At 41.6% G+C, this 206,233-nt stretch overlaps 1 protein-coding gene and 2 long non-coding RNA genes across 8 annotated transcripts; 2 read left to right on the forward strand and 1 right to left on the reverse strand.

Annotated features, from left to right (window-relative positions):
- Nucleotides 1–63,358: 63,358 nt before the first annotated feature.
- Nucleotides 63,359–156,496, reverse strand: LOC309714828. 3 transcript variants are annotated; one of them, XR_014279041.1, is made up of 4 exons: nucleotides 156,403–156,496; nucleotides 155,878–155,968; nucleotides 146,284–146,387; nucleotides 63,359–63,413 (listed from the first exon to the last, which is right to left on the reverse strand). It is a non-coding gene; the product is annotated as an uncharacterized lncRNA (long non-coding RNA). The 3 variants fall into 3 exon arrangements; XR_014279042.1 differs by having other exon boundaries at nucleotides 156,321–156,410; XR_014279043.1 differs by lacking the exon at nucleotides 63,359–63,413 and adding an exon at nucleotides 145,312–145,346.
- On the forward strand, nucleotides 156,332–164,569 carry slc35b3 (solute carrier family 35 member B3). 3 transcript variants are annotated; one of them, XM_082547548.1, is made up of 10 exons: nucleotides 156,332–156,429; nucleotides 157,887–158,123; nucleotides 158,311–158,432; nucleotides 158,552–158,706; nucleotides 161,231–161,338; nucleotides 161,698–161,795; nucleotides 161,941–162,033; nucleotides 162,300–162,411; nucleotides 162,654–162,723; nucleotides 163,553–164,569. In XM_082547548.1, the coding sequence occupies exons 1-10, from the start codon at nucleotides 156,370–156,372 to the stop codon at nucleotides 163,701–163,703; spliced, it is 1,206 nt and encodes a 401-aa protein (XP_082403674.1). In that variant the 5' UTR covers nucleotides 156,332–156,369; the 3' UTR covers nucleotides 163,704–164,569. The 3 variants fall into 3 exon arrangements, with proteins under 3 accessions (XP_082403674.1, XP_082403675.1, XP_082403676.1); XM_082547549.1 differs by lacking the exon at nucleotides 156,332–156,429 and adding an exon at nucleotides 156,632–156,878; XM_082547550.1 differs by lacking the exon at nucleotides 156,332–156,429 and adding an exon at nucleotides 156,898–157,101.
- A 17,808-nt stretch (nucleotides 164,570–182,377) lies between these two features.
- LOC309714829 lies at nucleotides 182,378–203,860 on the forward strand. 2 transcript variants are annotated; one of them, XR_014279044.1, is made up of 4 exons: nucleotides 182,378–182,670; nucleotides 192,845–193,006; nucleotides 203,379–203,468; nucleotides 203,607–203,860. It is a non-coding gene; the product is annotated as an uncharacterized lncRNA (long non-coding RNA). The 2 variants fall into 2 exon arrangements; XR_014279045.1 differs by lacking the exon at nucleotides 182,378–182,670 and adding an exon at nucleotides 184,175–184,285.
- The last annotated feature ends 2,373 nt before the right edge of the window (nucleotides 203,861–206,233 follow it).

Below are 206,233 nucleotides of genomic sequence, written 5' to 3' on the forward strand. Positions count from 1 at the left end.
TCAGAACACGAGTGATAAAATATCAATATTGGCCCCACATTAAGCAGGATAATATTCAGGCCAGCTTGATTTGTATTGAATATGTGTCTGCTAGCCGGTGCTTAGTGTAATGAAGTGGCTCACAAATCAGACTGTAATGGCCGCCTACTTACACATATTGCTTAATTAAAGGTTGTGAGCTTATTAGCATGTGTCTCTGCACAGGGTGGAGGGAGATGAGGATCGGGACTGCTGTCATTGAGGGCCAGGCTTTAAAGGTTTTATAGATAGCTAACCTATCATACTAAAGCCATAGCACCCCCTGCCACCCCCCTAAAATCGGATCTTAATAACCTGTCATTTTCATTGATGATGATTCTCCTTTATGGGCAGCCATTATAGATCAACTTCTGGGTCTTGCTGAATGGCGATAGCGCCCGTTTGCGGCCCATCATTATCGCGAACACACCTTACTTTTGCCTTGAAGTTGCTCCTCACCTCCATGTTTAAACCATCACAGCCCTGCCCCTATGGCCCGGTGCACAGTGCGTATGGACACACACACACATACAAGAGGCCTCTCCATCCCTATAAAAGAGGGAGAATAATGAAAGCACTTTAAGGCTCATAAGTCCATTTTTAATACAGAAAATGAAGTTAGAAGACATCGGCATACTTGTTGATAGGTTATCTGTAATTTATGCAAATGTCAGCTATTTGTTTATCACAGTGTACCTCCAGCATTCGCAGGATGTGTCAGAGTAGTGTTGCACCTTGCCCTTCTGTCTGCCTTTGACACTAGCCAGAACCTACAGAGCTAATTAGAGATCGCTCCATTAACGGTGACAGTGCTACACCCACCAATTCAATCAGCCCTGAAATGAACATTAAACAGAGACGCTGTTTTTCAGAGATGACAGGAAGCTCTTTCTCTAATTTTCTTACCTTGCTGCCTGCGTCATTTCACGGACCTACTCAGTGTCCTCTGTCTTACTTTGTTCTATAGTATATATGTGACATGACCTTGGTCTGAGGTCATCGCAGCTAAATGATGGACATATTTCACCTGTTTTCTCGTTTGCTTCGGCACGTTATTCTCTTTTTTCATATATAAATAGAGAAAATTTGATGAATGACTCTTCTTTGTCCTCCTTTCTCTTTCGTGTGATGTTCTCTGGGAGCTCCATCACCTTTTTCTGTTCGCAATCATCAAAACAAAGCCCCGTGCAGTATTTTCTTTTCCCAACTAGGGGCAGAGGGTGCAGAAACGGAGGGGGCAAAGGTATTTCAGCGGTTCAAATATTTGATTGCTAATGACAAACACCGTTTCACAGCGATTTAAATTTCAAATTGATCCCTGGGAGCAATTATTTCTGAGGGGAGAGAAACACGCCGCTAGGTCTCTGCTACACACATTTGCTGATTTAAGTTAAAAGAAAACCTTTTTGCAGTGCTATCATAAGGGAGCAGCAACTTTTTGAAGTAAGTGCCTGCATCTGCTTGCAGCCAACCCAACCTGGGGATGTTGCTGGAGAGTGAGAACAGAGGGGGGAAAATAAAACATAAAAAGAAAAAATAACACTTTGTCTAATTCTATATTTATGTAGCCCTCAGCTTGAGGTATTCACATAAAACAGTTTTATTCAGAAGTGCTGCCGTGATCGTTATGCTGCACGTTGAGATCGGCAACTCTTCGGGCAGGGTTGGCGGGTGCAGCTCAGCCTGATTCATTTGAATTAAAGTTGCTCAACTAAATAAAAGGGATTCAAATTCCTACTTTTTTTTCTTCTTTTCAAACCTGTTTTTAAGGCAACCGAGCATTTCTTTTGATGAGGAATTTTCTACCTTTAGTCTTTGGCATACACGCCTGGATTCTCTATTTGCACAACCCCATTTATGGCATCGCTTTGTTTGATATTGAAATTGTATTATGTCTTGTAAAGAGTGGAAGAGCTTGTTGCTTTGGGACCTTAAGAAGGTCTGAGACCATAGAGAGTGATCGAGTGTTAATCCAAATCTTGTATTTCTCTGCACTGCTTGGCACACACTTCTTAAAATCCAAAACTTTTTTATAGAGTGTGCACCATTAGAGTCAGAAGGGTGTGCTACGTTATTTTATCTATTATTTCATGTGTTATTTTTAAAGAAAGCATCCCTCTGCTTTAGATTGTGCCAAATCAGATACAAGGCATAGCGATCTAGCTTTAGCAGCAAGTCCGCTGATCCTCTTGTCAAATGAATTTAGTAGGGTCTCCGTAAAACCTCAACACCAGTGCGATGGCAGCATTCGTGCCACTGTGGAAGAACAATATTATGCAAAACAGATATACACTCCAGACCTCTGTCAGGTTTTTATGCTCAGGCTGTATTCTTCTCCGCTGACCCCGAAAAGGATTCCCTGGTGCTTAAGCTGTGGAAAATCCACACGGTTGGGGTATGTGACGATGTCAACATCGTGCCATATTTCTGTGGCATCTGGATAGATCATGTGCCTCTCTACACACACATATTTATTTATTTTTCCTCTTCCAGAGCAGTGTCGGGGAGGCAGATGTCCTGCTCACAGGAAAAATAATTTGCAGTGGGGGGGAAAGAAAAAAAAAAGAAAGGGGGGGGGGGAGGTGGGGTGGTGAAGGGAAAAATATATGAATATGCAAATCTTGTCACAGTGTGGAACCTTGTAATGAGTGGGAAATGTTGTTGCCATCTTTCATTATGCAGAGGTCATTGCTTAATGCCAGGCAGCTGGGCCCAGATTCTTCTCTATGAGCTCCCCCCCCACCCTCACCACCACCACCACCACTACCACCATTTCTGCTGTCATCTCATAGCAACTTGAACCAAACTACAGCCTGGCAACACAGTTCACAAAAAACACACAAATGCACGCAAGGCACTCACAAACGCTACAGGTACACGACACCTGGATGTCTCCATAGCTATAAGGAAACCTAAAAGGAAACCTTGTGTTGTTCAATTTCCCGATTAAGACAACTCTGCTGCTTCTATGAAGTACTTCAGTTTAACACAATTGCATGATTTACTGTGTGTGTATAAATTATCTTGATATGTCTGCATGTAGTTTGCCAAACCACATGTGAATAAACCTGACAGCATATTTGATCAGTCAGAAATTTTGGTCAGAACTCCCGAGACCAGATCTGGTGATTATCATCTGGCTCATACGTTACACTATCACCTCAGCAGGACTGTGTTTGTTACCAAATGGGCTTCTAAGTGTGGAAACTAAGAGATTTTGAATCATTTTTAGCATCATTATAGTTTCTTGGGTGCACCGTAAGTAAAAATATCAGTTTTACTCTTTAAAAACAAAAGTTAAGGTATATGAATACTTTCTAAAGTGACTGCTGCTGTATGTCTTGTGTTTCATTTGTGCAGAGCGATGCTTGCACAGCTTCAGAAAATGGAAAAGAGGCTGTAAAGTATGTCTCTTTCCAATCCAGCTTTCCAATCCAGCAGCTTGACCGTCTACTGGATGATCTATTGTTGTTTAAGCGGTTGCATCAAGCTCTTTGGAGCTGAAAGTTTAAAAAGTGGGCACAGCTCATAGTTGTTGTTGTTGTTGTTCCCGGCTTCCTTTTGATCAACCCTTTCATGTTTTGTAGATTGCTGAGACAGCTCACTGCTGTTCTGTCTCCTCTTGCAACAGCTTTCCTGAAATTTCCGCTGGCGTCTGCCCGACATTGAGCTATGGGGCTAATCATTAGGTAAACCCATCTCCCTCTCTCTCATGCACTCTTCAAATAATCCTGGGTTTGAATGCTAAAAATGTAATGAACTTCACGGTTCATTGTGTCTGACATTGCTTAATTAATGGGTGCATTTAAAGTACATAGGGCCCCGGTAATTGATTTATATGCATGATTTGCACATACAGCTGTTGGTTCCTGTAGGAGACTCATCACTCAAAAAGTGGCTGTGCTGATGTTAGGCTTGGTAGGTAATATTAAGATTTCTCTGTTGGCAGATCCAGCCTTGAGAGAAAAAGACCAGGTCACATGTTAGCATATTTTTTCATTTGCAATTATGAACAGCTACTTAAAAAATTAGACTTGGGCAATTTAATATCATATTCTCCACCAAAACACTTAAAGGACTCAGTCTGAGCCTGGAAATGTTTTTCATATGGAAAACCTTTGGCTCCTGTAACATAATTGGAAAAAAAAATGGCAGAATATATTTGAGAAACTTTATTTTCATTAGGCTGTTCCTGACAATAGGGCTGGACCAGTTAATTCTGTGCTACCCACAGGACCTCCAGCATGCTTTGGCTTCACACCATCAGTCTGTCTTACTCGCCTCAGTTAATGCATTTGCCAAGAAGAAGTTGGACACAGGCATTACCATAAATGTCTGCATGCTGAACATGATGCATTTGAATCTGGGTTTTGTGACATTTATTTTTTCAGTTTAGTTTAATCTATAAAATAATATTTGTCTTTTATTTTGTTTTGGTTCTTAATTCTTTTTATATCTTTATTTATGCTCAGAGCCATTCTTGTGATTGCACTTACCCGTCTAAAAACTGAGGATACTGTACAGTCCAAACCGGCTTACCATCCATTCTTCTCACCCCTGACTCTATAGGAGCTTAAAACTCATCTGTTCAGGCTTTTGTGTGGTTTTTGTGTTTTATTTGTTTCATGTGTGTTCATTATTGATACCTCTGTAAAACATTTTACTTTAGGCAATATTTGTATAATCTATTGACGTCCGCCTACGAATTTATGCATTCGAAAAGTACTCACAGCACTCTAAGTTTACTACAGTAACCAGGGTTTGTTGTCTTTAAGTGACCAAGTTTAGTGAGAATCATTAGGTGGCCAGGAAATAGTTAACTAGGGTAAATGATGCGTACCAGAAGACACATATTTGAGAAGAAAACAGAAGTGTTGACAGTGTGAATGCAATTATTGTTGAAAGTTCCAGGTTTTTGTTTTATGCTGAAACACAATATTTGTAACATTAGTGTTCATCTTTCACGCCTTTATGCTTATTCCAGGCATATACAGTGTGGTCATAATTATTGTTTTCTGCAGAGATCTCGAGGTCACTGGCTCCTAACCATTATTTGGCTTCGGACAGATTCTCTGTGGAGCTCAGATCAATCTATCAAATTCAAGCATATTTCTATCACCATCAAATTGATTTTTCCATGAGCAGGCCCTTGTTGTATGCGTGTGTGCATGTGTGTGAAGTGTTTTCATGCACAGCGCATAGGGAATGCAGCCTGCAGCATGCACGAACACACACACGCACACAGCTAAATGCGCCACACAAAAAGACGCATGCCCAGGTGCACACGCACAGATACTGTACTTGTTCATTTATTCATTTCTGTAGACACCCTTTGGCATTTCTGGGAGTAAAATGCAGGCATCGGCATATTTAGCGGTCTCAGATCTTAAACGCGCGCTCGCACACGCATACAGTACACTTCTTGTTAAAGCAGACACCGAGTGAACCGTGGCCTCACCCAGGTGTCTCACTTTCTTTATTATGTACACATTAATCAATACAGACTGACCTGGCGTTGAGGCTTGCCATCTTTTCATCTTTCCCCAACACACACACCCTCTTCAACCCTCCACCCCAGCACCCATCGCTCATCTATCATTTTCCTTCCCTCCTTCACCTCTCCGCACCTGAATGCCATCAATCCCCTTCCTCGTCCATCTATCAGCTCTTATCCGCTCATTTCACTGCCCAGCCATCACTCCTTCTATATGACTGTCTCGGTCCTTGGCATCCCTTTGATTCAGGAAGGGGGGGGGGGGGGGGGCATCACAAGAAGTTGTGAAGAGTAAAAGAAAGAGTGCGCAAAGAGAGGTGGGGGTGTGGCGGCAGTGAATTGTGGGCTGGCAGCATTATTGTCATCCATAACGTAGCTGGACAGGGGAGGGTGATTTGGATTTAAATAATGTATTAGTTTTTCAGAGCTACCATCCACAATACCTCACAACACTGTGAAACATAATAACTTAAAGGTGCGCGTGTGTGCGTGCAGGCTTGTGTGCGAAGGTGAAGGAAAGCAAAGGAGATGAAATTGGATGTCTTTTAGATGCAAATTGAGCTGCGTGTAAAATGGTTTGATGCAGACTGATTGGGTCAAATTGTATTCCCACTGTTGTTTAGCAATAAAGGATAGAAGAAATAAAGGAAGTCGTCTTTTATTGTCCGAGTGTGCTACAAACACACGGAAAGACAGGCTGCCGTGTAGCACTGGTGCCGAGGACTTTGAGACAAAGGAGGTGGCTGGGCAGAGCGAGGAGGGCGGGAATAAAAGATTGTGCTGGAATTTGTCAAAAGCCAATAATCATTCTGGTGCAGGAGAGGAGTACTACATCAGAGTGGCAAATCAATATCGCATTACTTAGTATGGGAGTATATACAAGACTCATCAAATTGATTATTTTTGATGCTACAATGGCAGTTTCATTTGCTGGGGCCTCTCGACAACAACTACTGTTCAATTACCGGGGACGTCTGTGAATTGGGGAGAAGGAAAAAAAGAAATACAGCAAGACAAATGGATATTTATTTGACTAAAATAAAGCCTTGCCTGGTAAAGAAATGAGGAATGGAATGTCACAGTCAAGCTCTGGTTAAAAGATGACTTGTCTCATCGGACATTGAAATTTCATGAATATATTTTCCAAGGGCCAGGAAAAACAGAATTCATCATGAAGTTTGTATACAGGCCATAATGTCACAGCAAAGATTAGTCAATCTCCTAATGCACAGTGGCACTGTTAAGCATATGCCTCTCCTGACTCGCAGAGTTACAGAGTGGGATGGTTGTAGGCAGGGTGCAAAACTTTGTGCTGTTTTAGTAAAACTGTGTTTTGGGTTTCTCCTAAAAGCCTTAGAGCCCAATTAAATCTATACTCCATAAATTATAATTTAATGGGAGTAGATTTGCAGCTGTGTCGAATCTTATAAAACATATATTATCGACGCGTATGTACGCAGCAAGCGGCCTGAACAAAGAACAGAATTTTTAAAACCATTATTTATAAAGAAAAAAAGAAATGCACATCAGATGTTTCCAGTGTTTCATCCCAGGCGCTCTTCAGTTTGGACTAGTTCATCCCTAAAAAGCCCAACTGTTGCTAACAACAGCTTCTACCAATGAAGTCCTTCTCCTAATGGCTTCAAGTCTTCAATATGGGGCCATCAGGAGATACAAGGCGCAGCGGCTCCTTGGATGATTAAAAAGTCATTTCCTTAACTGTCCTCCCAGGATTTGTGGGCTTTTTTTTGTAAGAAAACATTAAATTGCTCCAATCAAGCATAAACGTCTCCTGCTTGTGGTGTAATTTGTACTGCTGTTCGCGTGGTGGGCGCTTATTTGTCATCCTTTTCCTTTGGCGCTTTTCCCAACCGCCTTGATCAACAATTAATGGTTGAAATTGCTTCCCTGTTACTTATGGCTGTGGAGACAGATGCAGCAATGCAAAAAAAAAGTAAAAAATAGTGGAAAAAGAAGTTTAATTGAACAACAGAAATGAAGTTCAGATTTATTTAACTTTATTCATACATGCTTGGGAACAATATATATATATATATATTTGCCGTTACACTTTTTTCGAACAGTTATAGCTCGGAGCCTCCAGCATTATAAGTTCTGTTATTGGACAAATGCAGCATCGCATCAGCAGCAGTCCACTCGTTCTTTCCTGTCCACTCTGCCTCTCTGCTCTTCTGTCTCTCTTCCCCCACACTGTTCTTTTGCACAGTGACCTTTAGTGCTCTTTTCTTCATTGCGGGGACAGGCTGGGGCCTGGCATCTGATAGAATCAATATTCTATTATGATAGTGCGTGGAGCGTGTGGGGCTTTACAACTCTGCTGTAATAGTCTCTCTATTTCATCCCGTGGCAGCCATGGCCTGAGGGATCATCCAGGCTTCTCCAGGCTCTATGCTCCCAGCATCGCCCCATTTCCATTAACGTCGCAGGCCTCTGCCTACCAGGGGACATTCTGTGTGACCGATGGATGGGGTTGAGAATGAGTCCAGCCCGGGTGCAATGTGTGTCAATAGACTGTGTAATAGCCAGGCCTGGGTGAAATGTTAGTTAAATGGCTTTCCAGTTTTAAAAGAAACAGGAGGGATATTTGTGCTATTTCTCTTATTTTATCTTGGCGTTTTTCTTTTTTTTTTACCCTATTGTCTCTCCCTAGAGGTGATCTCAAACTAAATCAGTATATTTGAAAATACGACTGAAACCACCAAAGCAAAATGATCTTTTTCTTGATTTTCATGGCGATCAGTTATCCTCCACAGTGATTAAAGCAGTGGCAGACAGACAGTAATTCAGGATTTATTAAAAAAAACAACAACAACAAAAATAGCACCCATGATTTGGACTCAAGTTAGCATCACACTCTAGCATGTAAAGCATTTTTTTGATTAGGGCAGACCTGGGTTATACTGCCCTAGCGAGGGAGTGCTAAAGTGAAATGTTAAGCTATTAGAGATCGTGACACCAGGCAGACCCCCCCACCCTCCCACCCGCACACACCATAAAAGATTCATGCCATTCACAGGTGCCTTCTCGAATAATTAACTAATGTGAGTATTTTGCTCAGCCAAATGCAGTTATCGTTCAAAAACCTGTGCATTTAAATGTCATTTGTGAGCGGACTTTTGATGTGACTTTTTAATCTGGGACAATAAACGTTATGAGGTTAACAGGACATTTGCTGTCATCTGAGATGCTTCCATCAAAGCCTGGTCTAAAATGTCAAGATTGGTTGTAAAGTGCATTACTGTTTCTCTTGGTGGGAAGTTGCTGGAATGCATAATATTTGTAAAGTCACGGAAGTCAAGAGCAGACACTTTAAAACCTATGGTCAGTGCGTAGTGCCCTTTTAAATGCCACAGACACACACACAGACATAAAAAAAATCTTTGAGAAATACCTGTAGAATAACCTCCTTCAGTCCCATTTACTCCTGATGTATGTCTTTCTTTCTTGGGGGAGAGCTGTCCCTAACAGCATACGTACGCCTCATCCCCTAGAACTCCCCCACCCGCCGCCTCTTCGTTTGATTGAGAGTTGGGTGACTGGAGGTACGCGATGAGGCCCCATTCGCCTCATATTCATCATGATGTAACCGTGAGCAACCCGGATCTAAATTACCTTCGTCTGGCATCATTCCAGCACATGCTATAAATGAGGTAATCGTCCTTGACTATAAAATTTGCATTTTCAAGACTTAATTGCTATCATTACATTTTTTGCGTAATTCTATTAATTTAACAGAATGGGGGATCAGAGGCTTTTTTATGGTTATAATTTGCAGTAAAACAATGCATTCCCAAAGTAAAAAAAAGAAAAGAAAGAAAGTCTCTAGTAGAAAAAGGATGAGCGGAGAATCAGGACAACTCTGGCCCTCGCATCACCAGCTTCCATTATCCCTTTGCATTTGAAAGGGGAGATTTGAAAAACTTGCACTCGCACGGCGTAAGGCTCAAGGATGTGTGTTTGTGAAGGCTAGCGTGAAAAGCTGTCTCAGGTTTAAAATGGGAGATGCCTCAATTATTTCCCATCGTCACATTGTGTGGGCTAACTGAAGCTTGTGTCTTAATAACATCAACCTCGGCTCTATTTTTTGCCCCCCCCTACACACACACGCACACGTTTTCAACATCGCCTTCCTCCTTTCTTCACATACGACGTCAGCTGCGCTCAGTAGTGCCGTCCCTGAAAAAAAAATATGGTGGCGAGCACGTCGGATGACACGGAACAACGGAGCCATCAACTCCCATTTATGCTTCCTGCGGTGACCTTGCCACAGACGTCTACGAGGTTCAGAAGTGCGCCAAGCTAAGTGCCAGCAACATTCTGCAACCCGCTGCACTTCCTCGCACTCTGCTGACCTTAAAAGTGTGGCCTCAATTTGGGGGAAGGCTGAAAAAAAAACATGTGCGCGTTCTGCTTCTCCTTCTGCGTTGCACTTGTGCTGCAGTGCCCTACTTTTATCACCGTGATTGTTTACAGTTTTTCACAAAAATGGAAGTAAATTAATTGCAGATACTGCAAATCAGCTAGCAGCTTTTTAGACTTGATCATTGGGATTTCCCCAGTTGTTGGATTCAGCCAAAGAACAGCACCACTGGAGTCACTCTGGGAGAACTTGTGTATCTATTGTACAATATTTCACTTTCTTCAAAAGCACAGAGTGACACGTTACATAATCAACTGTCATTTAAATCAGCCACAATTTCTAGATTATGTTCCCGAATCTATTATTATCATTGTTATTATTATTATTATCAAGCTTACAAAATACAAAATATGAATACATGGGACAGCTTTAGTTATCAATAAATAATAGGCTGACACTAGGAATACATTTTATGTATGTAACTTCTTAAAATGCACAAGCAGCTTAAAGAAAATCCCCCGGAGGCATCTTGTGTTTCTCTAGCCTCAATGTGCTACATCTGACAACACTAGAGCTCAAAAAATAAAATAAAAAATAAGAAACAGGTTCATTATCAGAGAAATATTTCTGAGAATTACCTCTCACATGTGTCCCAGAAGCACTTTAATCCAGGGTGATTAACACTCCATGTGAGGGTTTAGTACAATGCCATATTGTCTAAATTAAGTCCAAAGAGCAGCATTGTGGAAAAATCTAGCAGGGACCGACAACATACAGCATGGTGCTGCTTTAGATCAAAGTAATGCTGGTAAATACAGACAGCGGTTCACTAAAGGGAAACGGTATGAGGATCTGGTGTTCCTTTATTCCCCATTTCCCCTTCCCCTGTTATCTGTCTCATACTGACTTCTGCTGACACTGACCAGGTGGCTTCGTCACTACGTGTTTCCATGGAGCCTTTAAACAGGAAGCAGGTAAGGTCTGACACACCATCCTCGATGCTTAACGTAGCGGTGAAGGAACACCGAGCTTTGTTTTGACTGTGTCAAGCAACATCAGCTCAAGCTTTGGGTGTGAGGCACAGAAGGCTGTTTCCTTTCTTTGTGTCTCCGCATCAGCATCTGGAGTGCGAGCGTGCTGTGTGTCTTCATCGCGGCTGGGAGAAGGTGTCAGGTGTGTATGCACTGAGAGCACTTCTGACAGGGGCGCTTTAGTGCATGTGTAGATGAAAGAGAGCGGGGCTGACTCACCTCTGGACATTGCTTTGTGGTTTAGCTACAGTACAGACAGGGAACAAAAGCTCAAGCTCTGGTCGAGACCGTTTTTTAATAATTTTAAGAATGACGTATGAATAAAACAGCCCACATAGCCTAATATGACACACCAACATCATTTCTAGGGATTCATGAACAAAACTGTAGAGTAATATAAAAAGGATGAAGGCGCGGGCGTAGTAGCCAAACCTTTCTCTCAAAAAAGCAACAGTAAGAGTATTGTTTAACCTACTCTTTAGCTGAAGATACATGAGGCATTAAGGAATCAAACGCTGTTTGAGTTTGGATTTAAAATTCTCACTCAAGTGTTGAGAGGCACAACTCTCCGTTGCCACTGATAATCTCCATCTATCAACACACTAAGCTAGCTGCGATAAAAAGTGCTATCTTTAGTGCTTAAAGACATTTTTCCAATAAAGGCTCTCATCAAGACACCTCACTCCGCACAGAGCGAGCATATTAGCCACTTTGTGTCTGCGGACAGCTCAAGCTGTTCGCTCAGATTCATTTCTCATCGCGGTACAGTGTAGCAGAAGTAGAGAAATGAGTGTTTTGATCACCGCTGAAAGAAAAAGAGCTTTTATTTAAATAAGTTGCATTAAAAGCTTTCTGCTGTCAAGCTGAACAAAACATCAACCGCTTCCAAATGTGAAGCTAGGTGGAAAAACAAGAACAAACTTTTCAAAGCTCGGAAAGAAATATGATAAGTTTTTCTTTAATGCCAAAATCAAGAGCTCATTCGACTTGGTGGAAGCCCGGCTCTTTGCATGCTGAAACAAAGGGGCATTTTCTTGATAAAGTGCTGTACTTGACATTCATCTGTTGTGCAAATTAACATTTAATAGCAATACACATTTGAATATGTTCTATCTTGACACAGTGAGAAACCCACAACGTCAACTACATACACAAGCTGAGGAGAACGAGAGATGGGTTTTGGCCCCGAGCGCTTTTGCCCACCACAAGCAACATTAATTGTTTCGCAAAAGCTAACTGCGGAGCCCATTTTTCAACATTGTTTCTTGTTTTTTTGTTTCTCCTGTAAACAACTCTTGCCTTACGATTTGTTCATCATAACTCGACAGTGGATGGCAGAAAGAAGCTTTTTTTTTTTCGTGCCCCGGAGTAACGACCTTGGAAAAAAAAGCCCAAATAAAAGGACCAGTGGGAGGATGATGAAGGCAGACGATGGTTGTGCATTTGTCAGATTTCTGAATTAAAGAGATGTTTGTGGAGTTATTGCTGCACAGATGACCAGCAGAGACTGCCATCATGCATCTGTGTTATATGCGAGAGTTCTCCAGCCAAGTTACTGACACCGTCTGAATGCTGAAGTAAGCATGCACATATCAGACTTTGAGCTAATAAAAGAAATAAATTAACATATAACATGGATTCATACACTCTTTTTATAGGAAATCCTGGTTATTTGGAAGTGCTTCCAAAGTGCTCAAGCTCAAAAGCGTGACACGATCTGTGTCTGCTGGGTGCTGTTTGTTTGGTGCTGCTTGACTTCAGCTCAAGAGGAATCTAGTCTGCCGCTCGTCAGGTGGTGCAAACCGCGTCTTAGAACACTTTTCATTGAGTGTGCAAAGATGGCAATAAGCCAAGTGTTTCGTCAAGGGTTTTTACTAAGAGAAGAGAAGAGGCCCTGAGTGTTGTATTAGTGTGTTTCTCCAGAGCGGCTAGCCCTCTTCCTCAGGTGTGACAGATGTGACAACAAAGTCAGAACAGTCTTTAGCACCTAGAGGTCAGGTGGAGGTAGACTCAGTAAAAACCTTCCTCCTGGTCAGGATCAGGTGCTCTCCTTGGGGACGGGCGATGTGGGAACCCTGATAGCAGCCCTGACCCGGTATAAAGTGTTCATGTCTGTGCGTGAGCGTGCACGTGACCACCAGAAAGGGGGCATCTCCTTTCTGATTGAGACTGATGCATGCCGATTGGTTGCGAGGCCGTGCTCAGCAGCGGCTCAGCAGTGTCAGGTGAAATTAGCAGCCGTCAATAAAAGGACCCTCAGGCCTGGGGGATTCATTAGGGACAACCGCCCCCATCTCAGCAAGCTGACAGCCCTTCACACTTCCACCCTTGACTTCCAAACACACACGTGCATGGTAGACACACTCCATTCCCCTCTGTTCCAAATAATGACTCCCAGCGAAAAGTCTCACCAAGTTCAAGGAGGAGCGTGTATCCGTGTGTGTGTGTGAGTGAGTGTTTGTCAGTGCATGTGTGTCCTGGCCCTCTCTGTTTTGCCTGTGAGGACGTGTGTGATGCTACAGGGCCACTTCAGCAAACACCACACCAACTACAAAACATCATTCACAAGTATCTTCTTCTACACTTCAACAAGCTTGCTGTCTCTTTCAATAAGATAACATCAGAGCAGAATCACTAAAGAAGTTATCTCTCAGTTTTTCATCCTTGTACTGCTTCTTCCTAGTTTTACATTTTGATTGACAGGAAACCCAAATTAGAAAAAAAAATGTTTTGTTATGGTGTCTAGGCATTGATTTTATGATTTATACGACACCAGGGAAAGTATCATAATACAAACTGTAGTTTGACGTGTTGTATAGTATAGTGATAGTATTGTCCTTAGCTAACCCTTTAAACATGTGGTTAGATTAGCTAAACAGCTCACCGGATAACAAACATCCACCCAGAACCACCTCTAAATCTCACTAGTGTGCCTTTTTTCAAAAACTCCATTGCTTTTGGACAAGTGCTAAGCAAGTCAAACTGCAGCTTCATACATAAGAAACAGATGAGAGTAAAATTGATAGTCTCATCAACGTCTGGCAAGGAAAATAATAAATGTATCTCCTGAACGTTGTACTGTTTTTTTCTCAAGTTTTGAAAAGACGAAAGGTCATGAAAGAGCTTCTGTGAGACAGACTTACCTGTGATAAATTGATTATGTACATTGCTTGGCAACATGTTTTTTTTGGCATTACTGAACCAAATAAAAATCCATAACAACCTTTCATCACATGCAAGTGCAGGGGACTAGACTCCTGCAGCTCTTCTTTGCTCTGTTTACAGGGTTTAGAAGACCTGGGCTATGGGAGACTTTGGCTAATCACACTTCTTTGCAGACCGTAGCAGGAACAAGAAGACTTTCACCTGTTTTTTTGGTGTGTAGGAAGCACAATATGCCCCCTGACACCTGGGCTTACAACAGGGAGGGGAGAGCTGCAGAAGGTGGAATATCTATTTAAAATTTTTCTCCTTCTTTTTTGAATTTTTAAGATTTCTATCAACAGAAGTTGAAGCTGAAGTCACATATGTATAAAGGAGCAAGGAGCTGTTTCCACTGTGTGCTCTGTTCTACCGCATACATCTAATCAGTGGTGGTATGTCTGCTCACACAGCCAAGCCCAACCTGGAAATGTGCTAATGTAGCCAGAGATTGTATATTAAGTCATTATTGGTACTACAGGGGAACCTGCCATCTCCAGCTGGACACAGCACTCATGCTACCTGTGAGTTTTGGCGTTATCCCAGATTTGCTCTGCCGAATGAGAAACTGTTTCCAGCCGGCCTGCCTGGCCCAGTCACCCCCACCCTCCTCCTCCTCCTTTTTTTCCTTCTTCTTCTGTTTACGTGTGTCACTAATTTTTATTCCAATCCACTCTCCGAAGTTGCGTCAGCCCCTCCTTCCTTCCTGACTTTTTCTTTTCAGTCCTCAATTCCCAGCATAGATGTCTGTTTACTCTCTTCTCTGCTCTTTTTCTATTTTTTCTCTTTGAAATCGTTTATTTATTAAAGCCTCTAAAACAACTGTAATTTAATACAGGATAAAGGGTGGTACTAAGTAGGTTTTGGTAGGGTTGCATCCAAACCTTTTATGGGGGAACACTGACAAATTATCAAATGTTGGAAAAAAGTCAGGGTCATACATTCAAATGTGTCTCAAATCTGTAGGATGAAAGGGAGTATGCGTGGTTTAAGCATGCATAGTACATCAGCAGAGGGATTTGAAACAGGCTTTTATGCCAGTTTGTACATCTGCACGCATGATCAAAGCTGATGACTTTGAACTAGGGTCCATTTGCCCTCATGAGAACTCTCTTAATCCAGTGCTTCCCAGTTTAGGAGCATGTAGCTGCAACACAGAAGCTCTGCTCATTAGAATTAGAGACATTAGTTACGACCAAAGGAACTCTATTTCACGCACATCTCCCCGACTGACTAAATGAAGCTTTGCAAATCCTCTACAGCTTTTAATAGCTGCCGCTAATATTACAGGTCACAAATGATTGCACCCTGAGACTCAGATTTGGCTGATCAAACACAGACTGAGATTATCAGTGTTATTTACGCTTGTATTTCTCTGGCATAAACACGCATTTATGGAAATGCAATCCTTCTGTGGTAAGACACAGCAATGATTTATGCCGAAATGATTCATGGAAAATGGGGCGGCATATAGGCAGATTCAACCCACAAAAAAGTTGATTTTTTAACTAGCATTTCTTCCCATCCTGTTTCCCAACATAGACGTGGTTCCTGCTAATGCTTACATGTGCATGTATCACAAAGGCTCAGGCTGTGTTTCGGAAACACGAGTGGTCTGTGTACAGAGTACAATGGTTACACCTTTACAAATCAATTATTAAGTCCGGACTAAATAATATGATGCGTGTCTTATTACCCAACAATTCAAAAGCTTTTAGGGGCCTTGCCAAGGAGTAATGGAGCAAACACACGTAATACCATGCAAACACACACACACACACACATATTTAAAAATCCCAAATGCACATAATTGGTTTCGCACTAGCTCACACGAGTAGAAAACGCACAACTCAAATAAACACAAAGTCACAGGTACTCAATATATCGACTAATTAAAATAAAGGATTACTATGTTGAATGTGTGTGTGGGGGGGAGGAGGAGGGGGGCACCGCTGCCATGCACACAGGCAGGCAAGCAGGCAGGCAGGCCTCACATTGCCCACAGCTACTCGGTAAGGATTCCCGATAAGGAGAATTAGTCAAAACTTGGGAGCTGCCAGTCAGCGCCAATTAAACTTTAATCTTGGGCTGAAACAGGCACAAATAAATTAAACCCTTGTGAGCGGCAATGTGCGCTCTCCTGATAATAGGGGATTGAAGTCGTCTCGAAGCGAGGCTGCATGTTCCCCAGCTCAGCCATGGCAAGCAGTGGTGCAGAGGGAACGGGGGTAAGGCTGGTGACAGAGTGAACTGAAAGGAACTCTCAAAGTTGACAGAAGCATACACACTGATATGCACACAAGGACAGGAACGCACAAATGACAAGAATCCTCGATGCTGGCCAACAGAAAAAAAAAAGAAGAAATTATAGGACTAGCATAATTCGTCTAACATCCCTGATCATTTAAAATGAAGGGAATTTCCTCTTGTGCTACAAGATCCTTTGTCTTCTTTATGACCTTCTAATGCTCTCACATTGTGGATGAATCTATGCAAATATCAATAAAGTTCCTTGCACCTTTTTTTTCATGGTCCAGGCCTAAATATGGTTATTAGAAATGCTACCCAGGCATGCAATTGACCTTTTTTTTCATATCTGCATAAAGCCGATGTATTTATTGTAAATGTCTTTGGACAATCTTGGGCTGGGATCACCTCACAGTGTGTGTTGGAATTTGATAACAAAACCATGCATGATGCTCCCAGTACCAAATGGAAATGATATTTTCAATCACGTTCAGGCGTGGAAAACAGGCTAAAAGTATCAACTTATTAATAATAAAGATAGATCTACTGTTCATATCAGCCAGAGGAAATGCTTTTAATGTTGCAATATTCAAAAGTATGGTTGTCTCCATGCATGCTGTGTAGAGGGGGATATTTCATTAATATTTTTTAATGAATTAGCACCCTTATCTCTATTTCCTGTGCCTGACCTGTGCTAGCCTGGTGTTTAATTTCAAAGTCATTTTCTTGCTATATGAGCATGCAGTTTATGTATTAATGTCATGGGCCTCGTCAGCCAATGCCATGATTTATTCCAGAGTAGCGGTCACATACATTCTAATAACTTAAAAATAAGCCCCAGAGAAATGCTGTAATGAGAAAACAATAACATTAACAATATTAGCAACAATAATGAAAATAATTGCCGGTGAAGCAACAATGGTAATCACACATAGAGAAATACCTCTGTGTTTGACCGAATCGTACACAATTATCATGCATGTGTATATAATATAATTAATTCTATGTCTGAGCCTCTTAGCCTGGGGCGATCAGCATAGAATCAGTTTTGTATGTATAATAGATCAGAGCGCAGTTCATGAATAAAACAAACGTAGGGACTATGCAGCAGTGACTGTGAATGTTTGTCTTTGGACAGCAGAATCAAAGTGAACATGTAATATTGTGATAATCCATACTTGATGAATTCAAGGGGCTGACTTGCCTTAGCTAAGTTCAGCTAATTTCCAGACATGGCTTGCCTCCATAATTGAGTTTCCAATAACATTATGATTATTCCAGCCCACATGATAATTGAATCCAAGGTATTTTTTTTCTTAACACTGCAATATTGTAGATGTGTGATTATTATGCATTTGCATGTAGATTTCAGTGCCTTCCTGAAACTCATCACTTTTCTTCTAACTGGATTTCCTATATTGTAGCATACATTTGGCTCATAACAAATGACGGGATCCCCTCTCCTTATGAGCACAGAGTCAATTATTCCAAAAAGTTCATTTTTATATCAATTTTACCCCACATAATGATATTGCAAAGAAGATTCACCCCCTGAAAAGTCTACTCGAAAAGTCTACCCAGCGCCGACCTGTTTGTCATACTCATTATACGTGAAAAGTGAATATTTTTACTGTTGAACTCATCAAATTCACATCACTGCCAACACTCCTCCCGCGCTTCCAGTCTGATCCTGCTTAAGAAATGCTATCAAACTTAGACACCATGGCCCCAATGCTCATCTGTTGCATAATGTAGACTGTATAGGCAGGAATGGCGCGGGTGTGAATGTAATTTTCATCAGGCTGCTGATAGAGCCCCCACAGATCCAGCCTGTGCATACGGGTAAAGTAGGGGCACAGAACAGAGCAGGGAGCTGGCTGTTGAATATGGGAGTACTGCAGTTTTCTTTTCAGCGGCGCAATGCACTAAATCCCCTTTTCTTACAGCTCTAGGTGAACTAGTTGGCAACTTCAAACTGTACCCTTGCATAAAATGAATTTTTAACAGTGCAACGCTGAGAAGTCAATGCATTCATGCATGCATAGTAGCATAAATTGAGCACCCCCCCTACAAGACGCCAAAAAAGTGGGAAATTATTTACCATATTGCCCTCCATCTAAGCCAGCGTCACGCGCAGATTTGTAAGAAAAAGAGTTTTTATTCTGGTGCTGATCAGCACTGATATCGCGCAAGTTCACAGCAAAGAAGTGGGTGGTGTTTCAGCATTAGCGTAGCGTTAGACGCTTGCTCTGACTGCAGCTAGCTGTCACATTGGGGAATGACTGGGCAACTAGTTGATGCTTTAAGCTACTGGGCGCACATGGATGGTTGTGAATGGAAGCTCTATCCATTCTCATCATTTGGAGTAGCCACAGGGCCTGTACAGTGAGGATGGCACCAGCCAAGACATTATGCCAGAGTTTAGCTGTTGTTTTGCATAAATGTTGAATCATGCCAGCGTCCTTTTAGTGTGTAACAACAGCCTGCATTGATATTGATTTAATGCTCACTAATATTTAAACTGCCCTGAGGGATCAATACTGTTGAACATGATTTAATATGGCCTACTAGTACAGATATAAATACAGCCACATAACACAGAAAATCGATTATTTGGTCTCAGATTTAACTTTTTTTTTTTTTTTAAAGAGACAACAACTCTTTCATGTCTTATTTTAAACTGAAAATATTTAATACTTTATTAAATCAAAAATGGCCGCCAGGGATCATCAGTACTGTACAAATACACCAGTAGACATTTTCCTTTCCGTCCTTTTTTAGCGGACATCTATCGTTTCGGAAGTAGACGGAATTCTTGTTGATGAGGAAGAATGGGGAAAGGAAAGGCAGAAATAACGAGCAAAGAGAGGTTGCAACAACTTTTAACAAAACATGACATGCGAATGAGTGCTGAGTCCTCATTTACATATGCTGACATTTTGCGGAGAATATTTCAACGTTGGGCTGAGCTGTAATGAACTCCTGCCAGGGAGCAGTCAAGGAATAATGTTTCCATAAAGGTAACCTGTCCACATCTCCTGCAGGAGAAAGATGTGGAGGAGGAAAAGAGACATTTTTCTCGCTCCCCCTCTCTTCTTCAATGCTGGGTTTTTGGCAACAAAGGGGTATTTTTCTTTCAGCACACTTCATCCATCTTGGCCGATACTGATTTAGTGTATTTTTCCACCCTTTTTACAGGCTAATTGCGCACAGCAATGGTGAATTTGTTAGTGGTGACACCTTGCCTACCCATTGGGAATGCATCTCATTACCGGACGCAATGTCCAGGAACATCAGATATTATTAGCTGTCATTAATCTGCCATATATAGTGAAGGGGGAGAATGGGGAGGAGAGAAGGGCAACAAAGGACACAAAGAGACAAATATGATGGCTGGCAAAGGGTTGTGTGGTAAGGTCAAAGTTCGCAAAGGTTAGCAAGAACCCAGGTGGGCTAGAGGAGGTGGTGGAGATTATGAATGATAGCGTTTGGAGTCTTAACTGAAAATAAACCTAATGATTGTTGCAGCACACAAATGCAATGCAACTTTATTTTCTCCACCTGCACACACGGCTTTAGATTTGACTTGCTCACTTAGCAAACAAGTAAAAAAAAGTAAACACTGGAATGACAGGATTTTGTTTACCACAGCAATTCCAAAAAGACAGGAACAAAGTCTCATGCTTGCTACTTCAATGCAAAGAAGAAGAAAATGACACACATATAAATGCATTCCTAGCTCATAATTTCAATAAGTAAATGTCTCGTTGCCAATGCACTTCTTTTATTTATGACTTCCAACTCCATTGTACTAAAATATTTACATCAATAATATTCAGATGATTGTATTTAATAACTTTTAGTATTAAATGTGTGTCATAATATCCCCCAATTTCATTTAAGGTGCTGTGGACTTGCTTTAAGTCCTACAGTGACTGAACAGAGAATGCAGATGTGTTTTTCTCCTTTTTTCTCTTTATAAACAGATCAACTATTGGGTCTGCTTTTGTCATGTTTCAAACTGCGTTTTGTTCTCAAATCCCATTTGACTAAAATGAATATGACAACCCTAAACTAGATTTTCAGAACAAATTCAGTCTCTTTCAATGCGGCCTGATTGTTGCCCAAAAGAGTGTGCTTCTTTCACACATATGTTTGATTTGATACAGCATCTTTGGCTGTTTTTCCCGCACAGCCCCGCCTGAAGACTGCTACATGCATACTAGATAGGATTACACCATCTAAGCAGATTTCGTTGTGGAAGGGTTAACACAGATCCCCCTGCTTTGCCGAACAAACAGGACACCATCTGAAGACACAGGAACTAACTAGGCTCTCATTAAGACCATTTTCTTTTCTTTTTTCTCTCTCCTCTAGAGTTGACGGGGGTGGTTCTGTCCTGCTTTTTTGTGTAGAAGAAGCACGTTGCAGCCTCCTGCCGCGTCGCCTGGCTCTTTGAGTGAGATGGAGTATATGGCCTAATGACTAAAAGTTCCTCTATAAAAAGTATACAGCACAGCTCCCTGCAAATTGAGTTTCCTCTTTGTGCCAATTGAGGGTGGTTTATGTAGGCTGCGGGGAGTTCCTTTGAACTCTCATTCCAAAAAAACCTCCAGATTCCTGGGTAACCCCCCCACGCCTTTCCTATTTCTCTCCCACCAGTAGTTCAAATAGAGGAAGAGGTGGCTGCTGTCTCAGACACCCAAATTTACGCCACATTTATGCAAAGAGCAACAATCGAGACATAATGTGAGTGAGAAAAAGAAAACATGTCAAAATGAGGTTAGGATTCTTCTTTATTGGTAATAAATGAGTTTATAAATTGAACTTTATTGGTGTTTACATAAGAGCATGTCTGAAAAAAAAAGTCATTACACACAATAATGGTGTCTGTATTTAAAGTCATATCTTCACAGAAGACAAACGTCCTTTAGTTTCTTGACGGGAGAAGAAAACAAAAAACGTGGCGAAATGTGGCGAGGAATGCAACCATGACATCAGTCAGAAAATGATCTTTAATGTCTGAAAAAATAAAGAAAAATGTAATGTTAACATAATAAAGTCAATCCCTGTTTAATTAATGAATTTCTTCAAAACTAAAGCAGCAGAATAATTCTCCAGTCTCCAAATTCCTCTCCTGTTTAACTTTTTCCTCATAACGGGTTTTATAAAAAAATAAAACATATATAAATTAAGAAGCCCTGCTTGCAATAAGAACTTGCCAAGAGGTACTTGCTGCCTGTTTTTTTGTCCTCAGCTATCTTTATTGCCAAAAGCGAATGTTGGCGGCATCCCATGTGGAAGCAATGGGGGCCCTGATGCCCAGGACTCAGCCAAGTGGCAGCGTTTGTTTTCCATGTTGGGGGCATGAAAGCTGGGCTCGTTCTACACTAATCAAAACCCCCCAAAAAAGGTCTCAGTATAAATCCTGAGACCTCTTCTTCTTCTCCTTCTTTTCCCCCACCCCACCATTTTCACAATTATGCACATGCATTGCCATAAATCTAATGCGCTTTCATGATCTGTGGGTGCGGAGTACATAAAACGTGTTTGCCGGATTTGCATACAAACATACTTATTCTAAATCCCCCTCAGAAGTTGTAAATGATTGTCTTTTCCTGAAATACATCTCAGCAAATTGTATTTGGGCATGTTTATGAATCCTATTATGGCATGGGTTTTATCATATTTTGTGGACAGTGATGGCTTCTCAGCATAGCTGTTAAGAAGAGGGAGAGTTGGGCCTTGGGCGATAGACTTTGTCATTTGTTTCAGATGGGCGCTGGATTCCCCTTCATTGCTCTATGACAGGTTCACGGTACCAAGATGGATCTCTGCTAAGTCTATGCAAGAAGAGTAATTCAGTAACTACTGTCTACTGGATGAAAGAGGCTTCACTTACTGTTCATTTGGTCTTTGGTGCAGCACTTTTGAATGCATTATTTGCAAACCTTTGATTGTGGCCTTTTCAATTCCCCCTTCTTTTTTTATACCCTGTAAACATCGTGACATAATCGAGTGAACGGTTGCATAATAAGGCCTCTATAAAGCAGCATTTATCAAGCGCTGGAGAGCTTCTGGGCAGGGAAGAGTAGGAAGACTTTGTTAGCTGTGCCTGAGAGGCCTGGCCTGCCAGAGAGATTGTAATATCTCCTTGCTGTGCTTCCCTGAAGCATCTGAACAGCCAGCGTAAAGTACTGATGGCATATACTATCAGGAAGTAAATAACAACCCAGGTTGGATTAGTCTTGCTTAATAAAAAAATGGGAGTACCACATCTTGTTTCAGGTAGTAGTTTTAGCTTTGAATGTTAATCACATTACTTAGTAAATCATGAACATGTCAGCAGTGTCAGGCGTTTGAAATATTTTTCTCACTGCCTTTTTTCCTTGTTTTATCTGGTTGGGCCAGCTGAGCTCATCGAGTCTGTCAGAATCAGCCATTAATTGGTGGGACAAGCTGTTGAGTGGGAAGGTCATAAACATTTCAAGTGTTATAAAACTTTCATTAAGTTCTCACGATATCGCGCCAGTGAATGACCCACTTGCTCTCTCGCTCTCTTTTTTTTTTTTTTTTGTCTGGGCGGCGTTGAAGAGGGGAATGATTGCGAACAAGCGGCCTCTTTGTGGCGGAGGGAGCCTTTTTCAAACTGTCTCGGCCTCTTGACTCGTCCTAAGCCAGAGATCAGAGCTTGGAAAGTGGCAAAACAAAGGGCTGATTTAATGAGATTGTAAAACAGGCCGAGGAGAAGGAGGGGGTTACCAAATAGCCAGACTGCCAGCTCTGGTCCATTTCAAAAGGTCTTTTCAGGATCTCTTCTAAGCCGTCTCAATATGAGCAAGAGGGAAAAAAAAAATCAAAGGACTCCGAATGCTTCGACAGATTTTGACATGAAGAAGATGTGGATATTTGCCTGCTGTTTTCCACACAAAGTGGTCGCATTCCTGAAAAAAAAAATAGCACCGCATTTCTTTTTTTTTTTGCACTTGTGAATAAATTCCTGCAGTCAAATTAATATTACAGCAATTTGTCTCCTAGTTACAATTAGATTATTTTTTAAATGAGGGTGACTGAAAATATAAATCAATTAAGAAAAATCAATTACACTTGGAACAAGTCCTTACAACCGCTTTCAGCTTCAGATCAGTTCGCTTCTCAAAGAGTGCAAAAAAAACGCCGGGCCTTGTTTGATCTGAAAAAAATAAATAAATAAACGAACCTACCAATTATGATAGTCATAAGGCGGGACTTCTTGTTGTTTACACACACCCTATAAATAGTCACCGGCATACGTCACAAAGGAAACAACATTCTCATTCATGTCTCTGGCTTCTTACTTGCTTTTTCTCATGTTTATCGCTATAAATCTGTCACGTATCTTCTCCCTCCAAAAATCTCTGTGGAATTAGACCATTTAACCCCTCCTCAGTTGTCAGTAGAGGAGGGGGGTGAGCAGAGCAATGGTAGGAGGGGCAGGGGAGGAGAGGAATGAAAACAAGCCAGAGTTGAAGCGATAACCATCAGGGTCCTAAACCCATTATCTGGCCCCTGTCCACTGTTGAGTGTCAGGAGTCACACCCAGGTCCAAGTTAGCCTGGAGCTGTTGACCTGATGGTCTCCGCTGACATTTCCATTCAGATGAATGGCTCTTCGCTGCATGCTAGGAAGTGTCCAGTTTGACCCCTACCTGCCCCAAGATTCCCTCTCTTATTAACTGGGCTGTGGCCCTCTGTCTAACCTGTATTCTACTGCCTATCACCCCCTCCCCAGCTGTGAGGCTCTGAAGGCTGAGCCGTCTTCAGTAATAATGGAGGACAAATGAAGCCAGGCGGCCCTAATGGTGGTGGTTTTTAATGACACTGAGCTTTTGTGCTCCTTTCATTTAGACAAGAAGCGAGAGATGAGGAGGCAAACTGCCGCAGCACTGCGACAGTAAAACTGTGGTGAGTGGCGCACCCTCATTTTAAGGTTATAGGACACAGTTAAGTTCCTGGCACAGGCAGACGTGCAAGTAATGGGCTCGTTGGGGGAACTGTGCCTTGTACAGCTGTTTCTTTTATGCTCCTTAATTTGCTCGGAGGAGAAAATAAAGCATGTGATTGTGTCTTTAAGGAGGCCCATGGACTTGAGAGACCAAATACCAAAAGGACCATCATAGGTGCACTGTAGTTAACCAATGTAATTAGCAAGAACACAAGTAATCAGTCCGGGGAAGTGTGTCATTAAACGGCATCCCTCCATGATTAATTTGCCGCTCATAATGACGAAATGAACCTTCTCTGTGTCCTTAATGACCCTGGTTAATCTTTTAAAGAAACGGAGAGGAGAGCAGACAACGAGAGGGAGCAGAGGGAAGCTTGACAGCGAGAGAGGAACCAGATATTGATTGCTTCCATCAATTGTTTGCGGCGTTATATAATTTCTGCCAAACCCAAACTGGACCACTGAAATGCTATTTCAAGTGGTTTTGGAGAGTTTTTAAGCAGCAACAGACACTTAAACAGATCCAGCTCCCAGTGATCTGTTTTGTCGGATAAATCCCTCTTACAAAGAGAACAGAGGCAGCACATGGTGCCCAGCATCTCGCATCGTGCTCTCTAAAGTGGAGGTGGCAAAAAAAAGATTAGTGCGGGGAAAAAGAACCCCTATTACACGCCCCGTTGCATAATTAAACACACCTCTATGTAATTCATTCTGCAGCGGAGTACATATTTGTCTTAGTTATTTTTTCGTACGCTATGATAAAGCAGAATTAACCATTTGAATTAATCATGGGAATTAAAGCTTTTATAGGTCCTTGCGTCCAGCCAGCTGCACTGGCCATGGCCTGCCTGCTTAACACCAGAAGTGCCAAGCATATGCTCGTTGGAAGGAGGAGGGCTGATAGGAAGGCCTGGGTGGGCAGGGAGGAGGTCCCTGTGGAGCCCTTCACAATGAAACACAATATCCTCCTCCTCAGACGCGTGCAATGACTTAAACACTCCATTGTATTAAATATGAATGAGGTTCCCTATTGTCCTGGTGCGGGCGAGCGGGGAGACAGTGTTGTCGATTAGCCACATGATTAAGCAGATGACACGGTAGGGGCCACAGAGGTAAATAAAGGCCGCCTTCTGTCATTTCCTCATCCCCAAGGGGGCCCCCCCGACGCCTCTTCACAAAACTTAGCACTGTTAAAGCCAATTGACAGAAAAAGTGATAATGTATGACTGTGAAAACAGCTGAGTGACAGAAAGGAGGGAGGGGACGGACAGAGAGGGAGATTAACTGGCTTGGAAGTGGATTTGAGGGAAGGGGAGAAAGTGAGGTGAGAGGAAAGAAGGAAGAGAATTTAGAGAGGGACAAGAGAAATCCGAGTGATGAACAAATAAAACAAACAAACAAAAAAAAACACAGAGAAGGTGATGATGTTACTGAGGAAGAGGAATGTGAGAAAAAGAGAAGGGCAACATGAGGTTGGGGAGTTACAATAAGAAGTGCCTTTGATTAAACAGGCAGGATAATTCAGTCATGCTCCATGTCAGGTGTTTATTATCACATTGTAGCATTTGCATGTGAAAAAGACGCTAGCGCTTGCTTCGCCCCGGCCCTTTTTCCTGCCTTTTGATTGGCTGACAGCGCATCTGCGCTACACTGTTGCAAAGCCCCCCTGTTAGGAGTGCATGAACCCATTCAAGGCTATTCACAGAGGGCCCAATATGTCAAACGGTTATTATTGGCAGCGTTAGCCAGGGAAACAAATAGAGGCGGAGAGCCTCATAATGAAAGGGAATAAATTGTTTTAATCAATTCTCCTCATTAATCAATTTGGAGCAATATGTCAAAGGCACAGCCCCAGATGATACTGCTGACAAGTCACATAAAGCATTATTTTGTAAATTCTTCAAATTTCAAGTAATATTAAATTAAGGGATATCTCTTTGTTTTTCCTATTATTACTAATGTTTTTATTATTGGTAATATGGATGCAGTATAAATTAAAATGTCAAAGGTAATCTCACCACAAAGAAAACCGCCAAAAGCCATAACTTAGACGATCTTCTTGTCATTTCTTCTGTAGCTATTAACCTCTCTTTACTCGCCCTTCCTTGAATCCCCATGTTGGTGAAAAGTTTGCCACTTGCATAGTTTTACCTACAATGTGTCACTTTTGAAAGATTTAACCGACTCCCCCGTCTAAGCCTCCCCCTCCCTCTACCCACAACGCCCACTAGCCCCCACCTATCCCGTCGCGGGACATTCAGGTAACTAATCTGCCTTTAAATATGTCTCGAAGGAAGCTCGGCTAATTAGTATCGGAATTTACTGCCTTCACTTTTATTGACTTGTCCTACTTCTCCGATAATTAACTAATGAGTAAAGTAATGAGCTATGTCGTTCAGTCTTGCTGTTCAATTAGGGTGCAGAATCAATTATTGAAAATAGTTTCTGATGCCAACACCGCCTGGTATGGCGATTGCATGCAGAGAGGGGACAATGCTGATATGACCAAAGGGAAGGAACGTTGTAATGTTATTAACTGCTTTGAGTGAATATCGCACCTGAAATAAAGGCTTCATCTTCCATCATGTTGAAGTGAAAGCAAGAAGTGAACCTTGTCTTGTCACGTTTTCTAACTCTTATTAATTTGTATGTTCAGAGTTGCTGACAAAACATGAGCATGCACCAGGCCTCTGCAGTATGTAACCCAACACGAGCCTCCACTCCAAAAACCCAGTGGAGCTGGAGCTGTATGAGGTCTCTCAGTAAACAAAGTGTCATTGAGGTATTTCCGAGCTTAACAAAAACATTGGGTTCATTATAGAAAATTAATTAGAGTAACACGCAACCAAGTGTTTTGGCTGATAATGAACTCTCTATCTTGTCAGGCCAATTTAGTCTGATGCTCTTTGATAATTATGTTTACATCAAAATCAATGCCCCTTGTGATGAAATGGAGCCTATTACAATTCATCATGTGATTCAATATTATACGAAGGCAATACAATAAAGTTATGTTCTTTGTGACAGCAATGTTTTCAAAGTTGCGATGTGTATGTGTGCGTGGTTGTGGGGTTTTTGCAATCCATGTAATTGGTTATTAAGTTACTTATTCAAATGAGCAGTACTGTTAAAATTGTACCTTTTTTAGGACAAGCTTTAACGAGGCACCGGTATTATGACTGGCTTTAACTTAATGTTAAGGTTCTTGTGTAAGCTTTTATCTAAATTCCTCATTGTGCTGGTTATGTGGTCTATTAGCTAATATTACCTTGTTGTGCAGTAAGGTACAGTAAGGTGGGCCGTACATCCTCTGGACAATACAACCAGCAAGAGTTTTCAATGTTACTGCAAAAGTAGGTAGAAGAGAGGAAATTCATGAACTCATTTCCTCAATCCTGAAACAATCTAGAGTGATTACACTGACTCTGCACACGCTCATTAGGATTCTGTCTGTGCCAGTGGAGGAAATGGAGGGTTAGTTAACTTCTGCAGAATTTCTCAAGGACAAAACTGATTTTATGATAAGGAAGTTACTTTTTGGATGTGTAGTAATTTTCTTCTGCTACCCAAAGTTAGTTTCTGTGAATTTAAACTCACGTCACTTTTAGCTTCAAGTGCACTGATAAAAAAATGAAAAAAAAAATTCATGCTATCTAGAATACAAGATTGTAACATGGATGTCATAGTGAGGGTAATAGTAACAGACATGCAATTATCCTGTTTGTATTGATGCCATACTTTATTATATTACATTAGAACATACATACATTTATACATACAGATATAAATGTCATGCTTTTTGCTATGTTGCTTTTAAATAATTCTCCACATGATCTTATTATTTTATTTGAGTAAGCTCTATCATTTAGTCTGGTAATATCCTAACATCTATAAATATCTTTTGTGTTTGTAAAAGTAAGTTAGGTTAGAAACACTTTTTTAAATCATTAAAGCTCATTTGTTAAGTTAGTTATTAAATAGTTAAAATTCTTCTGCAAAAATTGAAATGTTTCTCCTTGAATGCAAAATCAACAATACCCATCAAATTTAAAAGAACATACTAAACACTTTTAAAGTGACATTGTTAGATACTACTATAGTAATGTTATTAATTTAAAGACTGCTCTTGTTTGATATGTTTTCAGACAGGCTCCTGCAGCATTAACTTTACTTGAGAAATTCTAAAGAAGCTACTTTTTGGATGTACAGTAATTTTTATCTGCTAACAAAAGTTAAAGCTAAAAGTTAAAACACCGATTTTATCCGTCTGATGAAACATGAACACTTTGTGCTAATATAGGTAGAACATTTACATGGTTTACTAAACATTTAATTCAATTTTATGTAATAATATCACTTAAAAGTACAAAAATTAGACAACAGTACTAACTACTAGACCACTATAGCACTTGACTGCTTGCATTAAAATGAATACTGCCTTGTTCATATTAGTGAAAGTACACCGACTGTACTGTTAGTTAGTGTATATGTTCTCCTTTTAGCAAAAGATGACTAAGTGTATTTCAAGCAGTCTGTAAGATGTGAAAGAAAATGTATAACAGATGTTATAATAGCCCGAGGCCTCCCACAAGTTACTTTTCTTACAAAACAGCACTGTTATAAAAAGGTAGCAACCCTTTTAATGGCGAAAATCTTGCAATGTGAAGTTGTAATTTTTAAAAGTAATGTTACTGAATTGTTTGTTACATCAAGCTCTAAATTCAATATGACTTTGCCATCACAGTGTAAGGCGTATAGGTGACAGAACAGGAAAATTCTACCACTTTACGACATTCGAAAAGAAGCCTGGGAAAGGATACCGGCGTGATTTAAGTAACAGTGTTGGAAAATTTAAAGGACTTGTGGATTCATGCCAGTACTGGTTGGTGTAACCGTGGTGGAAACATGAATAAAGATAGTTGGATGAACTCCCAGTTTTTCATGGCTGAGTCATTGTTTTTAAAAATGTCCACATGAAGGCACATGTATAGTGTGTCTTATGCAACAGCAGTGACAGGAACTGTAGTGTGCATGTACTATAAGTATACCTGTGTGTGTGTGCAGTTTGATTCCACTGCTTAGCTTTTCTGCTAGTAAGCCCACAGATCATAAAAAAAACGGTTCTACTGATAATTAAAGCAATGAAGTTGATGTTTGATGTTGATGAATGATTAAACAAAGACAGGAGGTATAAACACTAATTAAGTGGGTTTTGCATAACATCAGAATTATGAAAAAAAACAGGAAAAAAGCTGAAGCACGAGCATTCGGAGAGGGGAATGGGACGAAAGAGGTGGATTAAGGTCCTGCAGAAGGAGAGAAGAGGGGAAGACACAGAAACATCCCACCACAGTGTTTTGGAGGTATCAATATTCTATTAATATTCACAATGCCAGAGGTCTGGTATGGTCTGGTATGCCAGTCAGTGCTGAGCCGATGTGACAGGCTCCCGGAAAGACGCTAAAGCCAAGGACATTAAATTCCCCCTGACAGCAACCTTGGAGACCGTCCCAGGCACGCGTCGCTTCGACTGCGGTAAATCAGAGAAATAAACTCAAAAGAACATAATGGAGTCGGCTCTCATCATTATTATGACAAGCAGGTTTATTTAGTGTACAGTTGGCTCTCCTTCAGTGTCTATGCGTGTTTGTGTGTGTTTGTGCTTGCCTTGCTAAGCTTTAATGAGCCAACCAAGAGTGACTGTCAACTGTCATAAATTCCTGTGCTAAAGCCGTCGTTGGACTTTCCACGTGGTAATGCCAAAAGATTATGAAGAAATTAACTCGAAAGCAATCAAAAAGCCACACTCATAAACAAAAATTAATAAATGAACACCTAGTGCTTACTTGCAGATGAAGGAAATGTGTCATTCAGTAAATGACACACATTCACCCGGGAGGGTCATACTGATTAGATTCCCAAACCAAAATATTAGCGCATAACGTTTTTGTGATTTTATGATTTTCCGTTATTGCGTCAAATATATACATCTTCACGTCGCATTACTGCATTCTGAATTCCAGTATATGAAGAATTTATTGCAACAGAGACATCACAGCTAGCACACTTGGAACAATACAGATTTAACCTTTGGCCATTTTCTTATGTAGGGATCCAAGATGACACATTTCTCGGTAATTCATTTTGTGGCATACAGTATGTAGATCATGGGCTTTATGATTCCAGAGATGGGGAGAACCCTTATACCTCCCTGCCAACTACATACTGTATTTGTTTTTCTGATTATATCCACAAAATGAGAAATAAAACAACAGCTTATGGCACTGCAGACAGCCTCAAGCGAGCTATCTGGGGGTCCTCTATCATCCGTGCCTTCCACCCCCCACCCCACCCCTCCTTATAATAGAAGCCTTGGCCAAACCTTATCATCACTCCTTCTATTTGAATAGTATCACATGCTGGCCAGAGGAAATGGAGATGTCATAAAAAATTGTATTGATTTTTTTTGTACTTGTTGTCGCCATACATTAATTTCACCAAATAACTATAGCGCTCCTGTTTTAAGCCTGGCTTTTGTGGAATGTGTCATTTATTTTTTTTCTCTCCCCTCAATATGTCGTAACAGATTCTGGTGACGTTATCTTTCAAGTACAGCGTGACTGATCCTTCTGCATCTTGTCATTCTCCTGAAAGAAAGGCCTTTTTGACATGCACAACCACACTGCAGCAGGATTAAATGTGGCATGCTGAACAGTAGACTGTAGATGACCTCCTAGTCCCATCCAAGGACTGTGGCTCTTTTAGTTTGCGTGCGTGTACGTCTGTGTAAATGAAGATGGGCACTTCTATAGGACATATCTGTATTTATTACCTGTTTTTCCTTGTAAGAAACCTGCCTGCTTGTACTCACTGTGCGAGTGTTGTTCCTGTGTGTGTGTGATGTTCCACAATGACAAATTCACACCTTCTAAAGACAGAACCAATGTCCACACACTTAGGCTGTTGTCCTTATACCCCCTTCACCAACGCCAGTTTCTCCTCTCCGGGTCACCTGGTGTAAGCAGGTGAGAAGCTCTGTGGAGGTGTGAGTGTGTGTATGTGTTTACCTTTAACTCTAGCCAGACACATCTGTCAGGTGTCAGTCAGAGGGATTTAGCAGGGCACAAGCACTGCTGTGAGCTTTGTTGTGCCAGAAACAGTTTATTCATTAAATAGGGGAGTTGTATATACATGTTTTTGTTCTTAACAAATGTGTGTATATCTCTGTATGTATACAAGAGTTTGCGTAAGGTCAGTTTATGTTTGTCACCTCTGTCACACACATATTAAACACACAAGCACAGCAAAGATTATTCCATACGCAGTATAAGCAACCCCCACCGCCCCTCTAACAACACTCAGCACAAACTAGTGACACAAAGAGGCACCAATGAGGAGGTCAGCACAAAAGAAAAAAAAATCAGAAGGGGTCAGCATATGTCCAGTCGGCGTACAACACCTCGCAAGACAACTGTCCCAACCAAGCAGATTGGGTCTCTCCTACAGCTTCAGTGTGGTGTGGTGCACGGCTGTGTGTGTGTGTGCACGCGTGGGCATGCATGCGATGCTTTTCATTGTACAGTGCGTGCATGTACTGACCCATGTCACGTACAATACTGCACAAGTGAAGATGGGGCAGAATAGCAGGAGAGCTGCATGGGCAGATTTGGGTGTTGCCCCCAGGGTGTGTGCTGTGGTCTCCGTAAGCACTGACGTGACAGGCCTTAGACCCATATTTTTGTGCCTTGATTATACTGCAGGTCCAGGTAATGAGGTTGGAGGGATAGTCCTGAATTTTATCTCCAGTACGGAGCATGTTTAATTCAGACAAGAACCTCTCGACTCATTAAGGCTATGAGAGAGAGAAGGAGAGAAGACAGTAGCTGTGGTGCTCGCAACTAATTCAGGCACAATGGACAAGACAGTCTTTAACAGATATATTGAGACATCGTTCTATACCGATATGTTTTAAAACATGGCTTTAAAATAGAGACGATTTATAATGACAATTTTTAACATTCTTTATATGAAATATAGAAATTGAAGTTAGGAAATAGAAACAGAGAAGTGTTTAAAGTCTTTTGTACACCCTCTGAAACAAGTAACACTTTACTGGAAAAGTGAAAAATGGATTAAAGAAAAATAATCTGGAGAATCTGTTGGAAATCTTCTCGGTGAATGCCGACTTTTACAAAGCATAGGGTTTGTCTTTATAATAAAACCTCAGTCGTTAGGTCAGTCAGTGGCACAGCAAAGACGTAACATCAATGGCTACAGCACACTACAGTCATGGATGTGGGTCCCTATTTGTTGTTTATGTTCTGCCTTCCGCCACAGCCACTGATCCATCCAAAGTTAATCACTCCAAACAGCATTGCAATTAGTGCAGTTTGGAGTCAAACATCCATCTCCTAGTCTATCTATCACCATTTTTTTTCTCTATGTGGTAATATTCCCCAATTAAAGGATTATTGTAGCCTACTTCATCAAGGGCTAAAGTAATCAAGATTAATCTCAGTGAGCTGACACGCGCTGTTTGCTAAGGAACACACAGAACAATTGCTCTGGGCGAGCATCATTAGGAAATGCAATAAAATTAGGCAAACTGATTATATTTCAGAACTGGGGAGCAAAATAAAAACACAATTTGGGGAGGGCTTCAATTATGGTGGCAGCGCTTGCTTGTTTGAACATCAGCTATTAAACCACTTTACAGTTGTTGCAAGTTTTCATCCACACAGGACACATGTGCACTCGTATACAGGTGTTTGTCTTCTTTTTTCTTAGGTTGCATATATCTGTCCTCCTCTAGAAGGCACATTCTTGTATATATTTTATTCATGCAGGAAGGCTAACTGCAAACTACTTTCAGCCAGTTATTGACACTGATTTGGTCTTAGCCAACGGCTGCAGCTATCATTTAAGGCTTCTTTGTCAATTGGTATCTAATAGGGGTTAAGTGTTTCGAAATCTGTCTTTTGAGGAAAACACCACCAGAAGGGAAGATTTAATTTAACTACAGCTCAGATGGAAAAAGGAGTGCAATATGAGCACTGCTGGATTTTTTTTTAACTTATGTGCACGTAAGTTTTAAATTGCATTTGCATTTAGGTTTGTGTGAGAATTCACTGGGTGCTGTCCTTGTGTTTGGTTTATTTTTCTGTGTTTCCCAGTAGCTTGGTGGGGTATACCAGGACAATCTATTTATGTCATTCATGGCCACTCAGTAGTGAACAATACTCTGAAACACACACTGTGATTTGCCGGTTAGCAGTGAAACCGTTTTAAATGCTTATTAATCTTGCCTAAGGCAAAACTCTTCCTCCTCCTCTTTCCCCAAAATGGGAAAATGAATGAAAATACATGGAAATATGAAAAATACCTTATCTTATCACTGGATGGAGGTAATATTGTGTGATCCCTTGCTGAAATAGCTCTGAACATTCCATGAATATATTTTGAATATTCCCATCGCCTATGTTTGAATTGATGTACAGCAGTGTGTACAGGGATTTGTGTTGTGTGTCACCCTTATCACAACATTTTCCCAATCAACGCTGACAAGAAGGACCACTTTCCAGTCATTTAGACTGGCTGAGGGAATGAAACGGAACGCCCTTATTGTTTTTCCTCAGCAGACATATCCTCGACTCTCTTCCTTACCTTGGATTATTGCATGTGGCAACAGACAAAAGCTTAGCTTAGCTGACTGACATAAGTGTTGATGTGCAAAATAGAGATACGTTATGTCTGCATCCGACACCTCCGCTTTTCATAAGATGCGGCAAAGCAATAGATGAAGGTGTATATCCAAAAAAAAAGCTTTTTGTTTTGCTTGAAATACGGGCTAAGGAGAGAAATTTATATTTAATGTATTCTCTATTGTAGGCATCACATTTTAAGGTATTCCGTTCAACAGGTCCTTTGCTGTCACTGGATGCAGTTAGAAGATCCTGTGTTTTCCTCATTTGTGGCTAAAGCTTTTAAAATGTGTCTTTTAACTTATTGTATAAACCAGGCCATACATTTTATGCCTAAATTTAACCAAACAGAGACAGAAAAAAAGTCACAAAGAAAAATCTCTTAAGTACAGTAGAGTAATTATGAACACTGACTACACCTTCTTCTTCTTCTAGAAAAAGCTTTTTTTGGAGCATGTTGGAAAAAGATACTAAAACAACTACAACTTGCATTAAAATTTGATTGCTTTGACTAAATATCACATTACAACTACTGTAGTTTGGAATGAAGAGACCCCTTTGTGGATGTAACCACAAGTCTACCTCAAGTTGTAATCCAGTAGTAAAACCCGAGACTGCATTATATTACATTAGAAAACATGTAAAACCGTTCTGTGGCTGTCAGTTGTTAAATTAGTAGCTTGCTCGTTACATTATTTCTAAATAACAAACATGCAGAATACTAAATGTTGCAGCTTGTATGAAATGTGGCTCACCATATTAGCTCTACGTTGAATATTTTGGAAGATTTTTACACCAGATGCCCTTTATGAAAAAAAAAAACATCCTAGAGCCCCGTGTCTCCTCCTGGTGTCAAACTGGGATCTTTTGTTTGCTAGGTGATGTGTAAAGCACTCCACTAACCACGATTACGGAAAGAAGAAACACAGCTTGACTTGGTAAAAATTCATATACACCACAAAAACATAGATGAAATCAGTTTTTGCGTGTTTATTTAAGTTTTTCAATTTTAGGAAATGTTCTTTAAGAAAAAGAAAATTTTGTTTTTTAGCCTGGTTTTGCATTCTGCATCTGATATGAAGGACAAAAGGCAAAAACAGCAGTGAATGGTGGGGAAAAGCAGAAAATTCAATTGTCTTGCAAGTGAAAAGTTTGGCAATTCAAGTGGCGGGAGAGTTATAGTATCTAATGAGCAGATAAACTGTGTCATAATGCATCTCATCAACCAAACATTATGTTTAACACTACTATGAAGAAAGGAATATGTTATGACTGCACTGAATAGATGATAATCCTGGGTCAAGCTAGAGGGCTGCATTATGCAGCTTTCCCAATGTTCATATTATTTATATTATATTTTACACTGGCCCTCTGCCACTGATGAGTTCTGACCCAGTGAATGACTTTCTTGAATAGCATAATAGTTCATTTATTTGGGGTCAATTTTATATTTGCAGCCCACATATGGATGAGAACACATGAAATCAATACAATAACACACACATATGCCACTATGTGATATTCATTGTTCTGAGAACATAATCAATACGCTCATAAAAAAAAATCAGGATGACCTTATGGCACCGCATAACCCACTTGCTTATGATTAACCTTGTTCACACTGCGCCACTGACCTGTGCCTATAGACCTTATAAATTATAAATACAGTTCATTATCATAGTCCAGTCATTAAGGGATATCATACCCTACACATAAGTGTTTCGTTTTTGTCCCAACTGAGATAACTCTCTCACTGTTTTGTTTTGTTTTTAGTTTCGTTGAGTTTATTCTCATGCTTCTTCATGCTTTCCTCTCTCTCCCTGTCTCCTTTCTCTTCTTCTGTTTTGCATATTGTCAGACCTCTGAGGATGGGGCAAGAAAAAGGGGAGAAGAAAAAGAAGCGAGACGGATAGAAATAGTTAACAAACTCTGCAAATGATTGATGGGCTAATTTCAAGCCCTGAATAAAGCAGTTTCCTAAGTCTGTTGATTCTCCATTTATTAGGGAATAGAAGCATTTATCAAAAAAGTCACATTTTTTGCTTAAGCAATAATTGCATTTTTAAGCCCTCATTAGGTCTTCCATGCATACATAATCCAATTGAATAAATACAGGGTTGGAGTGAAGAATTAATACCCCTCCTATGGTAAACTGAAAGTTGGAGATTCTGCAGCTTGACTCCTGTTCATATAGAATAATATACTGAAACTACTGCGAGGTGAAGTAGCAGCTAAAGCTCAAATGCTTCCAGTGGTTTCATTTAATATTTACTATTAAAATTTTATACTTACTAGTACTATAAAGACAGTTTTTGGTGGTCAGAGCACAGGCGTATTTTTGGGGTTTAGCAGTCTGTTGGTTGATCGTTGCAAAATGGCACAGGTTTATTTCATCCAAATTAATATTATCAACCCCATCTATTACTAAAATGGTAAATAACAAATAAATATTGTCATGTTAATGCTAAAAAGTGGAGTCTGTTATTTGTGAAATACAGTCAAGGAGCCCAAAAGTGTTACCATCCATCAATGATCATTTATAAGAAGGAAAATGCTAATGAGTAAAATCATTTTTGGTTTTTATTGGTGGTTTTATGAGTGTCGTGATGATCGCAGGGCAGAGCCTCACTGTGGAACATTTCAGTGCTTTATCTCTGGATTAGCGGCGATGCACATTAGGTGAGTGTTGCTCTCTGCTTCCTGTATCGCCTGGCCAAAGACGTGTTTTTCCACTTTATCTCCTACCAGCCCACTGTAGCTTTAGCCTTTTGCGTGTGTAGTAACATCAAAACAGCAGTCATGTCTTGTTACCTGGCAACGGTCCCACTAGCCAGCTAAGGCTCTTGTTCCAGTAGAGAGAGCCAGTTTTAATCACCTAGCAAATTTCCAGCACTGAAAACAGACAGGGCCTCAGCTTAATCTTGTTAGCACGATGAGGCCGTTTTCAGATATCATTGCTAATCAAATCATCCCAAAGGCTTTGAGCCTGGGGTTTGTTTTTTTTTGTTTTTTTTTTTGGTTAGAGATGTAGTAGTAGTGGTGGATGGAGCAGATGTGTGTGTGGACATGGTGGGGGGGAGGTGATGAAGCTGGTGTCTGTGTATTTTTGTGTGAATTCATCTATGTGAGCATTCACAGAGCGGGGAGGTGGCTTGTGGTTTGAAAAACATGCCAAGGTGCAGAAACGGTAAAAAGACAGTAAAGACACAGCGGTATTCCACTGCATTACACGCACTCTTAGAAACGTCAGTGTACAGCTGTACACAGCTGTACACAGCACATGCATACTCATCATTGTAACCAATACCTCCCTCTCTGCCTTCCCCTCAAAACTCTGCTTGTGAGTGTTCACTCCAATTTGAAAGGCTCCTCCACTTTTCCCTGTAGATAACCTGCATTTTTTTAATAGCCCAAAGCCACTCACCAGCACCCAGAGAGACTTCCCAACCCAGGGCCCAGGAGAGCCCACACAACAGAGAGAAAAGGAGAACAAAGCCAACCTGCAAAGTCTTAAAAAGTTAAAACATGTACTTTGATAGCCTCGGCCTACCTATCGCAGCAGCACTGATCCGACCCCAGGGAGACTGACAGCACTGCAGAGAAAGCGGGGATACAGAGGAGAAGAAGAAGAAGTGGGCCACAGCAACCCCAAAGTCTTCACTTCTTCTATTTTCCATATCTACATGCACACAGGAGTTTGATATATGCCGAGCTGATGGTTTCATCAATTGCACTGCAATAACACCGCTTTAGTCCAACTACTTTCTGCATTAGCATACGTGTCTTTGAACAGTACAGTATGTGAGAGACGAGAGCTGTGAAATACTGTACACTGAGAAGAGCACAACATTTGAATGCAGTGGGAGCACCCTGGGATTTCCACTTGCTGGTACAACTTGAATTTCCTTTTGCAAATCTCCCAGAGCACATTGATATTGTTTAGTGACGTTAGCGCATGGATTGTGCTTTGAAACCTTCGCACTGCATTGAAAAATGCATCTAAGCTTTGAAGGAATAGCTCTACAAGCACTTTGAGAATGATGCATTTTCATAGCAATAGCGATACAAAAGTAGTATTTTATTTATAAAAGTGCTATAAATTTAGTTTCATGCTGGCTGTTTTTTTAGAAATCATAGAATTTTCAAACCTGATTGTCGAGTAGTTATTTAGATTTTTAAACCTGAAATTTCTCCAGCAAGAGACGATAAAGGATATTTCAATTCTATTCTAAAGGCACATTGCTGAGTCTGTGAAAATGCCTAAAAGCTACCTGAAATTCCAAAATATTACTGTTTAGAATTTCATCTTACAGCACTTTAGACTACAATCCACATTTTAATTTATTCTCTATACTTTATCTTCCTCAAATCCATGGCCAATTTATAATCATCAATTAACCAAACATGCAAGTCACAGGCCTGTGGAGGGAACCCGGAGTACCCAGAGGAAACCCACACAGGCACAGGGAGAACATCCAAACGTCACTCAGAGAAGCTGCAGCCAGGGTTCAAACCAGGAATCTTCTTGCTGCGAGGTCCAAACTGCTAACCACTGTGCCACAGCAAATGAGTGTCAGCTGCATTATTATTTGTTTGTACTGTCATATCTTTGAGGATATCTTTGGAAATAAAATCATTTTAATAAGAGCAGTGACCAGTTGGGCATTTATTTGTTTGCTATATACAAGTGTGATACAAGTGTCACGGCAATATAGCACGAGGGGAAGAAACACGGCTGAAAAATGTAATAATTCTCTCTTTTGTAATTAGCTGACTCATGCTAATGATGTATGGAATGAAAATTAAGCCTTGACTTGAGTAGCTGTTTTCAATATAATAATAATAATAATAACAATAATAATAATAATAATAATTTTAAAATTATTTTAATAATAATTTTAGACTTATTTTAGACTTAGACATCATCATAGATATATGTAATTGGAGGAAAGGAATGACTTAGGATGAAATGTGGCAATTCATTGCCTACAGTGTTGGAATTTATTGCTCACACTAAACTGGTTGTTGGGCCCTAAATCACTGACCTTACGTGTCAAAAAGCCTTTTGATGAGTGTCAGTAGTGACAATAAGCTTGGAGCATTCCTCCCTCACAGTAGCAGGGGGTGAATAACACTACTGTGTATGGATACCATCCCTGACTCACACATACACCCCACACACACAAACCTCCTCCTCGCTGTTATTAAATTTGCCTGTTAATTTTCTCTAAGGGTTTGGTGTAATTAATGGACCGGTTTAGAACGGCCGGCGAGACCCGCGCCACCATCACTACCCTTGTCCCTGCGGTCACTCGTGAAGGGCCACTCCAGAGGCCCACTGGGGTCCCACCAGCACAAGCACCAGGCCCTGTCAGTCACATGCCCTCCCTGGGACTGGGGCTTGTCCGTCAGGAATGGAGTGATGGAAAGATGGGACAGCGTGCTTGGTTATGGCAGTTTTCCCCTCAAGTGGCTATGATTGTGCTCATTACTGCCCATTTACATTTCATCAGCAGGCTAGGTACCCCTGCACTGTTAGTGCCACCGACTCATTAGCACAAGGGAGGGGTGAGGTGGAGGTGGAGGGACTGAGGTGCGTTAAGGCCCGGGGCACCCGAGATCTAAAATGCACCGAAAGGAGGATTCAGAAAAAGAGCAGGGAGCCAGACAGATAGAAATTCACGTAGGCAACAGAGTGAGAGAGAGAGAGAGAGAGAGAGAGAGAGAGAGAGAGAGAGAGAGAGAGAGACAATCACTGTGCCTGTGTCTGATCAGATAATACAGAGAGGAAAAGAGAAAGGATTTAAATCGATATGTAATAATACCCAGTGCTGTCTCCAGCCCTGCTCTTTCCTGGATGAGTAAGCAAACAAGTCTCTCTTAAGCACTGCTGTGCTACATTTACACATAAACAAATGATCTGTTCACTCTTTGTGGTGCAAATCTCCACATGCATATATTTGCAATTAATGCAAATGAAATTACGATGCAAATTAACTGAACAGAAATATATGCGAGATATCTAGTAAAGCCACAAGGTATAAATAAATAAATAAATATATATATATATATATATATATATATATATATATATATATATATATATACAAAGAAAAAAACCCATCTAATTCATATTTATAACTACAAAATATCAATAAACAATGAGCACACAAAATGTATACGGCTGATTTTTCTTAACTTTTAGTGCCCAGTCTGATCTCTCACCCTGCAGACACCAAAGAGTTGGCTGCGGGTGGGTGGGTATCAGAAAATCCCCTTGTTGATCAAAGTTCAGAGAAGGACAGAAATGAAGACAGGGGTAAGGCCCAGGGAGGGAGAGAGAAAGAAAGAAAGATGTATTATGGGATATGAGATTAAATACAGTATGTCTGCCCTCTTCTGGTCACCATCACCATCATCCACTCCAAGAGTGTCCTCACTGGAGGGAGGAGGAGAGGGGGGGTAGCTAAGAGAGGAGAAGGAGGAGATGCAGAAGACAGGAGAGACAGATGTGTGAATGAGGAGGAGACTGAAGGCACGGCACAAACGAGGGGCAGTACTGTACTTACAGACGTCTCCTGTAATATGTGGCGGCGGACTATTACAGCTTAGGCGCTTGTTTGTAAATAACACTCGTTCATACCGCGTGCCTTTCTCATCATCGCAAGTAAACCTGCTTTGTTTGTGCAGTTGCTATTATCCTATTCCCCTGTCATATCCACAGGAAAATTATAATTTCATATTGTGTGTCTCATTTGCTGTTAATATTAATCCAATATCATGTGAAATGACATTTCCGAGTGACTGAAAAACTCCATGATATTCAAAATGTAATTAAACAGTGCTGCCATATCCCGCTATTTTTGTGACTATTAAAGCATTGGCTTGATTATGGTGGGGGGAAAAAAGTATAACGAAATGGAAATGGTTTCCACTGTCTCTTGACTGACAGCATTGTTTTTAATCTCATTAGCGACAGGAAATTGACTGCAAATGACGAGTGCACGTTCCTAATATTACTAATTTACTTTAGCGCGTTGGGTGTTTCTTTAGCACCTGGCATTTATTTGTTAGCAATAATTGCCACGGCTTTGACAAACAACATTGGGTGAATGACACACAGGCTTAGCGTTCACTGCGTGTGTGCGTGTATTCATGCGTGGGGAGGTTTACCTGCCGTGTATGTGTATGCAGGGGCAACTTGTGAGTCGGTGTTTATGGGATGCGAATACACACGCTCGCCCGCATGCGTGTGTGTGTGTGCGTCTGTGTGTTCTTGCGAGCGAACGCTCTCTTGAGGCCCACCTCTGCCTCTAGGTGCTGCTGGGGCAGGTGTGTAGCCAACAGGCAGAAGTGATGGCTAGTTAGCCAACTCAGAGGTGAGAGGTTTAGTCTTAGAAGAGCTAGTTAGTGGTAGGCAGGATTAAGCTCTTCGTGTCAATAGCAGATGACTCTTTATTCTGTGCTCTATCATGTTTTGTTTGGAAAAATTCAAAAATTGGTCCCACTGAGGTATTCACATTTTGTGGTTATATCTAGGCCCGGGGCTACAATTCAAGGCAATGTAGCAAAGAAAATTTGTCAACAATTATAATAATGCTTCTTTTGGCTCAGATTATTCACACATCCACAATAGCGCCACATTATTCACAATAAACACATCTGATTCTCCATCCGTGTGAGGCTTTAAATAGGCTATCTCAGCGTTATCGGAACATACAAGCAAAATCTCTTTTTTGACAGATCAACTCATTCTGCTTACAGTGCAAATACACTACAGAGCTACGTTTTGTCTCAGCATAATGAGAAAGTGTTGGCGAGGTGCAAAAATACTGATAGTCAAAGTATCAGTAACACGCTCACTGATATGAATCATGGTTAAGTCACAATATCAGCCACTTCTGATTTTGTTTCCTTTGCATGTAACCCAGCAATTACACTGCACCTGAATGCTATTGAGAAAATAATGTAATTGCACAGGAACAGGAGATAAGGTTTAGCTGGACTGACTAACTGAAAAAACCAAAACACTCCTATATTGTTTTCATTCATGCCAGTTTCATAGTAATGCTGTTTGGCCTGTGTAAAAGAGATGTCAATCCCATTGTGACATATGGGTAAATAAAGATTAAATACAAACGGAAAAGTGAAAATATTGATTTGGTACTGGGTTTATTTCTGACAGTACAGTTAAATGTTTGATGTGATAGCGAGTTGCTGTGCCAGGGAGTACCAGCGGGTCTGTGTTTGTGTTAGTCCACGGTTTGCTGTGTTTTTGATACTTTGCCAGTGTCTGTGTGTGTTTAAGTGTGCCAGTGAATAAGTGCATCCACCTGCTTTTGTGTTTATCTGTCTGTTTGTGTGTTCATATGTGTACTGTACATGTCTGGTCGGCTTACATGTGTCTGCTCGCCTTTTTGCATGCATTTGTGCTCGCCTGCTTTGCTCTTTGTATGTGTGTGTGCGTCGGCTGTGTGTGTGTGTGTTCCCCTGGGGTTTCAGGGTAAGCCTTCGTGGCCTTGTGTTCCTCATCAGACTCGGTGTCTGGAGGCATGACTATAGGGTAGGCCTTCACCACGGGGACCCTGGGACCAACTGGGGACAATCACTGCTGTCTCATAGCTGTGAGGAAGGAGGAAAGGAAAATGGGGGGCGGCGATGACTGTGTTTTGTTTGCTCCCCAATTTTTAGCCTTCGTTTCTTCCTTTCCATCCCTTTATCCTAATCCTGCTTTACTTTCCATAAGGATCACCAAGTACTTTCACAAGGTATCCCCTTTCACGGGGCTGACTCTTGTGTGTGTCTGTGTGTCTTATATGTGTATTTTAAGGGAATCTTCTGTCAGCACTTCCTCATCAACCTGGTCACATGATCTGGGTCTGTCACACGGGGAGACAGTCTTCTTTCCGGTGAAAGAGCCCCCGGAAGAATAAACCTAGTCACTGAACAATTTCAGCATGTAATCCATCACAATTGCTGCTAACTGCTTTTAGAAAACTGCAATTAGAGTTGGGTTAGCAAGATATTGCCAGCGACAGAGGTCTGCTATTATGTGGATGGTCAGCGCAATGTTGGGACCGTAAATCGCTCGATACACAATAATCTAAGTAGATTCTTTATGATTGTGGGATTGTTTAAAAGAATATTGTGAACAACAAATTCTTCCATGTCCAAATATAAGCGTCAATATTCACTCATTGGTGATTTCATTCATTATCTGATGTTTTAACATATACAAAGTGATCATACTAAACTGACTAACAGTGAACTAAAAGCCATATTACTAGAAACTATTTGTCACATTCTCCATTTGACCTCCAGTTCACTAATAGTTTCTTTGTTAGTGTTTATTAGCAAATAATCTACAGGGAGTAGTTCTTATTCTCTGCCATGAGAAATGACTGCAGTTGCTAATGATGTTCTATTCAAACAACATAATAAGGCAGGCTAATCAAGCCGGCATTATTTTCTATTAGCTTTGTTTACTCGGTTTGCAGAGACTTCAGGGGTTACTTTCATCGTAATAACAAAGTATCAGAGTCAGTGCGCCACTTTTCTGTTGCTTAAATCCTCAGCGGGAGCCAGCAACTACGATAATCTGCAGGGTACGTTCTTGTTCTACTGAGAGCTGTCATACCAGCAGCTGAGACGTTGGTTTTAGCTTGAATTCAATCTTAATAACTTGCCAAAACAAGTGTTTTGTAATATGATAGGTAACTTTGCGAACGGGTGAAGCAGAGCGCTTAAACAACTGGCATGAAACCAAATATCTACAACGCTCGCACGCATTATACAAGCTGTCAGAATCTAAACGATGACTTCAGTCTACAATTTCACCGTCGAGGGTTTTAATATTGAAGCACTTGACACGACCTCATATAATTGCCTGTATTCTCAGAGTCTGCACAGCCTTTTGGTTTGCATTGGACCTGGGATTGTTGTTGAGTGTGTTTTAAAAGTAGCACAGTTACAAAGCATAGCTGTGTGACAGATTCACACACACTCAACAGTTCTTCTTTATGCCACGCCCTGCCACCTTCACAATGGATTCTCAATGAACTCTCAAACATTGACTTTATCTAAATCTGTTCCCCATTTCAAGTAGATTTCACCTTTGACCTCTGTTTTTCTTTCATGAAAGGTGCAACACACCTTTATGCCTAAGCTGTGAAAATAAGATCTTGCACATTTGGGGAAAATCAATGATATAAAGAGAGCTTTTAAGATGAAATATTTGAAAACATATGCTATTATTGGACTGGTATTATAATGGAATAAAATAATTAGTTTCAACATTTGTCAATTTATTTCTTCTGTACTCAAGTTAATCTGTTGTGTGCAGGATGTTTGCATATTGAAAGTAAGTGAGAATCACAGCCCTTTTGATCCTTTTATTCCTTTAAGTCTTGGTAAGAAATGACTTCAGAAAGAAAGAGAACCACAGCCTTCCCACAGATGACACAGAGGTATCATCAAGTAAATCAGCTTTAAAAACTGCTGGTCTTCTCTCTAAGCTAACTTCAATAAAAACCTCATCCAAACCATCAACATGTCATCAACATGTAATCACTTGCAGAGGAATGGTTTATGTGAAGAGCTTCCATCAGGATTTAGACTACATCATTCAGTTCAATTCAATTTCATTTATATAGTGCTAAATCAAAAAAACAGTTCCCTCATGGCGCTTCCATAACACAAAAACAGCGCAATTGAAAATTACTAATAATCTTTTCAGAGATTATGCTCTAGCATTTACTTTTCTGATAGATTCCAGTGAGTCAAAGAGTCTTTCTCACACTAATGTTAGTCATGGAGGTACTGTTCACGTTCTTCTTTAGGCAACATTATTGGAAACACTACATATTTATGCAGATGATAACCAAATATATTTATGTATGAAGCCGGAAAAAGCAAATCAATTAGATAAACTAAAAGCATATGTTAAAGACCTCATGGTTCCACATTATACAAAAAGAGCACTTTTCTTTACGGTTTACATCATTTGCAGTATCTGGAGTTTCCAAAAACACAATAGGAGGCAGAGCCTTGAGCTATCAGATCCCACTCCTGTGGAACAAGCTCCCAATTTGAGTTTGGGACACAGACATCCTCTTTACTGACAATATTAGGCTTAAAACAGTTACAGTTAGCGTTAGATAAGGTGACGCCAAACTGCACCTTAGTTATCCCATCGTATAATTGCCTAGGGGGCCTTCCCAGTGATGCACTGATAACTCATCCCCTATTTTCACTGATCATCAAAAGCTAATGACTCGCCATTGTATCGTGTCATTAATTGTCCTCTCTCTCTCTCTTTTATACTCTGTGTTTGACTCTGTTTGTTGTTCACGGTTTCTCTATGCTCATTTTTCTCTTTTCTTTCCCCCCACCCCTACCAGTATCAGTAGATCGCTGCCCCTTGCTGAGCCTGGTTTGACTATAGGTCTCTTCCTGTTACACAGGAAAACAGATGGTTAAAGGCACAATTCTGCATTTTATTTAATAATACTGCTTATCTGCATTGCTGCCACTAGTTAAAATATATAAAAAAAAAACATAACGAGACTCAGAGGCGTCTAGCAACCAAACACTGAAGACAATATCTTTTGTCCTTTGTTTTTTGTACACCTGACAAAACATCTGAGCTTGGAAGCTGCTGGTGGCCATTAAAAAAAACCCCTAAAAACAAAGAAAACTACCTTTTAACACAAACAGGGTAGTTTGCTTCCCAGGGTTTTGGCTGAAAGAGTGCATGCCGATATAAGTGTGGTCTTTTCTAGTTCTCAATAAGAAAAAAACAATGTGTGTTTTATGAAAAGTCAAACTATCGCTTTTAAGCCTGGTTCAAATAAACCATCACCTTGATATCATTACCTTTGCAGATTTCCACTGTGTCACACAATACGATCTGGTATGCCCTGCGAGTGAAGCCGAGATGAGGCAGGAAGTGTGTGAGTGTGAGCACGCATGCATGCAAGTGGGTAGGTAGGGGTGTGCGTTGATGTGTCAGAGGGGGTCAGTGAGATGGAAAAACTCAAAAGACAAAAAGGGTGCGTGGCGTGCCATCATGGCGACCACTCATCTCCTTTAGGATAGTAGAAGAGAGACAGCAGAGACAGAGGCAGGCAAACTGACAGAAGAGAAGAGAGGGAGAGAAGGAGGGATGATCAAAAGGATTGCAGCCATACTGATGAGGCCTCTGACTGGGTGGACGCTGTCTCCATCCAGTTTGCTCTCATCACTCCTCCTCCTCTGATAGACATGACACGGCTTCTGTCTGCCTGACATTACAGCAATGCCCGGGTAAACGTTAAGGTAACACAATTCTAATAATGTGAGCTATTTTCTGTCCTGTGCTCAGATTTATGTCATAGATGGTCAGCTGGTCTATACTAACCCATCAATTAAAGTCTTGCATTGTTTTCAACTTGTTTTGAACTTGCAGTACCAAATGTACCTGTTTACCTGCTTCCCTTATCTCTGAACTCTGAGGTATCCACATTCAATATTAGACTGATGGGGTGTAAGTATGCTAGACAGTGGAGGAAGTGGAAAGCATTTTTAAGTGACACCAAAAACACGACATAAAAAGAGATTTGCATGTGATAGAAGGTGGAAACAGAAATGTAAACTCCAGACTGTTTGTTTGTTTGTAATTTTCTTTACTGTATCGTTTTCAATGCTAACGAAAACTAGTAAAAATTAAAGTTGAAAAAAAAAAGAACTCTGAGGTATCCATGAGAATAACAACAATTTCTTTTCAGACAGGATGGCCGTAACCAAATCCGCTCCTGTTGGGATGACACAAGATAGTACCATGCTTCTCTCTTTCACCTGATTCTCCATGTCAATATGCATGGATTCTGGAAATCCCCGTCAAGAATCCTTTACACTGTTATGGACACCTGTAGTCATGTTCTTAGGGAGAGACACTGTCAAAATCCTATAGTCACACATGCTTTCACAAACTAAAGACATTTTTTTCTCATCACAAAAGGGTCCAATAGAATACTTTAAAGAATAATTTGGTATTGGCGGTGTTGTATTTGGGCGGTGTTTTATGAAATGAGGAAACTGTACCTTGGATCTTGTGCATGAGTCAGATGTTACTCACAAGCACATGATGAGCAACCAGTTCTGATAACCAGGCATATTTATACAAAAATAACGTTCATGCATTCTGCACAATCCAGTTTATATGTAACTTCCTGATTAAAAGCCATTACATTTGTAGCAGTGAGGGAAAGCGTGTTAAGGATTTAAGGTTTTTCTCCTGAACTTAGAAAAGCTCTGTAGATCCTTGGTGTATCCAGACAGACACTGAGTCATTACATACTTAAATGTGTGCTCATTTAGTGGTACATCAGCACCGGTAAATGACCTGTCTAGGAACCTCTCCTCAGAGAGGACCCATTTAACATTGCAAGAGGAAAAAACTATCCAGCAATAGCTGATGGCATCATGAAACAAACAATATAATTTTTATTTTTTTTAAATGTGCTTCAAGCAAGAGCTTAAACGATCGATTCTATCTTGAGATTTTACATGATAACATATAAAGAGAGTGCAACAATATAAATTTCAGATTAAAAAACCACCTATTTTATCATTCATATGGATATGTTGTCTCTGAAGCTGGAACTGAAAATGAGATTTTAGTTTTTTAATGAATCCAAACTACAGTTTTTTTCTGAACTTTCCATTTGATAACAAACTTGTGAATTACTCAAAGTTTAACCTCCAGATCTTTAAAAGAGGACCAATCTCTATGCAGTCCACTACTGTCTCAACAATCTTTGCATTATAGGCAGTGATGTCACTCTCTGCACATATGCATCAGGCAACTGACAGAACAGTAGTTTTCGCACTCTGGGATTTGCCCAGAATGCATTGCTCAGCCATAGTTTCTAGGAATGCTAGTAGCCACTGTACCTCCCCAATGGCGAAATCTTGCCTTCCAAGTCCAAACAAAACACCAATCAAAGTTAGGATCATCTACTACTGTGCCCACCTTTACTTGGATGCACTTTAACAAAAATTGAAGGTGATTTGATTGAATTGATGCCATTAAGACAATTTCAAGTTTTCTTCCTATCGATTACATTTGATTTTAAATTGAATGTAGCTTCTTCAATTAGGCCCTGCGACAGACTGGCGACCTGTCCTGTACCCCGCCTCTCGCCCTATGACAGCTGGGATAGGCTCCAGCGCCCCCCGCGACCCTGAAAAGGATAAGCGGAAGCGAATGGATGATAGCTTCTTTTATAGCTATTGAACTTTAATTTTGTCTGCATTTGTTTGTACTTTGGCACTGAAAACAAATAAACTCCTTCAATGTGTTTTCTGAGGTTTGAAATAAACAAAATGGAAATTTGTGGAATAACTGTATCCCAGCAGATTTAACATTATGTGCGTGCACATGTGGTTGTGGTAGGGCAATGTATTATTTGTAAGTAAGACTGACTGGGTGAGTGGCAGTATTATTAAAAAGAAAAAAAAATCCCCAAACTAAAACTCACAAAAATGCAGAAATACTGCCCGATACTTTAGCGAGCATCCAGAGAAAAACCAAAACAACACAATAGGACTTCTTTGGATTTCTTTGGTGTGGGGTTTGCTGACTTGCAATATGCACAAAAAAGATCAACCAGACATAAAATCTTTTCAGAAATACTGAATCACTACTGTGCTTTATTACCCATGTGGTACACTCCTCACAGTATCAAACCAGCCTGCTTGGATTTCAGCTGTTTAACTTTAGCAGCTTCCAAAGCTTTTTAAAAAATCTCCAGTTCTGATAGACAAGATCAATGAAGAGCGGTGCCATAATAAAGTGCTGTTTAGCATTAGCCATTCACAGTTTCAAGTGGGAAGCATAATATCCCAAGGGTTGCTTTCACTCTTAAACCACAATAATGGTACTTCCATTTAACCTCTTAATATATGTTAATCCAAGGATGTCAATGGGTTCTCTTAACGCTCATACACAGGCCATTGGGGGGCCGAAAGGCCAGAGAGGAGTGAGCCGAACAGACAGACAAAGACTTGCTTGAAAGACGGCCCCGATATTTGATTTAATAAGAGGGCTTTCCTTAAAACAAAGGCACATTGTTGGCTCTTGGCTCCGTGTTACATGCTTTGTGTGTGTGCGTGCATGTGTTTGATGTAGTGTGTGCCGGGTGTTAGAGGTGGGGGTGTCATGTAGGACTGCAGAGCTTGAGCTTGTGTGTAAGTGTAAGTCCGTGAGTTTCATCCACCCACTTGCTGGTCTATCCAGGCCTTCAGTTGTGTTTCACTTATCCTGGCCGGGTTGCCATTTTGGGAAACTCCATGCCTCGAACAGCCAGCAGGAAGGTTTAAAGACAGGGTGGGGAGAGGGAAAGTGATGAATATTTAGGGTCCATTGAAATGAAAATCCCAGGCAGCCCCTGGAGACCTGAGCTTAGAAGTCATTGCCGAAGGGATCTCCATCTGCTTCTATCTATCTATCTATCTATCTATCTATCTATCTATCTATCTATCTATCTATCTATCTATCTATCTATCTATCTATCTATCTATCTATCTATCTATCTATCTATCTATCTATCTATCTATCTATCTATCTATCTATCTATCACTTGCAATTGTGTGTTTATTGGTGTGTACCTTTCAGGTGGAACAGGTGAGTTTACATGTCACCAACTACATACAAATAATTGTGGTGTGCATACCTGCATGCATGAGCATATTTTCTTTGTGTAGATGCACACGTGCATCCGTGTGTGTGTTTTTATTGTATTCTATGTCTCATAGAGGCCTGAATGGTGCCTAGTTTTGACAGAGGCAGCCCACAAATCAGAAGTAAATCAGGACCTGGGGGCACGTCGGCTTCACTGAGGGGGAAGTGAGACATATTCACTGAGACCAAATCAGCCTCAATCTGGCCTTAGAGAGCCCTGTGCAACACTGACCCACAACCAACAACCGGCCCACTCATAAACACAGGTCCTCTGTTTTTGCGTGGGTTCATCGTCGTGTCTCAGACATGGGTATGAAGTTTGCCTTTTAATGTGTTTGCTGCATTGGACTGCAGTTAGATTGCATTATCAAACCACCACAGACCGGTGGCATTCATTGGTGTCACCTCCCATTAACTTAAGTTGCTCACACTAACATGTTTGTATGATTGCTTTGCATTTGTTACTTTTTATGTTGGGCACTGTGCTGTGGTTTTGGTTTAAATTCTCTTTGTTATGGATTTACATTCTAAAAAGTACAAGACTGAATGTAGCTATGCTAAGAGACTCAGTAATCAGTGATCACACAACTCATTCAGACTGTATTCTATTTTTCTCTATTTGTTTCTTAAGGTACTAAAGAAGTGACTCTTATGGGCAAAAGAGATGCACAGGCAACCCCATGACAGACAGTGACACCAGCAAAAGCCTGAAACTAGTTCATGGAATGGTCCTTATATGATAAATGATAAAATGTTCACCCAGACATGAAAGAAATGATGAGGAAACCAGCCATATAAAAGCTTTTAGATTTACTGTTTATTCCAGATTACCCTCGATTCAACACTTGGAATACAGTAAAACCTGCTTTCTATTTACACTGTGGAGGTGTTTGCAAGAGCAGCGTGGCTGCTTTAAACTCATATCTTTGTTTTACCTCGTTTGAAAAGCACAGCACGGTTTGGATGTTGAAAGACTGGATACATCCAGACCCAGAGATTTTGTGGTAAATGATAAATTTTGCTTTCAAATGGAAGGATAAATGGATATGGAGGGGCACCATTGTACAGCGCAGTGCTCGTTTGACGGCCAGCTGAACAGGTTCTGCGTTTTCCTTCCAGCTGCCTTTGAAATTTCTTGGCGCCAAAGAATCGACGTATCGTACGAAATCCTAAGTAGCTCATTTCGTTAGAAGTCCCGCTTCCTTTTGCTTTCTAAGATATGATCACAACCTTAATTTTTGCACATGAAATTAATTAAAAACCGTTTTTGTGAAGGATCTGCGTAGCATCTGAAAATATTAAATGGTTACTTAGCTGATTATTAATGCAACACTTTTGTTTAGGGGCGAATAGAAGGACAGTCACTCATTATCAATCATACATTGCCAATCTAATAACAGTGTGCAACAAAAACAAACCCAAGAAGAGTCGTTTCACCTCACTGTGGAAACTAAATCCAAAATAAATGATTATCAAGCTCTGAGTCACCATCACGGCCTCGTAGATGATTGTGATTTCTGACGTGGACATGCATACCACTCTTATACTAAAGGGCATGGTATATTTCCTGACGCGGCACTGCCAGTTTGTCATTTCATTTTGGGTGTCAGTGAACCAGAGGGCATGTGGCGAATCTAACCGACCTTGTATTTGTCTGCTACCTCTCTGCCAGACAAGGGCCATCCCAGGTCACCGCCACTCCACAACCAATCTGTGTCATCACCAACACGTTCTACCACTTTCCTGACAACGTGTTACACCCCCTCGATCCGTCCTCCATCGCCTTCTACCTCCCCTCATCTCCTTGCTTCTCTCCACCCACCCCCTACTTTTGCCTTTCATCCATTCTCTCCCTTCGTCTTTTATCCTCCTCCTCACCCTGCTTTATCTTTGTTATCCACTCTCTCCGATTCACCAGTTTATTCTCTCCTAAAACCCCTTTTTCCTCTTTTTCGGTATCTCATCCTCTTCCTGTCCTCATTACTCACTCCTTTTCCCCGATGCTTTTTGCTATTCTTCTTATTTCTCCCTACTCTAACCCATTCTCCAGCGCTCTCCTCACATCAGAAAGTGTTGGATTTTGACATCTGCCTGCAGGAGCAGTGACCCATGAAGTAATTAGAGTAGGAATCACGCCTTCTCTTCCTCCCTCCCCTCCCCTCCCTTCCCCTCCATCTTCTCCGCTCTCTGTCTGCTCTGAGCCCGGGATCATATAAAAAGCTGGTTATGTTTACTCCCTGATCCATCTAATTTCTGTAACGAGGGCCGAGCCGGCCTCATCTCCTTACTGCGCCACGCATAAGCCAAGGCGTTGGACTTGAGAGGCGCCTCGGGGCCCCGCAGGGCACTGTGGAGCTTCAACCACCGCTCAGCCATGGAAACGAGACTGGGATCTAACCGGATTAACTCCCAACCAGCACAGGTGGAGGGACCCTGCTTCAAACACAAACACACACAAATACACACACTCGTCCGTGTGCACCGAAAGCAAGATGCAACTTTAAGCCATTTAGTGTATCATCAAAAAAAGTGCTGGGATGAGACATATATGTGATTACGTGTGTGTTCATTTGTTTGTGTGTGTGTGTGTGTTGTGTGTGTGTTGCAGGAAAAAAAAGAAAGTACAAACTTCAGCTACTGCAATATGAAATGAGGGAATACAATTATGAATTGCTCCGGAGCTTACGGCCACTGTGGCGATAACTCTCAAGTGCTGTGATATGGAATTGCTAAAGCATAGAAATGAACTACCCACACTGAAAATATTTGCCCCTGGATTACAAATGTAATATTTAGGGTAAGGGTTGATATATAATGCAACAAAGTAAAGTCTGAAGGCCATTTTAAAACATGGCAGGCTCAGGCGTCAAATGATTTGCTGGGCATCATTAGTGTTTTTCAACATCCTAATTTGCAGTTTATTCGTTTAGCAATGTCTCGAGGGATGTTGTTAGTTACTTTGTGTCACTGCTGCTGGGAAACATAGTTCGGCTTAGCTTGATCTGTCAGGGTGTTTCACAGAATTAGGTTTTTAAATCTAATTTTTATCATTTTTATCAAAGGAATTCGTTGCTATCATATCATTTCTGTGATTGGAAACTTAACAAAACCTGCTTTTGTTAAAAAGGAATAAAGTAATTGTTATTGTTTATGTACAGTAACACACATCTTACCGGAGAGACTAACTAGTTTGGTGTGTTAATAGAGGTAAAATAGCAAATTGACAACGATGGCTAACCCAGTGCTAAAGAATACAGCTAAGACGTCAGAAAGACATTAGAGGAGCTCACATGTCACAGATAACAAGGAAACCAAAGGGTACGATAAAGCTGGGCAAGGCAACATTGAAGTATAGTATAATGGAAGCTTTTATTTTCATTGTATGCTAATAAATTTGAAGCTGTTGTACCTGCATGAGTTTAAAGTGAGATCGTATGATGTTTTCAAACATATTTCACCTCTTACAAGTGAAAAAAAAAAATTTCACAGTATTCATATGAGTCTTTTCAACAGATCACCCATGTAAATATCCAATCAGCCAATCACGTAGCACAAACCCAGGGTGTGTAGACACAGCCAAGATGACCTGCTGTGATTCGAATCAAGCATCATAAACATAAAGCAATACTTCTAAATGAAATACAGCTGATATTCATTCAATTATTAACCATTAAGGAGAAACGCTCTGCTCATTAATGGCCTTCTGGGGTACAACCTGGTACTAGCAAGGTGTAGCTAGTAAAGTAAGTTAAGGGAGTGTCTGTTCCTGCATCATGTGTGGCTAAAGTAACTAATACCCAAACATCTTAATCACAAATACTAAAGTTTGTATCATTTCTATGTCAACATGCAAGGGATATTAAAACTCTGTCTTTATTTTAGTGCAGATGTTTCTCCTGTTGTTTTTCCTCTGACTCTCAGTTATTAGTGTGCGGTGTGTACAGGTAACAATATTATGTTATCTCAACATCTGCAGTTTTCTATGCCGCTGTCTATCTATCCATTCATCAGTTGTTCCACCTTCTTCAGATCATCCAGTTCAGGCTTGTGGGGAGGCCGGTGCTTCGGCTGGCGTGGAGAGAACCCACACAGAAACGGGGAAAGCATGCAAACTCCAAACAGAAGGCCCCGTCAGAGTCACACCGTCTTTCTTTGAGGAAACAGTGGTGTGGTTATTGCCTCCACTCTAATCCACCAACTAGAATTAGAAATATATCTTCCTGTATTTGTTTTTTTATTTTTCAGTTTAAATTCAAAGTCAGTATTTGTGCTCATGATAACTGCATTATTGTTAATATATGTTTCCCATGACTATATACAGGAGATGACCTCCATAAATATTAATTTAACTAACAAACTATGGCAACCGCAGACCTAGTAACAATGAAAAACAATTTTAATAGCAATAAGTTGCTATAGTTACAGAAATGATCATGGACTGGAAGCTCATCGCCCATAGCTTTGACGCTAACAGCTGGACATTATGGAAATTCCAGCATCTACTTGTCTCTGTGACCCTCAAATGTATTTACTGCCAGTTCATACATCAATTAATCGTAGCCGTTTTTGCTCTCACTGGCAGCGTCATGCAGCGGTTATTTCGCCCATCGTCACGTCCAGTTGCAGAATATCATTCACTTTTTATGGTTTCTGGTCCCCACGTTGCTTCCAGTGTGGACGCAGCTCAAGTACAGAAATAAAAACAGCAGGTACTGTGTTTTGACTTTACAGAAGTTTTATTTTTCCTTTAAGTAATACACCATCATGTCTCCTTGGGCCAGTAACCCAAAATTCCTCTGTATCCATTAGCTGCTGAGGTGAGGGTAAGGGGTGAGTGTTCCTGAGATAAACCCTGAATACAGCAAATTTGTGCACTGAGCATTTTCGCTCACAATGTCTGACAGTGACCGTACAAATTGCCATCATTTGGGTACAAGGTGTTGTGTTTCTTCATGCTGTCACCCAGACACATTTAATGAAGCACTGGCAAAGCTAGCACGATGGAGTGCCTCAGTCTGTCCCGTTCCTCTGCCCATCCCCCTGACAGCTTCAGGCCAAAGACACTGGCCAGAGCGAGGCTGTTTTAACCCAATTGGATCATCAATTACTACTGATTAGCCTAAAAGTAGCATCTGTCCCAGGAAGCATTTAACCAATATAGTCGCCATTGTGACATATGGCCACAGAATTAACTGTCATACAGTATGTCAACATGGTTTAATGGCGTTATTCGTTTTTTTTTTTTGACATGTTCAAAAGTTCATGATCTGGCTGACGGAGTGGCCGACAGAATCCAGCAGTGCACCTGGCCACTGCACCTTTGCACGTGTGCTTCCTATTTGTCCTAAGAAGAACAGCAGAGACGAATTTAAGGAGCAACTCGTGCCTAGAAATAGCAGTTAGCAATAATGTGATTTGGCAAAAAAATAAATAAAAATCTTTAGAAAATAACTAAAGTTGCAGCACTAAACTGTTTGATTGTACCTCATAAAGCTGAGAGCTGGGAGGATACCCAGGAGAACAGATGTCAGTCAAGCCCGTGGAGTTGATAAAACAATCTGTCAGTGTGATTTTGTGTACTTACAAGCATGTGTTTTTATTTGTCTGCGCGTGTGCGGGAGTGTGTGTCTGCGTCTATGTGTGTATGCATACAGCTGCGTGTTTGTGCGAGTGTGCTGGTAAAACAATCCGTCAGTGTTTTGACAGCCATGTCACACGCCGGGAATCAGTCTCGGGGGATCTCGCAACGAGACTCCCGATTACCCCCGTATGCGTGATTCCTATATTTAACCCCAGCAGCCGTGACTTACGTGTGGAATGGATGACTTGCTTTGTGGGGAAAAACTGTTTTTTGCGGCAGGTGCAGAGGGTCGTGTGGGGCATGAAAAAAAAAGTTTTCAAGGTGACACAAGGCGCAGTGGTGTAGCAATGAATTCCTTTGCCATCTGTCTATCATTAAGATAAGTTGTTTGGGAACAGCACCGCTCTGGCACAGAATAGCGAGTGAGTCACTTAATCAAACAAAGGTCTGAAGCGTTTGTTAGATGCTGATAGTTGAATCAAGGACCGATTTTTCATTTAGTCTCAAACCGATTAACCATGATTGCAAATTACGCATTATTGCTCCAACAGCCTGTATTTGTAGCATATTTTTTCAAGATATCACGTGTGCCTGTGTGTTTTTATTTCACGACAAGTGTAAACCTTCAGATCCACAGTGTTGTGTTCATAACCAGCGAGCATTTTCAGTGTAGCTATTGGAGGTCAAGTGCCTTGCTCAGGGGTTTCTCTTTAGTACTCTTAAGTAATCGTTGAGGGAGGAGAAAGAATTTCTTAACCTACAGGTTAGGAGCCAAAAAAAAAAATGGGTCAGGCAGATTTCTGGCGTGTCCCCTGATGACAGGAGCACTGGTAAGTTTTCTTGAGACTTGGACCCATGTTAAGGATAAATTTCTCAAATTTCAGTTACGGCCTGAGAGCGAGAGCCCGATGTAGAGTATTAATGGTTCAGTAGGGGATGCACACAGTAATATAAGCCCTGTGTGCTGCAGGAAAAAAAAAGAAAAGAAAAAAACTGGTGGTTTTCTCTTCTGTGTGTTAATGGCAGTGGCAGAGTGACATAACTCTTGATTTATAAGGCTATTTGAAATGCCATCGCTCGCGGGGCTCTACCCATAGAGCAGGCAGGGAGGATCGCTGACAGCTCACTGACTACAGGATGGTGAGACAGAAACGCCTGGTCTGTCTGTCTATCTGTCGAATTCGCCCTTCTTATCACTTTGTCTACCATCTTTTGTTCTGTCTTATCTGCTTTGTGCGCATCTGTCATCTTGCTCTCCGACTTGCTTTCAGTGCATCTTCCTTTTATCCATAGGGGTGGCAAAGGGATGTAGCACCATGGGACTTTTACAGCTCAAACAGTTACACTCCTCAGTGCATACTAAGTTCAAAAGACACACTGTGCTTGAAACCGTTACACCAGGTACAAACTGATGCCTTTTATCAGGCTAAATGGGGGAAAAAATGTGGATAACCCTCTGAACCCTACTTTACTGTTGTTTAAAAAAAATATTAGCACGTTAACTCAAGATTAAGAGCATTAAATGTCACACGTTCATATCAGTTTGCCTGTTTTTGGTAACGTGCACAAACGAATGGCAGAAATGACGGTGTTTGAGTGGATGTGTAAAGTAGAAGTCAAGTGCCATTGGTGTGTGTGTGTGTGTGTGTGTGTGTGTGTGTGTGTGTGTGTGTGTGTGTGTGTGTGTGTGTGTGTGTGTGTGTGTAAAAGTCCACTGTATTTGAAGACACACACCTACTCAGCCCCCAGGACTAAAAAATAGCAGAGACAAGACTGAAAGCAATCCTTTAAGAGCATTAAATCATCTGTAGTAACCACAGTGCGTGTACGTGAGTGTCCACGAGTGCATGACCAGGTGTGTGTGAAGCCGATGTGTGATCCTGTTCACCGCAGCCATCTGCATGCGTGCTATACGTGCTATTCATATGCAAGGCATACACAGTATGGACAGGGGGATTTTTAAAGGTCGACACATGAGACGTTTCCCCGTGAGACGCCAAATCTCTGTAGCAGCTATGACAAAAAGTCCAGGCGGGGCCACCGATTGTCTTGCACATTTGTAGATACACACAATACCTGTTTGGGTTCATGTTCACAATACTGGTGATGCTTTGGAAGCTGACGTTGTAACGTGATCGCTGAAAAACAGTACGGAGGACAATGTGTGGTACAAGAAGGTTGGACTTGGTGGGAACTTAGAAAGTAGCAGCGCTGGGGGAATTCCTATATGAAAACAAATCCCGTACTGTCAAACAGGCCAGGGCGTAGGTATGCTGCAAGTATGCTGCCACTGTACAGCTTCATTGGCAGGGAAAGTAAACAGTGCATAAATCAGCCGGGGAACATTAGCGAAGGAGAGCAGATGAGTATTATCATGGCTTCTGAAAAGAAAAACCACAAAAGCAGCTACAAAATGAAACTGCTTGAGTGAAGCTCGGTAACACGATTCCACCTAGGAAGCTCGGAAAGTTTTCAGGTGGTCCCGATAGAGACATAACCGAAGAGCCAGTCAATCAGCATCTAGATAGAAATTACCACTTCTTCATTCAAATCTGCAGCATGACTGCTGTCTTTTCATTTCTATTTTTTATGTGAGTTATTATTCCATAACTAAGCTGATCAATCAGTTTGAATTTAAAATAAAAACTGAGGGGTAATCATGAAATGACTGCAATTTACTGAGAATGGTTAAACATCCAAACCATATTGCTGTTGTTTTCATTATTATAATTATGAAAAAAGATTTCCTTGTAATAGAGACATACATGGGGATCCCAGAGCCAGTGGTAAGTTGGTCAGAGATGTTTATTCAGAACAAACATGGGGAAAACACTCGGGCCCAGGAGGTTTTGAGGAGCAACCTGTGGGTACAGAGAGTATTGCCTGTGACAGTGACTCATGCTGAGCCATTTCTGTGGTTAGGCTCAAGGCTCTGACCCCATCATCAGTCACCGCCAGCCCACAGATATGTTCTCATTTTACTGTCTGAGAAATTTACTACCTTATTCAATGCTGGAGCTGCTCGTGACTCTACAGTAACTACAAAAAACAATTTAAAAAATAATATATCATGAGGTACAAAACATATTTCAAGCTCAGTTCATGTTCAAAGAAACCACAAACAAATCTGCCTTACTGAAAGCATACATGATTTAGTCTGATCCATACAAATCTGACTGAACTTCTCTACTTGTGGCCTTTCCACATCCCCTTATACCCCCCCTTTTCTTTCTCTTTAAACATACAGCCCTGTTATCACCCTTGTTTCCTCTTCCCTCCTTCCCACTCCCTCCTTTTTTTTCAAAGCATGAGAATGGGGCTGGAGCGATTAAGGAATCCTAGCCCTGGCTAATCACCCCGGACTGGAGCACTTCCGCTGCGCTGATTACCGAGGAAACCATTAAGAAGAAGAAAGTGGCTGGATCTTTCATCCTGGTCGGCCGGGCTCAGGGGAGGTCAGAAAGGGGTGTGTTTGATAGGCCATTTACCCTTCCTGTTCTTATTATTCCAGCATTTCCTCTATCTGGACTCAACACGACTGCAGCAAGCGAACCCTGGGCCCGTCTTAACCTCCCTCCCAGAGGGCTGTAATCATTGCCATACTGGTATCCTGGACTCACTGCTGCACTGGACACTATGCTGACTCAAAATCTCACACACAAACACACATAAACATAAATCACACAGTGCATTCACATTCACACCCTCACACGCACACTGTGCTGCTATCTTTGGTTTCATCTCAACCTCCCTCTCGCCCTTCCCTCACATTCGATCGATAGCAGCAGTGACCATGGAAGAACTGGTACACACACAGATACATGTTCCTCAATTTCCCCGTCCTCCCCCCCCCCCCCCAACAAAACCAGTGTATTTGTGCATACCAGGGCCTCATGGGTACTGTCACAGATGGTGCTAATGACGTGTGCCCCAGCAGAGGCAGCGCCCTCGTTCGCACTAGACTTGTGACATATGCTCGGTCGCAGGGCCGTCAACGGAGCACGGCAGCCCCCAGTGTCCGAGAGGCACCCCCGGTAACCTCTCTACCAAGGCATCACAATGACAGAGACAGACCCTAAACAAACAGAAAGCTCTGCTCTGCCTCTTTCTCTCTCTCTGTGCTCATTGTATTTCAATCTGTTTCTCTCTCAGTCTCCCCCCCTCCCACTCTCTGCTTCTGTCTCTCCCCGTTACTTCTCCCTCCCTGTGTCGTTCATCCCTCCTCTGCCTTTTTCCCCTAATGTCCCCACTGAGGCTGACTTGATGGATGACCCTTTGCTTTAGCGATTAGGGTCCCCGTGGGGGCCCCTTCTCTCCTCTGTAGGAATCCGGGTATAGCAGAGTGACAGAGCAAGTTCAGGCCGCCGCCTGCCTCTGAGTGTAAGCGTGCACAGAGGCGATATCAGGAAGATTTGTATAGAAGGGTGACAGGACATATCAGCTGAGCACAGTCTCATGGCCGGTAATAGGCAGAGCACTAGCTTGTCACTGTGTCCTGTGGTCTTTCCCCCTCCACCCGAATGCTCCCACAGCGCTGCGGAGGGGGAAAAAACACTATCACATCAGAACTCAATTACACAATCTCCCATAATTTACTCAGTAATTTTCATATGTTTCAATGCAATATATCGTTACAGTATCCAAAGGTGACACCGATTCACTGACAGTTCAACAAAAGAAAATAGGGGGAATTCCTTGAACAACAAAAAAAGACCATCGGCTGTCATTATCACTGTAACCATACCTTCACAGTATTATTGTAACTCCACACTGATGCAGCATGGGTATGATCCAGAGACTTTTTGTCCTGTATTGTGATGCCACACTGGCCTTTTGTACGACCGCATTCCTTAAAAAAGTTGTAAAAATGCTAAAAGGTAGTCGTAGACAAATTACCAAATTACACGGGAGCCCCCCGAGGAAGATAATCTGGAATCAGTCAAAAGTGCTGGAGTAAAAACACTGTGTCATGTTTCTGTAACCAAGAAGATGTAACCATAGACGCCTTTTGTTCCAGATAAAGCAGAAAGCCAGTTGTCTCACCGATTGTTTAGAAGGGATGTTTAGCTGATGAGCTCATGCTGAGAGTCGCTTTTCCGTGAAAATGGATTACAGGAAGGGTGCAGTAATTGTAACTCAGCAATAATATGAAAACGCACGCATGCAAGTGAGGAAGGCGGTTAAAAGTTTGGAGAGAAATTATGAGCATTGATAAGTGTTCATTTAGTCTCAAACGCCGAACTCATTTATTGGAATGCTTTGCTTTTTCAAAGTGTCACGCTTTGCCTTTGGCCTCATAGTTCTGTATGGACAAGAAATAAAATATGAGGATTAATACAAAACAATCAAATGAGTGACATTTGGGAATCAATTTAATTATCTGGGAAATTGCAAACCGGACAAATCTGTGCAAATGAACCCTAAAAGGTGGAAACAAGGCAGATTGCAAGACTTTTTTATTTTCAGCTGATAAAAAGGCATTTGGGCATTTTTGCTTTTCGACATGTGTTCCCATTCAGACTTGATAAACATATAATCTAAAGCACACAGTGGCTTCCAGGCGGTTATTTTATTTCTTCTTTTTTTTCTCTAGCTTTGTTGTTTTCTCATTAGTGCTTGTGTTTACTTCAAAGACAAAAGACCGGGTGAACTCGTAGCACAAGAAATTTTGAGCATTAAATCAAAAAGCAGCAGGCTCTTTAGAAAATAAGAAAGATTTTGTATTTATTGGGACATAAAATTACATTGTACAAACAAAATGCACATTACGCAATCCAGTGACATTAGACAAACAGTAATGCCTTTTCAGACAGTGGCAGGTGCCCTATTTACTTATTAATATTACTTAATACATACTTAATATTCAATATGGTACACAGAGGCAGTGATTGCTGAGCCATTATTGTCATTTTGATCATGTACATACAGCTTAAACAAAGTACCACCAGCATTTAGTGGTGTCAAAAGAGTAATACTACCCACACATGGGTAAGTTTACCTACTGTTAGGAAGGATATTGTTATGGGAAGGAAATATTTAATCAGTGTTTTTCTGGCTCTTCTCAAATTGTTGCTTTTTATGACATATTTGGATAACTCCAGCTTTTTCCAGATTTTAATGATGCCAGCTGTGCAGTGTTAGAGGAAGTGTCATTTTTGTCTTGCAGAGTCTGAAATATATCAACAGGCACCAAATGTTTTGTGCAAGGTGTCACGAGATCGGTAGAATTAAAAACAAAAAAATCACCGGCAACGCAGCGTCTCATTTGTGTCATTTTTTTCTTTTTACGCAAAAAGCTTAATTTTAAAAACGGATAATCAACTAACGAAAGAGAAATGGAAATGCGGGATCATCAATCAGCAGTATTTGTTTCTGAAGGGCAAATGTGCAGTGGAAGTATAAATTAGCCGAAATACTCAAATGAGGTTCAAAGCGAAAACATTTACAAAATGAGTGGGAGTGTTTTATTTTCCAGCCCTGCTGCACAAGTATTGCTCAGGGTTACCTATGTCACTGCACATTAGTATTTCATTACCTTGTCAAACTCAAGTCCTTTGAGTCGGAACCATTCTAAAAGTAAAATTGTCCACCGTAAGGTTATGTCAGTGAACCGATGCAAAACACAAACTTAAGGAGATGCAAATGGCATTCAGCTCAAATGGCTAATGGGGTGAATTTACAGTACTGTCATGAAGATGTTTTGTATTTAAATTTTTTTTAAACAAAGAATTCTCTGTTTCTGAGTGTTTGCATGCATGCATGAAAAAAAAAAACAATTAGAAGACAAAGAGAAATGTAAATTCTGCTGGCAGTCTAAAAGCTGCCCCGGTGGTCTTAACCGGTCATCATTTTCTTTCTTAATCATAATGGACACCATGTGAAGAACCCCAGGTTTCACAGGCAAAGCAGTGGGTGGAATAAAAAGAGGAAAGAAGAGGTAGACTATTTATGTTTCCCGAAGAGCTCACATCCGGAGATAATCTTCTGTATCCTTAGATAATCTTTAGTAGCTTATATGCACCGGCTGAGCTGTAATTAATGGCAGGGAAGCAATGGCATGGTGACCCAGGGATGTTTGTCCTGTCACTGTATATCCTGTTCATCAGCACAAGCTGGAGACAGTCGCATCTTCTGCTCTAGATTTAATATTGGTCCGGCTCCACGAGTTTTCATAGGAAACTTTTACAAAAATTAATTCAGGACATTCTTCTGTCACTTTTGTTCCCCTGTAAAGATTAGCTCATTTTTGTGTTGTAAAAGCTAAGCTAACTAAAATCATATAAGTGTAAATGAGCTCATGAAAACACCCGAGAACAGGTATTATAAGATTAGTCATATTATGTTTTGGAAAATGAGTGTAACTTGTGTTTTTAATGAGGACTTGTGTTTTTTGTGTGCGTATTTTCTTCCCACCGCTGTGAGTTGTGTGGGAACTCTTCACTGCAGCCACAGCAGCTCTCCTGTCATGCCGGCTTCAGTGTCTGGCCTTGTCATTTTTCAGCGCAGCACTGACACCGCCGTGGAAGGAGAGAGGTTGTGTGTGTGTGTGTGTGTGTGTGTGTGTGTGTGTGTGTGTGTGTGTGTGTGTGTGTGTGTGTGTGTGTGTGTGTGAAAAGCACACCTGGCAGGAAAGGAGACCTCCAACCCTCCACAGGCCGACCTCAGAACCCTCACATCCCCCAGCTTCTCTTTCTCCACCTTTCCATCCCACCTTCTTCCCTTCCCTCTACCCTAGACCCCGAGGGAAGAGATGTATCTGTGTCTGGACCCGGTGATGTCACTCTTGGCAACTTGAGGTTTTAAAGCTCAGAAGGATGAACTGGAAGAGCTGTCTTACTTTGTTTACAACAGATACTGGTACGTGTATGTGGGATCTGAAATCGTTTCTCTAGGCAGGTCGTGTTCTGTATACATCTTGCGGTGAAGTCTTTTTTTTTTATCGTTTGCTTTGTCCTCAAATGTATGTATGTAATTGCAATGGTATAACTTTTTTTTCTTACCTTTTATGGGGTTTATTTGTTTTTTGCTTGAACAACTGGGATGATGAGAGGAGCACTGTGGAAAAAATAGACACAAACAAAAGTTAATGCAGACCATGAAGGGCATGTGTTTACAGGGGGCTGGATTAAACTCTTGAGAACAAAACCTGCTAGCTTAACCAGGTTTTACTAAACAAGCCAAAATATTTAAAATATATATATATATATATATATATAGCCAACAATCTAATTGCAGACAGGATTTCGATTCCAGTAGCACAAAAAAAGCAGAAAATGCATTTCCCGTTTTTTTAGAGATGTTAATAAGACATCGGAGAGCATAATTTTGACGGTTAATCAGTGCAAGATATCTGTAAGTGTGCACAATCCCAGAGAAGAATCTTTGAAAAATGCCTTATGTGATGTACATGTATACATACTATGTAAACAGGGACATGCAGACAATCATCGAAACAGTGTCCAAGATTCTTTCTGGGGCTGGATTACTTTTTGCTTTCTTTTTTAAAAAAGGTTTGAGGCCTTTGTTCGGTACAGTCGAGCGACCGCGCACACAAGAAAAACAAGAAAGACATCGTCACATGTCACGGAAGTCAGTCTGGATGAAAAGACTTGTCTCTCTTTCCTCAGTCAAGTCATCAAACTGTGCAGTCAAGCTGCAGAAGTTTACAGATTTTAAGTCTTGACATTGTCCCATCAATTACAGGACACCGATGTCACGGGTCTCTCTGTGAATACTTTCAATATATGCAGTCAAAGTCAGAGCAGTCAAAACATATTCTGAGCACATCCCTGACATCCTCACTTTTTCCATAGGAGTGTCAGTAGCTCTGCTTGACATGGATGTATCACCATTTGTGTGTGTGTGTGTGTGTGTGTGGGAAGGAGACTGGCTCTCGAATAAGTGTGCATGTGCAGTGATTAACGCCCCCTTTCTCAATGTCAGATAAAAGCATGAAAAATGGTATGGAGCGAAAAAAGAAGAAGAAAGAAAAAAAAGAGAGAGGGCGTCTCCCTTAACAGTTGCAGCTCCAGTTATGTGGTCGATACCGTGCAATTACGGAGATTTATGCCGCTCAACATTCCAGGGTAAGTTCGTGTCACAGCCACCTGTGGAAATACGATCTGCTTTAAACTCATCTAACACAAGGAGGGGAGTGGAGGGAAGAGACTAGAGAATGAGTGTGCGAAAGGTGAGATATAGGCTATTTTATCCGAGTTGCCACTATAAGTACATCTATCCACCCTCATTTCTCAGGGTATTGCAAAACAGAACCGCTTTACGGCATGCCAGCCAGAGCGCATTTCTAAGACAGCGTATCATCACCGTTTGATTGATAGGGTGCAATTGTGTTTTCTGTTTAGGTCAGGTTTGATTGGTATCTCAAAACCCATTATTTCGAGAATGACTGAAGAGTTCATGTTTAAGCGGGCTCGGAAACATTCCTGTTATTTTGCCATCTTGAATTTCTGAAACAATGTCGAATGCTGACAGTAAACAAAGTCTTCACACTAATATTTGAGTTATGCACTGCAGGAGGCCACTCTCTATGTTTCTGCTAGGGTTTGTTAGTGCGTCATTCCATCTGTAAACATGATAGCTCAAAATGTTTTTCAAAGGTCATCTTAATGATGTACATATATGTATATATATATGTGTGTGTGTGTGTGTGTGTGTGTGTGTGTGTGTGTGTGTGTGTGTGTGTGTGTGTGTGTGTGTGTGTGTGTGTGTGTGTGTGTGAATCAACATATAGAAAGTACCATATAAGGATTAAAAATATGTCACATTTGACCTTTGACCTCTAACTCAAAGTGACAATGCTATAATAGTGCTAATAATGCTAGTGCCATTGTTTGTACTGGAAACATATAGGAAATTATATATGGAACTTCTAACTATTTTATTGTGTCTTTGTTATGTACATTACAGTAACATCTTATAACCATTTAAATACTATTATTAAATAATTAAACAATTTACTACAAATTGAAACCCATGTCACAGATGTACTATGAGGTATATTTAAAATGTATCAGTGCAAATGCATGAAAGCCTGCACTTTGCACTTCTTTTTTCTGCACTGCAAACTTTTTAAATTCAAAAAGAACAAACAAACAAACCAAAATGAGCACATGCAGAATACAATATTATTCCCTTATAAGTAAATACTGCCCAGAAAGTGAGCTGAATGGTGCAGGTTTGCACTCTCTGAGAGCGTTTCTTTACACATATATTTTTCAGCAGATACTCCAGGTGAAATAACTCTCACTGCATGATTTAAACATCAGGTAAACCACACAAAAATGATTCTAGGTTACATTTCTTACTTGCATTACACTTTTAAAGGTTATCTTTACTAAGTATGCTGTGTGTTTTTTGTTCACTCACTTGGTGTAAAGCAGGTTTATATTGTCAGTATAATGTAACAGACAAAAACAAGTAGTAGCCTATTTACCTACATTTATATTTAATGATGTGCATCTCTTTAAATCACCCTTCACGGCTGAGAGGACACATGTCATCTAATTAAAGAACGAGTAGTTTCTCAGCAATATATGCTTTTAAGTAGACACTTGAATTGATAATTGGCAGCTTTCACTCGTTTTCACGTACTTTTAACTGAATAAACTTTCAGGTGCATACATCTGAAAATGTGTTATGAGCCTCAGTGACAGGAATAGCTGGTGTAACCTAAAAATCGGTTGCTAAACAAGGCCTGTAAAGTCATACTTTGGAGGAAAGACACTTGAGACTTCAGTTGTTGTCTGCCCCCCCAAAAAAGAAAAAAACAGTTCATGATAGTTTGAAGATGAATGTCGTCTGGTCAGCCCTGATGTCCCCGAGGCAGTAGGACACACACTGTGAACGATGGCTCCTATTTTAAGGCTTATCCACTCAGGTGCTGCTTGTTCTGTATGCAGCAGTTGTTGGTTCTGGTTCCACAACATGGGCTCCATAGGAAACCACGTGGTTGTTTCGCTTCAGTGACTTTAAGGGTCTTTAACAGTAAGATGGACAGATATCAATTTTAGCATTTCTATCCTTTATTTCTCCTCTACTTGCCGTATTTTCCTTGGGTATAAGTGAAACAGTCTTCTGCACATCTTACAGAGAAGTGTTACAGCTTTGCTATATCACCGCTGCAGAAAACGGCAGCATTCTTTCTCCAAGACAGTGAGTCTAAACTGATATAAGGTTAGCAATTCAGTCCAGATAGGTCCTGTCAAAGCAGTTTTGCTGTGTAATCACATGAGGTGCTCAGGTTTGCTCAGATACATTTACAAAAGGTCAAAGCACCAGAGTTTGCTCCAGTTCCAACGGGAATTATGGTCGGAGTAGTTTTACTTTCAGTAAACAAAATCATCTGTCAAACCTTTCAAGAGCTTATCTTCCCAGCAATAAAACATAACCTCTGGTTGCACGAAGAAGCGGTGCTCTTTTTTTATCGCTACCTCAGACTAAATTGAACTGAAAAGGCCTACAAATCCAAACAAAGCACTGGACCAAATTTGGTTGTCTTTTTCATTTCGGGGGTTTGAGGAGAATGTAAGAGTCACGCTTTTTATGTTTTAACACAAAAGTTAAAGAGAAATGTGTGAAAGAAACAAGCTGTTAAAGGTTCTTTAAGTGGGAAATTTCACGATAATACATTACCAATGCTGACATGCTAAAAGGCTTTGTGGATCTGTCACATTCAAACATGTCATTGGACAATAGCATTGGTACATGATGACACAGCTTAGGTCAAACCTTTCTAGACCTGGTAACTGTATCTTTTATTTTCCCTCCTCACAGAGCTTCTTAACTGGATTTACTGCAATATGATAGGAGCAAGTATTGAGTGTGGAGATGGTGGTTTGCGGTGTGTCTTAGCGTGCACGAGAATGTGTGTGTCGCTGCGTTTGTGTGAGCTCGTTTCTTTATTTGTGCATCTGTGGACGCACAAGGGTGTTTGGGTAAGAGATCAGATGTTTGCCTGGTCCATCACTGGGATGGTGGAGGAGCAGAGGATGCTGGGATATGCCCGGCCCCAGGGGCTGCTCTTGTGTGCTGAATGGAATTGAGGAATGCCACCATAGACAAACATGCTGTGAGCTATGAAACAACTGCCGAACAACTGAAATCAACACTGTGTGTCCCTGCTATCCAACACAAAAGGGGAGTCAATCCAAAAAACTAAAGGAGAGAGAGGAGGAAAGAGAGAGGGGAAAAAGAAAACAAACATTACAAGGGTGCCTCGCTGTAGCCGAAAGGGGTTTCACTGTACAATAATTTCACAGCAATGCCTAATATGTAGCACAGCATGTAATGAGTTGATATAATAATAACATAAGTATTTCTTTTTTGTATTTTTTTAAGAAAGACATATCCACTCTACAAGACAAGTGTGCTTGATACTAACTGTACACAGAAGAATGTGACTGATGAGTCTAGCTGTAGATAACTGGTCGAATCAGCTGGCAATAAAACATAATATTGGTTGGCCCCATCCCCAACAAAAGCATACAGTATGGGAGGCACCTGGAAAAAAACTCTATATTCTATCCATGCAAAAAAAGGTAAGACAAGTAAAAATATGCACTCAAAAGACTAACAGAAACACAAGAGGTTTATTAAGTTCACTTTAAAAACATTTCTCAGAACTCAATTGTTTTACACCACTTATCCTAAATATTTATGTTAATAAGCAGTGTACTACGGTAGCCCTGAGGGCTCAAAGGCACTGCAACTGAAGACAATGCAAGCAAATGGAAAAACGCTCAAAAAGCACACAAAACACAACAGAAGTCGAATAAAACGCAGTGGGTATAGATGCTGCAAAAGCTTACACAACAAAAAAGTAACAAAAGTGCTTTTTGGGGGATAGTGTGACGGCACAGCTGCAAACAGGACAAAAACTGAAACATGCAAAGGATTGCACAGAGATTAGCTTTAAAGGAGTGGAGGATTGATCAGTGTCGCTACGTAACATGTGTTTGAAATCCCATGATTCATATAAGCTTGTCGATACATATTTGCCATTAGCCGTTAGCTTGTCAGTTATGCAGCTGGTCCATCATTGTCTTATCTCCCCAAAAAGGTTCCCCTTTTTCTTGTGAACATTTATATTTTTTTCCCCATTGTGTTTTATTCAACTTCAGTTTTGTTTTGCATGTTTTTCAGGGGGTTTTTTTTGTATTTGCTAGTATTTAAGTTCAGTGCATTTGACCTCATAGGGCCACCATAGTGTACTCCATATAAGTCCAGCATTTGATATCGTGAGACCTCTTTCTTGTTGATGGTAGCTTTGTTGTATTAATTGATGTGGGATTATTCCTGATGTACGGTAAATAGATTAGGTTTCCACATGTTTGTGAACGATTAAAGTCCCAAACATGCCAAAAATCCATTAAAAACTTTCAGAAAGGCGCTGCTTGCTTCCAAGTATGGCTCAGGGACTTGTTGCACGCATAGAAATCAGACCCAGAGTAACTGTGCTGGAGGAGCTCTCTGGTTTGAGGTCTTCTTCCATGTTGTTTGTCGCATTTGCTTTGTATAGAACGCCCACAATTCAAAAAGCTTCCTTCTCAGCAAGGGGTTTATGAAGTGAGGGAGCTTTTTTCTTTTCCACTTACAGGCAGACAGCATATTTTTTTATATCCGCGCGTGCAGATCACCAACATTGGCTGACAATTGTCACTTGTGTACTTTCTAATAATTTGGGCATGCTTGGCGGGATATTAAGCAGGCTTACAGGCAATGTGAAACGAAACGATTTGAACTCGTGTTAGATAGAAGCCGCGTATGTGTGCGGGAATGTAATTGATTTATTTATTTTATGACAAGGATGCAAAGCGAGTGTGAGATTTGCTACTGTAATGCGGATTCAGAGAAACAGAGAGCCGTTGTGGGATGAAGGTGGGGGAAGGTAGCTTCTCGTCTGTGGCGGGCTCTCGCAATCCTTCCAAACCCTCCAAGAACGTTGATAAGCAGATCCCTGAAATGAAATCTTCCTCAGCACCCGGCTGGATCTGCCCCTAATCGTTTTATTTACAGTCACTATAAAAGACGCCTCCCTTTTAATGGTGCTCTGAAATAATAGGCAACCGAGGAACAATCGGTACAGTCCTAAGCGCATTCCCCCATTCCATTTTCACATTAGGCTAATCGAGGCGAGGGGAAGGATATAAAGACATCAGTTGGATGAAATGAGTGTAATTGGAGAATAATGTAGTTAGTTTGCTCTAATCTTCTGCATAATATTAAAATGTTCTCAATGCACCCCAGCTGCAAGCAATCACCCCACTCTGAGGGGAAACCTGGGCGACACTCTTTGGAGTGAGGAAGGATTGTGCGAGTGAGAGATTGAGGAAGAGATATATCAGAGAGCAGGGAAAGGAACGCAGCAGAAACAACTGGAGGCTTCAGTAGGAAGTCCAAGAAACTGTCTGTGGAGGCCTTTGCCTAGATAAACTCAGCCTTCCTCTGTCTTTTCCCTGTCATGGAAAAGCAATCCTTGCACCCTGCTGATGGCTGGCTAATTTGTACCGGGGGCTTGTTGTTTGCCAAGACTGGTTATGGTGCTGTTGAAATCAGGAACAGTAGGGTCCAAAACTGTCAGCATGGGTTTCGGAGGTTCATTTTCTCCATGCTGAGTACAGCCTGGTACAGCCTGACTTCTGTTTTTTTCCCCTCTTCCTGCCAAAATAGATCCTACAGTACACCAGCTTAAAATGGAACCAAAATCTTCTAAGCACTCGAATTCATTTTAAACATGTTCACAGTAACTGAGGTAGAATGAGCTGCTTTGTGCACGCAGTGAGAAATGATTTGAAATGATTAAAATTCTTCAAGTGTAAAAACATCCACAGCTACATCTATTACATTTGCTGAAACTTTAATAGGCTTGAGATTGGAAACGGAGAGGTCATCAGTCAGCTGTTCACAATGGTCTCTTACACATACCACCATATATTTATTTTAAAATGACCATTGCCTCCAAAGCTGAGCCAAGAAGGCTAAATGAAGTTTTGATCATCCTTCTCTATACAATTAGGGCTCTGGGGAAGTTGTAGTGTAAGCAGTCACAGCAGTAGCCTCACAGTGGAATTAAGAGTGAGGTTTATTAGTCCCCCTTTGGCTTAGCCTTGTCTGTGATTTCAAGTAGAAAAAAAAACTCGCTCTGAGGCAGCTCTTTAACTGCTGTTATTGTGCAAGAAAATTGTCATTAGACAGTGGAACAAATAACCTCGAAACGTCATGGGTGTCTTTGCGAGGGATCTAAAACAACAACAAAGAATTAATCAAATTAAAAGGAAGCCTTGTTATGCGATTTCAATTTAATTTCCACAACCAAGCCCTCTATTTAGTGTTTGAAAAAACCTAAAAAGGGCAAGTCACAGTTTAGGGCTCAGTAACAGTTTTATATTAGTAAAGAATTATCAATCCTTTAAGCTAATTTGGATAGGTTGGGGAGCCATAAAGTGGGCTATGAAATGGAGTAGCCTATTTGTTAAGCTCCCACCCCCTTCCACACTCTTTTTATGCCACCGGGGCACTAATACACTTTTGTTTTCCCTTGTTGATCATCTGCCATTTAAGGCACATTAAATCCTGCAAATTAATATAAATCTATGGAAGCTATTAGCGAGTTCCACTCTGCATCAGACAGCCAGAAAGGCCTGCCTTTGTAACCGAGAGTATGTCTTAAAATAGCTAAAAAGACGTCTGCTGTCAACTTTGCTGTATATAATACGCTGGACTTATTGCATTGTTTCAGGTAAAACGCAGCAGTGTAAACTTTCAAAATGTCTTGGCAAACTCTTCGCCTTCTCCTTGTCTTTTTCTTCATCTCCTCAGCGCTTTCTCAAGGTTCTCCCTTCTGCATTCTCCCAAATCCTCTCCACTCCTCTTTTCTTCTTTCCTCATAGGCAAGCAGTTTAGGCAAGTGCCATATGCCCTGATTAAAGCTAGCGGCAGGCCAAGGAGCACAGGGAGGCTGTTTTGTCATTAGCCCCTTGCGCGGCTGAGGTGGAAACTCATTTAGCCCCATGCTGGACCTTCATTATGATAGACTTGTATCAGATGGCATGTCTGGCTGGGATCTCTGGCTCCTGGCTAACGGATGGGGAGATGCTGCAGCTTCAGCCCCTCTCCAGCCCCAGCAGGAAGAGAGAAAGGGCTTTAAATGGAGATAGGGCTCGAGGAGAATGTTTGTTGCGGGGTAATGGGAAGGGAATGGGGAGGAAGGGACAGAGCAATGACTGAGTGATCCAGGGGAAAAAGGAACAGGTCGGACCTGGGGTTAAAGGTTATAGGTCCTCGAGGTGGCTCTCAACACCGGAGAACTAAAACAGTAAGAAAATATTCACTGAAAGCGACTTCACTTGTTTGTTGTTATGGTTTGCTCTTACTAGAGGCACACTACAGCAACAGCTGTTTCACTGCTGCATTTATTTGGTGCTTGTAATATGAACAAATAAAGCTGGTGTAAATCAGGTAGAGACTGAGGTGGAAAAGAGGAATGAAGTGGGAGCAGCAGGTGAAAAAAAAGTGCACACATCAAAGTGCCTGCGAGGTGATCTCACTTGTTATTAATTAACTGACAAGTTAATCATTCTTACCATTTTATGGGCTATTGACGGCTGAGACAGTAGCTCAGAATAATTGAAGTGTGTAGCTAATGAAATAGCTACAGAACAGTCTTTCTTTTTCTTTTTTTTTATCTGTAAAAAAATCTAAAATGTACTGAATGTTGAACGGGGGTCACGCTGCACCTCGTTACTCTAAGCATGCAGGTTTTATTCACGTTGCTTCCACGTCCTTGTTATCACTTGCATACTGATGTAATTTCCAAGTAGCATCAGGTTTTCAGTTCCTGGAGGTCAGATCTCTTTGTTGTGCCTGTTCAGCCATACTGGATACTTGCTATGACTTCATAGTTACTGGTTAACATTGATGATGGCATTGTTGAATTTTTTAAAAGGCATCACTTCCTGTTACTCTTTTCCCAGTCAAAAATCTACAATTTATGCATAACAAACATGCAGACGTGTTGTTTGCATGTTTGCAATACTTCGTCACAATTGCTCTGCTTATATGACTTAGACTTTCATTTATAGCACAGACTTTACTCTTATACAGCTCTGTATGGATGTAGGTTGGGATGATTCGGTATTTGGATTGCAAGAGGACGGATGATAGATATGAGGTTGGGGGGTCTTCAGAGGCTAAGGATGGTTTTTGTAGGAGTGGAATATGAGGGAATGGGGCTGGAGGGAGCTGAGGCTGCATGAAAAGAAGCGATACAAGCCCGCGGGTTCTGATTCAGGGTTATTAACATGGCTTGGTGTGAAGACAGAGAGAGGTATGGGGCGGGAAGAGCTGAGCAAGACAGCTGGGCCTCGAGGAGAAGGCAAGTTGATGGGGCTCTGGTCCTGAGATAGGGCCGTGAAAGGATCTGGGTCTCGCTCAGCCTGGTGCCTCTGTGGCAGATGCTGCAGCAGACTGGATGAGGGGACCACCACTGACACAATGCTGGCGGCTAGAGCTGTGTGCTCCTGGTAGACCGAAACCACCTCTCTGTCTGGCTCTCTGTCTCTCTCTGCTTTAGTCTACCCCTCCCTCCTTCTATCTTTTCTCCCTGTCTCCAGTTCTTCCTCTTCCTCCTCCTTTTTTTTTTATATTGTGAACACCATCATCAGTGCTTACAGCTGCACCTCCTACACTCAAATCCACATACACACACACACACAGCAAAAACATGCTTGCTGCTGACACACACACAAAAAAAAAACTGTGCGTACGTGGAGTACAAAAATTATAAGCTTCAAATGTTCCAAAGCAAATGGCTGAAACAATTTTTTCCCTATTTGCTGACAGTTGTGCTACCTCCTGTAATAAAAAGTCAATGAACCAAGGGCAGTCAATATATTCCAATAACAAAGACGGGGAGATTTGTCATTTTCCCACTCTGTTTTTTTTTTTTGATGGAAAAAACATGCCTTTCTTCTTTAGCATACAAAGAAGCGGGCGGCGACAGAGCCGCAGATGCACACAAACACAGTTGCGCTGTCTCTTAAAAAGGAGAAATCTAGGGGAAAATGCCTGCGCCCCCCGCAAAATGCAACCTGAGGAGAAGGCATCTGACTGTGACAAACCAAATACGCTCTGTAATAGAATTTTCCATTTCGGCAAAACTGATAAGGAAGAGAAAACATAACAACTGCGAGTGGCACATATCTGAAGGAGGTGATTTCAAAGAACAACACCAGTGCACTCCAGAAGGCTCCTCGCGCTGAGTTCTTACATAAATATGCCGTTAAGCAATATGATGTATTATTATTACCTGAAAACACGCTCTGAGCCCGGGTAGGCAGCATATGAGCCAAGCGCCTTAGCTCCCCAAAGGAGATTGTCTCGACATCACATATCAGTCGGTGCTATTGGATTCCCTGACTTTTAACTGGGTTAACCCACTTCCTGGTGAATACAAATTCAATTTTAACTGCTGCAGTTTTTTATTTGCCATGCATGTACCCCCTCCTTTACCTTTTCACTTGCCTTGCTCTCAATAGACTGGCATAACCACATAGAAACAATTTTCCTTTATTGAGTATACACAAACTATAAAATTAAAATGAAGTGCTATTACACGTGCGCGGGGGTTTGGAAATCTCAGGAACAGAGAGTGATCCGTCCAATTTCTTTTATTCCTTCCGTCCATCAGTCTCTGCCCATACCGCTCTCTCTCTCCTCCTTGTCCCATAACCCGCTTGCTACATGTTGCTAATGTTTTATGCCTTGTTTCCTGGCAAGTTTAATGGAGCAGCCATTTAGAATAGATACCATCTTAAGTGTTCCAGATTTGACTTGATGCCCATCCAGCTCTAAATAATACCTTTCATGTCTTTAAAAAAAAATCATTTGTCACAAAATCCAAAATAGATCTTCTCAATATAATGAATCTAGATTAATGAGAATGGTATTATTATTATTAACTGCCATCTTTGTGGTAGATTTAACATGTTTGTTATAGCTGTTTGTCATCAGACACTAATTAACAAGCGGAAAACTTTCCACACTGCATGTTTTGGAAAACTGAAAAAAAACTCAAACTAATCTTCTGATGTGTCCAAAACTATTCAAAGCTCTCCAAGAATTCCAGCCACGAAGGACACACTCCGGTGGGACCTTATGGTTTTTCCAGGCACCTTCAATGTACGCTTTGAGAGACACTGAGGATCTTAGACACACCACTACAGTTGTTGTTTTTTTCTTTTTAACTGTCTTCCAGGGTCTGTGTGACTGTCTTCTCAATGGGTTAATGGCTTTCCTCAAGCAAAGCGAGGGAGAGCGGGGCCTAAACAAAGCCAGATGAGGGAGTCAGGAAGCCTTTCAGGACTTCATTAGGGCTCTCTCTCTGAAAGGGGAGGTTAGGAGCCCAGCAAGCTGGTACTGTTTAGCTGCTTAACGTCAACAGGAATGCTCACGCAGCTGCCCCGTAGAAGCACCGGTGAGCACACACACAGCATAGCAGAGGCGAAGCAAACACACGTGCAGATATGCGCGCTCACCCTCGCTACACGCACACACGTAAGATCGAAAGTCGATCGTGAATACACACACACGCACGTACGGGCACGTACAAAGTGTCCCTGTGTAGCCCCTGGTTCAGACAACACACACCGCTAAACACTGGCTGGTTTAGCATGAGAAAAGGGCCACACAGGGACTCAAACAACCTCTCCCATTAGTACAGTCACACTGTAGCTACGGGCACCAGCCACACACATGCACGAACACACACGCGTACAGTGTGGTCATTAAACATGCAGTCATTTCTGATGCACAGTGACGTGTTTATTTAATAGAATTGACATCCTGTTTAATTTTTGCTGATGCTGCGCTGCATCAGGGCATGCATTAAACTATTGGTCAGTTATCATTTATATTTGGAGTGCAGCAGCCTCGTTTGTACTAATGCAAACGTGATTGGTTTTGCTATTCAGTGACTGTATTTACAGCAGTGGGTAAAGCGCTTTAGCGTCTTTAAACAGAATACACATATATGAGCAAAGTCATCGTCTTAGTCATCTAAATATTTGTAAAATTACAGTGTGCTAGCATCAGCACTGTTCAAGCTTACAACAGCAATCATATAATGAAAGTCTGTAATTTACTTTTGATTGGTTTGGGCACATCCATAAACCTGTAATTTAAAGGTTCATGTTCAATAAATTCCAGATAAATATTAAAAATAAATCAAAATGGAAAGCTGTTGATTAAGATGCTCCTCTGTGCATGTTTTACACCAACATCAGCAGATCAATGGAAATCAAAAGCCTTTAATAAAGATCTAGTGAGAAATTTCAATTCATTGCATAAGAGCCAAATGGCAACAACCGACCCACAGAGCTGTACTTAACAAATTTGTTTTAGCATGCATACATCGGTTTCTTTTTTAATGGGAAAGGTGTAAGTTTGTGTCTTTTTGTGCGTGCGGTTGCAAAGGTGTACTGTTGCAACTGGTCGCCTGCCCCTGAAACACTGAGCATGCTACCACATCTTCCTCGAAGTCCCGAAAGCAGCCAGAGTTGAAAAGATTGGACGATTAGATGGATATCATGGCTGCAGACACGTGGAGCCCAGATTTGATGAGTAGGGCGGAGAGCAGTGCATCTGCGAGTGTGTGCGTCTGTTTGTGTGCATGACAGGTGAGGCGGGAGAGGTGAAAGGGAAGCCGCTTCATATCAAATGAACAGAGAAGAGGCCTGTAAGTTGAGCCTGGCATCTTTTGGCTTTCTTTGTGTGTACGTACGCATGTGTGCGAGCTGTGTGTAAGGGCAGGGGTGGGGTGTTTTGTTGTTCTCTTAGAATGAATAGAAAGGGAGCTGATGATAGTGTTAAGAGAGGGGGAAAGAGGTGTGTGTTTAAATATGCGTGTGTGTCAGCGAGTGTGTGTCTGTGTGAGGGCTGTGTTCAAGCACCACCTAGTGCTCGAGTGTGGCACCTCACCTGTGATGGAAAACACCTCAACTGTTACAATCAGGGTGTAAGCTTGAAACACTGAAGGAAGCAATAAGTGCAAGGGATATAATTTTGAATGTTTATATCTGAATACTTTAAAATTTATTTTAATAAACTATATATTGTATATTGCCAGTGAAAGGCAAGCGCATGCTTTTGCATTACTCTTATTATAATAGTTATTTATCCTTTATATAATCCATTAATACTGAGTTTATGAGTAGTAGGAGATCAGACTATGCACTGTCAGGAGGGTAATTTATATCATTTTTGTAATGCTCAAAACAGCAACTCTACCTTAATGTTATACTGCAATAAAAATATTAATTATATGACACGGCCCTTGGAGAGGAAAATGCAGCAGAAATGGCTTCAGCATACGGTAACACCTCCTGTCTGTTCTGCGATTTTTTTCGAGGGGGGTGAGGGGCTATAGTGAGACAGAGATAATGTCACAGTCGATCCCTCACTCATCTGACAGTCACCACCAGCCACCAGATAAGAGGCACGAGGAGAGCCCGGGATAATTATGGCACACATGGCTTAGCAAACTTTCCCCCTGTTTCACCTCCTCATTTCAATGTGCCCTTGAATACAGTGCACTGTCAACACACATCCATCGCAGTCGGCTTACTCCAACTTAGCGCCGCGGCCCCATCAAGCCTTCCAAACAGGCTGGTGACAGTGATGTGAGGCTGTCGTGGTGGATCAAGGTAATTCAGTCTGAGCCTCCGTCCCAAACCCGCCCCTCCCGCCTCCCCCCTCCCCGTCGTTGTCAGTCGAGCGCGCCGTGACCCTCGGGCCTTCAGATTCGGCTCCCCAGACCTGTTTATTTTTATCACAACAATGAAAATTAGCATGATGCCGAACGCCTATGCACGCTTCACGCCTCCGAGGCTGTTTGTGTGCACGCGTGTATGTGTGTGTGTGTGTGTGTGGGCTGGAGTGACAGTGTCACCTTCTTATCATGGGACCAATGTTGTGTAGACAGGGAGATTTAGCTGAGAGATTGAGGGGTGAGGGGTTGGGGGTGTTTGGTGGTTACTACTGTGTGTTATGACAGGTAGCACCAATACAAGGATTATCAAAACAAAGATTCTATAAAACTGTCAGATGAGCGAAGTGTCCCATGGCGGTTTTGCGGAAGAAATGTCAGAAATCCTGATCATGCTGTTTTTATATATATATATATATATATATACACACACACAGTTTATCTCATTTGCTTTTAATGTCAGACTGATTTCATTCACATTCAGATATGCATCACAGACTGAGTTTGTTTTGGCGTGCAACATTTCAAAACTTTACTGTTTTTTTTTCTTAATCCACAGTTTGAACACTTGAATTCTGACAGATGTGTCCATAGTAACACTTTGCTGAAAAGTAGGTTAGGTGTAATAAAGTGCTAACTGCAGGAAAAACTGTCTTTCAATAATTCAGTGATATTCAATAATTAAATTCAGTTGCTTCAAAGTTTGCTCGGCTTTTATGTTTTACCCAGTTTACCCAGCTTCTGATCATCTTGCTGTCTTACATCCACTGAGTGAACCTGCTAAGATTTAAATATGTTTTGCTCCAGATGTTATAAGGACAAATTTTAGGGATCCGACACAGCAAGGGTCTTCAGTTTTCCTTGGCAAACACTTTTCTGAACACTGACGCTTAAGCGTGACGGACAGTCTTGAACATTTAGTCTTAAGATGAGCTGAGAAATCAGCTTGGCTATGTGGATTGACCAGATACAGATGTTTACTGCTCTACTTCCCGCACGCAAACACACACTGGCCCTGCACACAAGTGTGTATAGAGCTCACAGGCGCATACTCCCGTCTCAGACTCCATGATGCACGTGCATGCTGCCGTGGAAGGCTTTTCCAGTATGACTGACAGCAGTGATGGAGGTGAAGATAAGCCTGATTAATTGGGAGGATGGGTGGGAGTGGGAGGCTGCACAGAGGCTACGCTGCACTGCTTCAACAGTGCCTTAGTGGCATCGCATGCCACTACTCAAGCAATTTGTCAACATTGCTGAACGACATTTATTTGACTGCGACCACGGTCTCTATTTTGCAAAGTGCTATTTTGTCACAGTTGAAAAATTGCCTTTTTAGATCAACTTTGACACTCGGCTCTGAAGTTGTTGGGCTTTTTTTCTTTTGGGTGAGGGGTGCTTTTCGGTATCCGTAGTTGTCTGTTTTCGTAACCGCAGGGATGAAAATGGTGGCCTGAACATCCACAAGCTAAAGATCGATGAAGCAGACAGTCCTTCTGTCCTCCGGTCCCTTTATTTCTACAGTTTCCTCACAGCTTTAATGTGGCATTAGTCCCAACAGTTTTGCTGTTAGCACAGTTAAAAGAAATAAAAATGTACTCTAACGAGATATACATATTTAGATATCACTGCAAGTTTTTCTAAAAAAGAATTGCAAGATGCATAAAACAATAAAAGAGGTATTTTTGAATAAAAATGTTATTGGCTGGAGACGAATTAGAGAATACTTATGATTTTGAGTACACTACACTGGATATGGCCTGACGATATCCAAAAAACCCAATGGTGTTTTTAGCTTAAATTCAAAGTCAATGTTAGTTTTCATTCTTTATTATCGATATAGTGTGCAAGTCTGCTGAGATGATTTTACCTACAATGAATAATCATGTCAGTGTTTCAGAATCATGATTTCTGAAACCTATTTTACTTACGCTCGCTCTCCTCATTGCCAATTCGGGATTTTCTAGATGCGATCACCACCGTCGGAAACTTTTTCCTCTTAATATATCTTCGACAAACGCGATCCAGTTGTGTGGTTTCCGCTGTGATTCAAGAATCCCTGAGAGCACTCATTCAAAAGTGCGTGGAGAAAGACAGATAGGCAGCGCAGTGAAGATCCATTCAAATATGATTATAAGTGAATTAATAGACATTGACATTTGTGTTTGTTCCAGTGTGGTGAACAGCCCAGCGTTTCCTGCCAATGGGCCCATGGATGACACTAATACCTTGTAATCAAAGGAAATGTGTATAGCTCCACAACCATTACATTCAGATTTTGTCTCTCTCATTTTCTTACTTCACTCTTGTTTGTTTCGGTGTAATGCAGATCAGTTCTGGGTTTATTTTCTACCCTCAAAGCTGAATCTTTTATTTGATTTGCGGTAGAAAAAAAAATCATCCTGGTAAAATTACATCCACATGGCAGAGCCTCTGAGCTTGTACTGTAGCTCGGTTGGCATTGACAACAGCCATGCCATGATAACAAAACAAGGTTAGGAACAACTGAGGAGCTGCTTTCCAAAACACTCAGCTTCTATTTTAGGTAATAAATTAATAAATAAAGGCCGTTACTCATTATGTATCAAACAGAGAAACATTTAGCACAAGACTGCTCGATTCATTAACACTTTATTACTCCAAATGCTCTTTTTTTGTGTTTCCCATGCCTCTCTAGATCAAACTGGCACTGTTGCTAATAAAAACCTTAGAAAGCTCAAACGTGCGATGCAGTTCATTTGCTTTAAAATAAACACACCTTTATGAAAGCTGATTTTTCTTTTCAAAGTGAGACGATAAGAGGACCATTAGAAAATTGTGCAGCACTCCCACTTAATGATTCACTGTGTCCTCTTCACCTCAGGATGTGGTTGACATGGCATGGATGCACTCTCGTATCTATCACTGAGCGACTTTTCTTTCTTTTTCTTCTGTAATGCCTGTGAAGACAGTTCACCCTCAGGAAAGAGGCAGCTACATTTTCACCTCTTCCGAAAGCAGAGGAGGGGTGGAATTAGCCAGTTGAAAGGTTATGTGGTAAGTCAACATTAGCTTTTCGGATTACTCCAGTGATTGAGCCCTGTAATTATATGACACAGTCTTGTGCTCTCATTGGTGGGATCCTTGTCTCCCTATATCTTTTAACTTTCACAAAATAAACCTCTGAAGCGGCCGGCTTTTCACAAACAGATCACTCTTTGTTTGATTTGGCAGCTGCTTTTTTTTTTCTTTTTTCAAACGAGGTGACTCGGGTAATAAAATATGATATTTAATTTTAAGGGTTTCTTGGTTGTACAATAGACTGAGGTGCATTTTTCTCCTTGCTCGCCACATTGTGTTTCCTTGACTTAAGCTTTTGTCTTCCCAGCAACTGTCACTGTTTAGTACTTAATCACATGGGAGTGCCCTTTGGGTAATGGGAATGACAGGAAAGCTATAGTACAAACTTAAAGCTTATGAACTTAATGGCTGCCTTTTTGAACTTTAGCCAAATTACAGAAATTTCAGCGGATTTCGCCTTACAAGAGTCTGTGCAGGGTTCTTAATCCTTGAGAAAACAGTGTTGGGTACAAATGGAGTCGGCGTTATTGGTAATGTTTATATTTACCTTAGGGCTGGGACATGTGGTCATGTCCCCCATAGACAGTAATCCACAATAAATACGAGTCTTTTCTCTTAATATTTACAGAATCACAAAAGAAAAAGGTTTGTGTCCATCTGGATTGAATTGAGACTGAATTTTCTTGGTTAGGACACACAGCGGGATGACAGAACCCAGCCCAGCTATACCATAAAAAGAGCATTTGTTTGTTACACTTTTTCACATGATGAAGGGATGCGGGATATCCTTTCAGCCCAGTGTTTACAGGGAAGAAAGAGATGGCATGATCTCTGCCTTTGCCCGTGCGCACGGCTGTTTGTTGCCGTGACACCCAAGAGTCAGCTAACAATGAATCCACCGTTTTTTCCGCCAAATTCAACATTAATGACGATCCGTCGCGAATCCGTCGCGGGATGTTGTCGTAAAGGTTAAAATACAACCTGTGCAGTTTGAAATCTGCTAAATATTCCAATGTAAATAATTGAAGAAAGCTTTTAAACAAACAGACAGGCCGATGAGTTTGGATAAGTCATCGTCATATCGCACGGTATCATCATATATTGGCAATAAGTGGAGGTAAATATGGAACACGTGTCAGGACAGACTTGAGTAAACTTTCAGAAGTGTGTGTCATGTCATTTTTGTAATAAGGCTCACCCCAGTTTAGGTTTGCCACAGCAGACAGTGTGCAGCCAATCGACTACCAGTCATCGTCTGCTGGATATTTCTGCTTGTACTCCATTACCTTCTTGCTGTTTAACATAGCTCATTAAATATCACTTTTCCATACCACTTGTCCCAGTAAATAAAGTTGATGTTGGCCCACGCTGCCTTCGTAATCATCTCTCTCTCTCCCTCCTTTTCCCCTCGCCACCCCTCTCTTTCTCCCTATCTTACCACGCGGTGTTCAGAGGTAATTGAAAATGTGATCCATGAAGTCACAAGTGCAATTTAACTCAGAGCCTACCCATGTTAGCGCTTCCACTCGTAACAGGTCAAAGAATTAAATTCATTTTTAAAAAGGTGACCCGTGAAATTGCACTCATGATAGATGGGGTGTAAAAGCAATATTTTAAAACATTTATAGGTATATATTTTCAAGACCCCTTGATGCTGGAAACACTGTTTCTGTGCTAAAACATGTAATTTTATTTGGGTTCATTTGGTGAGGGTGATAGAAGTGCAGCATCATTTTTTGGTTAATTTTTAGCAAAAAATATTTGGTGATTAAGCCAATTCACCAACGCTAGCAAGAACAGCATTTGCACCATTAAATGTTGATGTGCAAATTCAGGTTTCAACTGCAGGCACATGTACATGCCTAAAAATGCTTAAAGTGAATGAGGGTCAGAAAATCCAGAGGGAAGTTGGACACTTGCACCTGCCGGGAATAGAAAAGTCCAAGTACGTCAGTAAGTAAGTGTGACGGATATAGCAGTTTACATCTGAGACTGCTTCACTCTCATAATTTCACATCACTTGACCAAAGAGATCTCTCTAAAGTGCTGTTCCAATTCTGAGAAACATTTTCACATACAAGCGTGGGGCAGTATAGAAAAGCCAAAGCCAGCGTGCGAGCCTCTCCGAGGTCCCTCACCAACTGTCACCTCCACACCACCGAGAGGAAGGAGGGCGATGTGGAAGATTCTGGAGGAAGACCGAGGTGGCGAAGGGGCAGCTGTCTTCGCCTCGGTCTAAGTTCTCTGACCCACTTTCCCACCTTTTCCACCTCCCGTGGATTCCCCACCGCCATCTCCTCTCCCACTTTCTCAGTCAAGATTAATGGTGTGAACCCAGACCTGCTGGCAAACTGGATGTAAGGAAGATGTCTGAGGTAAGACCTGGCAGACGTTCAGAGCGCAGATATGTGTGCATTTATGTAGTTGTGTATGACTGTACGCACATAAATACGGCAGGGTTAACAGGGACTGTCCTTACGGTGAAGACTGATCTTACTAATCTTGTTTCAGGAGAGGGCAACTCATATTTCACTCTCTCTGAGCAGCCAAGATCTCTGTCTTTCACTCTTTCTGTCTCTCTGCCTTGGTGCCTCGAGGGGGTAAAAAAGCAAATTCTCAAGGCCTGAAAGTATGCGAGAAGACTTGGTTGGACAGAAGTTCAAGATGTCATAGAGGAGAAGTTGTGTTTCGACATGAAGCCTTGTTTGTGCTCATCAGCAAACCTGTCAGGAGGCCGTTTGATGTCGTATTTGGGTGATGTCCTCAGGCGCCCTGTTTGTGTTAGCTTCCATAAGGATTAGCTTCATATAGCGCGGCCTTGCCCGAGAATCTCAATCAGTGGAAGACGCAGCAATTTTGGTGTCAAACTCATCAACAATCGGCATCCATAAATATCTCCATCGAAAGGGGAAAAGGGCGCCCAAACAGGGATTGGAATTAATGATAAGATTGGAGAAATTCATCAATATAATTACTCTAGTTTTCTACAGAGCAGAATATTTTTCAAATCACCACCATACCTCCACCTGCATAATTGATAGAGTCCTCATGATTAAACTAATGAGGCTTAGAGCTTAAACCCTATCCAGGAGCCTCCTAATTACAAATATGTAATATCCCCCTCTGCTTCAATTAGCATTAGAACAGAAGGTTAAGAATCATTCAATATTCATGTGGACAGAGAACTTCAAGGTTAAGGAGACTGGTCATTTAACCTTAGCTTTAAAATAAAAGCCATTTTCCTTAATTGTCTTTGATGAGAGCCACTAACTACATAGCTTTGGGAAGTGCTTCATCAAGTTTTACCCCAGTAAAAGTGAAATGTTATTGCTTTGCTCGAGTCTACCTATTATCATTTGGAGATGCTCAAGCATCTTTGGGAAATCTAAAATATTCATGCACTGTAAGATAAATTATTTGGGTCTTGAATATGTTTAAACCGCTCACCGGCGTATTTCTTAGTTATCTATCATTTCACATATTTTCTTTTAAAATGCCTCAGCCAAACAGGTGTGTGACGTAAGGCAGCTGAGCTGTCAGGCTTGCAGAGAGATGGTTTCTGATTGACACCCCTGGAGGCAACAAGTTTAATAGTGCATCATGGGAAAGCTCTTTGCAGACTTGCAAGAACATCTCTCCTATGTGATGAAGGCTTAGTGAAAAAAAGGATCAAATGGCACAAAGTGTGTGCGTGCGTGTGTGTGTGTGTGTGTGTGTGTGTGTGTGTGTGTAGGGTACGTTTTTTGTGGCGAAATGCACATCTGTATATATATATATATATATGTAGACAGAGAGAGAGATAAAGGGGGTATTTGTTCTACATCCATTTTGCTGCTTTTACTGTCAAAGGGCCAGCATGCAGTAATTTTGCACTTGAGTATAAAATCAGTGTAATGCGACATATTAGTTCAGCTGGTGAGATTTTCAGTTCTGACTATTAAATATATCACTGTCTTCATCTTTCCTGCTACACGCTGAGCTGAGGTATCACTACCACAGGGAACGGGAGCTTTAACTTTGGTCTTGCTTCAGTCCACCTCCTTCAGAGTGTGTCTGACCATTGACGTGGGGTTTGACAAGGAACTGCATTGGCCTCGTGTCAGCAATGGAGACCACAGAGTGAAGGCCTGGGACTCAGAGACTGGGCTTGGATCCCATAGCCTGGAGGCTATAGGCCCAGCACTGCACCCACTGGCCTAGACCAGCCCAGCACAGCCTAGACCAGCCCATCCCTGCTCTGCTCAGCCCCCCCCCCCCCCCCCCCCCCCTCCTCCCTGTGGCCTCCCTGCACCTTCACCAGCTGCGCTTTTCTGGCTCCAGCTGCTAGGTGTATATGTGTGTATGTTGCCCGCCCCCACCATACCCAGTTTTTTCCCCCTACATCTCTCATGTTTTCCCTTTCTGGTTTTCCTTGTTCTCTTGGTTTCCCTGATTTGTCCTTTCACTGTGTGTCTGCTACATCCTCTCTTTTTTATCCTCTCTGCCTCTCATCCTTCCCTCCCTTGCCAGACATAGGGGTTGTAATAGTGCCCAGCAATTACTGAGTTGGCATGTGCTGCATTGTTTACTCACAGTCCTATTCCTACTGGACTTTATTAAAACACCATCTGCTGTCAGCTCTGGAATGGTAGTAGAGGTGGTGGAGGAGGAGATGGTAGAGGAAGGCAATGGGAGACAAGCGATACATTTGGCTGCAGAATGGAAGGAGCTGGACTCACGTGGAGAGTGCGGGCTGCCGCAGTGGTCTCTTGTCAGAGGGACATTGACAGTGCACGAGACTGAGGAAGCTAAATGGGATCTTTGCTGCAAATGACCAGTCTGGTTATGCAAATAAACAAAAATGAGTTCCAAAAAACGGCAGGTCCAACCCTGAAAAGAAAATCACTGCATCCGTCTTTCAAGGCCTCAAAAGGTGGGGGTTTTATTATCCAGACAAAAATGGCTATTATGAACTTTTTGTCGAATCAAAAAATATAATTCTTCATAATTATTGAGGACTTCAGATCATTTTTGACCCAAATAAAAACAAAGGCGGATGACAGAAGTCCCTCATTAGAGCCGTTGGTCACAGAGAATGACTCAGGTGCTAAATAGCGTGCGGAGTAACAACAGCATAACCGAGGCTATTTATGAGCGCTCACATTTCCTCTCTTTGCTTCCAACACACACACATGCACATGTAGGCCCACGCTGGGCAATAATACTGCAGGCCCGCCCATGTAATGATATTCTGATGGTTATTTCATTAGCTGTAATTTGTTACGGGACATGTCATTTAGGACAAGAGCCTGGATTGATTTGATAAGTCACTGTGAGGAGGCGGGCGGAACCCACGACAAGCTAGATAGATAAGTCAATTATTGGAGAGGCTTGGCATGAGCGGCTGCATGTGTCTGTGTCCTCAGGTGTTTCTGTACAGTTTATTTGCATACAGTAAATACAGGACAGCACCGTTATCCAAACCGACTAAAAATATTTTATCCTAATACAAAGGATATGGCTTAGCGAAAGCATTTTATATCGCTGTAATATTCAATCTGGGTGTTTGTAGTGGATGCTTGTGCTTGTGGGGGATCAATGAGATGGAAGACTAAAGTGCACTCATGTAGATACATGTGCAAACACAGCATACAGCTATAAGGTCAATCTAGATGCTCAGAGGTCAGTCTACTTGAAAAAAAAATCTGTTGCTGTGATTGTCTATTCTTGTGGAAAAGTAAAGAGGAGGATGAAATTAAAGTAAGTTAAAGGCAGCTTTTTAGGAAGCTTTACCTGATCTGTGTTAGGCTTTGAAAAAATGGCCTCACTTGTGAGTTGTTCACTAGTTAGGCATCTGTGCTGAGGGCCCCTACTGAGAGAAATTTAGCAACATGAGAATCACTAAAGAAAAGCAAGCAGAAAAATCATATTGTTCAATAGAAAATACAAAAACACGATAATAATGCATATTTCCCACTGATGTTTGTCCCTTTTATTTTGTCCTGTCCCCCTACCCTTACCCACAACCCTCTGGTTCTGCTGGAGGTTTCTTCCTGTTAAAAGGGAGTTTTTCCTTCCCACTGTCACCAAGTGCTCACTCATAGGGGCTCATCTGATTTGAGGGTTTTCTCTTAATTATTGTATCTACCTTAAAATATAAAGCACACTGAAGCGACTGTTGTTGTAATTTGGTGTTATATAAATAAAATTAACTGCATTAATAATCTTTCCTGCTTTAAATGTCAAAATATAGTGGACATATAGTGAGCTCTTTAAATATTTTTTCAGAAACAACTCCTTTTAGTAAAATTTCAATGATAAAATATTCCCAGATCTTTAATATCCAAACAGCAGGCAAAGATCAAGCTGTCTACATTAGTATATTAGATAGTCGTCATAGACAACCTTAACCTAAACATGAAGATTTTAATATTTTAATGATTTCTCACTCGTACATTATATTCACCATTTTGCTGCCGTTTCATATCCTATCCATATGTTCTTTCTTGTTATTTATTGCAAACTTCAGCTTTACTGAGCAGAATGAAATTCTGTGTTTCTTTCAGCTGCAAATGAGGTAAAATAGATACAAAAGAGATGTGAAATGGAAAGAGAAATCTCATTCGAGCCACAGACAGCAGACATCACACTTGCAGTCACGAGTTATTCATGCATTAGAGATATTGTAGATTGACAGCACAATTATGTCAGAGGGTATTATGCCTCAGCAACCATGTCGTGCCCCCTGGATGGGGGGCACGACATGGTTGCTGACATACAACACACAAAAAGTGAGAAAACAGAAGGGCGTCTAAGGTGAATTCTCTCCAGCTGAAAAGAATTTCAGTATTCTGAATAATAAAACAGGAATATGGACAAACTCATAACAGATGGACAAAGCAACAAATGATTTAGTTTAGGCAAATTTAAAAACACAAAAAACGGTTCGTGAGGATGTTAATTCTTCTTGAGAGTGACGCGTCTCTTCATTTAACGCGGTATTTCTTTGGGGTTTCAAAAAATAAATAAAATCTAAGAAAACGTAACATTAATTATGAAGGACATCTTAGAGATGTTTGTGCGCACACAATACCGCACAAACAGTGTATTTGTGTCAGCCTTCAGCTGCTGATGCTGTTCGGGGTAGGAGGTCAAAGGTCAGATCGGGGTTCTTTATGATCTCTTACAGATCATACTAAAGATACCAACATCCCACTGTCAGCGGCTCCACATGGCACCAAAAGATCAAATGAAGGATTACGTTCATTTAGACCTTCATGATAAAAGGCAAACGTGTAATAACTAAGCTGCTGACTCACTTTAAACTAAAAGCTGCTGGAGAGTTCTTAAAATATTAATATTCCTGGATTATGAGGCAACACATGTTTTGTTTTTGTTTACTGATTATCTAGGAACTATGCACTTTTATTTACATATTGATATGGACCTCAGTAAACTTATTCTACCTGAAGGATGAACAGTCCCGATGAAAACTGCCTCTTATATACATTATGTTGTACAATTAAAGCTTAGCTGTCTAAAAAACAGGTTCAGTGACTGGGATTCACCTGTTCCTCATAGAGGTGTTTTGGGGGGTTTTCTTTTAATGAGCACACAAGCCGAGAGAGGACACAGTAAGTGTATCGTTAGACACACATTTGCCATAAACTCATGTACAGTAGAGTGCAGTAATCTTTAATGGGAGTGAAATCACTGTCTCTTAAAAAAGCACATACTGTTTTATAGGGCTCATCAGAGCTGCGTTCAAAGCAAGCATCCACCGCAACAACAGGATGGACCGCTCACCTCTTCCTCCTCCAGTTTATTTTACTTCCTCTGTTAATGCTTTTATTTACCATTAGGGTGTCACAGCTATTGTGTCGCCTGCTAGAAGAGACACGAGCAGAGGCGTTTGTCACATGCATTAAAACAAACATCATTCAGTTTTCAGTTTAAACCATAAGTCAAGAAAAACACTGATAGTAGTGGTAATAGTAGCATTAAAAGGGTAAACAGCAGTGTAGCAACGTCCTATTTTTGTGTAACGTATATTTAAAAAGTCTGATTAAGGCTTATATGTTTAATATGAGGGCTAAAAGAATTGTCCTTGATTACTTTTGGAAATATTTCTGTTTTTAAGTTGCTCAGGATCAGAATTGCCAATACACAGCTACAAACAAGAGAGAAGCTCTTCTACGAGGTGTGGATAAAATCACTTTAAACTTAAACAAAATCAGAAGAAACATTTCAAGCACTTCTAAAGAATATTAATATCCATGAAACCAGCTGGGCAAGAAGAAAAGCCCAAGCCATTACCTTTTTTAGATGCTTTTTGGAGAAGCAGACCCCTCAAAAGTACCAACATATGTTACTGAGGACCACTTGAAACCAGTGGAAGAGTGATGATAGAAATCTGATTGGCTGATTTGCAAAAAAAACAAAAGAGCTAATGACAGTGGAAGTGATTCCCACACAGATTACGTTATGAGTCATTCATGAATGGTGACGTGCTTTTTGCTACTAATAAATATCTAAGATATTGCATCACTAAATAAGAAAATACCAAAAATCCTTGGGTTTAAGGTGTTTATGCTTCTCTTCATTTATAAAAATGTCTTTAGGGTTTCACTTGAACGCAAGCTCGAGATCATTTCAAGCTGTGTTTAAATCGATTCGTAAAAATTCCACGATTACAAGACAGGATTAAAATGTCCACCTCGTGGTCAGATATCTGCATGACATGCGTGGCACTATCTTAAGGATTGAAAATGCTCAATTAAGGGATTCTTGTCTCACTGTTTATGCAAAAAAACAACAACATTTGAGCATTTAATTGCTCCAAGTTGTTACTCAGACTGTAAATACTGCAATTATTCTGACCTTTCGACAAATTTTAATATTTTAAATGCTCTAAATACAGATTTTTCATGCTTACCCCACATCCTCACTTGTGAAAATAATAACCCATACAAATAACAAGTCTTGTAAAGTGACTGTTTGCAGCAAAAGTAGAAGTTTAATGCATTCGGGCTGTGTTTTCTCATACATCTATCCCTGGCTTTCAAGCACTATGCCAGCATTTTTTTCCCAACAGGAAGCGGAGAGAGGCCAGCCGAGGCACTTTTTGTTACATTTTTATTTAAAGTTGTAAAGTGTGAGACGCAATTTTAGGTGAGAAACTGTGCTTTAAGCGCAGACATTAAGAACAAATACAAGAATTCAATTATCACTTTGTGCGATTTATCAACCAGGGCGACAAGGGAGTTAAAAGTAGCAAGGCCAGGGTGTCTAGCACAGTGTCAGCGTGTCTCTATCACCTCAGTGATGGAGAGGCCAGCTGAGGATGGACCCTTGTAGCCAGGGACATGTTCCTCCACCCTGTCACGCCCTCCTCTCCCCTCCCTTCAGCATGCACGCCCTGCCTCCTACAAGCACCTTTTGTATGGGCTAAATGGGGCTGGATGCACCCCTTTAACTTTGATTTCCATTTTCTATTGTCTGCCCATTGACGGGGAGGGTGACTCCATCTGTGCCTGCCTCGCGTGGTGCCACCCTTTCAATAGGCATATGCTCCACATGTGAGAGGCCTAAACCTGCAAAAGAATGGATGGAAGGAATAATGATATACAGGACGGGCCCCTCACTTCATAGAAGGAGAGAGTGACCGAGGAAGACAGAGAAAATACTCCATTCATCAGTTTATTGTACGGCTCTTTAAACTCTGCAGCCTTTTTATGTGTATTCAAGAGTGCAGAAGACATTACACAAAAGCCCCCGCCGAACTGATGGCGTTTTAAATCGTGGTCAAGCTGCTCCGCTCACCTTCTGAACCGCGTCAGGAATACGGACGCGTGTTTTGCGCGAAGGGAAACGCAGCTCGCAGCTCCACCGGTGACGATGGAGGCGCCACGGAACAATTGATAACTGTTAACCGAGGGTGGCAAGCTGGGTCGGTTTGGACTTGGAAATGTGCAGTATGCTGTGAAAACAGCCCTCTTGTGTTCGCTCTCTCACCCCTTCAGATCGTATCTCCGCATGTGATAACACCACTTAAGATCTCATACAGTAACACACATTAAGTCATTTCCCTCTCCAAACAAACTGAAGAGGAACGTTGGTGGAAAAAAACATTCAGCACTAGATCATTATTAGCCGTGTTTTTTCTGCTGATTTTTATCAGCAAGTCCAAATTTGATGATCGCTTTTTCTTTTTTTCTTTTTGTCCTGAAATGCAGTTTAACTGAAAAAAGGGGCTAAAACAAGGTGGGAAAAACCAAGCTCATGGCTTAATTTGCTTTCCATTCCACTTCATTCATTTACTTATTCATTCATTGCCTCTTTCTCCCTGTCCATCAACTTCATCCTAATCTCACTCTTTTTCCCTCCCCGCCTACGCTTTCCTTGACAGCCATGATGCCCGCTGCCCCCACACTCACCCTAATGCGGTCTAGCCCTACCCCTGGCTGTTCCTCCTGTTCAGTTATAAGCCTCTATCGATTACAAGCCTGTCGTACAAAACGACCTAATGGAGGGTCAGCTTTAATGTGAGGGGCGGGGGGCCCCTGTCTTAGTAGGAACTGAGCCTGGTTTTATACACCCCTTCTTTCTGCTTCTCCTTCTCCTGTGTCCCTGCTCCCTCCTGCTGGGCTCCACCTTGTCCCTCTTAGACCCTTTCCATTGAGGAGCGAGGGCCATGAAAAATCAACAGCGGAGCCATCAGCTCCCCCCACCCCACGCACTCTCTTCCAGTCCCTTTACAAGGCCCACCGCCGGCTGCAGAGGCTGCCCATGTGCGAGGGTATTTAGTGGGGGCCTGAAAGCTGAAAGGAGAAGCGCCTGGATCAAATGTGTGTGTGTGCGGAGAGAGGGGGGGTGAGGGAACAGAAGGAGCCCTCTCAGGCGGGGTGCTGAGGCCCTGGCTCGTTTTATAGACTCCCCTGAAAGAACGTGATTACAGATCATTATCCAATTGAAGCAGATTGATGGGCTGGGGTCAAAGTAATATAGCTCATGGTGGCTCAGCAAGAGGGGAGGGGTGATAGGAAAGGACTGAGGGCAGCACAGAAGTTGGGATGAGGTGGGAGGGGGTGCTTTGCAGACAGGGTGAAGATGGTATAATGACCGGATTGTCACCACCAAAGTGAGTAGGGTAAGGGAGGGGAAGAAGAACTAAAGCGGGGGTCAGAAGAGGGAGGAGGCGGAGGAAGACCCAAACTTGTCGAATGAAAGACTGGAGCTTTTCTTTGTCAGGAATGAGTTGTAGTACAACAAGTGCTGATGGACAGGAGAGATGCCGGATTGGCCCTCTCACTTCAGAGGGCAGATAAAGAGACCTTTATGTGGAGAGGAGGAGGGAGAATTTGTCCAGAGTGACTGGGCTGCACGACTTTTTGTAAATAATGCCCTTCACACGGCCGCTTTTTAAAGCATCAAGATTGAATCAAGCGTTTGTTGTCGCCTCGAAAAATAGTTCTGTCAAATGTTTAGGCAGTTTAGATAAATGTGACTTAAAAATAAATACTCATTAGACATTAATAACTATTTTTTATGTGCCCCGATTTAACAAAAATACAAAAATGTGTGTGGAAAAAAAGTTAAAAGGTTTTTTTATTGATGGGCATTAGCAAATGCCCTTACTGCTCTTTTTCTTTTTTGAAGATTTAACAATCTTTCTATATTGTAGCTTCTCACTTCTGCACAATGCATGATATTCCTGACCTCATCAGTGCGCTCAAAAGGTACAAACACATTTCCTGCCAAGATTCTGGGCTCCTGTCGTTCTATTGCACAGTATATGATGGCAGTAAGACTGCATAGCTGTTTATGAAGCCTTATATGACCTTGTGTATGATCTGAAGTGAATTACACAGCAGCAGTGGCAGTAACAGAACACGTTTTGGTGCTAATTAGTCATTGGCTGGAAACAGTTTTATTGCCAAAGGCAGATAAATTTTCCTCGTGAATCTGGTTTCAACAAGGTTTCTGTACATTTATGGAGCACACTGCATAACAACGAGTCAAAGGATACTTTATCAGAGCAAACATTACTCACACACACATTCGTGCACAAGAGAATCACACCAACATACCATCAGCTGGTATGTCATCGTGTTTTATGTTACAGCCATGAATCTGATGCATTCATTAATGGTTTGTTAGGAGGATCGTGGGTCTGGAGACGGTGCCAATGAACTGGAGTCTCGTGACAGGGAATGTCTTCGTCCACAATAGACGGCTTATGGGTAATGGAGATGACACTGAATAGTCTTTTGATATTGGCTGAGACAGAATGTCTCTAAATTTTGCTCGCTTTCAAGTTCTGCACACAAAAAAAAAATCCCTTGAAGACAGCGCGAGCATGTTTCCGAACGAGCTTGACATTTCACCTTTTACACTTGAGATATTTTAAAGAAAATGGATCCTAAATGATGCAGAATTTTCAGGACTTGAATCAGATTTGACAGATGCACACGCTCCCTCTGTTCACTTGGCATGCCGGAACTGGCACACGGTAATTACCGGTGAATGTGCAAGAGCGTAGAGAAAACATCTTAAAGGTTTACAACTTTGCTCTGTGCAGTCTTTGTGTAATTATTGGATTAATGAAGAATGCACAGATCACCAGAAGGGGTAATTACTATACGTTGAGGAAGTGGATTATAGTATGCATAGCATGCTCCTTTTGAGATGATGAACTTGCGACGCAGTACAAAGGTGAGTGCAATCACTTGTGTTCATGAGCATCACCAAAACAGCCTCAATCCGCACATCCACGCACATATGCGATGCCCTTGTATGTGCAACATGTTTTTTTTGTGTTCCTCTGGTCCTTAACCTACTATTTTCTTCTCATTTTTGGACATGAATGACTACAAAGGGAAAAAAAATATGTTTTTGCAGTTTTTTAAAACACAAGAGGCTTCTTTGACTTATGATCAGTTTATCTTCATCATCTGATTATGAAGCGCTGTTGCCGTTCTGTCTTTCCTTCTCCACCTCATTCATCACATCAAGTGGTCTTGTCAACCAACTATGATGCCCACAGTGCATGATACTTATTGCTTAACCTCAATCTCTTCCACAATCGCTCTCATGATCTCTTTTTCAGGTTATGTTGATGTTCGTCTTTTATAAACTGAATATAGGCTCAGGACTGACTGATAACCAACACTGAGCACACTGACCCACATGATTCAGCCTCTTGGAAGGGGTATTTGCACAGGCAAATGTGCAAATACCCCATGTGCAAATATACGTCAGCGTATATTTGCTTGTTTTGACATTTCGTTGTGTGCATCAACATATGCTGCCTAGATATTTTGGTCTGCATGCGTTCATGTGTGTCTGCATGTGACTCAGCCAAGCTTTAGAGGCTGACTCACACTAGATGGACCTGATTGAAACTGCCGTTAGGAAATAGGTGGAAAATACATCTGGAAGATTTGGATAAAGTTCAGATACTTTCTTGATATCAGTAATATTCTTACCTCCTAATCATTTCTCAATATTAAAACTGTATTCTCGTGTGCTTCTGTAAACTCTGAGTCATATCTAGGACCAGTATTTTGAGGATTTCTAATTCTCCTAGGTTTTCATCTCTCTTGTTTTGGCAAAGAAACGTTCAGACAGGCCAGATTTTCTTTGATTAATTCAACTGATCTTTCATTTAAATATCCCCTTACATCTCACAGGTGTCTTAAATACCGAACCCTCTTTCCAAAGCTGAAACTGAATCACCACACACCCAATAGCTGTGTAAATGGCAGCCGTCTTGTAGTCATATCCAAAATAAATGCAGGAAAATGATCAAGAAGGCCAAGATTTTTATACATGGAGCAGCTACTGTATTCTGGATCACAGCAGCAGCAGCTCCACTCACGCTATATTGCAGAACCAGAAGCAGAACCATTAAAGAGGAGAATTTATTACACCACCGCTTTCATTCTCGCTAGGTTAAATAAAGTTAACAATTCAAAAAATGTCACAGGAGAAAGTTAGTGAGCCTGGTAAGTCAATTAAACCATTGCGTAAACAAGCTGCCTTTGAAGACACCACACACTGTAGCTACAGCTCTGCGACCTGCATGCTAAACCCAGTTACGGGCAAGAGGAGAAGCCCTGACTCCCTCTGCGTTACACTTAGTCAGATAATTGGAAATGCGAGGGCATTAACTCCAACGGGATTAAGAGGGGGAATTAAATATGTTAATCCCCAAAATAGGTAAATAGCCTCAGTGATACAATAACCAATTTCTAGGGTTTTCCTCCCCCGAGGACACGTCTGCCTTTGAACGCAACCAGCTCACACACAACCAATCACACATAGGCACTGACGAAGAGGCTCGCAAGCACACTAGCACACACTTGCACATAAACACGAGGACCCATATCGCACGAGAGAGCGGGAGAAAGAGTCTCGAGTGTTCCTGAAAGTTCTCCAAGGTCGTGCCTGTGGTGTCGTGCGGCCCTGTGGCTGACTCTTGAACCTGTTCTCCCAGGTCTGCTTCTTTGTTCCAGAGATCATTACCTCTGTCGCTCCGCTCTGCTCCGCTCCCCTCCCGAGACCGCTTTGTCGCCATGTGTTCATCTGCCTTGTAATTATAGCACGGTCCTGAATGTCATGGTTTAGGGACTCTGCCTGCATGTGAGCGAATGTGAGCGCGTCGGGGGACTGAGGAGGCGCGTGAGATGTGTGGCGTTATGTCGTGCTTTTCATTGTGACAGTGTAAGCATGTGTGTGTGCATACATGTCGGCGTGCGGACAGTGGGATCAGTGTGTGTTTGTCGATGGCGTAAACTGAACGTGGTGCACTTTCCGTTTAAACTATTCGAGCAGAGGCATCGCCTTTGGAGGTGGCGACAGCGCTGGATTTTGATGAGGTACTCTACTTGTGGCAGGGGCGGGGGAGGAAGAAACAACTGAACAAAAAGTACAATATTCAAAACAGTGACAGAAATTGTGAACCAAAAGTGCCAGAGCGTCAGTTATAGGCAAAAATCACGTTCAACTTCCCCCACCGAGTTCAAAGCACATTTTTATGCACAATTAGCAAAGTACAATTTTTGCTGGCAAAAACAAACCCCAAGGTCAACTGGCGATCGCCTCTGAGAAACATTATTTTTTACGTCTCGGACCAAAGATGAATGTCTTACAGGGGCAGAGAAAAGAAGAAGAAGAAAAGAAAACATTAGAAGAGAGAAGTCTGCCATTCAAGAATGCAAGACTGTAATGCACCACAGTCAAATTCAATAAAGTCATTATTCGTGGCTTAGCCATAGCAATAGAGTGTTTTCCTGGATATCCTATACTGCTTATCCCTCTTCCTTTCTCTCTGGTGCTTTTTCTCTTTCTTAGTTTTGGCTACAGGGCTGGTAGGATGGGGATCAATAGTCAAATTTTGTAACACGAAACCTTCAATTTACCCCGAAGATTCATTTGAAAATGTCATTCCGTGAAGGCTACCTATTCAAAGCGAGCCTCGAACGCCACGTACTGCCACCGACACTCTCTGTTAGTCCGATTACACATAATGATCCCAAATAAGCTGCGAATGAAGACGCTCAGCAAAGTTTCTTATCTCCATCCAGCTGAAGGAGGAACCACACACATGCAGTCCAAGCTGCACTTATCAGTCATTAGGCATTTAAATGCTTGCCCAGAGAGAAATTAGATTTCTGAGGAGTTAAGAAGATAACCAGTGGCACTCTCTTATAAGGATGTAGCACTTTCAGCGCATTTGAGCAGAAGCTGAGACAACAGACTGGCTGAGCTGCTGTAAGTCTCGCCATTTGATGTTAATAAAGATGATATTTAACAGAAAAATCATATAAAAGCACAGCACAGATAAAGTAAAGACTCCCAAGACAAACAGTCACTCTATTACCCTCAACAAGGAGGTTTTTCATCTTAAAAGTGTGTATTTGTGGTGAAAAAAGAGACCACGATCCATCCGAGAAGGATATGAGCAGATGTATATACAGGAGAAGATGAACGACAAGATTGTGCAGTATTAGCAGAGAAAAGTGCTTTTCCTCCTTGAACAATAATTTTGGTGGGTTGTAAAACGAGGTCCGCAGACCCCCGGGAGTCTTAGATGAGTTTCCAGGGATCACTCGAGACTTCCACACAACCTAATTCCTCAAACATAACAAATGCACTCACATTTCCCTCTGATGGTATAATATGTGCACCTCATATCCATATAGCACAGATAACTCTGGTCGTAATGTCCGTGCAACAATGCGCAGCGTACTCTTTTGGCACTTCTGTGAAATGTGTCTTCGGAGGAAGTGTGTATTTGTTATACATCCTCCCCGCTGATAATTGCAGCACTAAAACAAGGCCCTCGCTAACACCACCTCGCCCAGCACTCCAGGCTCAGTTGTTTCCAGTGGAACAAATTGCAGAGCATTTACCAAACTTTTATTAGGTTCACAAAACAAGATCCCATGCCATAGATGTGGGCGAAGGGGTATTAATTTAGGGAAATGAGCACAGGCTAAATAAAGGCTGTCTGGTTGCTGTCCTAACAGGAAATACTATGCGGGGGACTAGTGAAAAAGGTGGGGGGTGAAGACTGGGGGAGGGGGTTTAAGGAAGGGAGGGAGGAAACAATTATGACCTCATTTAATAGTCTCTCTTTCTTTGGGCTCCCAGGCAGAGATCGGAAAGGAATGCCCAGTTTCAAAACCGCAAGTCACCTCTGAACATGCAAGCATTTGGCCTAAGTGTTTCCTGTTGCAATAAAAATGTATGTCAAGTATGTGAACCGAGGTTCCTCTCTTCGCTAAGCCTGTTGAGCACACACACACACACACACACACACATATACAGCCACACATACACGATGGAAGGGCAGCATTCTGGTTTCCTCCACAGCAAAAATGAGCACATATTGAACTGCACTGCCGCTGCCCAAGCAAGACAGTGTGATTAAACCAAGCACGGTTCGTGGGGGTAAAATGTGTGCAGAGCGGGGTGGCATTGTGAAAACGGTTGAGGGGTTGTGTGACACAAAGCCCATGCCGTTCTGGTGTCAGGCTCACGATAAGAGTTTGGGAACTCGTTGCATGGTGATAGCCACGGGCACAAATGTGCAAAGGGGCTCCGAGTGCTAATTTTATTCATTTACCTCCCTCTCTGGATAATTGTTTCTGTCAACCAGCGACGGCTTGATAAAGGATTTCACGCCGCTGAAAACAGTTACACGGCTACTTTGGAAGGTGATCGCCAGAGACGATTATATTTATCACCTGCTTTAATATCCATAGTGTGGTGTAAATTGATTCATTCTCTGAGGATTGCTGTCACAGGAGGGCAAGGTGTGAAGAGTTCTGCACCCAAATAAGGCACCTGGCATCTGACATGTTGCAAAAACAGGCGCTTGCAGGAAACGGCGCAGCGTCGCAAAATTAAAGTAACAAAATGTCGAGTAAACATTATTTTGCTCTTTCTACCCTTTTTTTAAAGTCACGATTGAATTAAATGCATTAATGTTTGTACTTAGATGACACATCTGCACTTACACTACTGCACACATGCTTTCATGCATGCCACAGTGCATTACGCCACAGCCACAATAAGTGGCAAATTGGTTGGGATTAAAATATGGTGTAAACAGAACCACATAACCAAAAAATTGCATTTAAGGATTTTATTTTTTTCCCTGATTAAACAAATACGAAAAACTTTTCTTCACGTGTAAATTTAAGAGGAAGAAATGCGTTTTTTTTCCTTTGAAAATCCGAATCCCAAAAAAGCGACATGAAAATCAAAATAAAAGCATTTTAATATTTCCCTAAAAGAATTTCATCTCTTTTCATGCGTAGCCTTCAAAGACACTGACTGCCACCCACACCCACCAATAATCAAAACAGCTGATTTCACTGCTTGTCTGTCAACATGAACATTTACAAGATTCATCAGATTTGGCCCATAACAAAAAAGAGAGAGAAAAAACACATACGCGGCTGTCACTCACACGACTTTAAATTCCACAGCACACCTTAGGCTCAGTAAGTGACAGATTCCCACCCATTCAAAAGAGTGGCCTGGAAGCCCCCCGCCCCCCGCCCCGGAGTTCAAAAACATGTCGCTCTGCCTCCACTCAGGGAAACCTGCTTTTATTGGACCCTTTGTGGAACATCCTTTCTTCCCCCTCATCAAAAGGAGGAAAATAAGTCAAGGCGTATTCGCACCCCCACCTCCCCACCCGCTCCCACCTCTCTTTTATTACAATTCTAATAATACTTCATATTTGTTCATGCCTTCGTCTTCTCAAAGCAGCCACTGAATGTGTGGTTATGAAGCGCTACAGTGAGGCAGCTCCACTTTGCTGACCGCATTTGTACTCAAGCTTCAGTGTGTAAATGTGGACGGATGGAGTGATGGATGCATGTGCAAACCGAGGGGACTCAGCCTCCTCGTTCTTCTCATACCTTTCCTGCTACGGTATGTTTGAGTGACTTAAACAGTGCTCAACACAAGGTCACATTAATGAAAAGAGTGAAGTGAAATGTAAGAGAGAGCAAATGATTATTACAAAAAAATAAATCCGTGAATCCTGAGATTGTGGCTTTTAATGCCGACACACAACAGGAAGTAGGCGATACAGTTCCCATCTATACATCCACGTGGACGTATGTGTGATTCTGTGTGCAGAAACATCTTGTTAAAATCACTCTACACTAAAAGCAGCTCATGCCCCTTTGCTCCACCGAAGCCTGCAGATGAGGTGGTGGTAGCTGCAGAGGGGAAAAGAAGGAGGAGGGGAGGTGGAGGGCAGTTCCCTTCGCTGCCTGGAATGAATGGTATGGAGCAGTAGTGACCATTCATGCATGCTCTTTTACCTCTCTCTCTCATGTGCACGCTCTCTCCCAATCCTCTCACTGTTCCCTATTTGAGATTTTTAGCCTCGTGAAACAAGAACTACCAGGAAAGGGAAGAAGCGGACAAAGAATTAGGAAACAATTAAGGAGGAGAAGAAGGTGACGAGTGAAACAAAAAGAGAGGAGATATAAGACAGACTAAAAAGAGAGAGAGAGAGAGCATATAAAGGAAGGAGAGAGAGAGAGAGAGGCAGGACTCTAGTCACTGGGCCGCTGGAGTTGAAGAGCAGCGCAGCGTGAAATAAGAGAGAGGAGCAGCTGAACCAGAAAGAACCCAGGCTGCTCATTACAAAGGCCTAGGCCTGACTTCTAGCCTTCGCACACACCTCTACACTGTAACACACATACGCGCACACACACACACACACACACACACACACACACACAAAAGATGGTCAGATAAGCACAGGACACAAGCAAATAAAAAGAGGAACTCGCACACATCACAGTGTAACGTATGCTTTGACAGAGATACTTTTATGTATATGCACTGTACCATACTCTAACAAGACACACACACACACACACAAGCTGCATTAATAAAAGCAGAACTATAAAGATCTCCTTTTTTTTTTAATACTGACTCTGTGAAAATGTTGCACAAAACTTTGGCAGGCTTTCCAGGAGCATGCAGGGCGACACAGAGGAGGAAGCCTCGATGCTCATTGTGTGACCCTCCTCATCCCGTCTTGACAGCTGACGAAACATTTGGTGCAACTTGTTTATTTAGATTTCATTTCCTCCCCTAACATTTGAGCAGCTGCCTCTCAATACATGCCTCACAAATATCTCATTCAAGGGCACAAAAAAAAGTGTGTTGCCGGCTTGATGATTTCGACTTTTTAAGACCAGCGATGAACATTCGGGAGGTTCTTGTTTTATCAGTTTTCTATTTAATTGTAAAATGAAATGATGTTATAACATGACGTGATATGATCATGATACAGGATAAAAACAGAAACCTTTAAACACTACCACCTCTATATTTCTTGCTGCTTTATCCTAGCATCGTCTGAAACACTGACAGATATCTCTGCAATAATCACTGAGAGTAAAACCAGCACGCAGAAAAAAGGGGGCTCCATCTGCTCCAACCAAATGCGTTCACTCGGATGCAGTATATTACTTCATCAACATTTACAGCTCACTCTTTCATCTTTTAAATACACACTGGAACCGAGGGGCAGTAGCGGAATTAAATCCAACAGGGAGATGTAAATATTAAGAGACATACAGTATAGAGATGTAAAAAGGAATGACAATACGCTCCTCAGATATTCCTTTACAAGTTCTCCTAAGACCTTCTTTTTTCATTCTTTCTTTTCCCTTTAAAAAAAATTCAAACAGAAAAAGCTGTAAACCAGTGCTGCAGTGGCTTCAGATAAACCCCCACCACCTCTACACCGCTCGCTGACACATATTCTGTGAAATACTGCCATCTCTTGGCACCAAAAATGAGCACTTTTACAAAAAAGGGGGACCCATGGTGGCTCAAGACTGTGACTTCAATCATATGTCGAAGGCCACTGGAGGCTAGGTCTCTGCTGGGCATGGAAGAAAAGAAATAAATAAAATGTGATTCTGATTTGCCGAAGGGTTTCAAAGAGTCGTGCTGGAGGATCAGATACCCAACATGTGATCAAATACTTTGCTTATATTTTTAATGCACGTTTCCTCAAATCGTTCTTTGACAGAGGGATGGATTTATCCAACAATATGACGTCACAATAAACATAAATCAGAGCACAGCGAGGTAAGCATAAACTGTCTGGTATCTGTTTATTACTTTTTGATATTTTTAGCTATAAAAGAGAGTACGCTAGCTGAAATAAATGTTTTAAAATTCTTTAATCAACTCTCTGTAGTACAAATATGAGGATATGAAATATATTACCACTTAAATAAAAACTCCACTAAAAGAAAATGCAGACTCAATGAGTACCTTTCTGCAGCGGTACCGTAAATTTAAGTGGGTACAGTAGACTTTACTGTACAGCTTCAGTTCCTCACAGCCCAGTCATGATGTGGAGGTGCGCCTCGGCGTGCTGTACAAGTTGTTCGGCGGGTTCCTGCGCCGTCTCTTTAGAGAGATGAAAAGGCCTCGATGCGTGTCGAGGTTGAAGCACGCAGATAAAAGTGACATCTTTTGAAAAGGGGAGCGAAAGTGTATTTCTCTCTCTGCTTCACAGAGCAGTAGAGTTGTAATTCAATACTCCCCAGTCAGTGCTTTGCAGGCTTTCTACAGAGGACTGTTGTGTTTCACAGAATGTATTTCCAGCATGGAACAGGTTGTTCATCACAAGGTCTGTTGATCTTAAACACACACACTGAGCTGGGAACTTTGAAGTGTGAAAATAAACATTTTCACCTAACCACTAATCTTCTCTCTTTCTCTCCTCTCACTTCTAGTCTCTCTCTCTCTCTCTCTGCATCCCTCCCTCCCTCCCTCTCTCAGCACCTTTTTAACATGAATTCATTTACAACTTTCATTTCAATTTGTCCCGTTAGTCCATTTGTTATTGTAGCGGAACCAGCGCCAGGGCCTCTGGTTAGTGAAAATGTCAGATTCTTTGATTTGATTTTATAGGATTTCAGCGGGGACCGGGCGGGCTGCTTGCTTCTCGGCCCCCTTTTCGCTGTGAGTGGATTGACTACTGTTTGCATTTAAACATCCATTTGAGCCCGATTCCCCCGAGGATTCATTTATTTCACAGAGGGTCAATTACCTCTCACCACCCCATTCAAAAAAAAAAAAAAACTCTTTTCTTTTTCTTTTTTTTCCAGCTGCAATTAAACAGATTTTTCCTGTTTAGGTTAGGTGTAGGATGAGGGTGCCTGGCTGAGGTCACTCTTTTAATTAGGCACTATTTAAGACCAATAACAAACTGATTATTTGCCAAATGGCTCTTGCAAACTGAGAAGCTTGATGGTTGGCACGTTGAGTGCTTCCCAAGTAGTTTTCACCCTTAACTGTTTTCGCGAAAATCGCAAACTGCTAAAACGCCAGGTCGCAAAACCGGCTTTGATTGAGCCTTTCCATGGATACAGATAACACCACCCCCCACACACACCCCTCCTCTCAACCTCTCTCTGTCACCCTCTTCCTCTCCCTCAGCCTCCCGTGCAGTGTCATTGCCGAGCGCTAAGTAAATACGCGCTCTTTATGTTCCTCGTTGGCTTTCAATATTTGGCAGCGTGGCAGCGGGGGATCAAAATGTGTGTGCCTGCTAAATGTCAGTGGGTAAAAAGGGGGTTGAGTTTAGAGAGGCACACACCATGAAGCACCTGCTGTAAAGCGAGCAGCGGGGGGAAGTTTCATCTCAGTTTGATCCAAAATGGAAAAGGCTTTAAGCGTCACATCCACATCAACAGCAGCCCCCTCCCTACAAACACCCGACCCCCACTTCCTCAAGCATATTTTCAATTTAGAGGCATTCAACAGATGGAGGTAGAACACCTCACTTTGGCATTTTAATCAGACCAGAACATCATTTGAGTTATTATGGAGACTCTATGCCCTAATCTAATACTGCGACTGATTATCGGTTTCCTAAATATTTGTATTTTATTTTATTTTTTGCTGCTTATCGTGACATTACGGTGCATGTTTGAAGCTAATGCATGAGTCGCAATTATTATTAATTCTAACTCACCTTAACTTATCTCTAATCAGATTACATTTTATGGGCGGCGACCCACGGAGACATCTGTGTCCTCTTAAAAGACTATCACGGCTTAATGTATTACAAATGCAGTCACTGATAATAATGCCGAAATCTGAAATGATTAACTTTTCATGTCTACATAATGGGGGCTGACTGTGCAAATAAGATCACTTTCCGTAAAAGCATCACTCAGTTGCTTAATAAAAGCAATTGCCAGGGAGGGGAAATGGGTCTGGTTTGCGGTTATGTATGACATCAAATAAGGTTTGAGTTCTATGTGAAATGGTCTGCATGAGCGTGACCAGCCATGGGAAGAATCTTTGGCCTCGAGGGAGTGGAAAAAAAAGAAAGAAAAAAAGACAGGAAGCCCTGAAGAGCCACTGCAGGCCATCTCGCCCTACTCCTTTACCTCCTCCTCCTTGCTACTTGGCCTTTGTCTTTACTTGGCATGTGTGTGCGTGCGTGCGTGTGTCTGTCTGCGTATGAGTTTGCATCTGCATCCTGTCCTTGTTGCCTGTCCCTGCCTGCGCCATTGGAGGCAGCTGATGCTATCTCATGGCAGTATTGTGGCAGCCCCTGCTGCGAATAATCAAAGGCAGCTGTTTGGAAAATACCAGAGATGCCTAATAGGAAGCACTGATGGCCTGGATTCACTCTTTACCCAACAAGCTCCCCCCATGTCTAAAATGAAATGCACCAGATCAATTATTACTATCCACATGCAGACTCTATGCCTCCTTTAGTCTGACATATAGTTGTGCAATTTATATCAGGAAAAACAAGGTTTTTTTGCAAAAAGGCCGGCATTTGTCTCATTTCAAAGTGAATGTCGTGTCTGCTCTCTGCTCCCTTTATTTTAGCATAATTACAGCTAATAATGTATGAGCTATAACCCTCAGTGTTTGCAGGGTATAAAGTAAGAGGAAAAGACCCATTATTTCTATTATTTGGACTGCACACCGAGGCAGCTTTCGGGGTTTGATTGTGTTTTGTTTGAACAAGTCAGTTAATGAACAGCAATCGCTGGATGCTGGTAGTTCACTTCGCATATCTGCTGATCTCAGGGGTCCCAGCAGATCTTGGCCAAACACTAGGCAAGGCAAAAACAAATCTGTCTGTCAGTGCGGGGTTAGGAGTCTTAATTAGAGAGGTCCTGACTCTCTGTCCGCGGCTCTGAGTCAAGACTCGGCTCTCCCTGATTGGTACAAATCGCGTTTTTCTAAGCCTCAAATTTTCACAGAGAGGGTCAGCGGCTCACCCTGATGGTGATTTGCTTATACCTTTAAGAGGACACTGATTACGTAATTAGACAGGGAAAATGTTGCACCAGTGCGGGCTGGCAGGAGGGGTTGAGCGGTCAGGTTCTTTGGGAAGTGGTGGGAACACTTGTGCGCTGGTCGGGAAACCAAGATAGGGAGTGGTGTTAACTCACAGAAGTCTGGAAGTTATAAAAAAATCAACATTTTATAATGTCTGCTGTCTGAAAAGTTTAAAGATCAGTTAAAGAGTGCTTACAAGAAATGGACACTATCCACAGTGGGGCTTTTACTTTTACTTTTTGTAGCGCAGAAAATGTTTACCAGGAAGTTTCAACAACACTAAATTTTACCTTAACTAGTAACTCACAGTCTTTATCTCACTTTCTGCCACTGACTCATAGGTGACACCGGTGAGATAATTCTCACTGGCCATTTTTACATGATAGCATCACTGGCTTTACTGTAACAAAGATGTCTGCAGTAAAAGCATTACTGGAAATGAAACTGTGGCCAGGTGTGACAGCAAAAACACACACAAAAAATGCCAGCATCTGTTTAGTTTACTTTAGAGCACTGGGAGATTACGTAAGGCCAGTCTGAGGAGGGTGAATCGTATCATGAACTTTCTCTGCTCATGTTTTCGAAGAGAAAGGTTGAAGTAAATGGCCACGATTGTCCTTAAATAGGCGCATCACTTTTGTTTCCAGTTAACCGACGCTTTCAGAAAGGCCAGCTGCTCCGTGTGCCTCCCCCCCCCCCCCCCCCGTCCTCTGTCTGTCTGTCTGTGCAGGTTATGGATGGTCTGGTCCACGAACACTCGCTGAGAGCAGAGGCCACATGCACAAAAGCAAAATAAACTGCAGGGGAAGGAAGTGGTTAACATTAACAAGGATCCAATAAGAAGATTAAATGTAAAACTTGGGCCCTGGTAATTGATGTGCTTCTAACTGTGTGTGTACATGTGTGTGAAAGTATGCCCAAGTCTGTATAGGTGCATTCGACTGTGCATGTGTGTGTGTGTGTGTGTGTGTGTGTGTGTATGTGTTGCAAATATGGGCTCTGTGTGTGGACATAATTGCTCCCAGACCTGCAGCATAACTCTACGGGTTGATTAGCAAATGTCTCTACTGTTAATAGTCGCTACTAATCATGCAACACCATCGCTATTAGCATAAACGGGGAGAGCTAGAATGAGCAAAAAAAGGAATAAAACTTTTTTTCCTATACTACAATCGGCGACTGTGATGTAACTGGAATTTTCAGATGATTCACAAAGTCTAAGCATGCTACTGGTACATGTGTAACTTGGAAATGGTAAGGTTATCAGTGAAAAGAGACTCCTGTCTTCACGTTCTTATTGTTATCATGGACTTAACATGATGGGAAGGAAAGATTAGAGCAAATCTTGATGCCTCATTTCCTTATCCACCCACTGACCTCAGTAGACAAGGCTCCCGCTATACCATAATGTATAGAGACACAGAGATTAACAGAACTTAAAGTTTTTTATCACATAACTTGTTAATAGAAGACTGACGAAACCCAAAATCAAATCTTATGTGGTTTGTCTATATAATATTAAAGATTGCACCAGTTTAATATCTTAGTGATATGACCAGCGTTTAAGTATAATGTTTGCTCATATTGAGATTATTTCAAATTAACATTATGATCAGGGAGCTCTTTTCTTAAGATCCAAGTATTTTTAGGTTCTTTGTAAACTAAAAAGGTTGCTGCACATTTGCTCTATAACCTAAAGAGATGCAACAGTTTCGGTGGAATATTACTCAGCTATTAAAGGTTAGCTTAAATTAGTTTCAGCAACATCACTGTCCTTCAGTGTCCTTCAGAGTAAAATGAAAGGTAAAGGCAGTGTTCACTGTGGAAGTATTGGGGGTGGTTTCCATCATGTTTACATTGTAATAAATGCCATGTGTACTGACTCAAGGCTGAAACCGGTATTAGTAAGTGACCATTTTCCCCTCTCCTTTCCACTAAAAATACTTTTTTTTACAAGCATATTAAACAAAAACGCAAATCATTCTTTTTAAATTTCAGTAAACTATTCAGTAAATTCAGCGACAATGTTTCAATTAATCATTCAATCTTTTTGTTTTAACAGTTCTTACATTATATATGGAAGTTTATTGCAGTAATATATATATATATATATATATATAACCTTAATGTCAGAGGCTAGGACCTTCTTGTGTTCTTTAAACTGTACAGAAAATTCAGAGTTTCTCCTCAGATTACTGAAGGTGCGCTTGTGTTTGTTTGCAGATAGAATCCGATACGGTGAAATAAAGACTGAGCTTAAGTGTATTTCAGGTGACTCCTCCCCAAGGTATCCCTGGATGTACATGAAATCCCCAAGTGTTGAGTGAACTGTTTGCAGACTGCATTGTGATGCTGGCTGCTGTTTAAACAGTCATTAATTGTTGTACCTTGAATTCAAATTATTGCTGTCAAATGAACTGATTAGGGTCAGTTTTCTCTGAAATATGCTTATGTTCACAAGACTGAAAGCCTTAATGCTTCTATTGCTGAAAATTACAAATAAATTGTCCCTTCTCCAATGTAAACAAAATGCTTTTCAGTTCTCATAAACAGCCAGATAGCGTGCCATTGCATTGCTTTTAACATGCTGCCACTTTCAATGCTGTGTTAGGGTGACAGAAGCCCGAGGGAAAGTTAGAAAGCACTAAATATATGCCATTATGGGTAATAGATTGAACAAAATCCAAGACTCTCAGAGATTATCTATTGAGACGCTGTCAAACAGGGACAATGCGTGCCATTGCCATTCCCATACACTCTGCATTACTGCGAGCCCATACACCTTGGTGTCGAGAAAAAAGAGAGAAAGAGAATCTGGGCAAACGTGGTAAAAATAAATATAGGATAAATATAACCTAAAGGCAAGGCGGCTGGATTTAAGCGAGTACTTATCCGCTCAGCATATGTTCCCTCTATGAGGTAGATTCTCCACCCCGTGTCCACAACACATCTCTATGTGGAAGGGTATGGATAATGTCGGAATGTTAATGGTTTTCCGATAATTACCGCTATCTGTGTTCTGTAATCCATCATACTGAGTAGATATAAACAAAAAATGTACATCTGTTTATTTTCCTGTTGACAGGCGCAGCAGGCTCTGTGCAAAGGTTGCTACTGTAGACGAGTTTATTTGCTTTTTTTTTTTTAAACTAAAACCAAGTTAATCTCCGCTTTGAACCGTGACTGGCGACGCACGATATCGCATCAGTGGGTGGAGGAGGGCGGCGACTTCGGAACGATTTCGTAAGAGTGAGGCAGAAGAGAAAGCATCGGAAATTGTAGTAGAATTGCAGAAACGTGAGTAGACACGGTCACGTTTTGGAAAACACCAGGCTTTTTCCTCCTCTCAGAGGTTTCACACACATGTGTAGTATCTGCTGGGAGCTAACTCAATAATAAGTTTAACTACGATGGCATAACTGTGTACCCAACTTCTTTATCAATAGTCTTCAGCTCGGCATATGTGGTCAGTATAACTTTAACCACTTAAATGTTTTGTTTGTTTATGAATATTCACTGAGCTCAGGTCATTTTACTTGATTATTTTTGTCAAATGCATGTCAGTTATAAAAATGATCACAAACAGACAAAGAAAAACTATTCATTTATAAACCTGTCGTTTTCAACCTAAACATGTTTAACCTTTTGCACAGGATTGGACATCTTTGCTTTCAATTCTGCAACACAGTGTCAACGCTGCCATAATGAAGACAGGGGAATCAATCGATTGATGAATGAAAGATTAGTCTATAGACAGGGCATCCAGATGGATGGAGCCTTCCCAGCTCCATAATCAGGATAGACTTCAGTTTTTGCGCTTAATAAACATTAATTTTCAAAGTTTTGCGATCACTTCATTGCTATGATGTCCTTTGATGATCATACCATTAGAAATTCAACTTCAAGACCTCTTGCGCTAATGGCAAAATGTACTATTCCAGCTCTCAGTTGGAGGCCCCATTCAATAAACAGCATGCATTGAGGAAAATGATGCAGACTATATGCATTTGTCTCCTTTGTGTATTATGTTATATCCAAGAACGTATAATGTACAAGATGTAGTTATATTCAATAAAGCGCTGTATGTTTTGTACCACACGCATTAACACCTATCCTCGCATGCACACGGTAAGCACTTAATGCATCAGTGCTGATTATCACACCCACACAACTGACTTCATGCATCCCATTGAAAGTGTATGATTAACTATATTAAGGCTGATCTGCAACCCAGGCCTCCTTAGCATGAGTAATTGATTTGTGAGAATTATGGCTGTTCACTGTCTTTTGCCTATTCATTAATCATACAAGTGTTGTTTGAGTGAAACAATGTAGTGAGTAATGATATTGATGAAGTCTCCTCTGCACACAGTTGTCTGGGGAAATGGGAACATAACGCTTAACAGAGCAGATTTCTCATAATGCCGGAATTAAGTGATTAGAATAATCGCCTTTGTGCAAATAATCTCGAACAGCAACATGCGCTCTGCCATAGCCGATTGTGCGCTCTTGTGATGCTGAGAAAAGGCAGGCGTGTGCCTGTTTTGTCACTGCTTCAGCTAATTTCCCATAATCCACTCTGATAAGGCCCCATGGTCCTCATCTACCTATGCTGCATAGCGATGTGATGCACATTAGTCAATTAATAGTGTGTTAAATGACAGAAGTTCCAGTCAATTGAGTTTCTCTTGGGGGCGGGGTTGCCATTGTCCTACAATTCAAGACACAGACAGATGAAGGCAAAGACAGTGATGTTGGGAAAACCTTTGCTGCATTTAAATACTGCTGCACACATATGATGTATGTTATGTCCCACATCATTTATGTCCCTTGTTTTAACTAATGATACACTATCCTACATTATGATATGCTCCCCTTTCACTTTATAATTACCCTCCTGTGCAACTTTGATCAACATTACGAACACAAAGTCATATAACTGCATAAAAGTCAACTTCAGTAAGTTAGCAGCTCAGATTAACGAACAGTATAAGTCATTTTATATTCAAACATCCCATCCCCCAACTTACACATGCCCCCGCTGCGTCAGTGAAAAGGGATCCGGTCCACATTTCAAGCATTACCGCTGCAGAAAGAGGGAAAAGATCCCCCTGTTATTATGAGACCCTCAATCGAGGCCTTACCTCCTGACAAGGGCATTAAAATGAAATAAATCAGCCATTAAGAAGCGGGCGCTGGCAATTGAAACTCTATTAATGCAGCAGGCAGAAAGAGGTAGCCCTGGCGTGATGTGACAATGGAGCACCACTGTGCCCCTTTAATTGCATTTCAGCCATGTTTTTATTCCCCAGAATGGGTAAGGATGACAGGTGTGTGCAGCAGATGAGAGTGCACGGACACACAATCATACACTTGGACTTTAGTGCACGGGTGAACACACCTAATTATAGCAGTGAGCTTCGAATGGTAAAACCTCAAATGTGCATCTCCATTTCATAACAGCCCCTTAATAAGACGGTCACTCCTTCAGTCAGCCATCATTGTCTATGCGTAGTCGGCAGCCAGGGCCCCATCAATGTTGCATAGGTTCCTTTCTCATTACCCTCTCTGTTAGACTAGACACTGGGTGATGGATCATGGCCTCGACTGGACCTCATTTGGGTGATCTATCGCTAGCGTTCCCCTGTGAAGTGTGTAGGTGATTATGTGCAGACACAAAGACAAACACAAACACTCACACGGAACGAAAGACGACAAATCGGTCCCAAGCAATTTGACGTCCCCACTTACGGTGTCCTTGATATGAGCAAATAACGAAGCCGAGCAAAAAGTTCAGCAGTATCCTGCGCCAGTCTAATCTAAAATACGGTGTACGTGTAAACAGACGGCGGCGGTTTGATACATTATCGCATGACAACAGGAGGGAAATATTCCTGCAATTTTTTGAACATTACGCAATTTAGAATTCAAGACAAAAACTGAATTTTTTGGTTCATAACCTCAAAAGGAATGTTTGAATTTTGTTGATGACATTATTTTTGCTGTTAATTGCGTTATTTACTTATTCACCCTGGCAGACAGCAAAAACAAATGAAGGCATCCAGGAGAGGTGTTAGTGCTTATTTGAAATTTCGTCAGGAGCACTCCTTCACCTGTCACAGGTTATTGATATATTCATTAGAGGGCCCTATTCTCTTTCTCTGGTATCAGTTTCTCTTGACAGTAGCACTGTTGACAACATCAGTCAGTGAATCACTTTACAATTATGATTGTTGATGGCCCATGACACAAACTTGGAGGGGATGTCATTATATGAACATTAAAGTGATACACAGAGAAGCCGGGATGGAAGACCTGGTTGCTACCTCTCCTCCCCCTCCCCTCCCACGACTGCTGTGACGCCTTCATTTAAAACAAGGCCCTGTCTTGTACGACTTTATCCTTCAGAACAATGTTATTAGATCATTTTTTAGGGGACGGACTCGATAATATTAGCAGCTTGTGCGGCAATGATATTACACTGATTTGCATCGTAATGAATGTCTGCATTAACTTAAGCGTCTTATACTTGAGAATAGCCAAAAACATGACATTAATTCGTATTTACATATTCAGAACGGTTTATTACATAGTTATACCACATTTATATTATTTACCCATTTAGTATAGAAAATCATCATTGGCTAGGTTTAAATGCAAGAAATAAGCTCATCAAAATAAATAATAAAATCTGTATCAGTAATTTTATAGGTAAACAGGAGGTGAACAGGTCTCCTCTCGGTAACTTTGGGAATACACCGGGCGCGTGGTGTGTGATGTCACATCTCTGACGGATTCTCTAATGCCATCTGTGAGCCTGACTTCTTGCCCTCCACATCCTCTCTGTGCTGCTTCATGCAGCTTTTGTATAAAATAGACCGCTATTTTTAGTGGCACAGAGCGGAGACCCATTTCTGGGCCGCTGCAGCTCGTCTGGTGAAATTGCGAGCATTGTTTTGAGTGGGAGTGATCAGAACCAGAACATGATTCAGCCGGGCCTGGTGTATTCCCGGGGTAACCCTTCAGCAAATAAAGATATACAGTACCTCGAGCAGCCGCTTGTGGCTGGCTCTAAAAGTAAGTCAATCGCCATTTCTAAACCAGAAATAAACAGCCTGGTAACAACAAATGGCTTTAGTCTCTATGACTTTTACTCACCTATTAAAAATAACTTGAAGTATAAAGTTCCAGATTAGGTCCATGGCCAGTTTGACTGACAGCAGGTGAAGCACTTCTTGGCATCACCTCATCTACTCTGAGTCACTGAACTGGATCTCTTGACTATGTTTTGTGCTGGATAAACACAATAAGCAGACAAATAATATGATTTACTGTGCAGTTAACTGTACTGACAGCCCATCCCAGTAGACTGCTCTTTAATATTGGTGAGTGAATTCAAGTATTTGACATGTAAGCCACTGAGCACTTATTAACGAATGCCTTGCTAGTGTTAGCTGATAACCCTTTGGGTCTAACAAACCAAAGTAGTGCCTGACCCTCCTGACCGTGTTAGCATGCTGTCTGTGCAGTTATTTAGATAGAGCAGATGCTATGTTATCAGTATAATGCAGTCGCTTCTGTCATGGACCCAAATTACACTTTACTATCATTCTATTGTCCTTTTTGGGTATAAAAAAATGAAAGTAACACTAATACTTCCATTAGTCAAATTTTTGCAAACCACTCCACCAGTTTGCGCCTGAAATCAGCTGAAAACAAAGACACGTTTGATTTTTCTTCTTTTCTATCCATTGATTATGCAGACATTTCAAATAACTTTGCAACACAATTAACACCATAAGTAAAACTGTAATGTGATTACTAATGCTGGAAAAGAAATGAGCTACATTACAGCATTACCGAAAAATGAACTGTGATTACAGTGAAGCTTTACACCCAACACTGCCTGTGATCTATGTCTGAACTACTAAAGTGGGAAATAAATGTGCTTATCTGAGTTTCCAGTGAACAGTGGATTTCCATAACAGTCCTATCTTAATAAAAATGCAGGATTAGAATAATAAATAGATTCTTACTACAACTATTTTTGCTCGAGACAGTGCTGGCAGACTGACAAGCCACTCCAAAACTTCTAACTTTAACCCGTGACCAGAATTCATATATCACTCCACAGTGCCTTATTTGAACACGTTCTCGCATTCGCCTGCATGACCTGCTGTTTTGTAATGAGAGTATTTCCTTTAGTCATAGCTACTCTTACTTCAGTTAGTGATTTGCTACATCTGCCGTATTTATGCAGTATTCCTGTATGTGTTGTAAACAGCATGTGCAGGGACAAACTTGTGAGTAAGACAGAGTGGAGTTTTTGTTTCCACTCCAGTTGTGCTCCTTATTAGCATTGTTTGTAAATGCAGTGTCTTCTGCTGTATGTTAAAGCTGCTATCACTGAGGAAATTGGTTTCTCTTCCTTTTCTGTGATCTAAATAACCACAAAAGGGTGAGAGAGTCTCGAAAGAAGCCCTTTGATTCTGCAGGAACTCACATTTGTGCCAACATTTGGCCAGTCATCACCACCAATAGTTTATGGTTTCCAGTTTCCCATAATAAGGGCATGAGCTAACCAGGGTTATTCTAACCAAGTGTTGATATTTTCAATGTGTTGACTCAAAACCCGGATGAAAAATCTTATTCAGAGGGGAAATCTCCATGTATGTAAACATAATCAGTGTTGTTGAAATATTCACAGGATGAAAAGTTGACTTCTTGTGGTCGCCATGTGATCTCTCTATGGGGTCTGTATATTTTGCCCTGCTGTTGCTGCTAGTAAATGCGTGGCCTGTTGAGAGATAGGCTCTCATCTCCTTTTCACATTACTCTCCTTTTTCCCAATACTCCAACTGCAGCGGCACACAAACACACACACAAAACACATGTGGCTGGCCTTGTTGCCATAGCAGGCTAACGGGTTGCAGCAGCGGCAGATTTGATTGCCTGCCTGGCGCTGAAGTGAAGAAGAGGAGACAGGACTAAATGAAACTCCATCCATCTTAATGAAACACAATTATTTTCCACTTATTAATCATTGAAAAATCAATATGTCTCTTCTCGGCCCAGTGTCGGCTGGATTTGTCATTTGAGGCTGAGCTGTTATGTATCATCCCTTGACGCCAGGACAGTCACGGGTTCAGTCACCTGTGGCCTTTAAGAAGAAGGGAGGGGGGGCATAGCTGGAGATGCGGCCAGACACAGAGACGGGTTTCAGATGAGTTGGGCAGAGGAAAAGAATTTGAGAAAAGTAAGCAGAAGAAAAATAGCGGAAAACGGTAATAAATGAACAAATTGAAGAGAAGCGAGAGGGATGAAGGCTGCTCACTCTGTCTCCTCGCTGCTCGCTGAGACAAATGGGAACTCATTAGTGGCTGTTGGTGATTGCGTGTTTCTTCACAGATCAATTTACTAAACACATTGTTTAATGGGTCATTATTAAAGTCTAAGGCCTTGTATTGACTGGGAGGAAGAATGCAAGGGTGAAAATTGAGGTTAGGTTATCAAATATGATATATATATATTTACTTAAATGCAATTGATTGGAAAGATTTAAGTGTTTATTTGCCATTGAGCTGTATACATTTTATTAACCAAGCAAAGCAGTGTACTCAAAGGATGAAGAAACGACGCACTTTCTCAAACGAAACATTATGTATTACATACATCTGTGTTGCATTACCGTCGTATTTCACCGTATTCTCAATAACATCATGTTTACATCCGCTACGTCACAGATTGCTGATCATGTCGGTGTAATTTGCACTGAAATGCTTTTCATTTGTTATTCACAAACTTTCTGCTCTCAATATAGAAAATCCATGAAATGGCATAGTTATGAATATTTAATTGATACCATTACCTCTTCCCTAAGTGCACAGGTTTGGTACACAACATAGTAACCTTTAAAAGACTATTATGATGTCTTTTATTATTTATTTATTGAATTTTCTAATGTGTCTTACACTGTTAGAAAAAACATCTTAAAAAAACAGTAATAGCAGCTGGGGCGCCAAAATACAACCGTAAAATAACAGAAAAATAACTTACTCATAAAAACACGGTTATTTCCAGTAATGAAAATACAATTTGTTGCCCTAATTTGACATGGGATTTTGCCTTTTTCAAGTGCTTTTAAACATTAAATTAGGAACAATTTAATGTGATTAAACAATGAAATTACCTATAAACAAGGTCAATGAATGCGGCAATATGAATAATAATACTTAAATGTACAGAAATATACAGTTAACAGTTGGTTTAAATAATAATGGATTGCATTCATATAGCGCTTTACAATTCCACTTTATAATTCCCCTCTGGCCATCACCAGTACGTGGTAGGTGAAATGTCTTGCCCAAGGACACAACGACCGAGAGTGTCCGAGCCGGGGCTCGAACCGGCAACCTTCTGATTACAAGGCAAACTGCCAACTCTTGAGCCACGATCGCCCTAAATAACAATAATAATAATTATTATTTGATGTAAAAAAAAGTTTATAAGAATCATTTTATATATTTTTCCATAGCATTACATTTGAATTTAACAGTTCTTTCAAATAACGGACAGATATTTGTGAGATGATGATACATTTGTGAATGTATTTTAACAATCTAAATATGCATATGTACACACATACATTTAAAAAACAAGAAAATTATGTTTTATTACATTACAGTGATTTTACGTTAATTTACATTTGAAATGTGAAATCACAGTCTATTGATGTAAATTTAATGAACAGTACAAAACTGTAAAATACACAGTAAAATACTTTTATATTAGGATTTTTTTACAGTGGAAAAAGTGGGAAAAAAAAGATTTTTCTGTGTTTAAAATAAAGTTTTTGCTATTTTCGGTACTTGAATTTAGCTTCAAATTTGATTGCAGTTTGTTAAGCATTCAGCAGTAGGGTCAGTGTAATGCTTTACAGTTCTTGTTTCAGACCACACTGAATGAAATGTATCAAATTAAAAATAGATTTTAAACTTTCAGCATCCATTTCCTGTAAATACAATAAATTCCTGTAAATGTTCATGAGTTATTTTTTTGTATTTATTGCATTGTTGCTTCAAAGTTCAAATTGTTAAAAGTGTTTTACACTTGGTGGTGGAGTCCTGAGCCAGCTACGCGACCACAATATGGAAGTAAGTAAAGTTTATTTATATAGTGCTTTTCCCAGACATAAATGTAACAAAGCGCCACCAGTGTAACAACATCTATCATTTAGCCCATCTGACTTTTTAACAGCTGCTCTATACAATATGTTAGACACTAATAAAATGTTATAGATTTTACAAATTATGTTTTTACCTGTATTTATAAAGTCCTTCATGTGTTAACTCTAGAAGCGCCATTTAAAGGTATCTGAAGCCTCAAGTTACACCTGTGTAACTATGCACTGCTCTACATATGGCTCCAGGTAAACACTTAGCATTTTATTCATCCAAACATACCAAAGATAGAAACTGAGCTTGTAAAAATAAATGGATATTAAAACTTTTAACCTCATTTTTCATTTTGATGATGTCAGTTAAACAAAGAACTGCACTTTATATACAGATCTAAATGTTACATTAAGGATACTGAAATTCCACTCTGCTGTTAACAAAGCCATGTCAGGCATCTGCTCAAGAGTTTGCTCTGTTGCACATGACTCGGTTTCCAAATTCAGGAGCATTTCATTTTCTGTATTTTCATGATGTAATCATGTCATTTATGATTTTACTATTTATTTTTTAGGTTCCTTCTCCTCATGTGCTTATACATATCCGGCTGGCTCAAAAATAACAAACACTGCAGCTGCTAAAATCACTCGTGCATAGAAATGCACAGGCAAACATCTTCATTAGTCACAAGTAACTTTCTCCAACTCTCAAAACATAAAAAAAACCTTATGTGCATCTCTCTTGTTTTTCTCCACAGCAGAGGAATGAAATCCATCAATCTGCCATTCATCAATTTTATCGCCCGTTCTCTCCTCCTCGGCCACCCCATAACCCAAAAGGAAAGCTTTTGGTGCTGTTTTGAAAAATTGTCCTGAGAAAAAATGATTCCAAACGGCTCAACCCTTTGTTTTCCCTCTCAATAAAGCAAGCGACAAGGCCGGCGCTTGATATACGAGCGTCGTGGGCGCCTGGGCATGCAGCAGAGTGCATAAGCAAAGCCATGTTTCACGGCAAACAGTGTGTTCTTTACAGTCACCATGGCCGGATGAGAATATAATGTTCTACAGCACATAACTGCTTCAGGTCAATACTTGATTTGCTCCAGCATGTTGTAGAGCCTCTGCTCTGGTAGGGGTCTGGGGATGCATTAGGGGCCCCAGAAACAGGACACAGAGGTGGTGGGTTGAGGAGGGACATGGAGTTGGGGCTGCTTCTCAGTGTCAGAACTGGGGTGCGGCTAGGCCACATTCCCCCGAGTCCCTGAAATCATTTCCAGGTATGTGAGGCTTCATGTGTGTGTGTGTGTGAGATTGAGATGTACAGTTACTCAGAGTCATGTGCACATGCTGTATACGGGCACTTCATTTAAAGCTAGAGTATATTGAAATAAAAAAGCGGCAAAAAGTTCCCACGTGGCATTCCTCGAGAGGGAAAAAATAGTGTATAAACTAATGATCATACAAGCCAACAATTCAAGGACACAATTATTTCAATATATATTTTTTCTTAGCAGCTATTATACATAACAAACAGACAAGCACATTTCAAAGTTTCACTATATGTTGCAAGATCTGGATGTTTTCTGTGTGTCACCCAGGGACAACAATCCGTGAGTGTCGAAAAGCACCCGAATAATGGATGGCGGTGAGGCCAGTTGCTGAGGTTCCTTAAATATTAATGTTGTTGAACTGCCGTCCATCCCAATCCTGACACAGCGCTGAAAGAAAATCATTTGCCCTTTCAATGAGATAAAACACATTGTGGATATACCCGAGTCCATATAGGTCTATATATAGATAGATGAATGACATCATCTTTTCTTGATGACACTAGCGCTGACTGACATCTTACTTCAGAAGATTTACTGCGGGATCCGAAACAAAAAGCCAGGAGGCTCTACAGGAAAGGACACGTGCAATGTTTTCAGCTTGTTTTAAGACTTTTGTTGCTTGTCATTTCTTCTATCTTCAATTTTTATGACATACTTTTACAAGGCACAACCGTCAAGAAGTAGGTAAGTTTGTGAACGTAACACAGATTAAGAATGCACCCGTGCACCTTTGAGACGAAGAATATTCAATTTTGATTTTGTCTTGTTTAGACTGAGGATCATTTTTAATTTGGCAGTTTGAGCATATAAAAGTTTGCATGGAAGGCGACCACAGTGAGACTTACATGTTAGCTTGCTAGCTGGTGGCACAAATTAGCAGCACGAACACTTGACTGTCTCTGAAATGTTGCTAATACAATGCTGTCATGTGTGTTTGGATTAAAAACACATTTTTAGCTAACTTTATTTCAAGCAGCTACACTTTCAATACCCTTTTAGGGGTTGAAAAATTAGTTTCCTTCCATAGTATCCAATAGGGCTGCCGCAAATGATTATTTTGATAGTCGACTAGTCACCGATTATTTTTGCGATCAATCGACTAATCAGATCATGCATCCATTGGACGTAAATGTACAGCTTATTGCACCAGCATGCGTCTGCTCTTATATAACTATCATTAGCTTAAAGCTTAAGGTGTTTAAGGTATGTGCTAACTAAAAATAAAGACAAGATGAAACGTAATCGGCCTACAAATGCGTTTTCCGAAGGATGCAGCCCCTGAATTTGGACACAGCTACGATACCGGACACAGCTTCTTCTTCTTCGGGGTTTAACGGCAGCTGTACATGCAGTGCTGCCATCTTCTGTTTCACTCTGTTATTACACTCTTAAATCCTACTACTTATTCCTGAATGTGAGGCACATCGCTTCCCATGTGAGCGTGCCCTGACTTTTACTCTGTCTAGTAAAGTAGAGCCATAAAACATGAAAGTTTAAAATAGCATTAACTCCTCATTTTGAATTCACATTTAGTCTGAAAAACAAATGTCAGAAATCCACGCGCTAAAAAAGAAAACCCTGTGTCGTCCACTAATATGGAAAAATACAGGAACTACACTCAAACGGCATCTACTACCTCTTCCCATTTTTATGCTAAATTAATGACCTCACTCTAAAACAAGTTTGCCTTCTGTAGGAAACTATTAATTTGTGGTGTTGGCTTGTAAATTCTTTTTTTCCTTTAGCTTTTTTTTTAAACACAGCTTGTCACAGTGGCGGTCTTAAACCTTGCTAAACCAAGTGCTGGAGCCTGTTTTTATCATGGCTCTAATCCAGAGCCCCTGGGTCCCCTTGCCACATTGACCAGATGAAAGGCCTTGCCCAGATGTTTACAGCCTGTGAAAGTGGCAGGGAGCTGGTGTCGGATGCTGGCACAGCGTGCCAACAGACAGAAAACAAGGCAGTAAAGCCCCATGCTGTTTATGTAGAGTTTAAGAAAAAGGAGGAAAGAAACCGTGTCAAAGGGAAATGATGGTGTCGTAAAACCTGAAGATCGTGCAGGTATGTGTGATCTGTGTAGATGTGCATTTGTTACTGGGGTAATTGTTGTAAACAATGACACCGAGCAAATAAACATTTTTTTAAAAAAAGAAGGAGTCCAAATGGCTACAATGCACAACAGTAAAATCCAATCTGGTCTACCAAAAGTGCACACAGGTTCAGTTGCTCCAGGTCACAGCTCCCAAAGGTGTAACCTTGACCTCGGTTTGCCAGATGGCACTCACAGTGGCATCGCCATACTTAGCACGCTGACCTCTGTGACTCTATTGAGAGTGTGTGTACTTGTGTGCATGTGACTGTATCTGCTTGAATGAGTGTGTGATGTGTGTACGGCTATATAAATGTGACACTGAGAAGTCTGTCTATCCATGCCAGTCTGTCCAAAGCCCAGGCCATCTGGTGCCCTCTGTCAGAGTGCTTTTATTTAGCTTTCCTAGATAAAGGCCCAGAATTACTGTGTGTAGGAGGCCAGACTTTCACTGCCAAGGTCAGGTCACAGCAGCACCGATTCCAGCATGGGGTTAATCATATTTCAACATGCCACGCATCATTCTAACATCTATTTATCTTTACCAATTGTATTTTGAGATGTACTAGGACACAGGCCTCGACAGGTTCTTCCAGCAACCTCATTTATATCTCTATTTCATGTATGTTGCTGTCAGGGAAAAACATTCCCATATTACATGTAATTAAAAATAAACAAGTAGTTTGAGTTTTTTATTTTAAAGCTACAATAACAACAATATTTGTCTAAACTTTGAAATTATTGACAGCTAAATATAGTCTAAAAACACGGCATAAATACGAACAAAACAAGGAGAAACAGGAACAAGCAAAAACTTGATGACTCTTACTTTTCTTCCGATTTAATTTGCAGACGCTGATTAATATTTTCAAACAACAGAAGAATGAAACTCATCGTTTTCTGTATTGCTATACATCATTCATGGTGAAAACAATAAATTTTTCGTATATAAAGGACAAAAACCTTCTGGCCTGCAAACGCTTCAACTGCGCTTTTCCTAAGCAAGTATTCAAAACAGACAAAAACTCTGAGACCTTATTATCCTCAAAGCTATTGACCTGATCCTGCGTTTGAATATTTGAGTAGAGTTTCGCCTCGGGGTGCTTGCGTTAAGCGTGGAATTATGTAGATGTCACCTCATTATTGCAATGCTGTCTTGTGTACACCGGGATGCTAATAAACAAATAAATAAATGGTCTTCGGGAGGGTTTCTCTGGCTTCAAACAAAGCAACATTCCCACCTCTCGCCTGCCCTCTAACAGCCCCAATTAGAAGGCCTCTCTAAATGAATGTGCCGTGTGTTTCTGGAGCCGCGGTGTCTCGTGACTTAATCTGGATTGAGCAGACCACTGTTTTATTAGGTTACGTGCAGCCGCAATGTGTCTTGTCACTTTGCGGAGACAGCGGCCGATAAAATCCGTTGAACGGAATTAGATTGTCATTGATGTGTCAGTAAGATCGCGAGAACAACAGATCGATGGCCGAATCAGCGAGCGATATTTGAAGATGCAGACAATGGATAAATGAACAAAAGGAATTCAGCAGGGAAAGTTTGAGCGCACATCACCCCGTGTCTGTGCCTCTCCTATACACACACGTGGAAACACACACACACTCGCACACATACAGGTCTTTTCTCACACTTTAGCTTGGAGCAATCTCACAACACTGAACAACAGAGAGCCAGTGAGGAAGGGAGAGAGAAAGAAGCCAAACCAATTCCAATACAGCACTAATGGGCCACATCATGCCAATACAATAAATAATGGCCCTTTCAGCTCAGTCAATAGTGAGTAAATGAAAATTTAACCTTTCATTAAATGTGGTCGTATTATTTCCCCTACTTTCTTCCCAGTTCTAGTTCCCTCTGACACTTTATTTCCATTGTGTACAAGAACCATGTGCAAATGTTACAATGTGAACTGTGCACTCGTGTTAAGAGGCGAGTAATACAGTTTAGTGCTGTAGCGGGCTACATTACATACAGTGAGATCTACGAATCAAATAGATGGGTACTGTTGTCTTCCTAATAAATTACAGGTCATACAATAAATCTATCATGCAGACGATGCAGACAGTAAAGATATTACAAAATCTAATTCCCCTTGCAGTACAGTTTGCATATGTAGCCAACTTGTTCCCAAATCTCCACTGATTTCTGCAGACTGTGCAGCAGAATTATTGGGAGAGGAGGTGATAACTCTCCAGGCGTCTTGTCTGGTTGTTTCTGGTAGATGAAAAGGCTCTGGGCCTGCTTTCCACTGTGGCCAACCTGCCCTCTTAATTAATTAGCGCTAGCAGGATGTGCAGGTCCACAGGGGAGAGGAGTAAACTCCAGAGGACTGGACAAGGTGATAATGTCCTAAAGGAGACACCAAATCCTTTGTGTGTGTGCATTACTAGTAGATACAACCCAGCTCTAAATGAAGAGAAGCAATCATGTTTAATGTTTTCTGGCATCTGCTGGATAGGCCTCAACGAATTTGGACAATTTCATTCAAGGTATGTTTTGTGTTTATCACACACAAGTCTTGACAATTTATTATATACTACACAGAAATATGTTGCATTTAAAGGAACAGGTGGGTAATTTTGGAGAGATTCACTTTGAGGGCATGAAAGCAAATAGTTAGCTTGTGATAGGTTTAAGAATTTATGTTGGCACATAACTGACAAGCACCCATGCTGAGGGGGAGATTTTTTTTAATTGTTATTTTTTTTTTAACTGAAGTTTCCCTGCTCTTCCTTTATGGTACGACGAATACGTTTCAAGCTTTCACGCTGGATTCACCACAGCCACAGAGTTTCCAAACATTCCTGTAATTTACTCTACCTGGCCAAGAGATAATCGTAAGTTTTCTTAGCTGGCACAGTTTGGTGAATGTGTCATTTGAGGTGTCAAAGTAGAGAGAATTATAATAGGGCATGTTTATACAAAACATTCTTTTATTCATTTCTTTAACACTAATAAAGGGTTTTCGATATGGTGTCCCAGAATTAGTTGGTGGATTGTTGGCGGATTATACCAGAGTTATTTGCCGTCCACAGACAGGTCAAAGTTAAAGAATGCACAAAGTGCCACAAATTAGACAACATTACATGATCGTATGAGGTACGAGATACAAATAGCTACTGTCTACCTCCAAAGCTCAAAAGATTACGTTTCTCCAGGAGACTAGGCTTTATCTTTAAATTTCAAAGCTTGTTTATCGGGGATCAGGTCCGAATTTTTTAAAACCTAAATTTTTCTCCTAAAATGAAACTTTGGATGCATTTTTACTCCAAGTTCAGAAACAGTCATCTCACCCTTGATAATAGCTTAAACTACACTGGTTAAAAGAAATTTGTTCAAGCTAAGAGCGAGACAGCAGCTTGCAATCACACAAGTAAGTTTGGCTGATTACATCAGATCTGTGTTTAAGTTTTTTCTTAAAAGAGATCAATTTGTATGGATAAGAATCCAAGTTGTGATGTGTTGCCAGTACTGTAGGATTAGACAAGGAGATAGGAAGAAAGGAAAGGAAAAATTAAGAAGAAGAAGTCGTCAGTGGAAACACTTTGCAAGATTTTGCTGTGCTTGCTTGTATTGCTAAGCTGTTTGTGTGTTTGTGTGGGGGGAATACGAGTGACGTAAAGATTGTTTTTAAGCTTTAGGTCTTTGATGTTTGACTGGAACAACACTAAACACTAGTTATAAGATACCAAAGTCTGGGAACAGAATATTTCAACCTGAATTTTAGTGTAAAGCTGTGTAACATCAACATTCACACGATACAAACTCGTAGATTCACTCAAGTTGTTACTTCAACTTTTTATACACATCCTCCTGACCTCTGTACTCTTAGCATATGTGTAATCTTGCGATTTATCCTTGCTTTGTTATTGTGTATGCATGTGCTTCGGCGTGTGTGCGTGTCTGTGCACGTGCGTGTGTGCACAAACTTCACTCTCTTTCTCTCTGTGTCTCCAATAATGAGCATGTGCACCTTTTCCGCCCCGGGCCTTCATACACAATTTAGCCAGAAAGCCATAGCTGATCATGATTTAGCTTTTGACACAGCTCGCCCCGAGGCAGGTGGGGACTAATACAGATATCTGACTCCCAGACCGCAATGGAGGGAAGGAGAGAGAGAAAGTGAGAGGCCTTTTATTGACTAAATGATAAAGAGGTTGGTAATGATAAATAACAGTCATTTTATTGTGGAATTCCCAGAAAAGACACATTCTACACAATATATAAAAAGAGAAATAATAGACGAGGAAGTTGCTCGCTGGGGTCTCAGCGCGCTCGCTCCCTACCGAGCCACCCATTGTTAAACTCCAATATTCCTCTGCTAGGGTGGAGGTCACAAATTGTGTTAGAAGGACCTGCTGCTATGAATACTACATAAGGCTGATGCAGAGTGGCAGCGTCATCCTTGTCTCTGGCACTAGGAGGAGGGCCCAGGCTGAGGCAGAGCCAGTCTTGCCCATGGGCATCGCTCACTCAGTATCTTTCTTCTGTGTTTCTCCCTCATCTTTAGTGCACTTAATCTCACTCTCTCTTTCTTCCTCCCTTTCTCATTTGCTCCCTTTCTGTCTCTCAGTATGGTTCTTGCACTGTTTTCCCAGCACATCAGGGTGGCAGGGGAGTCTCTGCTGCTTTTGCTCTCTGCCGCCTCCGAGTCTCCAGGCCCCAGCCATCAGTAAGACAAGATAGCTGACCCCATAAGGACAGATGCCTGCGTTAATGTAATTTCAGAAAAGCAATTCCCCTGTTTTAGTGTAAAACGGAGAGAGAGGGGAAAAAATAAAGCTTGTGTAAACATATTAGGGTATTACCTTGTAGCTATGATGGATAACGGCCTGTGCTGACCGTCACCTAGAATTAATAATCTTAACCTTACATTATGTCTGCACTTTAATATCGCCCACATTAAATACATGATATCACAAAACAGATTTCCTCGTCCACCGTCAGATCCGTCTACGCTATCCGGCAGGAAGATCCCAACTCTGCTGGTGCGAGAAACTGGTGGCAGCTAGTGTGTGTGTTTGCCTCAGGACACCTCTGCAGCTCTGCAGTTCTTGGATACTGAGTGGAGAGTGGCCCAGAAATGAGCAGTCAAATCCAATTAAATTACTCAAATTAAATTGTACAATGGTTATGGAATACCTGATCGAATTACTCACATTCAGGGGATTTCGACAGCAACCAATTAGTTCAAAGTATAAAGTTCACACGCTCAAATTAACACCAAGAGAGGACAGGGCCTTTATTTGAGGGAAATGATACATCATAATTACATCACGTTGGAAAAATCACAAATTATACAGCACGCATTTAATAAGAAAATGGAAATGGTTAATAGGTCTTGATAAGACAAATCTAGCCCTGTCAACGGTGCAACGTGGTGAGGTTGGATAAATTAAAGAGGAGAAGTTATTATTGTTTCAAAGGAGCTTAAGGGCCGATTGTTGTTCATTCGAAACACGGCGCTCGGAGAGCCGTCCCCTCGTCAAACGCAACCATTAAAACTAGCATGAAAGAAAAAAAAAAGCTGTTCGAGCAAACTGTAGTTAACTCGTCTGGTCACTGAGATATGTTCAAGAGGCTGGTCCGACAGTTAACAAGATTTAATTTTGTAGTAGCTCTTTCTTGTTAGATTAGCCGAAGCAGACACTTTGTCATTTCCTCCCATTGATGGAATTTTTTAGAAACTCCTGGCTTAATTGTGCGAGGGACTTCCTGACCTTTTTTACATTTTAAATTTAGCTCCTCAAGGTGCCTTTCAAAGGTGAAACACATGAGTAATGAGATACAAAATCAGCCTGTTAATTGACTTTCAGCAAATTTAGATCCGCAAAGACCTACGTATACATTTCCCTCCTTTAAAAGTGAACCATTTTAGCTAATAAAGTTATTAATCTTGCCCATACAGTAATTATCTCTGCAATTATGCTGTAATTGCACATACATCAAGGCCACCTTATACAGCGGGCAGCCCTGAGCTTACTCCAGATATCATATCATTCCTCATATCACGTCAAGACATGAGTCTTTCTCGCAGAATCTGAATGAACGTTAACTGACATTTCTATTCACTTAACGCTGGTTAATAGTTTGGTTTAAATGGCGCAGGTGAGATACAAACTTATGGATGCTCCTGCCATTTAACATCATGTCTTTTGCAAGTTAAATGAAATAAGAAGATATTTCTGGATTACAACCAAAGTCTTACTTGTTGCTAGTCGCTACTTGCATCCTCTGTGTGCATGGACAGCATAGAGCCGCAGAAGTACCATAAACGGCGTAACATGATAATGCTGCTTTAATTACCCCTTGGTCAGCCCACTTACAAACCTATTGCCGCAGCAGTCAATATCCCCAAAGATCCATTCATGCCTCGGCTGATGGTTAACTTGGGAGCCTTTGCTGAATGCTTTAGCCTAATTGATATCCTTATTTAGCAATGAGCCAGTGGGAGTCGGAGGAGAGTTAAATGGAGCAGTTTACCCGGCAGTGAGCACGCTAAAACCAGATCCCTGAAACCACCACCATTGCTTGCCACAGCCTGGCAGATGATTTATACCAGCTAATTTAGTGTTCCAAATTGATTACCGCCAGTATTGTTTTGTGTTCACAAATGAATGCTTTTACCATTTGTTCTCTGCTTTTGTTTCTTTTGCTTTTTGTCCCCCACCCTGCTCCAATAATCACAACCCAGAGCATGTTTAGCCGTGGTTACTGTTTTCCAGCAAATTACACCTATTTATGACAGCTGAGTGCTCCCATGCCACTAACTAACACCGGGGCCAGGTCACAGGAGAGACTCGGCAGCTTCCTTAAGGCATCCAGACCTACTAATCACACACATCCACAGAGCTGCACATGCAACAGTGCACCAAGCACGATCAGCAGAATATTTCCTATACATTCACACCCACGGTGTCTCATGTATTTATTTGCGATGCAATATCTGAGAAGCTGCTGCAAGCAAGCTTCGCAGAGCTGCAGGATGTCACTCAACTCCCATGAAAACAACAGGTATAACCCAACGCAGACGTGTCCAAAAGAGAACAATGCATACCCAACAGGTCAAACAAAGCCATCGGGAGCAACAGGAAAATCAGATTCTTCTTTTAAACTGGGTTTGTAGGTCTCTCCCTCCTGCCTGTCTCCCCAGATATGTCTCCCTTAACAGCTCAAAGTAATTAGCAACGACCACATGCCAAAGGTAGGGTAGCTACTGTACACAGAGTAGGCAGACCTTATCTTTAATTTGAGACATTGAGATGCTCTGTGGGGGCTTTTGGAGAGCTGGGAGCTATAAGGTAGACAGGCAGGCTCCCCCTCCCAAGGTCGCTTTAGTGAGACAAGCTAGTCTGGGGACAAAAGGATACCTCCTGTATGCGAGCGCAGGTTTTGACAGTTTAATTATAATTTCATTTTTGGTTTATTTTTACACCAATCAAAACTTGAGCCTCGTCTGCGGCCAAAATAGACGTTTCAAAAATTGCAAAATATCTGCTGCCAAAGTGCATCTGTAAACACAACTCTCCGCCTCGCTGTTTCAAACTTTGCTTTTGAGTGATACCGCCGAAAGTCCTCCAGGGCTTCCCATTAGTCACGTTGCTGAGCTCAGAGCTCAGCCACAAAATGGCCTCCAATCTTGGGAGAATGTCGTCAGCCCATTCTTTATACTGTCAGGATGAAGAAGAGCATAAAAACGCAGAGTCGATAAAGCCATATGAAATGCTTGATATCGAAACATGGCGCAGCGCAGTGACTGATTCGGCATTCAGGTCCAGTTGTGATGCGTTGCTCTTGCTGTGGGATAAGACAAAGGGAACAGGAAACAAGTAAAGGGGGGAAAAGGAAGAAGCCACTTTGCATGACTTTGCTCTGGTTGCTTATATTTCTGAGCTTGTTTTTGAGTCATGTGGGGACTCAATGATGGCGTAAAGATTGTCTTTAAGCCTTACATTTTTGGTATGATCCTTGTTATTTGACTGGAACATTACTATTTTCCTTGATTACAGTAATCGCTGTACTCAATTGGTATGTGTATAATAACAACCAGTTAGAAGGATGTTTGAGAAGGAAGTATGTTCATACACTCTAGTTATATACATACCAGTGCCTGGGAATAGAGGTTGGGGCACCAATTTATTTCTTTTTTTCTTTTTCTTTCTGAGCAGTGAAGTCAATACTGACTCAGGCAGAGATGGTGAGATGAGAAAAAGGGGTATGACAGATATTAAAAATGAAAGACAGTGCCACTTTTTTTTTTCTTTGTCCAGATTGTGCTTTTAGCCCACAGCTCTCGAAAGGCTGAAATACTAACTGAACTAAAACAGCAGCATCAGATCGAGCTGAAACTTACACATGATTTATGCTTCAGACAGAAGCACCGTGAGTTAGAAAATCGCAAAAATTGAACGCCTACATTTAGGTAAAAGCTGACAGCGGCACTTTAAGTTTGCCTTAAACATATTGGTTTGGAAAGCGGAGAAATACGCTGGTATTACTAAAAGAAACTGACACTTCTGCTGGGTCCAGCAACGTGACGGGAATCTAAGCGCTTTAATGAGTCGGAGTCAAATTCAATTTCTACCTCAAAAAAAGTTGCAAACCGAAGCTTTAATCTATTCCAACACTCCAATTTGATGCAACGGACTGATAGGAATCCCCCTCCCACACACGCATACACACACTTCTGCTCAGTATTTGGATGGCATTAAACTTTTCCGAGTATTGTATACAAACACCCACTGTGTCAGGCCCCAGCTCCAATTTGACATTAACACACAGAAACATTCCTGACTTGAGTGAACAACCGACTTGACGTGAATGTTTTCTGCACATGCAGGAGGAAAGGCAACGAGAAGAGAGAGGTGGGGCGGGGGTGAGGAGTGGGGTTGCGGTGAGCTTTTGGACAGACCGTGTTAAGATCATCGCTTTGGGCTAGGCAGGTTGCTATGCGCTGAAATGCTAATAAGCTTCCTGGCTCTCGGTGCAGGTCGACCAGCCTGTGCCGACTCGTCTTGACACTTCACACACTTGCTGTCTTCCACCCTTTTTAATCATTTTTGATAGGCCTCCCTGGGATGCCATCCATTTAATTTGAAAGGGTTGAGCCACCCAAACATTTTCACTATCTTTAAATAGAGGTCTGCCTCGACTTGCCTGCTACATTGTGGCCTGACAAGGTGAAAAGCAGCGAGGTAAAAAGCTGTTTGCGTTTTAGGAGGATAATATTAGGCCGACAGTGGTAGGGATTCGTAGGAAAGAAAGGTGAGTGATGTCGACGGAGGGCAAATAAAACTGTAACAATAGAGGAGCAGTAAACACAGGTGTGGATGCACAGACAAGAATACAGACTGTGACAGGTTTAGATGCCTCTTTATAATCATTAGATAACAACACATTTTCCAAAGAAAGGGTGGTGCACCTTAAAAGGTCATAAATTAAAAGTGCGGATGAAATGAAGTGCGTGGGAAAAACGCAATATTAAAAAGTATGGAGTAACTTGTTGAAAACCAAAAGGAAGCAAACACGGGATTCAATATATTAAAGGCGGCACAACTTTAGCGGTCAACCTTCCAAATCAGAAAATCATTTTCTGTTATAGATTAGCTGATGATGTGTATTCCCTAACAGACTTTAACAACCACTGTCCTACTCTATATATCTTACGCTCTCTCTGAAAAATATCAGAGCCTGCAGCCAGCGCAGCATGGTCAGAAATGAACGGCGGCCACGTTGTATGATTCATCGAGAAGAAATAACATATTTTATTGGAGTCTGAGAGATTTATTCACTGAGGTTGCACTGGATGTGTAAGGGACACGTTCACCGGGGGATTTCGCCATCCAATTTACCAGTGTGCTCTTCTATAAACATCAGTCAGTACAAATGGGACAAATTCTACAGAAAATAATCATAAACAAACCATTACATCGCATTTTGGAAATTGTCAAGAGATGCTCCTGACGATGAGTATCCAGTCAGAGTCAAAGGCAGGGGGGAAAAAGCCCAAAAGGCAAGTGGGGATGTCTGCGTGCTATATGATATTACCGTGACTCTCAAGATAAAGATATCGCAGATTATTGGTTTAGACTGGCGAAGAAAGAGAGAGGGTGAGACCGGCGTAAACAGATAGCAGAGGCAAGAGAAAGGGACGTAGACAGAGAGAGGGCGAGTGCTCAAATATATATTCTGCCTCTTAGCAAAGGCGCAGATAGCTTTGAGCCTCTCGATGTCGTTCATGTGAAACAGCTGGAGCTCTTGATGGAAACCACACTCAACTCCAAAAACAAGCCCGCTTGTTAGTTTCTGACTGTGACAGAACCAGTTTTACATGCTCTGCGTTGTAGTTGTAGCCTGCGCAGTAAACCATCATTTGCTCAAGTCTAATTTAGCTGCGTGTATTCGCAGGCTTTTAAGATGCAGTAAACTCAACTGTTGTGCATGTTTTCATTTAAAAAAAATGGGTGGTTGTGATCATGGCTACAAATCAGCATGTAACCAAAAAGCTATAGAAGGGGAACTGTCATAATTATTAATTAGTCAATATTACTGAATGGAAAAAGCCTGCCTTTGGTTTTCCTCCCTACAGTTTAATCGAACACAGCCAAAGACGAAGCCAAGTTAAACAACACCAGGCAGTTAATCTCCACCACCGTACCCTTCGAATGCAGATAGAGTCCACGGGTTTTAAGTGAGCGAGCGGGCCCACGTTTTTTAGATTTGCTTGTTTGCTGTTGTTTGCTGTCTTTAAGTGGTCTTTTATTAAAGCCAGCCATCTTCCATAGAGCCTTAATGCATTTCACTGTTGCGATGCTAATGGCGCCCTAAGAACACATTATTATTCAGCATTAGTTTCATTTCCCTTTGAGCCTCAAATGGCGACAAACTGTCTTGTAACTATTAGTTTTAACTTGCATAAGGCACGCCACATGCAAACATTTCTGACAACAAAGCTCAAAGAAAAAGACAAAAAAAAATGTTGGAAGTTTTTCCAAATTACCTATCAGGACAAAACAACTCAGGAAACGTCAGCGTCTTTTTTAAAACATGACACGTGTAACTACGGTAACTATTTTCAGACAGTCTTGCGAGGAAAGCTAACATAAACAAACGTATCCTGCAAAAATGTCTTCTTCTTTTTCTTCTTTTTCTTGTACTTGCCGACATGAATCAGGGTTTGCTTGCATACTTGAATCTTTTTGTGCTCATGCAAGAAAATGTGTGTAAACATTAGGAATACCATGCTGATAGGTTATGTGCAGAAGTGTCTTTAAATGCACTTGTTGGAAAAGATGTACTTCTGACTATTGCTTCCATTTTGAGCAAGCTTGCCTTGTGTGTGTGTGTGTGTGTGTGTGTGTGTGTGTGTGTGTGTGTGTGTGTGTGTGTGTGTGTGTGTGTGTGTGTGTGTGATTAGGACTCCCCACTGACCTGCTGTTTGGCTACAGAGAGACAGAGTGGAACTAGCCATATTACTGTTCTTACCCTGCCATCTACTGGCTCACATTATTCTAGGCCCTACAGTACATTCATCCCTCCGTCATGCACTTGCTCCCTCTCCCACTCTACACACACACACATACACACACACACACACACACAGAGAGACACACATGCACACACCTCTCCCTTTTTCAAGCTATCTCTCTCCCTGTGTTTCCTTTTCTCTGCTTCATCTTTGTCTCTTTCTTCCTCCCTTGTTTCATTTCTTTGCACGCGTAGCCATCGTCTGCCCGTTACATCACCCCTCCTCAGAAAGAGGGAAAAAAAGAGAGGGTGGAGAGAGAGTGGGGGACTAAAGGGAAGCGGCGGACAATTGTTATCGAAAAATAAGCATGGAGTTTGAAAGGGATTTTAATTGAGGCATTCGTTATATTTGAAAAGGTGAACTCCTAAGGGGATGGAGGGAGAGGAGCTGTGACCTTATTCATATCCACAGACATTCATAAAGAATGGCATCTTTTGACTTTCCCTTTTAAAACAGTGCAACCTTAAATGGCCTAAATATAGAGGAGGGGAGGTAGACACGGTAATTCCCCGGACCTTGGGGGGCGCCACTAGAGTATGGGATGGTGGGATCGAGCCGAGGACTCCAATTAACTGTGAGGGAGGGTCTAGCCACCCAAAAAGGAGAGAGACAGCGTCCTTTCCACAATCCTCCAAAGATGGTGATGTCAATCCATCTTATTTCGTTCTAAAACCTTCCTCTGTCTGCCTCATTTTTTAGCTTTCCTCATTTTACGCTCCTTTTTTTAAAACCGCCTCTCCCTCTTTCTCTCCCTCACTCTGTCGCTATGCAGTAATAATGTCATTAATAATGCGAGGGCCCAGTGATTGTCCCGTTAAGACCAGTTATCCGGTTTGTATGTCTACAGAGGAAGTCAACAGAGCGCTCATTTGTTGTTGTTTGCTAAGGTCAGCTCTTTACGAGCCCCACTTCCAGTGAAGCAGACGGCCCCTGGTCTTTTCTTTATTATATTTTGACTGTGACCACTGAGTTAAACTTGGACTGTTGGTTTATTGTAAAGTTGTTGTACATGGACAATATCTCTAGGCAACATACAAGAGGTTTGTAGGTTTTTATCCTTGTACTGTCCGTCCACTTTAAGCCGGAAGGTCGACGTCCTTTCTGGGGAGGATGTTGCCCACACGTGCCGTTCTAGATCGACAACATTGATTACACTTTAGCGCCAACCATCTTCCTCCTGTCAATTTGATGTCTTATGCAGTTTTGCTGTGACTAAGTGATGAAGTCTTTCCATATTATTAGCAAAAAGTTTTATCCTTACGCTTTGGGAAATACCCGCAGGCACTGTTCTGTGTATGTATCATTGATGATTTATGAAATGTAACTGCAACCAAGGCGGCATCCTTGATGATGAAGTTATAAAACTTTGTTGGAAGTACCATACCCACTGAAGGTATTTATCATGAGCCTTCATTTTTCATTGTCAGAATATCTACAGTATCGTACAACATCAGTGAAAACTCATTAAATAAGACATGGGAATGCTGTAAAAGTTAGTGACAGCCACTTGTTGATAACACAAGGCTTTTGTTCCTTTGTCCATTTGTGCTAAATTAAGATAGTGTCGCTACTGCTATCATTACGGTTAATGTGTTCGGGCAATGTTATCAAAAAACAACTGCCCAATTGTTTAGCTTCAAATCTGCTATATCGCATCTCATACTGGATGGGATAAGGCATGCTTAGCTTCAGCACAGAGGTTTGGTTGGTTAAGTGGTGCGGTGGCTGAAACATGGACGGCTGCATCATGAGCCCTGCAGAGAAAAACTGTTTTGTGTACATGCACATATGCAAAAGAATGCATTCTGCAGTGATGAGCACAGGAACAAATGCACACATAAATATTTCCTCTGATCTTTACAAAATCCTTGATTACAACGCTGGAAATAATCACAGCTCAGTCATAATCACTCATAAAAAAGAACCTCAGTTATTAATTTCAGCTCCTGCCAAACAAAATTCTTCCTTTGTTGCATTTCATTTGGACTTTAACGGTGAGTCATAAAAGTCAGATTCAGAGGCAGGCTGGCCAAATCTGACATCCACTGGTAATGAGTGGAGCGTTTCTCTTGAACCTAGAGGGATGTTGTTTAAAACTGTCTTAAGTATGGTGCAGATTATTAATATTACCGGTTGAACTTAAACACATGTGGTTAGTTTATTGTGTTTATTTAGTTTGGCTTGTGCAGCCGAAACAGAGAACAGTAATCCGTGGAGCATTCAAACCCTGTAAGTAGACCCTTGATCATGCACAAGCGCAGACAGACAACTGCACACATGTAACAAGGTTGCGGATTTATGCGCACGTTACACAAGCTCTCGTTGCTGTGTGCATGCAGAATCACAAATGCACCCACCAAAACACACGACACCTATTCCACAATTCATTTGTCATATCATTATGCAAATGCTGCACACTGAGCAAATCTCAAACCTCTCAAAGCCGCAGTGGGAAAACTGGAGAATAGTGATGAGACGTATCCCTGTGCTTCTGACCTTCTTTTTTTTTTTTTTTAACTGTTAACATTTTATTTGCTTAATGTCAATATGTCAAAAGTATGCATGTAACACCTTTAATACTTGTTTTTTAATAAGAAAAACAAGGTGCTACACTGAGTTGCACAGCAGCCCTCATTTGCAATAAAGGCACATTTCTAATATCAGAGCCTACGTTCTGAGCAAGTGACCAAGTTGAGGTGTGATCTGTTATTTAGACAGGTTGGATGCACTTCCTCACAGCCTGAAATTTCCCCCGGGGGCTCTCTTCCATTTCTCACTGTCATGGATTTGAATCTTTTTACCACTGAACTCTTACAATTACTGAACATTCATCACCTGCCTACCTTCTTAGCTACCTAGATACTGTATGGAGACCAGAGATATGGGGCAGACTGGTGCAGTCGGGAATACCAAATAAGACTGCTGTAACACAGTAAGGAATTCTAAAATCCTAAGATCACAGGAACATGTTTATTTTATTAGTACCAGCAGTGTTACTTGGTTACATGCTTTTATTTAACTAACAAAAAGCTAAACTGAGTGAGGACACTTCATGTTAATGAGCTAGCAACAGGTCGCCACACACCAAACATTACCCCCCTTTTATTGTCTATTTTACTATAAACAGGACTAGTTTACAAAATCAGTCTTATGCTATTTAAAACACACTTAACTTTCAACCAGTTCTCTGGTTTAAACTAAAATACTTAAAGGTATAGTCAGCAATTATTTTATTTCTGTAATGGAAAAAGGCAATATAATTATATAAAAATTACAAATTGATGCATTATTATAAACATTAGAATTAATCAATTAAAAATACATAAGAGCGGCCGCTAGTTTGTGGAAGCCACCATGTTGCCCCACTATCTTGAATATAGTAGCAAGATGAACACTGATGTTCTGCGTTTTATATGTATGGCTAGAGACCGCCAAAGCCAGAGGGAAAGAAAACTTGAAGGCACTCGTGTATCGTGGAGGCAAATATTAATTCGTGCCTGCACCTTCAGACTCAAAATATGAAGGACCATGCCTAGGTTTTATTATCGTTGGAGGGGTCCCCTTCACTAAAAAAGTAAAAACACAAAGGAAAGAGACAACACTCAAAACCATGCTTATTTATTCCCAATATTGTCACAAGTAGCAGCAGATTAGACATGCTAGCTAATGTTATGCTAGCTAATGTTATGCTAGCTAATGTTAGGCTCAAGTGTCCAAAACTCACACTTTCTCTCTGATAAAAAGTTTGATCACATTCTCACATCATATAACAGTTTATTCACTAAGTTTCTAAATATAACAACATTAGATCAACTTCAAACAAAGTTTTATTTTATTGGAAGAATAACCTGACACTAAAAGTACGAAATTAATAAAAGAATACCTACAAGTATGTAGACACAACTATGAAAATATAGGTATATCATAAATTATAGTAAAATATGTCCATAATGACCCAAATTAGTGCAATTTTGACTACTGGGTTTTTTATTTAAAATACAGTAATTTTCATTCTGTGATTATTTTCTCTCACGGGGAAATAAAGGATTCCTCTAAGCTGTAAATCCTCTAAACTCAAATGGTCTTTAGTATCATGGATGCCTCAAAAAAACACAGTGACTTATAACCAAATGCCACTGTATATCTCTGCAGTTTTCCCCTCATGAATAAAAGTCCTGATCTGTGAGGTGAGAGGATTTACCCCTGTGGCACACCCAGTCACCCCCTCTAGTCACTTGTGTTACTCAAGCTCACTTGTAGAAGTCCCTTAACACTAACCGAGAAAGCATAAATATATTATAATCTCATCACCTGTCCATTTATACAGGTGTCACCCTGCCTCGCAACTTGATTTTCCAGGAGGGCAGCAGTTTTTCCTGTGGCAGCAACTGAAGTCACAGCATTATTATCAGGCAAAATGTATTCATGATAGCAGAGGTCCGAGTGCCCCGTGGGCTTTGTAATATAATACCAGACCTCTTTATCAAATTTAACAGTTTATTGGAAACAGCTTGTACACATGATTTAGGCACCAGGCGCTATGGCAAGGCTCCGGGTACCCTCCTAACAGACATCCCTTGCACACCTCCACACAGTGCCGAACGTACACATACACACATTATGAAAGCTCACAAACACATGCCGTGCATCCGCTCAGAGTGGCGGTCAAACACACACACGCATTTAATCACACATCTCCCTCCTCCCCTGCCTTCTGTGCAGAGCTTCACTTCTCCTGCACTCCCCTTCGTATCTAATGCAAACCTCTCATTGGATGAGGCAGCGTTTTTCTGTGGAGGTCTTTTGTGCACTTTTGTTGTTTGTTTTCTCTGAAGAGCAGCGCGATAACAAAAGTGGGACGTGACAAATGGACTTTGTGCCCCACAGCTAGATTCGAGTGATAGGTTACTGAATGGGAGCTACCCTCCTATCTCATTTATACACACACATAGAGACAAATGGACACACATGTGATGAACGCGCTTACATTTGTAACTCTTATTTCTTAATCCAAATGCTTTCAATTTTTTGCTATATTTTTTTAAAAACATAAAGCTTCCCCAATCAATCTGACAGCCACACAGTCTAACTACAATAAATACATTAATATTCAAAGATGCTTGTTTTATTATTTCTATGTGATACAGTAATGAGATATCAGTAATGAGACATACTGGACCAAATTTTATTATTTATCCAGTGTAATATTTTCTCATTTAAGCAGATATGAGCTGATGAACATCAACATCAAAATACCCGCACCTAACCATCTCGACTAACACGCCGCTCTCCAATGAGCACGGTAAACAGAAACCGCCAGTTGACCGGCTAATGATTTAAAGGGATGGTCAGAGGTCATATCCAGCTATTAATGAACCCCTTTAACAAAAAGCACATGCAGGATCTATCCTGTAATCTGTCTGGTTGACACTCCATTGAGAAAAAGCCAAAGCTGAAAAATCAGATGTATGTAGATGCATGTTTGTGGTTTGTGGAGTTTATAGTTTTTAGTGTATGAACGCACTGGTTCAAGAAACGGTGTGTTTCTATTTTCTGTTATTTCAAATTTTAATATAAGAAATTTGTTTCATTAAATAAAAAAAGTACTTTAAAATACTGGAACTCCAGATTTGCCAGGCTCTTGCCTCTGGATAGGAAAGTTAACACTCCACCCTGCTCATACTTATTGGCAAATTTGAGAATACTAGCTTAAAATGTTCTCGGCATGCAACAGCTTAAAGGTTTTTAATGCGTTTAGCAGCTACAGAGCTTCAAGTATAAACACTCATTAATCCTTTCAGCCATTTCTACCCTTAACAGGAACTTGCTGGATGATGGAGGTTATCTGTACAGTGAGGAAAAAGAAGCTCTGAACCATCACTGACCCAGACTTGACAGACTCTTTCTCTTGTTTTCTTCTATTCTTACCTGTTGTGTTAGATTTTATTCTCTTCCTGTTGCCTCTGACTAAGCTCCCATCAGTCCCGTGGAAGTTAATTATGGGTGCCAAGCTGTTGAGAGGTTGAGGAGAAGCTTTTTTGCCTAAATACTGGATATACACTAAGTCTGGCAACGCCACCGAGCATTGTCTGCCGTGATAAAATATGGACGGAAGTGCTGCTAGGCAAATCGTTTATCAGCCAGGTTTAGCATGCACATGTTAAAATGAAAGACTGTGCTATCTGCATAGGTTGTGTGAGCTTAGTTTAGTGTAGCCAATGCCGTTTGTTGTGTATAAATGGCATGCTGGCTGTCGCCCCCGTGGGACGTGATCAATCACACATTGCCTGCTTTGCTCTCAAACGGCTATGGGCAATTCTATTCAAAATATTCAAACCAACACCTTAACTGTGTGCTTTGTACTTTTTGTGCCTTTGTTTTGGAGCCAGTGTAATTATTAGAATCTGATTTTTTTCCACTTGTTTTTCCACCTTTTTTTCCCACAGCTTAACTTATCTCTCTAAAGTCTTGCGGTACAATCCACAAGAACTGACCCATTTAGTAGTTAAGCACAAATGGTCTATTATGATAATTAATTCTAATATATGTCTTCAGTATGGACAAGCCATTACATGGAGCATGAGCTGGCATGTTTGCTCTGTTACAAAGCGGCCATTAAAATAAGTGCAAGCTCAGTTTACTCTGCTATTCCCCAATTTGCCTTAATGAGCCAGTTTAAGCTGTCAGAAACCGAGAGGAAGGATTTCTGCTAACTGTAAGTCTGCGGTGAGTAGGCAGGGATGATGGGATAAATGGAAGGAGGGAGATTTAGGGAGGTGTGCAAAGGTATACTGAAGAAAGGATAGGAAAAAGACAAAGAAATCATACTGTTGCTGTAACAGCTGGTGATAAAACACACCAGGCTTCCACAGAAGTAGTGTGTGTTTGTGTAAAAGTATTCTCTTCCAATATGTTGGAATGTTTTGCTTTCCTTTGGTCACTCATTTTCAGACAATGGATTATACACTGAACAAAAATATAAACGCAACACTTTTGTTTTTGCTCCCATTCCCCATGGGATGGACGTAGAGACCTAAAATTCATTCCAGATACACAATATAACCATCCCTCCCAAACAGTGGTCACAAATCAGTCCAAATGTGTGGTAGTGGGCACATCTGCTATATTGAGATAATCCATCCCACCTCACAGGTGTGCCACATCAGGATGCTGATCTGACATCATGAGTAGTGCACAGGTGTACCTCAGACTGCCCACAACAAAAGGCCACCCTGGAATGTGCAGTTTTGTCTCACAGCAAAATGCCACAGATGCCACAAGCAATGAGGGAGCGTGCAATTGGCATGCTGACAGCAGGAATGTCAACCAGATCTGTCGCCCATGCATTGAATGTTCATTTCTCAACCATAAGCCGTCTCCACAGGCGTTTCAGAGAATATGGCAGCACATCCAACCGGCCTCACAACCGCAGACCTCGTGTAACCACACCAGCCCAGGACCTCCACATCCAGCAGGTTCACCTCCAAGATCGTCTGAGACCAGCCACCCAGACAGCTGCTGGAACAATTGGTTTGCACAACCAAACAATTTCTGCACAAACTGTCAGAAACCGTCTCAGGGACGCTCAACTGCATGCCCGTCGTCCTCATCGGGGTCTTGACCTGACTCCAGCTCGTCGCCGTAACAGACTTGTGTGGGCAAATGCTCACATTCGATGGCGTCTGGCACGTTGGAGAGGTGTGCGCTTCACGGATGAATCATGGTTCACATTGTTCAGGGCAGGTGGCAGCTGAGAATGTCCCAGTTCTTGCATGGCCAGCATACTCACCGGACATGTCACCCATTGAGCATGTTCGGGATGTGCTTGACCGGCGTATACGACAGCGTGTACCAGTTCCCACGAATATCCAACAACCTCGCACAGCCATTGAAGTGGAGTGGACCAACATTCCACAGGCCACAATTGACAATCTGATAGACTCCATGCGACGATGTGTTGCACTGCATGAGGCAAATGGTGGTCACACCAGATACTGACCGGTTCTGGGTCCCCAGACCCCCAATAGCGCAAAAAACTGCACATTCCAGGGTGGCCTTTTGTTGTGGGCAGTCTGAGGTACACCTGTGCACTACTCATGATGTCAGATCAGCATCCTGATGTGGCACACCTGTGAGGTGGGATGGATTATCTCAATATAGCAGATGTGCCCACTACCACACATTTGGACTGATTTGTGACCACTGTTTGGGAGGGATGGTTATATTGTGTATCTGGAATGAATTTTAGGTCTCTACGTCCATCCCATGGGGAATGGGAGCAAAAACAAAAGTGTTGCGTTTATATTTTTGTTCAGTGTATGTCCCTGTGAAAGAGAATGGAGGGGTGGATGGATTATGACTCATCATCCTGGTGAGAAGAGGGGAAGCGTGGTTAACATGTAGAAAGGTGCAATTTAAGCCAAACCATTAAGAAAGCTGTTTTGGTGCCGAGACCTAAGGAAATGGAAATAAAAATGTCTTAAACCAACGGTTCCACACTGATCTGGCGTGCCTGGTTTCTTACACAGAGCCACATCAGAAGACCGCCTAGAAAGCTTTCTGGAAAAAATATTTGGATTGGCACAGGATTGGATAGCTTGTCTGTTTTAAGCAATCTAATAAGTTAAACTATAGGATGGGAAAAACTGTGTTTGCGGCACATTATTAAACAACTCCTGTGATCTTTGTAAGGAAATTCATTTCACAAAGGTCTTTTGTCATGCCTGAAACATGTCTGCAGCTGTCACAGTTCAAGATATCTATTTTTTCTTAACAGCAGAGGAGGTTTCTGGATGCATACAACATTTATAGAGAGCCGGGAAAGACAAAGGCAGCAAGGTATATTAAATCTACATATCACTTTAAATTGACTTTAACATATCTTAATGACTTAATCATTGACCGAAACAATGTCATTGTCATAAAAAGCTAAATTCCCGGCGTTTTTGTCAATTTGAGCAGGAGGCCTTTTTAGTACATGGCTATTAACAAGTAATCACAAGAGATGTATTAATGAAGAATGCCCTTCATTTTTGCAGAGGGCAAGGTAGACACCGGTGTCCAGCCCTTGTCTTCAGAGGAAAATATGGAGGGAACTTAGGTGTTTGATGATGCGTTTAATTCACACAGGAATACATTAATATGATAGTCAGTGGAGCGTCAAAGCCCTCAAGTAAGGTTCCCTCATTAGTATGTTTCTCTATTTCTTTTTTTAATTATTCAACAAAAAAATGAGGAGCCGCGTGACAGATGTATTGGCTGTGTCAAGAAGGAATGATTTGAATTTGAATTGTGCATAAAATCGTGCAATTAGGAGGGCTCATTTGTGTATGTGAACAAAATATTTGCCTCCAAATGAGCGCTGGCTCTGAAGCATGAGTCAAATTATGGGGTATATTTTAATGCAATACTTATTCCTTTCTCAAGGATCTGGTCACATCGCACGCGTTTGAATGTCACGAATACTAAACCTTATCAGAAAGCGCCTTAGTGTGAGCCAAAGCAGTGGCCTAATAACCCAACACGGTGAGGTGGACCAGACAACGTCTGCCACACCCCTGAGAGTCTCTGACTTCAAAAGCATACCATTCAGAGTGTGCAATGCACCGTGAAAGTTTGATGCTTGTACAAGTCATCCGCGGCTCATCTTGGCGGGCTATTATCTCACTTTGCCATTGTCGCAACTGGTTGCCGAGGCTTTCATCATGCTTATAAGTTAAACACCTGATCTGTACACACTGGGGTATTGTCTGGGCTCTGCTCGGGCAGATCACAGGAGCCACCTGTACCAAGACAGAGAATTATTGATGTTAATGCTGTCCTTAGTAATTAAAGATAGAAACTTTTAAGACATTAGCACTGCAGCAGCCCAGAACATTTTCTCAGCCTCGTCATTTACAAAGATTTCACAGATCAACACAGTTTTGGATTCATAGAACCGGGGGTTAAATTTTAAAAGCCTTATCTTTCAGTATTAGCGTATGGTTTTCAGAACAGTAGGAGGAGCATTCTTCCGGTATGTTCTGGAGAGTCGTTTTTACATGACGTCACAATGTGTGTCTCTTTGTTTTTTTAAACAAAGGGCCTTCACCGATTAGTATCTCTGACTGATTTTCTGTGACACCGTTTTGCTTTGCATTTGAGGTTAACACCAACCTCCTGCAAAAAGAGCAGGCAGGTAATTCACTGCTTGATTAGCCTCACTCTGCAATTAATCATTCTTAAACGCACACCCTCACTTTAGTGATAATTTAGGAATGATGATTAATGAAACCATCAAATACTGTATTTCCCCCATTTCTCTCCTTACGGAGCTGCTGCACTAATGTGGGTCGCGGCTGTCAAGAAGGCCCCCAAAAAAAGAAAAAACGAAACTGCAACAACTCTCGGGCTCTACCGGCAACGGTGCACACACACACCCAAAAACAAGGTCGAAGGTCTTCTAAGTTCATTGTTCTTCTTTATTTATGTTGCACTCGTGTCTCCTTTCGTCTTTGAAAAGCCAGCTGCAGTGCGGCGGAAGCGACTTTCTGGGAACAGGCGTGCGTCAAAATACAGGTGCAAGGTCAAGAGGACGAGCGACGCACCTTGTGGGCATAGGAGACGACGTGTGAGATAGTTGCATGTCAGTGATTGTTGAGTCAATTAATTATTGAACTTGGCAAGAGATCAATCGTTCCAGTGAGGTGATCCCATTTCTAACTGGCAGCATATTGAGACAGTAACCTATGACAATATTAATCACTAGCACAACAGCAGGCTAATTCCCACATGTAATTAGTCTACATTTTAATTCATAGAAAACTAGCACTTTTCTAAACTCGCTTAATTATGTACTTACACTTAATTATAGTCCCCCCCAACCATACCCCTCCCCAATTTGTTTGGAGTGCCACAGATGGAAAAACATATTTATTTTGGGGAGAGGGCGAAAGATAAAATGAAAGCTCCACCTGGGAAAGGAGCGGCAGGTCTCTGCTGAGTTGTGCTGCGTCTGGTAGGAATTTACTGGATTACCTCAGTCACAAAATGTGAGATGAACCACATTGTCAATCACCCTCGGGGCAGAGCGAGAGAGGAGGAGCTGTCAATCAAGGCAGGTCTTCAATCGTCCCATTCACATCGCCTCCTGGAATCAGTCTCTCCCGCTGACTGCTCTTTGACATTTAACGCACTGGGGCCACGAGGATGGAGATCCTCAAATCCTGCCTTTCTTTCTTTTTTGTTTTTTTTCCTCTCCCCTGTCTGTCCTCAGTCTTTGTGCTTTGGCGGGGGAAGATGTGTGTTTAAAGTAAAGACACAGGGCAATAGCTGTGAGAAATAACTAACAGACAAAAAGTTTTAGTAACTCTTCAAGTGCGTGCGGTGACAACAGGGCAAAGCGGCGGAAGACAAAATAGGCCGGACTTGAATAGTTATATATTGCTCTCATTCCAACTTACTATTGCAGGGCTGAAAACATATGAGCTCCCTTTGCAAGATCTCTGTTGGGCTTCTGCTTTTCATGAGATGCATTATGAAATTCGCACAGAATTCATCAATAAAATACATTTGCTTAAGCCTGAGCAATAAATGCATTTACCAACTGAGTCCATAAAACAGAAGAAGGGAAGGGGGTGAAAAAAAACATCTAAAAATCCTCCTCTTCTGGGAGATGCTGCAGGATGAAAAATCCTATCGCAGTTTGTTGTCGTCTTTATGTGTTTTCTCCCCTCTTGTTTGTATTCCGGGGCAGTCGCTTCGCTCTGAGTGAGGTATACAGAGTCATTGCTCTTTTGGCTCCAGCCCTGACACCTCGTGCCCTCAAGTGTGGACTCCTTAGCTGCGATCTGATCAGCATCTTTATAGTTTATCAGCCTTGGGGTTCAATTTTGGCTTGGATGCTTTTACAAATGAACGCAATCACTGGTGAGCCTTCGCATCCTGATTGCATTGAGGGAAGCGGGTGGAGGAAAGTTTAGTGGATTACCGTGCCACTTGAGGATGGAGCACAAACACACCGAGGCAGCCGCAGAGGGGGCCCGCCTGTGCCTCCCTCCCCCTGCCTGGGCTATTGGCACTCGCTGCTTGTACTCTGTCTTATTTCACTAAAATAATATAATTGTCTCCCGTATTATTGCTTGTAAAGCCATCTTCTGTCCGCAGGCGATGTGTGTGATCAATGTACTATCTAACAGAATCAATTCTTCCAGGAATACCTCGTGTTTGTGAAATGATCCCAGGCAGCTGCAGCAAAAGACAGGGCTGAAAGTGGGATCCTATGGTACTAGGATTAGTTTAGCGACTTGGGCCCTCCAGTTTGCACTGAATACTATGGCTCTTCGCCCATTTCTCATGTTGTTCACTCTGTGCGTGTGTGTATGTGTGTGCAAAAATAAGCTTCTCAGGGAATTCACATTCATATTGCCAGTTATGTGCATCATCCCTTGAACATCTTCTAAGCAGTTTATTCCACTTGTAACCGCTACAGTACCGGGCCCCTTGAGATGTTTTCAACTGTGCTGGAAATGGTAATAAATGTCATGTCATCTGTGGTGTAATATAAAACAGATATCTCGAATTTTACCAGAAAAGAAATTTGTTCTTATCACTCCCGGCATGTTTGTTTTTTATTTGAATTTATCTGCAGTGTCATCACTGACACTGTTGAAATGGCAATTACCTCTGTCTAATCTGTAAGATATATTGTATACCTTACAAATAAACTTGGTAGCAATCTGCAACTGATGCTATATTTAAGCAATTAAATGTGCCTGCCTTAAAAATTTTCCACCATTTCAACTTATAAGAAGATGAATAGAGGACGTGCATTACGGTGGCACTGCCGATCAGATCACAACAGGATTTATCAATTAATTTCCCACTGCCAATGCTGTCTCCAGAGTGCACGGCTCCTCTAACTACAACTAAACTGTGCCATCAAAAGCGAATTATAGGAGAGTAACATGCCACAAAAACTATTACAGATGGGAAACTATGAGCCTAGACCCCTCTGGAGGAGCAATCGGGGGTAAGGGAGGAGAGAATTAAGGAGTGGAATCAAGCCAAAGGGAACCAATTTGGCAGTGGAGCTTGTTAGCGATTGTCACTGGAAAGCTCTGTTGTGGCACCGAGTCTAGCTTCCCACCAAAATCTCATGTTTTTACCGACCTGCTGAGGTGGAAGCGAGCGAGCATTCACGCAATAAAAACAAGAAAAAAGGCTCAAGTCCTGCAATGACTGACATTTCAGGCATGTTGTTGTAATATGGTGTAAACAGCTGGCCTGGCCAAAAGCGGTATATGGGTTAATAGGTATGGTGAATTTCCCAGGAAGTACCATAGCTTATTGAGTTACTTCTGCATGCTAAAAAAATTTAAAAAACAAAAAGAATAAGGACACTTTATGCAAATTCAGGTGGGCCTCAGCCAATTGTCATTCAGTTGTTCAGTCTTGTGGTTTGATTCCATTTAGGGGAAAACAGCGAAGCCAAATTGTGTCTTTCGATAACATCGCTGCAGTGATTGAGTTATGCGTTATTGCATTTGTGCCTTGAGTTCAAGTCTGTTGCTCTGCAGTTGCAGCCTTTACCTGAGAACAGCTCCAGAAATCAGGTCCAAAATCCTTTCATTTCCTTTGGAAACCACATGTCATGTCCTATATTAGGTGGATAAAGGACGTATGTGCACCTAAGATCTGGCCGGAGATTTCCCCTCCACCCCATTCCTTTTCTTTCACTTCCCCCTCCTCTCTTCTGTTTATTTTCCTGCTGTCTCGGCTTCATGTGTTTTGTTTTGTCTTTTCCCTGCTATCTCTTCTCTCTCTTGCACTCCCTCGCTCTGTCCTCCACGGTTCTGCATCAGCGTCCTCAGCCCATTCTTTGGGTAGCACAGGAAGTGAAACTGTAACACAGAGTTCACTGGTAATTGGCCACGGTCACGCTAACCAAACAGGAAGGAATCTGCAACTGATTAGAATTCTTCCTCCTGCAATAATACCCCCACCACCACCCCACCCACAGCCCCCCCACAGCCCCCAACAAAATTAATTACATTTGGGGGTCTATTCCCACTATTGGTTTTCCTGTTTTGAAGCTGCATTATAAAGGGACAAATCCCAAGACAAAACAGCCTAGCTAGTTTTTCAATTACAGAGAGAGACGGGCTAAGTTATAAAGGGCTGAGGAAGCACAGGCAGGCATCCATCTATCTATCTCCACATCCGGACAGGGAGTTTCTGGGCCGTCTGATCAGTCAGCAGCACGGACTGCTGAATAATCTCTCCGATACTCTCTCACACACGATGACCTCCCAATTCCTCCCACTCAGAGCAAGTGCTCCAAACAAATGTTCTCCTTTTATTGGTTCTGACTCAGAGATTTTGTTTTATGTGCAGTTAAAAAGGTGATAATTTGTAATCTGGAATAATACACACACACAGCTAACAGTGTCGTTTGTAGAAACTCTTCAACAAGTTTAACGGAATTCTTTGCTTTAAAGTCTGAAAATTAAAAAAACACCAGAATTAAAAGTGCAGCATTTACGATTTATGACATTATTGTCTCTCATCAGATCATGTTTGATTTTTCACTTTTTCACTGCTGTTGCAATATTATTGAAACCAACCAACCTGTAATCCCAGTAATAAAAACACTCGCAAAGTTCAACATATTTTATTTTATCTACAGTATGAAAAAAAAATAAATGTGAAAATGTACTTGTGTAACTCCATTATCAATTAAATGTTTAACCGTGACTTGAAATACCACAGGAGTCCACGGTCCACGACTGTTAGCGTCCGTTCCCGTGTGAACGTGAACGCTGCCCACCTGAAATCGCCTCGGCGTTGCATTCTGAACAAGTGGATTGCTCGATATGACATATTCATTTCACAAAAGAGGTTAAGCACAGAAAAACTGCGGGGTGCCATGGTGCACATGAAATGGCAAAAAAAAAAAAAAAATACTATGGTGCTGAGCGCCTTTCAAAATAAAATGAAAATAAATTTAAGGAGATACATTTTCATCTCATCTTCACAGAGGGAAACAGAGAGCCAGGGCTGCCTCAAAAATAAATGAATGCCTAACAATGTTTTTGATGTCCTATATTTAAATTTGTACGGTTACTTACATTACTCCTACTTGCCTGGTCTTGGAACTAATCCGATTGATATGGAAATGGGGTGCTCTGTTTCATGACAGAGTTGGGGAGAGAGGGAGAGAGAGAGAATTCCCAGGTTCGCTCCTACTCAAAATGTGCTGAAAACAGATTTTCACAATCCTGTGGCTTCATGGTATAGGTTATAGGGGATTACACAAACCACTTAAAGCTCTACAATGAGCTGCTCTTTTCAACCAAGAGGAAAAAACAAAAAAAGCACTTCATGCTGGACAAATTGTCCACACTGAAGAGGAACAAATTAAATAAATATTGTCATTGTTTTGGGATCCATCCTTTGTCTTATTTTTAATTTTACAGATTTTCTCAAGGGAAAGGCTTCCAAGTTATTTTGCGATAGTAATAAAATAATCAGAAGAACTTTATTGTTTAAAGAAAACATAAAATTTGCTATAATTATGTTTTAATTTATAAAACTAAAATTATGCATCCAAAGCCTAAATTCAACTCAGGAAAAGGTGTAATAATTTGTATTTATTTTCAGCCCAGAATGCAATATGTATAATTATTGTTACACCACTGAGAACCAGTCAGGTCAGTTCAGTTCAGCAGTTCACCTTCAAATTACACTGATTGGAGGGTTTTGCATTTTAAATTTAGGATTTTTTTTTAAGAATAAAATTAATTATCTACATATTCCCTTTAGGTTCAGAGTTTTAGCACAACTTCAAAAAACATGAAAGCTTTTTTTTCCAACACTGTTATAGAAATATTTCATATCTAATGTAAAGTAATAGTTTATTGAAAACAACAAAAAAGAAAAAAATAGTTTTCTACTGCAGCGCTATCTGAAGCCCAGCACCATAAATCACACATGTGGTATGTGGCTACTGTAAGAGTACATTCTAACTGGTATCTCCGAGCTTCCTGCTCTCTACCCAGGCACACTCTTATCTGTTGAAAACTCCTCTTTTTATCTTAAACAGCATTTAAAATCATCACTTACCAATTCCCTTCTTTAGCAAAGCACCCATTCGAGCGTGTGTTGTCTGTCATTGGGGTTGAAAATTGGGGAATGGGCTGGAAATTGGAACCATCGAGGATGCCGTCCTGGAAAAAGAGGAAATCAAAGTTAAATGAGATCATGCATGCCAAGAGAATGTTTAACCAAAGGGCAAAAAGGAAGCTGGAGATAACAGAGAAGAGAAAACCGCTTAATGTTGTGTTGTGTGTGTGTGTGTGTGTGTGTGTGTGTGTGTGTGTGTGTGTGTGTGTGTGTGTGTGTAGAGGAGTGTCAGTTGTCAATATACATTTATGCAGTTATTTTATGGATCTACACATTTTAAGTAAACATATACACGCACGTATATATTCCATGACTATGAACCCTTGTGTGCATGTTCGCCTTCCTGCACGTGAACACGTGCGTGTATTTTCACAACAACTGACATTTTCACTGAGCGTGCCCGTCCGCAGGTGTGCACACAGGTGATGATGAGCTGTGCAAAAGTTTATTATAATGGAGCGTCTGGAAAAAAACGTTTGAAGTGGTGCACCGCAAACAATTAATCTTGTGCCTGTGACTGCACTCTGTCCCGGCGATGCAGATTTCTCATGACAAGTTCGCTTCAAAAGACTGGAATCCTGCCCCACCCAGTGCACCTATGGTGAGATGATAGACAGGCGATTTTGTTTTAACACGAGAGGACAAGAGAGCATCTGGAGCATAAACATATATGGTGACTACGAGGGTGGGGCGCTTCCTGCATTAGACACTGATCGAACACTTACAAACTATTACACAGATGGAAAAATACGAGTATATTTTCACTTCAACCTTAAGATAAAGACGTTGCTAAACTGAGAGGAACCGAGCAAACAGCAGGGGTGTGTGCAAAAAAAATTAGAGGAAATACTAGCGTGAACGTATGCACTCTATACTGCTATCTATCATCAAAAGATAACAAAGGAAGCTATGAAACCATTTCAGTAAAATCACTGATTATCTGATGTTGGATTAAAATGACGTTTATCGCGAGAGCCGTGGATCCTCTTTTATCTGACAGTGGCCTCTCTCGGCTGACATCTAATCTTTGCACCTTCTTCACTGATGGAATCGGGGGATCTCTGCGAATCGTCCGCAACAGACAGGCCGGAATGGCGCATGTCTGGATCGTGTTTATTCAATTTAACTGAGCATTTATCCTCCCAGGTACCGTCGCCAGTCTGTTCCCTGTGTGCGTAAGCTAAAGAAAGCAGAGCGATCATAAGAAAGAGAGATGACAGGAGCAAAGTTTCCAGTTCGTGAGCCGAGTTGAGAAGAGAGGAAAACATCCAGCCAGCCTGCACATGTCAAGGTCAGAGCAAACGTTCTTCCAAGGAATGAAGGAAGGTGGAGGAAGGAAAAAAAAGAGTTCTCGTTCACATGTACCTTCATGCGGCTGTGATGCGATTAAGAACAAAAGCCCTGATAGGTCTTTTTGTAAAGTTGTGTTTAATGAAAACTGCCGGACTGACAAAAACCCGACAAAGAATTGAGCAACTTTGCTGTCTTGGAAGAGGTTCTTATAAACTAACCAAGTTTTTTTTTTTTTTAAATCACAATAATAAAAAACTTGAAGTTGTCAATTTTACGCATGGTGATGTCATGTGAACAGAATACCTGTGGGTGTGTGCCATCTTTTCACTGAATCATTTGGCTCTCTGCTTTATTTCTTAATTCTCGCTGCCATGAAACACTTCAGAAAGAATATCAACCCAGGAGCGATATTTTCTGCAAGCAAAAACTAGTTCAAAGACATTTTTTCCCCTCCTCGCCCCCCTCCTCCTCCTCCTCCCCCAACCCAATCCTCAACTTACTGTCCTGGCATCCAGTCAGTTTCCAATTTGCATTGACTTTTACAAGATTTTTCTTCTTTTTTTTTCTACTGACTTTGTTGCAGCAGTGAAGCCCCGCCGGGGGCCCAGTGGGTCATATAATTATTAGGTACAGAAAATGATAAGCATGTTTTAAAAGGGAAAATTAGCTTTAATTGTGGTGTAGTGTTGCAATGAGAGCATGGAATCACAAAAGTCAAACTTATGAGACTTTTGCATTATTTGAACAATTTAAGCTAACCAATATGCAAGGAGTATGATTTCCAGTGACTCATGAAGTTTCACTAATACTGCATAATTCAGGTAATTTGATCCATTTTACAACATGACAGCCATCATATCTTGTTTTGCGGGGTGGCTTATGTAGTTTTTTTCTCTTAGATAAATTTATAAAGTCTTCTGCATCTTTTTTGCATGAGCACAGACATCAGAGCAAGTAAAAAGAATGCAGACATTGTTTCTGCCAACGTAATCACAATTTTGTAAGCATAAATATTATAATCAAGCATCACAGCTATTTTACAGTGATGTAAATATTCACGACTGTGTAATCTTCCACCTTTTAATGGCGTAATCTTTAGGGGGACTTGGCAGAGCTCGTAATGCTAACACACACACAAATCCCTGAGTTTCACCTCACACCGGTCTGTGACTGGTATGTCAGGACCAATCAGAAAACCAGGCCAGAGACTGGAGATAGAAACGAATGTGTAAGGTGTCCTTGGAGTAACCAAAACAACCGCGAGTCCAATTTCCTCCTTTGTCACTTTTTGTAGGCTTTACACTCAACCGGAGCGCGAGCTGAGAAAAGAACGTGTTGTCGGCCTGACTGTAACGTTGGCAGTTCTCCTGTTCGTGTGCAAAGCTGACATCCAGCTTCCTGAGTGAAGTCATTTCCTCAGTAGACGTCTTGCGCAAACAGTCTAATATCCAAAGGCCGGTGGGAAGGGGGTGTTCGGGGGGGCTGCAACTCGTCCTGGCGAGAAAAGAGTGACGGCAAACGCTCACATTTAAATTGAGTTTCGTCCTTTCGTCACTGAGCACAGATAAGAGATTCAGTAGCCATGGTTAACCGGGAAAATATTATGATAAATGGGCTTTATTACTGTTTTCCCCCATTATTCATGACAATAACAATACAGTGTTCTCTGATGGCATCGGTGCATGTGTCGGGCTGCATCGCTGACAAAAAAAGCAAGGGCGCTCATTATGGAAACGGTGCTATGATGAATGTGGTAAAGCAACTCAAACTTAATCTAAACTGCATTACATGTTGTTTTGAATATACCTCGCTGATATGCCCATCTTTAATGTACTATCAAGTGCAGGGAGCCGAATTGCTTTAGTCTCCCAAATTCAGAGCGGCAGGGAGGAGAAGGGGAGAGAGCGCGACAGAGACAGAGAGAGAGAGGGGCTTTAAAATACTGTCTGTGAGAAATGCAAAATTTATGAATACCCCCCTCACAACTCAGCTTGATTTATGTGAAATAATAATACACTATTTAATGCTTAAACATAGCTAGGAGCGATCCCTGGCTATCAAGATGTACAATGGAGTAATGGGGCTGGAAGACAAATCACCTTGTGGACTTGTGATGCTTATTTAAAGGTGCTCAGGCAGATATATTAAACTATATGTAATTGTACACTAACTCTGTGCTGTAGGCAGAGGCGGCAAACACAGGAGGAGGCCAGTCATGATGCAGATGGAGTGGTGTAATCAATTTGACTCAAGCATCAGCATCCACAACAGAAGGGAGGGAGAGAAGAGGAAGAGGGTGGTGGTGGTGGTGGTGGTGGTGGTGGTGGTGGTGTTCGATCAGGGGTTTCACCTTTATTCATGCATCTTTCATGCAACTTTTAAAGAAAGTGTCAAAACTTGTGAAGATGATAAAAAACACAATTAGGACTAAATAATAATAATAATAATTGTTAAAAAACTGATTTTCAGCGTTAGCCCACGTGCACCTGGAGGAGTGATAATAAACTAGAATTACAATCCGCACTGGAGCTTTCAGAGGCTGTAGTTGTGTCTAATTTAAGCTTTAGCGCGAGGTGTGTCAGCTTTAAAGAGGAAGACCGAGTTCAAACAGAGCTAGTGGTCACACCGGCTGTGATTTATGATTCACTGATTGCCTCATTTAATTAAAGTAAATGGCAAAAGCCCAAAGCCGGGCCAAATTGTCCTGATCTGATGAATTGGCCCCGTTTTACCACCAAAAGCATGTAGGGTAAATAAACAGGGTAATTACATTGGTAAATGAAGCCTCTGTGAGAGAACCGTGTGGGCTGCGGGTGGCTCACCCAGGATATACGGGGAAGAACAACAGGCGTTTCCAGTAACTTTCTTTTATCGTCTTACCTCTGTCTCTAAAAGCCAGTAATGCCAGCAAAAGAAAAAAAAATAAAACCACACTCTCAAGCACACAGACACCTACAAGAACGCGCGCGCGCACTCTCGCTCGCACTTTCAGCGACACGCAAACCACAACTCTCTCCTCCCACCTCCATCCCGGTGCGTTCATGTACAATTATAGCTACGATGATCCACAGGTGTTGAATTCTTCTGGCAAGCCATAAAACATGATATGCATGATTTGTGCAGTCAGCCAGGTCTGTAATTTCATTCTCCTTTTCTTTCATTTTCCCTTCCTGGGCCACACGATCCATTTTCCTGCTTTATGAGAGTGCAGACACCCAGAGAGACTTTCAGGATGATTACATGCCCCATGCCATGGGGGGTCTGAGGAGCCAACACGCCAGCCTAAGAGCCGTGTCAAACCCGGGTGAAAACATCTATTTGAATAAAGCTATGAATATTTGAACTGCTTGAGGTGCGTTTCATTTATTCTCCTCGACATTAGCACGAGTAAAACTATCAACTTCCAGACAAGCTATATTGGGCGCTTCTAATATATATATATAGTTTGGATCTACTTAAAAATTCAAAATAGACACGTATTATCCACTTTGTCCAGGTACGGAGCGTGCTGTCACAGCAGGAGTGCTGATTTAAGATCGGGACACATGCCCTTGTGGTCCTGTGAGTATCTGGCAAAAAAAAAAAAGAAAGAAGAAGAAGAAGAAAAAATCAAGGGTACCTCAGATGGCTCATGTATTTAAGATATCTGTATACACAGTCAGGCCTAGCGTCACAGTACGTGGGTTGGTCTGTTGGCAGAGAACTGCGATGTCCTCCAGGGGAAACTAAACAAACTCTCTCTGCTACTTTCACAGCGTTGCCTTAAACGTGATCAGGGTGAGAGGTAGTTCCTCTGCAGAGGACTTATCCAAACACACATGCACACATAGCGCACGGATTATGTTTTAAACACACGCACACCTGCACTATAAACGCCAAAGGAGGGAAGCTATAAATTGAGTTTGTACATATTAAAACTGAGTCATTATTATAATCCAATCCAAGTTTCACATAAGAGCGCTTCTAATATTACTATGAGGTTTACCGTGGCTTGCCGTTATCATAAACATAATTATAATATCTAAGTAAATAATGGCCTCTCGTGGATTTAGAATTAGGCTGTTAGCAAATGGGAGCATAAACGACACGGAGAGGATTTTGCATATTGCAAAGTTCTGTTGCGTCTGCAAACCTGTCAGATGAGAGAGCTCCTCCAGCTTCAACCCATAAGTAAATAATATTCAGTCATAAAGCGCAGCATTAATCCCGGAGTGTGATTGACATTTCATATCTGTGACAATACTCCAAATAATTAAAAACGGAAATCTTGAAAGGTAATAGCTTCTCAAATCCATTAAGTAGTTAAAGGTTATGAGAAAAAACGGGATTATTGCTCACAGCCAAACTCCTAATTAAATGACACTACGTAATTTGTTTTGCAATCCCTTTCTCTTCATAAGCACAGTGCAGGTTAAATGAATGGGCAATGAAACATGTGTGTCATTTACCGTCACTCTGAGGAGACAAAAAACAATCTATCTGCGCCCCCCGCACCCCACACCCCCACCTCCATTTTCTGTCTGTATGTATTAGAGCAAAAGCGAGTACGGTAGATTGGATAAGCAGACACACAATTCCTGGTAAATTGTTTGCTTAATTACTTTTTCTTTCCTTTTCTTCTAAGCACACTTGCAAAGAGGGATGCTTCCCCCTCCTGGCTGCTCATAAGAAAGTCAGAGATTCCTCGGTCTCTTGTGCCTGCCTTCAGTGGCCCCCGTTAACTCTCTTTTTACCGCTTATGACCTGTGCATGTGGACAGATAAGCCTAAAAACTGCATGTGTTTGAATGTTACTGTAAAACCTGGAAAAAACACACTGATGTTCAATGTAAGGCTGAACAATTGAAGCGATGCTTCAATTGGATGTTTGACTTCTTGAAAGAAAGTTGACCGGGAAAACCAGTGGAAGTCGACCGGTGGAAAAAGGAGGGATGTTTATTGTTTTTTTGTGGGAACAACTTGAAGAAACAACCTGGTACAGTAGAGGCTATAACTCTGGATCGATGCCTGGGGACTTTTAATGTATGTCATTCTACTTTAAGTTGAGCCCTGTATTTATTTTCTCTTCACTCTCAGCTCTCTAAAGGTAAAAATGTCAAAAAGGAAAAAAAGTATAGTCTTTACAAACGAGATCAGGCATTATTTCTAAATTGTATTGATACAGATGCATGAGTATAAGGTACTGATATGACCCACTTTAATGCGCCAAAGCCTGAACTTGTTTTTGTGAAAGTTTATCTTCACCCAAACTTTCTGCAAAGTTCCCATCAACTCAAAGCAACTTGTAACTAAAATTCTTCTTCTTACATAAAACAGTTGTGTTCTTTATGATTGGACAGGTATGAAGCGCTGGAACTAAAGAAGATTTTGGACTTGCTGGTTTTTTTTTACAAAACATATAAATCCTAACACTTTAGGAGTTGTTGCTTTAACGTGTTCACTGGATGTAAGCTGACACTCTGTCCTCTGATGGTGCAGGCTCATTAAACGGAGATTCTAAGAGATCCGACACACCGTGCCCCTCGTGCCCTCCGATGACAGAGAACAGATGAGGTGAATTTGAAAGGTCCACAACCACCGTGAACCAGTCTGGCCGGTTTGCCTCTGCACTCTGGCAGAGAGGATAGAAGATGGAGTGGTGGTGGTGGTGGGGAGGGTGGGTTGAGAAAAAAATGTAAGAGCAGCAAGCCTAGCAGATCAAAGAAAATAACATGGGAGAGGATATGAGTGCTTTGAGAAGTAATATAGCCGAGATAGCATCTGTTTTCCGTAGCATGCAGGAGGCTTGAGACAAGCCCAGGAAAAAGACAACGGAGAGCGAGTGCACTTTAGCCGAGGATAAGACCAAACACAAATGGGTTATTAAGAAGCCCTCAATGTAATATCTGGCTGACATTAAAGTGTCTCTTTTGAAATGATCCACGGCTGGGCAGAGGGGCTTTTTTTATGACACTGATGGTGAATAATAAATAAAATGAAGCACCATTTAAGGGCAGGGTGTTTATATGAGATTATTTTCTTGAAAAAAAAATTTTTTTTTTAAATGTCTTTGTTCAGACACTACTGGACAGCTCAGTGTAGCTCAATAAGATATTTTAGTAGCAAAAAGTTCTAAAAGAAACACTTTAAGAGTCTGTTAATTATTAAAATGGACATTTTTAGCCTCCCCTAGCTCCAACTCTGTAATTAACTTTTCATCGTGTGCTTTATCAGGTGTTCGCTGTATCCGTGCAAAACAGTAAACACTCGTAACCCGGACAGAAAAAGAAAACTGGTGTTTACCATCGTTTAGGAGAAACTCTGTGACCCAGTTGTCTAGTCTAATTTCTATGGTCGATTTACAATATTAAAAACATTCATAGGTCGCACTCCCACATGAGCCTCCTGAAGATCGAATAATGTCCTTCCTGATCTGTACTGCAAGAGGCCATATTGGATCCAGATTTCACTAGTTCAAAAGTCATTTCATCCCCCCCCCCCTCCCTCTCTCCCTGCTTTATTCCTCTGTCCCTCTCAAGCCTTCCCATTGCCTGCTTTATTTATTGCGGGTCCAGTGGTGTGGTACAAAGCCATTACCCGCGCATATGTACCTTTTTGAATAATCAATAAATAATTATTTTATTATTTAATAGGATCGTATGGGAAAAGGAAATGGGTTTTATTACATAAATCCATCATGCGAGATGAATGGTTGCACTTGTAAAGTTGGACGGGGGGAAGGAAAAGTGGTCGGACAGGCCTTCGCCTGTGCTCGACAACTGTGCATTGCTGAGTGCTTTTCTCCATGCCAGGTTGTAAATATGACATTTTTGTCTCTGTGGGACTGTCGATTGGAGTGCGCGGGGAATGGGATTGTAAATTCAGGGAGATTAATTAACCTTTTACATTTGCGATTCAGCCCTGCATCTTTTTCTGTATATTGTGACCCCTGTGAGCAGAGAGGTGAGAGACCTGGCTGCAGACAGCCCAGGGAGTGTCGACGGCTCATTCCAAATGAGTTATTAACAGAATTTTTTGAAAAGATGGAAAAATTGTAGCCCGGCCATTTAGTGTCATAAAGGCTGGGTTGGCGAGGCGGCAGGGGCCTCCCAGGGACAGGAGGCAATACCATTACAATCAAATCTGAGATGGAAGAGGGATTGAGCTGTCCATTCTGAATTTTTATATTGTCGGAGGGCTGGGGAGGAAATAATGCCATCCTGGAGTGTATTAACCTCTGGCTGGGGAAGGAGGACAGGGGGAGCGAGAGAGCGGGAGAGACAGAGAGAAAGGCAGAGGGAAGGATTTGAGATTGGACAGCAGGGAGAAAGGAAGGCTAGATGAGGGAGGAGGGAAATGAAGGGGCAAAAAAAGAGCTTCATGCCTTATGCCGGGGAAACCAAAGAGGGAGAGGCAGGGATATGAGATGGCCAAGAGACAGAGCCAGAACAGAGGAGGTTGAGGAGGGAATAATGCAATAAGGGGAGGGAAGAGCAAAAGAATTGTGATGCAGAGCAAAGCTTATATGAACATGAAAGCACGGTGAAGGGAGAGAAGAGCTGATGGGAAAATATACTAGGATAAAGGTGGAAGACTGTTGGAATGGTGGAAAGAGGAAATGTAGAAAATCAAGGGAAAAAAGTTGTTGAGGACAATATTTGACTTGTGAAGCTGTCCTGCACAGTAACAATACTTATATGACACCTAAACGTCAGAATGATTACTGCTACAGCTTCAGTATCTCCACCGTTGATACTTAAACTCCATCAAAAATTAACTTAAATCGTCCAGAATGAGAGCAGAAAAATGTTTCTACAGTTAAATATCAAGTAAAGTATCAATAGCAAAAGTGTCGATGGTGGATGACATGCAATCTAAAAGTTCTGTGAGTATTCTTATATAAAGCATCAACGTGGAAGCTTAACGATGATCAGAGATCAAAATGGGGATTTAGGGTTGCCAGGTGTTGAGGGACAATTACGTCGGGTTGGGGAAAACTACTATGCTCTTTTTTAATGCTTTTTTTCAGTGGGTACAGTATGGAAAACGGCAAACACCACGGTTCAAGTCACTTCTACTAAATGCTTTCCTTCAGACAGCTCAAGACGTTATGAAAGAGCTCTGCCTCCACAGGCTGACCTCTGGGGACAAATGCTGAACATGTTTCCTGATGTGATGCACCTTTAATGCCTTAACTGGAGACCAAATTCCCCCCACCAGCAATGCTCCACTACATGCACTTTGGATCTGATTGATACCTTACCACAGAAGCTGATGTTTGCTCTCACGAGCTTGCACAGCTGCGTGAAGCTGTCCAAACTAAACCTCCACAGAGTGATGCAGGTGCAGGAACGCTGGAAGAAATGCACAAGGAGATGACCTTGAAGGTGATAGCGTAAAAATTAAATTATACTTAAAAAATTTAAATAAAATATAAACCTAGAAATTCTCCCATCTAACTGCAGTATTGGATGTTTAAAAAAAAGTTAAAAATAATTTTTTAAAGAAAAAAAGTAAAAGCTAGCAAAGTTAGAGGTGCAACATAGCATGACATCAAAATAACAAAACACCTCTACATTATATTTGACTATCCTTTATCCTGGTTGACTTCAACTTTATATCTGTACATAATTTGACCCTTTTCAAAATAATAGTTTTATCATAAAAATAAATTCTTAAAATTGAAAGTAAAATGAAAACTGACACCTCAGACCGTCACTCAGCAGGATTAACCAGAAGTGCTTGTGTGTCACTGATGATGTGGACAGCGACAGGAACACTACCCTACCTATTCATGATGAACTCCTCTACCCAGGTAAGCTAGCGTATTACAGCCCGTCAGGTCTTTCTCCTATTAAATGCAGCTAATAATTCACTTCTGTTGTGTTTGTGCCGAATCGACAGGACGGCACCGACCAATACATTTTTGTTATTTTTACGGGAGCTAAAAAACGTGAAACAAGCCACCTGCAGAAGCAGTGCCTGTCTCCGCTGACCAATAGCGGCGCAGTTCAGAGTTCGGAGCCGAGCGGAAGTTGTTGGCTGCTTCTAGCCTGCCATCCCTGCAAATGCATGTAGCCTTTAGCAGGCTAGCACGCTTGTAAGCGCATTTTTGGCCTTTTTGTCACTGAGGACCAAAAACGTGAAAATGTTCGGAGTGTGTGAAAGATGAAGCCGAGCGAGTCGAGGGGAATGATTTTCACCGGTGTTGCCTCTGAGACTGGGGATAAGAGCACGTAAAGACACCCGGAAGTGTTGTTGAAGGTAACGAGATTGCTATTGTAGCTTACTCTGGTGAATGATAAAGCTATGTCAGGTGCGACATGTGTGGCTAACAGCAAACGTGTGGTAAGATGACGTTAATAGCTGCGTCTTTGGATTGTTAATCGTTGCTCTCTGATCAAATGACAGCCTCCATTCAGTATTCATGGCGTTAGAAACGGGTTGCTTCGTAGCCTAGCTACCGTTACCGGCTATTTAAACAGGGGTAAGAACAGTCTCTTTTTATAATGTCTTTTCATTTAGCACAGCTTTAATGTGGTGGATGCTTTGGTGAATGCTATTCAGTGGTTTTACTCGTGGCAGAATATCACTGGCCGCAACGTATCCTGAGTGGATTTGAGTCAGAGTAGTGATCACTAGCAGTTCTCATAGTTTAGAATGAAAAAAATGAAAAGAAGTCTTTAAAAGAATGTGGGGAATCAGTGACAATAATATGTGCATGCTCAATAACGAAGTATCGAAAATACTGCATCACTAAAGCCTCGCCTGGTATTTTTGCTTAAGTGTTTACTCTAAGATCTCTTGTTTGCTTTGCACTGCCTGCAAGGATCGTTTGCATACTCATATAATAGAGAATATGGCTTCATTTAGTCGCCTCATTTCAGCACAGTTCCCATGGTGTAACGTGTTCAACAGGTCTTTCTGTTGATGGCACAGCCACTCTAGTTACTTTTTTTTTTACTGTCATCATAAAAATGACCCAGTGAATGGTCACCATTGCTTACACGAGGTGATGAAAGCTCAGCTCCAGGCTTAGTTTATCCGCCCCATCCTTCATTTTCTACTTTGGAATATTAGGTTAGCCTGCCTAATGCTAGTTTCTCAACTGCATGCAGTTTGAAGGGTGTATCAATCTGCATTTTGTATACACAGTAATGATGAAATGCCTCTGTGAGCTCTTTCGCTATCTTCTTATCAAAGCTGCAGTCTGTGCTTTATGCCGAAGCATCATAAAGGAGGAGCATCAAATCTTTCTTTATGTCCCTGCAGCTTCCAGCAGGCGCTGACACAATGAGTGCCAAATATGGCCTGGTGGGCTACAACAGTTCACGGAAGCACATTTCAATCTCCATCCCCTCGTCTACAGAGGTGATGTCACCTCATATAAAGTCTGTGGAGGAGCTGAGGGTTCTGGGGATCAACCTGAGCAGCTTAAGTGCACCCACACAGTTCTTTATTTGTGTGGCTGGAGTCTTCTTCTTTTACCTCATGTATGGATACTTACAGGTAACGGGGATTACGATCCTTCTTATACACACACACACACACACACACACGTATAGTAATACAGTAAAAATGCAGTAATTACATGTGTTATTCAACATGATAACATGTGAATATATTGATTAAATAAAACTGAGACAAGGCTATTAAGGGTGTTTTGTTATGTCTTTATATTCGTCCCTCAATATAGGAGTTAATATTTTCTGTGGAAGGATTCAAGCCCTTTGGTTGGTACCTCACTCTGGTCCAGTTTGGCTTCTACTCCATGTTTGGATTAGTAGAGCTTCAGCTCACACAGGACAAACGCAGAAGGTATGATAACAGATTATGCTTTGCCCCCCAGAAGACAGCCTTTACTGTAAAACACATTTTGTGTCTGACTTTTTCTTCCTTGTTTTTTTTTTTTTTTTTTTAAATTTCATCTCCTCCAGGATACCAGGGAAGACCTATATGATTATAGCATTTTTAACGGTGGGCACTATGGGCCTGTCAAATACCTCTTTGGGCTACTTGAACTACCCTACACAGGTCATCTTCAAGTGCTGTAAACTCATCCCAGTCATGATTGGAGGAGTGTTTATACAAGGTCAGCTTCCTATGTTGATACTTATTTACAGTGTGCGCATTGTGTGTATTTTTGGTTCCTGCTCTGCAAAGTCTTCATCCTTGCTACTAGATGATCCGCAGGCATCAGTATTGCAGCTCTCTGTAGACCATTTCTATGCCTTTCTCATTGTAAAATAATTTGAGGGGATTTCCTGTGTTATGTAAACTGTTCAACAAATTAAAAGAACTATTTTTTGCATTTGGCTAGAATCAGTGTCACTACTGATGACATGAGATGATACCTTGACCAACTCCTTGATACCTTAGTCCAACTCCTCCAGGATGACACATTAATATGTTTGATTGCCACAAGGTTTGCTATGCTTCCCAGCACAGTCTTAAAAGCGTGGGTGAGACAGTTACTTTAGGAGAGCTGAACATGACCGTAGAATATGCACAACCCGTCAGCTGAACTGGTATCTGCTCCTTTGTGCAGGATGTGCAGAGCTACAAAAAGTGACCTCCAGAAGGCCACTGGTGTGACCAAATAATCAGAAGCAAATTTCATGAGGGTGGCATGAGGGACTGACATCCTCTAGACACCTAGCTCTCTAGATGGGAGCAGAGAGCATGTACTTTGAGTACACGTGACAGATGTGAAAGGGTCTGGATTAACTGGGGAGAACGTTATAGTGCCTGAAACATCATGCAGCATGACTGGTTGGGTGGTGGGTCAGTGATGGTCTGGGGAGGTGAATGCATTGAGAGACGCACAGTCATCTACAGGCTAGTGAGCAGCATCCTGGCTGCCATTAGGTATCAGGATAATATCCTTGGACTATTAGTAGATTCTGTGTTGGTGCAATGGGTCCTTTGGTCCTCTTTGTCCACAACAATGCCCAGCCTCATGCAGTGAGAATTTATAGGCAGGTCCTGGAGGAGTAAGTAAGTGATAACATTGACGAATCTCACCTGACCTAAATCCAAGAGAACACCTCTGGGACATTATGTTTCTGTCCATCTTATGCCGCCAAGTTGTCCAGAAGCTCTGTGATGCAATGGTTCAGAACTGGGAGGGGATCCCCCCCAAGACTCCATCCTTCATCTCCTTTAGCAGCATTCCCCTGATATTGTTAGGGATGCATACAAGCACATTGGGGCTCCTTTTATTCCTAACACATTATCCAGTCCTATCAGTATTTTTTTTTTTCCCCACTGGGATTTGGTTTGTTTTCAAAGTTTTCCTTTAACTTTTTTGAATGGTATATTTATTTAGTCTGGTATTTGTTTTTTGGGTTGGCTTATAAAAGCTTAATTGGTCTTGTTCAAATGTAAATCAACAGTTAGGGTCAGCTTAAAGGTTCCTGCTTTCAGGAGATCGCCTTAGAGCATGAACCTGTTACTGTAATCTCTTAAGTTTTCATCATTTCAACAAAACTGTAATCGTACATGTAGCTCAAATCTGTTGGCACATGAGGTAACAGTCTTTTCAAAATAACTGAAAATGAAGATTTTTTTATTATTCAGAATATAATAAAAGTGAATGTTACATCATCATTTACAGGGGGGGAAAAGTAGATTCATTTTTTCCACCTCATTTCATTCATCACATATTTCCTTTGAAGCAGTGACCACCTTTCAACTTTCAGTGCATCCTTTTCATCCACGTCTGTTGTTTTCTGTCGTGAGGGCCCGGTCGGCAGTACGTGCAGTTTCTTCCCCGCTCTTACTTCTGTCTGTCCTTTCATCCTCACACTGGCCTTCACAAGGTTCAACGTCCTGAACGTGAGAAGGGTTTCGTGCATTTTTTTTTAAATTTCTTTATGTTTTTTCACCCGCCTCCTTACGTCTCTCTGGATGAATAGATGTGAGGACCACGGTCCCTCAAGGGGGTCGAGTGGAAAACAGAATTTGTTCACTCCAAATGCAAAGAGGAAAGAAAGTGGGAGAGAGGGATGGATGAACAGATGGATGGATGGATGGAGGCAGGGGTGTGGGGATGCATCTGATGTGAGGCCCTTCAAAGACGAGTCAGGGAATCAAAGCCGACCACAACCTGATGCCACGTCCCCCGTCAACCTCAAGGCATCCGTCCGTCAGCCTGTTTTTGAAAGACTCCTTCATCCTGTTATTTTATTTCCTCCCACGTTTTTTTTTTTCTTTTTTCATTTTCACAGTTTTTTTTTCCTTTTTCATTCTTGCATGCACAGCCCAAGAAACTTTAAGTTGTGAACAATATCTGTTGCAAAAACTTTCTTTAGTGATGTGTTTTTACTTCAGTCCAATGTCAACTTCTGTTTATTAAAGGTGGGTCGTCATCTTTCAAAGATTTCTTTGTAAGCTGTGCTTGAGGGGAAACTCTCTCAGTTTGGTTTATTGTGCCTGGGATGTTTTAAAGTGTTACACATATCATACATTAAAGTGTAGATTTCATGCTGGTGTAGTTTTAAAAACTTTGCCTGATTTTTGTAGGTGACAAGTAAAAGAAATAGGTTTAGATTTAAGGCTTGAAAAATAAAAATATAAGATTTTAAATAACGTTTTCCTCCATCTTTATGTCCCAGGTAAACGTTATAATGTGGCTGATGTGTCTGCTGCTCTCTGCATGAGTCTGGGACTCATCTGGTTTACCCTAGCAGACAGCAAAGTGGCCCCCAACTTCAATGTCACAGGTATTTCCTTTGAGATCCACCTGCAAACTCAGATGGTCTTCGAACAGAGGCTCCTATACAAATACAGAGATGTTGCATGAGTACATTAAAGACACTGTATATATGATGTACATCTCCATAATGTAGCTGCTGACGTCTGTCACAGGTTCTTTCACTTTTACTCTTGGATCACTGAATTGTGGCTGGAAACTTTTATTTTAGTGCATAAAATGTCTATTTGTGCTCTATGAACTTCTAGAATAATATTATAATATATTTAGTTAAAGCACCTTGAGGCGTCTGTTTGAAATTGAGTAGTTTGTTAATGTTTCCCCTTCTTCACCCTGAATGGTTACATGTGCATGTTTCTGTGCACGCAGGTGTCCTTCTCATCTCCCTGGCGCTGTGTGCAGATGCTGCCATTGGAAACGTGCAAGAGAAAGCCATGAAACTCCATAACGGCTCCAACTCTGAAATGGTACACTAGTGAAATAATATAAATCCAAAGGCATTTTGATAGGATCACACATTGTTGGAGAAAAATCCCGAATGCTTTGGTTGATGGTGTGATTGAAAGTACTTCTGTTCTATGTTGTGGTAATGCCGCATTTTGTCGCTCACAGGTGCTGTACTCATACTCCATTGGTTTTGTCTACATACTGGTGGGCCTGCTGTGTGTTGGTGGGCTGGGACCGGCCGTAGCATTCTGCTCAGAGGTGAATATACCTGAAGATGATGTGATTACACATTCCTAGCTTTTAGTGGGGTTGTTTGCTTTATGTTTTCAACCGTTAGCATTGGAAGGAATGTGAAATCAGATCCTTTTAGGACTAATGTGTCAGGATCCTGTTTTTTGTATTTCAGCTTTAACCTTGTAGATTGATGATGTTTTGATGTTTTCCAGTAGCACAGGGTTGCAGTTTTTAGTGTTTTTTCATCTGGACCCTGTTCGTTTATCTGTTCTCCCCTCTTTCCTTCTCAGCATCCCGTGAAGACATATGGTTACGCGTTCTTCTTCTCTCTTACGGGTTATTTTGGGATCTCCTTTGTGCTGGCCTTAATCAAGCTCTTTGGGGCTTTGGTTGCTGTAACAGGTCAGAGTCGCAGTTTATAAAGTTTTCCTCAGAATAGTTTTATCTCGTGTGAAAACAGCATTGTTGGCATAAACGGCAAATAGTCATATTTCAGTCAGCCACACAATTATATAGATAAAAAAAATTATCACTATCTTAACCCAGGATGTTTGTCTTTTCTTAGACATATTTTAAAAGTAATTAAGTAAAGAAATGTAACGAGTGTCACTGATGGTAACGCATCTGTGCGGGTTTCTGTGCAGTGACCACTGGGAGGAAGGCCATGACTATCGTACTTTCCTTCATGTTCTTTGCAAAACCCTTCACTTTCCAGTAAGTACCACCACCTTTTGACTTAAAACACTTTCCTCCTAGTTTAAAGTAAGTCTACAGTGTGACCGCTGACCCCCTCTTTTGACTAATAAAAAACTTGATCTGGCTTCTCTGCCCCTGGTTTTTATGTCCTCAGTCCATTTGCAGACCTCGAGTTTTCCTCCGCTCCTTCAGTTTGTCCTTCCCTCTTTTGTTCGCCCTCTGCGCTGTCAGAGAGTGAATCCACTGCTCTGTTGTTCAGTGACTCTTAAAAACTGTGTGTGTGTGTATCACGAAACAGAAAAACTTTTGTGTGTCATCACAGCCAAATTTATTCTCCCTCCAGCTGGTGTGTGCCCTCACCCTTAACTGGACTCAGTCCCTTTTTATGGCAACAGCTAACACTTTTTAAAACCAAAAAACTGCAGTACTACAGTGTGTTATCAGTAAATGGCAGATTTAACCAAATTTATAAATACTAATTGCATCAATTTCTGAGGAGTTGTATGATATACAACACCTGTATTACACCTGGTTTGCATGTGTTTGATAGGGCAGCAGCATTGGTCCATCGTTTCAGCAAAACTCAACTTCACTCAAACTGTCCAAAAAAAAAAAGTTATGTGTTGTTATTTTAACAATGCCCTGTGGATTTTTGTGCATGCAAGCCTTTGCCCAGTGTTGCTCATTAGGACAGACTGTATCCTTGCATTTCTGTGGAAAGTAGATATTTATCCGTTTATTAACCTTTTACATCATTCAGCTGAAGCCACAAACTTCTCGGGGTGTCGTAAGTCTTCCCACATTAGTTGTATAAAACATCTAACCTCTCCGTCTTTGACCTCGTCAGGTACATCTGGGGCGGCCTTCTGGTGCTCTTTGGAATTTTTTTGAATGTTTACAGTAAAAACAAGGACAAAATGAAGCTTCCCTCCATCAAGGACCTCAGGAGCTGGCTGCTGGCGGGAAAGAAAGTCCGATTTCTTTCACAAAACGTGTAGGAGACACTCAGAGGTTCGGTGGAAGTCCTGTGCCGACAGACCACTTCTCTCTGCTACTTCCGGGATGAAATACCCACAGGATGTGCTGAAGCATATGCCGGGCCTCATCACCACTAATGTTGAGCCAAAGATGGGCACACAGGGTTCGACCTCCAATCAGCCTTACAGACAGCTGATAATAATCAAACTGTGGGAGAGGGAGTCGCTGTTTTCCATCTGCGTACCAGGACACTGCTGGTTAACCGAAGTGGCCCTGTCTGCAGGAAAATGAAGGAACTGCGTTTTAAAAGGGGATCAATGCCTAGTGGGATCTTGTGAAGCAATACTTCAAAGCCCCACTGAAACTTTTTTTCCAATGTGTTGTACAACACTGAGGACATGCAGTATGAGACTTTCTAAAGGGAAGCCAGCTCATTAGCTCACCAAATTGCACAGTTTTGCACTGGAATTGAGTGAAACACTTTAACCCTCGAGTGGTTGGAGCAAAAATGAAATGTTTGAAAGAACAAGTACAGAGATACGTGGTAATCTGTATCATGTGTGAAATTACTGTCACCCATCTTAAAATAATACATATTGATTTTTAAAAAAAAGTATATTTGCCCCTGCATGTGCCAGAAAGATGGAAGAACATGTTTTTCAGGACCTTCTTTATACGTAAAAGTGGCTTTCATAAGTTTTGTTTGTTTTGGGTTTCTTGGGGTAATCCATATGTGACTCGAACCTTCATAATGTGTGTTATGTGCGATGGTCACATTTTTGGGAGTCAGTCACTCCTGAACATCAACAGCTGCCATAATTTGCTAACCATATACGTTTGGGTCAAAGGGTAAAGCTCTTTTTACAATAAAATATGTATTTAGTAATTACAGTGGTGGTGTTTTCTTTTTCTTTTCTTTTTTTGTCAGCCAGCCCTTATTCTCTCCTTTTGCACCAGTTGAGAGAAGAATTGAAATGTTGCCAAAATGTGTGTGTGTTTATCCATCCAGTGGCCTTGGGCGTGTTTGATTAGGAGTCCTGAAAAAAGAGAGCACTGCTAGACGGAAAATAAACAGCAGTCTTCACAGCGCTGAGGCTGTCCTATTCATTTAGATCCATCGTGTGTGTGTGTGTGTGTGTGTGTGTGTGTCACATAAATACCAGTTCAGTTTTTCTAAATGATGGCATGATAAAGCTCACACCTGGTTCTTCCTCAGGCAAACCGCTGCTTCACCTGCAGGGCTATTAAAGCATTTTTGGTCTGGATTTATATCCGGCTTTATTTTTTCCTCTTGTGGTTAAAAAGATTACTTGACTGACATTAGTGCGACTGCCAGTACACTCAGGACAGTGGTGTACTGCTGTTTTTCACACATTCATACAAACACACACCCGTCTCTGAATCTCTGGTTTTAGCTTCATATCTGTGCATCTGGTTTTAATCCAGATTCAGTATCCAGTCATCACCCCGGAGATCTGTGCTCGTCCGGTCTTATTCACTCAGTATCGTGCTTTTAGCCCCTCTTAACCGCACGGCTCTTTTGATGTAAAGCACTGGATGATATGAACAATGCAGGTGTCTGTCAGTATTGTGGAAATATTGTGAGGCAAGTGTATCCTTTCATAGAGGTTTTATCATACCCTCTTCTGCACCTGCTCGCTTTCATTGTGCTCCACACAGGCTCCAAGGAGCTTGACGTTTTTCAGGCCTCATTCAGAACAAATAGACCTCTGCAGTTTTCACAGTTAATGTGTAGGCTTTTAGTCTAACAATCACATCTGTGCAAACTTTACAAAGTGGTTAGACAATGCAGTTGGACTGAGGATCATCCATCCGATCAGATGTTTCCCTTTCATTTAAAAGAATTGCACCGCAGTAGTGCTCATTTTATCGCCAATGTTGGTAGTGAAACCGTGGCCGCGGCGGTGTTTTAAGTAGCCTACGAACACGGTGAAAATGTTTGAGTCTGTCCCTCATTATCATTTGTGTTGTATGCGCATGTCTCCGGCGTGCTGTGAAATGACGGAGACTTGCCAGCTCAGCAGGAGACGGGCTGAGTGTGGCTCTCTCTGTGATCCTAATAGAGGTCCCGATATTACAGTCTCACTTCCAGGCGGGAAACCTAACGCTGGGCCAATTAGTAATTTGGTATTTCATAAAACTTGGCAGCTTGTGTGTGATGACAAACTGACGGAGATCTTCCCTCCTCCGGGGAACCTTTGGTAGTGCAGCAGTACACACACACACACACACACACACACACACACACACACAAAGGACTACTAAGTTTTCTTCTACAGCAAAATGGCAAGTGTTGCGCAGATTGAGAGCATGTAACTCAATTGGAAAGAGAAAATTACTTTGGATGCTTTCTTGTTTGGCTGTAGATTTGAGTTTCACACAGACAAGAAAATTGGAGGAAAAACAGATGTTTTTTTCCCCTTTCTTTCTTTTTTTTTAAAGCCCGCCTTGCTTTAATACTGTCTTTGTATGATTGATGGGCAGCGAAACAGTCCATTAGAGGTTGAGGGGTCATGTTACGGGTTAAAAACATTAGTTTGCCATTACATACATTCGATGTGCGGCGTACAGAACTGCTTTATCGCTATGGGAAAGGCTATTCTCCTCCAGCTCCCTGAAAGGTCATTATGGGATGGGAAAGCCCAGTTGACCCAAGGCAAAGTACATCATTTGTCTTTTAGCACCGAGAGAACACACCTAACGAAGCCGGCTGACCCCTGTTAGAACGGTTAGGTTTTTTGCCATTTTTCAAAGCCACAGAGGAATTTGCCATCCACCGAAGTCAGCTATTTTATTTTAACTCGTGTACTTTTGCGTTATTTTGTTGTGCTGTCTAGTAATAAGTGAGTTTAGGTGGTTAGTTTTTCTTTAAACGTTGACAGGCTGTTTGAAATTCTAAATTTAAAGCAAACATCCAAGAACAGGAAACCGTTTCATTGTAAGATAAATGCAGCTGCAGTCATCTGGGATACTGCTTTTCTGTCTTTTTTTCCTCTATCCTTTACTCATTTCTTGTTCTTCATTTTACACCCTACACTTCCCAACACACACACATCCAACCAACCTCTGCTCTCGCACGGCTGAGGCCCTTCCTAATAAATAATGGGAGGTGTCCGCAGCTCATCATTCCCGCAAATAGGCTGCTATATAATATGCGGTCCACCTCAGATAGGTTGCTATATAATATGTGGTCAGACCGCGGATGGCCACATAGGGGAGTGCTGGCAGAGCCATTCATTATGGGTGCTATGTGTCAGTGAGGGCAGTAAGGTGGCGAAATGAGGGATATGCAGCTGCCCTCACACTGCTATTCACACACAGACACACACCAGATGACACAGTCCCTGTCATCGTGGGTTTAATGGGACACACACTCCCATTGTGCCTGTTGTGCCTCTTTTAAAACATGAGAACAACCTGAGGTGGAATAGGCCCTTTTCACAGGAGTCATTCTGAGAAGTCTATAAGCAGGGTAAACATGGGCGTAACTGGTAAAATGAATCAGTGTGTCGCAGATAGCTGTGCTCTAAGACAATCTTAATGGAACAACACCACCACAGTTAACGTTGTTAATTTCTGATGGGACAAGGGCCTGAATAACAGCAGTGTAACGAGATGATATGAAGATTGATTTCTAAAAGAAAAATGTATTTTTAAAGGAAACAGTTTAGCATTTGGGGAAGCAGCTTATTCTGCTAATAGTGCTCGTGATTGGTAAATGGACTGGCACTTATGTAGTGTCTTTCTACTCAGTTGAATAATCAAAGCATTTTCTTACTGCAAGGCACATTCACACACATGCATTCAGACAGCATTCATATATCTATGCCTACACACTCTAACGTTCACACATACTCAGGCTCCGATGGACACCACAGGGGCAACTCGGGGTTCAAGTACCTTGCCTAAGAAAACTCCGACACCGACCGTCTGATTGGTAGGATGAATATGAAGCTACAACTAGCAACTAGCTAGCAAGACTCTGCCCGAACTTAACAAAAAAGTGAACTACTAGCACCTTAATGTATAAAAACTTAGACAGTAGATGTGGAATGCAAAGCATGCCTGAAGCTTCATATTATTTCAGTGCATTTCCACAACCTCAAGTAGGATTATGTTACTATTTTTGGAAGAACATGCAGTACTTTCCTGTTTTGTCATCAGTGTGAGGTTGCCACAAAGCAGTGGAGTTTTTTTGTTTTTTTTCCCTTAATGCATTTTCAAGGTGCTGTAAGGCAGATATTATCACCTTTGGACGGAGCTGACTAGCTGTTACTGCTCTTTGTGCTAAGCTGACCAGCTGCTGGCTGTAGCTGAAACATAGCCCCAAGGCTGATTCTCAGTAAAAGACCAAATTACATCTCCAAAATTCAAACTTCTGCACCGAATTAGAAATTTAAATGAGCTGAGGTTCGTTTAATAGCTTTCCCCCTTTTCTTAGGCCTTCTTTCTGTCGTTCTCTCTCATCTCCTCCTGATGCTCTCATTTCTTCTCTCATTATGTATCTTCTCTTTCCTTTCATTACCTTCCTTCACTCCACCTCCACCTCCCCACCTTTTCCTCCCTCTTTTCCTTCACTCTCCACAACAGCCTTGCTTCACACCTCTTCATCCTCCTACCTCAGACTCATTACACCCCACCCACCCGTACCAGCCAGCGCAAGAAGCTCTCCTCATATAATATGATGGCCATCTGCTAGGCTGAGCCATGCTTCTCAAAAAGCCCCAGGGCTGGATGTTTATCTGTCGTCCCCCTCGCAAACTCCTTTAAGGATGAGAAACATATCAGCAATCATCGCAGCTACAATTAGCACAGGTGCTCCTGAGCTGTAAAGTGATCAGGAGAAATGGGAGGAAACATAATTGAAGTGGATTAGAGCAGAGAAGTGGGAGGGAAAAAATGAAATAAAAATTCTGGAGGCTTGGACAGCAGCCCTCTTTTTTGTATACTGCTGTTTGAAATTCACTGTGCTGTGATTAAAACTGGTGCAGAGCGGCGGTGGAAGTCCTGGCAAGGAGTTTTGGTATTTAACAGCTGTCTAGTGTTTTTCTAGCCCACTGTTTTCTCAAATGTGGTCCTGTCATGTTGAAATATGGAGCTGGAGAGCGTGCCGGTGCCATCTATAACCGAGATCGTGACTTTTTATGCGTGAACTGCATGTATTTTTTTTATCGTTTTACCTAAGGAGCTTGACAGGACTGTGCGTGTGTGTGTTACTCTTAAGAGTCTGACAAACCAAGCCTTCTTCTTGTCTTCATCTGCTGAAACATGGCAGCAAACATTTGCGCACACACTTACAAAACCGTACTGTACTGCGCGCACACGCACACACTCGCGCACACACACCATTTTGGTTGCTCAAGCACGGTCGAAATATTCCACAGCAGTCACTCATGAAGAGAAATTCTTAATAATAAATATCCAGCCAATAATGAATGTGCTGCTGGCTGCAGTTGTCTTGGGGGCATAATATCTAATTTCCTCCCAATGTTTCATATCCCTACTCCTGCATGTCGACACAGTCCATCATTACACCCCAATGCAGGTTCCTATCACTTTTATTTATTTTTCAAATCAATATATAAATCAAAGCCTGGACAGATGAGATCCAATAAATTACAGAGTGCCGGACAAATGCAGAATGTTAACTGTGTGCCAGGAGAGGAGATTCCCATGGGTGCTGCCTGCTGCTGTTCTGTGTTGTGTGCTACAGCAAAATCTACTAAATGTCATATTAAATCACAGCTAACTTGAATATTACTCAGCGCTGTTTTTAATACAGGTGGAAAAACTCCTCCAAGGCCTTACGTGAATACGTTTTGTGAAATTTCTTCCATCTGTTCTTATGATCTTTATATTTTATCTCATATCTTATTGAGTTAGTTATTTTATTTTTGCTAAAATAAAAAAAAATTAAGGATTAGACAAGCAAGTCACTGATGCTCTCTGAGGTTTAGGAGCAGTAGCGGAAACTGAGCCGTAGTGTAGCATTTGCAGCTGAATTGCCCAGTGAGGATCGATACCATTTTGCGTCCCGTACCGTCAGGCATTCGCTTAAATTTAACTGGGGGGATGCAAAACAGAGCGGCATAGTGATGATGCTCAGTACATCAGCCACAGTGTGTGAGTCACCTCCTCCTGGTCCAAGCTCAGCCACATGGAAAAACAGGAGGGTTAGTGTGAGAAGAGGACGAAATGGGGGCAAGTGCCCAGTGAAACAGAGCATAGAGAACAGTGGAGAAGACTCGCCTGCCCCATAAACCTCCGGCTGCCATGCTGAATTGTCACTGAGGACTCGCTTAGGTGCAGGGGGCTCACCAGTCAGCCGGGGTATAGACCCATAACATGAAGGGCGGGCTCACAAGACACACAGACTCAGAGCTATACCTGAGTGTAGCAATCTTCGCTATCAGCAGGGAATATGTTGCCATCAGGCCCCATAACATCAGAGCACACCTCGGCACTGACACCGCATGACATGCATATGTGCGGAGGCAGCGTGAGGCGATGCCGGGCCAGGCAGCAGCGGGGGTTTGAAGGAGATTCCCACTGACAGTGGTCCAGTAGAGGGGGATGGGGATCCCCACTACAAAGGAAAAAGCAAAGCCACATAGGAATTAAGAACGAGAAAGAAAGGCTGATTTAATACTTCCCTATAAATACATACCTCTAATATATAGCTGTTTCATTGTAGAAAAAAGATATATATATATATATATATATATATATACAGAGTACTTAATGTCGAGAATATTAATTATGAGCTTTAACAATAGAAACAGACCTCATGAGTCTATTACAAGGGATGGAAAACTGCAACAAATGCTTATTTTCCATCATTTATTATCTATTAATGTTTTAAATGTTTTCACAGTTGGTTAGCTTAATCATTTGATCATCTAGTCAAGGTTGTCTCAGAAACTCCCGTGCCATTCTGTTAATTTCCTGTCTTGCTAGGCCCTACTGTTAGCTCTAAAGCTAAAGACAATCTCTGACTATTACATGAATTTAAACAAATCCTCAGATGGTCCAGAGGCTTGAACTAGAAAAAAAAGTCAAATTGTCACTGTTACTTTGTGCCTCAGTCGCTCAATCTGATATCACTCATTTTGGCTTGCTAGTAGCCTTAGCTAACTTAATAAGATAAGATAAGATAAGATAAGATAGAACTTTATTAATCCCTCGGGTGGGTTCCTCTGGGAAATTCGACTTCCAAAAAAAGCACAGCAACGACCGAAGTTACAGTTACAGAACTGTTATATATATATATATATATATATATATATATATATATATACACACACACACACACACACACACACACACACACACACACACACATATATATAAATACAGAGACAAATATAAATAAAATATACAAAGGGGATAAATAGAATAAATAGGAATAAAAATAAAAATACAAGTGAATTGCACATCTCAAGTATTGAGTCTATTGCACTGTTGACTATTTACAAAAGTATTGCACAAAAGGTATTGTACAGTGAGGTGAAGAGGCACTACAGCTTAGTTGTTCCCTCCTTTGTCCTCCTGTTTCCCCTCCCTCTCCCCTCCAGAGAGGAGTTAAACAGTCTGATGGCGTGTGGGACAAAGGAGTTTTTAAGTCTGTTAGTTCTTGTCTTTGGGAGAAGCAACCTGTCACTGAACAGACTCTTCTGGTTGTTAATGGCCGTGTGCAGAGGATGCCCAGCATTGTCCATAATGTCCATCAGTTTCTTTAATGTCCTTTTCTCTGCCACTGTCACCAGAGTGTCCAGCTTCATGCCGACCACAGAGCTAGCCCTCCTGATCAGTTTCTCCAGCCTGGATGAGTCCTTCTTTGCTGTGCTGCTCCCCCAGCACACCACAGCATAGAAAAGTACTCCAGCAACCACTGACTGGTAAAACATCCTCAGGAGCTTCCTGCAGATGTTAAAAGACCTCAGCCTCCTGAGGAAGTACAGTCGGCTTTGGGCTTTTTTATACAGGTGCTCTGTGTTGCATGACCAGTCCAGTTTATTGTCCACCCACAGCCCGAGGTACTTGTACTTGTTGACCACCTCCACCTCCTCCCCCTCTATCTGAACCGGTAGTGGACCTTCTCTGGACCTCCTGAAGTCCACAACCAGTTCCTTAGTCTTTGAGGTGTTGAGTTGCAGGTGGTTTGTGTGACTCCATGCGACAAAGTTCCTCACCAGACTTCTGTACTCCTCTTCCTGATCATCCCAGATACACCCCATGATGGCCGTGTCATCTGCAAACTTCTGAATATTGGCATAATTCAGAGTTGTAGCAGAAGTCAGAGGTGTACAGGGTGAAGAGAAGAGGGGACAGCACAGTTCCCTGTGGTGCTCCTGTGCTGCTGACCACTGTGTCAGACGTGATGTCCTTCAGCCTGACGTACTGTGGTCTGTCGGTGAGGTAGTCGGAGATCCAAGCCACCAGGCAGGGGTCCACCTCCATCCTGTTCAGTTTTTCCTGAAGCATACAGGGCCGGATGGTATTAAAGGCACTGGAAAAGTCAAGAAACAGGATCCTGACCGTGCCTTTTCCCCCATCCAGGTGTGAGTGGGCTCTGTGTAGGAGGTACAGGATGGCATCCTCCACTCCGACACCCGCCTTGTATGCAAACTGTAGTGGGTCCTGGGCATGTTGTACCTGTGGTCGGAGGAGGTTGAGGAAGAGCCGCTCTAGAGTCTTCATAAGATGTGACATCAGTGCCACCGGTCGGAAGTGGCTAATGCTAACAGAATTCTCTGACAATGTGACCGGTCAGTTGCGATGCTGATCCTGGACTAACATTGTTATGATGTCAGAACAACACCAACACAGGGATCTTCAATCTGCAAGGCTAATCAGTGCTATAAGGGTCTTGTAGGAATACTCAAATACACGAATACTCTTCGCCTGATGTGCAATTCATTTACAGTGTCCACATGTGACAAGACAGATCAGGATGGTGTTTTATGGGAAACAAAAGAAAAAGACAAGTTAAAAAAATTAAAAACTGTTTAAAACAAACATAAGTCTACTTAACTGAGACAAAACCCAAGGCTAGGCCCATTGTTACTGGACAACTGGCGACTGGGCAACTAGCCAGCACTTCAACCTTGCAGTACCGCCCCCGTCTCTTCATTATAAAGCTTTAGCTACTCCTTTCAAAACAAAGCATGAAAAATACAAAAGCTATCCTAAGATGCTCGATAAAGATTATTCGACGTAAACAGCAATCAGTTCCCACTCCCCACTTTTCAACCACACGTTGAACTCCCGACCCCTCCCACTAAAAAAAGGTTTGGAATCGCTCACTTTCTTTTCACCAAGATGGTGCCAACATAAAGCAGAGCGCCGAGCCCTCTGACACTACAGTAATGCTGATAATAGACATTAATTTGCAAAAATATAGGGTTTTGAAAGAGCAGGTCCTGTGTAGTTACTTTATAGTATGAAAATCATGAAAATAATCTCAAATGAATTCACATGGATTTAACTTGGTGTAGCTAAGATTTGAGGGAAATCAGTGAAGGAATAGTCAGGGTACTCTGCAATCCACCAATTTTCATGTCAATTTTAATAAAACAATCATACAGCCAGTAAACCCATATCAGACACACTCTTAATGAAAGTTTAAAAAGTAGAATAACAAGTAACAAGTAGAATTAGAACAAGAGTAATTTCCGCTAAAACACCTTCAACCATTTTACCTCTTGAAACAGTTACGTACAGTAGCTGCTAACGCTACACTAAGAAACGAGATCTCATTTAAAAACAATAGCAAAGCACAAGGCAGTTGTTCTAATATGGAGAGTATAAAGAATAAATAATCCAGTTGTCTGCAGTGCCCAACGCAAAGCAATTTAACGCATCAGTGGCAGCTGCCTATTAATTTCCTGTAGAAGGAGAGAGGGGGGAGTGTAACCACTGATTGGGGGGACAACGCAGCCCCATCATGTATCACTTCAGAGCCAAATAACACGCGCACGTGCAAACAATTGCCTGCTCGTACACACTCATACAAGCAAACACATGGGTGTCATGATTGTAATCGCGCCGTCGTTTTCCCTCACAATGTCAGCGGCTGCGTGGAAGCGAGATGGCACTATATGGCCCACAGTGAATTAAAAGGGAAAGCCTACAGATAGAGATGCCCATATGTGACTCCTGTCTTTAGGGTGTCGCATCAATAATGGCTCCCCCAGGGTTAGACGTCCCCGCTTCTTGTATGCATTTGTCGAAAATCCCTGTCTGCTTTAATTAGGCACCCGGATTCTGATCCCCTCCTCTGTTTCTCAAATAACTGCACCAATATTACTGTCTGGCTCTGGTCCAAACAGCAACACCTCTGACACGAGAAGGGGGGGGGGACCACGATGCTATAAATCCAGAGGTATTTGGACAGGGGCCAGCACTTGTCCCAAACTACCACTGTGGTGGCAATACGCACGCAGGGGGCACGCTGGAAAAAACAAATCCAAAGAACTTCCTACAGTTTTCTTCTGTCTCTTCCTTCTCGGGCCTTTTATTGTGAAAACGATCTCTGCTAAAAGTTTTAAATATTTCCCAGGAAACAAATTAAGTTTGCAGGTAACACACATATTTCTCATCCAGCAGCACTGACTGGACCGTCTTTCTGTCACTGCGCTTGCTATTCATTTGACCTGTCTCCTAGAATCAATGTGTTTTGTTTGATGCATGGTTTTTCATTATCACTATGGCCCATCATTACTTTCCTCTTATTATAGTCTGGGGACACTGGAGACAGTTCAGAAGAGCTGTGGATGAGGGACAACACACACACACACACACAGAGTCATTTCTTTCTTTTGGGGAGAAAAAAATGTGCCCCACAGACATAGTGTCTATGTTTTCCTGCAATTAATTAATGGGTCCCCAGCTAGTTAGCAGTAGGCAGCACTTGTTTTACTGTGGCTACTGAGAGAGGGCGAAAGGGGTTGGAGCCAGGCTCGCCTCGGTAGCTGCAGGCTCATAGTTGTGAGCCACTGGATTTGGACTATTTTTAACGAAATCCTTTTATGGATAGATAAATCTGATTTTATGCAAGAAGAGTCTCCTGGGTTTCAATTAACTGGGGGTCACGCTGCAGATCTATCACAAAAAGAAGGAGGGAAGGGAAGAGGGAAAGAAAGGGGAGAGGAAAAGATGGAAGAGAAAGAGAAAGGCGAGAGGAAAGCCTCTAATTAATACCGTCTAATTAAACATTTGTGAAATGCATTATCTGCACTGTTTTGTTTGAGGTTTTTTTTAATGATGAGCCACGTTTGCCTAATTGTCCGCCCCCACCTTCCTCTCAAAAGTTGTTTTGCTGTTACATCACGGTCGTTAATAATGCAAAAGACGCTTTGGAGTCCCATTTAGCTGCAGTTTGTCTTTCCACAACTCGAGATTAAGAGGAAATTTGTAATCGGGAAAGCCGTAGCTCTCTGGGTGCATTTTGGAAAACATTTCGCTAAGCGCAAAGATTTGGTGGGAAAGAGCGGGGAGGGGTGAGGCCTCTGCAAACTAATTTGATTCCTAAAACATGCAAGATGACAGCTTCCTGCTGCACAGAGAAGGTAGATTTGACTTTGAATCATGCCGCACTGTTTAATCACGAGCCACGAGGCATGGCGAGTCGCCGGGGCTGAGGATAGTCGCATAAAGAGTATCGAGCATGCAGGGCGAGAGATAGTGAGAGAAAGAGTGAGGGCAAGAAAATCCATAACAGATTAAACAGTGTTTGGTCAAAACGCACACAGCATGATATGTGCGTCTATCACCTTAGTGCTCTCTCTGTCTCACTACAAAGCATATTTCTTCCCAGCCAGCCCGCACTCTCATTGCTAAACTACCCACAGGGCAATTCTTAATGTGAAGTTGATCTCAGGTTGTAGTCGCTTAAACATGCACACACACACACATCAGTTCCACCCAGCACACTCAACCCCCATTGCTGCCATGACATTTTTCTCCCCATTCAATTGCCAGCGTGTGCAGCCGTACCAAAGTGTATTACGTCCATCTTTTTTCTCTCTCGATCTTTGCATAGTGGAGGAATGATTCAGTTCACCAGAGCACAGAAATACAATCATATACTTTTCACTGCTTTTTTTGACAAACAGCCGAGCTAACACGGGGTATAGATCAGGCACATTACTCACCTTTTTAAACCTTATTAAGCTTTGAATTGGAGATACACAGATTGCAATTCCTGACTGTGTCACCTGCCACAAACAATTTTTGCTGAATTTAGTTTCTAAAAACAATAACTTCCATGCAAAATATTATTTTCATAATAAAAGAAATGAACAAACTTAACAATTAAACTGCAGTATTTTACAGGACCTTCTCTGCCTTTGACTGAAACAACTATAAAGTGCTCTTTTACTGGAAAGAGATACAAGTAATTAACAGAGAACGAGTTGCTCTACATCAACCTTAACCTCACCAAACTAAAGCAGGTACAACAGATATATGCAAAAAAACATATGTGCATTACATCATTTTTCAATATGTTTATAAATTCACACGATGTTTTTTGTCCTCTTTTTTTACTCTTATCCATTAGTTTGCTCATAGCTGTTTTGCTCTGTTGCTCATACCGAGGCTGCTGGCTTGTGGCCCGTGACTTTGAGCTGTGGATCTCGTTGGCTTTTGTCGCTTTCCCTTTTGTTAGCTTCCTTAAAATGTCCACGTTCAGCTGGGTGAGGGTGAGGTCAGGGTCTGATTAATCATCCAGTTCCTGTCCCTAGCCAGTAGATCTCTACTTTAAACAGATGTTGTTATTTAGTAAATTTGCAAGATTACCAACTGGTGACGTGACAACTTTGCCACGTGACGTGGCAAATTCCAATAATGTTATAGAAATAAATACAATGTAACTATGAATTTACATGAACTACATGAAGGTAACGATATTATATTAAATAGTATTTACATTGTCAGGATACATTTGACTGCGTGTTGTACTTGTATAACTATGCATGTGACAAATAAAGAATCTTGAATCATAAATCTTGAGTCATTCTAAAACCGTAACTTTTTTTGAATGTAAATGTAACATATCCACAACATTCCTGTGACTGGAGCTCTGTTTTTATGTTTTTATGTTATGTAATTTGAAATGGTTCAATAGTTTGTACTTCTGGAGCCTTTTAGAGCTTTTCTAACAAACAACCTTCCAAATATGGTGGCTTCCTGTGTGATTAATTGTACTTACAGGGCATCCAAGAAGTCTCCTCTTCAATTTTGGTGAGTAAAGTTCAAGTATTTTGTGTATGCGGATTGCACTCATAAAGTTTATAAAAGCAGCTTGCTAGCCAAGCTTGCTAGTGTTAGCTCATAATTTAGCACTCTACCCATGTGAGCATATAAAAATTGGCTCTGAAAAACCAGTATAGCATCTTCCAAATGTTAATGTTAAAATAATGAGCATGCAGGGCATTTGTTAGGCAGATAAAACGCTAAAGTCGAAGTTTTAAAAACGGGTTACTGCAATAGCTGATGTCATGTTGTCTACGCCCATCATTTTATGTAGTCTGTGTACACTTGGGGTTGCAGTACAGACCAAAGGTTGCAACCTGTTTTAGTTATGCTATGTTTTGTGCACTGACACAGCTACAGGCAGAGACATAAAATCTTGAAGAAAGTCGGACCAAATTTCAGGAATTTACGAGCCACTTTAGATGGAAACATGTCTGCTGCGTTTTACATAATTTCTTAATCTCCCTCCAATGAATCCCTTTTCTTTTTTTATGTCTCCAGTTCATTCTGTGGTGTCCTCACCTCCCACTCCTCCTCCTCCCTCTCCTATATTAAGCTTGTCACCTCTGATTCCAAGGTGTTCTAAGTGGCAGCAGTGCTAAGGTGACAGGAGGGTTTTAGCAAGATTTGCACCGAGCATGCCCAGAGAGCCAGCCTAACTAATTAGAGATCCAACCTTGATGAGTGCTCTCTCTCCCTTGCTCTCCTCTCTCTTTCTCTCTCCATAAGCATGTGTATCTCAGCCCAGAAATTACTTAATATGATATATTAACATATTTCTGGCAGGAGCGGCAGGAGGAGGGTGCTCGTTGGAGACAAATTATCCAAATTAATTTCTAATTTAAAATCCTATGCCTTTTATTATAATCTGTGGGCGCCCTTGGTACCAGAGACCAAGTGAGGAAAAGGGAATAAAGGCACAAGAGGAAGAGAAAATGGATAGTGAGGAGAGAATGAAGTCAAGGATGGAGGGATGGGAGAAGGAATAAAAGGATGTTTAATAACCTAGGCTGGTTTAAATGCCCACAAACCAATAAATGGAAGGGGGTATGAAGACACAGAAAGGATTTAGCTGTACACGGCCGGCTGAACTCGGCTCAGTTTTATTCAGCCATGAGAGAATGTCCCCGGAGACGAAGAAGCGAAAGAGGAAAATGAAAATGGGCCCAAAAGTTTGAGGCATACTTGGATCTCCTCTTTGCCCTAATTAGTGGCCTCACATCCTCGCTTAGCCTACGAGGGAGGGGAAGCCAATGGCCATGACCATGGGTCAGCCTTTTAGAAATTGTTATGAATCCGCACATAATAACTCTAGGTGCTTATGGGAAATACAGGCCCCAAAGCACGTCCACAAGGGATGGTACTATAAGTCTTCAGAAGCTCAAAATGACCAATTAGGCCGTCTCATTTTGGCCACTGAGAACGCTGCTGTTGGACATCCTCTGTTCATAATTCATGCCTATTACTGAGGATTATCTGCACCTCATCCTTTCAAGGCCTTCACAGCCACGGAACAATTAAATGATTCATTAAATTACAAGGCACGGGTGGAAATCACCGCGCTAGTTTGTAAAGAAAAGCAAAGCAAAACAACAAGCGGTCCTGAAAAGTGTAGCTGTGAAGGCACTTTTGTGTAATATATAGGTCAACATGCATGTCTTACACTTTGATTTTAATAAAACAAAGCTCATGTCTGGAAATCGAGTTAAAGTGAAAAAACTGACAGAAACGTCATTCCTCTACTAGAGGTATTATTAAGCATCGTGGTATATTGTTCTGAGTCGACCTCCTTCACTGTCATATAAGTGTCAGTTTGCATTTGTTTTATAGTGTGTTGATTCTCAAATGAAACAGGAAGCAGGGATGATGAGGTTCTGTCTGAAGTTGTGCCATTCTGCGCAAATACGTCTCATCCATCCAAAGATGAGACATGCTACTTTTTATATTCTATTGTTATTAACCAAAAAGTAATTTTAACTTCTTTTTTTAACACTAGCTGATTGCCCCCACCCTCTTATCACTTTCTGAAGGCCAAACTATGAGCGCAACTTCAACTTTAAAGGAGAAATGATAAGAAAACTTTATGGTCTACAAAGTATAAACCAAGTCATTCCCATCAGTATGTAAACACTCATTATATTCCTTATTAAGCTATTATCCGCTGTCATACGTGCACTTGTAACTGCATGTTTAATCACCAATCTACCCAGGAGCCTACAGCTTGTTTCAGCTTATATCAAATAATGGCACAGCTCACCGTGTAATGAACAAACACTCGCTTCCCTACACAAAGACGGGTATACGCAGCCTCGCTGCTACACCCTCCAAACATGGTGTGGCGGACACAGACGTGTGTCTTCGGTTTCGGCTCTCGGGGACAAAGAGGTTTGTGGTGCTTGTGTTTCAGCGGGGGTTTGCTGCGATACTGGGTGCTGTGTTGGCTCGGGGAGAGGCATAGCGCTGTAATTAAGGACAGAGGGAGGAGGATGTTCGTTAGATGTAGTGTCCTCATTAGTATAAGTTCCACCCGGAGGTGGTGCTGAGCAACGGACACCTAATGAGAGGCATATTGTAATGAAAGCGGGGAACCAACAATTGCCCAAGTGAAGACATGGGCCTTTAAATTGGCGTTTGTGGAAGGACTTCAGATTCTATTCTAGGCTGTATATTTTTATATCTTTGTGAGGAAGCTCTCATGGAGCAGGTATGAAACGCCATCTTCATCTCTTGCAGCAATTGGACCACATTTAAAGGTGTCCCGGTGTATCTGCATCAGGCTGCGAGGTGTTTGTGGGTACGTCTGTGCACATAAGAAACAGTTGTTTTACTTTTTCCCTCTTCCACTTTAATCAGTTCATTTAGGCCTCAGATTATAAGCCCCTCTGTGGCAGGCTACAAATCACTGTAACGCACTGTACTGTAAGCAGCCAGCCATACAGAAACTGTAGGGGCTCACCTGCCCTGTGGCTAAAGATGACTGTAGCTACTGTATCCCATGCACACACACACACACACACACACACACACACACACACACACACACACACACACACATACATTAGACAAACTGTCTCACAGCATGCTTCTCACACCAGTACTGTACAGGTAATCTCACTTAATCATCTCAGAGGTCACCGCAAAGCGAGGTGGGGCGATAATTGCTGTGCCGAACAGCCAAAAGTGAAGGATTGCAGGGAGAGAAAGAGGGAGAGGGAGGCAGAGATGAATAGAGGATGGAGGGAGGATGAGAGAACAGAGTGAAGATGGAGAGAAAGGGGCAAACTGTGCCCTCTCGCTAGAGGGCAGATTCATAGACAAAGCATATTTGGTGCTGCAAGGACAATTGTTGGCCCTGATGCCTGGACAGAAAATACTCGAGAAGAAGGTCCTCATTCGATGATGGATATTTAAAAATGAGTATTGTGTATTAGGAAGGAAGAAAGAAAGAAAGAAAGAAAGAAAGAAAGAAAGAAAGAAAGAAAAGGGGGAGAGTAATGTGAAGGAAACTGAGGGAGGCAGAGTGACAGTTCTCTCCCTCGGGGGTTTACAGGGTCTGGCCTTTGTCGGCCTGTGACAGCCGACCAAACAGGTACGCTGTGAGATGATTTAAGGCGATAATAACCTCCACTTTGGTGGATGGATGATGATGTCTCTCCTGTGGCTGCTGAAGCTTAATGAATGAAACATTAGTAAATACTACTAAAAACGTGATTAGAGGCCCCCCCCCTGCCGACAGCAGGCAAAGCAGAGAGAAAAAACGATGAGTTTGCAAATGCGTCTTCAGCACCATCACCACCTACAGACACACACGCAGAGACCACCTTCCTCTCCGTCACTTCATTCTGACTGGATTGTCCAATTCTTTTTATTCCTGCTCAGCACTTTTGAATAAAAGATGAAAGAACGGGGAGAAGACCTCAGGAGGCAAATATGTATCTCTGTGAATGTGTGTGTGTGTCTTTTTGAGAGTGTGATTTCTGTCTTCTGGCTCTGATGCCACCAGACCAAATGATATGTGTACAGCAAGGTGTGCCGCCTGTAGATATGCACGATCCATACAAAGTGGCTTTATATATAGGCAGTGAGAAAAGGAAAGCTCTACAGATGCAGGGTGAAAGGGGGGGAAAAGGAAATGACTTTCTGAAATAGATATTTGCTCTCACTGCAATTCTAAGCAGCAGGTGGAAATATAAAGTGGCAAAAGCTGCAGTTCCTCTAATGGCCCCTTGAGGCTGGCAGTCCCTGTAGATTTCAAAATGCCTTACCAAACTGCATCAGGAAAACATATTTACAGCCTGACACAAAAGCATTTCTGGGCTCTATGGGTAGTGTCTTTCTGTTTAACAACTATAAGGTGGCTGAATATTGTTTATAGCTTATCCTTTTGGGTACTTTTAAAGCTTAAGATTAGGGGTCTGGCTGCTCTGATTGGCAGGTCTGCCGGTGCAGGGTGCTATAGCCAATCACTGCCTGCTACGTGTTGTCTGCTATGTTTGTGCTGTTTGTGTTTTGTAGCTCGTCTAATAGAACTGTGCAGAAAAGAAAAGAATGGCAGCAAACAAAACACAAACATTTATTGTGTTTGTGTTTTGACACTAAGTTTCTAAGCTTTAGATACTCTTTACTTATCTTATATTTAGTACGCCCCCTAAAGCCCGTGAAGTCAGCCATTGGTTCACATAGGTCAGCTCAGAAAGACTTCTATAGAACCAGCAACTACAGCTATCGCCATCTGGTGGCCTTCAGACAGAACGCAGGTTCTGCATTAGCCTAATTTTTCTGACCCAAAAGCTATGTCCATGTTTTATACTGGCAATTGTTTGGACTGTGAATGCCACAGTGGCTGTCTCTATATCCACGGTCTATGAGCAGCAATCTGAGTTACAGAGAAATGAAATGTCACAGTTAAGGGTTAAATAATATTGTGCTAATTGTTTAAAGAATCCATTCATCAAAATGAAACTCTGACCCGCTTATTCCACCCTTCACAAAAAGATTTTCCCAAACAAATTTGCAGATGGAAAACAGCACGATGAATGTTTTAGAGACCGCAGGTGAATAAACCTGGTGTTTTTATAGTAAAAGAAAGATGTAATATATTAATTTATGATTTATTTTTTGCTTTATTTTCCTAGGTATGAAACCTGCACAGTAACTTTATTCCAGTACCATGTCATTCAGTAAGACAGCAAGACAAGTGTGCTCTTAATCCTGCTCTGAGGATGTGTTAGTTCTCGCTCATTCACCATGCATGAACAAAAACTTGTGGATTATGTTTCATATCAGCTTTTTTTTATGTACTGACATTGGTTTGTGTTTAACGCTCTATGAAGTCTGTGTACCTTATCTTTAGAGTAACTAGCTTATAAAGGTTGACTTGTGAGTTATAAATACTAGGGGTGCAACGATATTCGTATCGATATTGAACCGTTGGATACAGTGCTTTCGGTTCGGTACGCATATGTATCGAACAATACAACATTTGTAATTTATTTTATCTACTTTCCTTCTGACTATGCTGTCTGTGTTGAGCGCTCAGTGAATCTGCGTTCGACTACTCCGCCTAGGCTGCACTGTCGAGCGCAGATCCACTGAGCGCTCAACACAGACAGCATAGTCAGAAGGAAGAGCGCAGGGCACCTCCCCCACCCTCATTCAGATGTGGTGTTTGGAATTATTTTGGTTTTCATGTGGCGTATGACCCTGAAGGTAAGCGAGTCATGGACTAAAGTAAAACAGTATGTTGGATGTGCCACACAATGCTCAATTACATGGGTGGGAACTAGTGTGTTAGCGCAGTTAGCTCGTTAACGTGTTGGCCGTCTAGCCCCATGCACGGGGCGATCGGCGGTAGCTCGTTAACGGAGATTTGCCGTGTTGTGGCGTTAAGGTCATTTCAACGAGATTAACCTGAAAGCACTAGTGGGAACACAACGAATATGACTGCACATTTACGCCGACATCATCCTAGTGCAAAGACAAAAACAACAAGCATGCTACTAACTTTAGCCGAGTCATTTAGACAGCTGTTAGCACATGATTCTCCTTATGCTGCTGAGAATATAGCCCAGAAGAAGCGTATAGTATAGCTTTTATTTTGGAAAGAGCCATTTCTCTGTAATAAACTCTCTTTTCCAAATATGAGTGATTCCTCAATCAGATACAGGGCTTGCAATATCGCTAGCCCGACGTCCCGGAGCTAGCGATTTTTCCAGTTGGGCTATTGTAGGAAGAAAAATATATGTCAATGCTTTTGCATTCTTTCGGAAATGTAGCTGGGTAATTATGTCATTGGCATCGGTGAGCCACTGTCAATATGTGACATATTGAAATCGCGTTTGAATTTGCGCTTGTTTTTTTGCTTTCATTTTGCAATCGTGTGAACTGTGTATAGAGAGCGACAGCACTGATCTGTGAGTGATGATAATTTGTGCACCAATTCCTCTGACATCGTCTTATTAATCGTTAGCTTACTATGCAAACATGACAAGTGAAATCTCCCGCAGCAAGCTTAAACATGTGAGAGGTTGATCGCGCAGAGAATCGCTGAGCTTATGTGAGTGAGTGTGTAAAAGCATTTCAGTTCTGCTGAGCCAAATAAGACAGGTCAGGGTGAAGAAGTGACAGCCAAAGAAAAGCTTACCACAAAACGGAGAAGTTATGACAAATGAGACTATAAGGCAAAAAGAAAGTGCAGCTTTATGGTTTCATGGACAAAATAATTTCTGTGGCTGCAATATGACGAGCTAAATAACCAGGGCTGCAAATAAGTGGTCCGCAGGTCGCTGTCAAAATAAAAAACACGTACAAGGGTTAGGGTTAAATTTAAAAACTGTACTTTTGAGTTAAAATATATATTTATAATTTTAATAAATGACAAATTAAGAAGGCATGAACATTTTTTTGTATCGAAAAAATATCGAACCGTGACACCAAAGTATCGAACCGAACCGAACCGTGAATTTTGTGTATCGTTGCACCCCTAATAAATACATATGCTGACATGATATTTCCAGGACTCAGACTTTCACAGTATGCTCCCCTTTTCCGACTAATTCTAAAAACAGAACTTCATCAGCTGTTAATCCTGTTAGATCAAATATTTAAACATAGAGTGTGTAAAGTCTCACCACTAGATTTCAGGAGACTGCAGAATGCAGTAAATTTAGTTCTGTTCTTTTACCTTTTAATTCAAATGCATAATCCTAGCTCCGGTACTCTGGAGGAGGCTGTAATACAAGTTGAAGAATCAGTGAAGCTCATTTTTAACTGAAGACAGCGAAACTGAGGAGAGTTGTTGAGGATATCCTGAACTTCTCTGTTGGTAAGCACTGCTGTTTTTGCTGCTGTTAGCCTCTGGTAGCTGTTGTTAGCCTCTGGTAGCTGTTGTTAGCCTCTGTTAGTCAGCATTAACTTTCTTTGAAGTCACTGTAACATTGTCACACTCACACACTTAGTGAATAAACTCTTGCACCATGTACGAATGTAATCAAGTAATCAGGGAAAGTGTGATTTTTAGGACAATCCAGCCTAGCATTACCTAGCATAATGTTAGCTTATAACCAGCTGCTCTTTAGCCGTCTTGTCAGTTCTTCAGAGATGGGAGAAGCCCATGTCTAATCTGCTAACAATTAACAAGTAACTGCAGCGATATTGTTTGGAATACCTCTAAAGTCAGAGGTATTCCCGCACTGAACACAAACTCTGTGGTGTCTAATTGTTCAATATGAGTGCAGCTGCTTAATTAAGTAGAAGAACACACACTGTTTTGGTTTTGGGGTTTTTTTCCAAGACAGAAATTGGGTTTGAGCTTTGCTGCATCACCATTAGAATCTTTACTGTGTCACTGCACAAATATACAGTAACCTAAATGCCTCCTCTACACAGACACACAAAGTGGCACGTTCACAGTAGACCAAACTATAAACTGCAGCCCGGCTCGGTGTGTGCAACAAGGTCGACAGAAACAGCAGTTTACTGTCACCAAGGGGAAACGCCAGAGTGATATTGTTGGCTAACAACACTAAATAGGACAACATTAAGTCAGAGGGGACACAACTAGAGGAAATGCTCGCTCACCTATTTCTAACCATGGACATGTCTTTGGCAGAGACAGAGGGACACACAAGGACACACAAACAGGCCAGACCTATCTTTGACTCTGGAAGGGACGATTAAAACAAACAAGGGCAGAGCAAAGAGACGGAGTACAACAGAGTTTGGTACACAAGGAGCGAAGGAGGTGAAAGCAAGGAAACAGTGTTTGTTCTTTTTACATGTCTCAGTTTGTATTTCATTGTGTGTCACTCATGCAGTACGTAAGACAAAAACAAGCTGAAACAGAGTTATCTGATAGAACAAGGGACTCAGTGCATGCTTAGGGTTGTGCATGTAAGCGGTAGTGTTTATTAATAGTTTTAAGTCCAGCCATCATCAGCCATAGATGATACGGCAGTGAGAAGTAAAGCTGAATTAGCATCAAATCCACTAATAACATCAAAGATAAAAAGATGAATTCCCACTGATGGTTACCATAATGCTTATGTATAACACAGTGTGACTTCAGAGTGGAATTAAGTTCACTGGGCTAAATTATGCCAGGCTGAATTTACCCATTTATATGACTCTTTTTATGGCTGATTCAAAGCCGCCTAGCTAATCAACACTCTATTACAAAGCTACTCCATGGCGGCAGTTTGATTGGCTTCAATTTACATAATGGCGGAACGCTGGGAAAGTGAGGCCTCAACTGCTTTTCCATTTCTCCGTCGTGCCGATTAGATAGGTTTATGGATTTGAAACATGTGTGAGGCATTGATTTTATTTATTTCATTATTCATTCACTGGTCTGTTGCACCCAAAGACAAGCAAGCTGTCGGTCTGTGACAATCACGGGAGAAACATTTCTCCTGTCCTGGACTATGCTCAGCGCCGGGAATCCAATTTACGCTGGGAATGAGAAAACCGTTTCATCTGCAGGTGTAGGCCTCTGGAAGCGATACACCCAGACACCCGCAAAAGCGCATCCACGCGCACGGCATTGTGGACACAATATTGGTTATTTGTGACACATGAGCTGTTTGAGCGATCAAATTAGCTTTTTTTTTTTTTTCTTTCACGAGCAAAAATCACCAAATAACTGCTGATATTACATCGCAGTAGTTCCCTCCCCCGTTTTCCATTCTGAGGATTAGCTTGATCTATCTGTAATGGTGCTGTTATCACCTGTTATTATGTCGTTATGCTGCTGTGAAACAGTTGTTAGGTAGTTCTGCTTTCATGCTCACAGTGGTGAATACGTCCGTGTTGGGAAAATCTTCCTTTTTACTATGAATACAGTCTTCGTTTCTTGAGTTTGACTGCTAATAACAGCTAATTAGCCCTAATAAAAATGTCTTTAAAGCCATCTTGACTTATAAATGAGATATTCTGGCAAATCAGACTAAGAGTGGGATAAATGTTTGACTGACTAAATCTGCTTGAAAATGTGCTATAACCAGTCACTGGCTGCTAGATGTCGCCCCCCGTCATGATTACATGTAAAATTTCCATATAATCTTGTGACGTTAATACAATGTCAAAAGGAATTCTACTTAAACATGTAAGTTTACGGAGTCTGGTCCATAAACTCCGGTGAAGTTTACTTAAATGGTTAGTGTACTAAAAAAATACACAATAAAATACACAATAAAAAGAAATATTTGAGTTATATTTTTATATTTGAGGCAATGAAATGTTTTGAATGTTTCTCTCTCAGTTTGAAGTTCTAATGATTGTGCACTGTGTGTAACTTAAATCTGTTTTTTATTAAACGGGATTAAATCATTTGTTACCGGTTGACATATTACAATAATTCTCTTTTTTCAGTACAGGCAAACATTTAGATTGTACCTTTCAGCCATTCGCTGCTTACATTCAGCACCTGTGTAAAATCCAAAAAGGACTCAAATGGCTCGTCGCTGCTTAAAATTTCAGAGCAGCATTTTTGCATCTAACGCTTTTTTTAATCAGTCAGAGGACAGAAGGAGGGGGTCTAACAGCAGGTTGAACTACACTCCTTACATGTTTCAGTGTGCCCTTTGGAGTGAACGGCAATTGAGAAGAAAAGATAAGGTGCCGTCATTCCTGTTGCAGTAGGCCTTTTTATGCAAGATATGAAGTTTCAACAGCAGCTGCTATTGTAGTGTATATTATGGACTAGTAAAGAAAACTGGGTTAGAGAGATAATATTTCAATAACACAGTGGTCTGAACATAAAATACAGTGTGTGTGTGTGTGTGTGTGTGTGTGTGTGTGTGTGTGTGTGTGTGTGTGTGTGTGTGTGTGTGTGAATAGCTGCCAGAGGCACACCAGCAGGAATCTCTGCAGTCAAATGATTTCACATTCCCTTTTCTCCTTGGCTGCCTGTGCTGCCATTTACAAAGAGCACCAACAGAGGACGGTCATACATGTCGAGATTACACACACACACACACGCACACACAGCCGTTTGTGAACGAAGCATTGTCATGAGGCTGGGGATGCTCACAGGTAGGCACACACATACCCTCACTGATTGTATTATAAGAGTCATTGTGGCAATGAGTCGATGCTTTCACGGGGTACACAACAGGAATTAAACTGCGGTCATTGGTCAGTTTTATTTAAAAAACACTCACCGTGGTCATAAATCATCTGTTAAAAGTCACGGCTATCGCACACGTGCGCATGCAGGCACAAACGAGCACGTGGCATCAAAGAGGGATGCCCGAGAAGCTGCACCTCTGCTTTGGTCTCTGTACTCATGAGCGAGCCCGAAGTCAAGTGGTGGGGGATATTAAAACGGGAGAAGAATAGCAAGAAGATCAAAATTACCAGAGCAGCAAAGCTGGAGGCGCAAAGCCCCAATGTGTTCCCCTCTTTCTCCCTCTCTCCCTTTCCCTCTCATCTGACGCCACATGAAGCCCTGGCTCAGGTAACTGCACTTTTTAATGATGCCATTTGCCTAATGCCTTCTTGTGCTTGTCAATCTATCTCACATTATCCCTCATCTCGCCTGTCTCACTGCATCACCCGCACCCCTTGACTTCAGCACACCAAAGAGCCTCGCCTGAAACGTCGCTGCAGCGGCCCATTAGGAGCATCCTCCAGATTAATTGGTGGGAGACGCCACTTAAAAAGGCGGGGGGAGAAACAACAACAGGCAACAACAACAAAAACAAGGGGAGAAGAGGACGGTGATGATGGGCAGATCTTTAATCCTTCTTCTTCCCCAGCTTCTCCTTTCGGCTGATGCAGGAGGTTCCACAAGGGCACAAACCGGGGATGAGAGAAGAAGTCAAAGACGGGGGGGATCTGTTAAGCAATAAGTTGACAGCTCATGTTGAAACTCTCGCTCTCTGTTGCTTTCGCGTCATCTCTCTTTCTGTCAAAGGAGTGCATCAATCTCTTCTGTACTCTCGTGCTTTCCCCTAACCTTTGGTCTCAGACTATACCTCCATCTTCTGCCATTTGTTCCTCCTTTAAATCCCTCTACGGCATCTTCCCCGAAACACGTCTTCAGTTCACGTGAGTGCCTTTTACTGATCTCTAACACGAGTCATCTGACAGCAGAGTAGATTTTCTTAAGAGAAGATGATAATTGGGATTGCCCCATTATGGATAAAGGATTTTTTCCCCCCATCTGACACACATGCCGTTATGAGATTGGTATCCAAATGTTGTCACTGAGTTATGTTCCACTATGCCAGAGTGCAACGTTTGCATCGTTTATGACTGTCAAAACGATCACGTCCTTTAACGTCAAGGACGGAGCGGCTGCTCTCACTTTCCAAGGAGTGACCACAGTTTGCAAAGTTACAGACACGCATAAATTCCTTCATTGCTACTAACACAAACATAAAGATATAGACATACAATCTCTTTCTTTTCACTACACAACGCAGCACACAATGAAAGCGCACCACTACAACCACGCACACTCACACATCCCCACCACCAACACGCACATAAACACTCCTTACGTGCACCGAGCGAGCAAACATGCACGTCTCCGGCACACATATCCCAACAGAGGCTTTTATGACAGGGCTGGGTGACATGAAGTTCGCTGGATGAATAGTTTGATAGCCCCGGGCGGGTAAGGGGAAAGGATAGGCTGTAAATAGGATTGAAGTTTAAATGGAATAATGCGGCCTGGAAAAAGAGCTGGGGCCTGAAGTAGGGGCAAACCCAGAGGTAACATAGAGGTGACAGGTTCGCCCGGAGAGTGACTCAGGCAATAATAAGGCTTCTTCTTTTTTGGATGGATGGATTGATGGATGGAAGTGAGAAAAAACAAAGAGGTGTTTTAGATAAAGTTAGAATATGATACAATGGCACAGGCGGGAGAGCAGATGAGAACGCTGGCTTGGCTGCAGCAAACCACAGAAATCGATGAAGACTTTTTCAGGTTTTGCAGTGGCGGGATCGCAGACAAAGAATAATAATCATAGCATAACTAGCGTGTTTTGAAAGACGAAGGAAAGGTTGTCCTTTGGAACTGATGAGTGGACAGCCTGGTGTTCGAGTATGGGGGTGATCCCGGTAGGCCCACATTAAGAACAGAGCATGCCTTCGTTACGAGTCATTAGACAGCCTTAAAGCTGATGGCATGGGCAGAGGGAAGATTAATAAGTAGGCAACAAGAAGGCCATTCGCGAGGATGTTTGTATAAGGTTTGCATGCATTATGCTGAATGCTTGAGTAAACATACAAGTGAATATCACCTCCTGGATGACTGCACTGTGTGTGGCATGGGCTCCATCACGAGAAGTAGAAATATTTAAAAAAACGAGAAGAAAAAAACACAAATTATGGGCGTAGTGTGAAATCCAGGAATATACAGTTCAAATTGGATTCTGACCTCACGCCAGATTTTGAATTGCTCCTTTTATAAATGAAAGAAAGGGAAAAAAAGTTAGCAGTCCTTTTCATTGCCTCACAGAAACTGCATATTTGTTGGATTTCTCACATATAAAGGCAATGGGAAGCTGGGAGAGATCCCTCTGTTATTTCTCCTACTTACACTGATATAAAATAAAGAAAAAACTAGCAGGCATAAAAACTATTACGTGTACGCTCTCAGCGACTATAGCTTGGGAGTAGAAGCTTCACAGTATATTAGCTGCAATTAGCGCTGCAGCAGACATCAACAAAACCATCCCTTGAATGCTATTAAATGCCCATCCAATCATAGCTGAGTTAGTACAGTCCACTGGATCATTTCTCAAATCAATGATCTCAGTGAGCACTGGGTTGAAAAAAGGAAAGGTCCACTATGCTTGATCAGCTGGATGTGGACAATTAGATTGGAGTTAGGGGACAGCCTTGATTAGCACTTTGCTGCAGGGCAGTGAAAGTCATTATTATGCAGTACTACACCACGCCACCTTGGTACTCCGTAACAGGAGGAGCTTAGAGTCCACAGTACGCAGGTTAGGTGTTTTTTATTTAACTGATTACATTACGTTCGGAAAGCTTAAGCTGGGGACTTTCTTTTCCTTCTCCGACTGTAATTTTAGGATTTGTTTGGTCATCTTGTAATGTGGCTGTTTCTGTTCTTCTTCCTAAGTTTTTTTAATGTACTGAAGCTGTCACAATGATGCCAGAACAAGAAGCAAGACAAAATATAACCTGAAATGTCTAGGTCATGTAACAGTTTCAGGCTATATGAAAAGCAAAGTTACTTGGGTTTTTTCAGCTTTGCGATCTGCTTTGAATTCATGACTGACTTCAACTTTTTCTTTGCATTTGTCTCTGAAAAACACGTTTTTTTTTTGCCAAAGAATAATTTCACATCTTTTTCTTGTCTTATTTTGAGTTGTCACTCTTTTACATTGAAGCACCGCATCTTTTCTACAGCGCCACTGTTCTCTTATTGTAACTGTGAACCTCCTATATTACTCGTTTCAGGGTTATGTCTCTACACAATCGCACTGTGCATTCACCCATGCCACTCAATACCACCAGCTGCAGCCAGGTAATAGTTTTAGTGCCCAAGCAGCATCAGCTATTACTCGCCTCCATGAAATTAGGCATAAAACATTCATATAGGTAGATTAAGTCTTAAAACCAGGCTAATGTAGCATGAAATGCTGCAGCCATGCACCGGCAATCAGGAACTCTGAGGACTGCCCTATTTTTAAATCAGCTGTCCAAAGTCTAGTAGTTTGTGCTGTAATACACACATATGCACATATACACATCGGAAGGGTTATGTGTAGTTTGAATTATAATATATTTTTGGTAGTTTGTGAAACAGTAAACTTTTATCTCTTCATTTCCTAAAATTTATCATGCATATGGACACTAAAACGGTCACTTATACTCAAAGAAGAAAGCTTCACAGAAGCTTCACCCGATCAAAAACTGCATCGCAACATATTTCATTGTTTTTCATCCTTACTCACCCTTTTCTGAGATTGCTGAGAAGAAAAAATAGATCAAACGTTTAAAAATTTACTGTCACTTGGAATCAGTGATGTTGCTTTATTTGAGTCAGACAGCATTTGTTTGTGAAGGCACAGCGCTATCCTGAAGTGTGATTAGCAAGCTGCATCCATACTTCAATCCACATATACACATGCCTTCACAGAAATTAAAGGAGTGAGCAGCAGCCAGGTGCTGCTAATCAAATCCACTTAATTAATCATCATCGGTAAGTGTGAGCACCTTTCCAAACTTTTCCTGATCTGAAGCATTCAGATGTATGTTAGCAGAAGGCCACAGTCAGGATCAGGAGTGGATCTCTGCATAAACTGACCCCAGGTCAGACTTCAGTGCTTAGAAAACTAGCAAAAAAAACAAGACGTACATCTCAGAGTCTACAGGCCTCAGTTAGCATGATAAATGTTAATGTTCATGGCAGCAAAGTTAGAAAAACAATGAAGAAGTATGTTTTGTTTAAAAGGGAAGACCAGGAGAAAGCCTCTTCCCCTTTAAAACAACATGACAGCACAGCTTAGCTTTGCAGAGTTGCTTCAGCTAGCTTCCTCTGTCTTTAAAACTGTTAACTAAAGTGGCCACACGCCTAACTCTTAGGCTCAACAACATTCATATCTTTAAGTTACAGTCCCTCCCCTACTCTATAAATAGGGTCAGTGCCTAACTTCTTTACAGTTAAGCATCGATGCAGATGCTAGCATCGTATCAAAAAGTTCATGCTAACACAGGAAATGAGCTGAAAATCAATTATCGATGCACAATATAGTTTTAGCATTGCTACATGACTGGATCAGACCCACAAAATCAACTCAGGGGATAAACTGTCAGATTCATTTCTAAGAAGCTGTGGGAAAATTAATTGGATAGGACTTCAAATGCTACAAAGGGGAACAGACTAAAAAAGGTCAGGGTTTATTGATTTGCATGTTTCTATTTGTCAAGTATTTGTTTATCGTGTTATACTTTAGAGAGCGGAGTCTGCCCCATGAAGGGAAAGTGAACAAAGAGAGATAGGCAGTGAAGCAGGCAGCAGTACTGTCGGATGTGGCTGTTTATGCTCCCCGTCACGCACGCAAGAACCACAGATGCGCACTGCAAACACGGGGGGACACACAATTTGATATGGCGCTCGCACACACTTGCAGTGACACACACATCCCACACTCAGCAGTAGACAGCAGGGTCCTGTCTCCGATCACAGCAGAGCGTGGATCTGCAGCATGGTGAGAGCAAACGATTTGAGGCATATGTCAAGTCCTTGTGGATTCAAAACAAAGCACTGTCAAGAACGCTCTGCCTTGGCCGAGCAGCCAGCTCCCTGCTCTGTTGTGCTCGGCATGCAGCGGGCGATACAATCCTCCAAGTCCAAGACGAAACCCATCATCATCCTTTCACATCGTTCTGTTCTTTGCCCCTGCAGACTGCTGTAGACTTCGTGTGTGCTGCTCCCGTCTGAGCGGCTGCCGCAGATTTGCCTGCAAGGCTAGAGAGGGGGCCGCGACACCCAGGAGACTCAGTCCATTCACATTACCCACTGTGGGAGAAGCTGTGTGTCGGGCCGGGAATGGGAGAGAGAAGGAGGGTAAGAAGCAAAGAAGAGCTAGAAGACAATGGAGGAAGAAAATAAAAAGAAACTGTGTGTTTCTGTATATGAAGATATAAGGTCTGTGAAAGATTTTTTAAATTACTTCTAACAAGAGAAACAAGTTCCAGGTGTGTAGCTTCTCTTCATGCAACCAACATAGCTCTGACCAGGCCACGTATACAGCACTGTCTGTGGATCAGGCCTGTCCTGGGAGGCAAGGTAGAGTGCACAAAGGTTGTCAGCTTTGTATGATAAAAAACCGCCAAGTGGTCCAACACCCAGAATTGGAAACACAAGGCAGGTATTGTAGCAAGTTTTGCTCGTGTTTGCACTCGTGTGTGCATTATGAGCTGAAGTTCTTTTTTCAGTTAACCCTGCAAGGCCTGAACTGTGGAATAATTGCCAGAAAAATGAGTTTTAATTTGCTATCATTTTTACTATATCTGGCATTTTCATGCAATTTTTGCTTAAAGATCAATTGTCCAATTTATTCAGGGAATAATTACCATGATGACGTAGAAGTCTCAAAAACTCATCCATCAAATATGACACACTTGGCGTTACAGGGTCAAAATATGAATTTTTATCTATAGACATTAGTGTCATTTCAAAGTGAGTCTACCCAGCCAACAATCAAAATTTCAAAGTAGCCAAATTGTGCAGGAAAAAGCCCTGGTACAACCCCGAAATGCTAGATGCTAGAAATGAGAAATGTAAGCAGCTCTTGTATAATAATTATGACACTGCACAGAGATAGGGAAATGTGAATGTGAATGTTGGAAAAATAAAATGGTCAATCATGTTCCAAAATATAAATTTAAATGAAAACCAAACTAAAAATTACAAATAAACCTCAGTGGTCTATTCCTCTCGCCCAGGAAAACTTCTTTTCTGCTTGTAGAGAGAGCCACGAGAGGAACATCAATTTTATTCTTTAGCTACAAACTATTCCTTTAAGGCTTGCTGCTTTACAATCAACTGGCAAGAATTATTTCATGTATCAGCTTTTTTTAAAGGTGCCTCTTTTTCATCATTACAATCAAAAGTGGAAGCGCGCAAGATATAAAGGGGACATAAATGCAATTTATAGTGCAATTAGTGGATACTAAAAATAATATGGATTAAGAGATGCATGCCCCACTAATGGCATTCCCTCTGTGTTTGGATCACAATGACAGTCGGCTGCTTAAATTAAAGTGCCCTTTGATAAAAGGGAATTAAATAATCTCTAATTGCAGTATCATAATAGTCTTAAACGTCTAATTCAATTATCCACACAAGTGGTGTAAAAAAGAGTGTAGAGGGGGGAATGAAATCTTATTGAACATGCAGTGCCATGTCAAATGACTGTCTCCATTATCCAGAGTCAGGAAGTATTTCCAGCGTGCTCCTGTGCAAAAACAAAATGGTAAAAAAGAGCTTTTGTGCGCGCGTGTGTGTGTGTGTGTGTGTGTTGCTTGCTCGAGGGCAGTGTTAGGCTCGAGAGTTTGCCTTAGATGTAGCTTACTAACCTCAATAATCATAATACAACATAAGCAAATAAACAGTTTCTCTATACAAATGCAAAGATATTAGTCAACACTATTTCCCTTATGAATCCATCCATGTGTATTTGTTCTCACCTGCCACTTTCCCTTTCCCGCTTTCCCTCGCCGGTGATCAGATAATTCTGCTCCTCATTTACATTATAATAAACTAAAAAATAGTCAAAGTCTAATTTTAGGAATGAAACAAAACATATAAATAAGCCCAAAGGTGCCTGAAGATAGGAAAAATGATCAAGGATATTGTTATGGCCCTTTCTTCTTTCCCTCTTTCCCCCAAAACATGATGGATGGTTTTTCTTTGCACCCCACAGGGAAATGTATAATGGAGTTAAAACCTTGGATTGTTGAGTACCATATAGACCTCTTCTCAAGACCCCGGAAAATGACTCTCATAATCCTTCACAGCAGGCAGGAAGGATCCACTCAGTGTGGACTTGTCGCTCCTTGAACCAATATGGCTGCCCAGACTTTTCTCTGTTTATTTACCAGTTTTCAACAGACTTGCAAATGAGATCAAAGCATTCGTGTTTACCACACACCATCCCACGTAACACGCATGCAGATGTTTTGTCCGCTACGCAGCCCCCCTGCCCTCCCTTAAACATGTTGCTAATAGTATTCATCCTCCTCGGTCTTTAGTATGTAAAACTGATATGATAGATGATCGCAGGAGACACCGAGCAGGCTGAAGCACACTTGTGGTGGCGATACACGACGCGCGGTTCACAACAGAGTCGACCCAAGGCCTCGGCTAACGACTCCTTGCCAAGTAAATGATGATAAACATAAGCTTCCCTTCCACCAGTGAGTGCGCATTACCTAATGATGTTCAATGGCGGTGGTGAGCAGTAAAGACAACAAATATATTATACCAATGCATCTTAAATGGGCATCCCTAAGGAAACCCATCTGAATTGTAAATTCATGCACGAGGCTCATTTTTCATATGCGGCAAGGGTAAAATTCCAAACAACTGTGTACTTAATGTGCAATGTTTTTTGCATTTTTACATCTTTATGGGCACTTACTGGCATCTGTATCTATTTATTTATATGAAATGCGCAGCACTTACCCATTGTCAGAAATGGACTAGGTTTAGATTGATGTTTCTATGCAGTAGTCGCCACAGGTCAAACTTCTCACAGTTTGTAACCATGTTCCAAATATGAGAAAAGGAAAAAAGAAATTAAAATGTGAAGCTTTTTTTAATGAGTCTTAATATATTCAGGCTACGCAGCTGTCACACTTTAGATTTTCCACCAAGGAACTGTATTCATTTGGGGCTCTGCCTTAAATTGGAGCAGCAACATCTCCTTTATTATTTTTCCAGTCCTCCATATTACTTTCAACACTAACTTATGTTTTGTCATGCATTCCAGTGCAGCGGATTGCGGTTTGGGTCTAAATCCACTTTCTTGGAATTTAAAGTTTAGTCAAGATCCATTACAGTGTATTTTGGGGGGGGGGGTTAAGTCAGTTTGTACACTCAGGTGGCCACAAAGACCCTTTATACTAAGGGGCTAATGATTAGTCGGAACCAGAGACCTCGTGTAGGTTAATTTCAGAGAAATCAAGCTGCCTTTGAGAGACACAAATTACAAGAGACAGCAGGCCAGGCGGAGAATGAATGTTGGCTTGACTTGAAATGATTGTGAGATGGATACCCGGCCACTGCTTCGGTGTTGCGGCAGGTAAAGCCTCTCGAATGGAAGGAAGGGGGAAAGCTTGGGACAGAACAAGCATCCCAAAAGTGGAACATGATCTGATAAGCCTGGAAAAGGCTCAAAGTTGGTGACATCTCTGCCAAGGGCCTTTCAGCAGCTGCAATTGAAACTGCCAGTACGAGCAGGTCTCCTGGGACAGATGGAATGGAGTGTATGCGCACAACACCAACCGAGGCCATGCGCACGCAGCGCACATACATGACATTTACAGCTATGTACATACACCTCTATAGGCCACCAGGACACATAAACACAAACTTCCACAACTTTGGATATTCCAATCAATGATGTTCAGGTTAAAGTGTGAGCATATGTTATAGTCAAACTACAGCACCTGAAATAGCTTCCCCCGAAAATCGTCTTCAGTTGTACGGTAGACTGCTGAGTTTCTGAACTCTGATCATTCATAAGCCGATTCAGATCTCAAGTCACTTACCTCAGAACGAAAGATAAAGAGAAAGGGAGAGAGAAAAAAGCGATGCTTTGATTCCCTCTGGGCCCACCCATACCAACAGCGTTGTAGGGACTGTGGATGAAAGCATCCAAAAAAGGGCACGTATATCTGCTCCTTAAGTCAAATATGAGAGAGCTGGAACCCATTCTATTTCTGACAATCTGAACTGCGGGTTGTCTGGGTGGGTGTAGCACTGAGAGCCTCTAATGGGGAGGTTTAAGTGCATTTCAAACACACACTGCCTCGTGGCCTAGCAGCCAAACACTGAAAAATAATTCAGTAAATAAAAGAAAGCTGCAGAGCTGCCTTCTTACCAGAAATGTAAACTTGTGTTAAGATGGATATCTGTAACTTTCTGCTTAAATGACACAAAGAAATTCCTCAGCTGCAGAGGAGATTCTCCTGTAGATTTTTTTTGATATGTGAGGTCAATTATCTCCTCTCCTCCTTTCATAATAACAATGAATTAAATGAACTTGTGAAACAGGAGAGAGGTCACCCACAGTGAGACTTATCAGCTCTGCAGCTCCTTTAATCTCTGTGCCGTGTTTCTCTTTTTTTTAAAGATCTTAACGGTTTTAGTTAAAACTGCATCCTCATTTTCATCCACAAGTAAATATACTTGTTATTTGTGTATTATTTATTTTAGTTTAGCAAAAAAAAAAAAAAAGGAAGCACCAGACAAACATGGCTCGCAGCTAGCATAGCGGAGCCTTTAGCTATTTTTGAGTCAAATTTCTGAGGACAAGCGGAGACCAAAACCAGAGCTTAAAGGATAATTAATAATGAATTTACATCCACCACGTTTAGTGACCATGAACAAAACTCTAACTACATGTTCAACATTTGCTGAGGGTGTTAATGGTTAAGTATTAGCTTACAAGTTCAACATATTAGCTAAAAAAGGTCACAATATATCAGACATATTTTCTGCTTTGTGAGGGACCAAAAACATGCAATAATGGAGAAGTTTAACAAATGGAAGTGTCGAAAATGATATATTTATCTACATTATTGATTTAATGTAGAGGAGATGGTGATAATGAACATTAGTTTGGATGAGCAAATTTCTTAAAATGCTAGTTTATTTTTTCTTTCGTCTGCTATAGCTTGTAAAACAAACTGAGACAACCCTTACATTCAAATGACCGTGAACAGGTAAATAAGCTAAAAAAAAATTCCTTAGTCCATCTTTTTTTTTAAATATTACCTAAAACACATACACATGCATACAAACATATACATATTCACCTCTTCCTCTCTTCTTTTTCGAGGGCATGCCAGCAGGGGAGACCTGGTTTGTCATCTATGGTTCTGGGGTTGCTGCAGGGCTGCTGAGGCTTTCAGCCACCTTGAAAGTGCTTAGTATCGCCCTTCTGACACATAAAATAACACATAGGCACCCATACGCATGCACAAAAACACCTCTGTACTTTTCATTATTCCCAGAGTTGAAGGCATATCAAAGAAATACCAGGGGGCTTGCTGCTAGCGTGTCACCAGGGTGGACGCTGGCTGTCACACACAAATGCAGACACACAGAAATGGACGCCTGGCTAATGCCTTTTCTTTTTCTATCTGCGGGCTGCATGACAAACAAAGACCTTTACAAGAAAACAGAAGAAGGTGTGAATCTTTGTTGTCACTGGGATCTGTGTAGCTTGGAGAGAATCTGCTGAGGCAAAGAAACATCCTCAAAAGCAAAGAGAAGTCATGCAGCTCGTGTATATGAGTGTGTTTGTGTGAGCAGTGCATATGAGAAGGGTTTGCTTAAGACAAATTTCTCTTTTGCTACTTTTTTAAGTGTGTATTTCACAAAAATATGATAGGAGTAACAGTAATTTTGTTCCCATACTATTACAAAGAGAATCAAGCAGCATGCTTCATTAAATTATATGACAATGTAATCCCCTAGTGAATAATACTAATTACCCATGTCAAAATGTAACATGAAATGAAAGACTTCCAAAGTCAGAGGTTTGTGTACTCAGAAGTGCCTCAGGTAAATCTAGTAAACATCATGTGATGAGTAAACAAAGGGTTAATGAGAAGAACCTATGACCACCAGTTTTCATGCCAACATTTACTTCCTCCACCCTATGAAACATCCCCAGATGATGTCGTGTTGCTCCGTGTATGCATCCATCTATCCTTCTATAACTTCCTTCATATTTGCATCTCAATCTCTTTCATCTTGTTCGGATGGCTCCCGGTCTCACTTGCCTCGACTCCTTTTACCCAGCCCCCGTGGCCCTTGGATCTCCCAAACAGCCCTGCACGGGCCCTTCCCACCAGTCAGCCAGCAGCCATCTGTCTGTTCATCCGTCTCCGTGCCCGGCTCATTTGGCCGCTCAGTAGGACTGTGATGATTCTCCATCACTTGCGATCTCTTCTTATCAGACCCATGCGGTGGGCCTAATTAGTCGGTGGGCTTTTGGAAGTGCCTGGCGGGTCCTGGAGCAGCCTGACATACGCCAGAACTGGGGTTAAGAGGTGGCCAGCGGGGCCTAAGAGGTGGTTTGCTCTATCCCCTTCAGCAAAGCTAAATGGGAGTAGAGCAGATTGATATGGAAAGCATGAATATTCCTCATTCCTTCATTATGTTAAGAATGAAAGACAGAGGTGTGGAAAGAATCAGTTTTTCCACTTCTGCTTTTTCAGACATTTAGATTTTTGTGTCTTTTTTGCTCTAAGTGGGAACAAACAGTGTCCTTAGCAGGATGGTTCACTGCCCTGGAGCCAAAATAGCATATTGGAAAGGTTTTGTCAAATGATGGAGGTGTGTGGTGAAAAAGTGGAAGAACAATTGATTTTTTTTTTGAAGAATACTGCACTAGAATACCAGATAAACTGCCAATAGGCAAGTGTTTTGCTTTAACGTATTATGATTAAGTAATTACTAACTGTGCAACGTGATGGGTATAGAATAATAGGACTATTCACTATTGCTTTCACTATATAACCTACTTGTTATGAAATCTCTGATAATAGGAAGGCACCCAAAAGAAGATGACAATAGCCTTTTTATATTCTAATAGCTACCAGTAGCTTTGCAGAAAACAAAGAGACCTATGTTGGAGGAGCTGAAAAGGGTTGGTAATGAAAAATGAAACAAGACTGTGTTTCAGACACAGTCCAACCAATGCCTACTAATGTCTAGTATAATACAATCAGGCCTCGGAAAGCAATCCCATCTTTCCAAGGAGCGCAGAAGGAATTGGGGGCAGTGTCGATTGCCGCTTTGAACCCACAACATATTAAATTCATTCTTTCCATGTATACTCTATGTATGCATAAAGTTTTATGTTTTCTTGAATACTTGCATTTATGACATTTAAAGAAAAAGTGCTTTTTCATTATAAGCCAAAGGCAGTCTTTGTTTCATGTACAGTGGGGCAAAAAAGTATTTAGTCAGCCACCGATTGTGCAAGTTCCCCCACTTAAAATGATGACAGAGGTCAGTAATTTGCACCAGAGGTACACTTCAACTGTGAGAGACAGAATGTGAAAAAAAAATCCATGAATTCACATGGTAGGATTTGTAAAGAATTTATTCGTAAATCAGGGTGGAAAATAAGTATTTGGTCACCTCAAACAAGGAAAATCTCTGGCTCTCACAGACCTGTAACATCTTCTGTAAGAAGCTTTTCTGACCCCCACTCGTTACCTGTATGAATGGCACCTGTTTGAACTCATCATCTGTACAAAAGACACCTGTCCACAGCCTCAAACAGTCAGACTCCAAACTCCGCCATGGCCAAGACCAAAGAGCTTTCGAAGGACACCAGGAAAAGTATTGTAGACCTGCACCAGACTGGGAAGAGTGAATCTACAATAGGCAAGCAGCTTGGTGTGAAAAAATCAACTGTGGGAGCAATCATCAGAAAATGGAAGACATACAAGACCACTGATAATCTCCCACGATCTGGGGCTCCACGCAAGATCTCATCCCGTGGGGTCAAAATGATCATGAGAACGGTGAGCAAAGATCCCAGAACCACACGGGGGGACCTGGTGAATGACCTGCAGAGAGCTGGGACCAAAGTAACAAAGGTCACCATCAGTAACACACTACAACGGCAGGGAATCAAATCCCGCAGTGCCAGACGTGTTCCGCTGCTGAAGCCAGTGCATGTCCAGGCCCGTCTGAAGTTTGCCAGAGAGCACATGGATGATACAGCAGAGGATTGGGAGAATGTCATGTGGTCAGATGAAACCAAAGTAGAACTTTTTGGTATAAACTCAACTCGTCGTGTTTGGAGGAAGAAGAATACTGAGTTGCATCCCAAGAACACCATACCTACTGTGAAGCATGGGGGTGCAAACATCATGCGATGGGGCTGTTTTTCTGCCAAGGGGACAGGACGACTGATCCGTGTTAAGGACAGAATGAATGGGGCCATGTATCGTGAGATTTTGAGCCAAAACCTCCTTCCATCAGTGAGAACTTTGAAGATGAAACGAGGCTGGGTCTTCCAACATGACAATGATCCAAAACACACCGCCCGGGCAACAAAGGAGTGGCTCCGTAAGAAGCATTTGAAAGTCCTGGAGTGGCCTAGCCAGTCTCCAGACCTCAACCCCATAGAAAATCTGTGGCGGGAGTTGAAAGTCCGTGTTGCTCGGCGACAGCCCCAAAACATCACTGCTCTCAAGAAGATCTGCATGGAGGAATGGGCCAAAATACCAGCTACTGTGTGTGCAAACCTGGTAAAGACCTATAGTAAACGTTTGACCTCTGTTATTGCCAACAAAGGTTATGTTACAAAGTATTGAGTTGTATTTTTGTTATTGACCAAATACTTATTTTCCACCCTGATTTACGAATAAATTCTTTACAAATCCTACCATGTGGATTCATGGATTTTTTTTTCCACATTCTGTCTCTCACAGTTGAAGTGTACCTCTGGTGCAAATTACTGACCTCTGTCATCATTTTAAGTGGGGCAACTTGCACAATCGGTGACTGACTAAATACTTTTTTGCCCCACTGTAGCTCAGTGGTGACAAGCCCTAAACAACAAACAGTTATTATAAAAAATAAAAACAGTTTTTGTCAAACCAAAATCCAGGAGCATGTTTGAAAAAGAAAAACTAATTACAGCTCATGATTCAGTAGTTTCTAAAACCACCTTTAGCAGTAATGCTACATGGAAGTATCTTTTGTGTATGACGTTATCAGCCTCTAACATTGTTGTGGAGTGATTTTGGTCCACTCTTCTTTACAGTGTTGCTTCAGTTCATTGAAGTTCATGGACATTTATTTATGCACAGCTGTCTCAAGATCCCAACACAGCATTTCACATACAAAGGAGTTCATGGTTGACTCAATGGCTACAAGGTCCTCAGGTCCTGTGGCTGCAAAACAAACCCAAATCATCACGCCCCCACCACTGTGCTTAATTGCTGGCTTAAGGTGTTTGTATTGATATGCAGTGTTTGGTTTTTGCCAAACATAGCATTGTGACTAAAGACCATTTTGATCTCGCCTGTCCAAAGGACATTGTCCCAAACGTCCTGTGGTTGGTTCAGATCCGATGGTGCTATGTTCTTCTTAGAGAAAAGAGGCTTTCTCCCGGCAACCATTCCAAAAAAGCCATACTTGTTCAACCTTTTTACTGTCATGAACTTTAAAATTTAACATGCTAACTGAGGCTTGCAAATGCCTCAGTTAATTAAAATGCAAAAAAAAAAATTGAGCATGCCGTAAATTATGTGAAACCAACAAGGTGATGACAGGAGAGATGTATGAAGCTGGTGAAAAAAAGGGAAAGGGAATAACACAGAATAGGTGGAGGAAGACTCAGCAAGAGAAGAAAAGAAAAATAGAAGAGGACATAGACCTGACTGAATTATGTCAGTGAAGTGCCACGCAGACTTTGGGGTCATATTATAGACATTGACAGGAGTGTATTTATCAGTTACTGGAAATGATCACTGTAGCCTTTCACAAAAAATGAGAGGGTGTTGCAGGGCCTCCCATCCATGATGGATGCAGCTCGTTTGCTTCTCTTTCCAAGTCTGTGTGTGCGTTTTTGTTTTTTGTGGCAGATTAAATGCAGAGTTGTGTCCGTTCCTATCAGTGCTTTTTAAGTCATCTTTCTGAACACCTTGTGACACAAATCCAACAGGATCATCATTAGCTCCAAACAATTTTGAAGTGTACAGACAGGATTTTGACAGTCCATGTCAGCAAACCTAATGTGAAGTGATTACAGTAATAAAACTACTAAAACCATGTTAGCTTATTTTGCAGCATATAGACAGAGTATGTGCAAAGTGCATTGAAGTACATCAATATCTCAAATATTAAAATTTGGCGAAATCCAAGTCATAGTAGATGGCACTGTAAATTAAAGAAAGATGAATACGTCAGCTTAAAAGGATTCAAAAATAACATTCAAAACACGCCGTAATCATTTTCACTGAAGACACACAAAGATGCCGTTAGCCTCTTTCAGCTCTAACTCATTCACATCTTTATTGTACTGCAGACAAAGCAGATCTAGTGTCCTTAGGCGAGTTATGCATCCCTGGGTTGGAGCATCTATGTGGCACCATGTGTATTTGTCATACATTAGACAGCCTCTGAGCCATGACAAATTCTCAGATACACACTTACACACACACACTCTCTCACACAGGTAAACAGACTTCCTCCTTCGTCTGAGCCGGTCAGATCCGTGTTTGGCTTCCCTGTGACAGAGCCCAGGGTGAAATACAACACCGGCGAGGTAAATTAAAGTGTGGCTTAAGGTGTGTTTGTTCATGCAACAAGGTCGCCCAATTAAACCCCCGCCTCTCATCCGTCGCTCGATCTGCTTCTATCTCGCTCTCATTTCTTCTTCTTCTTCTTCCTCTGTTCTCCCAAGGCGGTCATTCTCAGGTGATTATCAGAGACCAGCTTTCCTCCAGTTTCAGAGATTCCCAATGAAAGATGACTGCGGCTGCTGAGGAGTTATAAGTGGTTCCTTTATCTTGGGAACAAGGGGTAGCTGATTTTTAAGGATTGTGGCTTTTGTGTCACGAGTGACACCATGATGTAGTGAGGAAAGCTGTAGGGTGAACAAACAATTGGGTGAATAAACAATGACAGTAAACTGCAGAGGTCTGTTATTGTGTTTCAAACCAGCACACACATACGCCGTGCTCACGGCATTTTTTTTTCTTTTTGTAGACTTTACTCATCCTCTGCACTGTCTTTCTCAAATCTTTTCCTTTGCACTGTGTGAAAGTTTGCTCCTTCAGATGTTTAAAGATAAAAGGGTTGCAGAGATCATGAGCTTTAAAGACACTCGGTGGATTTTACCTGAGGAACAAAAAAAAAAGTTCTCACACCTCAGCTTTGGAAGCTGCAGCTATAAGAAGGACACGCGGGCACCACGCTGGCGAGGTCGGGATTGATTTAAAGGGAACGTCTCCCTTTCAAGCTTTCTCCACAAACACATGCGAGCACGCACAGGGAATCTACACGCGCACTCTCTTACGAGTAATCATTCAGCGGAGACGTGTGCAGGTGGCTCAGGAGAAGAGGCAAAGGAGAGAGTCAAAAGCTTGACTTAAATGAGAGAGAATGACCGCTGGCGCTGCTGTAGCGGTGTTGGGGTTTGACAGCAGCCCGAGCAGAGGCCACTTTGACTAATTGGGCTAATTTGGCAGCGAGGGAAGAAAAGGAGTCTCAAAGGCTACTCTTTTCATCATCTCCCTCGCCTCGTCTGAACTCACTCTCACTTTCACCAACTCTCCGTCTTTTCCCACTCACCGGCTCACTCGCTTGCTCCCCATTTCGCTTTCTCTTTATCTCCCTTTAATAACCGAGCTTCATCTTCCAATCAAGGGATAGATAAGCCATCTGAAGTCACCTGGCTGTCAAAGCCATCCCCATCCATTTCAAAGAGGCATATGGAAACGGCGCTCGCACCAGAGCGTGGCCCGCAGTGAGGATATGCTGCTCGGGGTATGTAGTTCTTCTAGCTTTGTGCCTATTTATCCTCCTTCAGTTTTTGGGGGGGGGGTTGTTTTTTCCTCCATAACAAAGCTGCCAGCAATACCCCGCAAGCTCGGTGTTGATTGAAAGATTAGCAGGGCCAAGCCACCAAGTGAAACATGATACACAACAACATAAACAACAAAAAAGAAGCATAGAGAGATGCAAACACATACCCTCCTGGAAAGCAGCACCAAGTCAGAGTACATGCCAAAGAAAAGATAATCTGCTTTGTGAAGGTTCCTCAGGGCAGCGCAAAGACTATTCTCCTCCAATATCAATAAAACATACGGAGAACACATTACAGAGCTGTGTTTTAGTGGTGTAGGTACTCTGAATTTAATGCATTGTGGCTCCTCTTCTGGGTTCTGATGGGACGAATTTGTATTATTTTGCTACCTGACCGTGGAGATGAATGATAGTCTATGTGACATGTTTCCGGAACACTCTCTTCTTCCTCCTGCCTTCCCTCTTCATCCTCAGCCCTTGGCACTGGCAGACTCACTGGTCATCTGCACCAGTGGGATAAGGGGAAGAAGGGTGAGTCTGAGACACAACATATGTTATTCGCTTTTCCAATAGTGTGATGCCTCGCAGGGAAATTTGTGCTATCGCATTATGACACAGAAAATGAAAGAGGCTCCATTGTGCCCCTAAGATGGAGTACGGACAGCCAGAAATAATATCTAGAACGTAGACACTGGGGGCTGGTGACAGCCGGACTGCATGGAGACATCACAAACAATATATCTGACTTCAACTTCAAAAACAATCATGCCAAAGATAGAGAATGATAAAAAAAAAAAAAACCAAAACAACACAACACTTGCAAGAATTATGCGTGTGTCTGTTTGGAGTCAAGGAGGGATGGAGAGGAAATTACATATTGAGTTCTTTTGTTCTTCTTTGCTCTTCTGCGTCTGTCATCTCGAATTTGTACGCAGATAAAAGAAAAAAAATCACATATCAATACGAGCGGGAGAATAATAGATGATGTAAGGTTTTGAGATAGGGCTGGAAAATGCCCGGAGCATACATTCCCAGCCCCAGCCAGTCAGTTTCTGGCAGATTGTCACTGTTTGCTATTCTTAGTGGTCGCTTTTCTAAAAGGCTAAGGAAGATTAGCCCACTTAACAAACAGACACGTCTGCAGTAGAGCAAATGACTACATTTAAAGCATCAATTAAAAGCGCAGACCATATAACGAACAACATTCATAAATAAATATGTCGCTAAACGCATCAACCAACTATTGTCAGTCTCTATTCTGTCTTCACGCTTGTTTTGATCATAAAACAAGAGAAAGTTCAGAGTTGGGGGGGTGGCAGTCTGCCTGTATACTTTAAATTGCAAAGGCCTGCTATTGCATGCAAGTAATCCTCGTATTTTATGCACATATGTAATCAAACAGAAATGACATACGTGTACAACATGCAGGGGTTTTAGGATAATAGCTCATAATCACTCCTATTTGTGAGAAACATGGGGCGTGGTATGCGTTTACATATATAT

The sequence above is a fragment of the Aulonocara stuartgranti genome (assembly GCF_965226115.1).
Source record: "Aulonocara stuartgranti genome assembly, chromosome: 9".
Lineage (NCBI taxonomy): Eukaryota > Metazoa > Chordata > Actinopteri > Cichliformes > Cichlidae > Aulonocara > Aulonocara stuartgranti.

Bases quoted from the DNA above. Each gene is read 5' to 3' on its own strand.
- slc35b3 (XM_082547548.1), top strand. From the start codon at position 156,370: ATGATGTGGACAGCGACAGGAACACTACCCTACCTATTCATGATGAAC. The intron at 161,339-161,697 runs GTATTTCCTTTG...CTGTGCACGCAG, and splicing joins CCCCAACTTCAATGTCACAG to GTGTCCTTCTCATCTCCCTG. The intron at 161,796-161,940 runs GTACACTAGTGA...TGTCGCTCACAG, and splicing joins ACGGCTCCAACTCTGAAATG to GTGCTGTACTCATACTCCAT.